Source organism: Sorex fumeus, unplaced genomic scaffold, assembly GCF_029834395.1.
Source record: "Sorex fumeus unplaced genomic scaffold, SorFum_2.1 ptg000034l, whole genome shotgun sequence".
Taxonomy (NCBI): domain Eukaryota; kingdom Metazoa; phylum Chordata; class Mammalia; order Eulipotyphla; family Soricidae; genus Sorex; species Sorex fumeus.
The window spans coordinates 47,421,100-47,707,653 of NW_026606091.1; the positions used below are offsets into that span (position 1 = coordinate 47,421,100).

A 286,554-nucleotide genomic window follows, 5' to 3' on the forward strand; every position below is an offset into this window, starting at 1 on the left:
GAAAGGGAGGGAGGGGGAGAGAGAGAGAGAGAGAGAGAGAGAGAGAGAGAGAGAGAGAGAGAGAGAGAGAGAGCGCACAGGAGTTAAGGCTTTGGGTGAGTTTGATGCTATTTGAATCCCCAGCAGTACATGGTGTCCACCCAACATTGCCAGGTGACGCCCTATTGGTCCCCAAGCACTGGTCCGGGAAATTCCAGGGACCTCAGGGCAGCCAGCATCCCCAGGTGGTGCCCTGAACTGCCAGCCTGGGAACCTGAGAATTGCTGGGAGGGACCCCTCCCCCACAGGTCTTCTGAGTACTGCTTGGGAAGTCCCACCCCACTTCCTAAAAAAGAAACTTAAAATTGTTCCCTAACCCACAAGGTGGTTCTGTGGTGCAGTGCCTGCCTTGTAAGCATGAGTCCATGAGTCCCAGCCCGCACACTAGCCCACATGCTCTGAGCACATACTGCCCTTGGGGATCCATGCAAGGGGCCACAAGCCACCACTAAAGTGTGGGATCAGGGCAGCCAAGTGTGCACATGTGCAAGTACTGAAACCAAGGGTGGCAGGCCCCTGGTCGCCGAGAAACCACCACCAGCCCCACCCAGGGATGAATAAAAATGAAAAAAAAAATTTCCCCCAGACTCCTCAGAATCTCATTTGTCCCAACCAAGGAAGACTTCTGGAGAAGAGAAAAGTTTTGGGACCAAGGTCTAATGACTGACAGCAGAGGAAGCAAGGGGTGGTCTTTCCAGCTCACTTTGTGGTGTGCGGGTGAGCGGCACCTCCTGCATTCTTCCCTGGGGAAAGCATCACTGATTCTACACCAAGGCAGGGGCCTTGCTGCATTCCAGCCATGCCAGGTGTGAAACGGGCCCCAGCGGGGCAGTAGGGCAACAGCCACGAGGAAACGGGCCGTCTCGGGGGGTTATCCTCCCCACGACTCCTCTAGTACCCACCTGTGCCTGCGTGGACAGGTGGCCTCGAGGAAGCCGTCCCTAAGAACACTGCAAGACACATCAGGGGGAAACGAGGTGACACCAAACCCCTCTTTCCACTTCACCTCAGCCACAAAGGCCCAGAGAGGAAGCAGAGAGAGTAAGAGCTGGAACCTCAAGAAAGGTAGCTCGGTCAGGGTGTGGGTTTCTGCACCCTTATCACATGCAGCACCCCTAGTCCGGGGGGGGGGGGGGGGGCACAGCCCCTCTGCGTGGGTTTACCCAATCCCTGCTTCACTGCGGAAGTAAGATGGCATGGGGGATCCCTTGGGCACGGACACCCCACCCACACCCCCATGGCCTCCTCGGCCCCTGCGCCAATACTCCGCAGCACTTCTTGTGGGGGGGCCACAACGGGCTCAGGAAACACTCCTGGCCGTGCTCAGGGGACCGCGGGCGGTGCAGCAGTTCGAACCCCGGCGGGTCCCGTGCAGAGCCAACGCCTTGCCCGCCGTGCCATCTCCCTGGCATCGCCTTTTTAACCAATCTCCTTGGAACCGCGAGGCCTTTCGTGCATTTTCCCCCCTCCCAAATAGCCGACGTCATGACTCGACCACTGCGAGTCATTCTCGAAGCAGGAGACCCCGGGGACCCCGCGTGCCCGTCCCTCCTCCAACACCCCCCCCCCCCACCGCCCGGGGGTAGGGGGCGGGGAGAGGGTTGCTCGGGGGCGCCCGGGCGCGCGCGGGCGGGCGGGAGGGAGCAGGGTCCTCCCCCACGCGTGGGCGGGGGGTGGGTGGGCGGCGGCGCGGCTCCCCCGGGGGCCGGGCGGGCCCGGGGCGCGCTTCCTGCGGCGGCGGGCGAGGGCGGAGCCCGGCGCGCGCTCCCTCCTCCCGGCGCTCCTCCCCGGCGGGGCGAGCGGACCCGGGCGCGGGCGCGCGGAGCAGGCCCCGAGCGGCGGGCGGCGGTGGACGCGCGCGGCCGGGCCTGGGAGCGGCGGCGGCGGCGGCGCCTCGGCCCCGGCGCCCTGGGGAGCCCCGCGCCCGGCGCGGAGGAAGCGGCGGCCGCGCGGGAGTCCCCAGCCGCGCGCGCCATGTCGGCCGGGCCCCCCAAGGCCCTGGCGTCCACGGGGCCGCACTCCCTGCGCGACCTGCCGCACCCGCTGGCCGGCTCCAGCAGCGAGGAGGCCGTGGGCGGCGACGGCACCCCCAGCCCGGACCTGCCGACGACCCGCAGCTTCGGCGACAAGGTGGGCGCCGGCGGGCGCGGGCCGCGGGGAGCGGGGGCCCCGCTCTGGTCCCCAGGGCACCGGGCACCGGCCGCGCCCACGCTGCCGCCCTCCCCGCGCCCCCGGGGCTGGTGGCTGCCGCGGGGGCCGGGGGAGGGATCCAGGGCCGAGGGGCCGCGCCTGCAGGGCAGCGACTGTCCCCCGCGCCGGTGACAGCTGGCGGAGCGCGCCGGGGCCGGAGACTGGCGCACGGGGCTCCGAGGTGCCGTCCGGGGGCCGGGGGCGCGCGCCCTCCTGCGCATCCCGGCGGGCGGAGCTGCCGGTCACTTGTGGCTCCTCCAGGCTCCTGGGACCGCAGGGAGGCGAGAGTTCGCGCGTCTCGGCCGGAGCGGGGGCGGCGTTGGTCCTGCAGCCAGAGTCCCCCCACCCCCCACCTCGATCCCCCGCTCCGCCCTCCTCCAATCTGTCCTGCGGTGGGGTGGGGTGGTCCTCGTGGGTGCCCGGGCAGCGCCACCTGACTCCGGCCCCAGCCCGCCGCGGCTGCTGGAGCCGAGCCCTCGCTGTGGTTTTTGCAGCGTGGGGCCCCACTCACCTCTGCCGGCCTCCCACGCGCCTCGGAGGTGCGGCCGAGGCTGGTTCTGTGGTTGATGGAAAGGGAGCTCGCCCTTTGACCTTCTTTGTGCAGAGGGAGGCACTCGGGAGGCGCTCGGGTGGTCACTGGGCGCAGCGCTGTGGTCCTGCTGTTGCTCCGGGGAGGGCAGAGTCCCGGGGCTGCTCCGGGCGGGAGTGGGGCTGGGGGGGTGGGAATCGTAGCCCTTGCACCCCCGGGTCCCTCGCTGCAGGCGTCAGCATCGCTGCATGCACTCGAAAAGAGGGAGTGGATTTTCCCCCCCTCCTCACGCGATTGATGGAGGTTGAATGCCTCCTAGATTGGAACTGGGGGAGAAGGGGCACCTGAGTTTCTTTCCCCGTAGGTGGAAGGGCACAGTGAGAATGAACAGGTAGTGGGGGCACTCAGAAGAGCAGGTGAGTGCCTTTGTGGCAGGGGACTTGGGGTGGGGTGTGCGGTGGTGGCTGAGAATGCAGAATGGGAAGTGGGGGGGGGAGGTTACAGGATTAGGAGCAAGAAGATTTTTATGTCAGTGAAACCTTCGAAGTTCCTGTATGTGGGCTCGTTCTTTGGCTTCTTTTTTTTTTGGAGGGGTGGGGGGGGGGGGAGGAGACGGGACCTAGCCAGCTGTTCTCAGGGCTTACTCCTAGCTCAGCCTTGAGGGATGACTCCTGGCAGGGTTGGGGGCACCATATGGGATGCCGGGGATTGAACCCCTGCAAGACAAGCGCCTTACCCACTGTACTATCTTTGGCGCCTGTGTGTGGGTCCTTTGCAGTTATTTTCATATTGAATTTCAGCTTTTCATTTTTTTTGCTGGATGTTTGGGGGCTACTCCCGGTGGTACTGTGTGTGTGTGGGGGGGGGGGTCTGGCGGGCCTCACAGTGTCAGGGATCAAACCAGGCCCCTGGCTTGCATGTCCCCCAGGCAATTCAACCCTCTTCCCAATGCAACAGTTATTTTAGTTAAGGGTTTATGTCACTTGGAAAGATCTTGGCCATATATATCATTCAATAAGTAATGGTTGAGTTACCGAATTTATTATTTGTTCCTGTCATGGAGACTGGACTGGAAGGACAGTATAGGAGGCCCTTGCTTTGCATGCTGCTGACGTCTGTGGGATCCCCAGCATTGCATGTGCTCCCCAGAGCACTTTCCGGAGTGATCCCTGAGCACAGAGTTAGGAGTAAGTCCAGAGCACAGCCAGGTGTAGACCTAACGTTTAAAAAAAAAAGAAAAGAAAAACCCCTTCCCAGGGACAGACAGATTGACTCTTTTAGGAAAGGAGCTGAGATTGAACCTGATTCCTTCTCAGCTCTCCGTGGGATAGTGAACAAGGGAACTATTGCTATGGGACAGATCCCTGCAGACCTAAGCACCTGGAAAGAGTGACATTGGGTCCCAAACCTGGAAGCAGCCTCCCTGGGTGGCTCCAACTTTTTTGCCATCTCGCAGCCAAGCTATTGACTGCAGGGTGCAGGCATGGAAGGTTGGATGCTGGAGGCTCAGCCTCTGGGCTCACTTGGGCAATTGATGGGCCTCAGTTCTCCTCTGAAACATACTTGGCATGGCTGCTGGGGTCCTTCAGAGACGAGTCCCTGGGTGTGTATAATCTGATCTTGGGTCTGACATCCCTCCACCAGAGTCTGTTGACCTAATAGAACACGGTTGGGACAAGTGTAGGTCAAGGATATGGATTTCCAGAGGTGGACACAACAGGGACATCCTGGAGGCTATTTAAATTCCAGCAGACCCCCAACAAGCTTCATTTTGTTCAGCATCCTTTGATGAGAGAAAGATCCTAACCAGTGTTAAAGCAGAGGACGTTACTTGAGGACATGGTTTCATTATTCATCATGTTGCTTAAAATCACAGTTTTCAGCAGCCGGAGAGATAGTACAGCGAGTATGTGCTCACCTTGCACAAGATGGCCTAGGTTGGATCCCTGGCACCCCTTGCCAGGCGTGATCCCTGAGTGCAGAGTCAGGAATGAGCCCTGAGCACTGCTGGGTGCAGCTGGGTGTGGCCCTCCCAGAGAGAGAGAGAGAGAGAGAGAGAAAGTCACAGCTCTCAGGAACTTCTAGGTGAGTCCCATGAAGACTCACCACCTTTGCTTAATAGTTTACTCATTTACTCTTGGGTTATTGGTGCCGGAGAGATAGTATAGCAGGCAGGGTGCTTGCCTGGCGCACAGCAGATAGGAGTCTATCCCTGGCACCCCAGTGGGTTCTCCAAACCTTACCAGGAGTGATCCCTGAGCACAGAGCCAGGAGTAAGCCCCAGGTAACACCAGGTGTGGTCCTCAAACAAAACAAAAAATCAGATAAACAAAAAAAGAAGCAGGGCTCTTTTACCTGACTCTATTAACAGGTAATTCAATTTACTAATACTAATAAGTTTTCCTAAAAGGTACCTGAGAGAACGATGTCCTGTACCTCCGAAGGCTTGTCGGTGGGCAGGAGGAGGTCAGGCCCAGTGGAGTGACTGTCTGTTTCCTCTGCAGGGGCCAGCACCGTGAGAGGGAGGGGCTTGCGTTAATAATTGACCGTTATTAATGACTGACTATTTAATAAGTCTCAGCACAGCTGTGGGGAGCATCAAAGTGACATCATCCCCAGGGGTGTGATTAACACTAAGCCACTGGTCCTCGGAGGCTAAGCAGGGTAATTTTTTCCCTCTGCCTGGGAGTCACGCTGTCCTTGCATCTTACATGCATGCATGCATGCACAGACGTTCCGGTAACTCTGGCGAGTGTCTGCAGAGAGAAGCTGGAGAGCTGCAGGGGTGAGTCAGAAGGCGGGGCAGGAAGCTTCCTTTCATCCTGCTCACTCTGGCTGAGGTGGTCCGGCGGGAAGCTGAGTGATCTGTCCTGCTTTGGCGGCCCGAGGACCCTGGGGGTGTTGCTCTGGGCCATGTGTTTCAGACTCCAGGCAGAGAGAGGGTTTTGCAGACTCCCCACGCAGATTCTGCTGCACGGAGGGGAACTGCTCTCCGTGGGATGTCGTCAGGACGAGGGCCGCCCTACCTCTTTGTGCTGCTGACACTTTTAAGGGATGCTGGGTAAGAGGATAAGACCAAATGTGATGACCTTGCCACCCTCGCACTTTCCTGAACCCTCCTGACCCTGGTGTGAGAAGAGCGGGGAGTCCTCTCCCCCTCACGGTTACGGTTATGGGGTTCTGCCACTGGTGAGAGCCCCACTCTACAGCCTAGTCAATCACTCCTTCTCTGCCTAAACTGTGGGCCAGTCCCCACCCCCACCCCTTTCCTTTTCATCTGCTCCATGCTCTCAACTGCCTCCACCCATCCTCAGTCCAGCCTTTCACTCCTGAGCCACTGCCCTGCTGTATCCCCTCCCGGCCCTCTTCCCCTCCAGCCCCTTTCCCGCCCTCTCAACCCCTTCACCGAACTCGGCACCTCCTTGCTCTGAAGCCTAAAGCTTGAGGGGTCTTTCCCTCCTGCACCCGACCCCTGTGAGGGCCAGGAGCAGGGGCCACGGGACCCCTGTCTTCGTTGCTTTCTCCAAGGCCCACTCAGCTCCTGTGAGGTCGAGCCTCTGATTCCTCTGTAGCTGCAGGAGACTAAGATGGGGGTGGCCTTCCATGCACATGTGCTGAGTTATAGAACACATGCTGTGGATGGGAGGAAAAGTGGGGGTCGGGGAAAGGGGTTCAGGGTCTCTGGCCCTGGGGCTGGGGGGTTCCCAGAGGGCTGAGGCATGGAGGTTGCAGCAGGAGAAGGAGTGAGCGAGTGGGTATGTGGCGTGTTCGTGTCTGTGGAAGGAACAGCCAGAGCGGAGGCACCGCGAAGGGTCCAGCGCCAGAGTGACCGCAGAGAGTCACAGTGGTGGGGAGAGGGGCCCGGGAGCAACACAGAGGCTACCCTGAGAACCTTTGCAGGCTTGCGTGGAAGGAGGCCGTTGTTAAGACTCAGGTTTTTTTGGGGGAGGGGTCACACCCGGAGATGCTCAGGGGTTACTCCTGGCGGTGCTCAGGGGACCACATGGGATGCTGGGAATCGAACCCGGGTTGGCGGCGTGCAAGGCAAAACACCCTACCTGCTGTGCTATCACTCCAGCCCCAAGACTCAGGTTTTATTAAGACCTTAGAGACTGTTGGCTTGAGAAGCCTTTGCTGGCAACAAATTAGGTTTCTCTCTTTTTTCTTTCTTCTCATTTATTTTGGCTTTTACTTTTTGCCTGGTGGTGCTCAGTGCTTACTCCTGCCTCTGTACTCAGGGATCACTCCTGGCAGGGCTCTGGGGACCTCATGGGATGCCGGGGATCAAACCCAGGCTGCGTGAAAAACAAGCGCCCTACCTGTTGTGTCATGTCCCCAGTATCACCTTTTACATTAAAAATAATTTTTTCTTCTTTTTTTTTTTTTTTGTTCACACCTGGCTGTTCTCAGGAATTCCTCCTGGCTCTGTGGTCTGGGGTCTCGACTGAGAGGGCTTGGGGGACCATATGGGATGCCCGGGATTAAACCCCATTAGCTGTGCAAGGCAAGCGGCTCACCCACAGTACTGTCTCTAGCCAGAATTATTAGCTTTCTTTTTGGTTAAATGGATGTTAAACTCTGTGTAGACCAGTTTGAGGAAGGGCCGAATAACTGGTTCCTGTCGTGAGGGGTCTTGGCCTCAGGCATGCTGGAATGATGGGGACTTTGACACTTTCCCTCTACGTTGCTACTGTGGTTCCCTCGATTCTCATCTCAGCTTCGGGATCTGCGCCACGCTGAAGCTTCTCCGCTGGGCCAGAAAGAGCTTCGACCAAAGCGCTGGGCTGCTCTCTCGAATTGGGGCAGGCCTGGACACCAATCTTGGTGGCTCTGAGTGTCCAGACCTGGACCGGATGCTTCCCTCAGGAGCCTGGAGAAGGGAGGTTAGCATGTGTGGAGCGTAGGGAACTTGAATAAAAAATAAAATGTCGGGGCTGGAGCGACAGCACAGCGGGTAGGGCATTTGCCTTGCACGCGGCCGACCCGGGTTCGACTCCCAGCATCCCATATGGTCCCCCTAGCACCGCCAGGAGTAATTCCTGAGTGCAGAGCCAGGAGTAACCCCTGGGCATTGCCAGGTATGACCCAAAAAGCAAAAAAAAAAAAAAAAAAGTTTCCGTGCAGTTTAAAGAATAATGAAGCCAGTGCTTGTGTGCCCAGCCCAGCCTCCCCACAGCTGAGGACCTGGAATATATTTGTTTTGATAGAAGCTTTGCTCTGGGCCTGGGCTGGACAGAGATGTGGCTTCAAACGCAAAAAAGCAGATTGCTGTCCCAGGGAGCCACAGGGATGAAGAAATGCTGGGCAAGCAGGAACGAGTGGCGGCGGGAGACTTTCCCCAGCCGTCTCCTTCCCTGTCATTTTCTAATTCCCCGTCCCCGTCTTCCGTCAGACCTTTAGCTCCCACTCTCCAATCACGCCCTGATCTCCAAGGAACTCTGCCCAGATCTCCGAATCCATCAGTCCCTGGGCCATTATCTCCAGGGATGGCTGCCCTCTCCCACGCCACGCCCTGGCATTAGACCTGGGACCGCAGGAGCTCTGTCATAAAGCTGCCAGATTGCATCTTGCCTGGCCTCCCGCTGCCAACCAACCCCGGAGAAGCGGCGGCTTCCTGCTCTTGGGACTCACCTCCTTGGGGTTCCAGGCTCTTCTGCTCAGTGGTCACGGCCACTCGTCTGATGGCAGATCAACTGCCAATCTCTGCAGGCCCAGGAAGGTGGGAAACCACCACTCTGCACCTCACCAGTCTGGAATGTGGCGTTTGCACATGCCCTTTGCCCTGTGGCCAGGGTGCAGAAGCAGACACACACGTGAGGGCCTCAGTCGGGGGTCGGTACCAGCTTTGTTTTCCTTGAAGACACCGGTTCTGCAAGGACCAGCGGGGGGGGAGTGGGCTGAAGGTTTGCTCCCCCTCCTCTGCTTGGTGGAGGGCTCCTGTCCTGGTGGGGTCTCCCTTCTCCCTTAGAGAAGACAGAAGCTGCTGGAAAGATCCAGGCTACCCTGCGCTCTCAATCCACTGCCGACCTTCTTTTTTTCGCCTTTCATGGTGGAGGAGACGCTTTGGCAGTTGTGCGTGAGGCGTTTCCGCATCGTGGGAAAAGGCAGAGGAAGAGGCAGAGTCGGGCACAGCGGGGGTGATGGCTTTCAGCCTGTCTGGGCCCATGGGCTGGCGGGTGAAAACCATGGGCGGGCTGAGAGATAGTATCGGGCATGAGTGCTTCCTCTGCAAGAGGTCCACCCCACTTTGGCATCGCCTCCACACTGCGGCACTGCGTAGGGTCCCACCAGGAATGATTCTTGAACGCTGCTGCAGGTGGCTTCAAAACCAGAGCACCACAAGCACCGTAAACACTGTAAGCGCGGTCCTCCCATTGTTCGTCGATTTGCTCGAGTGGGCACACCGTAACATCTCCACTGTGGGACTTGTTGTTACTGTTTTTGGCATATCAAATATACCATGGGGAGCTTGCCAGGCTCTGCCGTGCAGGTGGGATACTCTCATCAGCTTGCCGGGCTCTCCGAGAGGGATGGAAGAATCGAACCCGGATCGGCTGCGTGCAAGGCAAACACCCTACCCACTGTGCTGTTGCTCCAGCCCAAGGACAGCATAGCACAGCAGGGAGGGCATTTGCCTTGCACGCAGCCGACCTGGGTTTGATTCCCAGCAACCAATATGGTCCCCTGAGCGCCGCCAGGAGTAATTTCTGAGTGCAGGAGCCAAGAGTAACCCCTGTGCACCTCTGGGTGTGACCCCCCCCCCAAAAAAGCACAACAAAACAATTTGTTTTTATTTGTTTTTTGGGTCACACCTGAAATGGCAGGGGTTACTCCAGGCTCTGCACTCAGGAATCACCCCTGGAGGTGCGTAGCAGAGTGGGATGCCAGGGATCAAATGTGGGTTGGCCGTGTGCAGGGCACACACCTGACCCACTGTAGTATCACTCTTACCCTTACAGAAACATTTTTTTTTCAAGGAAGGAAAGGAAAAACAGAAGTGAAAAGCGAAGCTCTGGTCTGGTCTGACGGCCTGGCAGTGGCTGGGCCACTGAGCAGGGTGAGCCCGGGAGCAGGAGATGCCTGAGTCAGGGCTGAGGGCAGCCCTGGTGGGGTCTCTCTGGCGGGCGGGGGACTGTCTCTCCCACTCAGTGCTGGGGCTCTCGGCTGCAGAGTCCGCTCTGTGTACCATCCTGGCTTAGACTCTGCCAGCCAGTTCCCTCACACCTGCATTCAACAGGCTGGTGATTCTCAGACTCCACTCGGGGCTGTGGATAGTTGTGGCACGGGGCTGCCCTCTGCGTGAGGCCCCTCACTCCTGGCTTCTGCTGGGCTCCTGACTTCCTCCTGGCCAGCCCTGCTCCTCCTTATCTCCAGGAGAGTCCAGTCCCCAGGACTCTGTGTTTTCCAGCAATGCTTTCAACCTTTCCACCCTACCCACAGGCAGTGTTTTGTTTGTTTGCATATATATATATATATAAATTTTTATTAGTGAAACACCATGTTTTCTTATTTTTTTTTAAGGCCAACATCCAGTGGCTAGCTTAGGGGCTATTCCCGCCCTTGTGCTCAGGCATGACCCCCTCCCCCCTCCCCTTGTCCCCCCACCTACTTCTGCTGTGCTGGGGACTGGGGAAGGGACCCCTCTCTGAAATTGGGGATTCCAACCAGCTTCCTAAGGTACAAGGCAATCATGCTATCATCCTATCCCCTGAAAACCACCGTTTTAGACCCAGGATGCTGAAACTTTTCCCACTCTGGTCTCCTTTTTGCTGGAGAAAAGTAACCTTGATGAATGCTCCGGGAAGCACCTTGGATTTATGATCTGCTTAATTTTGAATTAATTTTTGATTACTGGGGGGTTCCTGAAGTATGTTGCTGCCAAATATTTGATGCCCTACTCCCCCCAACCCCCCTCCCCCAAATCCTATTGGGTTACATTACGTGTGGGCTTGCGACCCACAATTTAGTACTCTAGGCCTTAGGCAAGTAGCAGGGCTGTCTCGGTTTGAATAAGGACATCTCCTGTCCTTATCACCACCTGATAGTGACCTGCTCAGAGCCCAGAGGGTGACCGGAGGACTTCCCTCCCATCCAGTGCTGGAGAGAGCCGGGGAGCCCATTCTTTTTTTTTTTTAATTTAATTTTATTTTTATACAGTTCACTGTATCACTGTCATCCCGTTGTTCGTCGATTTCCTCGAGCAGGCACCAGTAACGTCTCCATTCGTCCTAGCCCTGAGATTTTAGCAAGTGCCACATTGGAGGCTCTTTCAGGGTCGGGGGAATGAGACCCATCATTGTTACTGGGTTTTGGCATATCGAATATGCCATGGGGTGCTTGCCAGACTCTGCCACGTGGGCAGGATACTCTTGGTAGCCTGCCAGGTTCGCTGAGAGCAAGAACGAGATAATAAGAGGTCGCACTCGGCGGCCATGCGCTTCCAGGAGCTTGGTTTTATAGTCTCTGATTCTTTGGCCACTGATGGGATTACACGGCGCCAGGGACAGTTGTTGGGTGTGACTGTCTAGCTACTGGAAGATGGGGAATCTGGATGGAGGAGGGCCAGTCCCAATCTGAGCAGGCTTGAAGATCTCAGCCCTGGGTCCCACACACCGGGGTTCCTCTGCTGGTTCTTTCACGCGTGAGGCTCATCTGAGCATGTGGAGAATGGGCTTAAGCATGGCTGTGGCTGATTCTTCAGTAGTTAGGTCTACTACTGAAGAAGGTCTTCGGTAGTAAGGAGGTCTTCAGTAGTTAGTCACAGTAATTTACGACCTTTAGTATTCCAACACCAATCCCACCACCATTACAGAGCTTCTCACCACTGTATTTTGAATGTTTCCACCTGCACCCCCAAACCCTGCCCTCAGCTGGAGCTAAATAATTTATTTTGGGTGCTGGAGTGATAGCACAGCAGGTAGGGCCTTGCACATGGCTGACCCGGGTTCGATTCCCAGCATCCCGTATGGTTCTGTGAGCACCGCCAGGAGTGATTCCTAAGTGCAAAGCCAGGAGTAACCCCTGAGCATTGCCAGGTGTGACCCAAAACAGAAAAAAAAATTATTTTGTATTGCTTGTTATGAACAATCTGCTAAAAATGATCCATAAAAGTTTCCTTAGAGGAAAGTGTGTAAAAATTGTTATATTTCACCCTGGAGTCATTAAGTCCTTATATAAGAGATTACTAACATTTTGTTAAAGGTTGAGCATTGTGTGCTTATGTATGTGTGTGTGTATATATATATGTGTGTGTGTATATATATATATATATAGAGAGAGAGAGAGAGAGAGAGAGAGCACTGTAGCACTGTCCTCCCATTGTTCATCGATTTGCTCGAGTGGGCACCAGTAATGTCTCACAACAAATTGTGAGACTTGTTGTTACTGTTTTTAGTATATCAAATACGTCACGGGTAGCTTGCCAGGCTTTGCTGTGCGGGCGAGATACTCTCGGTAGCTTGCAGGGTTCTTCGAGAGGGACGGAGGAATTGAACCGGGGTCGGCTGCCGTGTGCAAGGCAAAAGCCCTACTCATTGTGCTATGGCTCCAGTCTCTCTCTCTATATGTGTATATATATATATATATATATACACACACACATATATATACATATATACATATATATATGTATATATATCACTGTCACTGTCTTCCCGTTGTTCATTGATTTGCTCGAGCAGGCACCAGTAACATTCTGAGACTTGTCACTGTGTTTGGCATATCAAATATGCACAGGCTTTGCTGTGCAGGAGGGATACTCTCGGTAGATTGCTGGGCTCTTCGAGACGGGTGCAGGAATTGAAGGTGGAGGAATTGAACTCGGGTTGGCTGAGTCAGCCGCATGCAAGGCAAAGGCCCTACCTGCTGTGCTATTGCTCTAGCCCATATACATACACATATATGTACATATATATATATATATATAATTTCCCCCACCCCAAGTTGGCTGCCTTCTGTACACCCCATCAAATGTGGTGTGCCACTCTTGGCACATCAGCAGTGCAAAGTATGGGATGTCACGCCACGTAAGTTTGGCGGCGTGAGGGGGAGCCCATTCTTGGCCAGCCAACTGTGAGCCTGGGGGTGAGAGCCGCCTCCTTCTCCGTGTGGACACCCCACACGGTCTCCATGTTTTCTTCTCGTGGGAGTGAAAGCCACCGGAGGTATTTCAGACCAAGAAGTGCTGATGGGAGGCACACGAGCTGGGCGGGGACACAGTGGAAGGGAGCCACAGGGTGGGGGTGGAGGGAGGGCAGTGACAGCTGCAGGACAGTGTCAGACCCCGGGGCTGGTTGGGGGGAGTCCACCTCCTCTCCTCAGACTGCCCTAGGGTCTGTTGTGAGGATTTCCCCATGGAAGCCCCTGCCTTGCTGGACATGTGCCCTTCTCCTGGCCTTCCTGAGGTTGCTCAGTTCAGATCGGGGGCAGGTGGAGAGAATCTGCTAGGTGAGACTTTGTTTCCTGTGATGCGGAGAGTGACCACCTCAGCCGGAAGCTGGGAAGGGGGTGCAGCCCGAGAGGAAGAGGGGGTCAAGCCTGAAGGCCACGGGAGCCCTGCCCTCTGTGTCCCAGGGTTCTTGGGTACAGGAGGCCATAAATTCCATTTTGGTTGGTTTGATTTTTTTTCAGGAGCTGCACTCAGCAGTGCTCAAGGCTTACTCCTGGCTCTGCCCTCAGGGCTCACTTCCTGACAGTGCTCAGGGAGCCACATGGAGTGCCGGGACTTGAATTGGTGGGGGCTGTGTGCAAAGTTGGTGCCTTGTCCCCTGTATTCTCTTGCTGGCCCAATTCCTTTTTGTTGATACTCTTTATTTTTTTATTTATTTAGTCACACCAGGCAATGCACAGAGGTCACTCCTGGCTCTGCACTCAGGAATTACTCCTGGAGATGCTTAGGGGACCATATGGGATGCTGGGAGTCGAACCCAAGTTGGCCATATGCAAGGCAAACGTCCTACCCGCTGTACTTTCATTGGATTTGACACTTTGTCACTTTGAAGAAAAAAAAAGACTAATGCAGTGACCTTAAAATGTGGGGCGGAAGTTGGACTTTCTGTTGGGGTGGGGGGAGGGTCTCAAGAAGAAGGTGATTTGTTCCTGTCATTGTCAGTCATGCTAAGGTGGTAGAGAAGGGACTTGCACCGGGTCCTTGATGTGGGAGGTGGCTTCCCCAGCAGGGGGTCGGGTCAGGCCTTGGGCTGAGGGAACAGTATGAGCAGAGCTGACTTGGGAACAAGGAGGATGACCCTGAAGTTGAGTCCCAGCCTTGAAAGTTTGTCTTTGGTTTGGTTGTTTTGGGATCACACTCAGCGGTGCCCAGGGCTTGCTCCTGGCTCTGAGCTCAGGGATCAGTTCTGGGAGGCTCAGGAGACCATTTGCAGACATGGCCACGTGCAAGGCAAACTACCCTACCCGCTGTCCAACGGCTCCAGCCCTGCTGAAAGTGGGTCTCGAGAGTCTCCAGGTGGGGATGAGTGAGGGGCCGGGGGCAGGAGGCCGGTCAGAGGAGCCAGAGGTGGCTTCTGGTTCAGCTATGGAGTCAGCTTTGTTCTTTGGCAACTGGAGGGTTTCCCCTCTGTTGGGCTTGCGGGTGAGTGCCATTTGTGTTCGGGACAGGGTGCTCGGCAGAGAGAGTGGTAAGGTAGGAGCGTCACTCTCTGGAAGAAAAACGATGAGGACATGGCGAGATGGCCAGTTTGGGGGCCTGTTTGGATCAGGCCCCTCGTGGTCTCAGTGGGAGGCGATTACAGGGAGGAGGCAGGGGTGAGGGGAAGGGAGAGGGTGGTGAGGATCACAGCTTAAAGTCTGGAGCTCAGGACAGACAGGTCTGAAGCCTGGAACTGAAAACCCACTCAGACCTCAAGGTAGCTCCCCAGACTTTTTATTTATTCACTCTTTTGTTGACACCCAGAGGTGCTCGGGGGCCACGCCTGGTGATGCTGGTGGACCGATGCAAGGCCAGATGGAACCAGGGCCACAGCCTTAGCCCGAGGCCAGGCAGTTGCCTTCACCTTTGTACCTTCTTCCTGGCGGCCTTTATATCACGTACATCTTCAGGGGATGCAAGTGGAGGCTAGACTGGAAGCTGCAGGGACTGAGCTCAGAACCTAGCACACACTAGGGCCGGAGCAGTAATATAGCAGGCAGGGCATTTGGCTTGCACATGGCCGACCGAATTCAATCCCTGTCATCCCATATGGTCCCCCGAGCATCACCAGAAGTGATTCCTGAGTGCAGAGCCAGGAGTTTCCCGCCCCCCCCCCCCAAAAAAAAAACCCCTAGTAACACCAAGCAGCTATAGACGGCCGTGTGGAAGCAGGAAATCGTGACAGCTCGGTTGTGAGAAGATGGAAGGACAGTATTAGCGGATCTGGAGACCCGAGCATTGGTGGCAGGGCAGGGAGGAAAGCAGATGTCCCATAGAAATGTACATAAACTGTTTGACAAATCCAGGGCTTCTTAAACTTTTCCTACTTAACCCCCCTTTTTCCTTTTCTTTCTTTCTTTTTTTTTGGGGGGGTGGGTTGCTACTTCTGTCTATGCTCAGGGCTTATTTTTGACCCTACACTCAGAGATCACTTCTGGTTTTGGGGACCACCTGGGGTGCTGGGAATTGAGCCGGGGTGAGCGCATGCAAGGCAAAGTACCCGCTACACTATTCTGCTGACCCTCTCAATTCCTTTTCATTCGAGAAATGCAGCACGGCCTAGCACAGTCAAGAGATACCTTGGCTTCATGATGGGGTTGATTTCGAATTAATTTTGGTTGCTGAAGGTTCGGAGGCCGTTTACTATCAACTAATTTTTCTTTCTTATTGTTTACTTATTTTTTGGTTTTGATTTTTGGATCACACCCTGTAATGCTCGGGGGTTAGTCCTGGTTCTGCACTCAGAAATTATTCCTGGCAGTGGTTGGGGAGCTATATGGGATGCCGGGGATCAAACCCGGGTCGGTCATGTGCAAGGCAGTCTCTGTCCCTGTTGTTATATCTCTCTGGCCCTCTGCCTAGTTTTTCCTGGCCCTCTACAGTCAGGGATGCAACCCCTGGCAGGGTAAGACCCACAACTTTAAGGAGTCTGGCATAAATTCACATGCGAGCACTCGGTTTGTAACTAGATGATGTTAGGATCATCCGCTTCCTCTCTCCTGTCTGTCTATTTTTTTGTTGTTGTTATTGTTGTCGTTGTTGTTGTTTTTTGCCATGCCTGGTGATGCTCAGGGGTTGCTCCCGACTCTGCTCTCAGGAACTACTCCTTGTAGTGCTCAGGGGACCATATTGGGTGCTGGGGATCCAACCCAGGTCAGCCACGTGCAGGGCAAGTGCCCTACTTGCTGTACTTGGTTCTGGCCCCTTGCACGTCTGTCTCGATCTACAGAATTCTGAATGTGGCTGCCAGAGGACAGCGGGGAGGCGTCAAAATTACTGTTCTAAGGAGGGGAGGGTGAACGGAGTGGGCATCAGCAGGAGGAATTGCTGGAAAGGCGTTTCAGGGCTCCTGTTTGGACAAGGGCGGACAAGCAGAGTGCTCGTTTGGCTAGCAGAGTGCAGACACTTTTCAAAGCCTGTGTCTCCTGCGCATCTCTTACACGTCTGACTCTGTGCTAGACATTGGGGACGTAAAGAAAGATGGAAAGAAAGCCAAAAAAAAAAAACAACAAAACAAACCCAAACCAGTCTAGTCTCTCCCTTGAGGGTTTCATGATCCGGCATTGAAGAGAGACGCCCAGCTAATCATGACAGAATATGAACAGAGCTAAATATATTTGCCAGTCCCGGGGCATGTTTCTTTATCTTGCCAGTCTCAGTGACCCTTCGTCTTGAGTTTTGGATTCTCTTAAGAGAAACGTCTGGAGTGTAGAGAAGAGAAGCCGCACAGTGTCAGCACGGTGGAAGTGCTAGCTGGTGTTTGTCCCTGCCGTAGAAGGCGCCCCAGAGAAGGTTTGCCTGGCAGCGGGCCATCTGACGGGTGAAGGAAAGTGAGGGACCTCCCGTGGTGACCCTTGACAGTTGTGGGCCGACCCCTGCCTGGGTGGCAAGTCTGGCCACTTGTCCTCTAGCATACTTCATCCTGCTCTGTGGATGGGCCAAGCCAATGTCCACTGGAAGGTCATAGACCCGGAAATGCAGGGACTGGCAGTTAGATAGAAGTCAGGCCCTGGAGGTATGGGTGGGCGGTGCCAGCATATGCTGCAGATATTCTGAAAATAATGTCTGGGATCGAAGTATGGAGGGGGGTGCTTTTCATATTGGAGAGGGTGTTTGAACTGGAGAAGTAGCTTGCTTATTAGTAGCTGTCTAACTACTAGTTAGAGAGGTACCATGGGGCATGGTGTGTGTCTCCTTTCTCCCTTCTTCCCTTCCCTTCCCTTCCCTTCCCTTCCCTTCCCTTCCCTTCCCTTCCCTTCCCTTCCCTTCCCTTCCCTTCCCTTCCCTTCCCTTCTCTTCCCTTCCTTCCTCCCCTTCCCTTTCATATCCTTCCCCTCCTCTACCCTTCCCTCTACTTTCTCTTCCTTCCCTTTCCCTCCTCTCCCCTCCTCTCCTCTCCTCTCCTCTCCCCTCCCCTCCCCTCCTCTCCTCTCCCCTGCCCTGCCCTGCCCTCCCCTCCCCTCCCCTCCTCCTTCCCTCCCTCCCTTTCTTTCTTCCTTCCTTTTTCATCTTTTGGGCCTTACCTAGCAATGCTCAGGGGTTACTCCTGGATCTGTAGTCAGGAATTACTCCTGGCGGTGCTCAGGGGGATCATATGGGATGCCGGGGATAGAACCCAGATCAGTAAGGCAAGCATCCCACCTGCTCTACTATCTCTCTGTCTCTCCAGCCCCCTGAAGTAGATATTTTTCTTTCTGTGTGTGTGGGGCTGGGATGTTGTGGGGAGAAGGTAGAACCCTGCCGCAGTGCCTAGGGTTCCTCCCGGCAGTACTTGGCCTGGTGGTATGGGGGCTCAGGCCCCGTGTTGCTGGGGGATACTCGGGCCACGTCTGGCTGGGCTTTTGGGATCAGCTCTAGGCTTTGCTCTCCTGGCCCGTCAAGCCACCTCCCAGGCAGCACAAGTTGGTATTTTTCGAAGGGAGGGGGGAAGGGTAAGTCCAGCAGGAGGGTGGGCTGCCTTAAAGTGCAGGCTCCGGTTGCAGGGACGTCTGTGAGCAGGTCGGTGCGGTTAGAGAGGTACCATGGGGCATGGTGTGTGTCTCGGCGGCACAAAGCCACAAAGCGAGGGCTGGGCTCAGTGCTGGGAGACTGTCGACTTTTCAGCAAGGGAGGGAGGAACATGGCACACGGGCTGGTGAATGGTCACTGTGGCCTCTTAGCTGAGTTCAGGGTGGGGCGGTACCAAGGGGCCAGGAATCCTGAAAGAAGGTAGGAAGTGCAGAAGGAGCCATCAGTGTTAATTTCCTGAGGTCTTCCACATTATGGCAGTTTCCTTCTTAAAGACAAAAGCATTTCAGTGTGTGTTTCTATCACATTTTCTTCTTTCTTTTCTGGCCAGGGGAGATGGGTTACATGAGGGGATATTTCTTGGGGGCTATTTTTTTTTGGCTAAAAGTGGTAGGGCCAGCTGCCACTGCATGCAGCTGGTCCGGCCGAGCCGGGTTCGATTCCTCCACCCGTCTTGGAGAGCCCGGCAAGCTACTGAGAGTATCTTGCCTGCACAGCAAAGCCTGGCAAGCTACCCGTGACGTATTCAATATGACAAACACGGTAACAACAAGTCTCACAATGGAGACGTTACTGGGCCCGCTCGAGCAAATCGAAGAACAATGGGAGGACCGTGGAGTACAGTGCTTTGCTTTTTGGGTCTCACCCGGCGATGCTCAGGGGTTACTCCTGGCTCATGCACTCAGGAATTACTCCTGGCAGTGCTTGGGTGACCATATGGGATTCTGGGAATCGAACCTGGGTCGGCCGTGTGGAAGGCAAATGCCCTACCCACTGTGCTATTGTTCCAGCTACAGGGGCTATTTCTGACTCTGTGCTCAGGATTGGCCCCTGAGATGCTTGAGAGACCAGGTGGTGCTGGGGATTTTAACCAGGGTTGGCTGGATGCAAGGTAAGCTCTCTGTCTGCTCTTGACTCATTTAAAAATGAGAGGATTTTATTTATTTGTTTAGCTCTTGAATCGTACGAACTCTTTTTTCTAGTCTGGCTATTATCCGTCATCCAAGTCACAAATACTTCTTTCCATTTCAGAGGCCGCCTGTCAACTTTGTTGATTATGGTCATTGCACAAAAGTTTCAAAGTTTCCTCTGGTCCCTTTTGTCTAGTTTTCCTTTTGTTGCCTGGGTTTCTGGTGCCATAGCCAAGAAATGATGGCATCGTGAAGGTTTTCCCCTGCGTTTCCTTCCAGGAGTTTTTATAGTTGGTTTTTGGGCCACACCTGGCAGAGCTCAGGGCTTACTCCCCGCTCTCTGCTCACGGATCACTCCTGGTAGTGTTTAGGGGACCCTATGGGATGCTGGGGATTGAACGCAGGTCAGTTCACATGCAAGGCAAATTCCTTACCTGTACTGTCTCTCTGGACCCTAAGTTTTATAGCTCAAGATTTAGGTCTCTTATCCATTCTGAGTTAATTTTTGTGTAAGTTTATATGTCGGCAGACCTGACATCATTCTTTTGCATGTGACAGTCAAGTTTTCCCAGTTCCATTTGCTGCAAGTGGGGTCCTTTTTCGCCAGGTGTCTACTTCAAGGCTCATTTTTCTTTTTTTCTTTACCAATACGAACAAACCATCTTATGGTAACTGTTGAAGAGCTAAGACGGATTAATTCTGTGCAAGTTTGGGAGACTTCTCTGTATGTTGTGCTATGTCAGGGATTATGTTCCTAAGGAGTTGAGGAATCTAAATTCTGGAATTGACGTGAGCCAGAGGTAGTCAGCTTTCAGATGTTTGGGTGAAGGATAGTTTACTGTAATTTGAACACAGATGGTTGTGAAAGGGGCCAAGAGATAGCACAGGGAGGGGTTTAGGCTGGTGTTTGTGACTTGGATGAAGGATAACAGCCAGACTAGAAAAAAGAGTTCTTACAATTCAAAAGCAATAAATAAATAAATTTTTGCCTTGCCTTACTGACCCAGGCTTGATCCCCGGCACTGCATATGGCCCCCCGAACACCTCCTGGAGTGATCCCTGAGCACAGAAGCCAGGAGCAAACAAACTGGAAGGTCATAGAATAGCTATTGCGAAAATGGATCCCTTGGCCTTTGCCGGACTGTTTATTAGGTACAAGTCTAGTCTAAGGAACGGGGCTCGAAACCCTGCTGGCATCAGCGTTTTCGCTGCAAAAAATGCAATTGAGCAGTCTCTCTCTGTTCAGTCTGGTCATGCAAATCTGTTTATTTCAGGACTTATCTCAGTGATTGGTCACTGGGCTTTGTGTGCGTTGCTTAAAGATTTCTGTGCGCTTGTCACATGCCATGCTTGGGTGATGGGGAGGACGCACATGGATAGATGAACTTGTCTTGTAGGGATCCTGCATCCAGGAAGGGAGGCAGAGGAGGAGACTGTGAAGAACTGCACTGGCATGGTGATGGAGTATTACAGGAGGCCATGGCAGTTATCGGAGGGATTTTTTTTTGTGTGTTTTCAGTTACAGAAATTCTAGAGCGAGACATGTTTGAAGGAGGTCTTAATTGCCTATTAATGGTAATTGCATTTTGTCTTTTAAATTAATGACCACTAATGCCCAAAGGCAATAGAAGTGAAGAACTGGAGAACTGATCCTTAGTAAGAAGCTTGCCAGGGACGGTGGTGGGGGGGGAGGCGGGGGGGGAGGCGGGGATAGGTCAGGGAAGGGACAGCTGTGACAATGATAGAGGGAAATGGGCACTCTGGACAAGGACTGGGTGCCAGAAGGAGGTAAAGCGATCTGCCTGATACTCTCTCTGCAGCAGCAGCACTGTAAACCACAGTGCCTAAGAAGAAGAAAGAGGAAGAGAAAAGTGCCTGCCTTAAGAGGCAGGCTGGGGGGTGCGGGGGAGGGGAACCGCGGACACTGGCGGAGGGACGTGGACACTGGCTGAAGGGATTGGTGTCGGAACATCGCACGCCTGAAACTCAATCTTAAGTAACTTTGTAATTCACAGTGATTCCGTTAAAATTAAAGAAAAAAAATTAATGGCCAGTGTTGGGACTTAGTGAGAATTTGAATCACTGTTTTTAGGTCTAAACAGTGATGGACAATTCTGTCTGACTTTTCCGACCTGAGATGTTGTGACGTGTGTGTGGAGCCACTGACTGACCTCTACCGGCCTGCCCGAGACTGCCAGCTTGAGTTGTGGTGCCCACTGCCAAATTGAAATGCTCATTTCTTGTTTAAAAAAATGGAGAATTTTGGTGATAGCCGAGCATTAAACCCAGTGAGGCGCTGGGACTGTGTGATTGCACCCCTCACAGCTGGCCCAGGGTGTCCCCTCTAAGGATGGGTTTTCACATCCCTTTAAAAATTGCCTCCTGGGGCCAGAGAGATCGTATAGCCGGTCGGGCTCTTGCCTTGCATGTCGCCAACCTGGATTTGATCCCCTGACATTTCATAGGGTAGCCTGAGCACTGCCAGGAGTAATTGCTGAGTGCATAGACAGGAGTAACACCTGAACATCACCAGGTGTGGCAAAAAGAAAAAAAAAGAGAAAAAAAATCACCTATTCCCTGTCAATGTGTTCCCAGCAGGTCTGTTGTCCTGGGTGTGCTTGCAGTGACTTGGGATTCCCAGATTTGGCTTTTCCATAGGTCTGGGCTCTTGGTGGCACTTGCCTGGAATACTGTACCGCTTTGCCAAGCTCTCTTTAGCTTTCTCTGATTCTAGAAAAAACTGTGTGCAGACTCCTTTGCCCAGTCTCTTATGTGCCAGAAGATCCTGGGGGCCTGCTTTGCTTTCCTCCAGTGGCATCATCTCCTCTCTCCGTCCCTCCCTTCCCTGTGGTCGTGCCACTGCCGCCATGACCCAGCGGCCAGGAGTGATGCTCTGGCCTGAGGCCCGCATGCTGGGGTGGCCATGCTGCCCCGCGGCTGATGGGACTCGAAGAGAGCATGTGAGTTTGGGGCCACACCTGGCATTGTTCAGATGCTACTACTACTCCTGGCTCTGTGCTCCGGAGTGAGCCCTGGTTGTGCTCCAGAGACCGTAATGTGGTACCAGGGATTTAAACCAGGACCTGCCACACCGTAATCAACCGTCTTACCCTCCTGTATTGTCTGTCCAGCGTGTGCCCTGTACCTCTTGCGCCAAGCAGCCGCCAGGTCAGGAGGAATGAAACCGAGGTCTCCATCCTCCTTCCTTGCCCCTGTCTCCTCTCCTGCGCCCACATTCTCCGCCTTAGCCCTCACCTTCCGGATCTCCCTTGTTAGAGAAGTTTCTAAGGCTTTACGCCCGCTCCCTTCCTGTCCCTGCCAGCCTCCTTGGATGAGCAGCCCTCGCATGCTGCTGCCATATGCCTCGCCATCTGCCTCCGGGGGCTTGGGTGTCCAGCCCCCGGGCCCAGATTCTGCTCTTCTTTCTCACTGCCCGCGGTGCCCCACAGTGGCTGCAGCTCTGCTGCTGGGCACGGAGCCCCCAACGCCTCGGAGCTCATCTGCTCCAAGACTCCTCAGCTGAGTAAATGCTGCTTCAGCGCCAGAAGTGACTTGCTCCACCGGGTCCCGGGTTTCCAGATCGCAGGTTAGAGTTTATTTTCCATTTTTTTCCCTTTTTTTTGCTTTTTTGGGTCATACTCGGTGATGATACACAGGTGTTACTCCTGGCTCTGCACTCGAATTACTCCTGGCGGTGCTCGGGGGACCATATGGGATGCTGGGAATCGAACCTGGGTTGGCTGTGTGCAAGGCAAACGCCCTACCCGCTGTGCTGTTGCTCCAGCCCCCAGAGTCCATTTTCCTTGACCGGTGACATCAGCCCAGTCTCCTGCCAATCTTTATTTCTTGATTCCTTTTCCGCCAGGTTTGCCTCCTCTGCATGGCTCTGCTCCCCTGCCTCACGCCTGGCTCATGGCAGGCGCTTCTCCAGTTCTCTCTCGGAGGACAATTCCTTCCTCTCTGCAGCTGCCCTCCTCTTCCCCACCTTCTGTTTTTCCTTCCGTGCTCTCACCCAGTCATGGTTCCTGCTTGCGCTGGAGCACTTTACCACAGTGTTGGGGTTTAGGCTTCAGAGTGTTTCAACGATACTGTTTTTGTTTCCCCCCCCTCCGCATCTTATAATCGCTCTGGAGTCGGAGTACTCAAGCCCCTTCTTTTCTTCCTTCCTTTCGTGCCATCCATGGTGGTGCTTGGGGGCCACTCCAGGCTTGGTGTTCAGGAGTTACTCCCAGTTGTGGTCAGGGGACTGTGTGCCGTGCTGGGCTTTGAACTTGGGGCTTCTTTATGCAAAGCGTGTGCTCCAGCCCACAGGGCCCTCTCACCAGCCTCAATCCACACATTTCTTGCCGCTTTTCTTCCCTCTCCCACCCCGTCATAGCAGGTTACTGTTCTCTGTTCTCTCTCTGCGTTTCCAGCTTCACTGTCAGCATCCGAATCGAGAGGCGTGATTGTCTGGCGGCTTTTCCTGTTTCCTTTGCATCAGTTCCTCCTTCCTTAATCCGGCTCAGTTCTGAACATAGTCTCCCCAGGTCACCCTCTGAAAGCTCCGCCTTGTGTAGGTCGTTCCCATCCCGAAGACCTCAGCTCCTCCCCTGTTGCTTCCCCCAGACTCATCCCGGTTCCTAGCCTGGCCTTCTGTTTGGCTAGCTGATCCTCTCCGAGGGAGTAATGCCCTTGCCAACCGCTTTTGCTCACTGTCATGTGAACTTTTGCATGTCTGGCTGTTAATCTTGTCTCCCCTGTCTGTGTTTCCAGCTGCTTTCTGCATTTGCCACGGACCCTTTCTGCTCCGAGCCTGGTCCAGGGGCCAGTGGTGCTGGCGTCATCTGGGAGCTGATTGGAAATGCAGACTCTCGGTTCTGGATCCAGGCTCCCTGAGTCAGAATCTTTTTATGTGACATGCTCCTGAAGTGATTTGTATGCCCTTCAGAAATGGAAAAGCACAGTTTGATTTTTTTAAATTGTATTTCTTTAAAATTTAGTCTCCCCAAAACCAAAAAGAAAAACAAAGAGAAAAGAAAAAAACCACAAAAACAATCAAAACAAAATACAAAAAAAAGTCATCTATTATAATTATTTTTGTTGTAGTACTGTTTTTTTTTTTCTTTTTGGGTCACACCCGGCGATACTCAGGGGTTACTCCTGGCTCATGCACTCAGGAATCACTCCTGGCGGTGCTCAGGGGATCATATGGGATGCTGGGAATCGAACCTGTGTCGGCCATGTTGCCTGTGTGCAAGGCAAACGCCCTACCCGCTATGCTATCGCTCCAGCCCCAGTTATAGTACTTTTACTATTGGGGGATTTTGTTTTGTTTTTGCCACACTCAGTGATGCCCAAGGGTTCCTATTCCTGGCTCTGTCCTCAGGATTTACTCCTGGTCGACTTGAGGGACCATTTGGGTTGCCGGAATCAAACCCAGGTGAGCTGCACGCAAAGCAGGCAAGCACTAACTCTCCGACCCTGTTTTAGACCAAGCTTATTAGGCTTAGCTAAACCTTCACATTATCTGCAAATGTCTGAGGAAATTTCAGTTTCATGAATCTAGGATAGCCCAGGCACCAGTGTTTTCCAAAACTGGGCTTTCCAGATCATTCTAATTTGCAGCCGAGGTTGAGGTCAGTTGCCTTAGAATTCTCTGATTCACCCAGAGGGTATTCACCACCAGACATGTCTCTCCTTCCTTCTGCTCTCTGTGGTTCTGGGGTGCTGTCCTGTGTGCTAATTGCAGTAATTTCAGTGCACGAACAAAGCCAAAGATGGGCACACAAATATCTGTTGACTGAGTAGATGGACATGTGCTAAATGATGCGTGTACCAAGATGCTGGTTGCAGTGTTGATGGCAAAAGAAAAGAGCCCAAATATCCATCACCAGGAGCTAGTTTTGTGAACGATGGCAGATTTGAAAATTAAATTTCAAAGAATGAAAGTTTGTTTTGCTTTGAGGCCACACCTGGAGGTTCTCAGGGCTTTCTCCTGGCTCTGTGCTCAGGAACCACTCCTGTTTTTTTTTTTTTCTTTTTGGGCACACCTGGCGATGCACAGGGGTTACTCCTGGCTCTGCACTCAGGAATTACTCCTGGCAGTGCTCAGGGGACCATATGGGATGCTGGGAATCGAACCTGGGTCAGCCACGTGCAAGGCAAACTCCCTACCCACTGTGCTATCACTCCAGCCCCAGGGACCACTCCTGGCAGAATTCAAGGGACCATATGGGATGCCGAGGGATCGAACCCAGGTCGGCCACATGCGAGGCAAGTGCCCCACCCTCTGTATTCTTGCTCAGGCTTATAAAAAGAACAAATTCTTTTAAATTTAAGAACTCGAAAAGTAAAAGTATTTTTAAAAAATAAAGCAACGCTATATAAGCTGGTTGGCAACAGTGGCGAGTTATATTAAGACTAAGCCCGGCTGTGCGTGGTAGCTGTTCTTTATGTGACTCGGTAGGTGAGACTTGGGGAACCAGGCGGCCGCATTTTCTGTCCCTTTGAGAGTGCAGCCTTCCTGCCCTAGAACTGTTTGTCCGTGTTAGAGGGCAGAACCCTTCTTCTGCAATTGCTCAGTTGCCTAATAAAAGTTGACACTCGTTAAGAGGGAAGAACTTGACTCATTCCAGTCATAATCAAATAAAAATAAAAGCGAACTCAAACACCGGGACTCTGGTGAAAGGGCCTGTTGGAAGGTGCTTGTGTGGTCTGAAATGCACTCACAGATGCTCAGGGCCAGGAAGGGCGAGGGCTAATGTGTGGGCGCCCCGGCAGGGAGGGGCTCTTCTGGCCCCCGATCTGTGCTGATCCCATATGGATGCATGGGGCCTCCGTGGAGGCTTGACCCTGGTCTCCTGAGTTGGGCATACCTACGACTCTTCGTTCCTGGCTTAAGGAGTTGTTTTTCCTCCCTGACCCAGTTCACAGAGGAGGGGCAAGAGCTTCCATCCTGTACCCCCTCTTCAGAGTTTGTGCGACCCTCCCTTTGTGCTCTGGTGACTGTGTGCCTAGCAGAAGTCTGCCCAGACACTCCCGGCTCCGTGAGGCACAGACACCAGCCCTAGTCCGTCCTCCCAGGCCCTGGGGAGCGTCCTTGTCCTACTGATGGTAGGTGATTGGTCCTTCACTTTCAAGGTAGAGAACACGAGAGCAGGGGTGTTGGGGATTCGGGGATTTGCCAGGTACCTCTTAGGCCTGCAGCTCACTGACCAGGCTTTCCGCGGACACCCACGTTCTCCCCACATTCTCCTCCTAACACCCTCTCCTAGCAGTGCTAGCCCACTGGCCCCGTTGCATTAGGTGTCCAGGAAGTTTCTGACATCACCTTGTCCTTCACCTCCAGATGCTCCTGCCTGACTGGCGAGGCCTCCACTGGGGCTGCCCCCATCTGGGTCTCAGGGGCAGTAGTTGTGCCTAGACCAGTCTGCGGTGAGTCATGAGGGAGCAGCCCAGACTGGCATATGGTTCTTGATTTGCTTATTTGTAACATTATTGGGATAAGAAGCAATTAGACAGATTGTAATTAAAAATAAAAGCAGCCTTCTGTGGGATGATAGATTAGACCAGTATGTCCCAGAGTGGGTGACACTGTGCCCCCTTCCCCAACCCGGAGGGCATGGGAACCACGGTGGGTGGGTGGGAGGGGCAGTAGAAGCCTTGAGTGTAACTGAGGGCTGCTTTCTGTTTACTAAGGAAGGTAGATTTCTTGGGGTGGGGGCCCTGAGTGGTTTTGTTTTTCCTGGAAAGCGGGGCTGGGCCAAGTAAGTTTGGGAGCCTCTGCCTCAGACCACTCCAACTTTGGGGCTGAATGAAATGTATGTTTGGGGCTGGCCCGCACCCCCGCAGACCCCAAAGCCTGCTGGTTGTCACTGTGGCAGACAGTCACATCTCCATGTTCAGCCGGACTCCATCACAAGGCTACCCCGGCTGGTGGCTTCCCCTCCTGCCCTTCCTTCTCCTCCTCGCTGGGACTCCTCTCTGGGCAGCCGCCTGTGTGCTGAGCGGGAGCTGGACGGTGGCGTTCCTTCACAGCTCCTCTCCTCAGCCCCAGTTCTGCGGGGACTGTGGGAGCAGGCTGGCTGTAAACGCAGTGGGGAGCATTTGTTGGCGGGTGCTCCTCGTGGCGTGCTCGCTAATTTCAGACCAAACCCGGGGCACTGCCCAGACCTCCTCTGAGGTTCGAAGTGTGGTGAGGTGGCCAGAAAAGTGCAGTCGATGTCACCACACGTGTCAAGAAACATCTTCGGTCCATAGGTTGGTGATGGTGCAGGGAGAAAGGATCGCCGCAGCAAGAAATCAAGCTCATTTGTCCTGCCCTCCCTCTGGCTCTGGAGCAGGGAAGCAAAGAACACTCCTTAGAGGCCTTCAGAACTCTCCCCGAGGGAGGGGAGCTATTGTAGTTCTGAAGCTAGAGCAGCTGTGAAGAGAGAATGACACCTTTATTATTTTTTAAATTTTATTTTATTTTATTTATTTATTTTTTTTTTTGCTTTTTGGGTCACACCCGGCAATTCTCTGGGGTTACTCCTGGCTCTGCACTCAGGAATGACTCCTGGCAGTGCTCGGGGGCCCATATGGGATGCTGGGAATCGAACCCGGGTCAGCCGCATGCAAACGCCCTGCCCGCTGTGCTTTCGCTCCAGCCCAAAGAATGGCACCCAAAGAATCTACCCTGCACCTTTGTTATATCATCCATGAAATGGGGACACCAGCAAGACAATCCTAACTCATTAGGATGGTCGGATGACCTAATGGGAGGAAGCGTTCTCGGCTCTGCAAGCTGTTCTCATAATGGATTCTTATAATGGATCTGAACAGTATGGACATTTTGGATGATTTTAAAAAGACTCTTGGTCTCTCTGTCTCTGCCTGTCTGTCTGTCTCTCTTTCTTTCTCTGTGTTATCTTCCACTGAGTCTGAGTTCCCACCCCTTATTTGCATATTTTTGTTAGGTGCATCTGGTGGTATCAGATTAAAAAAAAAAAGTAGTAGATGAAAGGAAGGAAAAATGCTTTCGGAACCAGCAAGGTTCTATTGCCAGTACTTAGGACACAGGGCCAGTTGTGTGGACAGTCAGTATAGGAATTTCAGGGAAGAAAATCTGGAATCTGCTCCAGGATTGTTTTCCATCCAGCGAAATGGTAACTCGCGCTAACAAATAAGCAGACCACAATACCTGCCAGCACGGTGCGGTATTTGTATTACTATTGATCTGATTTTTATGATGATCTGATTATGGTAGATGTTTTCATTCACTTCCTCTCTTTAATTTGATTTGAATAAGAGTGAAATTATTCTTGGCACATGAATACGAGGCTAAAAAGTGTGAGAAGATTCTGTGATGTCGAAGAGAAATTTCTCCAATGTGAACCTGTTGTTTGGGCCCCTAGAGTGTGTGACAAGAGTGTGTGACAGGCCCCCCTCCGTGTCCCCCCCCACCCCGCAGCAAGTATCACACATTCTCTGACCAGGTGTGTGAGCATCACAATGAAAGTGTGGCCCCAGCGATGTGTGAATCTCACTAAAGAACACACGCAAACATGGTGTGTGACTCCCAGTCATGGCAACAATGGCATCTACCAAGGGAAGGGACAGGGGTGGGGGGATGGGGCATAATTAATGCAGAAAAATCAAGTGATCAGTTCCACAGATTCTAAGAGAGGATTTTATTCCATCTAAATTCCGTTGCTGATTTTTTTTAATTAGTAAGTTATGGAGAAGAAAAAAATCACCCTCTTCATAAAAAATATAGTAAATATTATATCTAATATGAAAACACTCAATAAATTATCCTATTTAATGTTCCTATTAAGGAACAAAATAAGATGGCTCTCATGATGTTAACTGAAGAATTCCACAGGTTTTGGCTATGGGGGGAAACTTTTTTAAGGAAGGCACTATCTCATTTGTGGACTATAAAATAACATAATATGAGACTGACACCCAAGGACAGTAGACACAAGGGCCAGGAATATTGCTCCATAGTTGGAAGCCTGTCTCATGAGCTGGGGGAGAAGGCAGCTGGAATAGAGAAGGGATCACTAAGTGGTTGGAAGGATCATTCAGGATGGGAGATGCGTGCTGAAAGTAGATAAAGGACCAAACATGATAACCTCTCAGTGTCTGTATTGCAAACCATAATGCCCCAAAGTAGAGAGAGTATGGGGGAAATTGTCTGCCACAGAGGCGAGGGAGGGATGGAAAGAGGCGGGTATACTAGGGACATTGGTGGTGGAGAATGTGCACTGGTGGAGGGATGGGTGTTCGATAATTATATGACTGAAACTCAAACATGAAAGTTCTGTCACTGTATCTCATGCGGTGATTCAATTAAAAAAAAAGATAAGAAAAATAAAACAATAAAGGTAAAGGTAAAGGCCCTCCTGTTGATCATCGATTTGCTCGAGCGGGCCCAGTAACGTCTCCATTGGAGACTTTGTTGTTACTGTGTCTGGCACATTGAATATGTCACGGGGAGCTTGCCAGGCTCTGCCGCGCGGGTGAGATACTCTCGGTAGCTTGCTGGGCTCTCCGAGAGGGGCGGAGGAATCGAACTCGGGTCGGCCATGTTGGCCGCTTGTAAGGTGAATGCCCTACCCGCTGTGCTATCGCTCCAGCCCCAAAACAATACTAGACAACCAAAAAAAAAAAGAAGAAGAAGAAGAAGAAGGTGGCACTGGGTTGCAAATTACATGATTATTTTATTTATTTATTTATTTATATATTTATTTTGCTTTTTGGGTCACACCCAGCGATGCACCAGGGTTACTCCTGGCTCTGCACTCAGGAATTACTCCTGGCGGTGCTCTGGAGACCATATGGGATGCTGGAATTTGAACCTGGGTCGGCTACGTGCAAGGCAAACGCCCTACCTGCTGTGCTATTGCTCCAGCCCCCACGATTTGTTTAAATTTCCTAAGTAGACAATGAATCGAAAATGGTTCAACATGCACTGGGACTTCAGTAAGACGTCTAGATGTAAGACAATTTTTCTTTTAATTAAGAAATCAGAGGCCCAGGAGTCAGCCCAGAGATAAGGCTACAGATCCTGGTCTGAACCTCCTGCACTGCATGCCCCTCCAGTATCTCTGGGAGTAGCCCTGGAGGCCCCTCCTCATGGCCGACTGGGACCCTGGTGGTCCCAGGCAGCGCCACGGGATGAGTCCAAACATGAGCTTTTCGAGGGTCACAGGAAGTGGCTTCTGGACCCCGGAAGCACAGCCTAGGGGGCCCCACAGATACACCAAATATCAGTTGCCTTTTACAGACTGGCAGTAAATTCGATGTTAGACCTTTATTTTTTAATCTTGAGGGGATCACAAGAAATAGGAAACCGGAAAGCCTTCCAAGGCCAGGGATTTTCCAAAGGGGCTTATGGAGCACCTACTGCACTGCAGGGCACGTGGACAAATATTTGGTGAGGAAATAAAGGAGCGGGAGATTCCTGATTAACTCTGGTTCTTCCCTTTCCTTGGGAAGGGAATCCCATTCTTTTGCCAGCTGAGCTGTTGGGGCCGGAGAGATAGTACAGCGGGGAGGGCGTTTGCCTCGCAAGTGGCCAACTGGGTTTGATCCCCGGCACCCCATATGGTCCCCCTGAGCACCGCCAGGAGTAATTCCTGAGTGCAGAGCCAGGAGTAACCCCTTAGCATGACAGGGTGGGGCCCTGAACCCAAAAAATAAATAAATAAATAAATGTAAAATCTATAACAGAGCTTCTACTTCCACTGCTAGAATTGTGATTGGCCCCCCTGGCACTGGGGATCAAACTTGTGGCCTCATATCTGCGAGGCATATACTTGTGAGTTGACATTAATTTTTAATTATTTTTTACAGAGCCTGGCAAGCTACCTGTGGCATATTCAATATGCCAAAAACAGTAACAATGACGGGTCTCATTCCCCTGACCCTGAAAGAGCCTCCAATATGGCATTTTTTGCATTGGGAAAGACGAGTTAGGAGAGAGAGGCTGCTAAAATCTCAGGGCTGGGACGAATGGAGACATTACTGGCGCCTGCTCGAGTAAATCGATGAACAACGGGATGACAGTGATACGGTGATACAATGATATTTTTACAGGGGGGACGGTTGGCCCCAAACCTGGTGGTGCTCAGGGCTTGCTCCTGGTCTGCGCTCAGGGATCACTCTTGGTGGGGCCAAGGGGACCATGTGGGATACGGGGACAAACCAGAATTAAGCTACCCTTGGCAGCATGCAAGGCAAACTTCTTACTCTCTGTACTGTCACTCAACCCCCCATATTTTGTTCTTTTTTTTTCTTTTTTGGGTCACACCCAGTAATGCACAGGGGTTACTCCTGGCTCTGCACTCAGGAATTACCCCTGACGGTGCTCAGGGGACCATATCGGATGCTGGGAATCAAACCTGGGTTGGCCGCGTGCAAAGCAAACGCCCTACCCGCTATGCTATCGCTCCAGCCGACCCCCAGCCCAGATTTTATTCTTTTAATTATATCTTTGTGTGAGAGTGAATTTGAATGCACCCAAGATAATTCTGGGGCTGGAGCGATAGCACAGCGGTAGGGCGTTTGCCTTGCACGCAGCCAGCATGGCCGACCCGAGTTCGATCCCTCCGCCCCTCTCGGAGAGCCCGGCAAGCTACCGAGAGTATCTCGCCCGCGCGGCAGAGCCTGGCAAGCTCCCGGTGACGTATCCAATATGCCAGACACAGTAACAACAAAGTCTCCAATGGAGACGTTACTGGGCCCGCTCGAGCAAATCGACGATCAACGGGAGGGCCTTTACCTTTACCTTTACCAAGATAATCCTATCATAATCCCAGTGCAAGACTGAAAAGTCTTCTCCTGCCCCTTAGCAGTCCAGCCCTTCCATCCCGGCCTGGACCTTAGCCTCAGGTTTTCTGTTTTCTGTCACTGTAGTGATTTGCATTTTGTGGAATTTTGTCTACCTGGCATCATAAAACCAGTACTCTCTGTCTTGCTTTTGTTCAACTTAAAGACCTTTATCCCTGCTTGTTATCATTATCATTCCTATCTGCTGCTGTTTGTTCTTTTCCTTTTCTTCCTCTTTCCTCCCTTCACCTCCACTCGCTTCCTTTGTATTTATTTACTTTTGGATTTTGGGCCACACCCTGGCCGTGCTGGGGCTCCCTCCTGGCAGGACTCCGGAGGGCCCAGCCATCGGCACGCCAGGCCAGCACCTGCCTCCGCCCTCCCTCAGGGCCTCTTCCTAATGACTGAAGTGTTTCTTTCGCTCACAAAGAAATCAATGCCAGCGACCTTTTCCTTCTTTAAATAAACTTTCACAAAATACACCTATATTTTTTTTCCACTTAAATTTTGAAATTTCACCAGCCTGCTGACATTTCGATGTAAATTTTCGTTTAGTTATTTCCATTTGAAATGCTTTTGATTTTGAGGTTTTCTTTGTGAACTTTACATTCTTCATTGGCTTTTTCAGACCCAGGCAGGGCACACGGGTGTTTGGGCTTTCGCCTCTCCTGCTTCACCTTCTCCTCGGCTCACTTGAGAGCATGCTGTTTTCACTCTGTGCTGATGGAGCAGCTTGATGTGGTCTTCCGAGCAGTGGACATGTATTTTCATGTTGTTGGGTTTTTTTTTTTTTTTTTTTTTTTTTTTGCTTTTTGGGTCATACCTGGTGGTGCTCAGGGGTTCCTCCTGGCTCTGCACTCAGGAATTACTCCTGGCGGTGCTCAGGGGGGACCATATGGGATGCTGGGGATCGAACCTGGGTTGGCCGTGTGCAAGGCAAACGCCCTACCCACTGTACAATAGCTCCAGCCCCTGGACTTGTATTTCCATTCTGTTCTCGTGTTCACCCTACGTTTCGTTTCTGGGTTGCGGTTCCATTCACATGCGATCTTCCCTGTTCTCCATCACTCCCAGAAGCAGGCTGCTGCTCCCAGGTCATGCCTGAGATGGTCTTGGCCGAGGGCAGAGACCGCCCACCTTAATGGGGACGGCCCCGTTAAGTGGAGTCTGCCTGAGTTTCTTATCCTCGTGTGGGAGACACCGCTGCTTCCGCTTTCTCGGAGAGGCACGGATGCTCACTCCGCACAGTAAGATTTGTTCTGGTGCTACCACTGAGCTGTATAGTTCTGGGGCTAATGTACACAGGCCTGTTTGTTTTCCTTTGTTGTTGTTGTTGTTGCTTTAGGGGGTCACACTCACCAACGCACAGGGTCCTCTCTCAGGAATTACTCCTGGCGATGCTCAGGGGACCATATAGGATGCTGGGAATCAAACCCAGGTTGGCTGCATGCAAGGCAAGCGCCCTACCCGCTGTGCTGTTACTCCAGCCTTGTATATATATATATATATATATATATATATATATACACACACACATATATATATCACTGTCCTCCCATTGTTCATCGATTTTCTCGAGCGGGCCCAGTAACGTCTCCATTGGAGACTTTGTTGTTACTGTGTTTGGCATGTCGAATATGTCACAGGTAGCTTGCCAGGCTTTGCCGTGCAGGCGAGATACTCTCAGTAGCTTGCCGGCCTCTCCAAGAGGGACGGAGGAATCGAACTCGGGTCGGCCATGTTGACTGCGTGCAAGGCAAATGCCCTACCGCTGCACTATCGCTCCAGACTATATATATATATATATATATATATATATATATATATATATGGTAAAGGTAAAGGCCCTCCCGTTGATCGTCGATTTGCTCGAGCGGGCCCAGTAACGTCTCCATTGGAGACTTTGTTGTTACTGTGTCTGGCATATCGAATACTCTCGGTAGCTTGCCGGGCTCTCCGAGAGGGGCGGAGGAATCGAACTCGGGTCGGCCAATATATCTTGGTTTGTGGGCCATACTCAGCTGTGCTCAGGGCTTACTCCTGGCTCTGTGCTCAGGAGTCACTCCTGGCTCAACTCCTGGGGAGGTAACTACGTGGGTTGCCAGAGATTAAACCTGAATCAGTGGCCCTATGCAAGACCAGTGCCCTCCAAGCTGTCCTGTATCTCCCCATCCTCACCTCTACCTGTTGTTGGCATGTGTCAGCACAGACATGTGTGCTCGCGCCGGCAGTTCACGCAGGTTGCCCAGTGCCACTCTCTGGTCCTTCCTGACTGCTGAGACGGGGATTGTTGGGGCGTGAGGGAGGAGAGAAGGGTGGATGGATCCTTGCGGTCACGCTTCTGCGGGCTCTGGTCCAGGTGTAGAAGCGAGAGAGGACCTGGGCTGGTGCAGGGGCCCTTCTGACTCGGGGAGGGGGAAGAGATTTCCCAGCCGATGCAAACAATCCTGCCTTTTCTCGAGCCCCCTGCTGCGTGTGCGTGTGCGGGTCCTGGAGGCTTCCAGCACGGTTGCTGGTGCATCTCTGTCTTGGGGCTTGTTTGCTTGCCCGGGGCCACTGGCCGGGTTCAAGTGTCTCAGGATGGCCCCCGGAGGTTTCAGGTTCACTTTCCTGGCTAAATGTGATTTTCTTTTCTGAGATTTTTTTTTAGAATCTTGTCTCCTGTATCTTTTAGAAATTTCTAAAAATTGGTAATTGCCAGATGGCACGCATTCCTTTCCTCCGGATTCCTTGGGTTTATTCTAATCAGTCACATTGTTTTTCTCATTTGCTTTTTGGCAGTGCTCAGGGCTTACCCCTGGCTCTGTGCTCAGGGATCACTCCTGGAATGTTTGAAGGACCATATGGGATGCTGGAGATCAAACCTGGGTTGCCTGTGTGCAAGACGAGTGCCTGACTTCTTGTTCTCTCACTCCACCTGTTGGCATCTTCTTTTTAATTAAATTTTTTTTGCTGTATTTTTAATCGGTGATACCCATTGTTCTAGGGATCCCCTCCTGGTGGTGCTTAGCCAGGCCTTGGGCCTGAGGGCTCAGTACTTGGCATTCTTATCTCTTTAGTTTTTGTTTCTGGGCCACACCCGTGGGTGCTCAGGGCTTACTCCTGTCTCTGTGCTCAGGGGTCACTCCTGGTGGGACTTGGGGGCATATGCAGTATACCAGGGGCCCAGGCATGAAAGGCAGTTGTGTGCAAGGCAGTTGCCTAAGCTGCTGTACGATCTCACCTGCCCTGGTATTCTTATCTTTATGTTTCTTCTGTACCTTGTAGCTTTTTGCTGGCAGGGAGGTAAAGCCCTCTTCAGCCAGTTGCTCTCCTTCCCTTCCCCTCCCCCACATTGTTAGAAGAGCCGCAGCTACTTCAGCGGCGAGGGCTGCTGGCTCCGTGCTCTGTGTCCTGTCAGAGCTGATTTCATTATTCTCGTACTCGGTCCCACGGGGTACCAGGCAGACATTGTTCTCGTTCTGCGCTGCTGCCCAACGCGCCAGCCCCAAATGAAGAGGGTGAACACACACACTCATTATCATCTCTGGTGACTCTGAGTGGCCTGGCCCTGGCTGTGTGGTGCTTGCGTAGGTTCTGCAAAGGCCCAGCTGTGGGTCTGGAGTGATAGCACAGTGGGAGGGTGCCTGCCTTGCACGCGGCATTTTCAGATTCAATCCCCGGCAGAGCTAGGAGGAATCCCAGAGCATAGCTGGGTGTGGTCACCCCCTAAAAAAACACCCACCCCCCAAAAAAAATGACAAACCAAACCTAAAACCAAAAACAAAGGCTCAGCTGGGCTCCAGCCCCCCCTGACTGACTGTGGCATGCAGTTACCATGAGTGGCTTTCTGCCCCTTGGCTGCTCACAGCACAGCGATGAGTTCCTGGAGCGCATGTCCCAAGAAAAAGCTTTCTAAAAGATAAGGAGGAGAGGCTCTCGGGCCTGGGAGGGCTCTGCCCAGGACTGATGTGGCATCGCTTCTGGCGTATTTGTCTGGTTCAAGCATTCCTGGGGCCTCCCTGTTTTCAACAGGGTAGATTGGGTTGTTTTTGTCTTTCTTCTGGGGCCATACCTGGTGGTGCTATCTGATCTCTCAACACCACCTGAGCACTGAGGGCCCCAAACAGGCAAATTAACTGTGCTCCCCCCTCCCCCCGAATTAAAACAACAAACCAGACTGCAACCAAACAGGCAAGACAAGCAGATGCTACATGTTCCAGAAGACCTCGTTCCGGGGCCTGATGAGAACATAGTGGGGGCTGTCTAACCCCAATGGGGTTAATGTTGGTGTGGGCGGGGTGCCGGGTGAGGATGAGGTGCATCTTAGTGGGGGTCTTTCTGGGGCTGAGTCTTGAAGGACGAATGGGCATGCCCTAGAGGAGTGAGGAGGAAATCTCCATTACAGAGGCAGGGCGAGGGAGCTCGTGGCACTTTGTGGGGATCGTTGGTGTAGACCAGGGGAAGGAAAATCACTGTGTGTGTGCGCTGAGACAGGCAGCTAGGGCCAAGGTCTGTCCCACTTCCATGTGTGGGTCATTGGCCAGGCCTGTGGCTGACAGGCATGTTCTGAAGTGTCTCCTTAGGATGACAGTGAGCTATTAGTGGGAGGCAGGTGGAAGGGCAGGCCTCACCTCATCGCCTTCACCTGGGGGATCCTCTCTCTTCCCCCTTAACTCATTTCCCCTTCCGTTACTGATTCAGCTCTTTGAACCTGGAAAAGAGTTGTGTGTCACTCATCTGTGGAATATTAAGTAACATAATATGAGACTAACACCTAATGACAGTAGAGATAAGGGTTGGGAGGATCGCTCCACAGCTTGGAAGTGGATCTCATGTGCTGGGGAATAAGGCAGCTGGGATGGAGAAGGGGCTACTAACTAAATAATGGTTGGAGGGAATCGCTTGGGATGGTAGGTGTGTGCTGAAGGTAGACTATGGACCAAACATGATGGCCGCTTAGTACCGGTACTGCAAACCATAACACCCAAAAGGAGAGAGAGAGAGTAAGAGGGAATGTACCTGCCACGGAGGCAGGGGGTGGGGATGTGGGGGAGGGATACTGGGAACATTGGTGATGGAGAATGGGCACTGGTGGCGGGATGGTACTTGAACATTGTTTGACTGAAACGCAATCATGAACGCTTATAAGTCTGTAACTGTATCTCATGGTGATTCATCAAAATTAAAAAATAAAAATAATTTTAAAAAAAGTTGTGTGTCAGGATGGGGGCTGAAGAGATGGTATAGGGCGCTTGCCTTGCATGCAGCTGACCTGGGTTTGATTCTCGGCTCCCTGGATGGTCCCCTGAGCAGAGGACAGGTGTAAGCCCTGAGCATGGCCAGGTGTAGCCTCCAAACAAACAAAAAGACAGTGGAAGGATGTGAGCGGTCCAGGGAGGGGGTGGGGAATTTGAGTGGGAGAAGTGCGTCTGTGCCCGGCTCCAGCCCAAACCGTAGCACAGGGTCTTCTTTGACACCCTCCAGAGCAGGCAGGTGGTAGGATGATCTCCCTCTCTGGTGGAGAGACACTCGGGATGTGATGGGCAGAGAGCTGGGAGAGTAGTTCCGGTGCCCCCCAGGGCCTGCAGACCCTTTGTCTGCTAGTCCTAGAAGGAGCATCCGCTAGTTATGGGTAGTGGGTAGAAATCAGGGTCTACGCCTGCTGATTTCCTGCTGGGAGGGGCGCCCCATGCGCTGTTGCCTGAAGAGATGACACTTGGTCTGCCTGAAGAGATGACACTTGTTCTGCCGTCACCCCTGGGGTAGACATTTGTGTGACCATACACACGGGTCTGTGGGTGTAGACCATCAGGCAGCATTTGGATGCAGGTGGAACCCCATGTGCGGTGGGTTCAAAAGAGAAGGTTTCGGAAAGAGTTCTGGGGCTGGTCGCAGGGCAACGTGAATGGACTTGGTGTGACTGAAGTGTGTGCTTAAACGAGGTTTTTAAGACGGTAAATGTGGGCTGGAGACACAGTCCAGGGATTATGGTGCTTGCCTTGCATGCAGCCGACCCCAATTTAATCCCTGGCACTGTATGCCCCCATCCCCTCCAAGCCCCACTAGGTGTGACCCAACTCTCCCCCTATGGGCTCCCCTACACAAAGTAGTAAATATAATGTTAGGAGTACTTCACCACAACGTTAAGAAAGAAATAAAGGGTGTAACCCCTCCTTGGCGCTCAGCCGATAGAAATCACTTTCGAGCCCAGAGTGTGTGGGTTTGTGGATGGCAGCTGCCAGAGGGCGTCTAGGCACTTGACTTGCACTTTTGGAAGCTGTCCTCTTCACAGCCAAACCCAAGAAGAAGAGGTTTCCCGCCTTCTCAATGGGAATGCCTCCCTCGGCGTAGGGATGCCACTGTGCTTAGAATTCAACATTCCTTCCACGAGTGAGCGGCAGCTCCGCACTGGGCTGGCTGCCGTCTGTGGTCTGCGCTGCTCCTTGAGAGGTTTTGAGGTCTGTCTGCTTCCCAGGGGCTTGAATTTCATCCTAACACACATCCCCTGGGTAGAAATATTGCCATCTGGCACTCGGCACCACGACGGGAGAAGCACTTGGATCGTAGAAGACATCTGTGTGCACGGATGTCACTCAAGCATGACCGGGGATCCAGCCTTCTCAGCACTTCTCTTAGCTCAGGTAGTTCACCTAGTCCCCGAGGACTCCCGCAGGGCAGGGGCCTTGCTCTTTGGACTTGGATAAAGCTTCTTTTTTTTCTTTAAGTCATTTTGGAGGCTGGGAATAAAGCTCCAAAGGTTGGAAGACAAATCAGGTTTATGTGAGACCCTAAATTTGACCCCTGGCACCTTGTGGTGCTCCTGAGCACTGCTAGGTATGGTCTTATTGGTCCCAGCATCCCTGGCCCAAGCATGAACTGTCAGCCTGGGAATGGTCCCACCTGAGGTATAATAATCCTTATTTTAAAAGCCACTTAATTTTGTTGTGTCCTATTTTTTTTTTTAATGTGGTATAGAAGAAACAGTATACCTCCAAAACCAGAGGTCGTCTTTTTAACCATTGTAATTTTGATGGGAGAAATATTTTGTTGTTGTTGTTGTTGATTCCTTTTCTTCTCTTTAGGGGCCATATCCCTCAGTGCTCAGGGATCACTCCTCGTGGCGCTCAGGGACTCGTGCGTGGTGCTGGGAATTCAGCCCAAGTTGACCTCATGCTAGTGCTGTCCTTCTGACCCCTTCGCTATTTATTCTTGGTGTTGAACAGTTGATGTTTGTTGGCCTGTGTTTTGGACCACTTTGTTAATATTGATTCTGAAGATCCTTAATATGTGAAGGCAAACAGCCCACGGTCTTCTAGCTGTCATCCCTTTTCTGCTTGGCTGTTTACCTTTTCACTTCTATTTATAGACTTTGGCTACAGAGGCAAAAAGTGGTTAAATCCATGAGTCTGGTTTGGATTCACTTTGGTGGGGGTGGGGGTGGGGGGGTCTCCTTAGAGAACTTCTCCCGGCCACAGGATTTTATACCCTCTCCATAGAAACCAGGACTCAGGAGGCGAAGGGGCCAGGTCTAGCCAGCTGCCTGTTTTACTAGCCCACAAGTTGAATTCTTTTTTTTCATTTCTCATATTTTCACTTTTTGAGGCTGGAGCAATAGCACAGCGGGTAAGGCGTTTGCCTTGCATGTGGCCGACGTGGCCGACCCGGGGTCGATTCTTCCGCCCCTCTTGGAGAGCCAGCAAGCTACCGAGAGTATCTCGCCCACACGGCAAAACCTGGCAAGCTGCCCGTGACGTATTCGATATGCCAAACACAGTAACAACAAAGTCTCACAATTTGTTGTGAGATGTTACTGGTGCCTGCTTGAGCGAATCAATATTTTCACTTTTTATTTGGAATAATTCATTTCATGGGAAGTTATCAAAAAGTGTATCAAAAAGGAGGGCCCGGGCCCCTTTCCTGGCTCTCTCCCATGGCCACAGTTTGCAACACCACCACCAGGAAGTCCACACGGATGTATCTGCATTCCTTGTGTGGACATGTGAGTGTCTGGTTTGGAGCAGCCCCGTCACGTGTAGACTCTGGACTGGACCTCACCACGATCAGGTGCCCATGGTTCCACCACCCAAGGGCGCTTTCCTGCTGCTCTTTTTCAGCCCCTGTGAGTCAGCGCCCACCCGTTCTCGCTCCCTCCCCTCTGACTCGCTCTGTCATGCTAAAAAGATGGAGATTTCATGCCACCATGAAAATCAGCGAAGTTTTCAGATTTCAGTGACTCTGTGGAAAATGTGACGAGAGTGTGGCCCACGGATTTGTCTGCGTCCTCTCTGGGGCAGACTTTGCCCTATGACAGCGGTGGATTGTCGCAAGAGAGTCTATGTGGAGTGCAAAACCCAGACCCTTGTTAGAAATTACAGTGTAGTTTTTTTTTCCCTCCTACTCTGATTTTGTTTATTTGGGGGCCATGTCTGGCAGTGCTCAGGGACCACTGCTGAATTATGCTTTGGGGTTGCTCTTGGTGCTGCTCAGGGGACCATGAGGTATCAGAGCTCAACCCTGGCCTCCAGAGTACGTGTGCAGCTGTTGATCTTTCTTCAGCCATCATTAAAAATAAAAAAATCTTGCATTTGATTGTTTACCTGATATATAATTTTTGTTGTGCTTTTGGGCCACACCTGGTGGTGCTCAGGGATTATTCCTGGCTCTGTGCTTTGGGGTCACTCCTGGCATGGCTCAGGGGACCATATATGCGGTGCTAGGGATCCAACCCGGTCGGTTATGTGCAAGGCAAGTGCCCTCTGCGCTGTACTGCCGTTTCTGTATTGCCACTCTGCTCCAAACCTGATACTTACTTTTGCAGGAGGCTATAACTTGCTTCCTAAGTATTTTACCGAATTCTTTGGCATTTCTGAGTAACCCACCTCCTTCCATGACCTGAAGTTCTGTAGTTGACATGTTCCAAAAACTCAGATCTGCAGCCACAGGGCTGGTGCTTAAACCCAGCACTGCGGACTGCACTGGGCAGTACTCAGGGCCTTGCAGTGCCAGGGATTGCGCCCTGGCATGTGCGTGGGCACTGAGCTGTCTCCTTGGCTGCACATTCTCTGTTTGTTGTTGTGATGGAGTGTGTGTTGGAGGGGCCACACTTTATGTTACTTGCTCTGCATAGTCCCCCTTTTCCTTTGTTCTGTCCACTCTAACCCCAGACTTTGTAGAATTTAAATTTGATGGTCACTTTTCTGCATAAAAATTGCCTCAAGGGGCTGGAGTGACAGCACAGCAGGGAGGGCGTTTGCCCTACAAGCGGCCAACCCGGGCTTGGGGCCCAGCATCCCATATGGTCCCCTGGGCACTGCCAGGAGTAATTCCTGAGTGCAGAGCCAGGAGTAACCCCTGAGTATTGCTGGATGTGACCCAAAAAGCCAAAAAAAAAAAAAGTCGCCTTGAGCTATGGAGGGGGACCTTCGATTCTAAAGAACGTTAAGTTAGTTCAATTATTTTTTCATTCTTCCTTTTTAATCAATTGTTTTCGTTTTATTTTTCTGTTTTTTTTTCCTTGCCACACCCAGGGGTGATCAGGGCATATTCCTGACTCTGTGCTCAGGGGTCACTCCTGGCAGTGCTTATGGGGCCTTAGAGGGAGCTGGGGATCAAACCTGGGGTGCCTTATCTACTGTCTTATCTCTCCTGCCCCCAAATTCCTATGCCTAAGGATAAGAGTAGTGACCACTTTGCCTTCCAGGCCTTGTTTTTGGACACTTTCCCTGTCATTCCTGTTCTGTCCTCAGGGACAGTCCGCAGCTGGCCATCCTGTCCCCGCCCCGTGTGAGCTCAGGATTCCTCACCAACAGCACCATTTGGTGGGGGCGCTCCTCACCATCTGTAGGGGGCTCTCGCAGCTCCTGCAGCCCTCCTCCGCATGATCTCGCCACCCCCGATGGCCTGGCCTTGTTGTTTTCCAATTAGAAAACAACATCAGAGCTCAATGTGGGTTGTCTCCTGGTTTTCTAGGTGCAAAGCTAGTGGGAGAGCTGGAGTCACTTTTTGAAATATTTTTCTTCGTTTGGAAAGGAGTATTTGGGCCTGTGCTCAGAGGCGACTCCTGATTCTGTGCTTGGGTGGAGGGGTGGGTGGGGGATTGGGGGGACTCTCCTGGGGGTGCTGGGTTGGGGAATGGGAGAGAGCAGGTGGTACCTGGGACCAAAGTGGCCACCCTAGCCATCCCAGGTGACATGGGCTCTCTGCTGCCTTCCTCAGAGCTCCTGTCCCTTCCCTAGACCCCAGCCCGCCCCTTCTTCCTGCACTGACCATACTCTGGCGCCACACTGCCTGGGCTGTGCCACCCACCATGGGTGTGTTAATACCTAATTCCACAAGTAGATACCTCATTCCGCAACTAAACAGCCGCTCTGAGTGCCTTCGTCAGCATCTTGAGCAGTACCTGGCTCTCTGGGAACTTGGTGATTGTTTGGATGAATGTATGCATAGTTGGGAATTTTTTTCTTCCTCTCCAGACCCCCTAATTTGTGACTTGAGGGAGGATAGCACCCTAGTAATTAGGTTACTTACGTCTTCCATGTGTTGGAAAACAGTTCTCTTCTGGTCGATAGAATAAATAGTAAGTGGTGATTATTTGGTCCCCATCCCTCTGCTGACTCAAGGAGACGTAATCAAGTTTCTTATTTCTCGAGGAGGGGGGACATGCCTAAAACCTAGTTAATTATATGCAGGAGGGGAAAGAAACCTTGGAGCTAAGTCTTGTCAAATAACAGCTCTGCTGAGGGGCTTGAGGAAAGTAGTCCTGAGCCTTCCCTCCAACAAAAGAGAAAACGTTGACTTATAAAATGATCTTCAGCGGGATGACAATCATGGTTGGAAATGTTCGTTTTGAACAGGAACTGAGTGTTGAAAGTAGGTAAAGGAATATACCTGATAACTTTTCATTATCTGTATTGCAAACCATAAGGCCCAAAAGGGGGAGGGAGAGGAGAGAGAGAGAGAGAGAGAGAGAGGAGAGAGAGAGAGAGAGAGAGAGAGGAGAGGAGAGAGAGAGAGAGAGGAGAGAGAGAGAGAGAGAGAGAGAGGAGAGAGAGAGAGAGAGAGAGAGAGAGGAGAGAGAGAGAGAGAGAGAGAGAGAGAGAGAGAGACTGTCATAGAGACAGGCACGGGGTGGAGTGCAGGAGGGAAACAGGGACATTGGTGGTGGAAACGTAACTGGTGAAAGGACTGTGTTGGAACATTATATGACTGAAATCCAATCATGAACAACTTGGTAAATGTGTTCACCACTGTGATTCAATTAAAAAAAATATTGGCGGGGGGGGGGGGGACAAAAATGATCCTCAGGGCTGAGAGAAGAGATAGCTCAGGGGCTGAGTTCCTGATTTGCACGCTAGAGGTCTGGCATTGGATCCCAGCACTGCACTTGGTCCCCAAAGCACAGGTGGGAGGAACCCCCAGCCCCGAGCTGGGAATAGCCTCTGGAGGTGACAGGTGTGGTGGCCTAGGAGCCAGCTGGGCACAGATGCCGTATTTCTCTAGTAGATGCTCAGGGTAAGTAGATGCTTTTGGAGAAATTGTTGCACCCTGCTTCCGGGCAAGCCTCTGCCTCTCCCGGGTGGGATGGATGGACGCCCCAGACCGGGTGGTGTGAATTGCACGTGTGTGTCTGTCCATCCTGCCTGCTTTCTCCTTGCCTGGTTCCTCCATTGCAGAACTCTTGGGGCAGTTTTGGTTTAGAATGTTCCATTTCTGTGTTTTCTTTTCCTCTTTTTCTCCTTAGACATCCCAGCACCCCCCGCCCCCCCCCCCCCCCCCATGAATCAACCATGTACCATAGTAATGAAAAAAGAACAGTCACCTCCCTCCCCCCATTCGGTCTGAGTCATTTTAGGAGGACCGTAGGGTTGAGTCTGGAGCACTCTGGGAGCAGGTGGTGCCGGAATCTGGAATCTTCTTGGGAAGTCTGTGGGCATGGCAGTGGTTTTTGCAGAAGAGGCCATGGAGGGCAGCGTCTGGGGTTTTGAGGAGTTCTATTCCACAGAAAAACCTGTCTTTTAGCTCCTTGCTGGTGAAAGGCAGATACCTGAGACAATGCAAGGTAGTTTAAGGAGGCGTCTGTAGCAGAGTGGAGAGAACTGTGACAGCCAGTGCATAGCAGAGAACAAAAGGAGGAGTGGGGGGCTCTTTCTCAGGTAGGGGCCACTTCCTTAAAGTCTGCTGCATACTTGTGACTGATCAGATTGTCGTCTTGGGTTTGTCTTAGGTTTGGGTTGAGATTTTAAAATGGCTATCTCCGGGGGGCTGGAGCGATAGTACAGCGGGGTAGAGCATTTGCCTTGCACGCGGCCGACCCAGGTTCAATTCCCAGCATCCCATATGGTCCCCCGAGCACTACCAAGAGTAATTCCTGAGTGCATGAGCCGGGACTAATCCCTGGGCATTGCTGGGTGTGACCCAAAAAGCAAGAAAGCAAGAATGAAAGAAAGAAAATTAAAGAAAAATGGCTATCTCCACCCCCCTCCCCCGAGGTAGAGTATTTGGGTCACAAGTCATTGAGTGCAAGAAAGCATTCCTAGAGGAGAATTTGAATTCGGGGTGCTCATGCAAGCTGGAATGGACTTCTGGTTCCTCTTTTTAGTTTTGAGAGGCAGCACCCATGGGACTTAACAATCCCTGTCCCCACAGTGGTTGTTTTCAAGACTCAAAAAGTGACAGATTTCTCTTTGAGGGCAGATTAAAACTCTCAGCAGTACAAAATCTGGCAGATCCATTTTGGGGGATGGTGTCCATGGGCCCAGAGCAGAAGTCCCTGCAGCAGAGGGATGGAGAGCTAGAGGTCACTTCCGAGACCAGGACTCTTGGAGTTTTTGCTAGGCGTGGGCATCTTCTTCCAGCCCATGTGAGGGGTGTGGGCCAGGAGTGTGGAGGCAAGAGGAAGCACTCAGCATTTGCCGTTTGTGGTGGGTCCTGCTGACTTCTCCTCCTCTCGAGTAGGCTTTGCCGTGAAGAGGAGTGGTGATTCATTAACACGATCTGGGTCAGCTCTGTATGATACATTATTTATTCTCGGTCTCTGTTCTGAAAACCAAACATGGCTTTGTCTTGAACTTCCTTTAAGCACAGACTTGCGGCAAATACCCAGCTCCTTCCCAGTATAATCCCAAGGCAGATGATACCATGGTAACAGCTGATTGGTTATTTGGGGTGGGGGCCACACCTAGCAGTGCTCAGGGACAAAACCTAGCTCTGTGTTCAGAATTCACTTCCGATAGTGTTCCCGGGACCCTCTGAGGTTTCGGAGATCTCCTTGCAAGGCAAGTACCATAACCCCTGTTCTGTTTCTCCAGCCCCGCAGCCTCCCGTTTTCACAGAAGCCAGACTCTTAGATGAAGCAGTGACCCTGTTAAGAGGCATTGGGTGAAGGAGGGGAAAGGACTCGCATTCATGAAGGAACTGTACTGGGCACATTGCGTGTTTTCTTTCCCCCTGCATCCCCCTGTCATAGAGAAACGCAGGCTCAGAGGATTCGAGTATCGTATAATGCCCCGGAAAGAGCAAAGCTGGCTGGCGGTCAGTCATTTGGACTTTGGACCTAGATAAAGCTTCCTTGCTTGTTCTGTTAAGGATCAGAGTGAATGGAGTGGAGTAGGGTAGAAAGAGCATAAACAGGAGAACCGGAGATTGTCTCCTCCATGGGTTGGCCTCGTAATCTTTTTTTTTTTTGGTCACACCCAGCAATGCACAGGGTTGCTCCTGGCTCCTGCACTCAGGAATTACTTCTGGTGCTCGGGGGATCATATGAGATACTGGGAATCAAACCTGGGTCGGCTGCGTACAAGACAAACACACTACCACTGTGCTATCGCTCCAGCCCCTGGCCTCACAATCTTTAGCAGACATCACTTCCTCCTGACTTTCAGGTTCTTCATGTGCTGTCTGTCTCACCTGCCTTCCTCCCACATAAGGATCCTTGGACATGCCGCCTCTAAGCCTTTTCTTAGATTTAGCCCTAGCAACTAGATGAGCCCCAAGATGTGTCTTGCCCTCATTCACAAGTGTGAATCCACATCTTGGGACTCCTCAAGGCTTATCAAGGCAGAGATGCTAGTGGACCGTGCTTTGCCCAGTAGCCTCCTGGGTGTTCAGTTGGCAGAATGTGTCAGTGAGGGCTCAAGAGGGCCGTTTTTTTAGGCGGAACCACGGCTCTGTGGCTCTGTGACTGGGCAGGAGGTTGAATCTGGCTCCTGGGAAAGCTGTCAGCATGTTCGTTGGGCCCTGCAGATGGGTGCGCTCATTTTCATTGCTGTGGAACATGAGGCAGACCCTTCCTTGCGCTGTGGGTCTTAACCTCTACCACTCAGTGAAGGGCAAACGTTTGGAAATCCCACTCATCCTTTCTTTTGGGAAGTGATTTCTCCCTCTAAAATGCCCCGACTTGCATTTCCGTTTGAGAAACTGACTCCCCCAAGTTGCCTGGGCATCACTTTAAGATGCACGGGATTGTCAGAGCTGTCCTGCGCCCTCTCACAGAGATGTCCTTGTCCCAGCTGCCCATCATGTTGAGTTCTTGAAGCCCGGGTGTCCTCCCCGGTTTTGTTCAGTAGCTCTGCTGGGTACAGTGACACTCACACGTGAGGTGCTCACTGTGTGCTCAGGAAACTGTGCTCCCTTGAGAGATGAAGTAAATAGAGGTCTCTGCTTTAGTCACCTGAGAATGGGAGAAAGATCCTTGCTCCCAGTAATCCTAAGATTGTCTGGAAAAGTGATCTCTAGTCTGGAGATTTCATAGAAAAAGCTAGTGTCAGAGGCTGGAGAAATAGCACAGCAGGTAGGGCACTTGTCTTGCATTTCACTGACCTTGGGTTTGCTTCCTGGCACTGCATATCACTCCAAAGTGGTCCCTGAGCAAAGATTCAGGAGCAAGCCCTGCACCACTAGGGGTGGCCCCCAAACTAACAAAAACAGATAAGGAAAAGGGGCCCGACATGTGGTTCATTGCGAATGCGAGTGGTAGGTTCTCTTTCACATTTTCAACAACTTTCCTTATACCTTAGTTTTATTAAGAGATTTTAGTGGAAGGTCTAAATGCTATTTACCCATGAAGGATACCAGTAAGCCTCTTGATAACTGTGGATATGGTTGTATTCAATAATAACAAATGATTATGTGAACAGCTAATAGAATAAATGGCCTTAATAAATTTCTCAGCATCAGATCATTCTTGATTGCATGGAATAAGTTTGGTGCAATCCTAGCTCATACTTCTTTTTCTTATTCTTTTACTGTTATTTACTTTACTTTTATTTTTAATGTTATTTTCTTATTCTTTTAATGTTTCCTATTGACATTTTGATATTAGATATAGCTACACCTTTAAATTTTTTTTTTCTTTTTGGGTCACACCCAGCGATGCTCAGGGGTTACTCCTGGCTCTGCACTGAGCAATCACTCCTGGCGGTGCTCAGGGGACCATATGGGATGCTGGGAATCAAACCCAGGTCGACCGCGTGCAAGGCAAACGCCCTACCTGCTGTGTTATAGCTCCAGCCCCTTAAACTGTTTTTTGAAGCTTTGTAAATCTTAGAATTTGGAGAGTTGGTACAGGAGTCATGGCTCTTGCCTTGCTTATGGCCAGCCCTGATTTGATCCCCAGCACCATATACGGTCTCCTGAGCATCATCAGGGGTGACCCCTGAGCACAGAGCCAGGACTAGCCCCTGAGCACTGCTGGGTGTGGCCCAGGTCCTGCCCCCTGCCCCTCAGTCTGTCTCCTGGTGTTTTTGTCTGTGGTTTAGAGTGTCTGGGTAAGATAGGCCTGTGGGGGTTCATTAGTGCTCAACTCTAAACCACTGGGCCCCGGCTTACCTTTGAGAAGTTTCCTGGCAGCAGTTTGGTGGTTATTTATTTGTTTAGGATTTCTACCCTAACCAAATTTTATTTTGAACCACCTATTTTCTTACAGAGCCCTCAAATGACTTGGAAGCCTGCCTCATATGCAGGGGGAAAAAGGCAGCTGAGATAGAGAAGGGACCACCAAGTAAAGGTCGCTTGGAGGGCCCACTCGGGATGGGAGATGTGTGCTGAAGATAGACTATAGACCAAACATGATGGCCACTTAATGCCTGTATTGCAAACCACAATACCATAAAGGAAGAGAGAGAGTAAAAGGGAATGTGCCTGCCACAGAGGTGGTGGTGGTTTGGGGCCGGGGGCACAGGATGGGGATGGTGGGAGGGATCCTGGGAACATTGGTGGTAGAGAATGGGCACTGGTGGAGGGATGGGTACTCGATCATTGTATGACTGAAACGTAAGCATGAAAGTTTGTAAGCCTGTAACCGTACTTCATGGTGATTCATTACAAAATTTTAAAAAATTAAAAATAAAAAACAAACCCACATACAGTTCCAAGATTACAGACACAGTGGCCCATAGCATATCCTCACTGCATCCAATCGTGCTTGGAGATAAGGTTTCAATGGCTATTGTCCACCCTCCCTCCACCCATTTCCTTTACTGGCCAGGCGCCATCATTTAGTTTATGTAGTCCATCTTTCAAAAGAATGAAGGCTGACATTGTTTATAACATTTTTATTTTACATGTATGCATATTTTATTTTTATTTTTTTCTTTTTGGGTCACATCCGGTGATGCTCAGGGGTTACTCCTGGCTCTGCACTCAGGAATTACTCCTGGCAGTGCTCAGGGGACCAAATGGGATGCTGGGAATCGAACCCGGGTAGGCCGCGTGCAAGGCAAATGCTTTGCCTCTCATCAGAGCACGTGAATGATGGGTCCCCTGTGTGTCGCTGCGGTGTGAGAATTGCCTTCTTGGATCCCGGGTTGAATTGAGTCACCGGCCGATGGCTGAGCTGATCTGTGGCTGGGCAGAGGGGGGAGTCGGCTTGGCCCGCTTCCTGCCCGTGTCCTCCTTGGCTTCCGCCCTTCCCCATCTCCCAAGAGCCCGGGCCCTGCATCGCGGCCAGTCTTGCCTGCTCTGTGCTCACCGCTCAGCCTTGCCCTGTGTGGCTCGCCGGGTGCCTTTCTGTGCCTCAGATCCTCGCCTTGCCTCTCTGACCCCTCAGGGAGATGAACTGGGGGTGACGTCGCATGGTGGAGTTGCCCGTCCTTGGCACCCCGTGCTCACAGCTTCCAGCCGCCTCGGTAGCTCCCCTTGGCCCGTTGTCTCCTCTTCCACCCTCTTTGACTCTGGACTTGGCAGTTAGGGTGTGTGAGGTGGGTTCTTGATCACCTGAAGCCACCTCAGTGGCATGGGTTCAAGAGTTCTCGTAGCTCTTTTCTCAGCAGTGGCCCGGTTAACCGGGAGGCACTCTGTGGTGGTGTAGGGATGACCCTCTCCCCCGCCCCTTTTCTAGGGCCCAGTCTAATAGGGTTTCAGTGTCTGCAGTCTGTTCAGTTCTTGTCTGGAGGCTGGAAAGAGGGGGAGAAAGCAAAGGCCTGTGCTCAATTCACAGAGCTTAACCAGATGGATCATTTCTGAGTGAGCGCAAGTGCTTATGACTGTAAACACGTCACTTCCTGGTCGGCGAGTCTTTGGAATTTTTCCAGGGTTCGTTCTGTGACCTTTGCTTTTTTTTTAATTTTAAATCTCTTGTAGTGGAACCTTTTTGAGATTTTCTCTTCGAATCCCATCTCCAAGGTAGGCTTAACAGGTAACTTTACAACCGATATAGGTACACCTTATAAGATGATTATTGCAAGTTTATAAATCTTGTCTTAGAGGCTAGAGCAATAGTACAAGGGTCAACCAAGGGGCTCGGTGGAGTCTGCGCGGGACACATTCATTCTTCAAGGCTGTCCCGTGTACCTGGCAGGAGCAAGGTGACTTAAGACAAGGGGCAATTAGTCAGAAACTATCGTATGACCCAACTGTTTCCTCTGAGGAAAATAAAAACAGTAATTTGAAAACATATATGCGTATGTTTCTCGCAAGAATGTCTTTTACTTCTTCTTCTTCCTCTTCCTCGTCCTTCTCCTCTTCCTCCTCCCCTTCCTCTTCCTCCTCCTCCTCTTCTTCTTCCTCTTTCTTCTCTTCCTCCTCCCTCCCCCTTTCTTTTTTCTTTCTTCTTTCTTCTTCTTCTTTTGGGAATTATGATTTGCAGTACAGGTACTGACAGGTTAGCATGTATACTCCTTTAGCTTCTCCCAACACTCAGTTCTTGTCCAGTGTGAACATTTACAACTGTTATTGTCATACGGGTCTCTTCTCTATCCTAACTGCCCTTCACGCCCCTCCCCCGATACTGGTGAAGGGATGTTAGAACATGATATGACTGAAACCCAGTCATGAACAACCCCGTAATTGTGTATCTCACTGTGGTTCAATTTTTAAAAAAGGAACGAAAATTTAAAACAAATGAACAGACAAACCCAAGAGCCGCAGTCTCCCACTGGCTGGCAGGGGTGTGGAGGGGCTTTGCCCGTCCCTCCTGACACCGGACCATCTGCCGCCCAGGCTCTGTAGCCCCAGATCACTGTTGGGTGTGTCCCCAAAGCCCAAGCCCAAACCAACCAGACAAATAAGCGTCCTAGCTAGGTGTTTCTCTTACTAGGTAAAGTGGAACCAGGGACAGAGGAAGTGCTTTTAAAATTGAAGCCTCTTGGGAAGAATGGGTATTTTTGAGCAAGGAAGGGTTTTTATTCATTTATCAGCCATGTAGTTGTAACTCCAATAAAGGGTACTGGAGATTACTTATTGCTACAATAAAATCATTAAGGAAAGTGTACATGCACACATTAGCATTTGGTGGGGATTAAACCAAGGATTCCGGCCCTTTGAGCTCTTTCTCCAGCCAAGGAAGGTCGATTTGAAGCACCATGAGCCTCTAGGTTAGATTTTTATCTTTAGCAGCATGATTTAAGCAGCAGTTATGAATGGAACTGCACAATCTATAAGGGGGTACAAGAGTCCTTGCAGGTAAACGTGTGTGTGTGTGTGTGTGTGTGTATGAAACCTTTAAAATATATAAAAAATGATGCAGGCACCCGAGCGATAGTACAGCAATAATAGGGTGCCTACCTTGCACACGCCTGAGCTGCGTTCCATCTTCAGTACCACATAGGGTCCTCCGAGGCCTGCCAGGAGAGATCCCTGAGTGCGGAGCCAGGAGTGAGCCCTGAGCACCGCCAGGTGTGGCCCTAAATAAGTAAATAAAATGATGCACCTCGTTCTCCCCATTATTCCAATCATTTATTGATTCATTCCTTTGGGGGGGCAGATTGAACCTCGGTTGGTCACATGCAAGGCAGATTTTCTACCTGCTGTACTGCTTTGACCCCATCATTCCTTTTTTTTTTTTTTTTTTTTTTTTTTATTTATTGAATCACTGTGGGCAAGGTTACAAAGCTTTCAGGTTTAGGTCTCAGTCATGCAAATATCAAACACATTTCCCTTTACCAATACTTATTTTTTACCATGAAGAACCCCAATAAAACCCCACCCCCACCCCTCCCCGTCCCTGTGAGGCAGATGAATTCTAGTTAACACTCTATCTGCTTTGATTAGATTCATTGTTTCAATAAAAGATTCACCACTATTATTTAGAGTTTACCCCCCCCCCCAAATCAGACATGCTGAAAAAGCATTGTGAAGTGATTTGCTTTCTACGGCTGGGTTCAAGAATTAAATGTTGGTTTTGGATTTCTGCTATTTTAACTATTGACCCTGGAAGTATTTCTACTGAAAGTCAGATAGTTAAGAAATTGGTTTCTGTGTTACCCATCATTCCTTTTCTACCTTTTAAAAAAATTTCAGGGGCTGGAGCGATAGTACACAGGTTAGGCATTTGCCTTGCACGTGGCAGACCTGGGTTTAATGCTCGGCATCCCATATGGTCCCCTGAGCACAGCCAGGAGTGATTCCTGAGTGCAGAGCCAGGAGTGTCCCCTGAGCATCACACCAGGTGTGACCCTAAAATCAAAAAAAAAAAAAATTCCCTCCCCCTCCCTTCTCTGTGCTGTTCTGGTGCCAGGCACGCCTGTCCCTGGCTCTCGCACACTTGCCGTGGCTGCGGTATTTGCCGGGGACTACTCAGAGGGTCAAGGTTCTCACACACTCGGCTGAGCTACCTCTTCAGTCGTGGCCCTTGCACATGCTTTCTGGGACCGCCCTGAGCTAGGGGTGTGGAGCTCAACAGGGCTCACTGTGTGATGACACGAGTGCTTGCCAGAGAATGTGGTAAAGGTAAAAAGGTAAAGGCCCTCCCGTTGATCGTCGATTTGCTCGAGCGGGCCCAGTAACGTCTCCATTGGAGACTTTGTTGTTACTGTGTCTGGCATATCGAATACTCTCGGTAGCTTGCCGGGCTCTCCGAGAGGGGCGGAGGAGTCGAACTCGGGTCGGCCATGTTGGCCGCTTGTAAGGCGAACGCCCTACCCGCTGTGCTATCGCTCCAGCCAGAGAATGTGGGGCTCACCCTTTTTTTTTGTTTTTCATTTGGGGTCCTCAGTCGAGGGCCATACCCCTTTTTGTGACACCTGCACATATGTGCCAGACCATGCCTGGCACATGTGGGATGCCAGGGACTCAAACTCATGACCATATACTTGCAAGGCAGGTCCTCTAAGACTTCGGGCTATTTTCCCTGCCCCTCCCTAGATGCCCTTCTTAAAAATGAGGCAGTGGGGCATAAGGAGAGTTTCTTAATAGAGACTTGGAGAGGTCACCCCACGAGTAACTAACGGAACTGAGGTTCAGAACTGGGCCTCTGCTGTGTCATTTTTCAACAGCTGTGCATTTTATTTTTTTCTTTTTGGGTCACACCCGGTGATGCACAGGGGTTACTCCTGACTTTGCACTCAGGAATTACTCCTGGCGGGATGCCGGGAATCAAACCCAGGTCGGCTGCGTGCAAGGCAAACGCCCTACCCGCTGTGCTATCGCTCCAGCCCCAGATGTGCATTTTTATTGGCCATTTGTGCCGGACTGCGAAGTACCTGCCGCCTTCGTGCTTGGAGCCAGAGAGATGAACTCGTCAGAATCTCTGGGCATAAGGGGATTTATAGACTAGCGCGGAGGCAGATAATCAATCCATCTAATGAAATCTCCGATGAACGATGCTGTGCCTGAAGTAAATCCAGGAAACGGCTGGAGAGAGATGGAGAGGGGCAGGGATAGTTTCAGATTTTGTGGGTCCAGACAGCTGTTCCGAATCTGTGTCACAGAGCAGAAACGTGCTGGCAGCCATGTGGGAGTCTGCAGCAAGAGGAGGGGTCCTGAAGGGAAGCCCGGGGGCTGCTTGTCCCCTCAGGAGACTGGAGATGATGAAGAGGCCGGTGACCTTGACTGGTTATGGGAGGATTTTGCAGTCTGTTTTTTTAAAATTTGTTTTTGTGCCATATCCAGCTGTGCTCAGGGCTTACTCCTGGCTCTGTGCTCAGGGATCACTCCTAGTGGGGCTCAGGGTTCTACGGGGTGCTGGGGATTGAACCCAGCTCAGCCAAATGCAAGGCAAGCACCCTCCCCGCTCTGCTCTCGGGCCCAGGAGCTTCCTTTTTCTTCCGAATGTGGCTGGCTGTCTCGGAGAGTTTCATGTTTTCTTTTTAACAGGGGCGGTGCCCCCATAGTTGGCTGGCAAGAGATTGGAGGCCTGGGACCACTCCTGGCAGGGCTCAGCCTGGTACCTGCAGGCAATGCTCAGGGGACCACCAGGGCCATACTCTGGGCTGCCGAGAGTTTAACCCAGGGCCTTACACATGCTAAAGAATGTCCTCTCCACACACTTGTACTTGCTCCCTGGCCCATAGCTTTGAGAGTTTTGAGTGCTGTGTCTGATGAACATTTTCTTTTCCTCCTAAGATTTTCATGGTTTCCTTCTAGGACTATTTTCATTGGCACTACACATCATGACCAGCGGAGAGGGTGGTGTCATTTTGTTGTAGTAGTTGGTGTTTGTGTTGTTTTGGTGGCCATCTGCAGCAATGCTTAGACCTTATTTCTTGCTCGGTGCTTAAGGGATGACAAATGGTTCCCAGGATGGAGCCGAAATTGGCCATATGCCAGGCAAGTGCCTTACCCGCTGTACTATCTCTCTAATCTCCTGAGGATTTGTTTTTATTAAGACCCTTGTACTAATTCCCAAAGGAATTGTCTAAAAATCCTGAAATTATCAGCTTCAGCATGCAATTAGCTTTGGTGCATCTGATATTATTGCTAGTCCTGTCTGCTCATCCTCGATTATTTTGAAGCAGATATCAGAATGTTCTTATTTCATCATGAATATTTCAGAATATATTTCTAAAGGATGAAGACTTCAGGGACAGGAGAGGTAGCTCAATGACTTGACTACAAGTGTTGCGTGCAGGAGATCCAGATTTGATCACCTGACACTATATGGTCCCTAAGTATCACCAGGAGTGACCCCAACCCCAGCACATAGCTTGGAGTAGCTGCCAAACTCCTCACGATATGGTCCCAAAACCCCCCCAAATTTTTTTTTAAATAAAGAAAAAAACAGTTGAAGGCTTTGTAAAATGATAATAGCTTTACACATTGAATAAACCTCTAATACCATAAAGTAACTAAATAGTGTCTGATTTTTTTCCATCTCAAAATCTTTGAACATTTGTTTGTTTGGGGGCCTTACCTGGTGGTGCTTAGGGTTTGTTTTCTCCCGGCTCTGTGCTCAGGGGTTGTTCCTGTCAGTGCTCAGGGACTATATGCTGTGCCCAGGATCAGTGAATGTTTTGTTTAAATCAGGATCCATCGAGTTGGTTTAGAGATTTCACATGTTTCTCTCCATCTGTTGGTGTTCCTGGCGCTTTTTCCTCCTGGTGATTTATTTATTGAAGAAACTGGACTTTTGCCTTTCCTGCAGTTTCCTGTGAGTTTTATTGATTGCATCCTTAGAGGTGGTCCTGCTCATTTCTTGCTCTTCTCCCTTTCCTGTGAACTTGTGTATTCAGAGACTTTTTCAAGGTTCAGATCCAGTTTTTTGGTTTGCTTGTTTTTGAACCACAACCACTGGTACTATTCCATCTCCTTGTTCAGGGCTCACTTCCGGCAGTGCTCGGGGAAGGAGGGGACCTTATGGTGCTGGGGATGGACTCCCATTCCAGTCCTTCAAGCTTCTCCATCTCCCCCAAACTAGTTTACTGACAAGCCCACTTACATAGTCATAGGAACTTTGAGAAGGCCCATGTTTAGTAATCTCTTCTGGTGGTTAGCGGAGTACTTAATTTATTCATTCATTTAAAATTTTCTTGTTTTATTTTCATTTTGGGGGGCCACACCCAGTGGTGCTCAGGGCTCACTCCTGGCTTCCCTCAGGGAGACCTAGGGGATACCAGGAATTGAACCCGGATCTGCCATGTACAAGGAAAATGTCCTGCCCCCTGTACTATTTCCCTGGTCCCTAGTACTTAATCATTTAAAGTATTTATTTCAGGCATCAATTTGAAAAGATAAATTCATTCTCATGTTCCTTGCAGCTCTTAGTATGATAGCCAAGGTTTGGAAACAACTCAAATGTCCAACAACAGGTGAATGGAGAAGCAAATAGTAGTATATTTACACAGTGGAATAGAATACAGCTGTACTAAATGATGAACCCACGCAGTTCACAGCAGTTGAATGGAACTGGGGATTATCACATAAGAGAGAACAGGCTGTGCCCCTGAGGCTCTGTTGGTGAAGTCAGTGCTGGAGGGGCAGTGACTTTCTCCGCCCCCTCAGTAAGTGAATTGGCACAAACACGCTGTACATTACCTGAGTTCTGTTCTCTTGGTCATGGAAGACACGTCTAGGGACTGGATACCTTGCATGCTGCTGACCTGGGTTCTATCCCCAACAGACTCTGTTTGGTCCCCTGAGCCCCTGCCCAGAGTGATCCCTGAGCACAGAAGCCAGGAGTTAGCCCTGAGCACGCCAGATGTGGTCCCAGAGCAAGCCAACAAGCAAGCAAACAGATAAACACCTGGAACTGTATTCACTCAAGAGATGCGAAGTGAGGGGAGGCTCGGGCTCCTTGTGAGTCCTTCTGTACGTAGCCGCGTTTCTTGGTGTGGCTGATTTCACAGTTCCCCTTCAGATGTGTCTGCGTTGCATTTGTAAGAGGATTCTCTCTCTCCTCTTAGGACCTCATCTTGCCCAATGGCGGGACTCCAGCGGGTACTTCAAGTCCGGCTTCTTCGTCTTCTCTTCTCAACAGACTCCAGCTGGATGATGACCTCGAGGGCGAGACCAGAGATCTCTTCGTCACGGTGGATGACCCCAAGAAGCACGTCTGTACGATGGAGACCTACATCACCTATCGGATCACCACCAAAGTAGGTCCCTTCTCCATCTTCTGACCCCAGTGAATGCTCTCAGAGGATTGGTTTATTGCTCTCATTCCCAGCCTGGCTTCTCCTTCCCTATGTACAGCTCAGTCCACCCCCCCCCCTTTTTTTTTGCACTTGTCAGTGTGGCTTTTTGAGAGAGTGGATATGTTCACAAGGAAAGGATTGTGTGTAAACTGTTCTATTGCAAAGCAAAAGAGGAACTGTGACAGCCAGTATTTCAAGCAGAACATCTAATCCCCATACTTCTAGTTTTTTTTGTCCTGATCCTTTATAAGATGTTATGATTACCTGACCTTAAAATTAATGAATCATTTTATCGACCCAAATGCCCCCTGTGATGAGCCCATGGTTATATTTTGATGCGGCTGGCGTTGAGGATTGGGGTAGAGGAGTTCTAGAAGGTTGAGGCCCAATAGTTACTGACTTTGTGCTACAGATAAGAGGCAGAGGCCTGATGGACCATTGGCACAGCAATCCAGATAGATAGATAGATAGATAGAACGATCGTTCTGTAGTTACGATTTTGGAAAAGGAGAAACTGAAGCAGAAAGTTTATGTAATTATTTATGGTTGCAAAGTTGGTAACCAGGGAAGACAGTAGAGGGATTAAGGTGCTTTCCTTGCATGTGGCTGACCTGGGGTTTGATCCCCAGCTCCTCACACCTGGGTCCCTGAGCCTTGCCCTGAACATAACCGGGTTTGGCCCATAATCTGGAAACAAGAGAAAAGAGAAAAGATGTTGGTAACCAGAATTCTAACTTGACTTTGTAGGGACTAGAGAGACCATAACATTTTCGGTTTATTTGTATTTTGGTTTGGGGGCCACACGTGGCAGTGCTCAAGGACCACTCCGGACTGAGTACTCAGAGTCACTCCTGACAGTGCTCGGGGACCATGCAGTGCTGGGTCATCCTGGCCTCCCGCGGCGTGCAAGGCCTGTGCTCCAGCCCTTTGAGCTCTGTTCTCATCCTGCTTATTTTGAAATTTCATTTTTTTTAAATTAATTTATTTATTTATTGAATCACCGTGGGAAAGGTTACAAAGCTTTCAGGTTTAGGTCTCAGTCATGCAAATATCAAACACATTTCCCTTTACCAAAACTTATTTTTTACCATGAAGAACCCCAATAAAACCCCACCCCCCACCCCTCCCAGTCCCTGTGGGGCAGATGAATTCTAGTTAACACTCTATCTGCTTTGATTAGATTCATTGTTTCAACAAAAGATTCATCACTATTATTTAGAGTTTACCCCCCCCCCCCGCCCCAAATCAGACATGTTGAAAAAGCATTGTGAAGTGATTTGCTTTCTACAGCTGGGTTCAAGAATTAAATGTTGGTTTTGGATTTCTGCTATTTTACTTATTGACCCTGGAAGTATTTCTACTGAAAGTCAGATAGTTAAGAAATTGGTTTCTGTGCTCTGGAGTCGTGGCCGTGCTGGAGAGCCGCTCGTGGGGGGCAACTGGTGGCCTCGGTAGGGCGTGAAGGGCGGACCGAAATGCCCCCCTTCCCATGAGGTTTTAGTCGCCCCCACACCCCCGGCTCATACCTGCTGTCCACAAGGCTCCCATGTGGCCGCCATCTTTCTTTCCAGAGAGGAGAGGGCGAATGGGGCAACACCCTTTCCCCTCCGGCAGACTTGACGGCCTGGATTAACGCATAGTCCGTTCACTTTTCTGCTCCAAGCTGCCGGGTTCTGCATTAAGTCCTTGTGCTTCTGGGGCCGTGGCCGTGCTGGAGAGCCGCTCGCGGGGGGCAACTGGTGGCCTCGGTAGGGCGTGAAGGACGGACCGGAACGCCCCCCGAACCATGAGGTTTTAGTCGCCCCCACACCCCCGGCTCATACCTGCTGTCCACAAGGCTCCCATGTGGCCGCCATCTTTCTTTCGAGAGGGAGGAGGGCGGAAGGGACCAACACCCTTTCCCCTCCGGGCAGACATGATGGCCTGGATTAACGCATAGTCCTTTCACTTTTCTGCTCCAAGCTGCTGGGTTCTGCATGAAATTTCATTTTTAATTCCCTCCTCTGAGCTGCTGCTGAATGGCTAGTGTTTGCTGTGGGTTTGGGGCTCGCACACGCCCTGGTCACCGTGCTGACCAGGACTCCACATGGCTGTGGTGTTCATGCACTTTTTTTTTCTCGGTTGTGCGGCTCACACATTTTGTTGTGGAGCTCGTGGTGGTGGGGGAAGGGTCACACTCTTAGTTGAGGTCCCTGCGCACACTTGATGGCCGTGCTTTCCCCAACCCCGCTTTGTTACGGCGCTGGGGCTGGCGCTTGGTTTGAAGGTGGCCGTGCTGGTGACTGGACTCAGGGCCTCTTAGGCCTATCCCTGGGGCTCTCATTTCAAACGCTTTAAACCTTGTACTCTTTACCTCGTTCCATTGATTTAAAAGAGATTACTTTGAAATTCATGGATCATTTTTAACCTTTGGAGACCTTTTTTGTTTTTTGAGCCACACCCTGTGGTGCTCAGGGCTTAGTCTTAGCTTTGAGCTCAGGGATCGCACGTGATGGAGTTCAGGGGACCAGACAGGGTGCTGGGGATCGAAACCAGGTCTCCAAGGCAAGTGCCCAACCTGCTGTGCTGTCTCTCGCGCCATTGGAAGTTATTGGTTCTGCCTTTGCTATTCACTTTGGCCTGGGATCACTGGAGAGCCTCTTAGGACGGCAGAGTCTCCAGCCCCGGCGCAGCCCCCTAAAACAGAGTCTGTACTAACAGGGTCCCGGGCCAGGATCCCCCAAGTCGAGCTGTGCTAGGCTGGGGAACACTGAGCTCTCGCTGGGGCTAGCCCTGCCTCTGCTGCTCCCCACAGCTGCATCTGTCCACGGCATTTGTAGGTTTGAGATCCACAAAGCACCTTTCAAGTAATCAGATGAAAAGCACATGCACACCCACCCCACGGTGGGCTCTGCACTGCCCCCCTTGCTTTGGCTGCCCCATGTTGCCTGTCCCATCCTCATACTAATCCTGTGAGATGGGGCCAGCCACAGCAGGTGTGCCCAGAAGGTGAAATCATGAAATCCTGCAGGATGGGCACGCTCATGAAAATAGCAATTTTGACGATCCCAAATACACTGTAATTGTAGCTTGGAGCAGGGGCTTGGGGCCTCGGCAGTACTAACATTTGGACTGCATAATTCTTTTTATTTATTTATCTATTTATTTGATGGGGTGGGGGTGGGGGTGGTCACAACCGGCGGTGCTCAGGGCTTACTGCTGGCGCTACACTCAGGGACCACTCCCGGTGGTGCTCCAAGAACCGTATGGGGTGCCAGGGATTGGGTGTGGCACAGGGACATTATAAGCCTGAAACTTAAAATGTCGAGTCAATCTCTGTGCTATCACTCGGGTCCCTGCATAATTCTTTCTTGGGAGGCACTGGCAGATTATACCACATTTAACAGCAGCCCTGGCCTCTAACCCACTAGAGAAGGGGACCCAGTAGCAGCACCTCCTTCTCCCTTCTTCCTCTTCCTCCCCCAGACCTCCTCCTCCTCCTTCTTCCTCCTCCACCACCTTCCTCCTTCTCTTTCCTCTCCCATCTGCCCCGCTCTTCCCCTTTCCTCTCTCTCCTCCCTTCCTCCATCCTCCCCCTCCTTTGCACTCGACTGACAATGATGTTAATGTTTCATGCTTATAATGTCCCTGTGCCACACCCATCCCTGAGCGCCAACATCCCTCCCCCTCTGCCTTCTCCCAGCCCAGCTGACTCAGCCCTGTAAGCCGACTCTCTGGGTCTGTGCTCATTAGCCATTGTCTGTTCCTTACTGAATTTCTTCACACTCCGCATATGGGGGAGCTCATGGATGTGCTCACGGGTGTCTGTCCTTCCCCCTAGTTCACTCCCCGCCCGCTGAGCTCTCCAGGTCCCTCCAGATGTCTCGTCATTGCCACGTAGACTCTGAGGAACACGGTTGCCCTTGGGGACCATTGATTTATAGGAAGAATAACTGCACAGTTAGGGAGAAATTTCTCTTTATCACTTGATCTTTCTGAATAAAACAAAATGTTTTGGTCAGGAAACCTTTCAATTTCGGGGGTTTTTTTTTCCTCCCTCACCTTGGACCACCTAAGAAGAGAGTTTACAGAGTTGCAAAGGTTTTAATAGCATGCAGGGGCCTTTGGAGTGACATTAAAAGCAGCAGTGAACACATCTCATGGTGCATTTTTTTTTCTTGGATTATAAAAAAAATCATTTATTTTTTGTTGGGCTGGAGCGATGGCACAGCGGTAGGGCGTTCACCTTACAAGCGGCCAGCATGGCCGACCCGAGTTCGATTCCTCCGCCCCTCTCGGAGAGCCCGGCAAGCTACCGAGAGTATTCGATATGCCAGACACAGTAACAACAAAGTCTCCAATGGAGACGTTACTGGGCCCGCTCGAGCAAATCGACGATCAACGGGAGGGCCTTTACCTTACCTTTACCTTTACCTTTGTTGTGGATATTTATTTTGATTGGTTCTGAGGTTTGTTTTTTTGTTGTGTTTTGTTTTGTTTTCCTCCCTTTTGGTGGTGGTGGTTCAGCCTGGAAGCGCTCCAGCCCGTTTTTATTCTGTGCTCAGGAGTGACCCCTGCTGGCACTTGAGGGATCATATAATGAACAGAGATTCGAACCAGTATCTCAGCAGTAGCAACTGCATACAGAGCAAGCTCCCTAGCCCCTGAGCTGTCTGTCCAGCCCTGTTTTGGTCGGTTCTGGATTGACCTAATTTGAGGCGCAGGGGCGGAGAAAGTCATAAATCACAGCACAAATTATATCCTCGTTTTACTTCTCTATCTTTATCTGAGGAGGGTGCTCCCACTTGGTGCTTGGAGGCCACTCCTCCATCGTTGGCCATCAGAGCTGGCAGGTTGCTGCTGAGCTGGGTGGGCTGTGCTGGAGGCCTCCAGGGCAGGCTACACCCAGTGATACTGGGGCTGCAGGGTGGTACCTGGGACTGAACCTGTGTCAGAGATATGCATTGTGTCCTAAGCTCTGAACTGGCTGCCTGGCCCTTTTGAAAGTGTATATTTAATTGGTTGTTTAAAAACTGTAAATAAGTCAAAGAGGGTCAGTAGGGGTTAGAGAGATAGTACAGGAGGGAAGGCACTTACTTGCCTTGTAGCCAATGCAGTGGCTCAATCCCTGGCATCACGTATGGTCCCTCATGCAGAGCACAGAGCCAGGAATAGCCCCTGCACACTGCAGGCTGTGGTCCTAAAGCAAAGAAGGAAGGAAGGAAGGAAGGAAGGAAAGAAGGAAGGAAGGAAGGAAGGAAGGAAGGAAGGGAGGGAGGGAGGGAAGGAGGGAAGGAAGGGAAGAAAAAGGAAGGAAGGAAGGAAGAGAAGAAAGAAAGAAAGAAAGAAAGAAAGAAAGAAAGAAAGAAAGAAAGAAATCAAGCCAGCCAAGAAATAATACTTGCCAAATGCGTGGGCTGGGAATCTGGACAACACAAAGACACCGCTGGGAGAGGGAAGAAGGGAGGGAGGGAGGGAGGGAGGGAGGGAGGGAGGAAGGAAGGAAGGAAGGCAGGCAGGCAGGCAGGCAGGATAAAAAACCATGAGCTCTTCCATCCATCTCACGTCTATTCTCACCGAGAACAACGATTGCTGGTGTTTGGTGTGTTCTTCCACTTCTTCCTCTTTGCATTTACATGTGCGCACATGCGCGCACACACACACACGCACGCACACGCACACACACACGCACATGCGTACACGATGAAGCAGATACAGCGTAGGCTTCCCCATAATACTGTTTTCTAACTCCCCCATCTCTCAAGTCTCTTCGAAGGCCTTTGCATGCTCGCGTGAAAAAAATCACACACTTCAGTCGCTCAACCTCTGTCTCAGTGTCTCTGCACTAATCAGATGTTATGTTTCCTCAGGGACAGGGAGCTTTTCCCAGCACTGACGTTCCCGCCATGTCCTCCGGGCACCTGCTTCACCCGCACATGTGCCTATGACAGTGTGTCACCAGCTCGTGTGTACACACACACACACACACACACACACACACACACACACTGTGTTGCCCACACACTGGGTGCCCTTTGGCTAGGAGCTCAGATTCAGATGTCCCGATTCCCTCAGGGGTCCTAGGGTGCCCAATCCCCACGAATTATTTCCATTCGTTTATTTCCACCCCACCCCCACCCCCTACCCCACCGCTTCAGCTTATTTTTTTGGCCCTGTAGTCAGTGAAATGCAAACCCCATTTTTTTTTAAAGACTTGTAAACCACGCCAGGGCCAGGCGACTGCTCATGGGCATAGCAGGAACTGCCCCCCTCCCTGGCTGGCCTCCTCCAGGGCCACTCCTGTTGCTTGGTCCCCAGGCCAGTGCTCAAGTTGCCACTTGTCCCTCTTTCTCTCCTTTCCTAGCCTTTCTCCACCGGCTTCGTATTTCTGTTCCTGTCCCTGGGCTATTCGATTCCCTTGGACCCAGGAAGCGTCTTACAATGGTTGTTTTCGAAGTCCCAGTCCCTGGCTTGTCCCTCTGGCAGCCCTACATCAATCTCATACCAGAATTCTCTCTCTCTCTCTGTCTCTCTCTCTCTCTCTTTGGTTTTTGGGTCACACCTGTCGATGCTCAGGGGCTCCTCCTGGCTCAGCACTCAGGAATTACTCCTGGCGATGCTTGGGGGACCATTTGGGATGCTGGAAATTGAACCCAGGTTGGCCATATGCGAGGCAAACGCCCTACCTGCTGTGCTATCGCTCCAGCCCCTCTCTTCCTTTCTTGTCTCACATGCTCAAGTGGTGACACCAGGTTTGAGATCTCCACTGGGCCTTCTGGATATTGTGTTGCAAAGGCTGTTAGGGGTGTGGGGCAAAGGGGATTCAGGGGAAGCGGAGAAAGACAGAGACGACCGGCACACGGAGTTCCAACTCCAGCTCTTCCAAGATGCCACATCTGAAGTTTTCAGGCAAAGGAAATGGTCCTTTTGCTTTCTGTTGATGATGGCTCCATTAGTGGTCAGAGGACAAGGTTGTTTAAATTCTTGATTGCTCTGAGCTCTGACTTCCCTGCCCTAATTTAAATTCCTGATTATCAGAGCGGGCCAAAGTCCAGCACGCCTTTGGCGGCTCTGTGAGAGCCCTGGGCTGTGCGCCAAAACAGACAAATCTGTCTCCGCCCCGCGCTCAGCCTCTGCTGTCTGGTCTCTCCAGTGAGGCCTCAGAGCCCCCGGGTCCTGGCAGCTTTCTCTCAGCTTCCTAGAAAGTTAGCACCGTCATAATTAGTTAGTACCTGTGCTGTACTTTTTGGGGGGAGGGTGGGTGGGTGTCCCCCAAGTGGTCCTTCGAGAGACCCAAGCGCCCTTCCCACTGATTCTCAGCCAGCCAAGCTGGTAGTTCAGTGTGAGGACCTTGCCGTGCCAGGGGACACCAGGGCTGCCCAGCTGATCTGGAGTGGCCTCAGGGGCTGTACCCAGTAATGCCTACGGAACTCTGTGGTGCCAGGGATAAGCCAGGGTGATCCGCATGCGTGGCATGTGCTTTAATCCTGTCCTATCTGCAGCCCAGGTCCTTTTCGTTTTCTTTTGCTATAGGAACCTTTTTTTTTATTATTATTTTAAGTTATACGTGGTCATTATAGCTTAGAAAACGCCAATAAAATGGGGGAAAAATGAATGAACACGTATCTCCCGTTTCTCTGCCCTCTGAAGGGTGACTCGGTGCTTAAGAGGCTAGCGCAGAAGAGTAAGGCACGTGTCTGTGAAACCCCACAGATGAGGGCTGGAGCCATGGCACAGCGGGTGGGGGGGTGGCCTTGCACACGGCCTACCTGGGTTCATTTCCCAGCATCCCACAGGGTCCCCTGAGCACCCCCAGGAGTAACCCGTGAGCATGTCTGGGAGTGACCCCAAACCCAAAAAACAACCCACAGAGAGGATTGTATAAGCTCTTTGGATTCTGTCAGGAATCCCCCCACCCTCTCAAAAGAAACAAAGGTAAAAAAGGTAAAGGTAAAGGCCCTCCCGTTGATCGTCGATTTGCTCGAGCGGGCCCAGTAACGTCTCCATTGGAGACTTTGTTGTTACTGTGTCTGGCATATCGAATACGTCACGGGGAGCTTGCCAGGCTTTGCTGTGCGGGCGAGATCCTCTCGGTAGCTTGCCAGGCTCTCCGAGAGGGCAAAAGAAACAAAGGAACAAAAAACAAGCAACATCTATCTCTAAGCGCTCTAGCCAGAAAGAATCACTCGATTCATCTCTTTGGGGACTATTTGTCTCTCTCTGCTGCCAGTTCTCGCAGGCCGTGTTGTGAGCATTGTGTGCGTCAGTGCCGCTACACGTACCTGTTTATGCTGCACGTCTAAGCTGGTGCCGCCCTGCCCTGCCGCATGGGTGAGCCGGCGTTATTTAATGCCGAGTGCTTTGATCCATCATCCGTTGATCCTCACACTTACTGAAGTAATAAGCGCTGGGGACATTTCTTATTTTGCCGAGGAGGAAACTGAGACACACACACACACACACACACACATCAAGGACAAGGACACTGAGACACATGCATCAAGGACATTGCTCAAGGACATGCAGCTGGTTCACGGGGGAGCTCGAACTTGAATCCACATCTGTCCCCTGCGATACTTGCAAAAGACGTTCCCGGGTGGGGGGGCCCTCAGCACTGTAGCTCTGGACTTTTTACTCTTGTCCACTCACGACCCCCTTTTGTGCTGGAGAGTTGCAGCTCTGGTGAGCGACACTGGGAATTCATGACACAGTTGATTTTGGACTCACTTTTCAGTTGTGGCGTGCTCAGAAATCCTTCACAAGGCCAGATATTACAGGACCCCCCCGCATTCAGTTACACTTCACAAGCTGAACCATGATCTGTTACCTCAGCCTCAGCCTGATTGAACCCAACAATGTTTTTTTTGTTTGTTTGTTTTTAATTGGGCTGGAGCGATAGCACAGCGGAGTTAGGCATTTGCCTTGCAAGCGGCCAACCCGGCTGACCTGAGTTCGATTCCTCCGCCCCTCGGGGAGAGCCCGGCAAGCTACCGAGAGTGTCTTGTCTGCACGGCAAAGCCTGGCAAGCTCCCCGTGATGCTTTCGATCTGCCAAACACAGTAACAGTTGTCACAATGGAGATGTTACTGGGCCCGCTCGAGCAAATCGATGAACAACGGGAGGACAGTGACAGTGACTTGTTTTTAATTGAATCACTGTGAGATACACAGCTAGAACAAACGGTCACGGTCCTCCCATTATACATCGATTTGCTCGAGCGGGCCCAGTAACATCTCCATCGTGGGACTTGTTGTTACTGTGTTTGGCATATTCAATAAATCACGGGCAGCTTGCCAGGCTCTGCCATGCGGGCTATAACAAAGTTGTTCATAATCTCAGTCGTACAGTGTTCCAGCACCGCTCCCTTCACCAGTGCACATTTCCCACCACCAGTGTCCCCAGCTCCCCTCCTGCCAGTCCTCCAGCCTGTCAGGTTCTCTCTCTCTCTCTCTCTCTCTCTCTCTCTCTCTCTCTCTCTCTCTCTCTCATTTTCCTTTTAGGCACTGTGGTTCGCAATCCTATTACTGAAAGGGCATCACGCATATCCCTTTACCTCCTTTCATCACTCAGTTCTTGTCCAGAGTGATCATTTTCAACTCTCCTGGTCCCTTCTCAGTCCTGACAGCACCCTTAGTCCTTATTGCACCCTTCAGCCTTCTTCGTGGCAGGTTTCCTATCACAGCCCAGTCCTCCTGGCCCTTGTTTCTGCTGTCTTTGCGTTTTATTCACATACTACGAGTTTTGTTTGTTTCTTCTTTTAAATACTACAAGTGAGTATGATCATTCTATGTCTGACCCTCTCCCTCTGACTGACTTTACTCGGTATGACACTCTCCATGTCCATCCACGTATAAGCGGATCTCATGACCTCATTTTTTCCTAACAGCTGTAGAGTGTCGTAGTGTTCCATTGTGTAGATGTACCATGGCTTCCTTATTCCAGTCTGTTCTCAGGCACTTGGGTTGTTTTTTTTTTTTTAAGTTTGAGAGACTTGATTGGTGGACAGTGTTGATGATTAGAGGAGGGAGCATTGGGGGAGCCCCTGAGAAGGATGGTGATTGTTCTGAAGCAAGGCGGGAACAGCCTCTGGAGGTGGGGGGGCATGTTCATTGTTTTCAGAGGAAGTCTTGCTCTCTAGGGCAGAAAGTGGAGGTGTCCTCTGCGTCCATCTGCAGTTTTCTCCATGAAAAGATTGGCCTTCCACGGAGAATGAGGGGCCAGGGGTTAAAGTGGGGCTTGAGGTTGGTAAAAAGTCTGCAGACTTGGTGGCAAAGGAGGGAGAGGGTGGACAGAGGAAGGGTGGAAGGTCACTCTGCGGCATGAGGCACGGGGCAGCGGCTCTGTTGCGCCCATCCGTGGGTTAGCCCGGCTGGGATGGACTCAGTTTGCACCTGGGCACCGGCGTCCCAGGAGGAGACATTTCTCATGAAGCTTTTGATCTCTCTGGAGTGAGCCAATGTGGATTTTGGACGGCGGCCAAGTTCTGCAGCGGCAGCGCCAGGCTGTGGCATGGGGGTGCTTAAGCTCCAGGAGGAAGAGCCCAGAGGACCAGGTGCTCGGCGGGGTGGGGGGTGGATTGACACGTGGTAGCTCGCATGTTTAGGGTTTCAGAGTGTTGAATTTAAAAATAAATCTAGGGTGGACAAGACGTGACACTTTGGTGGTGATGAGGTAAATGTGTAAATGTGTTCACTAAGCCGTAGCTGTTAACACCCTTATAAACATACTAGCTGTAATACATTAAAAAACACACACATCAAGGGCTGGGGAGTTCGCTCAAAGGGCTGGAGCATATGTGGGAGTCCCAGTTCAGTCCTTAGCACCCCTGATGCTCGTGTGTGGCCCCCAAACCAAAACTCAGACCCAACCCAACTGACCGGGATGCTTAGAGATGACCAAAGCGCAGATTCACCTGGAGCGCTCGTAAAAATGATGGTCCTCCGGGCCGCCGGCGACCTCTTTGTGGACCCAAAAATTCAGCGCCGTTCTCTGGCCGCCAGAGACCTTCGTTGGGCGTTCTCCACAGCGGAGCCAGAAGGGGCAGATGCGGGACTCGAGACCGTCTCGGCTTGTGGAATGGCCCTTCTCGTTCTTTCTTTGTTTTGTGCCCAGCACAAAAGGTATCGCCTTCATTTTCCTTTGTAGGTTGGGCCTGGACTGTCTCAGAGGAGAAATTCTTCCCAACTTGTAGTTGAACCGCCCTGTCCCGCGTCTTTCTGGAACGCCGGGAGCCTCCTCACTGCCTGGGTTTCTGCCTGGAACTTCCCAGGCGGGCCTGTGGCCCAGTTTCAGCACACGTGCTGGCTTTCCTGGTGCGCGCTGTCCCTGCCTCCTGCTGGAGCCGCAGTTCCTGGCTGTCCTTGTTTCCTCTCCGTCTCTCTCACCTACTTCTAATTTATGTCATTTGGTTGTATTTACATACCAGGGTGTATTTTCTAGAACAAGTTGTGGTAAAAGTAAAATAAATATTGGTTCAGCGTGGGAGCACCCTACTTTCTAGCTCGATGATATATTTTTTTAATGTCTTCACTTTTCAAAACATCAGACAAATTTTCTCTATTAAGTCCCATAAGCCCTTACTGCACTGGTCTCGTCCGGGAGCTGCATTTTGTAGTCTCTGAGTCTTGGCCGCTGATGGGATTACACGGCGCCAGGGGGCCAGGTGGTGGGTGTGACCCCCGCCTACTGGAATTTGGAGGATCTGGGTGGAAGATGCTCGACTCCAATTCGAGTAGGCTTGGAGATCTCGGCCCCGGAACCCGCGTGGCTTTGTCCCTCTGCCAGTACCTTCATGTGTGCGCCTGGCTGTTCCTCACCGGGGTCCCTTGGAGGGGAGCGGGTTGAGCTTTCCTCCCCACCCCGACCAGGGCTCCAGCAGCCGAAGACCTCCAGGACCAGCCACCACCATGCTGAGACCACTCTCCGCACACATGAAGGTACTGGCAGAGGGACAAAGCCACGCGGGTTCCGGGGCCGAGATCTCCAAGCCTACTCGAATTGGAGTCGAGCATCCTCCACCCAGATCCTCCAAATTCCAGTAGGCGGGGGTCACACCCACCACCTGGCCCCCTGGCGCCGTGTAATCCCATCAGCGGCCAAGACTCAGAGACTACAAAATGCAGCTCCCGGAACCACGCGGCCGCATTCGTGGCCGCGCGACATCTTATCAGAACATCTGGACAAACTTGCAGGCTATCGAATGTAGCCTGCCCACAGGGCAGAGTCTGGCAAACTCCCCGTGGCGTACCAAATATGCCAAATACCAGTAACAATGATGGGTCTCATTCTCCTAAAGAGCCTTGAATATATTCTCAGGGCTAGGATGAAAGAGACGTTACTGGGGCCTGCTCGAGGCAATCGACGATTAACAGGATGATGAATGAATGATGAAAAGCCCTTACAGGGGTTTAAAAAAATTAATATTTATTGAATAGTGAGATAGACCGTTACAAAGCTGTTCATGATTAGGTTTCAGTCACACAGTATTCCAACACCCATCTCCTCACCAGTGTATGTTTCCCAGCACCAGTGTCCCCAGGTTCCCTCCCATCACCACCCGTCTGCCACTCCCTGCCTGCCTCTATGGCTGGCACTTTTCTATTTTTTTTCTTTTTTAGAATGGAATGCTGGGTATCGAACCCAGGTCAGCCGCGTGCAAGGCAAATGCCCTGCCCACTCTGCTGGGCTGGAGTACCAGCCCAGACTTTCTTCTCTCTCTCTCTCTCTCTCTCTCTCTCTCTCTCTCTCTTCTCTCTGTCTGTCTCTGTCTCTGTCTCTGTCTCTCCCCCTCCCCTTTGGGGCATTGTGGTTATCAATACAGATATTGAAAGGTTATCAGGACTATCTCTTCCATACCTATTTAAACACTCAGTTTTTGTTCAGCGTGATCATTCCAGCTGTCACAGTGGTCTCTTCTCTATCTTATCCACCTGAGCCTCCCCCCTCCCCCCCCGCCCCCCCCCCCCCCCCCCCACACACACACACGTGTGGTTGATTCCAATCATTGACCAGTCCTCCTAGCCATTACAGGGGCTTTAAAAACGGGAAGTGTGTGTGTGTGTGTGTGTGTGTGTGTGTGTTTGAGAGAGAGAGAGAGGAGATTATAAAGGTCTGAATGAATATGATATGATGTGAATATGGGTGGGGTGGGGTGGTTTCCTGGGGGCTAAAACCACCTGCCCTGCAAGCATAAGGTCCTGAGTTTGATCCTGGGGCCACTCCCAGTCACTGAGCACCGTCCCAGCAGGAGCACTACCTGGAACCTCTGGTCCTGCAACAGAGTGTTTACTCTTTGTCACACAGCCAGATGTGTGAGTATGCGTGTGCGTGTGTGTGTGTGTGTGTGTGTGTGTGAGAGAGAGAGAGCACCCCACTGCTCAAAAATGACGCTGCCCCCGGCAAGCACCCCAGCTAAAGATGTGTGGTGGTTAAGAGTGTGACCCCGGGCAAAGCCCCCAGGCAGAACGTGTGTGAGCGCCCCCCCTGAGTGAGCTTGTGTGCACCACCAGCACCAGCGTACACAGCCTCCAGTGAGCACCACAGTCACGCTGGTGAGGTGCCTGTCACTGCCCCCCCCCAGCCCCCCCCCCAAGCAATAAAGGGGCAGATACAAGGGTGACTGTCAAGAGTACAGTTGTGATCGAGTCTAGATTTTTTATATTGAACTCCGTTTTAAAGACAAATGAAATAATAATGTATGTATGATTAACTTTGCTGTATGTATAGTTAACTTTGCTGTTTTCTCTTAAGACTTATACGGAAGACCCAGGATGTAAATATAACGTCAATATATATTTAATATATTGCAAATATAAAATATACTTAATAGAGTGTACTGTATAATTATATATTGTGTTTATTAATAATGGGCTGGAGCGAGAGCACAGCAGTAGGGCGTTTGCCTTGCACGCAGCCAACATGGTCGACCCGAGTTCGATTCCTCCGCCCCTCTCGGAGAGCCCGGCAAGCTACCGAGAGTATTCGATATGCCAGACACAGTAGCAACAAAGTCTCCAATGGAGACGTTACTGGGCCCGCTCGAGCAAATTGATGAACAACGGGAGGACGGTGACAGTGATTTATTAATAATATATACTTAATATACTGTAAATCTAAGTAAAACAGCTCAAAGGGCTGGGATCCAGGCAGAGGCCCCAGGGGAGTGTGAGATTATAGTTTTCTGTGCCAGAGTTGTCCCCAGCTTTTTTTTTTTTGATTGATGGCTCTTGTTCATGTGTTTTTAAGGTTTTCCTGGTATTGTGGATTCAGCAGACTTTTGGCTTGCAAGAGTAAATTTGTAAAACGTAGCTCAAGCCATTTTCCCCTTGCACTTTAGTTTCTATACTGGCTATTGTATAGACCCTTGTATCGTACAGGAAAATGATTTACCTGAGATATTGCTTTAGTTTGGGGCTAACTAGTAGGTAAACATCTTGCTTTAGTATAAATTCATTTTAAAACCAGTTTTTATTATTAATCATAATTCAGAAAACTTAAAAAAAATTAAAGGGAATGGGTAATCCCATACAATGACATTTTAATATTTCGCTCCCGGCAAGCTACCGAGAGTCTCTCGCCCGCTCGGCAGAGCCTGGCAAGCTCCCCGTGACGTATTCGAGATGCCAAACACAGTAACAACAAAGTCTCCAATGGAGACGTTACTGGGCCCGCTCGAGCAAATCGACGATCAACGGGAGGACAGTGACAGTGACAGTGAGAGGTATTTTTCCTGTACTTCTAAAATACAGCATTAAAGTTATGGGTCTGTAAGAATGTGCCGGTCAGAGCAACATCTCTTCTGTTCCCTCTAGTCTGTTTCCTGGAGGATTTGCTCTCTCTTTTTGGCCTGTTTGTTTCCCCTCTGCTGAATCTTGTCAGCAGATTTAGCAGAAGGCGGAGACATCATGTCTTCTAACAGATTTACAGAAGTGCATTTAGCAAGTTCCTTAGTGGGGTTGTCCTGGAAGCAAAGCCCAGTTCCACCCGAAGGAGTGAATCAAGTGTTTCTAAACAGTTCCCGAGGACAAGTGAGTTCCGTTTCCTGAGGGTAGAATCTTCAATCCAGACCCTGGAATTTTGGGCTGGGCCCCCTGGCCCCGGAGTTGGAATTCTGGGCGGGTAAGCCCAGCAATCTGCCAGCCGCGTTCGATGGAAGGAACGTGTGACCTTGCCCGGGTTGGCCTTTTCCAGAGAGAGCTTTTTCCTTCCCTTCTGCCAAGAGCTGTCCTGGTCCCCTGTGCTGATTTTGTTCCTCTTCTTTGCAGAGTACGCGGGTGGAGTTTGACCTCCCAGAATACTCTGTTCGTCGAAGATACCAGGATTTCGACTGGCTGAGAAACAAGCTCGAAGAATCCCAGCCCACTCATCTCATTCCCGTAGGTACTAAGTCATGACCACTTGTTACTCACTTTCCCTGCATTACCTTCCTTGAAACCCTTCTCTCCGCTCCCGCCCTTTCAGGAGACAGGCGAACCCTGCCTGCCTTCCATTCGACGCCTGATTTGCCCAGCAGATGTAGGCAAAACCTATTTTTGGATAGGCTTCAGGACATTTTGCCTTCTGGGTTTTAATTTCTGACTTACTATCCAGAATGCCCTTTCCTCAAGTGGGGCTGGGGTGGAGTTGCAGTGTGACTGTCCCTTTCTCTCCCTTTCTCCAGTGCCTGTTTGCTGCCGCCTTCAGCAAATTTGTTCCTTTGTTGACAGATTATTCTTGACTTTTGCATCTCTGCCCCCCCCCGTCCCCCCACATGGAGAACGATGCTTTCACCACAGCCTGTGGGGCTCCCTGTAGACCTGGGGACTCAGGGAGGAGCAGTCAAGCTCCCCCTCCGGACAACCAGTTATTTTTTTTAAAAAAGCAAACCACTGGGGCTGGAGTGATAGTCCAGTGGGGAGGGCGTTTGCCTTGCATGCAGCCAACCTAGGTTCGATCCCTGGCGTCCCCTATGGTCCCACAAGCACTGCCAGGAGTTACTCCTGAGTGCAGAGCCAGGACTCAACCCCTGAGCATCTCTGGGTGTGATGCCCCCCCCCAAGCAAACCATTATTGTGAACAACTTTATGAAAATAAAATTTAAATTCTTTTTAAAAAAATTAAACCGCCACCTCATTTGGAGTGGCATATTGTTCATCTCTTGCTTCTATCTGCACGTTCAGAAATCAAACCAGGGGGCTGGAGAGATAGCACAGCGGGTAGGGCGTTTGCCTTGCATGTGGCCGACCCGGGTTCGATTCCCAGCATCCTATATGGTCCCCTGAGCACCGCCAGGAGTAACACCTGAGTGTAGAGCCAGGAGTAACCCCTGTGCATCACCAGGTGTGACCCAAAAAGCAAAAAAAAAAAAAAAAAAAAAAATCAAACCAGAGGGACCAGAGACAGACAAACAAAAGCCCAAACAAAATAGAATATTGAGCACACTTTGTGTGCAAGGCAGGCACCCAACCTGCTATACTATTGGTCCGGCCCCTGGTGACAATGCTTGCCGGTTTTGCCACTTTTTTCTTTCCCCTTTCGAAGCTCGACCTTTTAGGAGTTAGTTGCTCTCGAGGTTAGTTGCTCTAGAGCCCAGCATCCTCCAGACTTTATACACCTGCAGACTGCACCTGCCCTGCATCCCTGACCAGGGACTGGGAGAATCAAGGCGAAGCCCAGCACTGTGCAAGCGCTGTGGCCCCGTGGTCACGGACCCCTGCTTTAGGCCTCCCTCTGCGGGAGGGAGGGAGGGAGCTGTGTTCCGCCTCCCGGCAGCTGTTGGAACTGCATTTTGGTGAAGATCAGAGGTTTGACAGCGGCACCTGCTGGAGAACCATAGCCGCACCTCTGGGTCGAGGCTGAAGCCTTACTTGAAGGAGACCAGATTTTCCAGAATTGCCAAAGTGTACCAGGGCCTCCGTAACTGTTTTTTTTGTTTGTTTGTTTGTTTGTTTGTTTGGTCAGGGTAAAGACAGGGGGTAGAAAGTGCCCTTGTCTTTGTTATGCTTTTTTTGGTGTTTGGGCTGCACCCAATGGTGCTCTGGGGCTATTTCTGGTTCTATACTCATGAGTGACCCCCTTGAATTGTCTGTTCACTTCCTTGAACCAATTTTATTTATTTTGAGGGCTGTGCTCCCAGACGTGCTTTGGGGGCCATCGGGGGCCACATCTGGTGGAGTTTGTGGGACTGTGCACTGCCGGGGAGGGAATCCGAGGATACAAGTAACCTGTGCATACAAGCAACTGTGCTTTACCATTTGAGCCTCGTCCTCAGCTTCACTTCAGATACACGCACACACACACACACACACACACACACACACACACGGGCCACTCCCCCAGTGGCACCTGGGCTGGTGGGTGCTCATGGCTGCAAAGGCCACAACTTGGTGTTGGTGGGGTGCCATACTATGCTGGGGGCCATTTGAGGGCCTTGTTCATGGGGGTCCCCTACATGGAGCCGTAGCCCCAGCCCCTGTCTGCTCACTTGCTTTTCACCTTTTACTTGGAAGTATTTTTTTAAAATTTTTTGAAATTTTATAAAGTAGTTCACAATATTTGATTACATTTAATATTCCAACACCAATCCCACCACAATATTTCGGATGTTTCCGTCCCGAACCCCGATCCCTGTCCCAAGGCAGAACTGAAACAATATATTTTGTATTGTTATGAAAAACTGCTGAAAATGCTACAAAAAAGTATCTTTAGAGGAAAGAGTGTGAAGACTGTTCTATTTCTTTTTCTTTTTCTTTTTTTTTTTTTGCTTTTTGGGTCACACCCTGCAATGCACAGGGGTTACTCCTGGCTCTGTGCTCAGGAATTACCCGTGGTGCTGCTCAGGGGACCATATGGGATGCTGGGAATTGAACCTGGGTCAGCTGCGTGCAAGGCAAACGCCCTACCCGCTGTGCTATCGCTCCAGCCCCGAAGACTGTTCTATTTCGACAGGGACCATTAAGACCTTCTATAAGAGATCACTAACACTTTGTTAAAGGTTGAGCCTTGTGTGTGTGTGTGTGTGTGTGTATACACCCATATATATATATACATATATATCTGTAAAATATTTCCCTCTAAGATTGGTTGCCTACTACTTTGTACCCCATCAAATGTAGTGTGGTACTCTTGGAGTATGGGTAGGGTGTATCCTATGAAGTGTTGTGCGGCTGCATTTGTGGCCACATGGTCCAGGAATAGGTTCACTAGTGGGTGAGGCTCTGCCCGAGTGTGTAGAGAGTGGCCGTGAGCATGGTGACAGTTGAGTTCTAGAGGTTTTCAGCTGCCATGGCTGGGTCCCTTGGGGCAGGGAGGGCTCTCACCCACCCTTCGTCTGGGGTGCCCCAAGTGAAACAGCCTGGTGCGGGGTCTGACGGGATGGTTATGGTAAGCGTCATTTTGTGTTCCCTTCCGGGAGAGAAGGACGTGCGAGCTCTTATTTGGAAATATTTTTTAAATAACAGAAATCTTGCATCATAAACCATGTCCCAACAAGATAGGAATGCTAAGGACGATTTTGCTCCACTGGCTTTGTCATGTGCTCTCTCCTGTTGAGTGAACACGCCCATGACTCAGCTGAGGGAAAGGCCCTCGGCTGCTTTATCCTTCAGCAGTAACAGGTGTCCACCTACTGAGAGCTGCAGCCCTGCTACCCTCTCCGTGAGCTGAGCACTGGTCCCCTGCCCCATCTCCGTGGATGGCCATTTCAGTGGCTTCCATTTCATTCTGCGCCATGCTAGGAAACGTTCATGTAAAGTTTCCGTGTGATCAGGTGCTACTCCTTTTCATAGGTGTCTGCTTAAGAGATGAGTCATGAAATCACAGGTAGTCCCATGGTTAACCTTTAAAAAAAGATCAGCTAGGTAATTAAATTTGAGTTTTGCTGCACACCCAGCAGCACTCGTGGACTATTTTTGGCATGGGCTCAGGGGCGACTCTTTTTTTTTTTTGCTTTTTGGGTCACACCCAGCGGTGCTCAGGAGTTACTCCTGGCTCTGCACTCAGGAATCTCTCCTAGTGGTACTTAGGGGACCATATGGGATGCTGGGAATCGAACCCGGGTAGGCCGTGTACAAGACAAACCCTCTACCCTCTGTGCTATTGTTCCAGGCCCCTCAAGGCTTACTCTTGTCTGTGCCAAAGACCAAACTGTTACCAGTAGGCGACAAGGCTATGCGCACCATCTCTCTAGCCTAGTACTTATCCTTCTGAGGAACTTCTAGACTGATTCTAAAGTGGGGATTGGGCAGAGATACTTTTTCATTCCACTCTTGTTCATGAGACTCCAGTTTCCCTCAACCCTGCTGAAGATCTGTCTCTATCTTGATTATAACCCTTGTAGAAGATGTGGAGAATCATGGTGTGATTTTGATTTTATTTCCCTGAAAGCTAATGACAATGACTTAAAAAAAACTGATTTGGGGACCATTTGTTGTCTTTCTTAAATAAATTATTAGTCGGGTGCTTTGCCCATTTTTAGACCCTTTAGATGCTTTGTCTTTTTTGTTTTGTGTTGGGGGCGAGGGGGCCAAACCTGGTGGTGCTCAGAGGTTACTACGGTCTCTGCACTCAGGAATTACTCCTGGCAGTACTCAGGGAACCATATGGGATGGCAGGGATCGAACCCGGGTCAGCATGCTTTCAGAACAGGCACCCTACCCATCGTGCTTTCTCTCCAGCCCTCGTCCTTTGTCTTTTTATTGTTGAGTTGCTGTGGCTCTTTGCATAATATCTATATAGGTTTGTTACCCATGGTGATTATAAAGACTTTCCCCCCACCCCAACATTTAATGTGTTATTTTAATTTTCCTGATGGTGTCCTCGAAGGACCAGCTTTTTAGTTTTGATGAAGTCCGATTTATTTTTCCACCCCACCTTGGCTACTTGTGCTTTTTCCATCGTATCTAGGGGATCCATAGCCCACTCCTGGCCTTGCTGGGCCAATCGGGCCCGAAGTTTAATGTCTGTATCTGGGGTTGAGGCCAGCAGGGCCACGCCCAGTGATGCTCACGACATGTGATACTGGGCATCAAGCTCAGGATCTTGTGCCTGCCAGGCGTGGGCCTCAGCATCTTGATTTGTTCCCCTATCCCTGATTTTTACAGTTCCAGCTCTTCCATTTTGGTCTTTAATGCATTCTGAGCTCACTCATGTTTATACTCTGAGTTTTCATTTCTTTACATGGGGCTTGGGGGCGGGAGGGAAAGCATTGAATATATTTCCATGACTTTTTTAGTTATTGGCACTTCTTCTGTGGATTGGCTTTTCATCTTTCTATTTTTTTTTTCTTTTTGGCTTGTACAGGCTCAATGCCTGCAAAGGAAAGTAGTCCCGCTGTAAATGTCTGTTTTTTTTTCTCCCTCCATTGCCCTTTGTCTTGAGCTTGATGCCATTTAAAAAAAAAAAGAAAGAAAAGAAAAAAAAAGAACCCACCTTTTCACCTCGCCATGTTGTTTTTTGATGGTTTCTGGCTTGAAAGCCCATTTCTAACCTAGGGTATTACTTCTCAATTTTCTTTTGTGACTTTTTTTCCTTCATTTTAAAGATGAAGATCTTTCCTATTTAATATTTAAATCTAAAATTTATTCTGATGTGAGATGTGTGGGTCTTGCCCTTATATGTTTGTTTTGGCTTGGGGACCACACCTGGCTGGGCTCAGGACTTACTTCTCGGCCTCTGCTCAAGAGTGAGTCCTGGCAGTGCTTGGTGGCATTACACTTTGGTGGGGCTGGGGGTGGGCCATACCTGACTGTGCTCAGGATTTACTTTTGGCTCTGTGATCAGGTGTTACTCCTGAAGGTGCTCACAGGACCTTGCACAATGCTGGGAATCAAACGGGGCTCAGCCATTGCAAGGAAACTGCCTTAACTCCTGCACGATCTCTCCACTCTGGGTTGGTTGGTTTGGATTGGGGGCCACATCCAGTGATGCTCAAGTGTGACTCCTGGCTCTGCATGCAGTAATTATTCTGGCAGTGCTCAGGGGACCATGTGGGACGCCAGGAATCAAAACTGGTCAGGTGCATGTAGGCCAAGCACCATACCCCCTGTCTATCTCTCCACCTCCAGCCCTGGATCTTACTTTTTTTTTTTTTTTCAGAAACTCAGTTCTGAAGGACAGATGAGTAGGAAATCATCTTGATTGGAGTTTGTGCCTTGGGTTTCGTTGCTCTGGGCTATTTCTAAACCTTTCGGTCCACGAATCTCTCTAGTCTGGTGCCCGCCTGCACGCTTGGAAGTAGTGTGGGTTTGCAGACTGTTTCAGCATCTGGTTGGACGTACCCTGGTCTCTGTCTCCACCTTCCAGTCAGCTTCTTGTATTTCCAAGGGACTTGCACGTTTTCAGGTTTTTCACTGTAAACGTCAAAATCCTTTGAATTGGCTGGAGGATTGGGGGGGAATGAGTTGTGAGGATTGGGAGTGGGTGGAAGGTAGGCACTCTTGGGGCCGGGGAGACAGTCCCAGGTAAGATAAGCCTCTTGTCTTGCGGGAGCCTCATCTGGCTTTGGTCCCGAGCACCACCAGGAGTGACCCTGGAGCCCAGAGCACGAGTAAGCCCTGAGTGCTGCCAGGTGTGTCCTAAAGACAAACCAACCAGAAAGCCTTACTCATGTTTGGGTGTGTGTGTTACCGTCGACTCCGCTTATTCCCCTCTCCCTGCGGCTCAGGGGTTGAACCCAGGACCTCACACGCACAAGCCACGGGCAGCTGGGCTGCATTCACCTTACTTCTTTCTAGCTTCTTAGTTTTCCTTTGCGGTCAGCTGAGGTCAGCTGTCATGAAATCGCACAAGGGATTCCTGAGCTTTCAGATTCTGTCGGTCACTTAGGTTTGTGGAGCTCGAGTTTCCACTTTCCCTGGGCTACCCTGGACACACACGCCAAGGCGTCAGCGAGCAGCCAGCTCTGGGGAGGCCCTGGGTCCTCTCGTTTCTCTCCTGCCTTGGCTGTGCTGAGACCTGCCCCGATTCCAGCCCCAGCGACTCTGATCGTGGCGGCTTCCGGGGCTGGACGGAGGAACCCACCCCCGATGGTCGATGCTGATTCCCTTTTCTCAATCCAGCCTGTCCCTCTTCGTGTCGTTGACACATTCTGTCCTCGCGATACAGCCCCATTGTATTTTGGAACTGTGTTTTTCTCTTTTTACGTTGCTGCGTTCTGGAATTTCATTTTAGTTTTTCATTTTGGGGCCACACCCAGCGGTACTTAGGGTTTCCTCCTGGCTGTACCCTCAGGGGTCATTCCTGTCGATGCTCAGGAGATCAGATGGGTGCCAGGGATCAAACCTGGGTCTGCCACGTGCATGGCACACGGCCAACTGCTGTACTGTCACTCTGGCCTTTTCTTCTGGAATTTCAAAAGTAGAAAGAGCTCAGCATGTCTTTCAAAATGTTGTATTTCGGGGACTGAAGAGACAGTACAGCGGGCAGGGCTCTTGCCTTGCATGTGACTGACCCGGATTCAATCCCTGTCACCCCATCTGGTCCCCGAGCTCTGCCAGGCGTGATTCCTGAGCACAGAGCCAGGCATCAGCCCTGGGCACTGCAAAGTGTGGCCCCAAACCAAAACTAAAAAGCGATCAAGTAAAATGCTGTCTTACCCTCTAAAATGCACTGCTTGTGCTTGTCACTTTCCAGCCACTTACTCTCACTCCCTGTAATTAATACTTGGAGCCTACTGTCTTCATTATGGCTTGGCACTTTGTTTTTAATTTGCTTTTGAGCTTTGAGGTTGGCTTCCGCACCGTTTTATTTTCTGAGGCATCGCTGGCTTTTTAATAGATATTATGACTCCACAGAGGTTAGACTCAGGTTTCATTTCACCCGGAAATGTAAAGTTTGCTTCAGTTCTTATGAAAAAAGCTTTGTCATTATATGTGTGTGTGTTTGTATGTATATGTGTGTGTGTGCGTGCGTGTGTGTGTGTGTGTGTGTGTGTATGTGTGCTGCCGGTTTTGTTTTTAGTGTTGACCTCATAGAAATTAATGAGGAAAAAAATTGTAATTTAACGATAAAGTAAGGGCCCTCCTATTGATTATCGATTTGCTCGAGCGGGCCCAGCAATGTCTCCATTGGAGACTTTGTTGTTACTGTGTCTGGCATATCGAATACGTCACGGGGAGCTTGCCAGGCTCTGCCGTGCGGGGATTTTTTCTAAATATGAAACAATCCATTAAAATTGCTAACTTTGTTTCCTAGTTCCTCATTTTTGGGGTATTGTTAAATCTGCATGCTTTTAGCTTACTCAGTGGATAATGTTATAAATAGTTGAACATGGTTGAACTCTCAAGTATTTTGAATTTAACCAGATTATTGTTCTTTAGAAAGACAAAGTTTTTGATCTTGATGCTCTTTTATGTATGTCATTTTTGCTTAAGAAGAACATTTTCTGTTAGCAAAAGACTTTTTTGCCATATGTGGGTGTATACTAAATATTTGTCGAATTGCATAAAAAGAGCAATTTTAATGCTGCCAAGAGGAAGTCAGACATTCCAGTATTGAGCAATTGGATTCTTGTTCAAATATCCCACCCAGAAACAGCTGATTTTTTAGTGACAGTGTACAGAAAATATTTTATTTCCCAGATTATAAAATAACTTTTCATAAACTAATATGGCATGTAAACAATACATGTAAAATTGATTTATATAGAATTTATATATAAATTGTTATATATAGAAAGGTATTTTAAGATTAAACCTTGATATATTTGATGGGTTATTATAGTGCTTTACAAATGGTATTTTTATAGGCTCAACGTTATATGCGTACAGTTTTACGTTTTTCCATGATGGAAAGTGTTAAATATAATAAGGGGAGATCTGGGTTGCTGCCCCCTCATGTGCCTGTCACCCAGTTTCAACATTTGCCAGCTTATGATCAGTCTTGTTTCATCACCATACCTCTCGCTCCCTCACACCCATGTAGGTGTTTAAAAAGAAAAGTTATTTAAATAATGAAATTTGTTATATAACAAATTCTGGACGTTGGAAATGCAGGTTCATTTTTGTGGATCCATCACAAGTGTAGGTAGGGTTACATTCCTTCTAAAAGCGCCTGGTCTTATTTTTGATTGCTTGTTATTTTGGTTTGGGGTCACACCTGTTGGTGCGACAGTTGGCCAGGTACAAGATAAGTTGTACAAGACAAGCCACAATTGGCCAGGCACAAGGTAAATGTTCTAACCTCTGTGCTATCTGGCCCTGTCCTGGTCTTTTCTGCAGCCACCTTCCTTGGTTCATAGCCCTGTCTGAGTCATTTCCAGAGTCAGCTGCACAGCTACTTTTTCTGACATCTGCTCCTGTCATCACATAAAAAAAATAGAGGTAAAATTCATAGAGTAAACTCCACTGTTCCCACGTGTGCAGTTCAGTGGATTTTTGTTGTTGGTATTGTGGCCGCAGGGCTCGTACCTTGTTTTGCTTGGGGGCCACTCAGTGCCAAGGATCCAACCCAGAGCCTCACCATGCAGGGCATCTGCTGTACCCTTTGAACCACATCCGTGGCCCTCAGTTGCTTTGAATAGAATCACTATGTTCTGTGATGGCTCCCACAGTGTAATTCTGGAAACTCTTTTTTTTATTTTAATCTCAAGAAACTATATCCACTAAGAAATCACTCCTTATGCCCCCCCTTTCCATGACTCAGTTATTATACGTGATACCGCTTGAACAAACATTCTTGTTTGAAGACTTGCTCTCAGTTCTCTTGGCTATCCACCAAGAAATGGAATGACAGGATCGTCTGGCGATTCTATGTTTAAGTTTCTGAGGCCCTGCCAAGCTCTTTCCCCAACACTGCCCGTGCAGCATCTCCAGCGGCGTACGAGCATCTCTGTCCCTCCACATACTTGCCAACACTTGCTGTTTTTCCTTCCTTGATCATTCTGGGGAGAATAAAATGGTACTGCAAATGGGTTTATTGGGGGGGGCTCCCAAGTGGTGCTCAGGAGGTCCGGGGAAACCCATTGGCGATTCTTGGCTTTCTGGACCTTACGTTCAGTCAAGGGGCTGAGGATTGGGCCACCTGTGGTACCCTGGTGGTGCTGGGGGCCTCCAGGTTCGCACCTTTCAGTACTTGTGGGGGCATAATGGGGTGCTAGAAATTGAACCCAGACATGATCGGCATATACCCTAATTGCTGTACCATCTCCCAGGAATTCCCAGATGTTTTTCTTTTTTTTCTTTCATTTTTTTATTTTATAAAGTAGTTCACAATATTTGATTACATTTAATATTTAAACACCAATCCCACCACCATTACACCTTCCCACCACTGTATTTCAGATGTTTCCATCCCAAATCCCAGTCCCTGTCCCAAAGCAGAACCAAAATAATATATTTTGTATTGTATTGTGTGTTATGAAAAACCACTGAAAATGCTACAAAAAAGTATACTTAGAGGAAAGAGTGTGGAGGTTACAATATTTCACCCAGGGGCCACTAAGCCCTTCTATAAGAGATCACTAACATGTTGTTAAAGGTTGAGCCTTGTGTGCTTTATATATGTGTGTGTGTATGTGTGTATACATATTTATGTAAAAATAAATGTATATTTCCATCTAAGAGTGCTTGTCTCCTACTTTTAACCCTATCAAATGTGGTGCGGTAATCTTGGAGTATGGGTAGGGTGATTTGAAGAATTGTGCAGCTGCGAATGTGGCCATGCAAGCTGGGAATAGATTCACTCGTACGTGAGAGGCTTGGCCCAAGCATGTGGAGAACAGCAGTGAGCATGTCAACAGCTGGATTGTGGAGGTTTTTGGCTGCTGGGGCTGGGTCCCTTGGGGTGGAAAGGGATCTCACCTGCCCCCCTCCAGGGCACCGAGTGAAACAGCCTGGCGCAGGGTCTGGCAGCATGGTTATGGTGAGCATCATGTAATGCTCCCTTCCAGGAGAGAAGGACATGCAATCTGATTACCAGATATTTTTCTTAAAGAAATATTTTGTTTTAGCACTGCAGACTATATATATATATATATATATATATATATATATATATAAAGTATACAGGGACTGGAGTGAACAGTGGGTTGGGCATTTGCCTTGTATGCGGCCAACCCAGGTGTGACCCTCACATCACCTCTGATCCCTGAGCACCACCAGGACTGAATTATTGAGTGCAGAACCAGGTGTACCCCCCTGAGCATCACTGGATGTGCCCCAAAACCAATAAATCAAAATAAAAAAGTAAAAATAAAAAATGTTTATAAAGTATATGAAGTCCCCCCCTTTAGTTGGGTCCACTTTCCAAATGCTTCCAATTTTCAGTGTTTATGAACTAATAAGAGTGCTGGAGAGATAGTACAGTGGGTAGGGCACTCATCTTGCACACGGCTGACTTGGGTTCAGTCCCCAGCACCGCATGTGAACACCTGAGCCCACCATGAGTGATCCCTGTGTGGAGTCTGGAGTAAGTCCTGAGCATCGCTGGGTGTGCACCCCAAACAGAAGCAAAATAAAATAAAATTTAGGAAAGAAAGAAAGAGAAAGAAAGAAGAAAAGAAGGAAAGGAAGGAAGGAAGGAAGGAAGGAGGGAAGGAAGGAAGGAAGGAAAAGAAAACTAGTAAGGATGTGTGGCATTCATCTGATGATCTCTCATGGCTTGGAGCTGTATCAAGGTCTTCATTTGCGGTCTTTCTTATCACTCACTTGTATTATTTAAAGGCTGTAAATATCACCAGCAACCCTGACCTCCATGCACAGCAACCCAGAAGCTCATGCTAAGGGTGAGGCTAACGATGGGTGCTCTCCTCTAAGGCACCCTGAGCGAGAGAAGGAACAGCTGTGTGGAGCCCCTGAGTACACTGGCAAGCAATAATGCTTAATACAGACGGAAATTCTGTTTGCACAACCCGGGGGTTCCTGGAAGTAGCAAGCTTCGTGTTTAAGTAGATCAGTGCACTGTGTCTGAAGAATGGAGAGCTCTTCCTGAGGCCTCCAGGGCTTCACATGAGGCACCCCAGACCGTGTAGCCGCTCCTTCCCGTTCCTCCCAACTTCCTCCTAAATTCAGTTTGGTCAGTGGAGAGCACAAGGCACCGGAAGAGTCTTAAGATCCGAGGAGTATCAATTGCTTTTAGGAAGGAGACGGTCATGGATCATCTTTCCAGAGCAGTGTAACAGTGGCAAGTGTGAGCGGCATTTGGAGGCAGTGCCAAAGAGGGTTTTGTGCTGGGGACTGAGAAATCGAAGGCAGGAGTGGAAGCACAGACAATGCTTATTTTCTGAAAGGTTGAAGGAGACGGTGAGAATGGAGAAGATTAGAATTAGGAAATGGGTTAGGGATAGCTGACCCCGTCCCCATAAGGAATTTCCTAGGGACTCGGGGTTGGGGGTGGGGAGTGAGGTGTGTGTGTGTGTGTGTGGGGAGGGGGGGTGTTGCTCTGTGGCCTGCAGTTGAGAAAAACCAGTCAAGGACATTAGAAATTCCAGCTTTTCTGATCACTTTTTGCCCTGACCTTTGTGGATTCATTTATGTTATTTTTTTAATTGAATCACAGTGAGACACACTGTTAACAAATTGTTCTGGTTGGGTTTCAGTCACTTACTGTTCCAACGCCCACCCCTTCTCCAGGATACATTTCCCACCACCAGTGTCCCCAGCTTCCCTCCCCGGCCCACCTCACCCCAGCCCGGTCCCGACTGTTTATGATCACACACTTCACGGCACGAGAATGAGCGGTCCATGTTGCCTGTGGGGATCAGTGGATAACCAGTGCTCATTTACTTCTTGCAAGAAGGGCGGGAGTGGTCGTTAATGGACTTGTTGACGCACACTGTCAGTGCTTAAGCTCCTGGCACCAGGCGGGCCAGGAGACAGATGTGCACCATCATGCTGTTGGTGCCGCCTATACCGTTATGCGATTATGTGATGGAAGGTTATGAACCAGTTTTGGGGGAGCTGATAAACCAGGTGCGGCGATGCCGCAGAGGCAGCAGCGTTGTGGGAGAACTTGGGGGTGCGTCCACAGGCCTGGTCAGGGTGAGGTGACGGCACCTGTGACTTCGGTTTTTTTCCCCCTAAACAGGGGAATGTCTGCATTTTCCTGTTCCTGCTGGCCACTTGTATACTTTCTTTGGAGAAATAGCAGACGATTCCCCGACTTCTATTCTTTTTCCTTTTTGTTTGTTTGCTTTTGGATTGTACCTGGCGGTGCTCAGGGTTTGCTTCTGGCTCGGAGCCCAGAAATCACTCCTGTGGGGGCTCAGGGGGCCCTTTGTGGTACCGGGGATCAAGCTGGCATCTGCACTGTGCAAAGCAAAGGCCTCAGCCCCTTTCCTATCTCTCTGGGCGCATCATTTGCCCTTTTCCTAATGTAAAGGTTCTCTTACTATGTCATAACCAACGCATTTTCAAGCCAGGCATTTGGAGACACTTACCCTGTGTGGTGGAAGTAAGGGGGAAGGCCTAGTAACTGAGTCATTGATCAAGCGACCATGGAAATAGGTCAGAACTCAGAGCTCCCTTGTCAGTGAGATAGCTTTAAGTTGCTGACAGTACTGGCTCAATTAAATAGGATAGAGAACTTTTAGTGGGGCATGTTTTTTTTTTTTAGTTAATTTATTTATTGAATAACTGTGGTAAAAGTTACAAAGCTTTCAGGTTTAAGTCTCGGTCATGCAATCATCAAACACATTTCCCTTCACCAGTACTCATTTTTCACCACCAAGAACCCCAATATACCCCCTCCAACCCTCCCAATGCCTGTGAGGCAGATAAATTCTAGTTAACACTCTATCTACTATGATTAGATTCATTGTTTCGACAAAAGATGCACCATTATTATTTAGAGTTTACAGCCCCAAATCAGACCTGCTAAAAAGGCATTGTGAAATCATTTGTTTTCTACAGCTGGTTGCAAGAACCAAATGATGTCGCGGCTGCGAGATTTTGGATTTCTGATATTTTACTTATTAAGCCCGGAAGTATTTCTGCCAAGAGTCAGATAATTATAAGATTGGCTTCTGTGGCTCTAGAGCCATGGCTGTGCTGGACAGCCGCTCGTGGGGGGCAACTCGTGACCCCCGTGAGGTTTCAGTCGCCCCATCACAACCGCTCATACCTGGCTTTCCAAAAAGCTCCGAGGCAGCTAGTGGGGCATGTTTTAAACAGCTTTTAAACATTCATCAGGACCTGTCCCGATGGCAGAGTCTGAAGATGGGATACCATGAGGATTAAGAAAACAAAACAGACAGAAAAGCGTGGGGCCGGGAGTGCTCACACACCTGATTCTCATCGCATTCCATATTTGTACTCTTAGACCCACAGTCAAAGGAGGAGCAAGGGCAAACATTTACAGACGTTTGCCCATCTATGCTAAGCTGACCAGGACATGCTATTACTGGGGACTGAAGGGACAGAATTCTCTAAAGGGCATTTATCTCAAAGGAATCTTCTCGAGTAGCTGAGATAAGAGCCGTTATAAGACCCCGGGAGTTTTCCCCGTAGTGGTGCCGGCTTTCCAGGAAGTAAAGGAAACCACAAATTACATATCCAGCCCCTCTTCTCAGTCTACCTTTTTTTTGTGAGACCGTATTGGGTGCCAGGGATTGAACCTGGGTTCACCGTGTGCAAGGCAAACACCCGACCCACAGTACTATTGCTCTGGCCCCTCATCTTTTTAACTAAGTGTAATCATCTCCGACAACTTTTTGCACATCAACCTAAGTTGAAAAAAATCAACTTAGAAAAATTTTCTTTTTTTTTTACTTTATCAAATGTCTTTTAATTTCATAGACAATATGATACATATTGTGTTAAGAAGTGCACAACAGTTATGCAGTACAATTTCAAAATATATGTCATTTGGAATACAGAAGTTAAACACTGATGTATCGACAGCAGGTTTAAACTTTGGATGAGTTGCATATAAAACTTACAATTCAAATATTAGCCAATCAAGAAACTTTACTTCCCATAATATAAAAATCATACTTTGAGATGCAAAATATTTTTACTAAAACTACATAAACATTTAAAATAATCATTTAAAAACTCAGCATTAGAATTTGTAAAGATTAGCTATAAAAATATATTGGCAGTTGCTTTTCTTATATAAATTCACTACATTACAAAATAGTCTCTAACATAAAATTGCCTTAATAACAGCTATTTTAGAATCTGATAAAACCTTAAATTGATTATAATATCCTCTTGGAAAACTTTGGTATACATCTTCAGAAGGTTCTTAAAAAATACTCTAATATCATCAAGGCCTGTAAACATTCCATCCTATTAAAGCACAAAAGAATAAGGTATACTCAACTGTAGACAGAATATAGAATCAAAAAACAATTTATTACATATTTGTAGAGTCACCACTCCAAGAGTAAGCAAAAAAAAAAACCAAACTATTTAAAAGTATCAAACTTTTAAACAGTTCTCATTAGAAAAGCTTTCTTACCCTTGATTCTTTTACCAGCAAACTGGGGGTGGAATCATCACACCCTTCAATACATTTCTGTGGGCTGATACAGTTTGTTTTCCCTGACTAGCTTGCTTTTTCACTCTCACTTTCTCCTTATATTGCCTCAGTATTAGCTGTGTAAAGAGATCTGTGCCATCGGGCTTACTGGATAAAGACCGATTGTTTTCTGGATTCCACGGTCAATGGTCCAGTGTTCTAGTTCTTTCCCCTTTGTGTGTGTGTGTGTGTGTGTGTGTGTGTGTGTGTGTGTGTGTAGGGGGAGGCTTGTGGGGAGCTCCCAGACAGTTCTCAGGGGACTTGGGGGCCACGCTGGAGATGTTCTGCCAACTGGCCCAGGTGGTTTGCTCAGGCCAAGTGATGCCGTGTTGCTCAGGCCCGTCAGTGCTGGGTACCACCAGGGCCATACCCACCCTTGCTGAGGGGCGAGGGGGTACGTCTAGTTCTTGTGTCCTAAAGTCAGTAGAGCAGTTGGCATTGACTGTGGCTGTATTTTCCAGAATGATTTTTACAGACTGCGTAAAAGTCTGCTGTATTAAAATGCAGTTAAATACGGTTGTGTTCAGTACAGTTCTTTAGGTCAGAGAGAGGTACAAGGACTAAGGCACCAGCCTTGCATGTGATCAACCCCACTTCAAGCCCTGACACACTTTAGGGGGTCCCCTGGGCATCATCAGGAGTGATCTCTGAGATCACGGATCCCTGAACATGTGTGGCCCCCAAATAAAATGCAGTGAAACGTCCATGAGAGAGCTAAGGTTCTTCCCTGACAGAATATGGGGGCTTGGGGGGATCCTGGTGTTCTTAAGCCTCATCAGTTCCTCTGAACCATCTTCTCCTCATCTCCATAGCCTCTTCCCGAGAAGTTTGTGGTGAAGGGTGTGGTGGACCGTTTCTCAGAAGAGTTCGTGGAGACCAGAAGAAAAGCTTTGGATAAATTCCTGAAGAGGATCACAGACCACCCCGTGCTCTCCTTCAATGAACACTTGCATGTCTTCCTGACAGCCAAGGTAAGAAGACTCTCTCCTCTTTCCTCCTGCGCTGGCCTTCAGACTCTCTCTCCAGCCCCCTTGAGCTGTCACAGGTAGGGCTTGGGGTGTCGAGGCTTCCATGCATGTCTCTGGGAGATGCTGGAGACTCTTCCCAGTGGGAGCAGCAGAACTGAGGTAGGGTGAATGGGTCCGAGCAGCAGTGGCACAGGAGGGAGGAAGGGAGCCCTGATAGGTGGTGAGAAGGCTCCTCACAGCCGCCTGAGGGCATTCAGGGCTCACCTCGGATACAGCTGAGGAACCTGACTGGCAGGAATTTTCTTCTTACCCAAGGGGTGCCACACATAAGGGCTGTCGGCTCTTCAGAGCCCGTTTTCTCTCCACATCCTTCAGCCCGATGCCAGGAGTTCAGCATCTTCTCGCCACAGTGAGGGTGTTGGCAGGTGTTGGCCAGAGAGGTGTGGGGCCCAGCCCATGGCCAGATTCTCTGTCAACTAAATTCTTAGTTGATGGTGAGGATACTGGGGGAGGCGCCTTTCTCCCGACTGACTGTGGAAACCACTTGGCAAAGTCCTTTGATGGTTTTTGATTTGTATCTTTTCAGAAAACCGCAGCAGGCATTTAGCCTCTGGGGTAACATTCCCATTCATCTTCTTTCATTTCTCCTGCCGCCCTTTCTGCCGCAGGTTACCTTTGTGCTCTTTTTTCAAAGCCAAGCAATTTGGTGGCTGGGTCTCTTTCAGTGTCTAGGCAAAGTAAAACCTCTCCTGTTCTCTAAAAGTGTACTTTGTAATTCCGGTGTCAGCCCAGTTATACCTCTGATCCAGGCAGGCCCTCAAGCCTTTTTTGCTTATTTGTCTGTTTTGATTTGGAGGCCACACCCAGAGATGCTCAGGGCATGCTCCTGGCCCTACACTCAGGAACCACTTCTGGTGGGCTTGGGGGACCATATGGGATGCCGGGGATTGAACCTGGATCGGCCGTGTGCAAGGCAAACGTCCTACCTGCTGTATTGTTGCTCTAGCTCCTTGTCATCGTTCTTTCTTTTTTTTTAATTTTAAAAATTTATTTTATTTATTAGGCTTTTTGGGTCACACCCGGCGATGCTCAGGGGTTACTCCTGGCTCTGCACTCAGGAATCACTCCTGGTGGTGCTCGGGGAACCATATGGGAGGCTGGGAATCGAACCCAGGTCGACCGCGTGCAGGGCAAACACCCTACCTGTTGTACTGCCCTCCAGCTCCATTGTCATCTTTCTTGAACATAGAGACAAAGGGGGGGGGGGCTTGGGCCCGGGGAGGTCTCAGAATCCGTGCGAAGAGAAAGTGGGAAAGATTGTGTGGCATTTGTTATGGGCCAGGCAGTACGAAACGATGAGGGAGAAAAGGACTTTCCACGTGCCAGTCACAACCTTGCCGCATTATCGGGCTTTTAAGCAGAATGAATTCTAGTCCCAGTACAGCTGAACAAAATGAATGAAATCGCCTTTTTACTTTGAAGTTACAAAATGTATGTAACACGCCGCTTGTCGTCTTACCCATTTTAAGCGGGACGTTGCAGGGGCCAGGGATATGTGCACAGTGGCAGAGCATGGACTTGGCATGTGTCACATCCTGATTGATCCCTGGAACCACAAACAAACAAGACACACAAGCCCAAAACCCTACACCAAGAAAGAGCAACAACAACAAAGCTCACCACCCAGCCACCCTCCAAATAAACTCCAGTCCACGCAGTATGCTCTCGCTGTAGTACAAATGATCTCCAGAGGTTTTGCCATGGTGCGAACCCGGAACTCTGTCCTCATTGAGCACCGAGCCTCTATCCACTCCCTGCCCCAGCCCCGCCATATTTTAACGCCCCTTTAGTATCTTGGCCTTATTCCGACCCATATACTTTTCTGCCCCAGCCGATGCAGAAGCACTTTCCTTCCTCACGATGAAAGGTTTTATTTTGGTGCCACCTCTGGCATAGCTCAGTGCTCGGGGAAATTTCTTGGCACTTTAGAGACCGGGAAGTAGCAGGAATCAAACTGGAGCCCATGCTCCAGCCCTCCGCTGCCCTCCTCAACCTGGCTTTTTTTTTTTTTTTTTTTTTTTGCTTTTTGGATCATACCCGGCGATGCACAGGCGTTACTCCTGGCTCTGCACTCAGGAATGACCCCTGGCAGTGCTCAGGCGACCATATGTGATGCTGGGAATCGAACCCAGGTTGGCCGAGTACTAGGCAAATGCCCTGCCCTACCCGCTGTGCTATTGTTCAAGCCCCCTCAGCCTGGCATTTGTTTCGGTCTTTTAGCATTTAAGATGATTTATTCTTGTGGTGCCAGGGTTGAATCCAGCTTCAAGCTCGCAGCAGCGCACGTCCTCCCTTGCTGAGCTACAACTCAGGCTCCTTGTAACTAAGTAACTTTATTCACCTTGTTCCTTAACTCTGAGGTTCTCTCTGTGCAAGTCCTGCTTGAAGTGAAGCGTGTGTAATCCAAAGCATGTGCAGGCCACCGCCCCTCTTAGATCCTGCCCTGCTCTAAAAATCCTGTCTCCGAAAGCAATGCAAAACTGCCAAGGCATCCTTTTATAGTTTTGTGAAAGCCCGGTACCTCTGGGGTTTTTTTTGGGGGGTGGGGAGATTGGGGGCCTCCTCAGCACCGCTCAGGAAATCTGGGGATTCCACCAGCAATACTCAGCCAACCGGGCTGTTGGTTCAGCACAAGGGCCTGAGTCCAGATTCCTACTCAGCCCTGGGTTAGTTGGGGGCCTGCAGGGCTGCACGCGCCCCCCAACCCGTGGTGTCTGGTGTGTGTGTGGGGGGACCACGCATCACTGAGTATCTAGGTGAGAATTAGGCTATTACGAGGCGGTGGAATCTCTCAGGCAGCCCTGCTTTGAAAGGAAGGAGGGAGAAGACGAAGTTGCTGCTGTTTTGTTCTTTTCTCTGGGGGCTGGGGGTGCACCCCCGGCAGTGTGCCTGGCCTGCTTGTGGCTCCGGCCGAGGGAGGATGCTATCCCTGGCAGTGCTGGAGAACCAGGTGGTACCGGCATGGACCTGGGGCTCCAGCATGCGGCACCCACACTCTGCTTCTGGGAACCCTTTCCTCAGGACGTACCTGCCTTGCTGTATCCCCCCGTGCGCAGAAGGGTTTGGCCCGGAACATGTAGACAGAGACCAGGCGAGGGCCCTGCTGGGGGAGGGGTGGCTAGGAAGGGGGGAACCCTGAGCAGAAGTGAAGAGCTTGGCTGCGGAGGGGGGAAGTGAAACCGGGAAGGCATGCGAGGGGCCCCGAGCCTGGGAACTGTGTCTGGCCGGGCAGCGCCAGGGCCAGCTGCTCCCTGGGACTCCCCGGCTCCTGCCCCTTCTATTGTCTGCTGTCCTCCGTCCCCTGCTGTCCTGGCAGGCCCGCCCTTGGCGCTAAGGGGGAGCAATAGACTTTTCGTAAACATTGCCTACATGACTCCATAGATTATGCTGGATAACTAAACCCACTCTAGGTTGTTTTGATGACTGTGAACAGCCGGGACGCAGATAGTACAATGGAACAGGAAGCTCAGCTAACCTGTGTGATTATTAACATTTATAATTGCTAAAACCTTAATATATCTTAACAGATGTTACACACCCAATTGTATTTCAGCTCACACCCCATGCATTAGCTCAAATAATGCATTTGATCATGATATTACATTAAAACTATGAATATTAGTACATACATGATGGTGTATGTATATGCAGGAGATGGCCTACATGTATGTATATGTACACATATGTACTAGCAAAGGAAGCAACACAGGCAAAATAAATAAATTGTTTTCACGTTCTGCTTGTGTGGAGAATATGAATATCAGGCACAGCCGTCTGCCTCTTCTGGAAAAGTATCTCTCAAAACTGGGGGGCCGTCTGGAGTGCTGGGCATTGAACCCGGGGCCCGGCATATTCCTGGCATGTGCTCTGCCACTTGAACGTTGCCTCGGCTCCCTCTGAAGCCACGTCTGAGGGTATCGTGGGAGCGAGTGACCCAGCACCCCCTGGCAGTACTGCGGACCCATTTAGTGTTCCCGGCAGGATTCTCAGGGCTGCCCCTTCAGCCCCAGGACCCGAGGGTGTCATGCTGTTGGATCCTACAATGCAGGGCCTACCCGAGTCGCTCTAGGGCTGTACCTGGCCATGCTCGAGGACCTTGTGCTGCCAGGAACTGAACCCGGGTTAGGCGCGTGCCAGGCGTGAACCCCCATGGATGTTCTACCTCCTGGGCCCACAGATTTTGCTCCTGAAGTCTAGATCCATGGGAGCCCCACCAAGGCCTTGACCAAGGGGTTTGGGGTGAAAGAGGGTTTTTTTTTGTTACAGAATTTGTCTTTTCTTTTTCTTTTCTTTCCTTTCTTTTCTTTCTCCCCCTTTCTTTTCCTTTTCTTTACTTTCTTTTCTTTTTTGGCTTTTGGCAGTGCTCAGGGCTTCCTCCTGGCTCTGTGCTCAGGGCTCACTCCTGACGGTGCTCAGAGGATCATACAGAATGATGCCTGGGATCGGACCTGGGTTGGCAGCGTGCAAGGCAAACACGCTCCCCGCCTGTACTATTGCTCCAGCCCCTACAGCAGCATCCTTGGCCTTGAGATTTTGGTCGGTCCTCCTACCCCCTCTTCCTGCCATCCTGTCTCTTGTTTTCTGCTCCCCACCCACTGTTCTCTGCTTTCCGGCAAGGAATTTGGGGGAAAGATTGGTCAATGAATGTCGGCATCTCGGCACTCACATTTTCTTCCTCAAAACAACTTAAGACATTTGATATGAAAGAGAGGGACACATGTTCTTTTTTTCTTTATTTCATTTGCTTAGAAATTTAATTAAGGACCCGAGAGAGAGCACAGCAGGTTTAGTGCTCGCCTGGCCTCCCACCCACCCTGGTTCAATTCTCAGCACGTAAATGGTCCCCCTGATGAAGTCAGATAGAAATGATGTGACAAATGAGACCCAGATACAGAAAAATGGCAAGGAAACTAGTCAGTATAGAAACTAGTTAGTATATTTAAAATTAATTCTAATTCTGAATTCTAATTTCTGAATTCTAATTCCAAATTCTAAATCTAATTCTAAATTCTAATTCTAATTTAATTCAGATTCTAATTCACTAATTCTAAAAATGTAATGCTGTGATTTAAGTTAGTGTTGAGTGACCAAAAACTAATTAATGAGAATCAAATAGTTCACTGACACCAGAGTTAACTTTTATTTTACTTGTGTTTTTAAAACATTTTATTGGCTGAGCAATTATTAGGAAACTGATTTGTCTAAATTACAAAATTGTACTTGGTTTTAACAGAAACAGCTTTTTCAAAATCCCATTGGTTGACTTCTAAAAATGTCCCATGGAATGCATCTCTCTCTCTCTCTCTCTCTCTCTAGCTCCCTCCTTTCACCCCCACCCTGCCTTTCTCCTTCCCCTGCTCTTTTAATTTTTCAGTTTCTCTTTCTTTCAACTCAGAAATATTTAATTACTCGAATTATAGGATGTAAGTTGATCAATAACAAACTTCTGTATAAAACAAAATGGGAAAAGGAAAAACCATCCCTTTGATCAACATAGCAATTTTCCAGTAATACAAACCTTAATAGCAATAGCACAGCGGGTAAGGTGTTTGCCTTGCACGCGGCCGACATGGCCGACCCAGGTTTGATTCCTCCGCCCCTCTCGGAGAGCCCGACAAGCTACCGAGAGTATCTCGCCCGCACGGCAGAGCCTGGCAAGCTCCCTGTGTCTTATTCAATATGCCAAAAACAGTAACAACAAATTGTGAGACGTTACTGGTGCCGGCTTGAGCAAATCAATGAATGGGAGGACAGTGCAGTGCTTCAGTGCAGTATGGTCCCCAAGAGCACCACCAGGGGTCACCCTTGAGGATCGCCAGGTGTGACCCACTGACCCCAAATTAATTAATTTGTTGGTTAATTAGTGTGTGTGTGTGTGTGTGTGTGTGTGTTGGGAAGAGAGCCAGTGCCAAGGAGGTGGGCCAGGGCGGTGGCCCAGAGCTCAGTGCCTGCTCCGTTTCTGTCGGGAGCCCCCCAGACACGGCCGGCCTGCTTCTGTCCCCGTGCCAGAACCCACTGAGCCCGTCTGTCCTCCTGTCCTCCTCCCTAGGACCTGAATGCCCACAAGAAGCAGGGGATGGCGCTGCTGACGCGCGTCGGCGAGTCGGTCCGGCACGTCACCAGCAGCTACAAGCTGAGGAGTCGGCCCCTGGAGTTCGCAGCCATCGGCGAGTACCTGGACACGTTTGCTCTCAAGCTGGGAACCATCGATCGCATTGCCCAGCGGATCATCAAGGAAGAAATAGGTGAGGGCGGGAGACAGAGGTCAGTGGGCAAAGCCTCATCAGCCTGGGCACCAGAGAGGGTCCCCTGAGCCTCACCAGGAGTCAGCCCTGAGTACAGCCGGGTGTGGCCCGGTGGTGTCCCAAAACCAACCCAAAAGGAGTTGAGCTTGTGTTGGCTGTGTTCATTAACACTAGCTTTTAGAGATGGAAAAGAAATCATGTTACTAGCCAGGTAAGCTTAAGGAGAGAGTATGCTCAGATAAAACCAAACCTGAACAAACTCTGGGGTTCTGGCAGCGGGGACCAGTGGAGAGCGAAGGTGATGGGAAGGAACTTCGGGTGGCCGTGGCAACGTTCATTTGAAGACGTGTGAAACTATCCTGACACTATACACAGTGTTGTAAACAGCCATTTCCTCAAATCAAACCAAAAATGAAAATGGAAAAAAATTAATAAATAAAACAGAATAAAACCATCAACCCAAAGCTTACAACATGTAAACAAAACAAAAAACACCTGCAGGCATAAAAAATACAGGCAAGGAACTGGAGTGATAGCACAACGGGTAGGGCGTTTCCCTTGCATGCGGCCCAACCCGGGTTCGATTCCCAGCATCCCATATAGTTCCCTGAGCACGGCCAGGAGTAATCCCTGAGTGCATGAACCAGGAGTAACCCCTGTGCATCGCTGGGTGTGACCCAAAAAGGAAAAAAAAAATACAGGCAAGCGTGTGGGAGGAGTGGACAGCCAAGAAAACACACTTTAGTGTTGCTAGCCCCGTGCATTGTATTTACTTGCTCTTTTTGTAGTTGTTGTTGTTAATTTTTTTTTCATTTTAATTTGTTTTTCATGAGATACAGTTCCAGACTTACAAGCTTGCATGATTACGTTTTGGCCATACAATGTTCAAGTACCCATCCCTCCACCTGTGCCTGTTCTCCACCACCAATGTTTCCTGTATCCCTCTCCGTCACCCCCACCTCTCATCCCCCCTGCCTCTGTGGCAGGCACATTCCCTCTTTCTCTCTCCTTCTGGGTTTTATGGTTTGCAGTACAGGTACTAAGCGGCCATCATGTTTGGTCCATAGTCTACTTTCAGCACGCATCTACCATCCCGAACAAGCCTTCCAACCATCATTGACTTTATTTACTTGGTTTCTTTTTGTTTGTTTGTTTTGATTCATGGGTCACACCTGGCGATGCACAGGGTTTACTCCTGCCTCATGCACTTAGGAATTACTCCTGGCCATGCTTGGGAGACCATATGGGATGCTGGGAATCGAACCCAGGTTGGCCTTGTAAAAGGCAAACACCCTATTCGCTGTACTATCACTCCAGCCCCATTTACTTGTTCCTATGATCCCAGGCTTAGGACCTTGATATCCTTAGGATTTTTCCCCGACATTACTGCTTTTCCCCGTGGTGCTGCTCCCGGACGCTCCCAGGTCACTGCTACCCGGCCGTGTTCTCATGACTTTCTCCCCTCTCCAGAGTACCTCGTGGAGCTGAGAGAGTATGGACCCGTGTACTCCACATGGAGCGCCCTGGAGGGGGAACTGGCCAGACCCCTGGAGGGGGTGTCCGCATGCATCGGCAACTGCTCGACAGCCTTGGAAGAGCTGACAGACGACATGACGGAGGACTTCCTGCCCGTGCTCAGGGAGTACATCCTCTACTCGGACTCCATGAAGGTGAGCAGGCGCCCCCTCTGGCGGAGGGGGCCATCAGGACTCTCTGGATCCTCCCTCATCCACCCTGGGGAGCGGGCAGGGTTCCAACCTCCTGGGTCACAGGATCAGACATGTGGGTCTGTCCCCACGGACATAGCAGTGGACAGCCCAGGGAACCGAGCATGAGTCAGAAATGAGTCCAAGTGGTTTGGAATTTTTTTTACTGTTCTCTGAAAGGTCTAGGAACTAGAGCATCAAAGCACAAAGAGATGATGGCAAAAGGCGTATTGGCCTGTCAGCCCTCTTGGAAGATAAAATATGAGTTGTAAACCATGGTGTCTTAAAAAAATTTTTTAAATAAAAAATATTTGTTCAAATAATAGATAAATTTAAATAAAAGAAAACTCTTATTCTGGAAATTAAAAAGAAAACCTATTCTGTGAAGAAGAAGGAGGAGGAAAAGGGGAAAGGGAAGGGAAGGGGAGGGGAGGGGAGGGGGGGAAGGGAAGGGAAGGGAAGGGAAGGGAAGGGAAGGAAAGGGAGACAAGAAAGAGAATGAGAGGGAAGGGTGAGGGGTGGAGAGAGGAGAAGAAGAAAACTGAAATGGAGGATGGAGAGGGGGATATCTTGGAAAAGGAAAGAAACGAACTTAATGGTTGGAAAATGGAATGGGATACGGGGTGCTCCAGCCTGTTGAGTCATCCTCCCCGCTTCGCCCTGGCCAACTTTTTCGACTTGGATTGTCAAATTGCTGCTTCCGCTCCCGCCTTTCCCCTCAGCGCCACAAGGTGGTGCTAACGCGTCAAACAGTGGGGACGCCTCTGCTTCGGATTTGCTTGGGATTTGGATTTGCTTTTGAAGATGCCTTTCAAAAACCAATAGGGAAAATTTTTTTTTTTTCTGAAAGACTGTCTTGGTCAGGGAGAAAGTCCACCTCCCTAAACCAAAATGATCACAGATGAAGGGTGCAGTTTCTGGAAAACACGAAGTGTGTAGAAGTCTACGTGATAATCTCAAATATTTCAAACAAATGAGAAAAGATTGAATTTTTTAAACTCAGATTCCTGATGACGGCAATCAGAATACAATTTAAATTTCTTCATGAAAGCATCCTCAGATGACACCAGGATTAAAGAATTTTTTAAAGATATAAAAAAAAAGGATATAAAAACCACAGCAGGAGGGGAGACAATCATAATATAATTTGGGGAAAGGAAACCAAATTGAGACACGATAAGGGACTTAGCTGACTCAAAATAAGCAAACGTGCCTTGAAACTGACCATAGGAAAAGCCAAAGTCCGCTCTATTTAGACCATAAAACCCTTCAGAGAGGTCAGAGGTCAGCAGCACCAGGTACCTTGAAGACAGAAGTTGAGTTGGAACTGAAGAAGATTCATCACCATGTCGTAAGATTCATCAGTGTCTCACAAGAAGCAGGGACCAGAAAGATTGCACAGAGATTAACACCCTGGTTCGATCCCATAAACCCACCAGGAGTGAGCCCTAGCACAGAACCAGGAGTGAGCCCTGAGTACTGCCTGCCAGGTGTGGCCCAAACACACACACACACACACACACACACACACACACACACACACACACAACCCCAAAAGGAGCCAGAGTCACAACACAGCAGGTAGGATGCTTGCTTTGCCGGCGGCCAGCCTGGGCTCAATCCCCAGCACCCCATATTGTCCTCGGAGCACTGCCAGGAATAATTCCTGAGTGCAGAGCCAGGAATGACCCAAGAGCACTGCCGGGTGCCCACTGCCCCCCCCCCACCAAAAAAAAAAACAAACAAGTTGGAGCTACTGTTTCTGATTCTGTGCCCTCTTCTTGCCCAGAGGCCACTGTCGCTTTTCCTCTGAGGGAAGAACTAGACAGAGGTCTGTTCTCTTGAGCAATTAAAGAGATGATCTCTGGACCAAGGGACTGGGGATGGTTGAGAGAGGGACCTAAATCCTAAAATCAGGATGTTGAATAAAAAAAAAAAGTCGCTGAATGTCGAAGTGCTTAGTCACCTTCCCGTGTGCAATTCTAAGGCTCGTATCTCCCATGCAAGGGTGAAAAGAGCCCTTTCCAGGGACTGGAGAGATAGGGCAGGGAGTCTTACCCACAGCCAGCCCTGGTTCAATCCTTGGCACCATACATGGCCAGCATTACTCCTGGGGGTGCCTGGGGGACCACATGGGATGCTGGAGACGGAACGCAAGTCGGCTGTGTGCCAGGCAAGCGCCCTACCTGCTGTACGATCACTCCGGCCCCAGTGCTCATGGCTTGCCTGCACTTGTGGAAGGGCTGCGTGAAAGAATCAGGAACTCTCTTGTGTGTGTGTGTGTGTGTGTGTGTGTGTGTGTGTGTGTGTGTGTGTGTGCTTTTTGGGTCATACCTGACAATGCTCAGGGGTTATTCCTGGCTCTGCACCCAGGAATTACTCCTGGCAATGCTCGGGGGACCATAGGGGATATTGGGAATCGAACCTGGGTCGGCCGTGTGCAAGGCAAATGCCCCACCCACTGTGCTATCGCTCCAGCCCCAGGAACTCTTTTTATAAGCCTTCTGGAAGGTTCTGTCTTGACACCTCCACATTTCAGCACAGTCTGAGTCTGCTGCAAGGGGGAAGCCAGGAAAACGCCCCCAAGCACGGTGACACAGCTGAGCTCCTTCCCCACACGCCCGGGACCCTCCGTGGTCAGAGCTCAGGCTCCCAGGAGACTTCTAGTCCCCGCAACCCCCACCATCCCCGCTGTCTTCACGGTTCATGGCCCGGGCTCACGCCACAGTCCAGGTGTCTGGGGAACTCGTAGGTGGGCCTGGGCACCACCTGTTTTGGGGGGAGGGGGGTGTGGAGAAAGGGGGACGCTCCACTCCACGACGTGCCGCTCTTCTCTGCCTCTCACAGAACGTACTGAAGAAGAGGGACCAAGTGCAAGCCGAGTACGAAGCCAAACTGGAAGCCGTGGCCCTGAGGAAGGAGGATCGGCCCAAGGTGAGGGTGCGCGCGGTGGGGTGGAGGGATGGCTCGGCTGGAGGGGGGACCCCCCAGCCCCCCGCTGCTCTGGAAAGGCTCCTCCCCAGCAGAGGGTTCCTGCCAGTGTGGATGCCACTCTGCACCCAGAGTCCCTCATGTGCTCTGAGGGGATGAGGGTCCGACTCCTTCCTAGAATTTTTTTTTCCTTTTGGGTCACACCCGGCGATGCACAGGGGTTACTCCTGGCTCATGCACTCAGGAATTACTCCTGGTGGTGCTCGGGGGACCATATGGGATGCTGGGAATCGAACCCAGGTCAGCCATATGCAAGGCAAATGTCCTACCCACTGTGCTATCACTCCAGCCCCTTTCCTAGGATTTTTTTTTTTTAGAAGCCAATTTATTTTATTTATTTATTTTTCTTTTTTGGGTCACACCCAGCAATGCTCAGGGGTTACTCCTGGCTTTGCACTCAGGAATTACTCCTGGCGGTGCTTGGGGGACCATATGGGATGCCGGGGACCGGACCTGGGTCGGCCGCGTGCAAGGCAAACACCCCACCCGCTGTGCTATCGCTCCGGCCCTCCTAGGATTTTTTTAAAGAAAAATTATGATTATAGTTCAGGTTGCCATGGTTGCAATGCTCATGGTTCTGATATATAATTACTGTGCCTCTTGCCAAGGACCCCACCCCACCCCCAGCACCCACTCATCCATCCTAATCCTCCTCTTCCTCCCCCTCGCCCACTCCCTCCCCGCAGTATTTGGTAACCCGGAGTCATCATTGAGTCTTGTCTGGTCCTTTGTTTTGTCTCTGGAAACCACAGATGATGAGATGCTTTGGTCTTCTCCCTCGGACTCATTGCCCTTCACATGATGCCTCTGGTTCCATCCATATGGCAGCCGACCTGCCTGATTTCATCTTTTCTTCTAGCTTCACAGTACCCTGGGGTGTGTGTGTGTGTGTGTGTGTGTGTGTGTGTGTGTGTGTGTGTGTACCACGACCTTCCTTCTGGGATTTTATTTATTTTTCATTCAAACTTCCCTGCCTTGCCTAGGTACTTCTTAACCCTCTAGCTTCCAGCTCTTCTTCCTCCCGTGTCTTGACCCCAGGGCTCTGCTTCCCATGTACAGTTTCCCGTAACTTCCCAGTTATCGTCCAGATCCGAGGGTCCAATCTCACCTGCACTCCCTCTTCTGGGGTGGATGCTGCCCACTGGGCTTGGAGCTGCCTGCCGACAGTGCTCTCCTGCCAGTAGGGTTCCGTGTTGACTCATCTCTGACCTCTGGTGAAATCTCAGGGTGGGGTGACATGGGGGAAGGGTGGAACAGGGTTTGAAAGAACCTATTTATTAATATGATAATTGTCCGGGAGAGGGAAAAGAAACATGCTTTTATAAGACACGGAATGAAGATCAGTAAAATATTATTTTGTGTGTGTGTGTGTGGGGGCCCACACCTGATGTTACCTGGGGCTACCTCTGGCACTACTCCCTCTGGTGCTTGGGGGACACGTGGTGCTGGGGATCACGGGAACCAGGCCCTGCATTGTCCTGGTGAGCCATCCTCCTGGCCCCCAGTGAAATAGCCTTGTCGTGAAATGGTCCTGGGCAAAAACTGTGTGTCTGCGGCATTGAGAGGGACAGAACTAATCAGTGTCACACTTGCCAAGTGCGGGTGTCTCATCCAAGGCCACACACGCTTGTAAGGTGGATAGTTGGAACCAGGAAAAGAAGCTGAAGCAGAGAGGCCTGTGGTCGCACGCCGGCCAGGAGCAGGAGTTTCCCAGGATGGGCCGTCACTTAGAGGATCTCCGGACCTCTGACCTTTCAGAAAGAGTCTGGGCCCTTGGTGACCATTGTCCTACCCCCATCTTGCCAGTTGTGCTCTTTCTCTCTCCCTCCCTGTCCCTCCCTCCGTCTCTCTGTCTCTCTTTCCCTCTCCCTCCCTCTCTCCCGCCCTCTCTCCCTCTCTTGGTCTCCCTCTCTCTCTCCCTCCCTCTCCCTCTCTCCCCCTCCTTCTCTCTGTGTCTCTCTTTCTCTCTCTCCTGTCTTCTGTCTGTGTCTGTCTTTCTCTCTCCCCCCTTTTCCCTCCCTTCTTCCCTCCCTCCCTCCCTCTCTGTCTCTGTCTCAGCACTGTACCCTGTCTGAGAATGCCTACCACTGCCCACTGCCACTCACAGGGACTGTCTCTCTGGTTTTTGTTCTGCTTGGGGCCAGGCCAGTGGGGCTCAGAGGACCGTGCAGTGTCAGGGAGCGAACACAGTCCTCCTGCAGACCCAGCACACACACCAACACCAACCCTTCATGCTGTCTCCCTGGTCCTGGACTGTCCCTCTGATGTGTCCTCACCCTCCCCGTCCCACGTGCCCCTTCCCATCTGTAACATGCTGGTGCCCGCATGTACCACCGATGGCCCACATCTGGCTGGGGCTGAAGTAGCCCAAATGGTAGTGCCAGTGTGAATGTGTTCATGTCTCAGCCCGGTGGCCTTCCTCTCGGGATTCCCCTCCTCAGCCCGCTCTCCGAGGGCCCCGTGCAGGCCAAGCATCTGGAACCTTCCCCGGCCCTCCCGCTTTCTCCCCACCAGAGCCGCAGGTGACAGGAGTGTCATGCTTGACTCTGTCCCTGGGGCCCTGCAGGGAGGGTACCAAGAAATACTCTTCTAAGTGGGAGCTCGGATGGCCCTGAGTCCAGAACTCTGACTGTGATCACAAAGCGCAGTGGGTCAGCCCATGCTCTCGGCCTGGGAGTCATCCCGGATGAGGAGCCTCTGAGTTCTGAGCCAGTCAGCATGGGCCTCGCTCTCTCCTCCCAGATTTTCTCATTCCAGAGTATCGCTTTCCCTCTCTGCCTCGATCCCTTTGTGATGCACAAAGGGTGACAAAAGGACCAGGGCCAGTCACCCAGATGCTAGCAGGGTACGAGGCTGGGTGAGGATCAAGGGGACTGCTGGGTGCATGCAGAGAGGGGACCACCCCTGAGACACTGGCTGGCTCAGACACATGGAGGTCAGGCCGCAACACAGTCGATGGGGCCTGACCCCGGAGAGGCACTCGGCAGATGAGCTTTCACTCAGCTTCGGGTACGACCCCCTGACCTGTGTACAAGCCATCGGGGAGCAACGGAGGGGGCAGAGAAACCAACTTTGAGTTTGGGGAAGCCCGGGGACCACAGGGCTCCCGTAACTGTCTAGTGTAGAAGACACTCAGCAGGGTCAGAGTTGTGAAAGCCCAGGGAAAGGATTTCCCCTCCATGAGAGTCTTTGAAACCTCTGTGAAGGAAAACCCAGGAACCTGCCTCAGCTTTCATCTTGTCTCCTGCAGGCCTGGTTTTCCTCCCTTTGCCCCAGTGGTCCAACTTGAACCTTGGTGATCTGCCAAGATGACCAAGGGGGATGGGGGGCACGGACCAAGTTTCATTCGATGTGTAAAGTGGGGATCTTGGGAGGAAATCAGCCAATAGTTTTTTTTTTTGAGGGGGGCCACACCCAGCGACGCTTAGGGGTTACTTCTGGCTCTGCGCTCAGGAATTACTCCTGGCGGTGCTTGGGGGACCATATGGGATGCCGGGGATCGAACCCAGGTCAGCTGTGTGCAAGACAAACTATCTGCTGTACTATCTCTCCAGCCCCTCAGCCAACAGCTTTAATATTACAATTCTCTGGTCACCGAGGCTACACCTTATCAAATATCCCAGGGAATGAAGTAGCTCGCTTGACATGGGAAACATTTTTTCCCTAGTTTGATTTGGTGACAGAGAAGAATAGAGCGCGTTGCCAAATATGGCTCTCTGCAAAATCCACAAACAGGTTTCACATGTGGATGAGCTGAATCTAGGCACCGAGGAACAGATTTGCAATTTCCTTTTTCTATTTGTGAATGGGGGGTGGTTGGGGCCTGTGTCCCACATGGATCTCTGCAGTGCTGTGCAGGTTTTTTTGTTTTGTTTTGTTTTGTTTTGCTGTTTGGGTCACACCCGGCGATGCTCAGGGGTTACTCCTGGCTCTGCACTCAGGAATTACTCCTGTCAGTGCTCGAGGGACCATGCGGGATGCTGGGAATCGAACCCGGGTCTGCTGCGTGCAAGGCAAACACCCTACCCGCTGTGCTATTGCTCCAGCCCCTGTGCTGGGATAGAAGATTTGGGTCAGCACCACCTCTTTTTGAGTTCCTTAATGCCCCCCACCCCCCCCCCCCCACCAGACCCTTCCTGCAACTAACTGAGAGGCAAGAGCATGTCTGTGGCTCGGGATGTGGCCCCTCGGCCTTCCAAAGCCCTGGGAACAGAGGAGCGGGCAGCTGTGGGCACGGTCAGGTGTGCCAAGCCCCTGTTTCCGCCTCTGCCTTCCAGGTGCCTGCAGACGTTGAGAAATGCCAGGACCGGATGGAGTGTTTCAACGCCGACCTGAAGGCCGACATGGAGCGGTGGCAGAGCAACAAGCGCCAGGACTTCCGGCAGCTGCTCATGGGGATGGCGGACAAGAACATCCAGTATTATGAGAAGGTAACGAGCCCGCCGGCCCGCCGGAGTCCTCCCGTGGTAGGCGGTGTTCCTGGCGGCTGCTGTGATTTCTTTCCTGGCAGACCCTGTGCGCCCTTTCCCTGCAGCACTGGAGGCAGGGTTGGGTTTGGAAGCGGAGGTCCTGCCTCCCCACCCCACCTCCAGGGGAGTCTCCCTGGCCCCCCAGGGTCCCTGCCCTGCCCTGCCCTGCCCTGGGGCTCTGGCAGTTTCCCCTGCATCGGCCAGGTCTGTGTGTGGAACTGCTACTATTGGGGGATTCTGTGAAGCCGCCCTGAGAGTTGACGTCCAGGGGACCTTGCTTCACTCCGAGCGTGGCGCAGATTCCTTTGGTCACCTGGCGACGCCCGTATCAAAATTCGGGGTTTGGTTTTGTTTGGTGCCTGTGATCTGGTCCAGAGCCTCAGCCGCGTGTAACCTCTGCTCCGTCACGCAGCTACTTCCCGGGCCCTGTTTTGTTTTTGTCTTAAAAGTGATGTTTTTATTTATTTGTGTTTTGTGGTGCCGGAGGCGTGCACTCTGTGACTGAGCCATAGCCCGGATGGAAGGACTAGTTTTCAGCTCCTAAAATAAATGTGGTACTACTGAGGAAAACTATTGGAGGCAGCTTCTTTCATGATACACTTTGATCTCTGTCCTTTAGGTTAAGTGCTCACTCTCTCGCTCTCTCGCTCTCTCTCTCATTCCCTCTTTCTCAGACACGAGCACACACACCTCCTCAAAGTTGGCACTAGAATATTCAACTCTAGGTCATGTCTTACTAATCTTCCTCACCAGCGTAAGTGTAAAGAGGAAGAATGCCGCGATCCCAGTTAATCAAGTGGCCTGACATCCAGAAGCACTAGCCCAGCTATGCCCGCCCGCCCAGTTAATCAAGTGGCCTGACATCCAGGAGCACTAGCCCAGCTATGCCCGCCCGCCCGCCCAGCCCAATCCTCCCAGCACACCCTCTTCCCTGACTCATTGAAGAGTCTGCCCAGTTAGAGGCTCTGCTGGTTCTTACCACGTTCAGGCCTGTGTCTGGAACTGCTACTGTCAGAGGGACTTGTGTGTGTCGGGAAGCAGGAGTGCGTAGGCCTTATTGCCAGGTCTTCGGAAGGATCGTTTCAGTGCAGGGAAGAGAGAGACAGGCTTCTGCCTTTCCTCAGTACTATGCAGGGTCAATGTGGTGGAACTGAGTGGGCTGGGTCCAGGCCGCTTGGTGTGGGGCGTCTCAGCAAATGTGGTTTGGGTCACACTCAGGGCATACTCCTGGCTCTGTGCTCAGGGATCATTCTTGGTGGTGCTCACAGGATCCCGTGTGTTGCTGGGGGTTTAACTGGGATGAGTCGCGTGCAAGGTCAGCGCCCTGCCCACTGTACTATCTCTCCAGTCTCTTGATTCTTAATTTAAAGCTGAATGGGACAGAGCAATAATAGTCCACTGGGTAGGGCACTGGTCTTGCACTCGACTGACTCGGATTCAATTCCTGGCATCCCATTTGGTCCCTCAAGCATGCCAGGATTCCTGAGCACAGAGCCAGGAGTAAGCTCTGAGCACCACCCAGTATGGCCCACACAAAAAAAAAATTAATTAATTAATTAAAAACTGAAGGAGTAGAAGCCCTGCAAGCGTTTCCAGCTCCTCCAAGGCTCCACAGCTGGCGAGCCTGAACCAGGGTGATCCTTGACACATGCCAGGTCCCCAGCATCTGAAGTCTCCCCCTTCTGAGACTGTCGGTGTGGGCCTTTGGGGCCACTTGTCCTGGGGACAGCCCTGTCTACAAAAAAAGCAGTAGGGAAGCTGGCCCCCTGTGAAGGCTCAGCCTTGCTCCTCCTCCACTCACCGTGCACTCAGGCGGAGTGCCTCTCCGTGCCTCTGTTACCTCATCTGCCAAATGGGTGTGAGCTTGCTCCAGCGAGGGTCTGTGCAGGCACGGAGCAGCCAGGCATCAGCATGGGGAGCTAAAGGCTCCTCCTCCCTCCCTCCCCCGCCCTTCCCTCTCCCCACTCCACCCCATGGGAGCCCTGACTCATCCCGCAGTGTCTGTCTCTCCTCTAAACAGCCGCACCACAGCCTTCCCGAGACCTGGATCCCAAGACCAGGACCAGTTCTGGAACGCTGCCTCTTTCTTTCTGGGCATGTGTATTGCCTGCTCTGGGTCCCGGGCACGTTCATTAGCTGCTCTGGGTCCCTTTTGCCCTCCAGCCAGGAAATGCATGGGCATGTGCGGGGAAGGGGGGGAAGAAAAAAAAACACCATTTCCCCCCCTAAAACTTGGCCTGAGCGTAACTAGCGCCATGAACGTCAAATACATAGCAGCACTGGGATATACAAGCTCTGCATCAGTGTACGGTTTCCTTTGCGCACTTTCCCTGTCGGGGGTCCGGGAGTGGCCAGAGCAAACCAGCCTGAGGTTGTTTCATTGCCCGGTCCATTCTCTTGTCAGGCGGCTGGTTCCTGCATCGGGGGTGGGGGCGGGGATCGGGGTGGGGGGCGCGCCCAGCCCTGGATCTCCATCCTGGCCGGGCACCCAGGGTGTCCACTGTGACCCACAGCTGGGTCTCTCCCTCTGAAGGGGACAGTCTCTTCCTGAGAGGCCCTTTCCACTCGGGACCTGGGGGCTTGGTGGACACACCCTTGTCGAGTTGCAGTGGAGGCAGGGGTGACCCCGTTAGGCGAGTGCCTGCCACTTCCCCTCCCTGACAGGGAAGCTCGAAACCATCGAAGGGTCCCTCAGTGCAAAAGTCAGGGGCTGACCCTAAAATCGGAAACCCGCGGCTGACATGGTGTGTGTGTGTGTGTGTGTTTTGTGTCGTTTCAGTGCCTCATGGCCTGGGAGTCCATCATTCCACTGCTGCAGGAGAAGCAAGAAGCCAAGTGACCTCCCACTCGGGACAGACACTCTTCGACCTGTGGTTCCAGAATATTTCTGCCGTGCCAGAGAGGTGACGCTGGGAAGACAACTACAGAAACATCTCTCCTTGTGTGTGTGTGTGTGTGTGTGTGTGTGTGTGTGTGTGTGTCTGTCTGTCTGTCTGTCTGTCTCCCCCTTTTCCTTCACCTGTCACCTCTCCCCAGCGAGTGTTTTATTGCCTCGGTGGAGTCTGTGAGGCTAAGTGTGATCATCTCTCGGCGAAAGACGGCAGACATTCATGTTGAGGCGGCGTCTGCTCTGTGAACACCTACCCAGACTTGACCTCCAGAGTCGGGACCATCCGCGCAGACGTGTCGTCCTCTCCGCCCTGGAGTCCACGAAGATGCCCATCAGGGAGGAGAACCCAGCAAGGCAGGAACTGAGGCTGGCAGTTCGTGCTCACTCTGGAGGCGTGGGCTCTGCCCTGGATCTCCACAGGAAAGGACAAGGCCCGGCCAGAAGGCAGTGCCGGGTGTTCGTCACAGGAAACCCTTCCCGGACCGAGGCCTGCTCCTGCCTGCGCTGCATGGCCCTCCCCTGGGTTCGGTTCCACGGTTCCTGCGGAGTCAGCCTCGAACCCGTGTCTCTGTGCGTCCCGATTGAGCCAGCCAGTGTCCTTGCTTGTCCCGGTAATGCCCTCAGGAGACTGAAGGCGAGACAGCGTTCCCCAAACTTGTGTCTTGACTCGAGAATGCAGTAGGATGGAGCTGTGTTTGTGTAAAAGGAAAAGAAAAAAAAAGGTGCATTTTTTTTTCTCTGTGAAGTTCTTCAGTGTTTTTCTTTTCTTTTTTTTTTTATTTGCTTGTTCAGTGTCATCTGGGCGGAGATGAAGCCCATGGTCTGTGGGCACAGGTCATGCCCCACCTTTTGTGTCTGCTTTGTGCAACTTGCCTTGACCGCACCAAAAATTCCTAGTTTGATGTTTCCTCCAGTGTCCCTAGAAGGTTAGGGCGGCCTCTTGGGGAGAGGACGCCGTGTTGTCACGACACCGTCGAGATTTGTCACCTCAATGTGAATGTTCTACATGAAGTGCTTTAACTCTTCATATCTCCTGGTCAGGAAGCAAAGTCAGTTCCTGGATGGGCCTTGCTGACAAAAAGCGAATCTGCTTTTTCTGGAGCTGCACGTCTAGCTGCAGCCAAATTCCTGGGGGTACCTGGCTGCCACTAGAATCAACATTTCAAACTCTTATCAGGGTGACTCCTTTCAATCCTTTCTTTTCCTTTTCTTTCTTTTCTTTTTTTTTTCCTGGGCCATGCCCAGCAGTGCTCAGGGGCTTATTTGCAGCTCTGTGCTTGGGGGTCACTTCTAGTGGTGCTCAGGGGACCATGCAGGACTGGGGACCAAACCCGGGTCTCCTGCATGCAACGCCTGTGCTCAGCCCATTGAGCTATTTCCCCACACCCCACCCCCTGGCCCTGTCACAGTTGTTTTCACAAATCAACACACACACAAAAAAGGACCTAACTCCCAACTCACCGTTTTCCTCCTGACTGGAAGCGATGCCTGTTTTGTTTGCGTCCCCTCCTCTTGGGCTCATTCCTTTCGAAGAGCGCACCTGAACCTCAGCTGAGCAGCAGGCTTTCTTGTGTTTGTTGTTTTTTCGTGTTTTGAACGGACCACCTGTGAGCATCTTCACCTGCAAATCCCAGCTGCCCTGTGTGACCTGGGGGAGTCCTTCATTCCATGTGCTTGTGAGCTTGTGGAGGCCGCAGGGGCCGGGGAACAGCAGCAGCACTGGCCCACAAAGGTCTGGTTCTGCCCCCACCCTGTTGGAAAACATTGCCGTTTCAAAGACGATATCAGAATCCAAACTGGTACTTCTCGGTATGCTTGTAGGTCCCCTTCTAATGTGCCATTGTGATGCAGATTGTGAGTTTGGTACCATTAGCAGTGCCGGACTGAAGCAAAAGGGTGAGAATCGTCTAGCTGTCTGAGTGGTGATTTGTGCATAACTCTGCCTTTACCATTGCGTGACTGTGGGGACGAGGTACTGGGGGGGGGGGGTCCCTGACATTTTGCAGGTAGAATCGGGAGGCGGAGGGCTGTACATCTCCTGGTGGGGGCCCGGTTCTCTCTCAGTATTTGGTAGAAGACATTCAGGTGACCTAGAAGCAAATGCTCAGCCTGGGGAACCCGGGGAGATGGCCTTGTTTGGATTGCGGCCCAGAAAGAGAGTGCTTGGAAAATACAACGGGGGGGGGGGGGGGGGGGGGAGTCAGACTCTGGTCTCTTGCTGCTGCCCAAGCCCAGGGACACTCCCGTGTCAGGGGTCATGGGGAAAGAAGGCAACTCTTCCAGAAAAAAAGCATGAGGTTCTTCACTGGGCCCTACTGGACAGTGAGTGGCTGCACACGTGTGCTTGCTTGTTATTGGAGGGGGGAGTCTGGCTCCCAAAAAGTTTGGCATCTTGGGCTTGATTTTTTTTTTCCTCCCTGGTGCCTCCATGCAGTTCCTGCACTGTGAAGTTGCCCAGGAGAGCTGGGGCAGGGCAGAACCATCTTGCCGCAGGCTGGCACAGCTAGCAAACCGGCAGATGGCACAGATCTCCTTAGAGAAAGAAGGTTGCGGCGAAGGGCCCCTGCCCTGTGGGGGAGATGGTGCTGACCCAGCTGGAGGGGTGCAGGCGCAGGCAGTGAAGGAGGGTCTCCAGTCCTCCCACCCGACCCCCCAAACCCCATGACCCCTGCTCCCCACCCCACGAGGGTCCCAAGCCTTGATTCTCCTCGTCCCCTTGGGCCACACCCATGTGGTTCCTTCTGCAGGAGCAGTGCCACTCAGAAACATCTGTGCCAAAGAGCGCCTCTCTGAGGCTACATCACCCCATCCTCCTCGGCACCACGGAGCCGTGGGGCTGGGATCACCAGCTCCTCACCGTGTCTCATTCTAGGCTGTTTTCTGTGGACCGCACCTCTGGTCAACAGATGTGGACGGGCTTTGAGACCCGACTACCAGGCTGTGGCGTGGAAAGTGCTGGCAGCAGCTTAGTGACCCCTCCGCCATGCCCCACTCCCTCCCCCCCCCCCCCCACACCGAACAGAGGTGAACGGTTTCATTTGTCCCACTTGAAATTTAAGGCAGAGCCCTGCCCCACTCCCACCCAGCCCTGCCAGGTGGCCCTGGTGCTCCCTGACCCCTCAGCCGAGCCCAGGCTGCATCCTCAGGACCTCACATGGGACCACCAGGCGTGGCCCCCGAGCCCTGCTTGAGCAAGTCCCACACACACTCTCCAAAAATTTGGGCTAAGGCAGAAGAAAGAAAGAACTGGAAGGGGAACCAGCTTCTACTCGGGAGGCCTGTGATGGTGACATGTGCGTGTGGGATGTGTGGCAGGTGTAGACGTGGGATGGGGAGGGGGGATGCCCTCTGAGGAGATTCCAGGCACCTCTGCCCAGGGCACGGGCATTGCTGAGAGAGGGAACAGAGGACACAGCCAGGCTTTGTCCTTGATGATTCCCTGGGGAACCGGGAGAAGTGTCGTTAGGGTATTTCCATGGTGCTGCTCTCGAGGATGCGGGGAACCCCCCCCCCCCCCACACACACACACAAACACACACACCTTCTTCTTGAAATCCCTGAAAGTCTGCAGAGGCTCCGGGCATCACAGTGAATGCAAGCCAAGTTTTGTGTCCACATTAGACTTCAGCCACGCCAGAGTGCATTGGAGTGGGCCGTATTCCCGGGGTCACCCTTTTCAGAGCGTCCCTAGGTGCACCCTGGCAGATCTCTTTCTCTAGGGGGCGCTGCCTTGCTCATGATGGGATGACAGACAGTCCTGCTTCAATCAAGGTGGGCATTCTGCAGGGGAAGTGCCCCCTGGGGAAGCTGGAGGGTGGAGGGACATCTAGGGTCTGCGTGGAGCCTGAGGCCATCTCAGCACAGGCTCTGTTCTGGCGCGGTGTGATGGATCGCAGGAAAGTTTTTTTGCTCACCTGAGCTGCTGCGGGAAGATCCCAGGTATGGGGGTGGCTATGAGCTGTGCCCCACACAGGGCTGCTGAGGCTCAGAAGATGGTCAAGACAGGGCACCCCAGTCCTGGACTCCCACCTTTCCCTGACAGGCAGAGAAGGTTGGGCCAGTACTGTTTGGGCCTCCTCATTGGCGGAACTGTGCTGGGAATTTGAATCTGCCTTCTGCTTTCAAGAGCCCTGAGGCTGGAGACAGCTTGGGTCTTCCCTCTTACAGGTTGGAGAGCAGGTGGTGTGAGCCAGACTTAAGATTGAACTGGTTGTGGAGAAGGTCTTTGAATTTTTTGAATTCAGCGCATCCACCAGACACCCATTTTTCCATCAACTCCACCCCAGAGGTGATAAGTTTTGTGTTTGTGAGGGACATCTGTGTTCCTGGCTATGGGGCATCAGAGCCAGTGCAGTGCAGTCTGCATTATGCAAGGGGCAGAGAGCCTTAGTTCCAGGCCATTGACTGCTCATCCTTAAATCATCAGTGTTTGAAATGCATTGTGGGTATGACTGTCTGTCTCCTGCATGGCAGCGACATACATGATACAGTTGGTTTTACTACTATAGATAGGCTGTAAATAAGTGCTTTGGGGGGGAAATAGCTCTAACAAACCAGTATTTGTTTCCTATGTTGTTAGCACTTGGACATCAATAAATCCAGACTTTCGCCAATGCCACAGACTGTTAAAAACCTAACTCCACTTTTGGAGAGTTTGTCAACACCTAGTGATCAATGCCTTATTCTTCATCTAGGATTTTTTAGATTCTGGATAGAAAGAGTTTTTAGACCTTTCCATCTGCTGTTTAGCTGACTTAGAGCGCTGACTAGAAGCAGTCTTCATTCTTCTTAACAAGCCAGGCAGACAGTGACTTCCTGGTCAGGGCTACCCCATGGTAGGAGAAGCTCAGTATCGCTATTGCCAAATATTTCTGAGAGTGGGAGGAAGCACAGGGGCCACACAACTTTTTTTTTCCTGTCCGTTTTCAAGTATGAAGATTTCTTTTGTGTCTTTGTGCACACAGCTTGGGCTGTCGGAGAGGGAGTCAGCCTTGACAAATCACGCAGAATCAAAGAACAAGATGAAACATTTGCCCCGATTCTGCGCACCAAAGCTTTGTAACCGCTATGATAGGAGCCTCAGAACAGCTTGTTTCGGGTGGAGCTTCTCCGCAGGTTGAATAAGCCAGTAATCAAATTATGATGGCGCACATGAAGGCAGCTACTTCTAGAGTGTGTTTCCTGTGGAAGCCGGAGTGCTCCGTGGCCCCCCTCACCAGCTGGTCTGGGTCGGAGCAGGAAACACCTGTCTACACCCCTGTTTGTTTGATGGGTTACTTTGCAGACTCAGACCAACCCCACGGTTGATTAGAGAAGGAAATGGGACATCACTCTCACCCCGGTGTGGACCTGGGAAAAAGAAAGCAGATAACAAAAAAAACATGCCGATCAGCAGGAGAAAGCAAGTCAGTCGCAGCGGGACCTTCATCCGCCCCTCTTCACAGCTGACCCAGTGGCCCCTGCAGCTTTGGTCCGGTTGTGGTTCATCCTGTCCATCCCCTGCCCCGGGCCTGGTCCTATGCCCGGAAGTGAGGATGCGCAGGGAGAAAATGTCCTTCTGGTCAGTTCCCATCGAAGCAAACGCCAGCACACTTTCTAACTTGTATTTTAATGATTGAAAAAAGATTAAAAACAGCCACCACCCTTTTGCTTAGGTCCTGTCCAAATTATGAACTAGTGTTTCTTCATTTTAGAAATCATTCTTTACAGTGAAAAGAAAAATAAGACCCCGAGTTGTGGATACAGACCTCTATGTGCTTTACTCCATGCTGCCGTTAAGCCAAATCAAAAGCTGTGAAAAAAAAAAGTGAGTTCTCCAGGAAGTGTGTGGATGAGCAAGTGGTTTTTTCACAGGTTGAAGTTTCTGTTTTGCAAAACTACCAAACTTTACAAAGAATGTCACCCTTTCTTCTCCTTGTCATTGAATCCAGAATTGTTTTTTTTTTTAAGTTTTTTTGTTGCATTTTAGATGAAGGCTTAAGTTTTTTGTCGACTTTTTTCATATGTGTATAAAAACTCTGTTCATTGTTTACTATGGGATTAGTATTACATTTTGAGGTAAACAAAAGAATTTGTATTGCTTGATAAACTACCCGCTCGTAAATTTAAAAAAGATTTCTTTACCTCGATTAACTTAAAGTAATGGACCAATAAAGATATAAAAGATGCTTTCTTTAGCTCCAGTCTGCTTCTTATTTGCTTAAAAAGATGTCTATTGGGGGTTGCAGCGATAGTACAGTGGGTAAGGCATTTACCTTGCACACGGCCAACCCAGGTTTGATCCCGGACACCCCATATGATCTCCTAAGACCCTCCAGGAGTAATCTCAGTGCCTGGTCAGTATTAACCCCTAAACATTGCCAGGTGTGATTATACACTTATATATCTATCTATATATAGATGTATATCTGTATATGAATATGTATATATATACATACACAATATCGTTTTGCCATCAAGAATCAGGATATACAGAGCAGGAGAAAGACATCCTTGAACTATTTTTATAATTCTTCACTTCTTTACAGGTTTATCCCCAAATCCCTCTCAATTTTAGATGTTGGCATTAATTTGAGTACAATGATTTATTTGGTAAACTCTAACAGCCCAGGTAACATCTAGGAAGGATTTACTCCGACCCTACTTCTTAGCAAAATACAACATAATATTCTGAGTCAGGACTAGGCATTTTTTGATTTGCCCGGTTATTGTTTTTGTTTTGTTTTGTTTTTATTATACAAAGAAAAAAGAAATGGTGTCTTCAACCACTGGTCAAAAGTGCCCGAGAGGTTGAAAACCTAATGCCTTGGTCAGTGGAGATCCCGTTTCGATGTGCTAAAAGGATTCTGCATTAGAATGCTGGAATGTGCTGGAAATGAGAGCGCAAGGTGCTTGTTTAAGCTTACCCAGTGACAGCGACGGACTAGAGACAGACTAACCAAACTTCCCGGGAGCAGACAGCATCATAAAAGATACAGTGGGTTAAGAGGGAGAGGTTTGAGGTCAAACCCCAGAATTTTCAGCTATGTGTCTTGAGACAAGCCGTATCCCTGAACTTTGGAATTACAGTCTTTGAGAGGAAGTGAAAACTTTTCTGAAGAGCTAGCAGTATTGGAGACAAAGTACCCCAGGGTCTGCTGAGCTGGAAACAGTCCCTGAGCACTGCAGGGTGTGGTCCCCAAACTGAGCAAGTAAAGCAGAGAAAAAAAACGAGACTCTATTTCGACTTGCTCCTTCTCTGCTCTGTCCTCTCGCCAGCTGGGCCTGCTTGACGCCTTCTCTCTCTCCCTCCCTCCCTTTTTGCTTTCTTCACATTCAACCTCCCTAGGGATAATTTTTTTCTTTTTGGGTCACACCCAGTGATACTCAGGGGTTACTTCTGGCTCTGAACTCAGGCATTACTCCTGGCGGTGCTTGGGGGACCATATGGGATGACGGGGATTGAACTCAGGTGGGCTGAGTACAAGGCAAACGCCCTACTCACCGTGCCATCGCTCCGGCCCAGGGTATTTTCATCTCTAGGTCCTTTCTGAGTGCATCCTGCCTCCAGGAGCTCCTCAGATGCTACTTTCCATTCTCCAAGGTTAAGCTTTATTAGAATATCTCACACCGTCTGTTCTGCCATGGGTCCCACCCTGGAGCCATTGTACCCCCTGGGACAGGGGCATTCCCAAGCTTGCTCTCGACTTATTTCTGCACCTAGCTTGGGGCCAATCCTCAGAGGATGTCCCCTTCAGTTCTCACCTTCCCCACGGGGAATGAGTGAATCCTGTCTGAGCCCAAAGGTGCTGACTGTTCCAAGCGTGCTGTGTCATGCTTTGGGCCCAGCTTACAAAGGCCACATCTGTGCTGACTGAGGTACACTTGTCTGGGAAAGAACAACGCACACATTTACGATGAATGCTGATTTTATTAGATGGCGAGGCCACTGTTATGTCTGCGAGTAAAATAGGCGATAAAAAAATAAGTGTTTCAATTAGAATGGTTTTTAGCGTCCCTCCCTGCACCCTTCACACCACCCACTTGGGAAAGTTGCCTGCAAGGATTCCATGTCCTAATCCATGGAAGAAAGCTTTGCTTCTTATAAATGACAGTTACAACTACATTATCCTGAAGCCAAGAGACTGAGCTCCAAATCTCTGTTTGGTGTTCACATCAAAAAAAAAAAAAAAAAAAAGAACTCAGGGCATGAGGCAAACTTCCCCAACCCTCAAATGTTAATTTTTAAAAGACGGATATTCCTTGTTGGCTGTTCTTAGAAAACCCCTTCCACATTTCCCTCAGACTAAAAAAAAAAAAATGGGTGCATGTGTTTGGAGTGATGGGCAAGATCAGATAATGCAGGTTTTGGAGATCCTTGGGGACACTTCACCCAAGAGTCATGTGGGTTCTCTGATGGGAGTCCCATCATAGCACCCAGAAGACAAGTGGGCTGTCCAGAAAGCCCCCAAGACACTTCCTGGACAAAACGGGGGCCCTGTCTGCAGCCCCTTAGGGCATCTTATACTGGTGGCCCCATGAAACCCTCAAGAGAACATGCTCTGCTGTCCAGAGAGCCTGGCCGCTGCCTCCCCGGGTGCCAGAAAGCTGACTTTCATCACCCCGAAAGTGTTTTTCCCTCCCTACCCAGGACCCCGAACCAGAGCAGATGTTTTCTGGAACTCAGGTTTCTTGAGCAGTGGGATAGCTTGGTCTCTTCCGTTGTCTTCAAGGGAGCCTGGGCTTTGGTGGTGTTTTCCACTCCTTCACATCAGCACCTTCATTTCTCTGCAACATTTCCGAACTGCAACCACGATGCTTGTTTATAGGCCACCAGGCTGTAAGAAGGGATGGTAGAAAATCGCCAGGGAATGAGTGAGGGGAGCCTCGTCTTCCCTGTCTGGTGAAGAGCACTCTCATCACTTCCTTACTACAGAAAGGCCCCACCCGTGTGGCCTCAGAAAGTGCTGCTGAGTGCGGAGACACGGTCACATGCCTGTAATGCTCCCTCTCACTTCTTTCTGACCGGTGACCTTCCACACGGATCTCAAGATCAAAATGGTCTAAATCCCAGACTTTCCACAGTCCTTTTGATTCTATGCATACACCAGCATTATAGTGCTCTAAAGTAGTTATAGATGAAAGATGTTCCGGAAGTAACGACCATGAGTTGAAATCTGTGTGACCTAGGACAAGTCTTTCGACCTTGGCACCCTCTCCGTGTTCTCACCCAGTTGCACTTCCGTTCCCTCACCCTATTGAGCCCCAGGAAGCTCAGACTTAGGCGCAGTTAACATAGTGCCTCCTGATGACCAGCGCTGGAGCTATTGGAGGGGTTGGGGCTTAGGTCCATCGCTTGTGGAAACTTCCAAACATAGATTTTCCAACTTCCCCAGACCCGAGGTTGTTCTAGGGAGGGACAATTACTGTCCTGGAAACAAAACCCATTATATTACAAAGCTGGCTAGAGCAGAGGCAAAGACTTAGAGGCGGCCAGCTCAGGGCTGATGATCACATGACTCTACAACTGGACCCCTGTAGATTTTTCTTGTGGCCCCACTGTGGGATGAACAGTCCCTGGCTCTGTGGTCACTCAACAGCTGTGGGGGAATCTGCTGTGCTGGCTAGTAGATGCCCCGCCTTCCTCCAGATCCTTCCTTTGACAATGAATGCCTGTAAACAAAGCTCTTGGGTACTGCAGGTATGCCTCCCTGTGGAACACTGATGTTATCTGGTGAGTCAAACAGGCATGGCACTACTTTGGGGTTGCCTAGAGTACACTGAAATCATCACTCCATAATCCACTGGCAAGTGATGCAGGAAAAGCAGAGAAAACACTGGGAGCATATAATAGAACAATCTAATTTAGGATGGACGGGGGTTTCCCCACATCCAATTGGAGGAAATGGTATTTGTTTCAGAACATGATTAGTTGGGTTAAAGGGGAAGTGTAGCTGAGGAAGGGGGCAGAGGGTAAGAGGAGGTTGCTGGGCTGAGCGTGGATGGGGTTAGAGACAGGAGGAGGAGGAGGGTGGAGAGGTTGACAAGGTCAGATAAAGCAGGGCCTTGGGGTTCATGGTAAGACAATGGAGTTTCCTCTTCCTAATTCTTTTGTTTTTTGTGCTTTGTGGAAGGGAGTATATCCAGCAATGCTTAATGGTTACTCCTGGCTCTGTGCTCAGGAATCACACCTGATGGAACTTGGGGGAACTAGATGGGATGCCAGAGACTGAACCCAGCTTGGCTGCATGCAAGACAAGCACCCTACCCACTGTTCCATTACTCGGGCCCTGGAGTTTTTTCTTTAAGTGCAATAGAGGTCTTCTGGGGAGGAGATGATGTGAGTCACAGGACATAGCCCTGACCCTCCAGTGGACAGAAGGTGGGAGGGGAAAAAGAGTGGGTGTGGAGGAATGGTTCCGGGGCTAATTGGGTCACAGGATGTTTTGGATTAGAGGTGGCAGGAGTTAAGACATAAGAAAAGGAGGTAATGGAGGTGGAGCCCTCATGGCTTGGAGGTGGGAGAAGATGATGAACAGGAGGGACATTGTGACTGTCTACCCTGGATGACAAGGATGCCTTTTAATAAGAGGGGAACATCTGAAGGGGGCAGCAGGCTCAAGAGGACTTTAGGAACCCAGTTTGGTGGGACCTTTAACTGGTCATTTATTTTGAATACATTTTAGATGGTTTAAAGAGAAAATCTGGAGTAGACGACAAGGCAGAGCAGAGTCCGAAGGATTCTTCCATTAGAAAGTTTGTAGAGCAATTGGGGGGAGGGGGGGACTTGAGCGGGACCAGGACCAAGAAGGAGCTGGGACAGCAGAATGACAGGAACTGATGCTTCCCCCAAGGAGAGGGACAGTGCGGGGGCCACGGAAAAGTCCTGTGGGATGAGGACTGTGAGAGTGTCACAGGGTATTCCACCCTGGAGGAGTCACAGTGAGAAGAGCGGGGTGAGGAAGGAGGATGGTGGTGGGGAAGGAAGGGGAGGGGAGACCATGCACACCTGGCACGGGGACAGCTAAAGAGGAGGAGGAGGAGGAGCAGGAGAGGGTGTTAGATCAGCTGTCAGTTCTGGCACGAAGAATTCAGAAGGAAGAGCAGCAAAGTACAGTAATGAGTGCACAAAGGAAAGGGGAGCGGTAGCCACAAGGTACCCAAGGTTGTTTATGCCCAGTGCCAGGCAGTAAGGACAAGAGCCTGCCTGGGTTCATTCAATACTGACCTTTCCCAATTCCAAGAATTTTCCAGGACCCCATTTACTTAGTGAGCTTCAGGAAGGGTCAGGGAATAGGAACATTCCTTTTTTTGCTCTCAGTCTTGGATGCACCTTTTTGTTTTGTTTTGTTTTGTTTTGTTTTGTTTTTGGTTCACACTCAGCGATGCTCAGGGGTTACTTCTGGCTCTGCACTCAAGAATCACTCCTGGCTGTGTTGGGGGAATCACATGGGAATCACATGGAACACGAGGAACTGAACCCGGATCTGCCATGTGCAAGGCAAACGCCCTACACACTGGACTATCACTCCGGCCCCTTGGTTGTACCTTTGAGTAGTCTGGAGGATTCCTACACCCAGGCTGCACTCAGCTGGGCTGAATCAAAATCACCGCTAGGGGTGGGATTCAGACACCAGGCATTTTTTGATTCATTCTAGCTGAGTTTATCGTACAGAGAATGAGTTGCACAGTGTCTACAGCAGAGGAAAATGTGGGGTAATTGCTAAGTGCCTGATTCACAGAAGCACATCAGTGACTGGATGGATTCAAGATCAGTCTCTGCTACTCGGATACTGCATAGATCAGGTAAGCACTGTAGCATTGTCCTCCCGTTGTTCATCGATTTGCTCGAGCGGGCCCAGTAACGTCTCCATTGTGAAACTTCTGTTTCTGTGTTTGGCATATTGAATATGTCACAGGTAGCTTGCCAGGCTTTGCCGTACTACCTGTGACATAGCTTGCCGGGCTCTCCGAGAGGGGCAGAAGAATCAAACCCGGCTTAGCAGGGCCGGCCGCGTGCAAGGCAAACGCCTTATCGCTGATCAGGTAAGATTCCAGGAAATGGCACACAGCGCACTGTGCACTGTGAGAGGTCGGGGGCAGTACATGTGTTTGCTGTGCCCTGAATAAAGTCTCTTGTGAGGACAAAGCACCCACACGAAGCCAGGAAAGTGGAGAAAGGAACCCACTCTGTTCTCAGTGCTTTCATTTGCTTCTCTCTCTTGCTAGGGCACATTAACCTGTCAGACTTGTATTCTGTTGTTCTTTACTTTGTGTTTACTTGTTTAGGTAATTCAGCCTAGTGCAATGAAACAGTGGCTGGAGAACTTCCAAATGGCAAAGCCGATAATCCATGATACGTCTGGCCAAAAAACTGGGATTACCGGGCAGCTAGTGTGGAAGCTAAGGTCGAGCTCAACGGAGGCTGAGATGAGAGAACGGCCAGGCTGTCTGGGGGCAGATCTGGCTCAGCTTGAGGAAATGAGAGCTGGGCTAAGAGGTCACTGGCCCATTGTTTGTATCAATTCTCCCAACTGTTTGATCATTACAGATCATTTTTCTCAACTATGAAATAAGGCAAAGCAGGAGGCTGAACCCTTTTCAGGCAGGCAGAGACCCATAGTGTGATGCAAGAATTAGAAAGGGGCTTTACCACCATCTACTTCCTGCTGCTTGCAACCATATTCAATTCTTTCCTTCCATACATACTGTTACTGTTATACTCTCAGTTGCTGATGTGTGAAGCTACCGGGCAGGGTTTTATTAAAAAACGCAAACCTACTTCAGGGGCTAGAGCGATAGTACAGTGGGTAGGACATTTGCCTTGCACATGGTACTGGCAGAGGGACAAATCCACCACGCGGGTTCCGGGGCCGAGATCTCCCAGCCTACTCGGATTGGAGTTGAGCATCCTCCACCCAGATCCTCCAAATTCCAGTAGGCAGGGGTCACACCCACCACCTGGCCCCCTGGCGCCGTGTAATCCTATCAACGGCCAAGACTCAGAGACTATAAAATCCAGCTCCCAGAACCGCGCGGCCACAAATGCGGCCGCGCGACATCTTATCAGGACATCTTTTTATGACATCTTATTATCTCATTCCTACTTTGGACAAACTTGCAGGCTATCGAATGTAGCCTTCCCACAGGGCAGAGTCTGGCAAACTCCCCGTGGTGTACCAAATATGCCAAATACCAGTAACAATGATGGGTCTCATTCTCCTAAAGAGCCTTGAATATAATCTCAGGGTTAGGATGAAAGAGACGTTACTGGGGCCTGCTCGAGGCAATCGACGAATAACAGGATGATGAAATGAAATGAAATGAAAATGGTCGATGCAGGTTCAATACCCAGCAGCTCAGACGTCCCTCCAAGCACCACCAGGAGTAATTCCTGAGTGCAGAGCCAGGAGTAACTCCAGCACCGCTGGGTGTGGTCCACCAAAAGCAAGCAAACAAAAAAAGTTGCAGATCTACCTCAAACACCCTGTACCTGATTGCGGCTCTATTTAACCTGCTCCTTTAGCAAACAGATAGAAGAGAGACAAGCAGCAGAGAGCCACATTCATGGAAGGGGAAAGGCCCTACCCAGTTTAAATCTGTCTAACAGATTTACAGTGTGCCTGGCCACACTGACTGTTGGACACTGAAACGTGTGTGTATGGGGAATCTAAACAGATATGTCCTGTAAGCATAGAATACATACCAGATCCCAAAGGCTTAGCTTAAAACAAAACAAAACAAAACAAAAACAACCTTATAATTGATTAATTTTGTAATGATGACAGAATGCTATTCTGGATCAAGACAAAAATGTCATCAAAGTTAAGTAAAAATTCTTTTTTTTTACTTAATTATTTTTCATTTCTTTTTAATAATAAGTCTCACAATTTGTTGTGAGACATTACTGGTACCCACTCGAGCAATCGATGAACAACAGTGCTACAGTTCTTTTTAATAGGCACCACCCCAGCAGTCTTTGGGGACCTTAGAGTTACGCCCAGCATTCTGGGTTCAGGGTTTGGTACTCTGGCCCAGCAGGGCTCAGAGGCTGTCAGGGAGATATCTGGTGATGTTGTGGGGGTTGAGTACAGCATGTGGAGTCAGGGATCAAACTCGGGGTTGGAGATGCTAGGTACGTGTCTGTCCCTAGAGCTCTCTCCAGGGTCTTCTTGGCTCTCTAAGAATGTGGCTAACTAGAGACAGGGGATGTAGGTGAGTGGTAGAGCATATGGGAGGCTCTGGGTTCAGTTCCCTGTGTGGTAAGTGTGAGCGTGGCCTCTAGTACTTTCAGAATCACGTCTTATCTGTGGTTTGCACCGATTTCTCTAGCAAGGCCAATGGAAGAACAAACTGTTTCTTGAGGTTGGTTGTGATGAAGACCGAGTACCTCTCCTGGCTTCTCCAGCCTTCCTCCCAGACTTGAGACCGTTCCGCCCAAGAGATCAAGGCAATTGTGCAAGGCCCGGTTTGGGATCTCACACGGCCCAGTGGCCATGAACTTCCAGGGGCACTGAGAACAGACAGTGCCAGGTGCCAAGCCCCAGGGAGGCAGTGGGAAGAAAGCACTAGGAAGTGAGTGAGGATCACTTTTCCCTTAAAGGAGTGAGTAGAAGGCCAAGTGTGTTCAAGAGGGTTTCTAATCCGAGCCAGCCTCGGATTACAAGGAAGTGTCCCAGGCGCCTATAAATACATTTATTGCCAAACTGCTAGGCAGTGAGACACACTGTCTATTACTTGTGACTTTGGGAAATTCCCAAACTACCAGATTTTTAGGTTAGGGGAACAAGTAACAGGATTTTTTTCCCCATTTGTGAAAGTACCTGCGAAGCACCCACTTCCTAAGTGCTGAAAATAGTGATGTCTTGGCACAGCGTGGACAATATGTTGGAGATGGTCTTCCTGAGCCTGAACCCCAGGGGCCCCAGCCCAAACAGCAGACCCTGTTCCTGCCTTACCCGATCGGGATGATGGCCAGGAAGGAGAGGGAGGAGGAGAGCGCAAAGCAGGTGCCCACGAACTTCTCCAGGGTGAGCTGATAGATCTCGTTGTACACCGTGGATGTCACCACCCCGGTTAGAGCCAGGGACAGCTGCAGGATGACAAACACCTTTCCTATGGGAAGGACACAAGTTAGCAAGACAGTGTGCGGGCGTGTTCTGCCGAGTCTGAGCAGACTCCTGCTCCCTGCCCGGTGTCCATCTTGCTGCCTCTTCCTGTGGCTGACTTTCCCAGTGTGTCTCCCCAACTCCCGTGCCCACCGTCCTGTTTCCACTCCTCTGCCCTGGCTGGACCCCAGTGTGTTCCGAGCAGGTTCAAGATCGCTTGGGGAATTCCACATCCTGGGCATCATCCTCTGCTGGCGGGAGCCCTGGGCCTCCAGCCAAGCCTGGGAGATCCCGGCAGAGGGCAGCAGAGAGATCCCTTGCACTCACCGTAGGAGGAGCCCTTGATGAGTTTGGACATGGCCGATCGGATGGTTGTGATGGGGATGAGCGCAAACAGCATGACGGCCCGAGCTGGGGAGAAATCACACAAGCACACGCCTCACTGTAGCCCAAGAAGTGAAGCAGAAGAAAGCGAGTGACTCTTTCCGAACTCTCATCCCCCCTCCTCTGTGGGGTTTGCCCTGCGTAAGTGGCCTCTCTGCTGGCCTTCAGTGGCTCCCGGGGACCACACAGACTCTCCAGAGCTCAGACATAGGAGAGCCAGCTGCCAGGTGGCAGGACACACAGAGGAAGGGTGATGGGTGGTGTCAGGACGTGATGCTGATGTCACCAAAGGGACCAAAGGTGCTTCTCCGTGCCCCCCACAGGACAGACACAGACCCAAGAAGAAACAAGAGACATGGGAGAGGGGAGCTCTGGCCTTTGCACATGCCCATTGAACTGGCTTCCAACCTAAGGCAAGAGGTCACAGCCGTTTCCTTAGATGCATTTTGAGGTGTGTGTGACCTCAGAAAGGTTTGGCCTCTGGTAGCAGCTAGATGTGTTCTTTCAAATACGCCAGCCACCAGCCGTGTGTGCCCATTTAAATGAAATAAAATGTGACACCCCTCTCGCGTGTGGCATTAGCCTCATTTCAAATGCGCCAGGGCCAGTGGCAAACATTGCAGATCGAATGGAGAACTTTCTGGCATGCTAGAGCACTCTGCCTCGGCACTGGGCGCCAGCTCTCTGCTGGTGGTGACTTTAAACTGTATCCTCAGATGGAAACCGGGTAGCTTCCTGAGGGATTATCACTTTTCATAAACATGAATAGTGTTTATGGAGAATTTTAATCCACTTCTTTAAAAGCCTTTGCTTAGTCTTGAAAGGATGCCAACTTAGGGATCTTTGGAAGTAAATGAATGTTGTAGCCCATGAAACCTAGGGAGAAGGGGGTGGAAAGACAGTACAGTGGGTAGGGCACATGCTTGGCATTAAACCAGCTTTGGTTTGATCCCTGTCACCACAGAGGGTCCCCTGGTTCCCTGCCTGGAATGGTCCGTGAGAAAAGAGCCAGGAGCAAGTCTTGAGAACTGCTGGGTTATGTCTCCTGTCTCCTTCCCACCGCCTCCCCCATTAAAAAAAAGCTTAAGAAGAAACTTAATCCTGTTTCCTCCATCTCATGCTATTCCTGTTTATTTCTCTGCCTTGACCTCCTCTAGCCACAGGCTCCAGCTAGGAGCATCTCAGAACACAATCCAGAGGGCACAGCACATGGGACCGTCCAGGTAAAGTCTCCTGCTGAGCTGGGTGGGGGGTGGGCGGTAACCTGGACCACAGCACCCTGAGCATCCACCTAGGGATGCGGGCCAGGGGAGCACACCTTGGCCTGCCTCTCCCAGAACGCCCGACTCACCAATATAAAACATGTACGTCTCTTTCACGAAGGCCAAGAGCAGGGCCCCGGACCCGAAGGAGACCATGCCAATGATGATCATGGTGGTGTCCCGGAAACAGCGGGAGAAGACCAGCACGCCCAGGAAGCTGGTGATGAAGATGGTGTAGCCCGCAGCCATGCCGTAGCCCACCTGGACCTGGTTCCAGCTGAGAGGGGCCCTCAGCACAAACAGGGGCATGATGTCCACGGTGCCCACCACCGCCAGGTCATAGATGATGGCCCCCACAAACAGCAGCGCAATGATGGTTTTTTTGGGCTGGGCTTTCTCGGGAGAGGGCAGCGGACCCTCCACACTGCTCTTGTCCGGCTGGTCGGGATCTAGGGTCCGGTAGGTGCCGACCACGCCGGACAAAGTGTCCACGGCCGCCAGGGTCTTGCTGGGCCTGGCCACTGAGTCGGGCACCTTCAGCACGAAGAGGCTGTAGAAAAGGGCGAAAAAGGCGCAGCTGACACTACAGGCCGTCAGCACCAGGCCCTGGCCCGAGTGGCCGGGCATCTGCTTGAAGAGGTGCCCGGAAGCGATGCTCCCGCAGAACCCCGCCAGGCCCAGGATGAGGTCGATGAGGATGAGGCGCACGGAGCGGCCGCCCTCGGAGGAGCCCAGCGAGCCCAGGGCCATGACCCCGGACCAGTAGGCCGAGAAGCCGCCGCACAGCCCGTTGAGGGCCGCGGCGCCGAACAGCACCTGCACGGGCCAGTCCAGCAGCACCTTGAGCAGCAGCCCGAGGCGCGAGAGCAGGAAGCCCAGCAGGGCCACGCAGATGGACACCTTGCGGTGGTAGCGGTCGCTGAGCCAGCCCAGCCCGTAGGCGGACAGCAGCGGGGTCAGGCCCACCACCAGGTTGTAGACGATGTAGAAGTTGGAGATGGCCTTCTGCTGGCGGTCCTCCAGGGCCCCGCGGGGCGACGGGCTGGGCGCGCTGTGGTTGGCCGCGGCGGGGGCCCCGAAGGACGCCTTCACCACCAGGAGCAGCCCCGCTTCGTGGAGCGACGCGGCCACCTGCGTGGACGCCACCACCGGCTCGATCCAGGTCCTCGCCTGCAGGCGCGCCAGGCGGTCCCGCCACGGGGACGCGGCCTCGGGACCCATGGGGAGGAGGGGGCAGGCGGTGGGCGCGGGCGGGAGCGGGGGGCGGCTTCCCGCGGCGGCTCTCTCGGGCCCACCCCGGGACGCGACGGCGAGCGCGCCTAGGCTCGGGCGCCGGTGCGCGCGGGACAGGCGCAGCCGGGGCGCGTGGCGCGGTGTCCGCGGCCGGTCCAGCCCCGAGTGTCGGCAGCAGCCGGGCCGCCGCGGCCACTCCTCCTGGGACCCGGCCAGGCGGCGCCCCGCCCCCGCGCCCGCCCCCGCCGGGGTTGTGGGTGGCGGAGCGCCGGGAGGACCGGGTGGGACGCGCCCTCCGGGCCAGACCCGGCCCCGCGTCCCCGCCGCCGCCGCCGACGGTCACGCAGCACTGGGCAGCGCGGCCGCAGAACCAGGCATGCAGGGACCTCGGCCACATCACGCCCCGCGGTTGAGACCACGCTGGGGAAGTCAGGAAAGAAAGGCCAAGAAAAGTCCCAGGGGCTGGAGCGAGAGCACGGCGGGGAGGGCGTTTGCCTGGCATGCAGCTGAGCTGGGTTCGAGGCCCAGCATCCCAGAGGGTCCCCCAGCACCGCCAGGAGTGATTCCTGAGTGCAGAGCCAGGAGTAACCCCTGAGCATCCCCAAAAAGCAAAAAAAAAAAAAAAAAAAGTCCCAGGCCGGACTTGGAAGTCAGGGTTAGGCTAAGTGGGTGGCGTGTTTAGGGTTCTGTGCCAGGCGGGGGCAGAAAAGCCAACTGAGCCGTGGGAAGCGTTGGATGTGCACGGCCGGGATGTGCAAGGCTACAATCGCTGTAGCAACACTTTAATTTGCTGTAGCCCCACTGTCATTGATGGGGCCATGAAGCATTCCTGTATTCCCACTTTTCACAGCAGACAAGGCGTGGAAACCGAAGTGTCTATGGGTAAATGAAAGGATCGAGAAAACTGAGCTAGAGAAGTAGTACAGCGGGCAAGGCACCTGACTTGCAGGCAGCCAATTGTGATTGAATTCTCCCGGAATTCTCACACAGCATATGGTCCCCTGACTCTGACCGGAATAAGCCCAGAACAAAACAGGTGTAGATTAAAAATGCCCCCTATCTAAAAAAAAAGTACACAGATGTAGTGTATGTAAACATGGACTGCTTTTTTAGCTTTCAAAAATAAAATGGGATGAAGTGATAGTACTGCTGGTAGAGTTCTTGCCTGTATGCGCCAATCCCAGTTTGATCCCCAACACCCCCCGTATGGTCCCCTGAGCCTTGCCAGGAGTGATCCCTGAGTGCAGAGCCAAGAGTCTGCCCCGAACACCTCTGGGTGTGGCCCAACCCCCTCCCAAATAAAATTTAAAATTACAGAAGGAAATGTTGCAGTGATAGAGCATAAGGGAGCCTTGAGGACATTAAATTGTAGGTCAGAAGCCAATCTCCAAAGACAAATTCTGCATGATTCTGCTTCGACAGGGATTTCCTGGGGTCAGAGTCATAAAATCAGAGTGGAATGGTTACCAGGACTGGGAAAAGAGGGAATGAGAAGATACTAATTACTAAGCACAAAGACTCAGTTAGGTAAGAGGAGTAAGCACTAGAGATCAGCTGTATGAAGTCCTGACATTCCCTCTATAACCTGCAACAATGTGTTGTACATTTAACATTTTAGAAGACTAGCTCTTTTATTTGGGCTGGAGTGAGTGCAGCGATTGGGTCTTGCGCGCAGCCAGCCTGGTAGAGCCGGGTTCGATTCCTCTGCCCCTCTTGGAGAGCCCGGCAAGCTACCGAGAGTATCTCGCCCTCACGGCAAAGCCTGGCAAGCTACCCGTGACGTATTCGATATGCCAAACACAGTAACAAGTCTCACGATGGAGATGTTACTGGGCCCGCTCGAGCAAATCGATGAACAATGGGAGGACAGTGACAGTGACAGCTCTTTTATTTAGCTTTTTTTATTGAATCACTGTGAGACAGATCTCTGCAAAGCTATTCCTGATTGGATTTCAAGACTGTAGCTCTTGTGTCAAAGTTTTTAACCACAATATTATATATATATATATATATATATATATATATAGAGAGAGAGAGAGAGAGAGAGAGAGAGGGAGAGAGAGAGAAACCTACTAAAATATAAAGCCAAACAGGACCATGGAGACAGATCAACCAGCTGGAGTGACTGCTTTTCCTGGCTTCAAACTCTGGCACCACCAGGCTGGGAGCAGCCTCTGAGCAGTGTCTGATATGGCACCAAGACAAAACAAAGCTCAGAAGCCATTGGGCTCAGCCCCTTCTTCGGGGCAGAGCTGGAAGAAGACTCTTGCTTCAGTCCTGCATTGTTGGCCCTGAGCAAGCATCTGACCCCAAGCCCCTGGCCCAAAGAGGTCCTGCCAGTCCCATGTCCCTCCAGATGATCTAACTGGACTCTTCAAGGAGGAGGTAGATCCCTCCCAAAAGAGCAGAGTCAGGGGTCAGAGCAATAGTATAGTGAATAGGGCAATTGCTTTGCCAAGCTGGGTTTGATCCCTGGCATCCCATATGGTCCCCCGAAAGCCAGGAGTAATTCCTGAGTTCAGACCCAGCACTAACCTTTGAGCATCACTCAAACAAACAAACAAACAAGCAAGCAAGCAAAAGAGCAGTCTCCAGGATCCTCTCTGGAGTTGAGTCCCCAGAACCTTTTCTACTTCTTAGCAATTGCTCTTCATCTACTTCCCCTGGACTGGGATTGCCTCCCCCAGTTGCCTTGCTTCCTCATTTAAGTACACGCTTCTGCAAAGCAGATGGGGGTGTGGGGTAGTAGAGAGAGGGCCAAAAGAGCACTGAGAAGGCGCTTTCTTCAAAGGTCCTTGCAGGACAGAAAGTAAAAGCACACAGCCTCTCTCTCCATTTGCTCCAGTTTTATGAGCAAAACTGGAATCTCCAGAGGGAGACCCAAGTCTGCAGGGAGGGTTCGAACAGACAGATGGATGACTGTGGCCTCATGGGAGCAGGCTGGGCTGCAGAACTATGCCCTGTCAGTAGTTCTTAGGTGAATTCAAATCTCCTTTCCTGACCCACCCCCCCTTCACTGCCTGGTTCCTCAGTGTCCAGGCCCAGGCTCCTCTTCTCTGCTAAGGGTGTGCCCCTAGAGCAGGCCTGACAACCCTCTCAGGGCTTCCTTCCTCTTCCTCTTCCTCCCCCTCACGAGGCCCACCTTGAAAGGTCCTGGTTTCACCCAGCCCAGGCCCGGCTCTCCCACTGCATTCCTCACCCTGTTTCTCCCCTGGCTATTGCAAAGCAGTTGAACCAGCTGGCTCCTGCGAGGGCCAGAGGCTGGAGGCAGACGGCCTGTGGCAATCAGCCCCGTGCCCAGAGCCACAGCCTGAACCAGACAGACCACTTGGTCCCTTTCATCAAGGACTCCGCCAACCCTAGAGGGCAAGCTTCATGCTCTGGGGGTAGGTCCCAGGGAACTTTGGAGGGGGGATGCTGACAGATCCATCCCGTTCTGGGGGCATGAGTGTTCTGTGGGAGCTGGGGGGAGGGGAGTCTGTGGTGCTCACCAGCCTAGGGGCTTTCCAGACTCAGACCTGAACATGAGCTAGATCCAGGCCAATGTGTGGTCCTCCCCTTTCAGGCTCCTCTGGGTTGGGTTGCCCTGTCCTCATGTCCCCACCCTCTTCTCCATTTTTGAATGCAGGTTCCAGCTGAGTCAGTGTCTTGCTGCTGGCTGTCCTCTGCAACCCAGGCTCTGCAAGGGGTGTGGGACTTGAACCACACCGAGCCCTGAGCCTGCCGCTTTGGTTGCTAGCTCAAGGCTGGTTTCATTAGTGTATAGGGTAAGCTCTCTTGTCGTCTAATAGAATCAGGCTATTTGAGGAAAGAGACCAAAAATGGTACCAGCTCATATTTCTGAGCCCTTACTGCTCATGCTAAATAATTTATGTGAATACATTCATTTAGTCCTTCCAAGAAATCTGTGAGGAGTTTCTGCCCTCATTCTACAGATGGGGGTCAGAGAGGTTAAGTAGTTTCCACAAAGTCACACAGTGAGCGAGCCGGGGAGCCAGAACTTGGCTCTAGACAGTCTCCAAGCTCCCGCAGCAATAGGGGAAAGGCGGTATCGCAGACTATTGTTGGAGGGTGTTCTTTCAACCAAGCTGGGAGGGTGAGCAGGGGCAGAAACGCCTTGACCATGATGAAATGATTGTTGATCAACAATATATTGCACAATGGGGTAGAACCAGAGGAACGGATGGAAGGAAAGGAAGGTTGAACATGCATCCCTGGCACTTTACAACCAAGTGGGGGCTCCTTTTATTTTCTTTCCAGGAGGCCCTCGAGTTCATTTTTGAGAGGAACGGTCTTTGGAAAATACTTCTCATTACTTAGGGAGCAGTGGCTTCTGGAAAGCCTCTGGGATTGCCTGGGAGGTGAAATTCCCAGGTCTTGGTTTCAGCTGTGGAGGAGGCTCCAGAGAGGGGCGGGATATGTATGTGTGTGTGTGTGTGTGTGTGTGTGTGTGTGAGAGAGAGAGAGAGAGAGAGAGAGAGAGAGAGAGAGAGAGAGAGAGAGAGAGAGAGAGAGAGAAACAGAGAAACAGAGAAACAGAGAAACAGACAGACACAGAAGGGAGTAGAAAGGGAGGGGTATGAGACTCAGGGCTGAAGTGATAGTCTACAGCAGATTGGGTGTTTGCCTTGCACTTGACTGACCAGGTTTGATCCCTGGCACCCCAGATGCTCCCCTGAGCACCACCAGGAGTAATTCCTGAGTGCAGAGCCAGGAGCTGGTTCTGAGTATTGCCCAGTGTGGTTCAGAAACAAAACAAACAAACAAAAAAGTGAGACTCAGGCCTTTGATGAAAGGGCCAGAGAAGGAAACCCTAAGTAACAAGGGTGGGCAGAGGGATTTTGAAGAACAGAAACATCTGATGCGAGTGTTGGACAGATTTCTGTACCACTGGTGGCTGCCTGTGAACCCTCCCTCCCCACCTTCTCATTCTTAGAATGAGGGGTTTATGTGAGTGGGCTTTTCTGTTTTCCAGTTTGGCAGAAATCAGTGAAACAGCTGTGATTCATGTTTGGGGTGTCACATTGGGCAGAGAGCAAGAGGAAACGAGGAGCAAAAGGAGAGCCCTTCCCCGAAGAAATCAACTCTCCCCGGAACTTGCTGAAATCTGGGGCTTGGAACTTTCACAGGCTCTGTTCTTGGGGAGTCAGGTCATCTGACCCAGATCTTGGGTGGGGGAGCAGAGAGAGAGCCTTAGAGCTGACAGGCAGATGTTATTCTCTTTACTGTTTATAATTTAGGGACAGAGGTGAGTCCTAAGATAGGAACTTCCATCTGTCCTAACTTCAGACAGGTAAGTCATTGCAAAATGTTGTAAGCGAGAACCATTAGGTAATTTCTGAGACATAAACAGAGGATAGAACAAAGCAAAGATGAGCCAGCTCACCTGCGGCGGGGACAGACACACACTCTCTTTGTGACCAGCCGGCACCATCTCTGAAGGATGTCCAGTGACTGGCCCAACACTCCACACAACAGGTTGTTATATCTTTTGTATAGTCACAAGAGATCTTCTAGTTATGATTTTGCTTCTTTTTTTTTTAAAATTTATTTATTGAATCATCGTGAGAACAGTTGCAAAGCTTTCAGGTTTAAGTCTCGGTCATACAATGATCAAACACCCATCCCTTCACCAGTGCACATTTACCACCACCAAAACCCCCATATACCCCCCATGCCACCCCTCCCCGTGCCTGTGAGGCAGATGATTTCCACTTAACTCTCTCTCTACTTTGATTACATTCATTATCTCAACAAAAGATGCACCATTGTCATTTGGAATTTTCCCTCAACAATCTGCTGGAAAGGCATCATGAAATAGTTTGTTTTCTATTGCTGGTTATGAAGACCATACGATGTCTGCACGGCTGCTAATGCGGCCGTGCAATTTTGGATTTCTGGTATTTTACTAATTAAGTCTGGAGGGATTTCTGCCAAAAGCCCAATAGTTCTGAGATTGGTTTGTATGCCTCTGGGTCCATGGCCGTGCCGAAGAGCCGCTTGTGGGGGGCAACTCGTGGTCTCGGCAGGGCAAGAAGGATGTGCCGGTTTCGGCCCCCAGCCCATGAGGCTACAGTTGCCCTGCCACTGCTGGCTCATACCTGGCTGTCCAATAAGCTCTGAGAAGGCAGCCACCGTAGCGCAGAGAGGGGAGGTGTGTGTGTGTGTGGGGGGGAGGAGAGAATGTTGGAAGAGACAGACACCCTTTCCCTAGGGGTGAGGGGGGGTGGGGGGGAGGCCACAGCGCAGTAGCCATTCACATTTCTGCCAGACGCTGCTGGGTTCTGATTTTACTTCTTAAGTAAGAAGCACATGGTGGCAAACATGTAGTTACTTGAATACCCCCAAGTCACCTTTCCTGGTAAATTAATACCTTTAAATTTTTGTTTATCTACCTGACTTTCTACTTTAGCTAAAACAGATCTCTCACGGGGAAATAACTTCCCTTTCCACTTGCTGATGAAATGAAGATTTGTATTCTGTTAGCCCGAGAGCAAGGATGCATTCATAATGTATCAAATTAATGATTAATAATCCATAGATCCTCTTGGGAAATTGTGTATTCCCCCTTCCCCCCACAGTGGCACCTTAATATTGCCTAATTTTCTAGATGAGGAAACTGTGACTTAGAATAGCTAAATAACTTGCACAAAGTCAAACAGAGTTGGACTACAAATCTAGGTTTGTTTGTGACTTGAGGCCAGACTATTTCCACAATGCCCTCTTTCTGTCTGATGTAATTGCACAGAAAGATATTTATAAAAAGTACATGGTGGTTGAATACTTTCCATCAAGTATTATAAGCCTGCTCTACCTGAGATATTTTCTTTCTTTCTTTCTTTCTTTCTTTCTTTCTTTCTTTCTTTCTTTCTTTCTTTCTCTCCCTTCCTTCTTTCCTTCCTTCCTTTCTTCCTTTCTCTCTCTCTTTCTTTCTTTCTCTTTCTTTCTTCTTTCTTTCTTTCTTTCTTTCTTTCTTTCTTTCTTTCTTTCTTTCTTTCTCTCCCTTCTTTCCTTCCTTCCTTTCTTCCTCTCTCTTTCTTTCTTTCTTTCTTTTTTTCTTTCTTTCTTTCTTTCTCTCCCTTCTTTCCTTCCTTCCTTTCTTCCTCTCTCTCTTTCTTTCTTTCTCTCCCTTCCTTCTTTCCTTCCTTCCTTTCTTCCTTTCTCTTTCTTTCTTTCTTTCTTTCTTTCTTTCTTTCTTTCTTTCTTTCTTTCTTTCTTTCCTTTCTTCCTCTCTCTCTTCTTTCTTTCTTTCTTTCTTTCTTTCTTTCTTTCTTTCTTTCTTTCTTTCTTTCTTTCTTTCTCTCCCTTCCTTCTTTCCTTCCTTCCTTCCTTCCTTCCTTCCTTCCTTCCTTCCTTCCTTCCTCTCTTTCTTTCTTTTTTCTTTCTATTTCTTTCTTTTTGGGTTTTGTTTTTGTTTGGGGCCACACTCAGTGATGCTCAGGGCTCACTCCTGGCTCTGCACTTAGGAATCACTCCTGGTGGTCCTGGGGAACTGTGTGGGATACTAAGGATAGACCCTGTGTCAGCCGCATGCAAGGCAAGCACCCCACCCATTGTGTGATCACTCCAGTACCCACCTAAGATATTTTATAACTCCGTACTTCATTGGTTCATTCACTTGTCATCCTTCTACCCACCTTTTATGCATATGTACATTTATTTACAAGAACTTTTTTGAGCATCAAGCATCTTTGTAGGTACTAGGGATACAAAACCCTTTGCTCTCAGAGTTAGAAGATTTTTCACAAGTCACTCTTATAAAACGCCAAGTTCTGTTTTATTATGAGTCACTAACACTAGGTCCCGCCTTCTCTTTTATCAAAGACTGACTTCACGAGTTTTTTCTCCACCCCAGCTCTGCTATCAAACCAAATGACCTCATGAACAACAGATATCTGTTGTGTTTGCTAGCCAACATACACTTACTCTTCTGGAAATAACACCTCATTTTCCTTCCGATGAACTATACTCCAAGTAAATATGAGACTATGGCCCATCACAGCAGTGCATCCCTGTGATCATAATGATTGGTCCAGAGATGGAAATATGATTCAAATTTGGACCAATTAGAGCATGACTCAGGGCTCTGACTTCTGCCTGTCTTGAACGGATGAAGATGAATTGGAGTTTCTGGCAAATGTTTTGCCAGCAAAGGAGAAGAGATTGTCTGAGACTAGAGCCCACACAGAGGACAACAGAGCAGAAAGATGAAGAGAGGCCAGGTCCTAATAGCGTCAGATGTGTCATGTTTTAAGTTAAACTAGCCTCTGATTTTCCATTTATTAACATTTTTTGGGGGGGCATACTCAGAGGTGACCAGGGGTTACTCCTGGCTCTGCACTCAGTAATCACTCCTGGAAGACTCAGGGGACCATATGGGATGATGAAGATCAAGCCCAGGTTGGCTGTGTGCAAGGCAGCAGGCCTACCCGCTGTACTATCTCTCTGGCCCATTGCCCCTGACTTTTTAATAATAAAAACTTCTTCATTTACTTTTTATGATGCCAGCTTGTTTCAGGCTTTCTATGGATCGTAAATAGATTTCATAAAATTAGGTACTTCTTCAGCCAGCAACTCCTATGGGTCCTGGATCTTGTCAACTGTATTTCTACCACCTCCAAGGTCATTCATTCACATATTTTGTTCTCTGAAGACGCGCCTTCCTCCTCCGCTGCTTGCTCAACCACTTCGACTCTCCGGTTCCTTGATCTTATTGGGACTTGGTATCCACATATGAATAAATAATTTTTCAAACCAGTAGATTTTTTTCTTTATTCACTTTCTCTATCTTTTATTTTATGGTACGATATTTTTAATAATACCTTTTAATAGATGAAACTTTGGGATTCTTATGTTATTTCAATGAATGTCAATAGCAGATGGTATCAATTATCTGTTGGCCATGATGACCAAAAGGAAGAAGAGAAAGAGAAAGAGAGAGAGAGAGAGAGAAGGAAAAAAGTGCCTGCCTTAGAGGCAGACTTGGGGGTAGGGGTGGAAGGGAGGAAACTGGGGACATTGGTGGTGGGAAATGTACACTGGTGAACAAGTTCCAAGTTGTACAATTTGGAACACTGTAGACACGAACAACTTTGTAACTGTATATCTCATGGTGATTTAATAATAAAAAAGTATCTGTTAACATTTATTCAAGTAGCTAGGACTGTTGGGTTGGGGGCAGTTTCGCAATAGGGCAGGTTGGTGCCATGAGAAAATTGCTAATGCGAACCTCCAGGGAGCCATCCAAGCGACTCAGCAGTCCTGTTTCCCAGCCAACTTTCACTCTTTAATTCTGCAAAGTAGTAAAGAGCTTTGCCTTTCCCTTCTAATTTTCAAACTCTTCTACTCTTGTCTTTCTCCTCACCCCTCCTTGCCTTTTTTCGTTTTGGGGTCTCTCAAGGAGCTACCCCCAGTTCAATGCTTGGCGTTGCTCCTGGTGGGGCTCAGGGGACCATGAAGTGCCAGGGATCAAACCTGGGCCTCCTGCATAAAAAAATATGTGCTCCAAAAACTTGTGCTCTGTTGAATTGTCTCCCCAGCCCCCCTCCTCACTCATAAGAGTATTTCTCAATCTCTAAAAATAGTTTTCACATCTCTAGTCATTCTGCACAAAAATATATTTGATCTACAGCTATGGCACATTGACAGAATCTGTCAATGGTAAATATTGTAATGGAATAAAATTGTCAATGCTCTAATGAATAGAAAATAGTATTGGTTCCATGATCTGTTTATTTTGTCCCTCTTTATCACCTATTCTTTTTGTGTAGTTTCCTCTCCAGAGGAAGAGAATTAACTAAAGAATTAGTTTTAGTTCTAGATTTAGTTTTTCAGTTTCCTACTGTTTTTTTTTAACCTTATCCAAGTAGGCAAAAAGTTCTATTTGAAGTTCTACTATATAAGATATTAATGAGAAAAGATACTTGGCATATTTTTATGTGTTTTACATATGGGAAATTTTGTTCACATTTCCACACTACTGGAAAAAATTCTCAAATTGCTAAGGTTCCCTTTTTTGGTGTGGCATCGTTCAAATTTTCACTGTTGAACTATTCAGCTATTAGAAAAGATGAAATTGTGTAATTTTTTGCAACATGGATGGAACTAGAGGGTCTCCTACTGCAATCAATCAGAGGGAGAGGGACAAACTCAGAATAACTTCCCTCCTATGTGGAATATAAAGAAAAATATTAGAGGAGTAACATTTGGATAATGGCAACAGATCCTGAAAAACAGCCTCCAGAACTGAGTCTGTCAAGGGGCTGGAGGGACCTGGTGGGCAGGAAGCTTGAGACATTGGTGGGGGGGAGCTGACATGGGGGCGTGGTGCTAGAACACCATATGCCTGAAACTCTGTTATTAGCGCATTATAAATCACGGCATCACAGCGCCTCAGCAAAAATGGACACTGGTGGTGGGTTTGGATAGAGAACACTGAGTTCCCAAAGCTCTGTTATTCAAAACTCTGTATGTCACAATGCCTACATTGAAAAATAGACAGGGACTGCAGACATAGCACAGCGGGGAGGGCGTTTGCCTTGCACGCGGCCAACCCGGGTTCGATTCCCAGCATCCCACATGGTCCCTGAGCACTACCAAGAGTAACTCCTGAGTGCAGAGCCAGGAGTAACCCCTGTGCATCGTCGGGTGTGACCCAAAAAGCAAAAAATAAATAAAAACAAAGAAAATAAACAAAATAAAAACATAAATCACAATGCCTACATTAAAAAATAAACAATGACAAAAAATTTTAGAGAGGTGAAAAGTAGAAACAGGCACATACATACATACATACGTAAAATTTTTTTTTTAAATTATGGTTAAGAGTTTGGGAACCAACTCTATTTTAGAAAAAAAAATAAACTAAGTTTTAATCATGTGAGTATTTCTTCTTTTTTAGCAAGGGAGATGAGACCCACTCATGGAGCCAGCCACAGAATGCCCCTAAATGTACAGATGTCCTCAAGCTCCTGTAAGACAGACCTTTGATTTTCAAAACAAGCAGAAAAAAATAGTAATGACAACATAGCAAAGTTTCTGCTTCATTAGAACGACCCTTTGAATCAGGAAAAAGTTTTCTGGACTTTCATGATCAATTTCATAAATGCTATAGCATGAAACTTCCTTTGAGGTTTTGGGTTTCTTTTTTTGTTTTGTTTTTCTGTATTTTTTTGGGAGGAGGATCTTGTTTTGGTCTGGGGACCACAGTGGTGCTCAGAGCTTTTTCCTGACTCTGCTCAGTTTTCACTCCTGGCAGGAGTGATATCTCCTTATGCCATGCTGGGGTTTGAACAGGGGTCAACCACGTGCAAGGCAAACGCCTTACCCCGGTATTACTTCTCCAACTCCAAACTTATAAGTGAAATCTCTTGCATAATCAGCCCAGATAGAGAATGTGTTGGTTTCGTTAATTACATAAGCCCTTTACAGCATTCTGTAACATGTCATCATAACATCCACTAAGCACTAAGCACCACACTTTAGGACGAGAGGCTCAACTTCACCCCATTACCCTTTGGACAAATTGTCTCCACTAAGTCAAATCTAGAAAGGTGAACTTAGTGTGTCTAGTACTGGGAACTTGGGTCCAGGTCTTCACATTTCTGGTCTTGGCTCCCTCAGACAGCTTCTACTAAAACACACCAGGAAGTCATATTGGCAAAGGAGCCAGGGGATCACATTAGTCTCAGCTAAGCAGCCCGGTGGGTTCTCCTTAATGGGGATGTAGCAGCCCTTCAGACACACACCTATGCTTCTCAGGCTCTCAGACAAGGTGAACTCAGTGTTCCCTCCATTCAGGCGCTTCACCAGCAGGACTCCTGAGGATGAAAGGAGCAGATGGAAACCCAGTATTCTCTAGTTTAAGGACTGGGGCTTGAGCTATATTTTTAATCCAACATATGACTTTTTTCTCTTTTTTTTGGGGGGTGGTGTTCTCAAGCATTGCTCAGGTGGTCACCCTCAGTGATAACCAGTCAGTTGTACCAGACAGTTTAATACTCAGCAGTAAATGACTCCAGCAGGGCCCACCAGGACCACCCTAGCCATGCTGAGGGGACCATGCAGTAGCCAGAATCAAACACTGGGCCTTATGTGTACAAAGCCTGCATCCCTCGCCAGCTGTCTAGAGCTGTCTCCCAGCTCAGCACCCATTTCTGCTGTGATGGTGGTGGAGCTCGGCGATATTTTGAGACACATGGTGCTAAGGATGAACCCAGGGCCTCGACATGCAAGCCTTGTGCTCTACACTACTACTACTATACCCTCACCTCGTGACATCATTGTATCAGTCAGAGTTTGCCTTGTGAGGGGGCCAGGATGATAGTATAATGAGGAAGATGCTTGCCTTGCATGCGGCTGACCCTGGCTTGATCCCCATTACCCTATATGGTTCCCCAACACCTACTAGAAGTGATCTTTAGCATAGATCTAGGAATAAACCCTGAGCGCTGTACTCCCCCCAACCCCAGCCCCCAAAACCAATGCAAATAGATTTTGCATTGTGGAACTAGAAAAGGAGAGCTTGGAGAAACTTGGATGGCACAGCCTGGGCCCTCCCGTTGATCATCGATTTGCTCGAGCGGGCCCAGTAACGTCTCCATTGGAGACTTTGTTGTTACTGTGTCTGGCATATCGAATACGTCACGGGGAGCTTGCCAGGCTCTGCCCCGCGGGCGAGATACTCTCAGTAGCTTGCCAGGCTCTCCGAGAGGGGCGGAGGAATCGAACTCGGGTCGGCCACGTTGGCTGCGTGCAAGGCAGACGCCCTACCGCTGTGCTATCGCATCACAGCCTGGGAACATTCTATAATGAGCTAAAATTGACATAAGGAATATCACCACTTTCTGGTTTCAGGGGTGAAAGTGTTAGAAAAATGCATATGCGGTGGTCAAGGCTAAGAGGAATCCAAAGCAGATGCTGCGTCTCACATGTGGATGTCACTTCTCCTTTCTGAAGATATAAGTTGCAACACCTAGATGGAAATTTGTCCCTCATCACTTCCCTTTGAAGAGGGAGGAGAACAGTTACATTTTCACTTTCAAACGGCTTGTATTTCTTGTATTTAGGGACTTCTCTGGTCCATGAATTTTGACTTCAAATGGATTCAGTCCTCTTGCCACCTTCCAGATGTTCCCTGATGCTTTATAAATGACTCGATCCTGTCCACCTTTGATTCAATGGTGGTGTTCTTATTTATAGTCCATTCTAGTTAGAATTCAATAGAACTCAATAAAATTTCTAGAAGAAAGGGAGATAAGGCATAGCCCCATCCACTGTCCTGAAATAAATGCTACATAATATTTTGACATGTCCAGATTCTTGGAGAGCAAAGATAGTCTGTGGCTTGTTTGACAGAAACCCTTATTCCAACTATCTAACTCCTAAGTCCCATAATTAATGAAAAATATGAAATGTGGGCAATCTATTGCACTGCCACCTAATGCATATAAAACTGTTTTGTTTGGGTTAATCATTTTTTTAAAATAGTGCACAATATTAATTACAGGGAAAAAAGTCTGGCCCCTTTAGGATGAGGAACTAGCTTCACCAGCATAAATCCTTTAGACAAATTGTCCCCACTAAGTTTTCTTTCTTGGGTCACACTCAACGATGCACAGGGGTTACTCTTGACTCTGCGCTCAGGAATTACCCCTAGCGGAGCTCAGGGGACCATATGGGATGCTGGGAATTGAACCCGGGTTGGCCGCATGCAAGGCAAACGCCCTACCCGCTGTGCTATTGCTCCAGCCCACCTCCCACTAAGTTTTCACTACAAATTGTCACCACTCAATTAAATCTATGAATTAGCAAGGCTAGAACCAAGAACTTCGGTTTAGAGCTTCATATATCTTTGTCTTGTCACCTTCTGCAGCTTCCACTAAAACACACCAGGAGATCAGATTGACAAAGTGTCTGGTGGGGTCACTTTAGTTTCAGCTAAGCAGCTGTGTGGGTTTTTCTTAATGGGAATGTAGCAGCCCTTAATAGACACACCCCCAATGCTTGTCATGATTTTCTATAAACATTGTTAGGTCGGGAGGTAAAATGATATAGAATTATGGATATTTCTCATGGTAGAGTTTTTTTTTCTATTCATAAAAGTAAGCAAAGGTCATTTCTAAGGTGAACCTGTTTTAAATCAATAAATATTTCATAATTATATAGAAATAGAGATAAGGGTAAAGAAAAAAATTAAATCTAGTTGTGCAGTGAGACGTAGCCAAGTGTTAGCACTTGGCATTTTGTCATTAAATTAATTTCTAAAATTTAAATGAAAAAATTTTAATTTAAGATGTGCCCTACCTCACTTAATATATCAAGGGCATTGAGCTAGCTCTGCAGTCCAGAACTGACATTTTATTCATTTGTCTGTTTGTTTTGTTTGGGGGCCACACCTGATGCTGCTCAGGGCTCATTCCTGCTTCTGCACTCAGGGGTCCTTTCTGGTGTGGCTCAGGGAACCATATGTGGTGCTGAGGATTGAACCCCGAGTCAGTTGTATTTCAAGGCAAGTGCCCCCACTGCTGTACTATCATTCTAATCTCCCAAATACTGACATTTTAAACTCATTTAGTTAAACATTTTTTTTCCGGTGCTAGTGATAGAACACACTCAGGACCTCATAGATGTAAATCATGTCACCATTTAAAGACTGCTCTGGAGAGAATCACATTGGGTAAGTGATTGACCCAGAAGATGGTTCCTACCTCTTCTTGCTCAAAACTCATTGACTTCATTTTGTTCTGGAAACATTATCCAGAAGTAATGCGACAACTCCCTAAGGGCTGGGGAGATGACTCAGAGGGCTGGAGCACATGCTTTGCATAAAGGAACCCCAGATTTGAGCCCCAGCACTGTATGGTCCTGAGGACCACTGGGTTATGTCCCCAACCTCCCAGAAAAGTCCCAAAATGAGAGAAGATATTTAAAAATCATGCATTCAATAAGGAACATTAAATCCAGAATGTAACAAAGAACTCTTACAACTCCATCATCGAAGGACTTGACCCAGTTTAAAAATGGGTCAAGATTATAAACTGGCTTTTCTTCAGAGACCATGTACAGAAGACCAATCAGCACACAAAAAGATGTGTAGCATGGTCAGTTGCCAGGAAAATGCAAATCAAACCCACGATGAGATGCCACTTCACACCCACTAGGAGGCTGAGATTGAAAACGAAAGACAATAACAAGAGTTGCCTTGTACACTGCTGGTGGAATACAATTGGGAAAACGTCTGGCAATTCCGCAAAAGATAAAGCACAGACTTACCGTGTGATCCAGCAACTCTACAACTAGGTATGGGCCCAAAGAAACTGAAGACACATCCACACAAAAGCTTGAACACGAGTCATTTAGTGGTAGCAAGCAAAATAAAATAAATTATTTAGGGCTTTCTGCAGGGGCAACTTTGAAGGGAGGTTGGGAAAATGGGGACAATGGTGGAGGGAAGGTCACAGTGGTGGTGGGATTGGGGCTGGAAAATTGAATGCCTGTTAGAAATTCAACAGCCAGCAGTGTTCAAGGGAGCCGTGGAGTGCAGGAGGTCAACCACTGAGCATTCCATGTGTGTGCTCCAATGCCTTGAACTATCTCCCGGGCCCTCAGCACCTTAGTTTTCCCCTTCGGTGTGTGAAGGTAATTTTCCTTGCCCGTTAAGATTGTTATTACAGTAGCTTGGAGCTTACAACCTGGTCAGACTAGTGCTTGAGTCTTGGCTATAATGTGCAATGGCTATGTTATACCTTATTGTTCTCCTTCATAAAATAGAAGCAGTTCCAAGGGCTGTGGTTGGGACTAAATGAGTTCATTCATGTGACATGGCTTTCTTTTGCTTTGTTTTTGTTTGTTTGTTTGCTTGCTTAAATTTGGGCCACACCCAGTGATGCTCAGGGGTTACTTGTGGCTCTGCACTCAGAATCATTCCTGGCAGGTCTGGGGGGACCATACGGGATATCAGGGATCAAACCCATGTCAGCTGTGTGCACTGCAAGCAACTTATGTGATGTATTAATGTTCCGACTTCTCGAGTAACGTGTTTAAAATAATCTCAGTAAGTAGGTTAGCCTTATAGAGAAGACATGTTTGCTTACTTTTTTTCTTTTTTTCTTTCTTGTATTTTTTTCTTTTTTTGATTGTCGAGGTTGTAGCTTTAACGTGGCTGATATATTCGTATACTGTATTCAGGCTTACATTTTATTCTATCTTTTGTATTCCTTTTAATCACCAAAAGTTTTGGAACATGTAGGATAACACTGTTTTGTCCTTCCTGCATAGCCTCAGGTAGTTTAAGTTTATTGGGTTGCTCCCATCACAGTGCTCCCATTCCTCTGTGTTTATTTGTAACTTCTTTCGTTGTGCTCTGTTGACTTGTAAATATTGTTTTTCTCTTGTCCCGAAGTCCTTTGCATAATTTATTTAGAGCAATGTCCTTTTTGTGTGGACACGAGAAGACAGTATATGCTATGCTTTTGTAATGTGACTCTCAGTGATATTTTCCTCCTGGGCATCTGTTCTCTCACCTAAGCCTCAGCTGCCCTTACTTCCTAGCGCCCCCAAAAGCAGGGTCCCGATGAGGGACTGGCTGGAACCAGGGCAAGCGGTAAGCTATGTGCTACTCTGGCATCGAGATGGGCCCAGTCAAAGTGCCATAATGCTTAACTGTAAGTTAAGAGGTTGGTCATGGACAAACGCTGTCATGATCCTAAAAGTAATAACTAGATTTGGACCCTGCCAGGGCTAAGAATGATTAATCTGGCCTGAGCGCTGTAGTCTGAGTCTGTGGCAAGATGCTCCCAAGAGAGCTGCCCTACAAGCCTCAATGTTATCTCTTACTGTGCTCATACAAAAATAACTAGTATTAAGATGTTGATAGAGTTATGGACTAAGGAAAAGAGGAAAACACTGTAAAGGGTATTTTGCCCTTGGGCAGTCAAGACGGGCTTTGGAGGGCTTTGAGATACCTCTCAAGTGTCTTCCTTTTGAGCCTGGTGGGCCTTCAGGAAGGACTTTCTTTTTTTTTCCCCCCTTTATTTTATTTTATTTTTTTTACAGTTGTAAATTTATAATTTTTTGTGCTTTGGTTTCGATTATACAATGATCAGATACCCATCCCTCCACCAGTGCCCATTTTCCACCACCATGGATAATATCCCTCCCACCCCCATCCCCCCATCCCCCCTGCCTCTGTGGCAGGGCAATCCCCTGTGTTCTCTCTCTCCTTTTGGGTGTTGTGGTCTGCAAAAGAGGCATTGAGTGGCAAACATGTTCAGTCCATAGTCCACTTTCGACATGCATCTCCCCTCCTGGGAGGATCCTCCAAACATCCTTTATTTGGTGCTCCCTTCTCTATCTGAACTGCCCTTCAGGAAGGACTTTCTTATGTTGATTTTGCTACCTGACTGGGTGCAGTGTCAGCCCAGAGTGCGGGAGGTGGGGGGGGTGGGGGGGTTGGAGAGGCAGGAGAGCTGGAGAGAGAGAGAGAGCAGGGCAGCATGATGGACCATGAAGACACAGAGAGAAGAATGTACAAGAAGAATACAGGAGCAAGCTCGTGGAGAGTGAGAGCCCAGGCTGCGAGATGGAGCGCGGAGAGATGAGTGGGAGAGACGGAGGAGCCGGGAATGAGGGGAGTGTGAGACTAGAATGGGAGGCTCAGAGAGACTGGGGCAGCGTGTGGGGAGAATGGAATAAACGGCACCTGATCAATCAAACGGCTTGGCCCTCATCACCTCCTCGTCTGCCCCATGGCCTGAGCTGCCCCTGCTGGGCGAGCGGCCCAGGGTCCACCCAGAGCACGGGTGGCTAGGGAGGAGCTGTCAGGGCGCCCCCCCCCCGCCGCCCCTAAAGATTTTTTTACAGGATCATCGAGGGATTCATTCTTTATTGAAGACCCGTGGTGAAGATGAGGATAAAAATCACTATTTGAGCCATTTTCAGACAGGTTTTTAAAAATCATGTTTATTTAAGCAGAAAGAAAGGAGAACTAAAATGAAGAGGGCACGCTGGAGTAAAGTGGGGTGGTGTTGACACAACCCACTCTTGGATCCATTTAACGCATCGATGCCAGCACTTACCACCATGGCTCACACTTGATTGTGGCTTAATGAGGAAGAGTTGTACCACCAGCACCAGTTTGTGAAAGATAATCATGTCAAAGATATGTTCTTTGGTGCTCCAGAAGCAATGAGCTGGGTCCTCTGGACTTAAATTTTGCTTTGATACAAACTAGAAAAAAAAATTTTGGCTTTTAGGCCACATCTGGCAATGTTCAGGGGTTACTCCTGGTGCTGCACTCAGGAATGAGTCCTGGCAGGGCTGGGGTGGGGGGGACCATATAGGATGCTGGGGCTTGAACCCACATTAGCGGTGTTCATGGGAAACACCCTAGCTGCTGTACTATCGCTCTGACCACTGTAGTAGTGTAGCACTGTCTGTAGCACCGTCTTCCCATTGTCCCGTTGTTCATCGATTTGCTCGAGTGGGCACCAGTAACATCTCCATTGTGAGACTTGTTGTTACTGTTTTTGGCATATCAAATACGCCACAGGGAGCTTGTCAGCCACAGGGAGCTTGTCAGGCTCTGCCATGCAGGCGGGATACTCTCTGTAACTTACCGGGTTCTCTGAGAGGGACGGAGGAATCAAACCTGGGTTGGCTGCATGCAAGGCAAATGCCCCACTCACTGTGCTATAGATCCAGCCTATCACTCTGACCACACAAACAAAAATTTCTAATAACTAGAATTTTCCAATATATGGTCATCTAAGTCATCAACCTTACTGTAATAACCTCTCCCTCCAATACATTAGCCATTTTGCTACCAAAGGGATTCTTTTAAAATGTAGAAACAATTGTTCATTTCCCAGTTTATGATTTTTCAATGACTTTCAGTTATCCTTGGAATAAAGACCAAAATCTGTCTAATAACCTTTAATAACCAGGGACTTCCAGACCCCGGCGTTCTTCATATCTCCAAAATTTATGTCACTTGACTTGTTTATAGTGGTCCAATCCACTGGTCATCGTTCATTACCATAAACTCCCCAAAGGGCCCTCGAATACACTTTTATCTCTATTCATGGCATTCCATTGCAATAGTAATGAATCAACGCCTACTCTCCCTTTAGAAGTTAACTCAACCATCCCGTTCTCAAGAGGGCCTTCCTTGAACTTCCTGTCTTGGTCTAGTAGGTGTTCTTCTAACATTGTGTACCTTCTAGTTGCAATTCTTTCCACTGTGATGATTTAATGGCATTTGTATGAACTTTTGATTATGAAAGAGCCATGTACAGGGGTATCATGGTTCTGTTTCTTTTGCTTTTGTTTTGTATCTCCTGGATCTGCAGCACAGAGCAGTGTCTAAAACAGTAGTCAATAGTAGATACACGGGACAAGAAGATTGCTCCATAGCTGGAAGCCTGCCTCATGAGATGGGGGAGAAGGCAGCTGGGGTAGAGAAGGGATCACTAAGACAATGATGGCTTGAGGAACCGGTTGGAATGGGAGATGTGTGCTGAAAGTAGATAAAGGACCAAACACGATAACCTCTCAGTGTCTGTATTGCAAACCATAATGCCCAAATGTAGAGAGAGTATGGGGAATATTGTCCGCCATGGAGGCAGGAGGAGGGCTGGAAATGGGGGTATACCTGGGATATTGGTGGTGGGGAATGTGCACTGGTGGAGGGATGGTTGTTTGATCATTGTGTGATTGTAACCCAAACATGAAAACTTGTAACTATTTACGGTAATTCAATAAAATTTAAAAAAAGTAGTCAATAAATGCTTAAGTGAGTGACGCGTGAATAAATGACTAAGCAGTCATTTATTTAGTTTGTTCTGCAAACTCAAAGCTTCTTTCAGTCGCTGAATCTATAACCAAAGAAATGTATTTGGTTAAAAAGGAAAATAGTTCTGAGGACTGGAAAGTTATTACAGTGGGTGTAGAGAATTTGCCCCGCACGGGGTCGACTCAGGTTCAATTTCTGGCATTTCCGTGAGCACGGCCAGGAATAATTTCTGAGTGACACCCAAACAAGCAAATTTTTAAAAGGTGACCATTTGCCACTGAACCAGTCACATCCCATAGTTGGTAACTGCCGGAGCGCCACCTAGTGGGGGAAGGAGAGGCTCCTTTGCCTCGTCCATCACGGATCCCGCTTGTACACTGGTCTGGACACCGTTATTCCCATGACCATGATGCTCATGGCGTTTTGTGGAGTTGTATGAAAGTGGTATTCTTTGCCCTTGGGTGCATTTGCTTTAGGAGAAGAACTTCAGGTAGAAGAAGAGTGGAGAGGAATTGGTTGAAGAATGAGAATAGACAGAATAAGCCATGGAGCAAGATCTTACTGTCAGGTGGGACTGGAGCGATAGTACAGCGGGGAGGGCGTTTGCCTTGCACGCAGCCGACCTGGGTTTGATCCTCGGCATCCCATGTGGTCCCCCGAGCACCGCCAGGAGTGATTCCTGAGTGCAGAGCCAGGACTAACCTCTGAGCATTGCTGGGTGTGACCACAAATGCAAACAAATGAATAAAATTATTTAAAAAAAATCTTACTGAAGGGAAGAAGATGTAGCCACTGCAGATGAAGTATTATGTAGGGGGGAAATCTTATTCTCTATAAAGTTTTGAGTTTTTAAACTTTTTTTTTCTTTTTGGGTCACACCCGGCGATGCTCAGGGGTTACTCCTGGCTCATGCACTCAGGAATTACCCCTGGCGGTGCTCGGGGGACCATATGGGATGCTGGGAATTGAACCTGGGTCGGCTGCGTGCAAGGCAAATGCCCTACCCGCTGTGCTATTGCTCCAGCCCCGAGTTTTTAAACTTTTTTTAAAGATATTTTCCCCACATAAAATCTTTCTTGAGGGAAATAGTCTATAGGGAAAAGTGCTTTTCCAAGGATGATGAGACCTGTTCAAATTATTTGCCAGGAAATAGAGACTCTTGACTCCGTTCCTCTCTCATGGAGGAAACCAGAAAGCCGAGGCTTAGACTTGGTTTTTGCACCCAGAGGATAAACAATTATTCTCTCTCAACCTGGGAAATGTTCCTTTCTACTCACTCATTTACTTCTATGTGGGAGTTCTCTTCTGACCTCCCACAAGCTCAGACTCTCCTTTTCTAGAACCCCGAGATCGCACCGCTTCGTTTTACTATCTTTGGATTACAACTCTTTTCAGTTAAGGTCTGAATTTTTATTCAGTTGAGACCACCAATTTATATTTAAAGAAATGTATGTGAAGCTTACTCTCTTACCATCTCATTACTTCTGAGAACCAAGCTGTTGGAGAACCCCTTGTGTTTTGACAGAGGCATCAGACAGGAGGGGTTCCCAGTTTAGAAGTTTTCTAGTGACCCAATTTTTAGGTCAACAATCTCTCCCACAACAAACATAGTATTGGCTCAGAGGAGAAAGATGGAGGGAGAGTCCCATTGGAAAAGATAAAAGAAAGCAATCATCTATGTGAGGACCATGAACATAGGGCACCCACATGCCACTGTTGAAGCCAGGGAAAGATTTGAGGGGCAGTAACAGGTATGTTGAATGACTTGAAGGGTGCATGGATGTAAGAGACTTAGAAATCCTGCAAATTTAGGAATGTGACTTGAGGGCCCTGTGCATGGGAGACTGGGAAGCAGGTGAGGCTGGAAGTAGGTTGCGGGTGCATTTCAATATCTTCAAGTCTGCACGGTTACACTGTACCAGGGTCACTTGTATCCCTTCGTTTATAAGAGTTGCCAGAATGGGATGCACAGAAAACTCATACAAAGTACACATCGTTTGAACTGAGGGCAACCTTATCATTCACATTTTGTACAACTGTCATTGCAAGGGCATTGTGGGACTTTCTCTCTGGGACTTTCTCCTCAGGATCCTGGGTTTAATGTCTTGAATCATGTAATTAGAATATATTACATTTATCAAGAAAAGTATGGCTGTTTAGACTAGCCATAATTTCGGGGAGACACTGGAAAGGCATAATGGTAATGATAAAGTTAATTGAAGATTAATATATGCCCAACTTGACATCACATCACATACCTTTTGCATTCTCCAACGTCTTTCATATCCATCAGTGACCAAAAATGTGAGACTATTTCTGGCATTAAAATGTAACTTGCAGGGTCAGAGTGATAGTACAGCAGGTCAGGGCCTTGCAAACAGTGGACCCAACTCCAATCCTAGGAATTGGTCCCCTGAGTCCACCAGGAGTGATTACTGAGTGCAGAGTCAGGAGTAACCCCTGAGCATCGCTGGGTGTGACCCCCAAAACAAGTAAATAAATAAAATGTAACTTGAGCCTTATTATGTTCTCCTGGACGAGAGCAGTGCAGTCTCCTGTCCCCGCGCCTGGCTGTTCCTCGCCGGGGCCCCTTGGAGGGGAGCGGGTTGAGCTCTCCTCCCCGCCCCGACCAGGGCTCTGGCAGCCGAAGACCTCCAGGACCAGCCACCACCATGCTGAGACCACTCTCCGCACACATGAAGGTACTGGCAGAGGGACAAAGCCACGCGGGTTCCGGGGCCGAGATCTCCAAGCCTACTCGGATTGGAGTCGAGCATCTTCCACCCAGATCCTCCAAATTCCAGTAGGCGGGGGTCACACCTACCACCTGACCCCCTGGAGCCGTGTAATCCCATCAACGGCCAAGACTCAGAGATTATAAAATCCAGCTCCCGGAACCCGCGAATGCAGCCGCGCGACATCTTATCAGGACATCTTTTTATGACATCTTATTATCTCATTCCTACTTTGGACAAACTTGCAGGCTATCGAATGTAGCCTGCCCACAGGGCAGAGTCTGGCAAACTCCCCGTGGCGTACCAAATATGCCAAATACCAGTAACAATGATGGGTCTCATTCTCCTAAAGAGCCTTGAATATAATCTCAGGGCTAGGATGAAAGAGACGTTACTGGGGCCTGCTCGAGGCAATCGACGAATAACAGGATGATGAAATGAAATGAAATGAAAATGAAATGAGCCTTATTAGAAAATTATGCCCCTAAAAGTCAATCATTAATAACATTGTAACTTTGAAGTTTATGGTGCATCAACAACTATCTAGACAAGGTGGGTAGGGGGGAATTAAACTTCCACCCAAATTCAAATGCCACTAAGGAGAAATGTAGTCAATAACATACTTATGGGAATAGGCTTTGTCACCTAATGGCAAGAGTATACAGCATTCAGAAATAACCTCTGGCTCCCCTCAAGATCTTTCTATCGAAGACAGAGCATTTGACTGAGGAATATTGGACAACTACAAAGTCTGAACTCCATCCTTTCAGAAAACAAAACTGTGTAGTTAGGTGGGAAGGCCCAAAACCGTTCCTTCCAGCATAAGAGGAAAGCTGAACCCTGGAAGAGGCAACAAGAGGCATCAGGGAGCACCAGCAAGAGGTAAGAGCAGATGCTCATCTCCCAGGTCGTCTGGCATATCACCCTCAGTATCTGCAGCCCGCTAGATCTCCCGTGACAGCTGAGGAAGAGGGGACAGGTTCAAGCTGGGTTCTTAAAAGGGACAACTGAAGATCTCAGGACGAACCATAGGACTGTTGGGGCATCAAAACCCCACTCAGGCAACCCACTCTGGAAAGAAAGATGGCGGCTGCACGGGAGCCTTGTGGACAGCAGGTTTGTGCCGGGGGTGGGGGCGGCAGGGACCTCATGGCAAGGGGGGCGTTCTGGGCCGTCCTTCACGCCCGACCGAGGTCACCAGCTGCCCCCCACAAGCGGCTCTCCAGCACGGCCACGACTCCAGAGCACAGAAACCAATCTCTTAACTATCTAACTTTTAATAGAAATTCTTCCAGGGTTAATAAGTAAAATAGCAGAAATCCAAAACCGCGAGGCCGCTATCGCGGCCGCACGACATCATTTTATTCTTAAACCAAGTTGTAGAAAGCAAATCATTTCACAACGCTGTTTCAGCATGTCTGATTGGGGGGGGGGTCGTAAACTCTAAACAATAATGGTGCATCTTCTATTGAAACAATGTATCTAGTCAAAGTAGATAGAGTATTAACTAGAACTCATCTGCCTCACAGGAATTGGGAGGGGTGGGAGGTGGGGTTCTATTGGGGTTCGCGGTTAAAAATAAGTATTGGTAAAGGGAAATGTGTTTGATATTTACATGACTGAGACCTAAACCCGAAAGCTCTGTAACTTTTCCCACAGTGATTCAATAAAGAAATAAATTATAAAAAAAAAACCCCACTCAGATGTGCACTGACCAATAGGGGAGTTCTCTGGGACATATACCTTGTCATAACTATCACTTTACATAGAATCATGGGAAATTGCAATGGCAGAAGGTTGAGTCCTGAGAAGACAGTAAACAGACTATCAGGGACAAGGAGGTGCTGAAAATCCGTGTGTAAGAGTTTATGAAGAGTATGAGTATATTATTAATTTCATATGTAGGGGGCTGGAGCGATAGCACAGCGGTAGGGCGTTTGCCTTGCACGCAGCCAACATGACCGACCTGAGTTTGATTCCTCCGCCCCTCTCGGAGAGCCTGGCAAGCTACCGAGAGTATCTCGCCCACACGGCAGAGCCTGGCAAGCTACCCGTGACGTATTCGATATGCCAAATACAGTAACAACAAAGTCTCCAATGGAGATGTTATTGGGCCCACTCGAGAAAATCGATGAACAAGGGGAGGACCGTGACCGTGACCATGAATTTCATATGTGCTTTTGTCCACCATTATAGGAGAGGCACTATATAAAGTGACCCAGCTAATTGACATCATTTAGTCTCTGTCATTAGCTTCTTATTCTACAAATGAGCGTATTGAAAGATTAGTCGTGGTGGTATGGAGGGAGGCTGTGCATAGGTATAATGGCTAATCAAATTATTGCTTCTGTAATGTCAGGCTATTGGTAACAGAGACGACTATTTGAGCATCTGATAGAGCATCATCAAAAGGTACAGACAGTCTTTTTTGTCTTTCTTCGTTTTGGCAGCCTAGTTCGGCCTTGAGATTTTATCAGCCTCTCCTTACACATCCTTCTCAACGCTGCCGTATTCAGGGTCAGGGAAATGAGACCCACTGTATTTACTGGATTTGGCATATCGAATATACCATGGATAACTTGCCAGGCTCTGCCGTGTGGGTGGGATATTCTCGGTAGCCTGAAAACACAAATAAACTTTACAGGTGTTCCTATTCAGGCATATGTACTGGTATGATGCTCTCAGTTGCCTGCCAGGTTCTCTGAGAGCAAGAACTAGAGAATAAGAAGTCGTGCGTTCTTGCTTGGTGTTATAGTCTCTGGACCCTGGCCATTGATGGGGTTACACGGCACTTGGTGGGTGTAACTGTCTAGCTACTGGAAGGCCCAGTACCGAAACGGAGCAGGCTTGGAGATCTCAGCCCCGGGTCCCGCACACTTGGGTTCCTCTGCCAGTTCCTTCATGCATGAGGCTCATCCAAGTGTGTGGAGAGTGGTCTCAGCATGACTTTGGCTGGGTCCCAGAGGTCTTCAGCTGTCGGGCCCTGGTGAGGACAGTCAGGCATGGGGGTAGGAGACTCTGCTTTGTTCTCTTCCGGGAGCTTGGTGTTATAGTCTCTAGATCCTGGCCTTTGATGAGATTCGGCAGGGTGATACTATTTCACTGAAACTCTTCAGTGCCACCCTTGAGAACGTCATGCAATGACTGGAATGGGAAGGAATGGGAGTGAAGATAGATGGTTGGCGACTACACCACCTCCGCTTTGCTGATGACATCGTTCTAATAACACCAAACATCAGCCAAGCAGCACACATGCTGACCGACTTCTACTGCAAGTGTGGAAAGGTCGGATTACAGCTGAATCTCATGAAGACAATGTTCATGAGAAACAGTCTTGTTTCTGAAGCTCCATTCACTCTCAACGGAATGACCATCTCCCAATGCAACAGTTATGTGTACCTAGGTCGAGAAGTCAACATGACGAATGACCTGGCACCTGAGTTGCGCAGGAGGAAGAGAGTGGCTTGAAACGCCTTCAAGAGCATCGAAGAAATAATTAAGAGGACGAAGAACGTCCAGTTCTGAGCACATCTCTTCAATTCCACTGTTCTTCCTGCATTAACATACACCTCAGAGTCCTGGGTCCTATGAAAACAAGATGAGAACACTATTCAGGTCTCCCAAAGAGGAATCGAAAGAGCTATGCTTGGAGTATCACATTTCACTCAAATGAGAGAAAGAATCCGGAGTTCCGACCTCTGTCGATGGTCAAGAACCAGGGACGCTGTCTCGTTTGCCAAGGCATCGAAAATCAGATGGGCTGGACACGTATTGAGGTAGATACGACCGCTGGACTAGAGCCATTACCAACTGGATTCCATGGGACGTCGAAAGATCGCGTGGGCGCCCTACGAGATGGTCAGATCCTACGAGATGGTCAGATCTTTGTCAAGACCCTGAACAATTGGTTTGAGGCTCTTCGTGTTTCAGAACAAGAAGATGCCATTGGGCTTCGCTAGCATGCAGCAGGGATGAATGGAGACATTACTGGCGCCCACTTGAGCAAATCGATGTGCAATGGGATATCAAGTGATCAAGTGATAGAGCATCATCTCCTAAGGAAACTTAGCAGTCACTAGATGTCAGCTCGACTGTATTGGATTCCTTGCATACTAGAAGGAACATATATCAACTTAACCAGAATCCACGCATGATCTTCTCATGGTTCATCCAAATGTGGTCCTAAGCCAGCATGGCCATCAGCTCCACAGAGTGCCTGACTATACCCCTATGCCTAATTTTAGTAGGCCATGGATAAGCATAGAAGCCACAGGCTGAGAAAGTCTTGAGAGATTAAGACTTAGACACTTTAGGGATGATCATCTGGGTTCCTCAGCAGGTAAGCCCCTTAGACAGCAGAGGTGGGGGGCAGGGTAGGCAAGGGAAATACCTAATGAAAAGTGGAGGAAGGGAGGATGAGGACCGCTGATGGCCCAAATTTTAACGGTGGCAAGGGGGTTCTAGTTTATCCCAGTAACTGTTCTCGTTGGCAACTATCGCCCGATCTGCCTATTGTCTGTCATCTACAAGCTGTTCACTCAAGTCATCCTGAATAGGATTGGCAAAACACTAGATGAAGGACAACCATGTGAGCAAACCAGGTTCTAAAAAGGATTCAGCATGATCGGCCATATCTACACGATAACCAAGAAATATAAAACAATATCCATCTCCATGAATGGATTGCCTGTTAGAAAAGATTACTGTTTGACTAAACCCAGTAATGACAAAAGAGTTCTTCATAAAATGAAGATAACCACTTGACTTCTTTACACAAGGATTCTTTTCAGGCATATAACTTGCTTTTGTTTAGAAAAATTTCTTATAAAATTGATAGAGAGGGGCTGGAGCGGTAGCACAGCGAATAGGGTGTTTGCCTTGCACGTGGCCTACCCGGGTTCTATTCCCAGCATCCCATATGGTCCCCCGAGCACCACCAGGCGTAATTTCTGAGTGTAGAGCCAGGAGTAACCCCTGTTCATCGCTGGGTTTGACCAAAAATAAATAAATAAATATATAAAGAATAAAACAGATTGAGAATGGAAGCATAAGCGCAACAAAGTAGGATAAACTTCTCTGTATCAATAAGAAATGGATTCGGGAGGGTAGTTCAGAGAAGAAAATAATGGAAGGGATAGTTAGTTAGATGGGATTTTTTTCATGGGAGAATCAGCTAGCTGTTGTTAGTTAAAAGTACATGTATATATTTATATATTTACCTGCTTCACTTTTACTTAGACACTGCGATTTACAATTCCATTAATGTTCCAGGCATCCAACGTTCCAGTTCCACACCCACCACCTGAGTGTCAGTTTCCCTCCACACTGTCTATAGGACACCCTCCCCGAACCCCACACACATCCACCCAAACTCAGTTCTCTGACTCACTGGCATTGATGCTAAAGGAAATCTTAAAGAATGGTCATAGATAGCAACTAGACTTCTGGTAGTAATATGCTAAGCACACATAGCTCAAATTATAACACGGTACATCTGAAATTTATATAATGCTATAAACAATTGTTATCTCTATACAAATTTATTTCAAACGTTTTTTTTAAAGGAATGATACTATCTCAAGTTCAATGTGAGGTTCTTTCCATTATCAAACTGACTAATTTTTTTAGAAAGTATAAAACATAAATTGCGTGAATGGGAACTCTCAGAAAATTCCTTTTTTTGTTATAATTTTATTTATTGAATCACTGTGAGAGCAGTTACAAAGCTTTTGGGTTTAAGTCTCGGTCATACAATGAAACACCCGTACCTTCACCAGTGCCCATTCTCCACCCCCAAAAACTCCAGTACACCCCCATTCCACACCCTCCCCCTACATGTGGGGCAAATGATTTTCACATTGCTCTCTCTCTCTACTTTGATTACATTCAATATTTTGACACCAGACACACCATTATTATTTGGAATTTTACCCCAATACTCAGATCTGCTGAAAAGGCAACAGTAGGTTATGAATAACATATGATGTTGCGTGGCTGCAGCAGTGGCCATGCGATTTTGAAATTCCAAAATTTTAATGCTTAAATCTGGAGGGATTTCTGCCAAAACCTGCTGGGTTCTGAGATTTGTTCCTGAGTCTCTTGGATCATGGCCGTTAAGCAGCTTGATCAGGAGCCAGAAAGGCTGTTCATGGCCGGTGATTCGGGGTCTCATTGGGACAGGGAGGAAAGGGCCGACTCTACCACCATCCGATGAGGTCCCATGTGTCTCATCACTGAGGGCCCAAATCTGACTGTACAATGGCTTCTGGAGGATGGTGGCCACCAAGCTCCCTAGGGGGAGCAGGCGAAGGGACAGTACTCTTGCCCACCTGGAATGGCCCGGCAACAGTAACCTACTGCGGAGTCCGGATGCATTTCTGCCAAAAGCTACTGGGTTTCAAGATTTGTTTCTGAGTCTCTGGGATCATGGCCGTTAAGCAGCTTGATCAGGAGCCAGAGAGGCCTTCATGGGCGGAGACTGGGGTCTTGTTGGGACAGGGAAGAAAGGGCCGGCTCCACCCCCATCCGGTGAGGCCCTGTGTATCTCATCACTGCTGGCCCAAACCTGACTGTCCAGTGGCCTCAGAGAATGGCAGCCACCGGGCCGCCAGGGGGAACAGACCAAGGCACAAAACCTATTCCCACCTGGAGTGGCCCAGCGCTGGCACCTATTGCAGGGACTGGACGCATTTTTCCCAAAAGCCGCTGGGTTCCGCGATTTGTTTCTGAGTCTTCTGAGTCTCTGGGATCATGGCCATTAAGCAGCTTGATCAGGAGCCAGAGAGGCCGTTCGTTGGCGGCCACTTGGGGTCTCGTTGGAGTAGGGGGAAAGGGCCGGCTCCACATCCATCCCGTGAAGCCCCACATGTCTCAACACTGCTGGCTCAAACCTGACTGTCCAGTGGCCTCTGGAGAATGGCAGCCACCGGGCTGCCAGGGGGAACAGGCCAACGCACGAAATCTATTCCCACCTGGGGTGGCGTGGTGCCAGCAACCTACTGCAGGGATCTGATGCATTTCTGCCAAAAGCCATTGGGTTTTGAGATTTGTTCCTGAGTCTCTGGGATCATGGCCATTAAAGAAGTCTGATCAGGAACCAGAGAGGCCATGCCTCCAATTATATAGCTGAGCTGGAGGTGGTTTGTGGGTGTGTCTCCCACATACCTAACTTTTGGCCGTTTACTTTCTTGGTAAACTTTGCCCCAAGTTTTTGGGGTCTGGCCAAAGGCACAGCAGCAATTTGGGGGTATCTGGAAGTCTGAAGACACCATCAGGCTGCTGATGCACTCGCCTCATAGGTACAGATTGACCTGCTGTTGGCACCATACCCCCTTCAGAAAATTCTTAAAGGTGGAAAAAGGCAGCTGGTGAACTAGAGAGCATAGCTCGTGGTAATTTGTGGGAAAGGTTGGAAGTCTTTGGACTTTTGTAAATTGCAGTAGGGGACCAGTTGAGTGCATGCTCCTTAGAACTTAAAGGATGAGGATGCCCCATCCAACACCTAGATTGCCTACATAAATAATGACTTGTCCCGCCAGGGAAGTTTGAAACTGGACATGTGCTTTGCATTTCTGAGACTGAGGTAGTATTCCTTGGAAAGAGACCTTGGACCACCTTTTCTTTCTTACAGCAAGAAGATGCAGGTTAGAATCAGGGAAGAGATGCACACAACAGTGTTCAGAAGGTTTTCAACATTGGAGGGACCAGGGGGACTGGAGAGATAGTACAGAGGATAGGGCGTTTGCCTTGCATGCGGCCAACCCGGGTTTGACTTCCAGCATCCCATATGGTGCCCCGAGCACTGCCAGGAGTTATTCCTGAGTGCAGAGACAGGAGTAACCCCAGTACATTGCCAGGCATTACCCAAAAAGCTAAAAAAAAAAACCATTGGAGGGACCAGGCTCCTTTCTGAGAAGTCTTGGCTGGTACTGCCCTCCTGGCATTAAAATGTGACATATTCATGGAGCATTGCAAGCTAGTGAGGTTTTTTCCCCCAAGCTGTAGGGTCCAGACTTTTTACTGTAGCCCCAGCATGTTGCCCTAATTGATGATATACGTGACTAACCATCTGGTGTGGTTCATCAGGTGTAGGCTCCTGGGTAAACAAAGTCACTCCCAGCTGGTAGGATGTCGTAAGGGCCTAGAGATCACCTCCCAGAAACTGAGAGCAAAGGCAAAATTCTTTACTACATAGACATGGCCTAGGAGTTAGGAATATATTATCAAGTAAAACACATAAGAACCCTGACCTCCTGGAGCAGGGATTACATTTTGAATAATGTTTCAAAGTTGAAATGCTTCATAGCTAGTTTTCCAGAAGCTCTTCTAAATAGTCCTAGATATTTCTAGAAAATTTGGCAATTATAACCCAATCATTAATTCTCCTAGGATTCCTTATTCTCTTGGAATTCTGGAGTAAAAGAGAAGAGATTTCTTTTTTTCTTTCTTTTCTAACAGGTGAACAGAACATCTACTGACAGTTCTTTCACATAACTTCCACAGAATTCTATTTTAGTAGCCTCTCCTTCCCTTCTTCTCCCCTTCTCCCTCCCCTTCCTCCCTCCCTCTTCCTTTCCCCCTTCTCCCTTCCCCACTTCTCCCTCCCTCCTCCCACTCCCTCACTGTCTCCCATTTAGTGGTTAAATCCTGGAAGTCATACCCTGTATTTAGAATCACAGTTCATGGCATGGTGCATCCATCTGGTCTGTTCTGCAGTTCATCTGTATCTGTCTGTCTATCATTCCAATTTGCTCTCCAAAAAGAAAAATTCATTTGATGAATCCAAACACAAGCTCTCTGCTGCTAGGAACTCAGGGAACTGGTGTCTGAGTCATAGTTGAGAAAGTCAAAGTGCTTGTTGAACAGAGTCTAGTCTGCATTTGGGATTATAGATTATTGTTTTGCTTTGTTCCGGGACCACACCTAGAGTGCTTGGGACTTCTCCTAGCAGTACTAAGGGGATAGAACCCAGGTCTCACACTTGCAGAGCCTGCACTCTAATCCTCTGACCCTCAAGTAAATAATTGCAGTTCCTCCAAAAGGCAGGACAAAGTCCACCGATCCTTAGAAATGGTGCTAAAATGTTGGCCAAGATTTATTAGAATTCAGCCCCCAAAAATGATCTTCTAGACCTGGGAACATAGCTTAAATCAGTGGTGTGCAGTCTGGAATTCAGTTCTTGGCTCCCATAGCCCCTTTAGCACTGCAGGTGGGGGTCCTGGTGGACCCCAGTACCACAAAGTCTAAAAAGCATGTCATTGCCCTGCCAAACCCTGAATCATCAGACTCACATAGATGGTGTGAGTAGGGCTGGGACTAGCCCCTAGGGTCCTTGGACACTGCTTGGGAGGGCCTCAAAAACAAAAGAAAGAGAAAAAGATAGAAGGATGGAAGTGAGGGAGGAAGAAGGGTGGGAGGGAGGGAGGGAGGGAGGGAGGGATCTTCCCAAGAAGGTTATGGGATGCTCTACAGGAAGAACTTAATGGAGCTGGAGGTAGGGTAGGAAGAAGCAGTCAAAGGAGCACAGAGGGGGCAGTGGTTCGAGGGCTCTCTTGGGAAACCCACAAGGGAAAAGGCCAGCAGTAAACACTACCAAGTTCAAGCTACCTAAGGAAAGTGTCAGCCAAGCATTGAGCTTTTTCACCCCTTCTGGTTCCTTGGTTCCTTCTCCCTTCCTGCACTCCGATCTCAGTGAGGCCAGAGTGCGTTGAGCAACCTGAGTGAGGAGAACTGGGGAGGTGGGGTGTGGCAGGGAGGAAAAAGGAACTTCCCACAAGCCTGCAGCTTGCCAGCAGTGCCTTAGCTCAAGAAGGGAGAAGCCCCACTTTGCAACGAACACGCGATTGTAGCTTCATGGATTGCGGCGGACAGCCTCATTTCAGAATAAAGTGGGTGTTGACTTGGAGTAACCCCTGGCTTATGAAGGTGTGTTTTGTTAAGTGAGCTGCTAACAATTGAGGAGGACACTCTGTACAGACAGAAGAGGGAGGGAGATGTACTTCTGTTCTCTTCCTCTTTGCATAGCTTTGATTTTATCTTCCTTGGCCACCCGTCACTCACGTGCTCATGAAATCTTGGACAGCAGGCTCAGCCTGATGAGTTAGATCACAAGCCTCAACTGTTCTTAGCCTGGACACTGTCCCAGAATAATCCATTTTCTTTTCGAGGACTCTGTATGTCAAGTGGAAAATAGACTTCTTAACCTGGGAGCACCTCTCACGTAGGTCACATTATTCCCACAGCTTTGTGATTAGTCTAGATGCTATTTCCATAGCTAAAATGGTATGTAACTGAACGCCTCCTAGGTATTGTTACTATCATATAAAGCATTTAACAGAAATACTTTGAGCTAAGTTCTCATTTTTCAATCAAATAGTTGGAAGCACAATTTCTTGATTCATGTCCTGGCAGACTAAATTGGTGTAAAAAAGGCTTTTGTTGAAAATCCAACCTGAGGGGCTGGAGTGATAGCACAGCGGGTGGGGCATTTGCCTTGCACGGGTGGCGGGCCCGGGTTCAATTCCCAGCATCCCATATGGTCCCCTGACCACCGCCAGGAGAAATTCCTGAGTGCATGAGCCAGGAGTAACCCCTGTGCATTGCTGGGTGTGACCCAAAAAGCAAAAAAAGAAAAGAAAAGAAAATCCAATATGAGATTCAGAAAACTTGTTCCAGCTCAGCACTTCTAGGTAAGAGTTCCTTATCAGGGCTGAAGTACAGCGAGAAGGGTGTTTGCCTTGCATGCAGCTGGCCCAGGTTTGGTCTCCAGCAATCCCATTTGGTCTCCTGAGCACTGCCAGGAGTAATCCCTGAGCACTGAGTTGGGAGTAATCCCTGAGCATTACTAGGTGTGGCCCCAAAAACAAAAAAATAAAAGAGTTCCTTACTCTTCACATGTGCTCACACCTAATCAAAATATTTAAGGAAGGGGGCCAGGGAGGTAGCTCCAAGGGGTGTAATGCATGCATTCCATGCATAGACCAAGTTTGATTCCCTGGCACTGCATGCCCCTGCCCCTCCCAGAACCCGACTGTGATGCACAACTGGATCAAGAATCCAAGGGAATGGCCTGTAGGCTCCTGGGGAGCCCACCTTCCCCCGCCTCCCCCCGCTCCCCGGCTCCTGCAAAGAGCCTTGAAGAATTCTCAAGTTTGGCAAATAAAGACCAGAGCAGCAGAATCAAACTAATGGATACGTTACAGATTGATAAATAATTCTCTCGAAACAGTTACCTTAGCATCTACACTACTATTTCAACTCTTTCTGCCCATGCAAGAAGTCTTCTACTGGGTACCCACTTCTATTAGTTCGAGGAAAACATTAAATGACTTCTCTTTCTCTGACAAACATGGATGACTTGAAGGGCACCTAAGAATAAATAGGAATTTAGAATGAACAACGTTAGGTAAATTTCTGGCTTTGCTTCTTTGGAGGAGGCTTGGAGGGCTCCCAAGTAGTTATCAAGCTACGCGGGGTCCACTCCCAGCACTACTTGGCCAAACAGAACTGTGGTTCAGTGCTAGGGTGAGGGTGTGATGAGGTGCTTCAGTGGAGTTCGGAGGCTCCCAGGGGTACACCTGATGATGAGGGAAGGGGAAAGAGTGTGTGCAGGAGATCACAAGGCATGAGCCCTAACCTCTGTATTATCCGTACATTCTGTCAGATTATCAAAATACTTAAATGTATTTTTAAATGCATCCATGTATCCTACTCTATTAACTGGCTTATCAAGTAATGTAATAACCTATTCAAGGTACATTTCTAATTATTTGGTCTATAGCAACAAAGATTTTTCACTTCAGCTAGTTCTTTTTTTATATATACTTTTTTATTGAATCACTGTGAAACAGACCCTTACAAAGTTGTTCATGATTATATTTCAGTCATACAGTGTTCCAACACCCACCCCTCCACCAGTGTACCTTCCCCAGCACCAGTGTCCCCAGGTTGCCTCCCATCACCTCCCACCTCCCAACCCCTGTCTGCCTCTGTGGTCTATGGCAGGAGCTTTCCTTCTTTCTTTCTTTTTTCCCTTCTCTCTCTCTCTTTCTCTCTCTCTTTCTTTCTTTCTCTCTCTTTCTCTTTCTTTCTCTCTCTCTCTTCTTATTCTTCCCCTCTCTCTCTTTCTCTCTCCTGCTAGTTCTTTATGAAAACCAAATCTTTTGTTTTCAGTGTTCCATACAACTCAGCTTAATCGTTCTCAGAGGCATGTGTCTGAAGCCAATCTTGTTCCCCCCTGAGAGCTGCTCTAAGGATGAGGGTTGGGGGGCTTTGGGCGGCTGGGGGCTCTGCTTCTCAGAGCCCTGTTGCCCTTTCTTTCTTTCTTTCTTTCTTTCTTTCTTTCTTTCTTTCTTTCTTTCTTTCATTGAATCATCGTGAGATAAAATTACAAAGCTTTCATGTTTGAGTTTCCATCATACAATGATGGAACACCCATCCTTCCACCAGTGCACATTTCCTACCACCAATTTCCCCAGTATCCCCACCCTCCACCACCCCTCCCCCATACTTTCTCTCTCCCTTTGGGCATTATGATTTGCAATACAGATACTGAGAGTCTATCACGTTTGGTTCTTTATCTACTTTCAGTACACATCTCCCATTCCTTCAACCATCATTAACTTAGTGAACCCTTCTCTATCCCAGCTGCCTTCTCCCCTTTGCTCATGAGGCAAGCTTCCAGCTGTGGAGCAATCTACCTATCCCGTGTATCTACTATACTTTGGTGTCAGCCTCATGTTATGTTGTTTTATGCAAATGAGTGCAGTCCTTCTATGCCTGTCCCTCTCTTTCTGACTCATTTCACTTAGCATGATACTCTCCATGTCTATCCATTCATAAGCAAATTTCATGACTTCATCTTTCCTAACAGCTGCACAGTATTCCATTGTACAGATGTACCAAAGTTTCTTAAACCAGTCATCTGTTCTCGGGCACTCAGATTGTTTCCAGATTCTGGCTATTGTGAACAGTGCTGCAATGAACAGACAGGTGCAGACGTCATTTCCACTGTGCTTTTTTGCACCCTTGGGATATATTCCCAGAAGTGGTATTGCAGGGTCATATGGAAGCTCAATTTCTAGTTATTTTTAAGGAATGCTCATATTGTTTTCCAAAAAAGGCTGGACCAGTTGGTATTCCCACCATGAGTTGCCTTTTCTAAAGAGAAATAAATATCTGACCATAAATAAATAAATAAATAAGACTGACTTACCCATCAGAGCTAATCTATAATTATAATTTCTTGACTAGTTAATGGAAAAAGGACCCAGGGAATCAAAGAACATACACCTTGGTAATCCGCAGGTAGAAGGTTTGCACGTTGGGCCCATGGTCATCCTCTGTATAAGGAGTGACTTATTGGGAGCTAGAATGTGGGTAGGATTTTTGCCTTGCACTCAGCAAACCCAGGTTCAATCCTTAGAATCCCATATGGCTTCCCAAGAAGAGCCAGGAGTAACTCTTGAGCATTGCCAGTGTGACTGAAAAAGAATAAAAGTGACTTCTCTATCTTGTGTTACTTTTCATATTTTAATATTCATAAATAATATCCTTTTCCTAGGAAGATCGCATTGAAGCAAGATATCCTCGCCTGTGTGCACAAGCTTCTTTCTGGATTGTAGATACTAGCTGTGGGCTCTTAATTTTCTAGATCTTTCTAATTTCAACATCAGTTGAAAGTATCCGCCACTCAACTGTTGACTTATTTAATATGTATATAGAGAACCTAGAAGTTGGACAAAGGTTTAGCTCAGTGGTAGAGGGGCTCACATACGTGAGGACCTGGGTTCACTCCAAAAGCACTGAAAATTAAATAAATACATAAAAGAGCATCTGAGATATAGTATCTTAAAATTTAGCTCTACAGAACTCTTGAAATACAATAGATAAAAATGCTTAAAACCAATATCCTGGATTTAGGATGTCGAATCCCTGGGATATCTGAGAATGTCTCTAATACCTCAACACTTATTTTCTGTATTTAAAATTTACATGCATGGTCATCCCTGTGTGTGAAGTCATCTTGTTCTTTAGAGTAAGTGGAAAAATCATTAAAAATATAATTCAGTGGGATTTTCAGCTGAAGATGAAACTATCGGAGATTAATGTGTGACTTCTCCTCCCCCATCAACCCTCCATTGAATAGGAGATCAGTAATTCTTCTCCTTGGAGTTACTCAAAGGAGATCCCCAAAAGTTAGAGGTGCATTCCTCAGAAGAATTTTTTTATATTGGACAAAAGTGCTCTGGGAGTGCTTACATGTACCTGCAAGAATCCCCATTTTCTGAGAAGTGAAACATAGTCTGATTCTGTTTTGAAAGATCTTCCTTCCTTCCTTCCTTCCTTCCTTCCTTCCTTCCTTCCTTCCTTCTTTCCTTTCCTTTTTTTTCCTCCCTCCCTCCCTCCCTCCCTCCCTCCATCCCTCCCTCCCTCCCTCCCTCCCTCCCTTCCTTCCTTTCTTTCTCTCTGTTTCTCTCTCTTTCTTTCCTTCTCCAAAGCAGCATTCAAGAGGCTCAGGATTGGGGCTGGAGCGATAGCAGAGTGGGTTGTGCATTTGCCTTGCACGCGGCTGAGCCGGGTTCGATTCTCAGCATCCCATATGGTCCGCTGAGCAGCCCCAGGAGTAACCCCTGTGCATCGCTGGGTGTGACCCAAAAAGAAAAAAAAGGAGGCTCAGGATTGGGCACTTCTGGGCAGCCACCCAGGGATACGATGCTGGGAGTCTCCAGGATCGTGCCCAGTCATCGTTGGGGGACTTCAGGACTGCACCAATATTTTGGGGACCATGTGGTGCCGGGAATCCAATGCGAGCTATATATATGTCCTAACAACTATACTATCTCCTAGTCTTCTATTTTATTTTTCTAAATAGGAACCTTCCCAGTGGGGCTTGGTGGCCCAGGGGCAAGCATGAGCTATATCCCTGACTTTCTTTATAGTAGTACTCAACTTCCTTGCTTAAGTTCGAGCCGAAAAGTTTTTTTGGCATTACATATATGAGACATATAGGTGAAGCTGTAACTAAGCTGAACCTGGTAGGCCCAGCCTCCAGGACCAGATCATTGGGGCCTTCCAGAATGGGACAAGGCAAGTCCCTGCCCTGTTGGAGAGCCCAGTGACTTACTCCACCCACACACATCTGATTCTACTCATGTTTAAAGAGCCCGGTGCCACAACTAATCTCGGAGAGAAGCCGTCCTGACACTGAACCTGGTAAGCTCCGATTCCAGGCCTAGATCACTGCATCTTTCTCGGCGGGCTGAGTCTCTGCCCTATTGAGAGGCCCAGGACCCCACCCACTCACACCCACCTTCATTCACATTTAAATGACTCTGCCCCACGAGGACCCATGGAAAGAAGCTGAAGCAGGGGCTTCGGTTCCCCTTGTGTCACAGCAGCCGGAGCGCGCAGCCCCATCCTTGGCCATGCGAGATCTCCATAGTTCATCGTATCCCAGAAGAAGCACAGAAAATTAGGAGAAGTTGTGAGGAAGTCCACAAAGCTCAATAAGCGAAAAGAATAGCACAAAAGGCTCAATTAATACCTAAAACAAACAAAACACTGTCCTCCCATTGTTCATCAATTTGCTCGAGCGGGCCCAGTAACATCTCCATTTTGAGACTTGTTGTTACTGTGTTTGGCATATTGAATATCTCACGGGTAACTTGCCAGGCTTTGCCGTGCCGGCGAGATACTCTCAGTAGTCTGCCAGGCTAACAGCTCAGCAAATCCTCAGACAATGACTTTAGTAACACCATTATGAGAATTATGTTGTAACAATCAATAATAAAGTAAATTATTTTGTGTCTCCTAAGGGGGTAGGATGGTAGGATGGGAAGGTGACTGTGGGATTGGTGATTGAGTAGTGAATATCTGAAATGACTGTATTATGAACGACTTTGTAAATCACAGTTTTAAATAAAGTTTCAAATGGGAAAAATTAAATGAGTCGTATATATAATTTTATACTTCCTATAAAAGTATAGGCCTTCACCTATATGTACTCACTTATATAATACATTGTTACATCATAGGAGACCCCGTCATTATTGGTGCTACTAAATTCATTGAGATGGTAACCACCAGATGTCGCCATTGTAAAGTATATATTTTTTGCTCTTCTTCTTCCTCCTCCTTCTTCATCCTCTTCCTCCTCCTCCTTCTTTTCTCCTCCTCCTCCTCCTCCTCCTTCTTCCTCTTCTTCCTCCTCCTCTTCCTCCTCCTCCTCCTTCTTCTCTTCTTTCTCCTCCTCCTTTTCTTTTTCTTCTTCCTCTTCCCCCTCCTCCTCCTCCTCCTCCTTCTTTTTTTTTTTAAGAATTCTTATTGACAAACATTCTAACTAGGGGTTTTAAAGTGGTGTCCCATTACTTTAACGGATTTGTGATTATTTGATGTAGTGTTCTGTAATTGGTCTTTAAGTGACTCAAGCACATCAAAATTAAAATCTATGTTATGTCAGACAACTAGCTTTTAACAAAATCCTATTTAAGAGAAATTTTCATGTTTATTAGCTCATTCCACACCATATACCATTCCCTTTGATCCTATTGCACAAACCTTTTTGTTTTCTGTAAGATCCTTGTTATTGTGAACAAAAGCTGATAAAGTGTGTGTATTTAAATAGCCCATTATTTTATTTATACTTATTAAATATAGAAAGAAATCCTTTAATTATTTTATTTTAAATTTTATTTTGTTTTTATAAAGTTTCTCAAAATAATTTATTACATTCAATATCCCAATAATTTCACGACCATTACACTTTCCCACAAGCATTATTTCAAATTTTCCCACAACCATCCAATCCTGCCCCTAAAGCAGGCCCTAACTTTATTTTGTATTGCTTGTTATAACTAATCCACTAAAAATGATCCCAAAAAGTTTCCTTTGAGGAAAGTGTGTGAAGATTGTTTGTTTCTTGCCCTGGAGCCATTAAGCCCTTGTATAATAGATTACCAACATGTTGTTATAGGTTGAGTTTTGTGTGCTAACTTTTTTTTTTTGCTAATATTTTCTTAATCGAGATTGGTTGCCTTTTACTTTACATTCTATACAATGTTATGTGCTACTATAGAGTATAGCCATGTGCTTCAGGAATTATAATTTTTTCTTTTGCTTTCTGGGCCACACCTGGCGATGCACAGGGGTTACTCCTGGCTCTGCACTCAGGAGGTAACTCCTGGCAGTGCTCAGGGGACCATATGGGATACTGGGAATCGAACCTGGGTCGGCTGCGTGCAAGGCAAATGCCCTACCCGCTGTGCTATTTCTTCAGCCCCCGCAGGAATTATAATTTTTTATATAGGGTGATACAGCTGGAGTTAATTTTTAACTGGATGCTGACCTTAGGGTCTGGAGGCATCTCTGCAGTTTGTGGTTCTCTTCAGAGATTTGTGAGTCTCTGACTCATAGCCATTAATGAGCTTACATGGTGCCAGAGACAGTTCATGGACATGACTGCCAGGCTTTCAGAAGAACAGGGAGACGGGAGAAAGTCTCCCATTCATGACTCCACGAGAGTCTAGAGATTTCAGTCACAAAACCTGCATACCCGAGTTTTTCAGCAGATTCATTCATGGATGAGACTTGTGGAGATTGGCCTTGAGCATGGTGGCAATTGGGTTCTGGAGGTTTTCAGCTGCTGGGGCTCTGTTGGGGTGGGTAGTGATATGAGACTCAGCTTGACAGGGGTCTGGAGGCATCTCTGCAGCTTGCTTATCTCTTCTGAGATTTATTTGTGAGTCCCTCAGAAAACTAACTTTTAACAAAACCTTATTCAACATAAATTTTCATGTTTCTGTGCTCACTCCACAAACTATTAACTCTCAAATCTGTCATATGAGGAAGGCTGTAATTTAACCAGGCTTCTCATTGAATAGGTGTGTGACTATAGTTTGAAATATTTTTTAAGTAAATTTTTTTAGTTTTTTTCCTCTATCCACAAAACTAATTTAAAAAGTTCTTGTCATCTAAAACAAAACCACATGATATACTCCAAAATAGTAAATAAGTGTGTTTTACAGTTCTCTCTCTATCTCTATATTTCTGTCTTTATCTTATTCTTCTTCTTTCCATACACACACACACACACACACACACACACACACACACACACTTGGAAGCAGCTTATCAGGAAGTTCTGGCTCTGATTCCCTCCCTCTGCAGGTTGAAGTGATGCTTTTAGCCAGGACCATAGTCATCTTGATGGGGTTGATAGATCCATTTCCAAGGTGTCTCATTTATGACATGACAGGTGCATCAAGTAAGTAATGTTGGCTGAAGATCTGGGTTCTTTGTCAGGTGAGCCTCTTAGAGGGCAGCTGGAAATGCTTCTCAGGACACTGCAAGAAGCATTTCCCAAAGCAAGTAACTAAAAGCAGCAAAGCAGCAGTTGCCATGTCTTGCTAAGACCGGGGCTCAGTAGCCTTATTATTGCTGCAATATCATCTTGGTTGCATAGAGTAACCATATTGGAGGACAATGCACACAGGTAATTGGGGTCTCATCATACGCTAACATATTTCTTTGTGGGGATGTTGGTTTGTGGGCCACACCCAGTGATGCTCAAGACTTGCTCCTAGCTCTACATTAAAGATTACTCCTGCTGGGCTAGTGGGGGACCATGTGGGGTGCTGAGGATCAAACCTAGGTTGGCCATGTGCAAGGCAAACACCCTGCCTGTATACTATCTCTCCATCCTCTGGGTTAACATATTTCTAAATGGTAACTCCTTCCCAGGGAATTTTTGTAATGATGGTAAAATTAGTATATAAGAAATCTAACCAACCAGAGAAAGAGATTCTTCCAATCAGATCAAGAAATTTAGACTCATTTATGCAGGATGCACTATGTCTCTCCCAGGTCAGTTCCCCTTAGAAACTCAATGTGTCTGTGCTCTTTTTTTCAATGGCAAGTTTCGAAACATTTTAAACTTCGGAGGAGCCAAGCATTTTGTAATTCAGCTCTATTTGGCATTAGAAACATTAAGCTTTGCGGGGGCTAGAGAGAATACTGTGGGCAAGGCACTTGCCTTGCATGCAGCTGAGCTGGGTTCCGTCTCTGGTATCCCCTATGGTCCCCTAAGCCATGTCAGGAATGACCCCTAAGCACAGAGGCAGGAGAAAACCCTGGATCCAAAACAAAAAAAAGAAAGAAAAATTAATCTTTGAAAATGGTAGTTTATGACCTTCTGCTTGCTCTCCATCATCCCAGCTAAGGATTGTCTCTGTCTGGTATCACTGAGCCTGTATGGAATAGGAGACAGAGCCCCTCCCTACCTGGGGGTGGGAGTCCCAGCAGCCTCCACACCTGACCTGTGTGGGTTAAGGACCCACATCACAGCTCCTGAAGTGTGTGGCCACTTATGTGTCCTCTCCCCGCCAACAAATCTACTCGAGGAATTACATGCTGAGCTGAAGATATAGTACAGCGGGTAGGGCACATGCCTTGCACTCAACCAACTCGGGTTCAATCCCCAGCACCTCATATGATCCCCAGAGCACCACCAGGAGTAACCCCTGAGCATTCCTGGGTGTGGTTAAAAAAACAAGAAAGAAATTACATGCTGCTCACAGTTATTTTTCTTGTCATTCTGTGAGGATGAGTAGAGAGGACAGAGAGCAATCTCTAGCTTACTCCCTCAGTATCTTCCAGGAGGGATAACTACAAAGACTCACCCCTAGCACAAAAACACTAGAAAACCAATGGGGAAAACACATAGAAGGTCAGCAAGCTAAGTTAGCAAAAACAATATCACAGAAGATATAAAGAACACCAGTAAATCCTCATACAGTGTCTTTAGTGACATTATGATGAGGACATTCAATGAATTCAAAGAAATTATAGCACAAGTGGTCAGCAAAGCACAAGAAAGTATGAGAATCTAAATGGAAACAACTACTACAGTCAGAAATGAAGAACATAGTAAGAGATATTTTAAAAAGCCAATAGGGGGGCTGGAGCAATAGCACAGCGGGTAGGGCGTTTGCCTTGCACGCGGCCAACCCGGGTTCGATTCCTAGCATCCCATGTGGTCCCCTGAGCACCGCCAGGGGTAATTCCTGAGCGAAGAGCCAGGAGTAACCCCTGTGCATTGCCGGGTGTGACCCAAAAAGCAAAAAAAAAGTCAATAGGAGCAGACTAACAGAAGCTGAACAAAAGATCATGGAGCTCCAATATGAGAAAGAGGAAACTGCTAGAAAAAAAAAACACAGCAGAAAGTAGAAAAGAACATGAAAAGACATGAATACCAGAAAACTATGGGACTATGGAATGAGTTCAATAGGAACTATATAAGAATCCTCAGAGCTCCTGAAGAACAGTAAGGCAATTATGATGAAGAAACATTAGATAAATAAATCATCAATAAAAACCTCCCAGAGTAGAGGATTACAGGCCCCAAAGTCCAGGAGTCCTGGAGGATCCCAGTGAAAAATAGACCACATTAGAAACACTCCAAGATATATTATGTTCAAAATGACAAAATCCAAAGATAGAGACAAAATATTGAATGGAACAAGATAAAAAGAAGGAGATTATATACAAAGAAAAGCCCATCTGATGTACAGCAGATCTAACAAAGGAGACTTACGAGCCAGAAGAATATGAAAGAAAACAGCACAAAAATTCAACAAAATGAACACCTCGCCAAGAATATTCTATCCAGTTAGATTATCATTCAGATTTGAAGAACTATACAGAACTTCATGGGCAGGCAAGGGCTTAGGGTATTCATAGCCTTGAAACCAGTTTTGCAAAAATCATTAAAAGAGCTTCTTTAAAGGACAGGAGTGCAACAACTCATACCTCACACCACCCATACTCCAAGAGTACCGCACCACATTTGATAGGGTTTAAAATAGAAGGCAACCAATCTTAGAGAGAAATTTTTTATATACATATATTTTTGCAGATACATTTATATATTTGCTCGAGCGGGCCCAGTAACGTCTCCATTGGAGACTTTGTTGTTACTGTGTCTGGCATATCAAGTACGTCACGGGGAGCTTGCCAGGCTCTGCCGTGCGGGCGAGATACTCTCGGTAGCTTGCCGGGCTCTCCGAGAGGGGCGGAGGAATCGAACTCGGGTCGGCCATGTTGGCTGCGTGCAAGGCAAACGCCCTACCGCTGTGCTATCGCTCCAGCCCTTACATTTATATATGTGTATATATAGTATATATATATACATATATATGTAAGCACACAAGGCTTAACCTCCCCCCGCTTTTTTTTTGCTTTTTGGGTCACACCCAGCGATGCACAGGGGTTACTCCTGGCTCTGCACTCAGGAATTACTCTTAAAAGTGCTCAGGGGACCATATGGGATGCTGGGAATGGAACCCGGGTAGACCACGTGCAAGGCAAATGCCCTACCCACTGTGCTATCACCCCAGCCCCAAGACTCAACCTTTAACAATTTGTTAGTGATCTCTTACAGAAGGGTCTAATGACCCCTGGGTGAAATAGAACAATCTTGACACTCTTTCCTCTAAGGAAAAAAATGTCGTAGTATTTTCAGTGGTTTTTCATAACAATACAAAATAAATTATTTCGGTTCTGCTTTGGGGCAAGGGTTGGCGTTCAGGATGGAAACATCCTAAATGTGGTGGGAAGGTGGAATGGTGGTGGGATTGGTGTTAGAATATTAAATGTAATCAAATACTGTGAACTACTTTATAAAATTAAAAAGAATTAAAAAGGACAGGAGGGGGCTGGAGCGATAGTACAGTGGGTAGGGCATTTGCCTTGCATGCGGCCAACCTGAGTTCGATTCCCAGTATCCCATATGGTCCCCCGAGCACTTCCAGGAGTAATTCCTAAGTGCATGAGCCAGGGGTAACCCCTGTGCAGTGCCGGGTGTGACCCAAAAAGCAAAAAAATAGGACAGGAGTTCATCCATCATGTAGCATTGAGTATGTCACCCACTAAAGATTCACATGGCTGTCCTTTACTAAATTAATAAAGTTTAGAAACATATCACAATTCAGCTTCACAAATTTTTGTCCATCCAGCTGGCTTATCCATGAACCCGGGTTCGAGTCCCAGCATCCCAAATGGTTCCCTGAGCTACCACCAGGAGTAATTCCTGAGTGCAGAGCCAGGAGTAACCCCTGTGCATCGCCAGGTGTGACCCAAAAAGCCAAAAAAAAAAAAAGTAAAGAATAGTAATTATGGACTGGAGAGCTAGTACGGGGCTTAAGGTTTTGTCTTACATACAGTTGATCCTGGTTTGGGGCCTAATATTGTACATGGTCCCTCAAGCACCACCAAGAATGATTCCTGAGCAAAGGGTCAGGAGTAATTCCTGAGCACTGCTGGATACGACCCCAAAATAAAAAACATTAATTAAACTTGTAAAATAGCCCCAATTGATGGGATATAAATCTATCAGGTAACCAAGAACTAAGAAAGTCTTGTTCTATCAAAACTACTAAATTTATAGAGAAAATGAAATTTTCAAATTAGAATTTAAATTATTCCCACAAACTATTTTTAATTTACAGGCATAGTATTTGAGTATTTTTGAAAACATAAGCACAAATTCATTCTTCAGACAGCAAGACTCCAGAGGCACCATTTTCATTTGGTCTTCAAGAGCGCATCCAATATAACTGAAACCCAAGCACGAAAGTTTATAAGCCTACAACTGTACCTCATGGTGTTTCACTAATAAAAAAAATTAAAAAAAAGAGAACATCCAAATCTCCAGTAACAGGTGAAGTTATCTTATGGTGTTTGGAATTCAGTTTTGTTAAGTTTTTCCTTGATGTTGAATATTTTTCTTTGTGACTGGGCTTTTATTTGAAAACATACATACGATTAAACATTCACATATGAATGTATTTATCAAAATACATCTCTAGTTATTTTAATAGAGGTAAAAATTTTCCTCTTTTGAGTGTAATGATGAACTCATTTCTTGGAGGCCCTTTATTTTAATTATGTTTTAAAATTCCTTATGCTGAGTGAGAGATAGTATGGGGACATGTAGTTGATCTCCGTTTGATTCTCAACACTGCATATAGGTTCCCTGGGATCCCGAGTATTACTCAGGGGAACTGGGGGGCTCACTCTTGGCTATACTTGACCAATATGGTTCAGTGCTAGGACCAGGTGATGCTTCATGACTTGGGACAAGCAGTGCTGGCGCTCCACCAGGGCCAACCTGATGGTGGTACTGAGGACCGTGAGGTCCTAGGGGTCAAACTCAGGACCTTGAACATACAAAGTCTTTTCCTCTGACCCTTGAAGAGAGCAGTAGAAAGAAACTACTCTAGGCTTTGAGGGTTGTGGAGGTGTAAGAAAGCTCTAGATTGGGTGCTGATAAATCTTACCTACAGGAAGTTCTGACAATTAGGATAATAAAGCTAACTTTGGTAAAGAAGAAACAATCAGTTGTTTAAACTTAGTGGACTGCATGCTAATCAAATAAGCATATTATTTGTATATTCTTGAAGTGAACTTGTATGATTTAGATGGGTTTTGTCCATCCAGTTGGCTTATCCATGAGCCTCAGAGCAATTTGTGATTACATTGAAGCCTAGCTGTAGGACAGTTCCAAGATAAAAGGGTACCACTGCTCTATTTAGCCTAGACACCATTAGCTTCTTTCTGTGACCCAGGTGAGGGGAAGAAAAGCTGTATCAGTCACATTGTCAGCTCTACACCGTGGTTGGCCATCAAAACACTTGCCCCAAACTTACATGTGTGACTCAAGGTTTCACTTGGATCCCAGAGGACTCTGCTCCTTGGCCCTATTTTCTGAATCATCCCCATCTATTCTCTTTTCTTTTCCTTCTCGTCCCTTTCCTTGTATTTTGCTCTCTTTTCTATTTTTGTTTTTTTACCATCTTTCCTATTCTCTTCTTTTTCTTTTTGTCTGTATTGTTGCGGGGACCACACCCAGTGATAATGGGGACCTATGTGATGCCAGGTACCATACCAAGGCCTCCCACAGATGAGGAATGTGCTCTATTACTTGAGCCACATCTCCAGCCTGTTTTCCTCTCCTTTGCCTTGAAAGGGATTCACCTGGGTTTGATCTGTGGACTTTTAACTCCTTAGTGGCCCATCTCATACATCAATTACATAAAATGTTTCTTTTGGAGGGCAGACTTCCTTGTGAGCTCAAGGTGTCACCTTGACCTGGGGGGAGATTTGGGCTATTTGATGGGTCAAACTCTCTGTGTGTAGTTTCCTGACACTCGACATCATCCTGCGTGGACCTTTTGCCACCATCACCCCGTGAAAATTAGCTACCACTGCTAATTTTCTAAGCATTTCCAGGTCATGTCTTTATAGGTCCTTAAATACTGGCACTTAAAATGAGAGACCTCAGCATGACTGTTAACTTCCTAAGTAGATTTTTGCTACATTTAAACAAAGCAGATTAAGACCTTAGTCTAGAAGCAACAAGTTTAAACCTGATTTATTATATGATCTGGGTACAGAGTAAAATATGTGCAGAGAGTTTAATTAAGTTAAAAACTCATCACTGACCTTGTGCCCACATGACTAAGTCAATTCTATTTTGGGGGTACAGCCAGCGCCCATGTGGTACTCTACTCCAATATCCATGAGTTACTTCTACATTGTTTTTATCTACTGAAGTTGGGAAATGGTCATAGTGGATAAGGATCATAATTTCTATTTCTCCAATGCCTGTCAGCTCTCAAAGTAAGTCTGTTGCTTTTAAATGTCTTGGTACGTCTTTGGTTGTGTGCAAGCAGTGTGGGGCGTTGGGCCAGGCCCAGTGGTGTTCAGGGCTACTCCTGACTCTGAGCTCATGGATCACTCACTCCTGGTGGGCTTGGGAGACCATATGTGGTTCTGGGGATCGAACCTGGGTCAGAGTCATGCAGAGAAAACACCCTACCCACTGTACTCTCTCCAGCCCCTGCCTTGGTACCTCTTAACTGCACCAAGTTCAGAATGCTGAGTTAGGTGCTGCTCACATGTGGAATTTCAATTTTTTCAATGGTAGCTTACAACAACGGTTGAAAGAGGCTTACCCAAAGTGTAAAGGATACTGACCATGGCATGAGATAACAGCTAAGATAGAGATGCATGTATAATAATGTGGCAAGCTGGTATCAATGTCAACTTTTCTCACGTGGGTAACTAATTGATACAAAGAATTCCTGAAACAGAAAGACTATGGGGAAAGTCCTAGGTCCCTCCAGTTTATCAATGCCCTGAAAATTGACTATCACAAAGTAAGTTAGCATTCATCACTGTCACTGTCACTGTCTTCCCATTTTTCATGGATTAGCTTGAGCGGGCCCAGTAATGTCTCCATTGTGAGACTTGTTGTTACTGTGTTTGGCATATCGAATACGTCACGGGGAGCTTGCCAGGCTTTGCCGTATGGGTGAGATACTTTCGGTAGCTTGCCGGGCTCTTTGAGAGGGGCGGAGGAATCGAACCCGGGTCAGCCCAGTCAACTACATGCAAGGCAAACACCCTACCCACTGTGCTATCTATCATTCCAGCCCAAATTAGCATTCATGGGAACAGAATTAGTAAAAGGGAGGAGAACCCGCAAACTTTGGGAAAGACCTGCAATGCCAGAGGAAGATTTAGCAGTTAGACCAAAAAAAAAAATATATATATATATATCTTATGTTCTTGCTGCCCACCACATATCATTCACATCGACAGAGACGAATCACATGCGTTGCAGGGGTCATCTTTATTGATCATTAATGGTAGACTTCTAAGAATGGCTAAGAGACTTAAAATTTGAAGAGAAATTTTGATTCTTGTTGAGTTGATGAATCTTCGAGACTACTAGGAAATATCCAGAAGATAATGCCTTCCTGTATGACTGTGACAGAAAGCAGGTCACACAATGTGCGAAGAGGCGATGTTACACGGAAGAGAACATTCTGGAGCTCGAATGAGGACATGTTAACTACGCACTAAATCAACAGATGAGAAAGAGAACACAGAAATCTACTGAGCTTGTTTGGAATAAACTCAAAACAAAGAGAATGTCAATCAGCGAGGAAAATGAGGGGTGGAGGGAGTATCAATCTGCATTCTAACTCACTTTATTTTCCAGGGTCACAGACAGTGCTTTGTAAATATTTTTCTTTCTGTGTTGTTGTTGGGGTTTTGGGGGGTCGCACCCAGCAATGCTCAGGGGTTACTTCTGGCTCTGTGCTCAGGAATCACTCCTGGGGACCATATGGGATGCTAGAGATTGAGCCTGGGTTTGCTGTGTGCAAGGCAAATGCTTTAGCCATTGTACTATTACTCCAGTTCTGTGAATACTTTTTTCCTACTGCTGATTCCATCTTAACCTTCTCTTGACTAAATCAAGACAAAGGAGAAAGGAAACAGGAAGGATCCTAGTTTTGTTTCTGCCATCTCTATATTGGATGTTAGAAACTTTCTGATAAGTTAAAAAGTTATGGGCCAAAATCATAGCTACTTTTTAAAAAATACTTACTTTACCCAAATAACATTTGGAAATATTTCCATATATATTATCCATAATAAATCTGAGGTTGGTAAGGGGGGAAAAGTTCAGTCTTTATCCATGTTGGAGGAGAACAGAATGGTCAAACAGTTCTGTTGCCAGATTAGAGTTAATTGTGAGCAGAGTCCAAAGGGAAAAAATTCTTACCAATATGCAAACTGATAAATGCATTAAGGGAGTTGGGCCCAAGCCTGGAAATATACCTGAGTTTCCTATCTTACAACTCCATCATTCTCACATCTCTTTATTATTTTTATATTTCAAATATTAGGCCATAACTGCTGATCCTTTTGCACTAGTATTATCCACACAGTAGTTCTGTAAGGTGGATTTCAGAAGGTCCCCTTTGATCTGCTTAGATCACTTGATTAAAAGCTCATGGTAGGAGTATTTCTTGCACTGATCCCCCAGGTGCAGATTTCAGCTTTCCCTACAAACCTTCCGACCTTGTTTTTATTGTGGCTGTTGGGCACAAACTATAAATGCCTTTGCTAGGCATTGATCCGGGGACCAACTCCACATCACCAGACTTCACCAACCTGGATGGCTGGGCCTAGTCACTTCTGTCCTTGGCACAGCGATCTGTAATGACAGAACAGAGACCATCAAATATCAAATTAAATGTATTCCATTGATAGGCCTGGTGGTCTTAAGGATATGGCAAAGGATCCGGTATTGGAGGGAAGGGGTGATACCACTTTCTCTCACATCACTCTCTTTAATAAGACAGGAACAGAGGAAAAGAAAGCCAGAGATATCTTAACTTACCACCTTCAGTCAGGTCAAGTATGTTTTCCTTAGGAATTCCTCTTTTAAGACACTCTTTCTCGAACTTTTTCTTGAGTCTCTTAGGTGCATTTGGTTTTCGAGCTGTGGGAAGAGGGACAGTGATTGCTGTGTCTGTTTATTCGTCACTGAGGCATATGAGAGGAAAGAGGCTCTGGATGAGAAAATAGATGGTACTGATTGGTTTGTTAGGCAGAAGTGTTGGGACAGGGACTAAACTGTCTAAATTTTGACAGCTTCAGATAACCTGAAAAGGAGACCTTCTAACCTCCTCTCATTAATGAGTCCACGAGCTGCCAAGTGGCATCCTAAGTCTTGAGGAAGAGAGACATGTCATCTAAGCCTGGTACCACCCCTTCCCCTCTGTCTTCAACCCTCACCCCCACCCTTTAAGAAGAAAGTCAGAAAGGAAATACTGTACAGTAGAGCTCCATTGTTTGGTAGTGTTCTCCTTCTTTTTCGTTATGCAGGTGAAAAATGAGATAGTCACAATAATTCGTTTCAACGATGCAAAAAGCATTGTGTCCGTCATCTGTGGGGGAAACAGAACACAGCTCAGAACTTCCCTGATGCGTGTGAAGCAAAGCAAACGCTTCAGCTATTCTGTCCTACAAGAGGAAGCTAGTGCATCTCCTGGAAGCGATCGAGAGTGGGATGTCCACTATACTTTCATCTTTCTGCAACTTCCCAAGGCTAAGAGCTAGAGGTGGACCAAATCGTGCAGGTAGAAAAAAACTGGCCACAGCAGCAACTCAGACTCTCGAGACTCAGCCACCTCTGTTGGTCCTCTCTGCCAACTGCATAGCCCTGTGACCTCCACTGTGCTACTATCCTGAGCAAGGTGCCATGGTAATGGCTGACGTTATCAAAAAGTGGAAGGAGGGGCCGTCATTACAGCACACAGCCGCAGAGAAGAAAGGCTGCCGGGTGGCTCCACAGCTCCCGGAGAATGCACCAGGTCCCAAAAAGAGCCGAGATCACCGGGAAGCCCCAGATGGGGTAGGAGCCGCATCCTGCCTCCTCCAGATGGAACCCCAGTGACCATGAGCCTCTACAAGCATAGCTTGAGTATGCGGGAACCAGGACCTTTACTCCAAACCGCATGTCCGCTTATGCAGCCACGCGACATCTCCCTATATGCAAGGTGATCAATGGAAAGTAAATCATCCAACGTTTCTCCCTGAAAACCAGGCTTAACTCTTATACAGGCCACAACACCCAATGGGAGAGAGAGAACAAAAGGGAATGTCCTGCCACAGAGGCAGGGTGGGATGGGGGAGTAGGTGGGAGGGTGGGAGGGATACTGGGATCCGAGGTGGTGGGAAATGGTCACTGGTGGAGGGATGGATATTCAAAATAAATAAATAAATAAATAAATAAATAAATAAAGGCCCTCCCGTTGTTCATCGATTTGCTCGAGCGGGCCCAGTAACGTCTCCATTGGAGACTTTGTTGTTACTGTGTTTGGCATATCGAGTACGTCACGGGGAGCTTGCCAGGCTCTGCCGTGCGGGCCCGGCAAGCTACCGAGAGTATCTCGCCCGCACGGCAGAGCCTGGCAAGCTCCCCGTGACGTACTCGATATGCCAAACACAGTAACAACAAAGTCTCCAATGGAGACGTTACTGGGCCCGCTCGGGCAAATAAATAAATACAAAATAAAAATTTAAAAAAAAAGGAGGTGGGCGCAGAGATAACAAGTACCCAAAGACGGAAAGCTTGCCACTGGGGGAAGGGATGGGAGGGTGCCTCTGAGAGAAAGGTGGAGGGAAGCAGTGAAAGGTGTGGTGATGAAACGCTTTATGTATGAAGTCCTACCATTAACAGTTTTGTAAATCATAGTGCCTAAAATTAAATCTAAATAAATAAAACGGAGAACTAAAAAAAAAGTGGAAGGAGGGCTGGAGCACAGCGGGTAGGGCGTTTGCCTTGCATGCGGCAGACCCGGGTTTGATTACCAGCATCCTATATATGGTCCCTTGAACACCACAAGGAGTAATTCCTGAGTGCATGAGCCAGGAGTAACCCCTGTGTATCGCTGGGTGTGACCCAAAAAGAAAAAAAAAGTGGAACTAGAAAGAGCAAAAGTCCTACAATTCACTTTTTTGCTTCTTCTTCAGCCTTTTTTTGTTTGTTTGTTTACATAGTCCTAGATTCTGGTAACCCAAGATACCTTCCTTTTCTGTGGTATTATGTGTCAAGCACTGACTTTCTAGAAGGTTCTCCCAAATTCAGGTATTGGCTTTTACATGTTACCATTACATTACCTAAATAAATATTTCTTGGAAATTTATCAAAAATTCCCAAGACATTTAAAATTAACAAATTCTCTACATTCAGAAGTAGAACTTGAAAAAAAAATTAAAGGTACTTACACTCAACTTCAAAGCAGCCACTCTTATCTGTGCTGTCACAAGTCATTGAGAATTCAGAGCAAATATCATTTTCCCTGTTTTTGAAAAAAGAATAAATTGATGTACAAGAAATATTGACATAGGTACACAGAGATGGGCTGGAACAATAGAACAGCCTAGCAAGCTACCCATTGCATATTCAAAATGCCAAAAACAGTAACAACAAGTCTCACAATGAAGATGTTACTGGTTTCCACTTGAGGAACTAGATGAACAATGGGATGACAGTGCTACAGTGCTACACAGAGATAGTACAGTGTGTAGAGTGCTTGATTCACAAACTGCCAACCTGGATTCAATCCCCAGCATCCAATATGATCACTTGAGCACTGCCAGGAGTAATTCCCAACTGCAGAGCCAGGAGTAATCTCTGAGCACTTCTGGGTATGGCCCCAACATATATAATATATTATTATATAAATGCAAATGGAACTTGCTCCTTCAAATTGCACCAATAAGTTGAGTTTCTGCTTCCTTTTAACTTTTGAATATTTGAGTATATTCTCAAAAATGTCTTTTTTATATTTTTATTTATATGATTGTTAGGGCTGGAGCGATAGCACAGCGGTAGGGCATTTGCCTTGCATGCAGCCAACATGGATGACCCGAGTTCGATTCCTCCGCCCCTCTCGGAGAGCCCGGCAAGCTACCGAGAGTATCTCGCCCACATGGCAGAGCCGGGCAAGCTACCCATGATGTATTTGATATGCCAAACACAGTAACAATAAGTCTCATGATGGAGACGTTACTGGGCCCGCTAGAGCAAATCGATGAACAACGGGAGATCCGTGATGTGACCCGTGATGATTTGATACATATAGGATGAGTCACCACTTTATCACTAGGACTCTGTTGCTACCCCCCTACCTTTACCAATACTGAAACTTCTCCTCTAAAGGGTTAGCTAAGTGCTTTCCTGGTGCCATTCTCTTTGGCTGATGCTTTACAAATGTTACCTCATTTAGTCCTCCCAACAAAACATGAAGAAAACTATTAGCATTCTCTTTTATCCGATGAAAAAGCAGGTGGGATGGAGGAATTTCCTTGGGCAAACAGCTAATATAAATAATAGACTGTTAATTTCATATCTTATTTTCATAAACCGTGCTACATTGCCACATGGACTTGTGATCCTGATATTTCTCTACCCCTTAATTTTGTCCACCTTAAATTTGTTACTGTCATAATTCTTCTTCTGACTCTAGAAAAGCCCCTTCTTCATCAAGTTCTGGACCATGCCATATAGGAACTCTAATTTGTGATACAAGTGCAGAATGTGTGTGTGTTTGTGTGAGGGAGAGAGAGAAAGAGAGAGAGTGTGTGTGTGTGAGAGAGAGAGAGAGAGAGAGAGAGAGAGAGTAGAGATTCAAGACCACACCTGGTCTTCTAGTGCCTTTTTCCCAACTACAAAAGGCCACACTTACTTAAAATGATATTTCAAATACAGAGAACCATTCTGCAACACATCCATATCTTCCACAAAAATCCGCATGCTGCCGCCCTGGACTATTTTTTCCTTGTCATCTGAGGACAGGAAAACAGAATGCCACTTTCCTGAAATCTGCAACAAGTCAGTAACATGACGGGTAAGAAAAGAGAGCAGACAAAGCAACAACCCCTGTCCCGCTAGAACTCTGTTCTGTGAGCCGTCTTCAAATGGTGCTGTGAGGTTGCCCCCAGGCCTCTCTCCACTGACCCCGGGACTACAGGGTGGTCTTACCACTGCACAATTGCTGCTGGTGTGCAATCCACGGCTACACCTTTAGGCCGACTTGTCAGGGAACTCCTGCCCCCCATATAGCACCCACCATGCATCAGAGCTACCCCTGCAAAGTCATCAGTCTTCACATTTCACTTAGTTTACCTGTGGCATATTAAAGTTGTCTTTGTCAATGTTGCACACAACTTTCTTGTGGGCCCCGACAAGCGTCAGCCCCACACACAGCAGAAACAGCATCATCTTGGCAGGCGACTGTGCTATCTCCTCTAGAGACACCAGCAGATGGTCTTTCTCCTACTGTGACTTCCCTGGAAGCTTCTCTGTCTTTATATCTGTGCTAAGCCCAGTTTCTTGCCCAGGGGCCACCACCTTTTCCCCTCCCACTGTGAGAAATGGTCTGACACCAGCTGGTGTGAGGCCAAGGATTAAGTTTGCCCTTTTGAGTCTTGGCAATCGCCTCTCTTTCAGATCTACTCAGTGACCTTCAATTTCTCCAAACACAGAAAGGAAAATAGAAGATGTTATGAAGGGCTGCCTTTTGGAATCAGATTTCCCTGGGGATCTGGCTCGGGATCCGAAAACAATGACACGTGGCAGGAATGAGCAGAGCTGGGAGGCAGAATTGTGGGGCAGCGTCTGACCTGCCATCTATCTACTTTTGTGGAATGAGGTGGTGCCTCCACATTTATAAGGCTTCAGAAGCAGGGAAGTGATTCCCACCAGAGTTGATGGTGTTTCTCCCAACATCGAAGTAAGGTTGATAAGAGTTCAATTAAAAAATGTTTACATGGCGGGGGGAAGGGCTGGAGCCATGGTACAACAGGTAGGGCATTTGCCTTGCATGCGGATGACCTGAGTTTGATTCCCAGCATCCCATATGGTCCCCAGAGCACCACCAGGAGTAATTTCTTAGTGCAGAGCCGGGGTGGAGGGGTGACCCCTGTGCATTGCCGAGTGTCCCAAAAAGAGTTCATTTGAAAAAATGCTTACATGGTGGGGGGCGGGGCGCTGGATTGATAGTACAAGGGTAGGGCATTTGCCTTGCATGCAGCTGACCTGGGTTCCATTCCCAGCATCCCATATGGTCCCCCAAGCACCTCCAAGAGTAATTCCTGAGTGCAGAGTCAGGAGTAACCTCTGTGCATTGCTGGGTATGACCCAAAAAGAAAAAAAATTTACACGGGGACTGGAATGGTATAGAACAGAAGGCAGGGTGTTTGCTTTCCACACAGCTGGCCTCGGTTTGACTCCCAGAACCCCAAAGGGTACCCCATGTCCCACCAGGAGTAATTCCTAGGTGCTGAGTAGTACTGAGTACTTCTGAGTGTAGCCAAAAAACAAAACAAAAAGAATGTTCGTAAGGCCAGAGCTATAGTACGGGGGTAGGGCATTTGCCTTGCCTGTGGCTGACCCAGGTTCAATCCCCGGCACCACATGTGGTCCCCTAAGCCTTCTAGGCGTGATTCCTGAGTGCAGAACCAGAAGTCAACCCTGAGCACGGCAAGGTAAGACCTTAAAACAAAACTAAATGAAGTGTTTGCAGGAGCTATAAAGTTAATAGAGGAATAAGGCATGTGCCTTGTAGTAGGTTTGTCTGAGTTTGATCCTTGAGACTGTATGTGGTCCCATGAGCATGCCTGGAATGATCATTGAGTGCAGAGATAAGAGTAATTCCTAAATTCTTTGGGTGTGGCACAAAAACCAAAAAGTGTACAGTCAGAGATGCCTCCAGACTCCACACCAGGTTGAATCTTATCTGGGGCACCATGGAAGGGGGTGGGTGAGCTCACCGCCTGCCCCAACAGAGCCCTGGGAGACAAACACCTCCAGAATCCAATTGCCACCATGCTCACATCCAATCTCTGCAGGCTTAGGATGAACCTCATTCATGAGCAAATCTGTTGAAAAACTCAGCTTTGAGGGTTTTATGACAATCTTCAGGCTTTCATGGACTCAGGAATAGGCGACCACAAGGCTCAACCTGCAACAACATGTTAGTAATCTCTCATACAAAGACTTAATGGTTCCAGGGTGAGATACAACAATCTTTACACACTTTCTCCTAAGTAAACATTTTAAAAATCATCTTTAGCATATTATTTCTCATAAACATTGTCTTCGTAAGATTCAGCTGTAGTCCTACCTTTCCACACTCACGGTCAAAGTCGGCCAGCATTTGTGCCGCTTGGCTGATGTTTGGTGTTATTAGAACAATGTCATCAGCAAAGCGGAGGTGGTGTAGTTGCCGACCATCTATCTTCACTCCCATTCCTTCCCATTCCAGTCGTCGCATGATGTTCTCGAGGGTGGCACTGAAGAGTTTTGGTGAAATGGTATCACCCTGCCGAACCCCTCTCTTGACATCAACGATCACTTCTTTGTAGAATGGTGAGATCCTGGTAGTGAATCCGCAATACAGCTCACGGAGGATTCTGATGTATTGGGCTTGAATGCCCTGATTGGCTAGGGCTTCAATGACTGCTTCCATCTCAACAGAATCAAAGGCCTTCTTTAAATCAATGAACGTTAAGCAGAGCGGCATCTTGAACTCCCGAGAAACCTCAATGAGCTTGGTTACCATGTGGATATGGTCGATGGTGCTGAATCCTTTGCGGAACCCTGCTTGCTTGCATGGTTGTCCTTCATCTAGTGTTCTGCCAATCCTATTCAGGATGACTCGAGTGAACAACTTGTAGATGACAGACAATAGGCAGATCGGGCGATAGTTGCCAATGTCATGGATGTCTCCCTTCTTGAATAGTAGTACGGTCCTGCTGGTTTTCCATTGGGACGGAACCTTGCATTCAGACAGGTAGCGAGTGAAGAGCCGAGCCAGTGTATTGATGAGTACTGACGGCAGGTTCTTCAGGTGTTCAGGTCTGACCTTGTCTGGGCCGGGTGCTGTTTGTTTCTTTACCGACGAAATGGCGTGTCGGATTTCGGAAGGGAGAACATTGGGAACGACATGCCCATCCTGTGGAATTTGGTATGTCGGCAAGTGGACATGGCTATCGAAGAGATTTGAGTAGAAGTCATGGATAATCTTCTCCATTGCCGTTCTGGAGGATGTGATGGATCCATCAGGACGTCGGAGGGCAGTCATCTTGGTCTTATAGTTGGCGAAGGACAGGCGGGTGTTACGAATACTTTTCCCGGCTTCTGCCGCATCTACCAGTACTTCTGCTCTTCTCTCTTTGAGGTCTTCCTTGATCGCATCTCTGCACTGCTTTGCAAGCTCGGACGTTAGCTTGCGGTTGCCTGAGGCATGCGCCAAACCACGCTGGCGAATTAGCTCAAGAGTTTTCGAAGATAGGCGACTTTTTGTGGCTATCTCTCTCTTGGCGTTCCTCGCACATTCATGGAGGTGCTGAACCAGTCAATCGTATTCCTCGTCAATGTTGTCAACAATGGCATCTTCCCATGTTGCCGCAATAGTACCAAAGAGTTCCCAGTTGGTGGTCATTCTGGGAGTTCTCTTTTTGAACTTTGCAGCCCTTTCTCCCCACTCTGTGAAGTAGAATTTTGCACGAAGGAGACGGTGGTCCGATCCCGTTTGAAATTTTGGGACAACAGCAACATCAGTCAGGCAAAACCGTCGATTGAATATGATGTGGTCTATTTCGTTGTGGAATCGTCCACCGGGAGACTCCCATGTCCATCGTTTAGATTCTGCCTTCTGGAACTGTGAGTTACCATGAATGGTCTTGGTCGACATGATGAACTCAGACAGTCTCTCACCCTGTTCGTTCCATTCTAGGCCATGGGTCCCGATGTGAAGTTCTTCAGCTGATCTTCTCGGTCCTATCTTGGCATTAAAATCACCCACAATGATCTTGTAGAAGGTGTGGTCTTCTTTATAGAACTTCTCTAGCTCTATGTAGAACTTCTCGATTTCTCTTTCATCATAATGAGATGTTGGTGCGTAGACAACGAAGATAGAACCTGCAGGCAGTGAGCCACATCTATTCAAATGTAAACGTCCGATTCGGGTTGTTAGGCATTCGAATGAATCAATGCTCTTGGCCAAGTTTGTGTTGACAAGGACACCAACGCCTCCAACACCTCTTTTATCGCATGTTCCGAGGAACAATTCTTCTCCAGTGTCGAAAATGGCATGGTGAGATTCGTGCCTTCTTGTCTCGGTCAGACCAATGATGTCGTACTTGATCATTTGCGCTTGTACCATCAGGTCCTCGATGGATGCATCTGATGCTAGCGTACGTGCATTGAAAGTACAGACGATCATTTTTGTCTTCCTTCGTTGTGGCAGCCTAGGTCGGCCTTGAGATTTTGTCGGCCTCTCCTTTCTCATCCTTCTCTGTGCTGCCATGTCGGTGAAGCCTTCAGGGTCAGGTGAATGAGACCAGTTGTAGTTACTGGTTTTGGCATATTGAATACACAGCGGATAGCTTGCCAGGCTCTTCCGTGCGGGCGGAATACTCTCGGTAGCTTGCCAGTCTTTCCGAGAGGGATAGAGGCTTTTGGGGTGACCTCTAATCACCCTTGTAGGTGTTACCATATTTGAACCCTATCAAATATGGTACGACAATTCCAGAAGATGGGTATTTAGTGTCTTATGATGTGTCGCGCGGCCGCTTGCGGCCGCGCGGGTCCAAAAAGCATCCTGGAGTGTGGCGACGGCTGGGTAGTGGAAGTAGTGTCCTGACGCCCCATTCGCTCTCAATGGAACGACCATCTCCGAATGCAACAGCTATGTGTACCTAGGTCGAGAGGTCAACATGACAAATGACCTGGCACCTGAGCTGCGCAGGAGGAAGAGAGCGGCTTGGAACGCCTTCAAGAACGTCGAAGAAATAGCTAAGAGGACGAAGAACCTCCGGCTCCGGGCACATCTCTTTGATTCCACTGTTCTTCCTGCATTAACATATGCCTCAGAGACCTGGGCCCTACGCAAACAAGATGAGAACGCCATTCAGGTCTCCCAAAGAAGAATAGAAAGAGCTATGCTTGGAATATCACGTTTCACTCAAATGAGAGAACGAATCCGGAGTTCTGACATCCGTCGACGATCAAGGATCAGGGATGCTGTCTCATCTGCCAAGGTGTCGAAAATCAGATGGGCTGGTCACGTAATGAGATTTAAAGATGACCGTTGGACTAGAGCTGTTACTGATTGGATTCCACGGGATGTCAAGAGACTGCGTGGCCGCCCACCTACCAGATGGTCAGACTTCTTCGTCAAGATCATGAACGATCGGTTTGAGGCCCTTCATGTTCCCGGAGCGAACAGATGCCATTGGGCTACACTAGCACGTGACAGGGACAAATGGAGACGTTACTGGCGCCCGCTCGAGCAAATCGACGACTAACGGGAAGTTAAGTGATTAAGCATATTATTTATAACAAGCAAAACAAAATAATTATTTAGGGTCTAGTATTGGTGCAGGCTTGGGAAGTAGTTGGGAAAATTCAAAATGCTGTGGTGGGAAGATGCAACAATGGTGGTGGGATCGGTGTTGGAATATTGAGTGTAATAAATTATTGCAAAAAAAAAAGGAATAAATTATTGCAAACAACGTTATAAAAATTAAATTAAAAAATTGAAATGCAAGTTTACAGTCAGTTTGCTGACTGCTGCTATTCAGTCCATTTTTGTTGTATGCCCATTCGGTGTGTGTGTGGGGGGGGGGGAGTAAGGGGGGAGGCTTGGAAGGGGGCAGGTATTGGGCCATCCCTGGCGGTCTGTTCCTGATGCAGTGCTCAGAAGTGAAACCTGGAAGTGCTCGGGGGACCATATGCCATGCCAGGAATCAAGCCAGAGTTAGTTGCATGCAAGGCAAGCAAGCGCGTCACTTATGCCTATTCTCTGTACCGCACCACTGTGGTGTATCATCGGTTCTTCCGAAAGACCAAGTGTTCATCACTGTACATCTCCCACAACACCAGAGGCTCCAGAAGACAAGTTGAAAAGCACACGATGTCTTCCCTTCCCTCAAGAAACTTTTAATAGGCAAGGAAAATACTTCATATACTTCATAAAAACTTAATTTTACCACGAAGGGAAATAACCTAACAGTGTGGGACTGTTGACCTCTTGTTGGCTAAAAGAGGGCGTGATGCTTTCAAGGTGGTCGCGTGTACAGAGCGCTAAGGAAGACCGGCTTTGGAGTCGGGTAGAAATCCCTGGCTGCTTCCTTTTCTCTGCATTTTGAATAGTGGCTACACCCAGTGGAGCAGGAGGGGCATGTGTGGGGAGCTCGACCATTTCCACTGATGCACAGCTTCGCAGTATGGGCCTTGGTGTTTAGTTCTCTCATCTGGACATGTTGGTGTTCCAGGGACTATGTAGGGCCAGGGATCTCACACACGTTAGGCCGGTGCTCTCCCACTTAAGTTCTCTCCCTGGTCCTCCCTGCCATTTTGAAGTCATGAAGACAGATTTGACCTCTTTTCCTTAGTTTCCTTTGGCTGGAGAGAACTTTCCCTGCCTCATGAATTGCTGTAAGAATCAATGGGATGATGAGCATAGAACCTTCAGCAAAATATCTAGTACTTGGGGTGAGAAAATTATTTTGTTTATTTTATTTGGTTTTGGGGCCACACTTGGCAGTCTGGGCTTACTCCTGGCCTTGTGTGATAACTCCAAATGGGCTTAGGACCATACAGGGTCTTGAGGATCAAACCCAGGTCAGTCATATGCAAGGAAAGCACCCTATCTGCTGTACTATCATTCTAGCCCCACAGGAATTAACAAATCAATCCTAGATCAAGTGGACTGGGAGGGCAGTATAAAAGAGAGGGAATGATTGCCTCTTTTGCAAACCACAACACCCAAAAGGAGAGAGAGAACAAAAGGGAATGCCCTGCCACAGAGGCAGGGGGGTATGGGGGGGTATGGGGGGGAGGAGGGATATCAAGATCTGTGGTGGTGGGAAATGGGCACTGGTGGAGGGATGAGTATTTGATCATTGTATAATTGAAACCCAAGCACAAAAATTTGTAAGTCTACAACTGTACCTCATGATGTCTCACTAATAAAAAATAAACTAATTAATTAATAAATAAAAGAGAGGGAGTGTACAGAGATCAAGTAGGAGACTTCCCAGGTGAAGAGATTGTGTGAGTTGGGTTTCTAGTTGGGGCTTGTTAAAAGTTGTGGGTAACTTACCACACATCTCATACTATTCATAATAAGCAATACAAAATAAATTATCTAACACCTGCCTGTGGGGCAGACTTGAGTGGTGGTGGAAAACTTCAAAATAATGGTAGTGGGATTGGTGTTGACATATTGGTAAAGGTAAAGGCCCTCCCGTTGATCGTCGATTTGCTCGAGCGGGCCCAGTAACGTCTCCATTGGAGACTTTGTTGTTACTGTGTTTGGCATATATTGACATATGTTGACATATTGAATGCAATAAATTATTGTGAAAAAGTTTATGAAAATAAAATTTTAAAAATTTTAAAAGAAAAAAAGAAGAAAAAAGTTGTGGGCCATTTCTGCTTGGTACTCAAGGTCCTCTTCTGTACCCCTCCACCCCCAAATAGAAAGAGGATGGTATTGTTAAGGATCTGAGCACAAGTTAATGAACCAAGGAATTTTGGCAAGTTAGCTTTTTTTCCTACTTAAAATGTCATCCCATCTGCTTATGTAATCATTCCTAGTTTATGCTCAACTGATATCCAGTTTTTACGACTCACATAGCATTAGCCATTGAGAGTGTCTGTGAGTTTTTCTGTCCTCAAGAAATTATTTTGACAGACAGTGAACAAAGTATGCACTTTATTTCCTTTGAGTTTTTGGGAAAGCACTGCACTGTCCTCCCGTTGTTCATCGATTTGCTCGAGCGGGCCCAGTAACGTCTCCATTGGAGACTTTGTTGTTACTGTGTTTGGCATATCGAATACATCACGGGGAGCTTGCCAGGCTCTGCCATGTGGGCGAGATACTCTCGGTAGCTTGCTGGGCCAGATGGTAAACTTTGGGCAAGCAGGTTTGCAAAATAAAGAAAAGATCTAGAAAATAACTACCTTCCAAGAAAATCATCCTAACTAGAAAAAGAAATGATGCCTGTTTAGCATGTTGCTTACAGTGGAACTAAACCCGCTAGGAATCATAGAAAAAATGAGAAATATAGACCTCTGAACAAAATACATTTCTATTAGTAGTTCTTAAAAAGGCATTGCTCAGCTTCTCCTGCATGTACCATCTTTATTTCATCCTACCAAGACTCCTAACCCTGTCCGCCTTGGTGAAAACTCAGTACTACAGCTTAAGGCTCGTGTTAGAGACAGCCCTCCTATTTCCCTTTGAACCCACCATACCACCCATATATAGGATCACCTTTGGAATCACTGAACACCAAATCCCATCTTTAAAAGATTCTATTTGGGGACAGAGAGACAGTACGGCAGGTAGGGTGCTTACCTTACACACACATAACCCAAGTTTGATACAGCAACCCCATATAGTCCCCCCCAACTACTGCCAGAATTGATCTCTGAGTGCAGAACCAGGAATAAATCCTAAGAACTGACGATGTGACCAAAAAAAGTACAAAAGTATTCTCACTGTCAGGCACAGAGCGATCAAAGGACTGTCTAAGATGAGAAACCCATGTGTATGTGATCTTGTCCATTGATATCTTTATTGACAATTCTTCATGCTGGCTATTAAGTTCCATTTCAAATCAATCATTCTTTGAGCGGAAGCCATTAAGCCACGGACCGTAATGAGGAGGGTTAAAATATGCCATCAAAATTTGATGCAGCTGCGCCACGGTCTCAGTGAAAGAAAATTCAAACAAAATTGGATGACAATGAAATCATTTATGTGTGACTTTCTTTATAATGGCATTCTCTTAAAATATGCTTGTATTGCTCTTACATATTTGTGATCAGAGCTGTGGATTAAGAGTGAAAATCATCATCACCCATTACTTGAAAATTACCAATAACTCTCACAGTTCGTAAGTTATCCTGGATGAATACACAAAATAAAGAATCAACTTACAAAAGTTCAGTTGGTTGCTCAATGGTGGATACTATGGATCATCTATTTTATGATGCACAGATGCATTGTGTAATGTATGGATATTGCCAATATAGCATTTGAATGCAAGGTTGTTTTATCTGTGTAATCACATGTTCCTTTGGGAGATGATGCTACTGAATAATTTTAAAAACTAATTATTCAAATTAATTCTACCGCCAAACACTAGGCATTCTGAGAGGTAAAGCAATAGGCATCAAGATAGGGGTTGTGCCAAAAGGACAGAGAAAGTAAGACGGATTGTGCCTGCCACAGAGGCAGGAGAGGGGAAGGGTTGGCAGTGGGGGGAGGGATACTGGGAACAGTGGGGGTGGGGAATGGGCACTGGTGAAGGGATAGGTACTTAAACATTGTTTGTTGGAAATGCAATCATGAAAGTCTGTAAGTCTGTAAATGTATCTCACGATAATTCATGAAGCTTCTGTACCTCAAAAGAAACAGTGACCAAAATACAAAGAGAGTCTACAGAATGGGAAATGATATTCGCCAAATACACATCCAACAAGGGGTTGATATCAAGGATATACAAAGTACTGGTCAAACTCCACAAGGAGAAAACATCCAACCCCATCAAAAAATGGGGAGATGAAATGAATAGAAACTTTCTCAAAGAAGACATCTGAATGGCTAAAAGGCACATGAGAAAATGTTCCACATCATTAATCATCAGGGAGATGCAGATCAAAACCACAATGAGGTATCATTTCACACCACAGAGACTGGCCCACATCCACAAGAACAAAAGCAACCGGTGCTGGCACGGATGTGGCGAGAAAGGGACCCTCCTTCACTGCTGGTGGGAATGCCGACTGGTTCAGCCCTTTAGGAAAACAGTATGGACGATTCTCAAAAAATTTGAAATTGAGCTCCCATTTGACCCAGCAGTACCACTCCTGGGAATATATCCCAGAGAGGCAAAAAAGTATAGTCGAAGTGACATCTGCACTTCTTTGTTCACTGCAGCACTCTTTTTTTTCCTCTTTTTTTTTTATTATTATTAGTGAAACACCATGAGGTACAGTTGTAGATTTACAATTTTTTGTGCTTGGGTTTTGAGTGCCTGTGGGATGATCAAATACTCATCCCTCCACCAGTGCCCATTTTCCACCACCATGGATGATATCCCTCCCACCCCCAACCCTCCCATCCCACCCTGCCTCTGTGGCAGGGCAATCCCCTGTGTTCTCTCTCTCCTTTTGGGTGTTGTGGTCTGCAAAAGAGGCTTTGAGTGGCAAACATGTTCAGTCCATAGTCCACTTTCGACATGCATCTCCCCTCCTGGGAGGATCCTCCAAACACCCTTTATTTGGTGTTACCTTCTCTATCTGAGCTGCCCTTTCCCCTAGAATGCCCGGCTGGCCTCTAAGCTATGGAGTAATCCTCCTGGTGCTGATCTCAGCACTCTTTACAATAGCCAGAATCTGGAAAAAACCTGAGTGCCCGAGAACAGATGACTGGTTAAAGAAACTTTGGTACATCTACACAATGGAGTACTATGTAGCTCTTAGAAAAGACGAAGTCATGAAATTTACATACAAGTGGTACTACATGGAAACTACCATGCTAAGCGAAATGACTCGGAAAGAGAGGGACAGACATAGAAAGATTGCATTCATCTGGGGAACATAAAGTAACAAAATAGGAGACTAATACCCAAGAGTGGCCGAGATTAGTACCAGGAATTTTGCTCCATGGCTTGGAGGTCAGCCACATGTGCTAGGGGAAAAGGGAGCTCAGATAGAGAAGGGAGCACCAAATAAAGGGTGTTGGGAGGATCCTCCCAGGATGGGAGAAGCATGCTGAAAGTAGACTATAGACTAAACATGATTGCCACTCAATGCCTCTTTTGCAAACCACAACACCCAAAAGGAGAGAGACAACAAAAGGGAGTGCCCTGCCACAGAGGCAGGGTAGGATGGGGGGATGGGGGGTGGGAGGGATACTGGGATCCGTGGTGGTGGGAAATGGGCACTGGTGGAGGGATGGATATTTGATCATTGTATAATTGAACCCAAGCACAAAAATTTGTAAGTCTACAACTGTACCTCATGATGTCTCACTAATAAAAATTTTAAAAAAGTCAAAAAAAAAGAGATAGGGGTTATGCCTGTGGGAAACTCTTGGTCAGTATAAGGCTAATCTGAAACCAGTCTAGTTATAAGAGAGAAGGTTTAAAAACATAAACAGGAAAATAGTGGGAATAAAGAGAGAGAATAGGAGAAGTAAAGAGGAAAGTGTAATTCTGTCCAACTGAGATTGATCACTGAATTTCCAGAATGGAGCCAAAATAACTTCTTCCCTTCAGATGAGCAGAACATTGATGAGTTCTGTCTTCTTGTCCAGTGAACAGGAAAAAGGAAGTCCCTGGGAAGCCAAGTTTGAGGAGCAAAAGCATAAGAATTGACTAACTAAGGGGCACGAAGGAAACTGGATGCTTCTTTCTTCCAGAGGAAAAAAGGCATCCCAGAAGAGCATCTTCTTGTCCTTGCTCCACCCTGGAGAGCTGGCCTCAGAGTTTGTTTCATGGGATCAACTGACTTTGGGTCCTCGTTTGTGTTATGAGTTGCCAGTCATTCCAGAGCAAAAATGCCCATGCCCCAAGTATCTACAAATCTGTTTAAGAACATAAAGCTGATGTTTGAGCATATTCCCATATTTGAAACATGACATTGAGCCCTGAATACAAACGGCTACATTACAGTCAAGTTGCAGCAGCAACTTTCACAATAAATGCTCCTAGACTTCAAGAATTTGAAACAATTTGATAAACAAGAAAAAAATAGAGTCTTGTTCAAAGTCATATTTGTTTAAGCATAGGGTTTTTCCAGATTACACTGAACAAAGCAGATTGTTATCACAGGGATGTATTTTGAATATAAACATCATCCGTACAGGGACCAAATAATATACAAATAATATTTGATGTGATTAGATTAGGAACTCAGTGAACATTAGATAAATCCTATATATATATATATTTTCATATAATTCTATGAAGCTCCAATATAAGATTATTATCCAGTTATGCAAAGTGGTGAACTCAGACTCAGAGAGATTAAGTAAATTTACCAGGAGCACATGGCCAGTTAATGAAGGAACACATATTTAAACTCACCACTGGTGCTAGTGCCCCTATTCTTTTTATTATTTTTTCCTATTTTTTAAAAAAATCAATTCACCATAAATTACAAAGCTATTGATGGTTGGGTTTTAGGAATACAATGTCTTAACACAAATATCATCTCCAGTGTCCACTTCTAACCACCAGTGGCCCCTTTTCCCTTCCACCCACCCAACTGTAGAGTCCCTATTCTTATTCCAGTACACAAGTCAAGGCTTAATGTTTCTGACATAAGAACAGATGGAAGAGAGAAAAGTGATGCGTTAGACCTTTGTGGTGGTAGTTATGGAAGTTATCATTGAAGAAGATACATATAGATTTTTCAAATATATGACACCATGAGAGCAGCTTCAAGGGTCTAATCAAGCAAGGGGCAAGTAACAATCCTCTTTTGGTCAACAAATCTTTATGGGATGAAATGATGAATTACATAAGTGTAATGAATTATGTAAGTGATGAATTATGTAAGCCCCCTAAGGGGGGCTCAGAGACCTAGAGCACATTCCCAGAGCCATGGGGTCAACCAGGCAAGTGGCTCAGTGCTAAGGCCTGAGGAGGAGGAGCTGCTTGTTCCCTGGAGTATTAGAGATGACCAGGGTCACTATTGTAGGGACCCCCAGGGGGTATACAATGAAGTTCTCAGGGACCAGATGATGCCAGGGTTTGAACTTGGGTCCTGATACATGCAAAACAAGTACCCCTGACCCTCAGTTTTACTTCTTATGAAGACTTAGGAAATCTTTCCCTAGCCAAAAGCCAACACGATCCCTTCCATTTAAGACTTCAGGTGAAGTGTCCGATCACCAGTCCCATGAAGGCTTTCTCATCCGTGGGACTGGAAGTAACTGTGTGAAGTGAAATAAAGCAGGAGGACAAGTAGAGGACGGTCTCGTTCATCTGCAGTAGATAGAAATAAAACAAGGAAGTAGACACTTTTGACTAATAACAAACATTTGGCCTTTGATTGCAAAGCTAAGATGACCAAGCAGTAGGGTGAGGGTGGGAGAAGAATGAAGAGGCAGAGCAGTGATCAAATAGAGACAGTGTTGGGAGAGTGTTGGACACCTCATGTTTATTGATTTTGAGTTTGGGACTCACACCCTGTCATGCTCAGGGCTTACTTCTAGCTCTGTTCTCAAGGATCACACCTGGCAGTGTTTAAGGACCATATGTTTAAGGATAAAGCCCAGGTTGACCACAGGCAAGGCTAGTTCTCCTGTACTAGTTCCCCTGTTTCAGCTCTTGGTCTAGTGTGTTGAGCATTTTAGTGGTAAAGAAACACGAACTTTGTATACCAAAGCTATAAATAGTGGGCTGGAGAGATAGTACAGAGGGCAGGGTGTTTGTCTTGCACAAGGTTGACCCAGGTTTGATCCCTGGCACCACATAAGGAGCCCTAAGCACCACCAGGAGTAATTCCTGTATTCAAAGTCAGAAGTAACACCTGAGCATCACCAGGTGTTTGGCTTTAAAACAAACAAACAAACAAACAAAAACACTACAAAACTATAAACATTAACTTTATTGGGACTGTGTTAACTGAACAACAATATTTTTTAAAACTTTTAAACTTAAAAAATAGACTTCCAGGGCTGGAGCGATAGTACAGTAGGTAGAGCATTTGCCTTGAATGCGGGTTCGATTCCCAGCATTCCATATGGTCCTCCGAGCATCGCCAGAAGTAATTCCTGAGTGCAGAGCCAGGAGTAAGGCCTGCGCATCGCTGGGTGTGACCCAAAAAGTTAAAAAAAAAAGACTTCCTTAGGGCTGGAGCAATATCACAGTGGGTAGGGCATGTGCCTTGCACACAGCCAACCGAGGTTCGATTCCTAGCATCCCACATGGTTCCCTGTGAACCACCAGGGGCAATTCCTGAGTGCAGAGCCAGGAGTGACCCTTGTGCATTGCCAGGTGTGACCCAAAAAGAAAAAAAAAGACTTCCTCATTCAGTGTCAAATGGGGGCATTCTATAAGTGATCCCAGGAAGGTTAATAGTCTGCCAGTAATTCATCATGCAGTGCATGGGGAAGTGGTTAATAGAATCCATATATGCCTGGATAACCACTCATTTATAAGCAGGCTTGTTGACCGAAACTAAGCAGCTGGCTGGAAATGGACACTGTAATCTTGTCTTCAGTCACACTCCCAATTAAACTAATCGCTTATTGAGAAAGTCAATGAGAACATTCTAGCCCCGTTATATAATACTGGGGTATTAGTGCCAGGAAGAATAACAGTAAATAAAGATCACTCCATGCAATTCTCTGTAGCTGCCTATGCTTGGCTCTGCTCCAGTTCACCTGGGATGACAGGGGAAACATTTGCAAGAACCTTTTCTCATCCAGGCACTAACCAGTCCCGGCCCTACTTACCTTCTGAGATCAGACAAGACTGGGGCACATTGAGGGTGCTCTCGCCATAGACCATAACCTTCTCCATTTGTAACTTGTGAGGTGGCAGGAGCAGGTCCAAGTGGGCAAAGAGTTAGATGACTGCTTCGGTGTTTGAGTTTGAGTGTCCAGAAGTTATAGTGGGCCACCAGAGGGCTGCACTGCATCCCACAGACCGTCCTGCCTCTCTGGTGCCCCATGAGGTTTCAGTGGTCTAGGACTATTATATAATTATGCATGGGTGGGGGGAGTGTTGGGCAGTTTTGGTTTCGGTCACATATATACACATCAGTAAAATTTGTCATTACTAAGGGAAGAGTCTCCACAGTGTAATAAAATGGATACACATCATGGACTCCTTAAATTCCTTAAGCCTGGGAAGAGGTCAGCGGTAGAGCCTCTGCCCACCTTATAGGCATGAGGCCAAAAACAAGTTCAACAGCAAAGCAACAACAAGAAGACAACAACAAAAACCAGGAAAGGGATGAGGAAAATAAAATTTAAAGACAACTGGAAAGTCTGTTATTCTTACAAGTTTGAGAAACTGTAGCTCAAACTACAGGGACTGGCAATGGACTCAGTCAAAAAAAAAAAAGAAAAGGCTGCTGGGCTCAGGGGAGAGGGCTCAAACGGTGGAACATATGATGCGGGAGCCGTGGTTCTGATACCAAGCACCATGTCGTCCACTGAGCACCATTGGGAGTGATCCCCAAACACTGAGCTGGGGTATTCTAAGACACCACTGTCTATGGTCCCTAAATACACATACACGTGCACACATGTACACACACACACACACACACACACACACACACACACCTGCATATGAGGAACAGAGATGCAGCTCAGTGGTAGAACACTTACCTTGAATGTGTGAGGCTCTGGGTTTGATTCCCAGCACTGCGTGCAGAAAGTAACCTTTGAGCCAAGTCTGACTCACAAACCAACAACCTAACAAAAACCTACGCACTAAATGAAACAAAGAAAAAGCTTAGCTTATTGTAGATCTTTCCACCTGCAAATCAGATGACTCAAGGCTAAGGAGAAATGAGTTCCTAGCTGCCCCTAGACTAATGAATTTTTATGGGATAAATATAGAAGTTACTTGGCTTTTTCAACTAATTCTCTGGAAACCTGTTTTCTGAGGTGGAGTGGTAGCTTAGTGGGTAGGACACTCGCCTTGTGTGTCACTAATGCGGGTTTGATTCCCGAAACCCAAATGGTTCCTTGAGACCCACCAAGAATGATCCCTGAACAAAGAGACAGAAGTTAAGCACTGCTGGGGTGTGCGGGTGTGTCCCCTGCCCCACTACCCCCCCACCAAAAAAAAAAAGTAAAGGGAGGGGGGAAGAAACCTACTTTTTTTGGTTGGTGCTCAAGACTTACTCCTGGTTCTGCACTCAGGGATCACTCGCAACAGACTTGGAGAATCCTGGCATCATCTGTGATGCCAGGAAGCAAACCCAGGTCAGCCACATGCAAGGCAAGTGCCCTCCTTGTTGGACTATTGCTCCGGGCCCATGTTTAAAATTTTTCAACAATGATTTAGATCAGTGTTTCTCAAAATGTTCCCTCAGAGCAGCATCACCATCCCCCAGAAGCTAATTTTAAAAAGGAAATTATTTGGGTCGGAGATAGTACAGTTGGAAAGCTCTTGATCCAGAGCACTGCATGTGGTCCCCTAAGCCCCACCAGAAGTGATCCCTGAGCACAGAGCCAAGGGTAAAGCCTAAACATAGCCAGGTGCACCCCACATAAAAATAATTTTAAAATATAAACAGTTTAAAAATTAAAAATGATCAGGCCCAACTGAAGATTTATTGAATCCAAAACTCGGTGGGAAAGGCAAGATCCTTTCTGATGTCTGTTTTAATAAACTCTGCAGACAATTTTGATGCAACTTGAAGTTTGAGTATAGCTAAATTAGACACACCTCCATGTCTGTTTCCTTTCATTGCTCCTGCCAATCAGTTTCAGAAATCATTTCCTCACTCCTTAACGTTAACTTTTATTCACTCTCCACTTTTTCATTTTTTTTCAGGATGACTTTCTGCATGCCAGGCTGTTTTCACTCGGGGTGCCCCAGAGGGGGTGGGTGAGAGCCCTCCCCACCCCAAGGTACCCAGCCCCAGCAGCCAACCTCCACTACCCAACCACCGCCACGCTTCAGGCCTCTTTGCAGATGCTTGGGCTGAGCCTCACGTATGAGTGAACATATTCCTGGACACATCATAAGACACTTCCTACCCATTTTCATAATTACCACAACATATCTGATGGGGTTCAGACAGTAGGCAACAAATCATAGATCTATCTATCTATCTATCTATCTATCTATCTATCTATCTATCTATGTATAGATATAGATCTAGATAGATATCTAGATAGATAGATAGATAGATAGATAGATAGATAGATAGATCGATCTTGCAGAACCTGGCAAGCTCCCCATGGCGTATTCGACATGCCAAAAACAGTAACGATAACAGGTCTCATTCCCCTGACCCTGAGAGAGCCTCCAATCATTGGGAAAGACAAGTAAGGAAGGGCTGCTAGAATTTCATGGATGGGAGGAATAGAGAAATTTCTGGCACCTGCTCGAGTAAATCTACGAACAATGGGATGACAGTGATACAGTGAAACAGTGACTTTCTGCATTAATTTCTGTTGTTTAGCATTCTTCACTGTCCCACGCCTGGCCTCATTCTGTATTTTCCAAGAGATGTAGGAAATTTAACACAGCTCTAATCATTCATTTTTCAATCATTCTAAAGAAGTGGAGATTCTATATAATTCTGGAAGTGATAATTCACTCTACAGAGTGCTATGTTTCCACTTGGCAATAATTTCTGGTGGAAATGGTTTTCACATTGCATTATCTTCCCCAAGGATAAAAGCTTAATGGAAATAACAGCATAACATGCATAAATTGACTTTCTAACACACATCCATTCCATTCTAAATATTTATACCTTTCAAATATCGAAAATTTGAAAATATAGTCAGGAAAACATGATGCTGAATGAAAATTATTTGCAAAGGTGATTCTTAATCATGTTTGTTTAGGCAATCATATGGTAGACAAGTATCTTGGAGAAATATTTATTGAGCAGAATTGAATGCAATTAGGAAATATTTGTTGAGCAGAATTGAATGTAATTAGGAAGTGAACAGACTCACGTTCACTCTGTAGAAGAAACAAAGTACCATAATAAGTTTACTGTGAAAAAATGTAACAGGTAACTTGTCACTTGTCATCCCCTAGTTCATAGATTTGCTGGAGCGGGTGGTAACACACATGCAAATTACTACCTTATTTAAAATAACACTTCTGGGTTGGAGAGATAGCACAGTCGGTAGGGCGTTTGCCTTGCACGCAGCCGACCCGAGTTTGATTCCCAGCATCCCATTTGGTATCCTGAGCACAGCCAGGAGTAACTCCTGAGTACAGAGCCAGGAGTAACCCCTGTGAATCGCTGGGTGTGACCCAAAAAGCAAAAAAATAAAATAAAATAAAACAAAATAAAATAACACTTCTGTCCTTACTTTCTTGTTTTAATAAATATAGTTAAAAGCAATTTAATTGTATTTTAAATATAACTTAATTTTAAAAAATATATTATCTAATCTTGCAATAAACAATATGGCTCTTGGGCAAACCTAAACTGATTCATAATGCCTTAAGAATGATTGTCTGGAGAATAGGGAATGGTGGAGGGATGGGTACTCAATCATTGTATGACTGAAACGCAAGCACAAAAGTTAGTAAGTGTGTAACTGTACCTCACAGTGATTCACTACTAAAAAAAAAAAAAAGAATGACTGTCAAGAAATGAATCTAGAGACTCAGCGGTGAATCCGGAAAGAGGGCAGCTGGCCAGAGATTTCTCTGGACCCCATGCTGAGCTGATTTCACTGGAGCACCTCAGATGGAGTGAGTACCCTCTCTCCCCCCGACTCCAAATGAACTCCCAGTGGCCACAAACTTCCAAAAGAAAAACCCACGTACGAGGGACCAGGGACTAAAGACTCCAGACCACATGATGGGTCAGGATGAGCTGTCCCTTCCCATCTCCCCGCCCCCTCGGGGTCCTGGCTGTCACACCCACAAAGTGCCTCTGGGCGCCATTTAAGTGCATTAAATGCCCCTGATCCAGAGACACACAAATGAATCTCATAATGGATTAGCTCCCTACAGAGATGTATCTGGACCCAAACATTTACAATTTTAGAATTCCAGGAAACCTCTCATGATATTTATAATATGCAATAGAAAATAAATTATCTAGCATCTGCCTGTGGCAGGCAAACTTGACTAGTGGTGAGAAATTTTGAAATAATGGTAGTGGGATTGGTGTTAAAATATTGAAAGTAATCACTTAATGTGAACAACCTTATGAAAATAAAATTTTCAAAATTTTAAGAAAAGAAATGAATGTAAAATCAAATCTGATTTACACAGAAAGAGTACATGATTTACAAACTACAGCAGATATAGGGGACAAGGGACTGAACAGTGGCATTTGCTGTTACACGTTTCAGATTCCTGACTCAGGTGTTTGTGTGTCAGTACATCGACCATGAGATAAAATTGAATGATTTTCAGATTTATACCTATAATTACAATTAGTCATCAGTATGTAAAAAATTAAAAGAAGAAACAGTGCTGTTAATTATGATTATTTTAATGAAAGTACTCACAATTACTACCAAAACTAATTTATTCACGTTTATGAAGAGGAATGAGAAATCTTTCAAATCATTGAGGGAGCCAAGTGAAGAAAACCAAAGTATTGATTTAAGCATATTAAAACTTGTACTTTGAAAACACATGTATATGACAAAACAGGGAACAGTCCTGGTAGTTCTCAGGGGACTGTTCATGGTGCTGGAGATGGAACCAGGGTCAGCAGCTCCAATGTCAATGGCAACCACATCGTTTTTTTTTTTAAATAGAACCTAGTCACATAGAAATATGTGTATACATACATTAATACATACAGATATATTACAAAGAGATACAGAACGGATACAGTTTGTACACAGAGGAAATATAGTATGTAGATGGTTCAACCACCTGCTTTTTCACTTAACATATTTGGACATCATTCTTTACTCGCTGTTTTCTTTGATTTTCATTTTTATTTTGTGCAAATATTTTTACATAAATTTGACTGATGAAGGATATAAAAAAGAAATGAGACCTGAGTGATAATAGCAAAGAAAAGAATTATATGAATAGCCTCACAAGGCAATAGAGAGATAAGCATGATCATTTAATAGCAACACCTACAGACTTTAAGAATTATCAACATGTCATCTGTTTGTCCACTTCTATAATCATTCAATTCATTCACAAATTTTTAAATCTTAGATTTCTATCTAAACATATATATAATTTATAATACTTGAATGCTTTGAAAATAACATTTTCTACAAAAGATTTGGTATCAAGTCTAAACTCTTCATCCACTGTGTCGATGTGAAGAACTGTTTTCAAATTCTCTCATATGTAATAAGCTATGATTTCTATTTGAGTGTTTTGATTTGGGGGTGGCAGGTTTCAGTCCCTCCTGGCAATTCTCGGGGCTTCCTCCTGGCTCTGTGCTCAGGGATCACTCCTAGAAATGCTCTTTGGGGCCACATGAGGTACAGGGGCTCAACCCAGGTCAGCTGTGTGCCAGGCAAGCACAAAAGCTCCTGCATGATCTCTGCAGCCTCTTAGAGGCATTCTAGTATCCTAAAGTTCACAATGTTTCTATGGTTAAATAAAACCTTGAATTCAGTTGTTTTTTTTTTAAAAAAAAGGTGGCACAATAAATTTAGCCTTGAGATTTCTCTTCAGAATGAGTCTTCAGATGTTTGGTAAGAGACGCATTTTGCTTGAATGCTTTACCACATTCATTGCATTCAAAGGGTTTCTCTCCTGTGTGGGATCTCTGATGTATGACAAGCTGTGACTTGGCAGTGAAGGCTTTTCTACATTCATTACACTCATAGGGTCTCTCCCCAGTATGGGTTCTCTGGTGTACAATGAGATGTGACTTTTGGCTAAAGGATTTACCACATTCATTACATTCATAGGGTTTTTCCCCGGTATGAACTCTCTGGTGCTGAGTAAGGCCTTCGACTTGCTTGAAGGCCTTCCCGCACTGATTACATTCGAAAGGACTTTCCCCGGTGTGAGTTCTCATGTGGTACGTAAGAGACGAGCTATGTCCAAAGGCTTTCCCACAATCCTTACATTTATATGGTTTCTCTTTAGTATGAGTCCTTTGATGTATAATTAGGTGTGACTTCTTGCTAAAAGCCTTCCCACACTCATTACACGCAAAGGGTTTCTCACCGGTGTGGATTCTCATATGCTTAGTAAGTGACGAACTGTATGTAAAGGCTTTTCCACACTCATTACATTCATAGGGTATCTCACCTGTATGCGTTCTCACGTGTTCAGTCAGAGATGAGTTATATCTAAAAGATTTTCCACATTCCTTACATTCATATGGCTTTTCACCTGTGTGAGATCTCACATGCTGAATGAGGTTTGAACTGTGTCTGAAGGTTTTCCCACAGTCGGTACATTTATAGGGCTTTTCCCCAGTGTGAACTCTGAGATGGTCCGTGAGGGCATGCTTGTGACCATGGGCTTTACCACACTTGTCACATTCATACGGTTTTTCTCCAGTGTGAGTTCTTTGATGTACAACAAGGTGTGACTTTTGGCCAAAAGCTATCCCACATTCATTGCATTCGTATGGTTTCTCCCCAGTATGTATTCTCTGATGGTCAGTGAGTGCTTGCTTATGGCTGAGAAGCTTCCCACATTGATTACATTTATAGGATTTCACTTTAGTTTGAGTTTTGGCGCGTGTAGAAGAGGAACTACGTCTAGAGGGTTTCTCTTTTTTGCCTCCAGTTTGAATTCTGTCTCCCTTAGGACTGGAGGGGCAGTGACGAGCTAATTTCTCATGTTTCTTGCCAGACTGGGTTTTGTCACACTTCGTAGTTGAGCTATGTTTGGGTAATTTCTTGGGTTTCTTTTCAGTTTGATTTTTGTCTTTCTTTATATCAGATAAGTTGTTGCTGATTGTTTTCCTGTGCTCTTTAGTCACATCGGGTTTCTTTTTTGCATGATTTCTTTTGTGACCAGATAGATCTAAACTCTGTTTCAAATTCTTTCCATGTGAATCAAATTTAAGCAACTTTTTCTTTGAAGAAACATGTTTTGTACCCACATGCTTTTTCCCAAGTGAACTACATTCCTGGCCTTTCTTCTTAGTTAAGGATTTTTTCTTGACTGCGACTTCCATAGGGAGCTTGTTTTGAGATTTCTGATTTTCGAGTTGTTCATCTTCTTTCTGTGCTTTTTCTAAAACAGAATTCAACCAAACATTTTTGTGGAACTTTGGGATTTAATATTTGAGGATTAAACTTTAAAAAATTCCTGTTGTGGGCTTGAATAATCAAGCCAGATTCCCGTAGTGAAGTAAACACAAAGAACGTATCTCCCTATCTTCATAATCTCTGGGGGGAGTGGGGGAAGTGCTAGAGCAAAATAAGAAAAGAATATTGGCAACAGTGACAGCTACAGCTTTCAAGATTTACAAATATGACCTTCCAACCTGGGATAAAATAGTAACTTAACACATGGAGCAGTGAACAGAGAATGGATAAGGTTTACAGGACATGGGATTATATTGCTATGATTTGAACTATCTTCTCAGCCCAAACTACCCATCTCTGATAACTATTAACCCACCCATAGTATTTGGCTCTCACAGTCCTTAGTACTCTGATTCTCCATCACAACTAGAGACATATCTAGCTGAAGTCAAAATAGCGAAGAACCATTCTTCTAAAACTTCATTTTCTAGTTAATTTCTATCAGATGCTCACATTTTAAAGTGATATAGAATAAGCTGGAGCGATAGCACAGCGGATAGGGCGTTCGCCTTACAAGCGGCCAGCATGGCCGACCCGAGTTCGATTCCTCCGCCCCTCTCAGAGAGCCCGGCAAGCTACCGAGAGTATTCGATATGCCAGACACAGTAACAACAAAGTCTCCAATGGAGACGTTACTGGGCCTGCTCGAGCAAATCGACGATAGAATAAGTAATAATAAAGTCATATTTCTTGGCATAACATAATATTCATCAGTAAAAAAATCATGCATGAGTATATAGGAAAGTAGAGCATGTGGTTATGTGTCCCCCAAGAGGGCCATTTGCATCATTTAAATAGTCAATGGCTCCCAAAATTTCCTGGTATTTTGTTCCAGGTAAGAACTGGCTAATGTCTATAAATGGACGGGCATGGAGAGTATCATGATGAGTGAAATGAGTCAGAAGGAGAGGGACAGATATAGAATGACTGCATTCATTTGTGGTATATAAAAATATATATATGGTAGAAAACTAATATCCACAGCCAGGGAAAAAGGGGGCTTGGGGACTGGTCAATGGTTGGGATCAACCACAAGTCTGTGTGGAGCAGAGGTTAAGTAAGTTAGAGAAGGGACCAGTATGACAATAATAGCTGGAAACAATCACACAGGATAAGAACTTTGTATTAAAAGTAGGTAATAGGATATTCTGGTAACCCTTCAGTATCTATATTGCAAACCACAATGCCCAAAGGGAAATAGGGGGAAAGGAAGAGAGAGAGAGAGTGAGTGAGTGAGAAAGAGACAGACAGAGATAAAGAGAAAGAAGAAAAGTGCTTGCCATAGAGGCAGGCTGGGGGATTGGAGAAACTGAGTACACTGGTGCTGGGAAATGTACACTGGAGGGATGGGTGCTGGAACACTATATGAATGAAACCTTATCATGAACAGTTTTATAAGAATCTATCTCACTGTGATTCAATAAAAAATTTTTTTTAATTTTTAATTTAATTGTAAAAAAGAAGAACTGGCTAAAGTATATGAACTTGGGTAATAATATTCCTCATGTCTTATAATAAAATTTTTATTTACTTAATGAAAAATTATAAATTATATATAAGTTAACCAAAGAGAAATATATGGTTTACAAGTGACTGAGGAATAGTACTGTAGCATGGTCTTACCGTTGTTCATTAATTGCTCAAGCAGACACCAGTAAAGTCTCCATTGTAAGACTTGTTATTACTGTTTTTGGCATATTGAATACGCCACGGGGAGCTTGCCAGGCTCTGCCATGTGGTGGGATACTCTTGGTAGCTTTCCAGGCTCTCCAAGAGGGATGGAGGAATTGAAACTGGGCTGGCCACGTGCAGGGCAAACGCCCTACCCACTGTGCTACTGCTACCACCCAAGGTCATGTTAACAATATCATTCTTCTTTGATTTTAATAAGAACCACTTTTTGTACTGGCACCAAACAGACTGACAGTGCTTGAGGGCCACAACCAGCATTGCACAGGGGCTACTAGGATTATAATGGCAGTACCCAGGGAACAATTAAGTGCCAAGGATTGTGCCATGGGTCTTTCTTACACATACAAGGCATGAGCTCTGCTAGTAACCTAAAACCCTAAGAATTAATGGAGGACTTTTTGTTGTTTGGAGGTCACATTGGATATTCTCAGGGCTTATTTCTGGCTCTGCGATGAGGGATCACTCCGGGTGGGGCCATATGGGATGCCTGGGCTCAAAATCTGGTGAGACACAAACAAGGCACACACCCTACGCACTGTACTATGTCTCCAGCCCTTAATGAAGATCTCATAAGAGAGTTGTTCCCTTGGGGCTGGAGCAATAGTACAGCAGGTAGGGCATTTGTATTGCACGCAGCTGACCCAGGTTCGATTCCCAGCATCCCATATGGTCCCCTGAGCACTGCCAGGAATAATTCCTGAGTGCAAAGCCAGGAGTAAACCCTGTGTATCACCAGGTGTGACCCAAAAAGCAAAAAGAGAGAGAGAGAGAGAGAGTTGTTCCCAAGGAGTAGACAAACATTACTTTAAGTACAGATACAGCAGTAGGCTAGACATAGTAGGGAGAGATAGAGTTTCTAGCTGCTTCTTCATTTTGGGTAATTTAAGTGATGTAAGCATTCTGAGAGGGAAAAAAATATATAAGAACTTGTATGAAACATTACAAAGGCAGTAATTCCCAATGTCCATGGAAGTTAAGGAAAGGAAGACAGAGGCAAATTTCCCTGTGAAAAGAGAAAAAAAATCTCAAATGTCTACCCTTGCAGTACAATGTTATAAGGAACACTTAAAACAATTATTTGAACTGGCTCCAATTGATAGCTGTCAGTAGGAAAGATATAAAGCACTACATGAGAAATTTATCATGAGGAAAAGGAGGAGAATCTGAATTAATGAACTGGTTTCATAGAATAAGAAATACTAAAGGAGAGTTGGGTTTTGCAAAGCATTTCATTAGGGCTATAGACTTATCCTGAATATGAGACCATAACTAAAGCAAGAATTTTTAGCTAAAATGACAATATCTTAAGGACTAAGGACCTAGTACAGTGGATAGGGAGCTTGCTTTGCATTCAGTCAACCGAGTTCAATCCCCAGCACACCCTACGGTCCTCTAAGCCTCTAGGAGTGATCCCTGAGCACAGAGGCAGGGGTGATCCCTAAGTACTGCTGGGTGTGGTCAAGGAAAACCCAAACCAAAAATGATTATATCTTCAAAAATGGCATTATGGTATTCATTAGAACCAAAAATCATTGAATAAAATAGAATAGCTCTTCCTTAAAGTATCTCTAAATATTACATAAGAACTTGAAGAAGATATTTGCTATACCAATGATAGAGATGCATGAAATGATTCCAGATTATTTTTCAGAATAACACCAAGAAAGAGAGTAAGGATAGCCAGAACTGGAACTGCTAATGGACAGATCAAAAACACGATGAGGCCTCTTCATTTGTTATTTGAAAAACTTATCCCTCTGGTCTTGAAAACTCATTGAGTATTGCCAAATTTGGAGTCAGAAGGTGCTTAAAGGTAGTAATGGCATTCTGGTAACTTGGGAATTGTAGTGCTATAAATAATAACTTATAAATAATTTTTACTTATATAAAATTATATAATGTATATAATTTTTAATTATATAAATAATTGTAATGTGATTGGTATTGAACACAGGAGGGCAAGCACTGAACCACATTCCCAACTCACATCAGGATATGCTAGTGTCTGTGGACAACATCTAAAAAGGAATCTGTAATGTATTCAAGAACACCAGAGAGATATTTCAATGGGTTGGAGCACAACCTTTGTAGGCAGGAAACCAGGGTTTAATCCTAAGCACCACATATGGTCCCTTAAACACCCCCAGGAGTGACCCCAAAGCACTGAGCCAGGAACAGTCTTTGAGGATTCCTGGGTATGCTCCCTCTGCCCATTGATTGAGGGCAAACAACAAAGCTTAAGGGGTAAAGCACATGTGTGAGGCCGTAAGTTTGATCCAGAGTCACATACCACCTCTCCCCAGAACCCTCATGTGTGGCCTTTATTTTTAAAAATATGGACTTAAAAATATAATCAAATTGGAGTCTTTTAGGTAAAATAGTAAAAGACTGATTTGGGTGAGGTCGGTGAAAATTGAGGAGGTAAAAATAAGCCATTTGAATCCCCCTGGTTGGAAGAATTATACTTTCCTACCCTGTTAAACTCAGAAGTGGCCTGATGATACATCTAATCAATAAAATGCAAGCAGACCATAACACCTATCACTTCCAAATACTTATATTAAGCGTCTGTCATCTGGCTCCACCAATTATTTTTCCCTGCTAGCACAAGAACTGAATTAGCTAAATTCAGGTATCCAACTGAAGTTAAAATAGAACAGGAATTCAGCCTGACCAATATGCTACTAAGATTTCGGGGTCATTCCTTTTTAGTGGAACAGAGCAAGCTAATACAAGTGGTTTTAATAAAGATTCCCGTAAGTCATGTTGGCTTAGGACTATATTTTGTAGATTGAACTCTCCTCTCCTTCCCAGAGATTCTGACATTTTTCTATTACCACTTTGTTGGGACGAGATAGATATAAAGGAGACAGGCAAGATAGGAAGTTTTGGGGAACTTAAAGTCATGAATGCTGGCACCCAGAGGCAGAATGCTGCCCGGGTGAGGGTCCTGTAACTGCTTCATCTTTGCTCCCACACTCTAGAAGAATCTCTCCTTGAGAAAGCCCATACAATGATGTTTTTCCTGATATACTTAGGCTCTGGATGTGTAAAAATCTAGCCTGGATAGATTAAGATAGTTAAGTATTCGATCAAGGAATGTTGTTTTTCGTCCTGATGATTACTAGTTCTAAGCAGTAAGTATTACACATGGAGGACGGCCAAGGGTCTGAGTCTCAGGCTGTTAACCCTAAACCCATGCTTTTCAATCTTATTTCTGTCTTGTTCCTTAATCCTCACAGTGTCTCTGCTTTGGGGCTGTTTACCTGGGGCCAGTCCCCAGCACTACTCCCTGATTAAGAAAGGTCTGGGACCTTTAAGAAGAATTTAATGATAAAAGATGCTCTGAAGAATTCTAAGGTGACACCCACAACGGAAGTACTTCCTTTCACTGGACCCCATTTTCTTGGGTCTCGGTATTTCACTCAGACTGCCTTGACCCTGGCTTGGTCTTTTCCTTTTCCCCAGCCATGGCTCTTTTCCTTTTTCCAACGTGGAGATCATATCTGGCTTGGAGTTCTACACCCTGCTCGTAAAAAAATCATAGAATCTGAGTGTTGGAATAATCCCAGAGGTCAAGCACTACCATTTGAATTTCATAACCTTTAAAGCAGGGCTTCTCGAGGTGGGAAACTACAATGTGGTTTTCCAGTGGCCCTACCAGCCCCTGTGGGGTCCCAGAATGCAGAGATGCACAGAGTGGTAGTAGCCTTAGATGCAACAAAGTTGGGAACACTTCGTTCATTTAAAGAAGGTAGCTTTCCAGAGGGGTGCTGAGTGCATTGGGGTTTTCTTTGTTTGTTTGTTTCTGAAAGGGGTCCAGTGGGGAAAATAAGTTTGGCATCCTCTTATTCAAAGGATAAATATATTTTTCCTGAAATTTCACAATGCAGATGTCATGTACCTTATCTATAATGACCGTTCATTTTGGAGCGAGTAGCACAAGTATCTTACCTGGTACCCGGAAGAGATTTTTTTAAAATACCCTTTAACTCATAAAACTCAAGGTCCACATTATCAAGGCATTGAGAAAAGTTGATGTATTTTGAACTACCAAGGAACTGCCCTTACCCACAGAGGCGAGATTGCTATAGTTCTCCAGCATCACATCCTTGTAGAGAGTCCTCTGAGCTGGATCTAACTGTTCCCATTCCTTCTGGGTAAAGGTCATAGTCACGTCTTTGAATGTTACTGATCCCTGTAACAGAATGTTCTATTAAGTCAGCTATCCACATTAGTAACTGTTTGAACAAGATGAGAACCGCTTGTTCTTGCCTTGACCATTCAAGATTGATCATTATATTGTATATATACTACTACTCATTTTTATTTTAAGAATAAAAATCCTAGGGGCTGGAGTGATAGCACAGCGGGTAGGGCATTTGCCTTGCACGCGGCCGGCCCGGGTTCGATTCCCAGCATCCCATATGGTCCCCTGAGCACTGCCAGTAGTGATTCCTGAGTGCAAAGCCAGGAGTAACCCCTGAGCATCGCCAGGTGTGACCCAAAAAGCAAAAAAAAAAAAAAAAAAGAAAGAAAGAAAGAAAGAAAGAAAAAGAATAAAAATCATGTTCCTCTTATCACCTAAATGTTTGTCTCCCCCAACTTCATATACTGAAACCTTACCCCAGATTGTAATGACATTCAGAGATAAAGCCTCTGGAAGATACTTAGGAGTAGATTAGGTCCTGATAGTGGAGTTCTTATGATGGGGTTAGTGGCTTTATTGTGAGTCATGAGAACTTGCTTCCTTTGTCTACTATTCTGCTTTGTGAAGATTCAATGAGAAATTTGAAACTTGGAAGCACACTCTCTCTAGAACTGAAAATATTGGAACCTTGACCTTGGACTTGCAACCATTAAAACTGTCATAAATAAAGTTATTTTTGATTGTAAGCCACTCAGGCTTAACAGCCCAAATTGACTAAGAATGTCCCTATGATGAAATTGTTTATTCAAGAGGATTAAAAAATATCAGAATATTAGAAAGACATTTAGCCAAAAAAGTCTTATACTATTGTCTCTTCTTAAATATAATAATGCATATTTAAAAAAAGGTAAAGGCCCTCCCGTTGATCGTCGATTTGCTCGAGCGGGCCCAGTAACGTCTCCATTGGAGACTTTGTTGTTACTGTGTCTGGCATATCGAATACTCTCGGTAGCTTGCCGGGCTCTCCGAGAGGGGCGGAGGAATCGAACTCGGGTCGGCCATGTTGGCCGCTTGTAAGGCGAACGCCCTACCCGCTGTGCTATCGCTCCAGCCCATAATAATGCATAATAATGCATATTTATATATTTAAGTATAATGACGAATATTTAAATATAATTTATATATTCTAAAATTCTGTTTAAATATATTTAAATATAAACATAAAATTTACATATTTGAATATAAATTTAAATGCATAATTGCAAAATGGTGTTTATACACACTGAATTCTGAAGTAGAATTGTGACTACTGATCTTTACAATTAGCCAAAAAATTATTATGAAACAAAAGAAAGGTATGTTAGGCATATAAAAATGAAGGAAGTGTAATAACTATGTACTGTAGAAACAAGGAGAAGAGATAAGACAGAATAAGGAAGGAGGAGAGAGAGGAAAAAGAGGAATTTGGGGCTGCAGAGATGTTCAAGGACTGAGGCGTATAATTCCCAGCACAACCTGGTTCCCTGAGAATGCCCTAGTACAATTTTGGAGACACCCCATCTGTCAGGTATGGTCTTGGAGGCCCCCAGGAACCAGGGTGGTCCATGTAAAACCTGACTTAGGAGCCACCCCACAATAAAAAAGAGAAAAGGAATTTCTGAAACAAAGGAGAAATTCACGGTCATGGTCACGGTCATCCCGTTATTCATCGATTTGCTCGAGCGGGCCCAGTAACATCTCCATAGTGAGACTTGTTGTTACTGTGTTTGGCATATCGAATACGTCACGAGTAGCTTGCCAGGCTCTGCCGTGCGGGCGAGATACTCTCAGTAGCTTGCCGGGCTCTCCGAGAGGGGCGGAGGAATCGAACTCGGGTCGGCCTTAGAAAAAAAATTTGTTCAAGATTGATGAAGGTGGGGCCGGAGCGATAGAACAGCGGGTAGGGCATTTGCCTTGCACGCGGCCGACCTGGGTTTGATCCTTGGCATCCCATATGGTCCCCCAAGCACCGTCAGGAGTAATTCCTGAGTGCAGAGCCAGGAGTAACCCCTGAGCATTGCAGGGTGTGACCCAAAAAAAAAAAAAGCAAAAAAAAAAAAACAAGATTGATGAAAGCAATAATATGGAAGAGTGGGCTATCAATAAAAAAAAAATCTGGGGAGTGGAGCGATAGCACAGCAGGTAGGGCATTTGCCTTGCACGTGGCCAACTTGGGTTCAATTCCCAGCATCCCATTATGGTCCCCCGAGCACCACCAGGAGCAATTCCTGAGTGCATGAGCCAGGTGTGATCCAAAAAGCACACACACACACACACACACACACACACAAATCAGTAAAATGTCTAGTTATATCTAAGTAAGCTTATATTGTTCTTATGCATTATAAAAAGTGCTCTTAAAGATAGAGGTATAATGTAAGAAAAATAATTGTAAAAATAACTAGTAGAATTTTGGAGGAGACATTTCAAAATATACTAAAGATCCCTTATTAAGCAGAATTTATGTTCAAACATGTGTTATTTTATTTTCAATGTTTTAGTTTGTTTTTGAGTCATACCAGCCTGTGATCAGAGATTACACCTGACTCTGCACTCAGGGATCACTCCTGGTGGGCCTCAGGGGACTGTATAGGGTACCAGAGACCAAATCGGGGTCGGCCACATGCGACGCAAGCACCCTCCCACTGCACTAGGCCCTGTCTTCAAATTGTAAACATCTGAAGAGTATTCCTTATCCCAGAGACCACCAATTAGTGTCAAATGTCACCAATCTCTAACCTCAAAGAGCCGGCCACCTAACAACCCACATTATGATTATCACTGAACTCTCAACCACTCAAGTCTCTAATTCCACAATGACCGCTCCCAACAAACTTCCCAATGACCAAAAGATCTTTTCCACCACTTGCTCCCAAAGGCACATATTCCCAAGGGTTTCCGAATTGCCTTAGTCATTGAAAGCTCCAGCTTCCTTTTCACCATAACTCCTGAATGATTTCTACATCAATGCAGAAGAGCTACTTCCCTTGCCTCGCACGAACAACCCTCACAGCCCCTTTCCCAAAATAAAACCCAACTACTTACATATCACCCGTCCATTCCTCAAACCTCCAAATCACCTCCAAACCTCAACTTATACCCTTTGACCTTCATTTCCTATCCTTCAGCTCACATTCTCTAGTGCTTCTACTCTAAGATTCTCAAGCCTCAATAAGCCTCTAGTCCACTGATGCTAACTTCTTCACAATCTTTCACTATGCAGCCTTAGTTTTCTTCCATCTTGTTTAGACTTTTTGTTCTAGCACCATTCACACTCCATTGAAAACAGCTTTCCTGTCCCTGCTTATCTTATCCACTGACTTCAATCTTAGTCAAGCGCAACTATCTCTCAATCTCTGCCTGCAACCCTGCAGCTGAACACTGCAAGAGAAAAATAAACAGCTGTGCTGAACGGATTCACTTTAAATTTATAACATATTTCAAATGGGTCTCCCAAACTACCAACAACCTACGATTTTCCCCTTTCCTCTTTACTAGGTGGTTCCTTAACATTTTTTCTCTTTCTGAAATCTTCAGCCTGTTCCTTTCTTCCTCCCAGTTATACACACAGATGAGAACTATCTTACTGCCTAACGCCACAACCTGTTTCCAAATCCATATGACCTGTCCCCTTGTGTTAAAATAGAAGTGTCCCTTCCCTCGCCTAAGGCCAGTATCTCCATTTGTGCAATGGCACCCAAACCTAGAGTACTTCAGTCCTGCAATTAGCCTCTTGATCTTTTGTATTACTTCTTCCTTTTTACTCAGTCAATCGCACTGTTACCTAAGGATGCCTCCTATCATTCATGTGGGAAAAAAAAAAACCCTGTCTTGATTTTATGTCCCATCCAATTTCCAGTTTGGTGCTCCCTTTAACAAAATTTCTTCTCAATGTTTTCCAAATTTTCAGTTTAACTTATTTTCTTTCCACTCATTCCTATAGGACTTTACCCTCATGACACCACAGGAAGAGTTCTAGCCCGTCAAAACAGACACCAGCTACAACTTTTCAAAGTTGCAAATCCTCTGCAGCTGCAGATCTGGGGCTCAGAAGAGCATGAAGCACATTGATTGTGTTGTTCTGAAAAAGTTCTTCTTTCTGCTTCTTTGAAACAGATTTATGTGACTTCTGTTGTCTTATATTTTCAGGTAGACCTCAAAATGTTGGTGTGATTCCAGGATAGTCCTTGGCCCTCTTCTCTCCCCTGCCTTCTCTCCCTAGGCGGTCACATCTAGTCTTATTCAAGCTTTAAATACAAGCTTTATGTGGATGGCTTTCAAATATGAATTCCCTATCCCAGACCTCTCCTAAGATCTAGATTCAGAAATCTAATGAGTACTCAACTTCTCTACTTGGATATGCAAATGGGCTTCTAACTTGACAGGTCCAAAATGTCCAAACTTATCACTCACACTGAATCTTATTTCCATTCATCAAATCTGCTCGGCCAACACAAACCCTTTCTCCGAAAATAGAAATTTCCCACACTTTCCACCCCCAGTTCCTCAGACCAAACATATAGGTGTAAATCCTGATCATTCTCTTCCCTCGGGTTCCATGTCAATCCACCAGTAACCCTACTGTCTTTCAGGATAACATTGGGTTTGTCCTTTCAGCCTTTCCGCAGGGAACTTAGTTTACCTTAAAGCAATGTCCTTTCTGTATGGACACAGGAAGACAGTTAATATTATGCTTTGTAACTTGGGAGTTGATTGACTCCAATAATATTTACTCCTGGGCATCTGCTTTCTCGACTCAGTTGCCCTTAGTTCCTAGCACCCCAAAAGCAGGGTACAGGCGAGGGACTGAATGGACCCAGGGCACATTGTGAGCTACCCTGGCATCAAAATGGGCCAGGGCAAAGCACCACAATACCCAACTATGAGGTGAGAGCATGGTCATAGACAAATGCTGTCATGATCCAAAAGTAAAGACGAAACTAGGACCCTGCTGGGGTTAGGAAGATTAACCTAACCTGAGGACTGTGGTCTGGAATATATAGTGAGACATTCTCAGGAAGAATCAAACTTTAAGTTTGATATATCTCTTACTGTGCTCATAGAGAATGACATTGCTAGAAATATTAGAAGTAGACTTACTACAACCATTTAAGTGGATTACTAGCTGAGGAAAGAAGAAAGCGACACACCCTGGATGGGATCCACCCTTAAACGGATCTCCTAGTAATCCGGAGTAATCTCTTTAGATGAGATTTTATCCTTGAGTTAATCTCCTGGAGGAGAGGTCTTACCCCTCTTTGTTGATTTATTAATGTTCAGCCCACCTTTGTGTCACCACCCTATGCGATTGCTATATAAACTAAGACTGTAAGAGCGGAGGAGGGCAGAGTCAGAAGTGAGAGCAGGTCGGGCTCCAGAAGTCAGGGTCAGGATCCAGGGAAGAAGAAGCAGAGGATGGAAGAAGAAGGGGGCAGAGTCAGAATCCAGCGCGAGAAGTGCTCCAGAGAGAGAGACCGGAAGATACCAGAGGAAAGACAACAGAGACAGAGTCAGAGATAGAGAGACAGACAGAAGAGAGCACAGTGGCACACACAGAAGCAGAGCACAAAGGAGGAGCCATCCCGATCCGGTCCATACACAGTGGCTGGAGAGCACTGAACGTTGGCAGGGAGAGAGAGCTGCCCTGAGAGCCCGCCAACAACTCACATCTTCCCATCACTGTCTCATCTCCAGATACAGGAGGAGACTAGTTTCTTTTTACATCGACTAATCATCGACATATCACCAATTAAAACGATTCTAAATCATCATCGTCTCTTGTCTTAGGTGGTTGCAATAAGCTTCTCCCCACATCGTGGCATACAATCTAGTCTCTAAACACCATAAGGCAAGCGCAAAACACTGGTCCCTACACTTGCCCCTACACTGGTCCCTACACTGGTCCCTCGTAGGGATAGGCAGCTCCCACAGAACCCCTACATCTCTGCTATATTATAAAGCCCCGCTGCCCCCATTTCTGATCCCCATAGTCTGCCAAGCGCTAAACTTTCAGTCACTGACCTCCCCCATCCCCATCCCCTCCTCAGCCCCTCCCCATCACTTACCATTTCTTCACCCCATCTCCTCCCATCACTTCCCATCTTCATCCCCATCCCCTCCCCCATCCCCTCCCCCTCACCTCCCCTGTCCCCTCCCCCATCACTCCCCATCTCTTCAGTCCATCGACTTCCACTGCTCCCCCTCCAACTCCTTCCCCATCCCCATCCCCATCCCCCCAACCTGCACCCGGGGAACCCCGACGAGCGCGCCTGGCCTCTAACCCCGCAGCGCCAAAGGCCCTCCCTCGGGCGCCGACTCCACCAAGTTTCCAATTCTCTCTCCACCGCCTCCTTCCACGGACCCCCGATTAGCGGGGTGGTCGCGCTCACCGCGGCGCGGTCCCTGGGCTCGGACACAGCCATCTCCGGTAGACGGCCGGCTTCTGCTGGGGGTCCCGGCCGCTGTCTGGTGCAGTCTCTGGCTTTGTCCGGCTCGTCCTGCAGGCGGAGCCAGACATGGCAGCGTCCTGCAGCGCGGCCTGCGCGGGTCCGGCAGCAGCCATGGTGGCGCGCGTGGGCGCAGCCATCTTTACAAAGACAGCCGTACAGCGGAGTCTGGGGCCAGGTCCGGCCGAAGAGGGGCGGGAAGCGCCGAGGCGCAGGACCCTGGAGCGGGGCTGGGGGCGCGGGGGACGGAGAGGTGTGGCAGAGATCCTGCTCCTGGCTCCTGACTCCAGCTGCCCTCAACTCACTCCGCCTATCAGAAGTTTCCAGTCATCTGGGGCAGCTAATCATGAAGTGCAATGAGAGTTTATCAATGACCAGAGGAAACATTTATGCCAAAAACACAGCTTGAGTATTAAGTAGCTATGGTTTAATATCATTTATTAAATATACCTATGCAAGGTTGTTACCTCAAACTGTTACACAATTATACTTCATTAAAGATTTAGATGGCCAAAAACAAGCAAACGCTGAAGTCTGACCTTTTTTAATTGCAAGGATTTTTTTTCCCTGAGGTGCTAAAATTTATATAAGCAGTTAAATTCATTTTAGTCAAAAAAATTTTTAAAGTAGTTCTGGAAGCTCTGTTGTTTGTAATGATAAAATTTCTTGTTTCAGTGCTTATTTTTATTTCAATGTAAAAATATATGATAAATAGTGACTTAGCCCTTAAAAAAATTACAGAATTTGAAATTTTTTTCCCCCAAAATCTGCTAGGAAACCAGAAATCTTAATACCTCCCAAGGATTCTAGATAGCTAAAGATCATAGGAAAATAGGAGGGCCACGGGAGACAAAAAGTCAGATAAGGCTGGCTGATGGGGATAAGGACTGTGACAGGGGCAGGGGGGTGATGTAAGCATCAGGTTACATATAGCACCATGCAGTTACATGTTGCATCAAGTCACTTCATTTTTTCAGTGAGAACTAGCATTTGATGGAGTTTCTCTGTCTCCATGACTAGTCATAAATAGTAAATACTTCTTGATAGAATTAGGGTGCTTGCCTTGCATGTGACCAGCCCGGGTTCAATCCCCAGCACCCCATATGGTCCCCCAAGCCCTTCCAAGAGTGACCCCCTGAGCACAGAGCCAAGAGTAATCCCTAATCACAGATGGATGTGGCTCCGAAAAAGCAAACAAAGGAAGAAGATACCCAACTACTGCATCATAGCTCTCGATTGCTCGTTTAGGAAAGGGGCTCATGAGCAAGACTGAACTTCAAGTGACAGAAGAAGGTCCACCAAGTATCCAGGGTTAATCTTCCTCACTTAAAGTCAAGGATTGGGTCTATAATCACACCTCAACTATGACAATATCTATCTGTTTAATGATCGCATTTAAGTTCAGCCAAGCTGACCCCAAAACACTAGTTGTAACCTTTATTACAGTGGCCAATCCTCACTTTCTGGCTTCATTTGCTTCGATTACACAAAACAAGAATTCCTCCCACCCTAGGCCATTATCAGGGTCTGTTAAGCTACTTTCGCAACTTTCTCGAAGGCAAAAACCATTCTGACCTTGCCACCCAACCCTAACTTTTATAAGAGTCACTTCAAAGCACCCAAAAGTCATTTCCCCCATTATCTTTTGGTAGCTTGTATCCGTTTTCCTCTGGGCCCTGCATTACACACTTTCCCAGACTGAAGGATTACTTGGGAGTTCCTCATCTCGGAGTGCAACACACGTGGACCCCTTACACCAGGAGGTGGAGCACCCAGAGTACGGACTGGCCGAAAAGCAAAAGGGTCTGAGCCCCAAGAAGGATTAGACCATGAGCTCGGCCTACATCTTAACTCCACCAAGCCTCCGTAGGAAAGGCTGCCCAGGGCTGCTCTGCCAACAGGCTGTCGAGCGCGCTCAGCGCCCAGTGCAGGCTGGAGCCCGCCTGTGCCAGGTGCCAGGCGAGCCAGGCACGCTGTGAGGCCGAGGGCTCCGGGGCTCCGGCAGGTTCCGGCTCACGCAAAGGCAGGAAAGCGCCCCCCGGAGCCCGCAGGTTTTCCAGGGCCACCTCCAGGGCGCCCAGGTGGGTGAGGAGCCTGGACCAAGGGGCCCCACCAGGCTGCTGGGCAGGTACAGAGAGGTGTCGCCGGTGCTCGCAGGAACCGGACCTGGCCTCCAGGCTGTCCCGGCTGTGGACCGAGCTGACGCTGCCCGCTGGGGACCTGGACCGGGTCCTCCTGTTCTTGGGGGGATGAGAAGGGTCCGCAGGACCTACGGGGGAGAGAAGAAACCAGGGGAGCTGGAGCCAGACGTAAAGGTTCCCACAGCTTTTGCCCACCCTGCCAGGGGATCTGAGACCCCCACCTCCACCTACACCTACACCCTAGGCCCTCCTCTCCCTGGCGCCTGCTCGCACTTCCAGTCAGTCGGGAACCAAAACAAGTTCTGGGCCCTCTAGGACCGTCGGGCCGGCCCACAGATAACCTCTGCCTCCTCCATCACTTACCAGCTCTGCGGGGCCTCTCTGCCACGCTGGACTCAGGCTTGGGCTTTGCTGCCCCTGGGGCAGGGGCTGGCGGGCCTCTTCCCTTCTCTTCCCAGGGTTCATTTTCCCAGGAACCAGTGCTGGGGGCTCCATCGGGGCTTCTGCTCCGCTTCTGTCTGGCGTCCTCTGCTGCGTGGCCAGGCCTGGGGGCCGCTGGGGTGGAGAGAGGACAAGAGTGAGGATCCCTGTCTGGTTTCTGGGAGTCTAGAGAGACTATGGGGAGGTCCCATGTGGGAGCACCCTCCTTGCATAGCCCCACATCAAGTGCAGCCCCACCTCAACTCCCCACAGCCTCTAGGAGCTTGGCCCTGCTCTGGTGTCTCTGAGCTGCCTGGCGCTCAGAAAATTGCTTCCTACAACTTCCTGCAACCCACTGGGCCTGACGGGAAAGCCAGAATGAATCCACTTTCCCTGTGAAGGTCAGATCTGGATCTCCCTGCTGCCAACCCATCCCAGCAGAGGCCCATGGATGGTGGCCCCCATCACATCAAAGCAATCTGCAGACCAGCATCTGCAAACTCACCTTTTCTATGCTGAGCGCTGTGGCCAGGCTGGGCAGATCCTGGCTCTCTCCATCCATCACCAACATGTGGGTCTTCTTCCCTCTTTCTCAAGGACAGCTTTTCCTTGGGGGAAAAGCCTCTGCGCATCCCGCTGTGGGAGGCACCTTCTCTAGTGCCAGGACTCGGGCCTCTTTGCGGGGCTTCCATCCCTCTCTCGCTTCAAGGTTCCCCCTGAACTGAAGGGCTGAGGAGCAGAGAGGCTGGCTTTATATCAGCTCACCACCCACAGTACCACCCACAGTACCACCCACAGTACCACCCACAGTACCACCCACAGTAGAAAGCAACTTGATGGGATGACAGGATTTGGGGTACTGAGCTATCTTTCAGATTCCCTTGATTATTTTTTTTTTTTTTGCTTGGGGGCCACACCTGGAGACGTTCAGGGTTAACTCCTGGTTCTGCACTCAGGAATTATTCCTGGCAGTGCTGGGGGCGGGGTGGGGGAGGGGCCGTGTTCAGCGGAATCATTTGGGATGCAGGGGATCGCACCCAGGTCTGCTGCATTCAAAGCAAACTCCATATCCATTGTACTATCTCTCCATCAGAGTTCCCTCTATTTAACCTGAAAACTTTTGAGCATTCCCCTCCTGTGGGGCAGTGCAGAGTTAACAGCTCTAACGCTACATGCGATTCCAAAGAAAGGGCCATGCTTGGGTGTTTGTTTTCAAGTGCTTTTCTTTTCTTTTCTTTTCTTTTCTTTTCTTTTCTTTTCTTTTCTCATTCATTTCAATGTTCTTGACGCCAGGGGTCAGTAAGTGTTGGGTGGAGGAAAATATTTTCCAGGTATTTATTTTATGGGAGCAGACTCATTTGCGTACTGAGGGGGTTGTTTCTTTTTCTTTTTTTTTTCTTTCTTTTTTTGTTTTGCTTTTTGGGTCACACCCAGCAATGCTCAGGGGTTCCTCCTGGCTTTGCACTCAGGAATTACTCCTGGCGGTGCTTGGGGGGATCATATGGGATGCCGGGGATCGAACCTGGGTCGGCTGCATGCAAGGGAAATGCCCTACCCGCTGTGCTATCGCTCCGGCCCCATCTTTCTTTCTTTCTTTCTTTCTTTCTTCTTTCTTTCTTTCTTCCTAAAATTCCATCTCCTCCCATCTCTAGATGTTGCTCCTGATTTGCCCTAGAGAACCTGATCTGGGAGTCAGGCCATTTTCCTGGGTCTGGGCTAAAGTCCCTTCATCTTCCCTTCTACTCTGCTTTATCTCTTTGGTGTCTGCAAAGGTTTCTTCCTGCTCTGGACCCCTGTGCTTGGAGCTCCCAGCCCCTTGGTCTGGTCCCTGACCTTTCTCTGATGCTGAAGGAGGATAATTTCCAATGAAACTAGATTTCATTAACAGGCAATATCATTAATAGGCTGATCTCAATAGTCTTTCAGCCACTTCTTGTTTTAAGTTTTCTCTGTTTATATCAATAATCCTCTTCTGTCACACAAACTCTCCCTCAAGCACAAACCAAGAGGCTGTTCCACTGGCAGATTCAACATTTAAAAGGATTCCTGTCTTCACCCTGGAATTTCCTCACCGCAGAGGCTGTCAGAGTTTTAAATCCATCTGGGATTCCTGCTAGTCCCATCTGTACTTTAATCTCCTCCGCCCACTGACTAGCTTATATCACCAGCTCTCATCATCACTCTCCAAAAAGAACCAGTCTCATCTACTCTTGCCTTCCTTGCAATAGATTAAGTCTATTCACTCCTTTCTCTATTTTTCATGAGGAAATTAATCTCTTCTCTTCAGGAGGCAGGGACCTCTTAGCAATTCCTTCAGATCCCCTGGGTGAAGGATCAACATCTGTGCCTGTGAATCAGGCACTACCCAGAATATGTTTTTATACTTTTCGCACAAGAATTGTGTCAGAGTGAAAAATGAAAAGATATATGCTCACAGCTAAATATGTGGACGGTCATGAACAATAATTAGCTTTGTTAAACCGTTCTATTATTATTGTAAATGAATTACGTTGTTACCAAATATCAGACTCAAGAAATCACAGATAAAGAAGGACCCCAATGAGTTTCTGGTAGGCATAGGGATTTACTCTGCCAGTTCCACCAAGTGACCATGAGGCCACATTAATAATCAACTTCATTTTGCTTGGTCTGTGAATTAACCCAACTAAGCCGATCCTGTTAACTTCAGTCTCAAGGGAGCCCAAAAACCTAAGCTGGGACGAGATTTAACTTTCCATTCCAGAAAGATAGGCCTCTACCCAGGTACCAGGTGCTTGTCTCACTGCAGAAAAGGATTCAAGGGCAAGGATATAGACAAAAGGAGGTGAAGGCCAAGGACAAACCGAGGCATGGGGAGGGGCGCTCTCACAGAAGAGTCCCACCCATTTGGGAGCAAGGGTCATGAGAAGGAATACGCATGAAGGGATAGGAGGGGCCTGAGTGAAACCGTGCTAACGCTGTGCATGTGTGTAAGAGCTGCATGCTTCTTCTCCATCACATTGTCATTTGCACTTCATTAGGCAACTTGGGTATGCAGGAGTTCATATGTATCTCCACATGTAGGGGATTTCATGAGGAGAAGGTGAAAATGGGGCCAGGACTCTGCTGTCTGCTGGTTAAACTGGTTTTCCAAAATCCTCTCTCGGGAAGTTGGTAACCTTAAGGTTGTCGGATTCAGAGTGTCAAGGTCTTTCTTTTCAGCTTAAAATAGTTTTCTGTGATATCTCTCCTACCTAACTCAGAGTCAGATAAAATAATAAATCACTGATGTGACACAGGTATGTGGGACCCATGACTGTAAACTTCAGGCCTCAAGGGATCAGGGACGGGTCACTCCTTCCCATCTCCCCACCCCTTCGGGGTCCTGGCAATCACACCCACAAACTGCCTCAGGTGCCATTTAAGCACATCAATGGCCATGATCCAGAGACTCACAAACGAATCTCGGAATTGAGCAGCTTGCTGCACAGATGTCTCTGGACCCCAATTATTTAAAAGTTTTTAGAATCCCAGGAGCATGCAGTTACAAAAGTGGCCATGTAACATCTTGTACTATTTATAACAAGCAATACAAAGCAAATTATCTAGCATTTGCCTGTGGGGCAGACTTGAGCGGTGGTGGGAAAATTTGAAATGATTTTAAATGTTAAAAATTTGAAATAACACACACACGGTGTTGAAATATTGAATGTACTCAATTGTTGTGAACAACTTTATGAAAAATGAAATTTAAAAAAAAATTAAAGAGAAAAAATAAATCACTGATGTGCAGTGGACTTAAAAAAATTGGGGGGAGGGCGAAGCAATAGTACTACAGGTAGGGTGCTTGCCTTGCACATGGCTAACCCAGTTTCAATTCCTGGTATCCTACATGGTCTGTACTATCAGGAGTAATTCCTGAGTGCAGAGCCAGGAGTAAGCCCTGAGCATTGAAGGATGTGCCCCCCCCCCCCAAAAAAAGCATTTAAAATAACATCTGTGAGAGCTGGGCAGAGTGCTCTGGAGTCAGGTGTGCAAGCTTTGCAAGCATTGGGACCCAAGTTCAAACTCCAGGTACACACCCACAGCATCAAAGAGGTTACCCCTGGAGGTCCCTGAGCACTTCTGGGTGTGTCCCTGGAGACCCCCAAATACTCCCTAATGGCCTTGGGTGTGTTAGCACTGCAGGGCCAGAAAAGTTCTACATCTTCAGCACTGAACCACCTGGTTAGCCAAGTGTCACTGGGAATGGTCTCTGCCCCCCCCAAAAAAACCCAAAAATCAATTTTGGAAATATAAGTAAACATAGGAGAATAAGAAAGTGAGCTGTGTGACTCAATGTACTTCTGGACAATTCCTTTATAAGAAGAGCATTGTTTGAGCAGAGGTTTGGATACATAGATACCAAATACCAAAGTTGATTTCCCTTGGGATTGGCATTGATTTCTCTGTTTTGATTGGAGTCAGAATATTTTTGTTGTGAACTTGTGTAGGCATTACATTAATGCAAATGAACTCGGGAAATAAAGATATCATAGGAAAAGCAAAAACATTGTATATCTGCAAAAAGACAAATATAGCCTTGTGAGGTTCTTAAACAAGCACAAGGGAATTTAATCATTAGAGTAAAAATTTGAATTATAAATTCTGTTTAGCTTTAATGTTTGAGAGAAATTTACTGGGCCACTCCAAAGAAGCTACTGAATCATGAACCAAAAACCTGATTTTAATTCCAAACTAAAATGACTATTATATACTCATTGTATACCCCCTAAGGTAATCAAGCTTGTTTACTTGATTAATAGGATGACAGGGTTCTATATTAGTCTACTAGAGTTGTATAAGAAAGTAGCAGAACTAGTAATGTGCCTCGGTGGTTAAGTAAATGCTTTGCATGGTTTGATCCCCTGAAAGGCAGGCACGCGCACACACACACACACACACACACACACACACACACACACGGTTAAGACAGTTCAGTGAGTTGAGCACACACTTTGAATGTAGGAGCCTGGGTTTGATCCTTAATACAGCATTCCAGAGCACCACACTTCCAGGAGACACCCAAGCACAGAGCTAGGTGTAACCTGACCCAACAACACAAAAACATCAGAAGGAAAAAAGTAACACAAATTCAGTAGCTTAATCACTTCCTGAATGCTAATACTGGGTGTAGGGGGGTGGGGAGTAGCAATTTTTTCTATATGAACATGTATTTACCAAGGTCTGATAATAAAAATTCAAGTCATCAGAATGGGGAGAATCCATCTAGGGGCTAAGGTGCTGGCCTTGCCTAGTGGACCTTGTTGTGACCTCCGGCAACAGCAGAAATGACCCTGAAGCAGGAAATTGGAGGCAGAACCTCTAAGTGGCCCATTTTAGGGTCTGGGTAAAGATGCATAGGTTGTAAACACAATGTTACAACACAGATTGAGCAAGTCAGATCAGATTGAGCTAACAAGAACTCAAGGCAGAAACAAGGACGTGTGGAAGGTGAAACAAATGTATTCATCATTAATTGTACCAATTATTGTATCTGTTAGGAACGTTTGTGTATGTTAAAGACTGTTCCCCTAGAAACACTATAGCCTGTAATTAGCCTATAGGAGCTGCGGTCGATTGGACTGGGAGCCTCCCTAGTATCCTCTCCCATGCTAATCTGTTTCTTGGTCAGATTTATGCAACCATCCCTAAGCACAGAGCTAGCAATAAGCCCTGAGTACTGCCAAAAAAAAAAATTTAAGTTTTAGGTCATGAAGAGACACATTCTCCATCACATCTGCTTCTGAAACTATCAGATTTTTAAATATTTTATTAGTTTTATGAAACCAAAGACTTAAATATGCCCCAATAATTTGAAAGCAAATTTAATTTGCAAATGTTTTATTGCGTATTTTTGGAATTTTTTTTTGGTGACATATATAATACATATGGGATTTTGCCAACTGTACATAACATGCATAGAAACAGATACTTGCTCATGTTTTCATGCAAAAGGCAGAACAGTGCAGAATTCGGGGTTCGAGCAGTCTTTAAGCATTCATGACCCACGGGCCCCTCTAAGACGGCATTCAAGTTCGCCTCCAACCATGGCTGAGGAGGGGACACCACTGCCCATTCTCACTCCCTCCTCCCGGAAGTGGAGCGAACAAAGCTCTTGGAGGGTTTGTGTGGGGAGGACTTGCCTGAGCTGTGGCCAGACTAAGAAAGCTTGAGTTCAGGTAAGGGGTCCCCCTTGGGGGGGCAGGGGAGGGAGCAGGTGCTAGCAATCAGGGACACAGGAGCCTGTGTCTTTGGAAGGACTGGTGTGGGGCACAGGAGAAGGGTTCACAGTGTATTTCAGGGGTCAGTCCCTGTTGTCTAAGTTTAGGCTCCTTGAACTTCATTTCAGGGTATTATGTCTGGAACAAGGGTATTTTCTTTTCTTTTCAAATAAAACCTTGGGAGATTTCGTGAATTACTCAGTAACCTCAGATCTCCACCTGACAGCTGGAGTCCAGCCCTGCGTCAAGAGAAAACAATGGAACCATCTAATATTGAACTTCTAAGTAGAAATATGAAAAACTGCCATGGGATGTGTGTGCAAGAGAGAGAGAGAGAGCGAGCACATGAGTGCACACACTCACACATGCACTTAGTGGAAGGTGGTGGGACCCTTCCCTGAATCGGTTGATCCTCTATGATTGTTCCCTCACTCTGAGATAGGACCAGCTCCCCTGCCTCTAGTACCAGAGGCAGCATCTCAGCTCAAGGAAATAAAGAATGGCCTGGTTCACTTGCATTTTCCCGACAACGAAAGTTGGCGCCATCTTTCATTTCCAGGTTGGGGTCATCTCTCTCGTGACTGGATTTGAAGAGACAGCTCGATTTTCCCACATTGAAGGAAAAAAAGAATGTCACTACCCATGAGCTAGAGAGACCTGGTCCCGGGCCCTAAGCCCTAAAGCCATTTGCCTTCGTTTTCCTACTCGGTCTATTCTAAACCAATCTTGCGTGCAAGAGGAGCCCCTTCGGGATGCTCAGGCAAGACTCATAAATCACTCCAACTCAGGGGGGAGTGGAAGGACCAGCGAGCGACAGAATGGAACCTGGGTAAGATGTGCAACTAGAGGTCACCTCTGAGCAGCCTCCTAGCTGCCATAACTGTCATTTTCCTATCTTTCACCTTTATGGAGGCCACCCGGGCACGGGGTTGCCTGGTTTGGAGAGATAGCCTGTATGGCAAAGGGGGAGGGTGTGGGCACAGCCACTTTTCTGGGGTAAAGGGTCATTCTCTGCGGGTCTGTGAGGCATCCCCTTCCCCCATTTTCAACCCAGTCAGGACTCTATGGGAATGACCATCAACTCAGTGAGGAGATGGCAGGCCGCCCCAGGCGGGGACACAGGGCTCGGTCTCATGCTCAAGAAAACAGAGGGATGAGATCCCATGCTCATTAAAGCCTCCATCTCTCCTCCAGACACCTGCACGGCCTCTCCTTGACAGTCGCCCTCTGACACAGTCCAAAGAAGGGAATCTGTAGGAGCACATCTGTGGTGGGGGTAGGTCACCAAGACTGGCTCTATCTCTGCCACCTGTCTCCCAAATTTCAACTCTGACCTCCCACCTCCCACCCCCTGCACTTTCATTCCCTCACCTCCATTACTGGTGTCCTCTGCCCTGGAAACATAAGACAGTCCTCTCCCCTTCCTCCCCAGACCACTTGTGTTCTGGAATCCACTTCTCAAGCACATCCCTGGCATCCCTGGTTTGGGCCCTTCCCTTCTTCCTCCCCCAACACCCTCATAATCCCACATCTCACAAACGGAACCCCATGCAGGAAGCCCAGGGATGGGAAGGGGACAGCCACAGCAGGCCACCACTACCATTACTATAGGCTCCCCAGGTCCCGGGTGCTGGGGAAGGCAGCAAACAGGACAAGAATCTAACACCAAGTCAACAGTGAAAATCTGGAGATAGCAGGACAAGTGAAAAGTAAGAAAAAGGTGAGAGCACTCCGACAGCTCTCGTCCTCGGGGAGAAGGCACTAGCCCAGGACCTCGGAGCCGGTCCACCTTCTACTCAAGAGCATATTGAAATAGAAGGCGGCCAAGGTGTGATGCCAAGGCTTCCCCCATTGGCGACGAAATAGTACAGAAGACGCGCGGCAGAAATCAGGAAGTACTACAGGGGGAATAGAAACGTCTGAAGGAGGAGCAGCCATCGTTAACCAGTTCCTGAATTGTGCCTGCAGGTTGCTTATGGAGCTAAAGCAATGAGCATTAAGTCCATCCAGGGAAGTACCCATAACCCTGGTGGGGCTACTAGACAACATCCACCTCATTTCTACAAGACGCACACTTCTCAGGGAATCAGGATGTGCTAAGCAGGGTTAGGAAAGTTCGCTATATTGGGGGGGGGTGTGATATTCCCTGCCAGAGAAGAACGCTCTTACCCAGAAAGAGTAGGGTCTGCTCAGCCCAGGGTGGGGAACCAACCAAGACTCAAGAACCCATGAAGATGTCTGGCGACATGTTTTAGGGTCCTCAATTTGCTGGAGGAGGAGGAGGTAGAGAGCATGCTACGGTCCATACTAAGATGTTCGCTGTGTTCACGGCACTGGACATTAAATTCAGAGCTGTGTCTGTGGACAATGCACACCAATGGGCACATGCCATCCTAGTGTATACTCGGATGATTCTTCATCAATGGCCGTGAAATCTCCAGATTCATATGTGTCCACACACACATGATATGGCCTCTGAACACTCATCTAGATCCTTTGAAGAGAGTCCCCTCTTTAGTGTGGGGACGGTTCTGAATAGTTATTTTGCATGCAGTTTCTGGGCTCAGTTTTGTCTCTGTGTTTAGGGCATCTCAGGGTGAAGACTCTGGCTTGGAAGGATCCACTTCAACCCTTTCTAACTGCAAAAACTATGCCAAGAGGGAGTTGAGTGGTTCAATCCCCAAACACCTCCCCCTTCTCTAGGCTTTTTCATTGCACCTTCTCAAAGGTCCAATTACTTCTAATTTTCCCCCAATACAGGTCTATAAGAACGAACACAAAATATATAAACTCCAGAGGTGTCGCTCATAAGAAATCAAAAAGACTCTACCCGAAGTCATAGATAAACCAGACTTTGTCCTACTCCCTCCCATCTTTTGCCTCCTAGAAAGCTGAGACACATATTTTAACACATTTGTCAAAAGCCACAATTATCCCCCATTTTCCAGCTTGTGAATGGTGCTTAGAAACGCTGGTGCAGGTGCTCTTGTGGGCACAAAGAGAGTTTTGGTCCCAAAGGCGACACTCAGCTTCTTTCTTCACAAAACATACAGCTGGGTGTTCGGGCCTCTGGGTCTCCCATCCACAGGACAGGTGAGACAAAGCAGGATTCAGGGGTAAGGAAAGCAGCCAGCCACACCACCACCCTCCAGTCACCCTCCCCCGTTGGAGGCAGGACCCCCTGCAGCAGCCCCCTAGCCAGCACTGCGCAGCACAAGGACAGAAGAAGTCCACAGCAGGGCTAGACCAGCCGAAAGTTGCCCTGCTTCTTCCTCCAGCTGCCTCAGCTTTTGTCTCTTCAAAGATTCAGAATATTTCTTCCTCCATGCCAGAACAGGAGTGGGTGCTTTCCAGCCTGCCATTGGAAGGGGGCTTCCTTCAGTGCCAGGAACCCAGGGTGAGAGCTCTGAATGACACCCTGCCAAGAACACCTCGGCAGAGAGACAGGGGCAGGAACCAAACCCGGCCACACTGAGTGGGTGGGGTGGCAGGGGTGGCTGTGGGCAGTCCTTGGCTGATGGGTTCTAGGACCGGGTCCCAGAGAAAGACCAGGGGTTCTGGAAGTATCTGTCACGTGGTTTAACATAGCGCCCTTAAATGTGCTCTCTCCTCTGAGTAGAAAATTTCAGGAATTGTCCCTGACCGTGCAGGCTCTTCCTGGGGAGATCAAGGGCATTTTCACAGGTCACAGGGACTGAAGCTCTGTAAACCCTCAGCCGCTTGGGAAAATGAGACAGCAAGGGGGCAGTTTGCGGTGTCTCCTCCCCGCAGCCGGGACAAGGGGACACGCCTGCCTGCAGGCGACTCAACGGAGAGCGGGGCTGTAGGGACGCTGGGGCTGGAGCCTTCCTCTTTGTGAGTGACCACTGCGGCCTCCCATTCCTGCTGACACCTGCAGGGTCTGGGCCTCGCTCACCACAGTGGACCTTGGTGGTGGACAGTCGGAGAAGCAGGAAAGGCCACAAGTCTTCCTGTAGGCGCCAAAGAGCTCTGGACTCGGACCTCCTGGCTGAGTGGCCCCTGGGAGGGAGGCTCAGGCTGAGGACACTGCACGCTGGCGGGCTGGTGCCACTGCCACAGGTGCCCCCTCCCTGGGCGCTTTCTAGTCATCATTCACAGCACCTAGGGAAAGAAGAGGCCAAGAGGGAGGCAAGGAGTGAGCGGAGAAGAATGGGGGAGGGGCACGAATCAGCTTCCTTCACACGCACACACACACACACACGTTCACACACATTCACACAAACACATCCATACACATTTACTCATTCACACATAGTATATTCACACACACACACACATACCTTCCCACACACTCCCACGCTCACACACACACTCCCATGCTCTCTCTCTCACACACACACTCCCCCACACACTTGCACTGACACAAACACACTTACAACCTCACACTCCCCCCACACAAATATACGTACACACATACACACTCCCACTCATTCACACAGTCTTACACAACAATATCAAATCGAAAGGTTATATGCACTCCTGTGTTTTTACCACAGGACTTAGTACAATAATCAAGAAGTGGAAACAACCCAAATTCCCAAGCGTGGATGAATGGATCAAGAAGTTGTGGCATATTTACACCCTATGACACATGCAGCTCTAAAAAAGAACAAAATCACGTGATTTTCTGGGACATGCACAGAACTGGCGGGTATCATGCTGAGTGACATGAGTGCGAAGAAAAGGGATAGATGAAGAATGATGTCTCTTACGTGTGGGACTTAAGGTATGCAGCAACAAGGAGCCAAAGGCAGCACAACAGGAGAATTGATACACAGAACTGAGTCTGGGGGAAAGGGGATTGGAAAGGAAGGCCACTAGGGACCTTGGGGGAAAGAGATGGATTCACTGCTGATGGGTGTAGTGTTGGAATGCTGTCCGTAGGAGACCATCATTAATGATATTGTAAATCACAATGCCTCACTCACTAGCAAAAAGCCTTAAAATAATGATAATATCACATTGCCAGAAAAGGCTAAACTAGGAAATTAATATAATATAAATAGAATGACATTGACATAAAACTTAATGACCAGGAGGAATGCATAAAAGTGGATACAAAGTTGTAAAATTCCTATGTGCATTAAATAAAGTGATGGTTATGTGATTGTCCTAGGCAGCAACCATGTCCCCAATGCATTGGGTGGACCAGCCTATAATATAGGTCTATTTTTGTCCTAGTTGAACATGTATTTTCTGCTTTCTTCGAATTTGTGCTGAGATAACCCCAGAAACAATTTTAAGTATAGAAGAACCAGTACAGCAGGCTTTGCCTCAAACTTCCACATTTCTGACTAAATGGATATTTTACAAAATTTACATAACATATTAGAGAAGTTATGGTGGAAAAAAAAGATATGGGAAGGAGGAGGGAAATGGGGGAAGGGATGGGAGAAAAAAAACACAGGAATCCTAAAATATGGATGATTCTGAGCTAAGTGATCCTAAGATCTTTCTGTAAAACAAAAAATGGAAAAAAAGTAAATTTGGGAGGACTGCAGGGTTAGCTGACTCGATCTACTCAGAAATTGGAATTCATCAACGTGTTACTCACGTTTACTGAAACCAGAGAGCAGGAATAGGTGGAGCCTGGGAGGCGCCTCCTCACACAGCCGGATCTGCAGTAAACCAAATTTCTCATCTCTCCAGAATCAACAGGACAACCTCCAGGAAGCTGGACTCTGGACGTTGCAGCACCCCGGGGAGTCAGCGTCCTCTGCTGACCGTTGGTGCCCAGAAAACGACGCTCTTCGTTCACGGTTTAGCGGTAGCCGTGCGCACCCTCGCGGCACAACGGAACTCCTCGAGGCCCTGGTGCAAACGGGCCTGGGGATGCTCAGCTCCAGCCCCGCCCCTTCTCTGTCGGATGCTGTGTCTCCCTCCCGGGTTGGGATTAAAATCTTCAAGCCCTGCTCTTCTGTCACTGTAGGCATTAACCCTGTTCTTAAGACACTGAGTGTTTGGCAGGCACGCATTTTATCCAACACTCTGACTCAACTTGTGATTCCTTCTATTAAACTCAGAACGTCTTACTGAGTGAAGGAGGTCATGAATTTAGGGGATCTATTTTAGTTTGTATACTTTGTACACAGAAAAATAAATGTCTAATTTATTAAAGTACTCTATATATTTATGATAACCATTTTAAGGAGATGTTTCAATGCATTCAACTCTTCTAGTCAATTTCATGGCATTTGAAAGACTCTTGACAACTTAGATTGCAATATTTTATGACCAATTCTTCACCAACTCAGTGTTATTAAGAAAAAATTAAAATGGTCTATAATGGTCAACCAGATAAAGTGGGTCAATATGGTTTCTAACAAAAAAAAAACTCTAGCATATGAGAAATGTCATGATCGTGTAGACTTGGCAGCTGATATTATCCTACTCACTGGATATTTATAAAAGCCCAGAACAAATATTTCAGGCCCATTGCCTTTTCTTGCAGAGAAGAATTTCAAGGAGGAGGTGATGCAAAATAGTGAAACAAAATAGTTTTAATGGAAAGAAATTTACTTAGAAAAGTGTTGAGAAGAGAGAAAGGGGAATAGGTATTCAAGAAAGAACACACACTTCTCCAGTATGAAAAAGAAAATGCCTAAATGGCTCATTTTAATTTTTTATCCCTATGAGGTAACATGGTTGACTATAGTGTTAAAATTGATGCTTTCATTGACCAGTGGGACAGCAAAAAACTCACCAGCAAATGTTCAGGATCCTTCCACAACTGTCCCTTAGGTCTCTATCTTCTAAGTGGTCCTTGCCAGCTGACCTCTGACGACTAAATTAAGCTCTGTTGTTAGAGTGCAAAGGACTGTATCATTGAAGATTGCCAATTTCTGGCTTTGTTTCTTATAGACCATGTGGAGCAAGATCATTGGTATTTGATATTCTCATGCTCCCTCTCTCCTCTTTATTGACTATAACTCCCTCTAGTTCTGTGAATGTTTTAGCAAAAGGCAAATTTCTTCAACCCAGAGAGTGGAGTCAGGTTTGTTGAATTACATTGGTTTGTCCTTTCTCCCCTTGCAGGGAGCTTGGGTTTATTGAGTTACTCCCACCATAGTGCTCCTGAGGCACACCCAATTCCATCAGGCACATCCAATCCTCTGTGTTTATCTTTAACCTCTTGTTTCTGCTCTTCTTACCCTATCTGTTAATCACAAATATCCCCAAATCAGACCCTGTAACTTTTAAAGTCAAATTCTTCTGAGGGCTCTGGATTTTGTACATGTAAAGTGAAACATTGCATTTATCTTTCCTTTATGTTCTTTGCATAGTTTTTTTCAGAGCTATGTCTTTTTTTGCATAGACACAGGAAAACAGTCAATGCTATGCTTTTGTAACATGGGAATTGACTCCAAATAATATTTGCTCCTGGGCATTCATCATATTTATCTCACTTAAACCTCAGATTTTCTTCATTCCAAAGACCCCAAAAGGGGGGTCCTGGCAAAGTACAATGAGGGACCTAGTACAAGCTGCAAGCTACCCTGGCATCAAAAAGGGACAGGCTAAGTGCCATATTAAGTTAAGAGCATGATCGTGGTACAAATTCTGTCATAACCCAAAAAGAATTAATTGATTAAGAACCTTGCTGGGGTCAGACTAACCTGGCCTGAGGACTATAGCCTGGGATATATAGTGAGATGTCCCCAGAAAGAGGCAATCTTTAAGCTTAATATATCTTTCGGAGAGCCCGGCAAGCTACCGAGAGTATCTCGCCCGCAGGGCAGAGCCTGGCAAGCTACCCGTGACGTATTCGATATGCCAGACACAGTAATATATCTCATAATGTGTAAAATTCAAAATGACTAGAAATATTATTAAGAAGTAAATTTAAGATGGTTGTTTAAATGGATTTCTAGCTAAGGAAAGGAGAAAGCAATACACCCTTAGATGGAATTCTGCCCTTGGGCTGATCTCCTAGCAGGAATCTAGAGTGCTGAGCATTTAGATGAGATTTTGTCCTTGAGTAAATCTCATAGAAGAACTTCCCCTGAAGTAAGGGCTTTACATATGCTCACTGTTTATGATAATCTTCAACCACACCTCTGGATAAATGCTACCTCCAACCCTTCATGATTTCTCTATAACGAATGCTGTGAGACTTGAGTAAACGGCCACTGATTACCAACCAGTTGGGAGGCCCCTGTTCCTTCGTCCCTCACTGTCAGCTGGCTAGGGGGATGGTGATCAGCCCTGAATGCACCAGAGGGCCGTTGAGTCCCATGGGCAGACGGTGACTCAGAGAAAATCGACAGAGTTCTGCTGTGCATCTCAACTACAGCTTCCTGATCTGCTCATCTGCTGTTTCCACGTGTGGAAGAACAGAGACTACAGATATTTTCTCCTCCGATTCTCTGCTCGCCTCCTCTGGGTTTCTCATCAACAATCCGGAGGGATCTTCTCCCAAGCAGTGTGTGAGCCCTGAGTCCAACAAGCTGATGATACACAGGAGAAAGTGCTGGAGTCTTGGGGCTGCTTCACTTGGAAGCTCCTCCTGTCTCCTGGGAGATCTTGAAGAGCTTCTTGGCATTGGAGCCCAGGTGAGAAGGGTGGTTTCCAACAATGGGAAAGACCCGCACTGCCCTTCATGTCGAGCCGTGTTGGAAGGCTCATGGGAAGAAGGAGCATCCACTGGGGCCAACATCCCTCGAGTCAGGAGCAGTGCTGGGGTCTGAGGTTTGCATAATTGTGCAGAACACCACAAGTGGAACAGACATGTGGTCACAAACCATGAGGTTACAGAGTTACAGTCAGCAGGGGGCGCACACTCAGCATGACCATTAGATGCCTGAGGAGTGTGGACAGAGCCTCCAGGGCAGGTCCAGGCTGCTGGGACACAAGAACCAGGTCTTGGACCTGGGTTAGCCGCAGGTCTGGGTCTGTGAGAGGGACCACCAGCCTGAAGATAGGTAGAGTCAGAGCTGCCTTTCTGGGGCCCTGACTGGTGGGGATCTGAGGGTATGACTGCCAAGGGCAGCACTGAGGCTGAGATCTCCAAGAGAGTATTCTGGGACTATGAAAATGGACTCTACAGTTTCTAGACTTTGCACATCACTGATGGCTCAGTAGTAGCTGCTATGAGTTTTGGGGGACCAGGCTCACACTGTCTGGTACTCGGCACCACTCCCAGTGTATCTGGCGGACCATGGAGGGTTGGGGAAACCCAGGGCTGCCAGAGTCCGTCCGTCCCTTGGATCCATCTCCTAGTTTGCAGGAGCATTTGCACGTTTGCCCATTACCGGGGGAATGGATGAGGCCCCGAATGTGTGGCTGCTCCTGACCTCCCGCCATGCAGGGCACAGGGGGAGTGTTAGATGCCTTGTCTGGGGGTGGGGGGTGATGAGCTGGATTTCTAGTCTATGAAGATCATGTCGTCACCGTCTATCTAATGTGATTCCGAGGAGAGCTGTGTGTGATTTGCCTCCTTCCTGACACAGAGCTCTGAAACCCATCGGGGTCCCGCTGAGGAGAATGGTGAGGAAAGGTGTCCTGTGATACTAAATGGAGACTCTGGGACGGCAGCCTGGTGATGGGGAGCACAGAACCTAGAATTGTCATCAAAGAGTAGGAGCCTTAGGTCCCATCTCCAGCCCTCCCTGACCTTTAGCAGTGGAGAGGGACCCAGGTTGGCTCAATCCTGTCTCCTTCATGAAGCCTCACCAGCCCCAGACACTGTTTGCAGGTGGGCCTGGCTGGGGAACACGTGGGGACTCTCCCCTGGAGCATCTGCCCTTTCTCCTGCCTCGGCTGGGCACTATCCAGTTGCTGCTCGGAGGATGCCGCCTTCTCTCCCCATCCAAGAAGCAGCTCAGGTTTCCTAAGAGATCTGAGAGTCATGAGAGGAGATGTTGGGGCTCAGAGGCCCCTGCAGATGTGATGAACTGTGAGACTGGTGAGTGTGGGACAGGGGTGGGAAGTGGCATTGGTGCCCTACTGGGGAGCGCACGGGCATGGACTCTTCCCCTATCTATGCCAAACCTCATCCTAGCCCTGTCCCGAATTGGCTCAAACCCTGACAAGTCCTGAACCTGCAGAAGTTGCCCTAAGACTCAACATGGCAATGTTTTTTCTTGCTCTAAGTCTTATTACTGGACTGTATTTCCCCCAGAGGTAGAAAATAACTGACTGAGATCCATTCAAAAAAAAAGATTAGGAATCTGGTGGCACATTTGAATAGCAGGGAAACTAAAGACAGTGACTCATATACAAGTGAATCTCAGACTCAGAACAGAGATTCCTGGCACGTGCTCTCTGGAGAACCTCTAGTCCAGGAGGGCTTCCAAACAGAGCGGGAAGATTCCAATCTCAGGCTGGACCAGCCACGTACTCTGCCCAGCCAGCGGCAGTGAGGGAAGAAAGTAAAGTCACCAGAAAGCACATTTGACCAGACTTTATTTGTCACAAAAACAATAAAAAACATGAAAGGGGGAAGTTGCATATCAGGCCACGTTGGAGGCTAAAACCTTCTAAACACACGTCTCTTTCCGTGCAGACAAAGTTTTCCTCATTGGTTCCTGCTCGCCCAGAGAGTAGCAGAGACCAGTCAGCTGTAGATCTGCATCCAATAGTTCTCAGTCTCACAAAGTTCCAGTGGGGTGTGGGGCTGCATCCGGGGGGTGGATGTGGATGATCCTCCCTTTGGGTGCAAGTTGCCACCCAGGACAGCAACAGCAGGCTGGAAATCAGTCCTAGAGCGACCGCCTCTGGGAAGAGTCTGAGCTCAGGATGGTGAAAGCCACCAGAGGCTCCGCGCGCTCCACGGCGCCCCCTGCAGGACCGGCTGCCCCGTGGGGCCCCTGGGCTGCTCTGCCAGCAGGGAGTGGAGGGTGCTGAGCGCCCAGTGCAGGCTGGAGCCCGCCTGTGCCAGCTGCCAGGCGAGCCAGGCGCGCTGCGAGGCCGACGGCTGCAGGGGCTGCCAGGGCCTTGGTTCAGGCGAGGGCAGGAAGGCGCCGCCCGGAGCCTGCAGCTCCTCCAGGACCACCTCCAGGGCGCCCAGGTGGGTGAGGAGCCTGGACCAAGGGGCCCCACCAGGCTGCTGGGCAGGTGCAGACAGGGGTCGCTGGCGCTTGCGCGGACCGGGCCTGGCCTCCAGGCTGTCCTGGCTGTGGTCGGAGCTGCTGCTCTCCTCCGGGGATCTTGACCGGATCCTCCTGGTCTTGTGGTACCCAGGGGGATGGGCAGGACCTAGGAGCGAGAGAAGAAGTGGTTAGGGGAGCTGGAGCCAGCCGAAGGGTCCCCAAAGCCTCCCCCTCCAGACAGGGTATCTGAGTGCCCCCACCTCCACCCTAGCGCCCTCCTCTCCCTGGTGCCTGCCCGCACTTCCGGTCAGTCGGGAACCAGAACAAGTCCTGGTCAGACCCCTCGGCCCTTTAGGGCTCTCCAGACACCCCGCAGGTCACCTCCGCCTCCTCCATCACCTACCAGCTCTGCGGGGTCGCCGGGCTCTGCTGGACTCAGGCTTGGGCTTCGCTGTCCCCGGGGGCGGGGGCTGGCCGGCCTCTTCCCTTCTCTTCCCAGGGTCCATTTTCCCTGGGGCCAGTTCTGGGGGCACCATCCGGACTTCTGACACGCTTCTGTCTGGCATCCTCTGCCACCTGGCTGGGCCTGGGGGGCGCTGTGGGTGGAGACAGGACAGGAGTGAGGGTCCCTGTAGGGTTCCTGGGAATCTGGAGAGCCTATCGCCAGGTTCCGTGTGGGAGCACCCTTCTTGCATAGCCCGACCCCCAAGTGCAGCCCCCCAACACCCCACAGGCTCTAGGAACCCCAGCCCTTCCTGTGTCTCAGCTGCCTGCACGTGGCTCCACCAACCCTCGGAGACCGACTCTGCCCAGGGGGCTGGGGCTGAGGGGCAGCCCTGGACTGGCCCCTGCTCCCCAGCAGCACCACGATCAAGGAACTCAGATCTGGGGCCCTGAGGCCTGACCTGGCATCTCCCAGCCCAGCAGGGACCCAACCCATCTCTGCAGACCCCCATCCCTCACCTGCTCTGTGCCCAGCGCCCTGGGAGCGCTGCCCGGGTGTCCGCCGCCTGCGTTCTCCTCCTCGCCGTGAGGTTGCTCCCCTCTCTGTAAGGCTTCGGGGGCAAGGACCCGGTCCCCCCGGTCTGGGGTAACCGGTCCGGCCTGGCCTTCTGCCTCTTGGAAGGTCTTCCATGGCCTCAGCTCCCGGCGCCAGGTCTGCAGGGCTCAGCAGCAGAAGGGGCAGTGAGCTGGACCCTGGGGTCCGGCCTTCTCTAGGCTGCTGGAGGCCACGCCCACAGGGCTGGCCAGGGCTCATGGGCTGGAGCTGATTGGGCAGCGCCCAGGGTGGGTCCTGCTACCTGAGCCCTGAGCACTTGTTGTTGGGGGGCAGAGGGCAGTGCTGCGGTTTCCGGTGTCCCGGGGCACCAGAGAAGGCGTTGCCTCTGCAGCTTGTCCAGGGTCTTTCTGCATGTGGGTTGCATGTTGCGTGTGTCAGCAGATGCGTCCGCGGAGCTGCTGTTCCCGCACCTTTACTCTTGCTCTTCTCTCTCAGTTGTAGTCACTAGTTCAGTAGGGCCAGTTGGGGTCCAGCTGTCTCTAAAAGTCCCTGGGACACACTGCACCAGGCCAGGTTCCAGCTGCAGGCAGCAGACATCTGGTGCCCCGCCCCCACGCCTGTTGCTCTCCAGGATCCCCATGCCCTGGGCCAGCCTCCCCTCTCATGCCTGTTGGTTGGCCTGAGGGGTCCTGGTGCTCCATACATTCCCCCATGAGATGATGAGTCAGCAGGCAGCACTGCTGTCCTCCATCCGGACAGAATCTGAGATTTGCTCCCGATCCAGGCTCTCAAGATGTTGATCTGGAGTCTTCTCCCGACCTCCGTTCCCGCCCCTCTCTCTTCTGGTTCCGCATCAGAGTTTTTAATCACAGCAAGGGAACTTCCTGTTCCCGCATAGCAGAGAAATATTAACATGGAACTTTAATCAACTTCTTCTCCACAACATTTTCTAGTAGAAGACATCTATACCCACATCAATTTATCCCTATGAATGATTTTCTTCTAGAAACCGCGGCCGCCTTTCCCAGTGTTCTGCCTTTGGGGTGTCCTCATCCACCGGGAGCCTTTACAACCTGGACCTTGAACTGTTCTTCTGTGTCGCTGCTAAGCCAATGGTGTCCAATGGAAGGATGGTTTCAGTGCAGCTCATTCTATAGTTATTTATTTATTTTAACCAAGGAGGTATTCACAGGATTCGCAGAACATTGGGAAATGATATGTATCATTGAGGTTCTAAATAGTAACTCCTTTGGAGCATAATTATTGACAACTTGCAAATAAAAACTTTGTTTTGAGAGGAGCCTGTATGGACTTTTATGCATTGTCAACATTTTAGTGGTGTGTGTGTTAATGCTGTTGGAAATTTGGTTCCTAGTTTTGCTTTTTGCTTTTCTATTTTTTGTGGCATTGGTTGTAGCTTCTGTGTTTGTTGTTCTTTTTTGCTTTAAGGGGGATCAAACCCAGGTCCCCATCTGCAAGTTTTGTGGGTTCCCGCTGAACCACATACACCCTGTGAGCATGTGCATATGTAAACTTCATCCGTGTCCCACATAGTGGGAGGTCCACACCCTGACCTGGGGCAATGTAATACTCTGCTGAAATGGTCCCAGTACTGGTCTTCTCTGGGCTGCTGGAGACCACACCCAGAGAACTGGGCAGGGGTGACAGAATGAAGCTGGGCCTGGCTGCATCGGGGATGCTCGGGGACCCTTAGACTTTGTGTGATTAAAGTAGATAGATTTCAGGAGAGTTTTGAATAATTTGTTTCTGCAAAGGGCTTGGGAAGCCAATTTAGTATGGAAACCTCTGCTTTAATAGAGAAATGAGTCATCACAGAGGCAAAAAGCCTTGGAATAGGGAAATCAATGGGAACATAGAAGATAGCAAAGTCTCTGAACATTTGCAGGTCCCTGGAAACAGCGGTGAAATTGTGAAGCAGGAAAGAAATGATGGGGAGATTCTTCCTGTGAATCTTCAGTCAAATACACAGGAAGTCGAGGTGTTTCCCAGCAAGTGTTTCTTTGGACTCATCTCTCCTTGGCCCCTAGGTGACCATTTGTTCCTATGTCTATAAAGGCCCTAAATAATTAAAGACCAGAAAACAATTCAATACCCAGGAAACTTCTTTGAGCTCAACTGGGTCACTGAGCAAGACCCTATGACCCAGAAAATATAGCAAACAGGTGGAGGGGTCGTTTTGAAGGCAAGAGTGAACATGCTGGAGCGCGAGCATCAGTCCAGGTCCCATTGAAGCCCCCCCCCCACTCCACACACAGCCTGCTGTGACCTCTGCCTCATCCATAAGTGGTCGCATACATGTGTTTCTATGACCAGTATTCCCATTGTCGGTCCTCTGATGGCTTGGTCTCCACAGAGGGTCGAAAGAGCTCGTGGGATGTAGAGTGTTCTCATGAACAAAGAGTGGGGACTGGGAGCTAATCATGAGGCCCACTGATCTGAAACCCCCTGGATCACAGGATCAGAACCCGGGGACACAGACCGCAGCTTCAGGAGAGCAGATACTGCACCAACTTGCACTCCCAGGCTCCCACGGGTAATAGAGAGGGTCTGCACCAACACAAACTCTGTTCTCCCTTGGGCATCGGCTTCCTGTGGCCGTGAGGGCTGACGGGTAGCTAGGACTCAGGCCCCATCCCTCCCAGCTGCCTTCTGCGTCCTGAGTGACACTGAGTGTGGTGCCAGGACCTTCAGTACCAGTACATCACGCGGATCCAACCCCCAGGATTCTGACCATGCCCTTGGTTTCAAGGACTCAGTCCCGTCTTCCATCTCTCCCGTCAGCCCCTGTCACAGAGACTCGAGCATGACACCGTTCTTCCTTTTGATCAAAAGCACGTTTTATTTGGAATTAGAAGCTCACAATCTTTGATGCGTGTTCCTGTCCACATGTCATATCCATCCGCATTATCAGGATTTGGAAGTTGGGGCGGAGAGGAGCCTGGATTCTTCAGCTTTGGGGACTTCCTTGTCATCACTGAGCTGAGCGATTTTCCGGTCAGAGAAAAGCAGGTCCAAAGCAATTTCCTTTTCCTGGATCAGTTCCTTGGCAGCCTGCTCCATCTTGGCATAGGAGAAATCACTGATGGGGAGCCCGGGCACCACCTTCCAGGTCTTCTCCTGCACCGTCACAGGGAACGAGTAGAACAGATCATCGGGGAGCCCGTAGGGGTTGCCATGGGAACTCACACCCATGGACACAAACTCTCCCTCCGGGGTGCCTTGCCAGAGGTCTCTGACATGGTCACAGATGGCTTTGGCGGTGGCCATGGCCCTGGGCGTTTGGGACCACACGGCGCCCGTGGGCAAGCATGGCTGTATGCTGTGGACGAAGTCCTCCTGGAGCCAGTTGTCATCCTGCAGAGTCTCACGCACGCCTGCCTGCCGGCCGCGCACCCTCACCGTGGCCTGGGAGGCATCTGGGAACAGCACAGAGGAGTGATTGCCCCAGATGATGACATTCTTCACGTCAGGCACCGGCACCCCGAGCTGGCGCGCGAGCAGCACCTGGGCCTGGTGCTGGTCCAGACGCGTCAGGCAGGTGAAGTTCTGCCTAGGGATGGACGGCGCCCACTTGGAGGCCACCAGGCAGTTGGTATGGGTGGGGTTGCCTACCACGATCACCCGGACGGACCTCTTGGCGAACTTATCCAAGGCCTTGCCGTGGCCCTGGTAGATTTTCACGTTGGCCCTGAGGAGGTCCTTCATGCTCAGGGTCTCCTTCCTGTTCATGGAGCTCAGCAGGATGGCCACGTCCAGGTCTCTGTAGGCCAGTTCCTCGGCGTCTGTGGCCAGCACATCCCTCAGGAGGGGCAGGGCACACGCTTGCAGGTCTGAGGCGAGGCCCTGCAGGACCCCCATCATGGGAGGCACGTCCAGCAGCCCCAGCACGATGGGCTGCTCTTTGCCAAAGACAGTCCCTGTGGCGAGGCTGTAGAGCAGGAAATGGGCGACATTCCCTGCAGCCCCGCTCACCAGCACTCGGATGGGCTCAGCCATGAGGACCCCCGCGCAGACGAAGGCTGCCCTGCACAGAGAAAGAATAAGCGCCCAGAGATCGTTTGCGTCCACGGCTGCACGATTCCGAGGATGCTGGGGATTCTCGGCTGAGCATGCCAGGCAGGCACCCAAACCAAATGTGGAGGGATGACAGCCTTGCAAAGCAAGACACATGCAGAAATAACCATGTCCCAGAAGGACTGTGAGCCCCTGCAGACCCGCCTCCAGCCCTGCCCCCTCCAGCATCACACGGTGGCTTCAGATGCTCCAAGGTCTATACCAGGCATCACTCTAGACTCCCAAACGTCGCCAAGGTGGCTCTGGAATTCCCGGAGCCCTCTCAGGGGTGCCCCGTAGGACCTGAGCAACTCCACAAATCCCCTTTGAACTGCTCCCGTTAGACTGAGAACTCCTGTGTGGAGTCCCGAGGCTCAAGAGCACCACATCCCTCCCCCAAATCTGGGAATTAAATCCTGTGAACCCCCCCGGTGGGGGGGGGCTTTTTTTTGTTTGGGGAAATGGATTTGGGGGGAGGGGGAAGTGAAGCCACACTCAGCAGTGCTCAGGGCTTACTCCTGACTCTGCACTCACGGATCACTAATGGCAGGCTCAAAGGACCGTGTAGAGTGCCAGGGATAGAACCCAGGTCGACTGCATGCAAGGCAAGCACCCTATCCACTGTACTATCGCTCCGGCCCCCAAACCCTGACACCCTCGTAGGAAATTGTTCATTTCTGCCGGAACTAAAGCCCTGCTTTGGGGAGGGGGAGGGGGGCTGGGCAGAGTTGTGAAATACCCTGTTCCAAGGTTCCCTGTGACCAGCACGCAGAGCGGAGGGGACCAGCTCCAGACCTTAAAGTCCTTAGGAGCTGGAGCCCTAAAGTCCTCAGGAGCTGAAGCCCTAAAGTCCTCAGGAGCTGGAGCCCTAAAGTCCTCAGGCTCCCAAAATGGGGGGCCTGCCCTTCTGGGCACCTCAGAGATTTCTACTCCCAGGAGACCAGGCTCACAGCTCCCCAGGGCCACTCAGCACCTGCCGATCCATGCTGCAGGCCTCCTTGGGCATCAAAACACCATTCCAGGCTCAGACCACTCCAGGTGTCTCAAAACAGCCTGCCCAGGCCTGGCCTTGCAGAGGGGGCCGCTCTCCCACGCGGGACATGCTGGGCTGTCTCTGGACGTGGGCCAAGGGCCTCCGTGCTGCTGCTCCTGACCTCACAAATTTCCTGTGGCACGGAACCGCTCATGAAGTCTTTTGCACATATGCACCCCGTCCCCACACTCAGCGTTTCCCTCCCCACCTCTGGAAGTCTCTGGAAGACCTCCCCAGATCAGGTTCCAAGTGCAGGGATCAAAGCAAACGCCCCACCCCCACTCCTGTCTCTCTCCAGAGACCCCCAGGCCCTGCCACAGGCCTCATCTCCCCCAGCACTGTGGTTGGCCTGAGGGCGCTGAGTGTTCCCCCATATTCCCTCAAGTCCAGATCCAGAGATGGCTCAGAGGGCAGCAGTTGGGCCCTGGTCCGGACTGAAGCTGGAGTTAGCTCCACACTTTTGAGGGTTCTTAATGGCACAGAGACAATCTCAATCTGTGAGCAATAATGTCAAATGAAAAGACCTTGAAGTCCCAATGTGTCCTGAGTGATTCGAGCCTCCCTTTGCAGTGGATCTGTGGTCCAAGAAAGTACTACAGAAGGTTCTAGAATCATTTTAGGATGGAACACCTGACTTGAGAGGCAAATTGTTGTATCATATCCTGTGTGGAACCTTCCACCATCATTCATGAGTATGGAACCATTGTGAGGTGGAAGTACTTGGAGGGGTTTCTTGCTGAATGAAAATTCCTGTGTGGAACTTTCCACCACCAAAGATTATGTCACAGAAGATTCTAGAACCATTGGTGAGGTGGAGAGACCTGACTAGAGCAACTACTTGCCATATGAACATTCCTGTGTGGACTCCGGTGAGTCTCACGCATGAGCATGTATGTGCTGAAAAACCCAGGTATACGGAATTTATGACTGCAATCTCCAGGCTCTCACAAAGTCGGGGATGAGAGACGTTCCCCCATCTCCCTGTTCTTCTAAGAGCTGACAGTCACACCCATGACCTGCCTCTTGCACCATATAAGCTCATTAACGGCCGTGATCCAGATAATCACAAATAAGTTTCAGAAGAGACCAACAAGCTGCAGAGATGCCTCCAGACCCCTAAGTTACCTTTTAAAAATTGAAGTCCGGCTCTATCATCCCATTTATCGTTTTAAAATTCCTGGAGCAATATCTCATACTCTATGCCACTGATGTACCGGGAGTAGCACACCACATTGGATGGGGTGTGAAGTGAAAGGCAACCAATCTTGTTCAAAAATATATGTATAAGCACCTAAGGCTCAACCTGGAACGACATGATAGTGATCTCTTCTATAAGAGCTTATTTCTCCGGAGTGAGATGCAACACACTTCACACACTTTCCCCTAAAGAAACTTCTTCGATCATTTTTAGTGGATCATTCATATCAAAGAATAATCTGGCCAACTCCCCGTGGCGTACCCAATATGCCAAATACCAGTAACAATGAAGGGTCTCATTCTCCTAACTCTGAAAGAGCCTTGAGCATGGCACTTTTTTTTTAAAGTCTCAGGGCTAGGACGAAGGAGACATTACTGCAGCCTCCTCGAGGCAATCGAATTCATATCAAGCAATACAAAATAAATGATTTAGGATCTGCCTTTGGGGCAGTCTTGGTTGGCAGTGGGAAAATTTGAAATAATGGTGGTGGGAAGGTGTAATGGTGGTGGGATTGTGTTGGAATATTAAAAGTAAAGTAAAGTAAAGGCCCTCCCGTTGATCTTCGATTTGCTCGAGCGGGCCCAGTAACATCTCCATTGGAGACTTTTGTTGTTACTGTGTTTGGCATATCGAATACGTCACGGGGAGCTTGCCAGGCTCTGCCATGCGGGCGAGATACTCTCAGTAGCTTGCCGGTCTCTCCGAGAGGGGCGGAGGAATCGAACTTGGGTCGGCCATGTTGGCTGCGTGCAAGGGAAATGCCCTACCACTGTGCTATCGCTCCAGCCCCGTTGGAATATTAAATCTAATAAATTATTGTTAGCAACTTTATAAAAATAAAATCAAATTTTTTTTTGTGGTGCCATAGCCGTGCTGCAGAGCCACTCTTGCGGGGAAACTCATGTCCTCAGTTGGGTGTGAAGCTATTGTTATTTTTTAATTTTTTTCCATTTTTTTATTATTAGTGAAACACCATGAGGTACTGTTGTAGATTTACAATTTTTTGTGCTTGGGTTTCGATTATACAATGATCAAATACTCATCCCTCCAACAGTGCCCATTTTCCACCACCATGGATAATATCCCTCCCCCCCCATCCCCCCATCCCCCCCCCCCCGACTCTGTGGCAGGGCAATCCCTTTCAACATGCATCTCCCCTCCTGGGAGGATCCTCCAAACACCCTTTATTTGGTGCTCCCTTCTCTATCTGAGCTGCCCTTTCCCCTAGAATGCCCGGCTGGCCTCTAAGCTATGGAGTAATCCTCCTGGTGCTGATCTCAGCTATTCTTGGGTATTAATCTCATATTTTGTTACTTTATATCCCCCAGATGAATGCAATCTTTCTATGTCTATCCCTCTCTTTGACTCATTTCGCTTAGCATGATACTTTCCATGTTGTACCACTTGTATGTAAATTTCATGACTTCATCTTTTCTAACAGCTACATCGTACTCCATTGTATAGATGTACCAAAGTTTCTTTAACCAGTCATCTGTTCTTGGGCATTCAGGTTTCTTCCAGTTTCTGGCTATTGTAAAGAGTGCTGCAATGAACCAACAAGTGCAGATGTCACTTCGACTACACATTTTTGCCTCTCTGGGATATATTCCCAGGAGTGGTATTGCTGGGTCAAATGGGAGCTCAATATCTAATTTTTTGAAAATCGTCCATACTGTTTTGCAGAAGGGCTGAACCAGTGGACATTCCCACCAACAGTGAAGGAGTGTCCCTTTCTTGCCACATCCACGCCAGCATCGGTTGCTTTTGTTCTTTTGAATGTGGGCCAGTCTCTGAGGTGTGAGATGGTATCTCATTGTGGTTTTGATCTGCATCTCCCTGATGATTAATGATGTAGAGCATTTTCTCATGTGCTTTTTTGCCATTTGGATTTCATCTTTGAGAAAGTTTCTGTTCATTTCATTGCCCCATTTTTTGATAGGGTTGGATGTTTTCTTCTTGTGGAGTTCAACCAGTATTTTGTATATCCTTGATATCAACCCCTTGTCAGATGTGTGTTCGGCGAATATCCTTTCCCATTCTGTAGACTGTCTTTGTATTTTGGTCACTGTTTCTTTGGAGGTGCAGAAGCTTCTTAGTTTAAGATAGTCCCATTTATCTATCTCTGTTTTCACTTGCTCGGCCAGTGGCGTGGCATCTTTGAAGATACCATTAGCTTCAATATCATGGAGGGTTTTGCCAACTTTGTCTTCAATGTACCTTATGGTTTCTGGTCTGATGTTAAGGTCTTTAATCCATTTTGATCTTACTTTTGTACATGGTGTTAGGCAGAGTTCTGAGCCCATTTTTTTTTTGCATGTAGCTGTCCAGTGATGCCAGCACAATTTGTTAAAGAGGCTTTCCTTACTCCACTTCACATTTCTTGCACCTTTATCAAAGATTAGATGATCATATGATTGAGGGGAGATGCCAGTGTATACAACCCTGTTCCATTGGTCTGCAGTTCTGCCTTTGTTCCAGTACCATGTGGAAAAACAAATATTTTTTAAATCCCTGCATGGAAACTTATGCCAATATCCACAGCAGTTTTTTTTTCTCAGCGTTTTTTTTAAGCTGTGATGAACTCTTTCAAAGTGGTACTAGGTAAGACCGCATCTCTGAAACGCCAAACAAGCTATATCTCAGAGCTCCAGAAGTTACCCTGTCGTGAAATTTGTTGAAGGATATTTTTTTACCTTTTGGGTCATACCGTGGAATGCTCAGGGGTTACTCCTGGCTCCATATACAGGAATTACTCCTGGTGGTGCATGGGGAACCATATGGGATGTCGGGAATTGAACCTGGTTGGCCATAAGCAAGGCAACACCCTACCCGCTGTGCTATTGCTCCAGCCCCACGTGAAATTTGTTGAAAACTGAAATGATGAGGAGAGAATTGGATCCATATGAGTCTCTCTTTGTGGGGAGCAGTGAGTGACCACTGACCCCACCCAATCAGCAGGGATGAAGGCCTGATGGAGGCGCACACACTTGAGTCAGAGGGACACCTGAGTCAGCCCCTTCAGTTGCTCGTTTCTTCCACTCCACATCTTAGCACTTAAATATTAAACAAGATTCAACTCTAAGAATTTGTGCACTGAGAATGTTTGTCAGGCTCAGACACCACTGTCAGTTTTCATTCATAGTGGAGAGTAGACTGTCCTAGAGACATGCGTCCCAAGTAATCGTTTGTTCCCTGAACACATCTCACTCCCCTCTTGCTTCTAAGTCTGGGGACTCAGTACAGCACTGCCAGATGACCTTGAAAACGGTCAGGGCTCTTAAGAGGATGACTGAGAGTAGAAAGCAGGGATTATATTTTATTTTATTTTATTTGGTAGGCAGAGTACAAGACTCTTATTTTTAAAAAGTTATATGAGGTACCATGGTTGACAATAGTGTAAACCGATGCTTTATTTGTCCAATGGTACAGCACCACAGTCACCAGCAGAGGACCAGGATCCCTCCACCTCTGTCCACCTTTACCTTCTACCCTGTCCTCAAACCCCGACCCCTGCTTGAGCTCAGCCCTGTTCTAAGAGTCTAGAGTATTGTTATCATTGAAGATTGCCGATTTCTGACTTTGTTTCTCTAGACCCTGTGGTGAGAGATCACTGGAATTTGTCATTCTCTTTCTCTCTCTCCTCTTTCATCTAATATGACAGTTCTCTGGATGCTTTAGAAAAAATGCAAATTTCTTCAACCCAGAGAGTGGGGTTGGGTTTCTGGGGGCTTCTGACCTACAGCTCCCTGATCTGCTCATCTGCTGTTGGGCACGAGAGCTGTTCCCACACCTGGGAGACAGAGACTAACGATTCTCTGCTCACCTCCACTGATTATGTATCAGTCATTCCACGGACTTGTTAGGTGGATCTTCTTCCAGGCATTGCTCTGATCCCTAAGTCCAAACGGATGATGATGTGCACGAGAATCTGCTGGAGTCTTGGGCCTTCTGGATTTGGCTGAGTTTTGGGTTTCTTTTCTTTTTTCTTTTCTCCTTTCCTTTTCTCTTCTTTTCTATTCTTTTACTTTTGGGGCATACAAGATGGTGCTCATAGCAGCTTGCTCCTGGCTCTGTACTCAGGGATCACTCCTGATGGTCTCAGGGGACCAGCTGGGTGCAGGAGATCAAACCCAGCTAGGCCACATGCAAAGCAAATGCCCTACCCACTGCACTATTGCTCCCGCCCTGGTGTTCTGGATTTGGAAGCTCCCTCCTGTCTCCTGGGATAACTTGAGAAAGCTTCTTGTCATTGGAGCCCGAGTGAGAGGGGTGATTTCCAGCTATGGGAAAGACCTGAATGGTTCCTCATGCTGATCCAAGTTGGAGGTTAATGGGTGGAAGAAGCATCTATCTGGAGTCAAACACCCATCAGGAGTCAGGAGCAGTGCTAGGGCCTGAGGTTTGCCGGTTTTGCACTAGAATGCAAGAGAACACATGGTCACACCATGAGGGTAGACAGCCCAAGAGGGGCCACACACTCACCATGACCATTAGTTGTCTGAATGGGAAGTGCCTTCAGGGCAGGTCCAGGTGAATTGGGTAACAAACATCAGGCCTTGAACCTGGGTTAGCCGCAGGTCTGGTCTCTGGGAGAGACCACCAGTCTGAAGGCAGGAAACGTCAGAGCTGCCTTTCTGGGGCTCTGACGGATGGGGACTGAGGGCATGACTGGCAAGGGCAGCACTGAGGCTGAGATATCCAAGAGTGTATTCTGGAACTATGAAAACAGACTCTCTAGTTTCAAGACTTTGCACATCATTGATGGCTCAGTGGCTGCTATGAGTTTTGGGGATCAGGCTCAGAGTGGCTGGTACTCGGCACCACCCCAGTGTATCCCATGCAGGGTTGGGGAATCCCAGCTCAGCAAGAGTCCGTCCATCCCTTGGATCCATCTCCTAGTTTGCAGGAGCATGTGCCCACCATTACCAGGGGAAGGGATGAGGCCCCGAGTGTGCAGCCGAACCTGACTCCCACCATGCAGGGCACAGGGGGAGTGTTAGATGCCGTGTCTGGGGGATGATGGACTGAATTTCTATTCTCTGAAGATCGTATCGTCACCTTCTATCTAATGGGATTCTGGGGAGAGCTGTGTGTTCCTTGCCCTCCTTCCTGGCACAGAGCTCTAAAACCCATTGTGGTCCTACTGAGGAGGGTGGTGAGGAAAGTTGCCCTGTGATGTTGAAAGGAGACTCTTAGATGGCACCTGGATGGCAGGAAGGTGACCTAGGATTGTCATCAAAGAGTGGGAGCCTTAGGTCCCATCTCCAGCCCTCCCTGACCTTTGGCAGTGGAGAGGGCCCCAGGTTGGCTCAATCCTGTCCCCTTCACGAAGCCGCACCAGCCCTAGGCACTGTTTGTAGGTGGGTCTGGCAGGGGAACAGGTGGGGACTGTCCTCTGGAGCATCTGCCCTTTCTCCTGTCTCGGCTGGGCACCATCCAGCCGCTGCTCTGAGGATGCCACTTTCTCTCCCCATCCATGCGGCAGCTGTAAGTTTTCTCTGAGAAAACCTCTATGAGTTATAATGTTTTCTCAGAGCTGAGTCACCCTTGAATCCAACTATGGTTGGTCTGGAACTCCTACATGTGTGATGGACTGTGAAAATGGACTGTATGCATGCAACAGGGTAGAGATGGTGTGTGTTTGCCCTACTGAAAAGTGCAGGCATGGAATCATTCTCTCAATACCAACCCCCTGACTCTGAGCCTCTGCACTGCCTGAGGAGGTTGCAAAACCTTCCACGGGTCTTCAGTTTGCTGGATCTGTCCTAGAATTCCAAACTGGACAATTTTCTCATTGCAGGTGGAAAATAAGGAATCTCGGGCTGAAATCCATTGGCAAAAGGATCTCTGGATCTGTGTGGCACAGAAGGGAAAGGGCAAAGGGACCGGCTTGTGCAAGTGAACCTCAGACTGAGGATGGAGGGTGCCTGCATGTGCTGTCAGGAGATCCCTGTGTCTGAGTGTAGTAAGTTTCAGATTTGAATTGGAAGATTCTAATCTCAGGCTCAACCAGACACCGACCCCGGCCAGCCAGTAGCAGTGTGGGAAGACAATGAAGATCACCAGAAAGACTTTGGGTACAGACTTTATTTTTAACAAGAACACTAAGAAACAGGAAAGTGGGAAGTTGCATATCAGGCCACGTTGGAAGCTAAAACCGTCTAAACACACGTCTCTTTCCGTGCAGACAAAGTTTTCCTCATTGGTTCCTGCTCGCCCAGAGAGTAGCAGAGACCAGTCAGTTGTAGATCTGCATCCAATAGTTCTCAGTCTCACAAAGTTCCAGTGGGGGGTGGGGCTGCATCCGGGGGATGGATGTGGATGATCCTCCGTTTGGGTGCAAGTTGCCACCCAGGACACCAACAGCAGGCTGGAAATCAGTCCTAGAGCGACCGTCTCTGGGAAGAGTCTGAGCTCAGGATGGTGAAGGCCACCAGAGGCTCTGCGTGCCCCACGATGCCCCCTGCAGGACCGACTGCCCCGTGGGGCCCCTGGGCTGCTCTGCCAGCAGGGAGTGGAGGGTGCTGAGCGCCCAGTGCAGGCTGGAGCCCGCCTGTGCCAGCTGCCAGGAGAGCCAGGCGCGCTGCGAGGCCGATGGCTGCAGGGGCTGCGAGAGCCCTGGCTCAGGCGAGGGCAGGAAGGCGCCGCCGGGAGCCTGCAGCTCCTCCAGGACCACCTCCAGGGCGCCCAGGTGGGTGAGGAGCCTGGACCAAGGGGCCCCACCAGGCTGCTGGGCAGGTGCAGACAGGGGTCGCTGGCGCTTGCGGGGACCGGGCCTGGCCTCCAGGCTGTCCTGGCTGTGGTCGGAGCTGCTGCTCTCCTCGGGGATCTTGACCGGGTCCTCCTGGTCTTGTGGTACCCAGGGGGATGGGCAGGACCTAGGAGCGAGAGAAGAAGTGGTCAGGGGAGCTGGAGCCAGCCGAAGGGTCCCCAAAGCCTCCCCCTCCAGACAGGGTATCTGAGTGCCCCCACCTCCACCCTAGCGCCCTCCTCTCCCTGGTGCCTGCCCGCACTTCCGGTCAGTCGGGAACCAGAACAAGTCCTGGTCAGATCCCTCGGCCCTCTAGGGCTCTCCAGACACCCCGCAGGTCACCTCCGCCTCCTCCATCACCTACCAGCTCTGCGGGGTCGCCGGGCTCTGCTGGACTCAGGCTTGGGCTTCACTGTCCCCGGGGCAGGGGCTGGCTGGCCTCTTCCCTTCTCTTCCCAGGGTCCATTTTCCCTGGGGCCAGTTCTGGGGGCACCATCCGGGCTTCTGACAAGTTTCTGTCTGGCATCCTCTGCCACCTGGCTGTGCCTGGGGGGCGCTGTGGGTGGAGACAGGACAGGAGTGAGGGTCCCTGTAGGGTTCCTGAGAGTCAGGAAAGGCTATTGCGAGGTTCCATGTGGGAGCACCCTTCTTGCATAGCCCGACCCCCAAGTGCAGCCCCCAACACCCCACAGACTCTAGGAACCCCCGCCCTTTCTGTGTCTCAGCTGCCTGCATGTGGCTCCACCAACCCTCAGAGACCGACTCTGCCCAGGGGGCTGGGGCTGAGGGGCAGCCCTGGGCTGGCCCCTGCTCCCCAGCAGCACCACGATCAAGGGACTCAGATCTGGGGCCCTGATGCCCGGCGTCTCCCAGTCCAGCAGGGACCCCAACCCATCTCTGTAGACCCCCATCCCTCACCTGCTCTGTGCCCAGTGCCCTGGGAGCGCTGCCCGGGTGTCCGCCGCCTGCGTTCTCCTCCTCGCCGTGCGGTTGCTCCCCTCTCTGCAAGGTTTCGGGGCAAGGACCTCGTCCCCCCGGTCTGGGGAAACAGGTCCGGCCTGGCCTTCTGCCTCTTGGAAGGTCTTCCATGGCCTCAGCTCCCGGCGCCGGGTGTGCAGGGCTCAGCAGCAGAAGGGGCAGTGAGCTGGACCCTGGGGTCCGGCCTTCTCTAGGCTGCTGGAGCCCACGCCCACAGGGCTGGCCAGGGCTCATGGGCTGGAGCTGATTGGGCAGCGCCCAGGGTGGGTCCTGCTACCAGAGCCCTGAGCACTTGTTTCTGTTGGGGGTGGCGGGGTGGGGGTAGAGGCCAGCGCTGTGCTTTTGGACATGTCCAGGCACCAGAGAAGGTACCGCTTCTGTTGTTCTCCAGGTGCTTCTTGGCATGTGGCTTCCGTGTTTGATTTGTGTCTCCTTGTGTCAGCAAGTGCGTCCTCGGAGCTGCAGTTCATGCACCTTCGCGCCTGCTCTTCTCTTTTCAGCATAGGGATGAGCTCAGTGAGACCACCACTCTAAGAACCTTGGGCACACTGGCCAGACCAGGCTCCAGCTGAGGGTGTGCCCCTCCCCCATGCCTCTTGCTTCCCAGAGACCCAAGGCATCCTGACCCACCCCCTCCAGGACTGTTGATGGTCGGAGGAGTCCAGGGTGGTTCCACACATTCCCTCCAGCTCAGACTAGAGGATTACTAGCTAGATGCAGTGCTTTTTCCTTGGATTCGGGCTGAAACTTGGTGCCCTTCCTTTCTTAGGGGTGTTCAACTCTTCTGGAGCTTTCTACTTTGTTTCTTGCTTCTCCAGTCTCTTCAAATGAGAGTTTTTATCATAGTAGAAGTATAACTTTTTCCACTTCTTAAAGATATATTGAAACAGAGCTTTAACTAAACTACCTTAGGTGTTTTGTTTTCTAACAGAAGTCCTTTGATACTCAAATTGCAGTTATTTCTGCAAATTGCTGCTTGTTCCTTCAGGAAACAAGGCCTTCTTTTAAAAAAACTCACCTTGAGAAACAGTTACAAAACTTTCATGTTTGAGTTTCAGTCATATAATTATCGAACACCCATCCCTCCACCAGGCACATTCTCCACCATCAATGTCCCTAGTATACCCGCCTCTTTCCATCCCTCCCTCGCCTCTGTGGCAGACAATTTCCCCCATACTCTCTCTACTTTGGGGCATCATGGTTTGCAATACAGATACTGAGAGGCCATCACCTTTGGTCCTTTATCTACTTTCAGCACACATCTCCCATCCCAAACGGTTCCTCCAACCATCACTGACTTAGTGATCTATTCCAGCTGCCTTCTCCCCCAGCTCAGGCGGCAGGCTCCCAACTATGGAGCAATATTCCTGGCCCTTGTGTCTACTTGGGTGTCAGTCTCATCTTATGTTATTTTGTATTCCACAAATGAGTGCAAGTCATTCTATGTCTGTCCCTCTTTTTCTGACTCATTTCACTTAGCATGATACTCTCCACGGCCATCCAATATAAGCAAATTTCATAGCTTCATCTTTCCTAACAGCTGCATAGTATTTCACTGTGTCCTTAGCAGCACTTGAGGTGCCTGCAATCAACTTGAAGCTTTACCAGTTTGAACCAATGTGAACCTTACCTTTATTCCATGAACCGTAGCTATGGAGTCAGATGAAAGACTTGGTGTTAACGCAGCTCACTTAATTTTTTTTAAATGGAGACATTCAAGTAACATTTGCAAATGATACGCATTTTTGTAGCTCTAAACAGTAACTCCTTTGAGGAAACTGTTGTGGTCATCACTTGGCAACGTGGTATAGATAATGCCAAATGGCAAATAGGATGTTTCATTGAAGAAGAGATGGTTTGGACATTTATGCATTGTGAACTTTTCTGATGCCTGCACTAGCACTGTGGGAAGTGAGGTTCAATTTTTTGAGTTTTTATTTCTGCTGTTGTGGGGCTTATTGTTTACTTGTTTGTTTCTGCAATACTGGGCATCAAAGCCAGGTCACCTTGACTCACTTTTGTGATTTACTTGCACCCACCCTGTTTATATGTAAACTTCACCCACAAAGCCACAGTGGGAGGTCCACTCCTCCAGCAGGGGCAATTGAGCTGGTTCTTGCCAAATGTTCCTGTGAGTGGGTGGTCCCAGGTGCTTTCGTGCTGAGCGCTGAACCCAGAAAAAAAAAGCAACATTTTTTTTTGTTGGTGGTGTTGGTGTCTTTTGGATTACTGACCAAACTTATGAAACTCAGAGGCTATTTTCTTTTTTTTCTTTTTTGGGTAACACCTGGCAATGCTCAACGGTTACTCCTGGCTCTGCCCTCAGGAATCACTCCTGTGATCAGGGGACTTATGGGATGCCAGGGATTAAATCCAGGTTGGCTGAGTCTCTGCCTGGTGCAAGGCAAATGCATAATCTGCTGTATTATTTATTGATCAGCCCCAAGACTCAGAGGCTCTGTGATGACGGATTCCTCCTAGCTATGCTCGGTAAGCGATAGCACAGCGTTAGGGCGTTTGCCTTACAAGCGGCCAACATGGCCGACCCGAGTTCGATTCCTCCGCCCTCTCGGAGAGCCCGGCAAGCTACCGAGAGTATCTCGCCCGCACTGCAGAGCCTGGCAAGCTACCCGTGATGTATTTGATATGCCAAACACAGTAACAAGTCTCATGATGGAGACGTTACTGGGCCCGCTCAAGCAAATCGATGAACAATGGGAGGACCGTGACCGTATGCTCGGTTAACATATCTGGTGCCAGGTATCTAACCTGCAAGCCGTGCAAGTGCCTTGATCTCTATACTAGCTCTCTGAGTTCCACAATTACTTTAAAAAATGACTTAAGGGGCTGAGAGAAAGTACAGGGGATAAGGTACTTCCCTTTCACATAACTAAACCAGTATACTGTATACTCCGACACTGCATATGGTCTCCTGAGACAGCCAAGAATGAACCCTGAGTATAGAACTTTAAGTAAGACTGAGAAGTCAGGCTTGACCCCAAATCAAAAAACAACAAACAGGGCTGGAGCAATAGCACAGCAGGTAGGGGTTTGTCTTGCACGGGACCAAGCCAGATTCGATTCCTCCGTCCCTCTCGGAGAGCCCAGCAAGCTACCGAGAGTATCCTGCCCGCATGGCAGAGCCTGCGAAGCTCCCCGTGGCATATTCAATATGCCACAAACAGTAACAACAAGTCTCACAATGGAGACTATACTGGTGCCCGCTAGAGCAAATCGATGAACAATGGGGTTGCAGTGCCACAGTGCTAAGGTAGAGTAGCATCTCAGGGAACAGAAAGACACTATAAAAATGATTATCTTTTCGCACAGGTTTTATTTGCTTAATTAGTCTTACTATGAACTACTGCCAGTGGCCCCTTTTATAGCCTTATTCTGTTTAAACCACATAATACTGGAATATGAAAATCAGTAATCAGGAATTATCTCTTCATTCATGGAAAGCAAGAGACACGTCCAAAGAAACACTTGTCAGGGAACTGATGTCACCTACCTTCAGACTGTGACTAGAGATTTATTTACAACATTTATCCACAAGATCTCCCCATTTGGGCTGGAGCAATAGCACAGCGGGGAGGGCATTTGCCTTGCACATGGCCAACGGGGCTCGATTCCCAGCATCCCATATGGTCCTCCGACCCTGAGCACCGCCAAGAGTAATTTCTGAGTGCAGAGCCAGGAGTAACCCCTGAACATCAGGATCTCCCCATTCATTTCCTTCCTGTTTCACACTTTCACTGCTGTGTTTACATGTATCTGCAAGTTTTCAGAGACTTTGCTATCTTTATGTTCCCACTGACTTCATTGTTTAAGGTGGTTTTGTCTCCCTGAGCAGCCCCACCGCCGACACCGGCCTAGTTACCATCACCCCCCAGAAGAGGCCACAGCTGCCGCAGCTGGCCCCAGTCACCGTCACCGCAACCATGAGCAGCGAGGACAAGACCCAGCAGCTGCTGCCCGCTCCCGCTGGCGGACACCAAGCTGGCAGCGGCGCAGGGAGCGGCAGCCCGGGCGGCCTCACATCGGCAGCACCCGCGTGCAGGGACAAGAAGGTCATCGAAACGAAGGTTTTGGGAGCAGTGAAATGGTTCAATGTAAGGCCCAACACTGCCAGCCCTACCGCAGGTTCTCACCTTACAACAGGCGGAGACCCTATGGGCGTCGTCGACCACAATGTTCCAACCCTCCTGTGCAGGGAGAAGTGACGGAGGGTACGGACAACCAGGGTGCAGGAGAACAAGGTAGACCAGTAAGGCAGAATATGTATCGAGGTTATAGACCACGATTCCGCAGGGGGCCTCCTCGCCAAAGACAGCCTAGAGGGGTCAGCAATGAAGAAAATAAGGAAAATCAGGGAGATGAGACCCAGGGTCAGCAGCCACCTCAACGTGGGTACCACCACAACTTCAATTACCGATGCAGATGCCCAGAAAACGCTAAACCACTAGATGGCAAAGAGACAAAAGCAGGCGATCCACCAGCTGAGAATTCCTCCGCTCCCGAGGCTGAGCAGGGCAGGGCTGAGTAAATGCTGGCTTACCATATTTACCATCTTTACCAGCATCCGGTCATCCAAAAAGAAGAAATGAATATGAAATTCCAGCAATAAGAAATGAACAAAAGATTGGAGCTGAAGACCTTAAGTGCTTGCTTTCTGCCCATTGACCAGATAAACAGAACTATCTGCATTATCTATGCAGCATGGGGTTTTTATTATTTTTTACCTAAAGACATCTCATTTTGGTAATGACAAGCGTGTTTTTAGAAAACGAAAAAAAAAGAAGCCTGATTTTTCTCAATACACCTTTAAAGGTTTTTAAATTGTTTCATATCTGGTTGGGCTGGAGCGATAGCACAGCAGGTAGGGCGTTCGCCTTACAAGCGGCCAACATGGCCGACCCGAGTTCGATTCCTCCGCCCCTCTCGGAGAGCCCGGCAAGCTACCGAGAGTATTCGATATGCCAGACACAAGGACAACAAAGTCTCCAATGGAGACGTTACTGGGCCCGCTCGAGCAAATCTACGATCATATCTGGTCAAGTTGAGATTTTTAAGAACTTCGTTTTTAATTTGTAATAAAAAGTTTACAGCTTGATTTTTTTCAAAAAAGTCAACAAACAGCAAGCAAAGGATCTTAATTTTTTTAAAGAAGTGTTTTTGTCTCTGTGATTATTCATTTATGGATTAAGCAGAGGTTCCCATACTAAATTGACCTCCCAAAACCTTGGGGGTGGGGGAAACACATTCAAAAGTCTCTTGGAAATCTAATCTACTTTAATCACACAAAAACAAAGCATCCCAAATGCACAGTGAAGCAGCCAGGCCAAGATAACTGCATCACCCCTGCCCAGGTCCTCTGGGCATGGTCTCCAGCAGTACTGGGACTTTCTCAGTGGGGTATTCCATTACCTTGGGTCAGGCTGTGGACCTCCCACTGTGGGTGAGATGGATGAAATTTGCATATACACATGCTCGCAGAGTGGATATGGTTCTGTGGGAACGCACAAAACTTGTACGTGGAGACATGGGTTTGATCCCCTGTAATGCAACACAGAACAACAAGCACAGAAGCTGCAACCAACACCACAAAAAAAAAATCAAAAACTAAAAGCAAAAAATAAAAAAACATATTTCCAACAGCATTAATGTATGCGTACACACACACTCACACACACACACACACACACACACACACACACATACAAGCTTACAATATGCATGAGTCCACACCAGATCCTCTCAAAACAAAATTTCTACTTGCAACTTAGCAATAAAACTCCACCGTACAGCCAAGGTAATCATCCTCTCATGATACTTATTCAAATGATTTAGTAGTTAGAGCTGCGTGCATGCATGTATGTATGATTTAGTACTTGGAGCTATACACATCACTTTCCCAGATTCTGTGGACATCCCCATCCTAGAAAAACAATGAGCTACATGGCAACCATCTGATTCCATTGGCTCAACATTCACACAGTTCAGGTGGTAAAGGCTCAGGTGGATGAGCACACCCCAGAAACAGAACACTGGGAGAGGGGACACAGTTCCTCGAGGAAAGTCAATCATTTCTAGAGATAAAGTGAAGTGGGGCTATGAATGTCTTCTACTAGGAACGTTGTTGGGAGGAAAGTGACTAAAGATCCATGTAAATATTTTTCTTCCATTGGAAAAAGGAAGTTCCTCTTCGTTGATTAAAAAGCCTGATGTGGACCCAGAAGGCACTGAAGTGAAATGGAGGGTGGAGAAAGAGAAGGGCAGGCGCGAAGGTGCATGAACAGCAGCTCCGAGGACGCACTTGCTGACACACGGAGACACAAATCAAACACGGAAGCCACATGCCAAGAAGCACCTGGAGAACAACAGAAGCGGTACCTTCTCTGGTGCCTGGACATGTCCAAAAGCACAGCGCTGCCCTCTACCACCCCACCCCACCACCCCCCAATCAACAGAAACAAGTGCTCAGGGCTCTGGTAGCAGGACCCACCCTGGGTGCTGCCCAATCAGCTCCAGCCCATGAGCCCTGGCCAGCCCTGTGGGCGTGGCCTCCAGCAGCCTAGAGAAGGCCAGACCCCAGGGTCCAGCTCACTGCCCCTTCTGCTGCTGAGCCCTGCACACCTGGCGCCGGGAGCTGAGGCCATGGAAGACCTTCCAAGAGGCAGAAGGCCAGGCCGGACCTGTTTCCCCAGACCGGGGGGACCACGTCCTTGCCCCCGAAACCTTGCAGAGAGGGGAGCAACCGCACGGCGAGGAGAACGCAGGCGGCGGACACCCGGGCAGCGCTCCCAGGGCGCTGGGCACAGAGCAGGTGAGGGATGGGGTCTGCAGAGTTGGGTTGGGGTCCCTGCTGGACTGGGAGACGCCGGGTCAGGTCTCAGGGCCCCAGAGCTGAGTCCCTTGATCGCGGTGCTGCTGGGGAGCAGGGGCCAGCCCAGGGCTGCCCCTCACCCCAGCCCCCTGGGCAGAGTCGGTCTCTGAGGGTTGGTGGAGCCACATGCAGGCAGATGAGACACAGGAAGGGGGGGGGGTTCCTAGAGCCTTTGGGGTGTTGGGGGGCTGCACTTGGGGGTCGGGCTCTGCAAGAAGGGTCCTCCCACTCGGAACCTCGCGATAGGCTCTCCAGATTCCCAGGAACCTACAGGGACCCTCACTCCTGTCCTGTCTCCACCCACAGCGCCCCCCAGGCCCAGCCAGGTGGCAGAGGATGCCAGACAGAAGCGTGTCAGAAGCCCGGATGGTGCCCCCAGAACTGGCCCCAGGGAAAATGGACCCTGGGAAGAGAAGGGAAGAGGCCGGCCAGCCCCCGCCCCGGGGACAGCGAAGCCCAAGCCTGAGTCCAGCAGAGCCCGGCGACCCCGCAGAGCTGGTAGGTGATGGAGGAGGCGGAGGTGACCTGCGGGGTGTCTGGAGAGCCCTAAAGGGCCGAGGGGTCTGACCAGGACTTGTTCTGGTTCCCGACTGACCGGAAGTGCGGGCAGGCACCAGGGAGAGGAGGGCGCTAGGGTGGAGGTGGGGGCACTCAGATACCCTGTCTGGAGGGGGAGGCTTTGGGGACCCTTCGGCTGGCTCCAGCTCCCCTGACCACTTCTTCTCTCGCTCCTAGGTCCTGCCCATCCCCCTGGGTACCACAAGACCAGGAGGACCCGGTCAAGATCCCCGGAGGAGAGCAGCAGCTCCGACCACAGCCAGGACAGCCTGGAGGCCAGGCCCGGTCCCCGCAAGCGCCAGCGACCCCTGTCTGCACCTGCCCAGCAGCCTGCTGGGGCCCCTTGGTCCAGGCTCCTCACCCACCTGGGCGCCCTGGAGGTGGTCCTGGAGGAGCTGCAGGCTCCGGGCGGCGCCTTCCTGCCCTCGCCTGAGCCAGGGCCCTCGCAGCCCCTGCAGCCGTCAGGCTCGCAGCGCGCCTGGCTCTCCTGGCAGCTGGCACAGGCGGGCTCCAACCTGCACTGGGCGCTCAGCACCCTCCACTCCCTGCTGGCAGAGCAGCCCAGGGGCCCCACGGGGCAGCCCCTGCAGGGGGCGCCGTGGGCTGCGCGGAGCCTCTGGTGGCCTTCACCATCCTGAGCTCAGACTCTTCCCAGAGGCGGTCGCTCTAGGACTGATTTCCAGCCTGCTGTTGGTGTCCTGGGTGGCAACTTGCACCCAAAGGGAGGATCATCCACATCCATCCCCCGGATGCAGCCCCACACCCCACTGGCACTTTGTGAGACTGAGGACTATTCTCTCCGGATGCAGCTGTACAGCCAACTGGTCTCTGTTACTCTCTTGGCGAGCAAGAACCAATGAGGAAAACTTTGTCTGCACGGAGAGAGACGTGTGTTTAGAAGGTTTTAGCCTCCAACGTGGCCTGATATGCAACTTTCCCCTTAAATGTTTTTATTATTCTTGTGACAAATAAAGTCTGTACCCAAAGTCTTTCTGGTGAGCTTAATTGTCTTCCCACACTGCTACTGGCTGGGCGGGGTCGGTGTCTGGTCCGGCCTGAGATTAGAATCTTCCAACTCAAATATGAAACCAACTGGACTCACCCACAGAGATCTCCTGACAGCACATGCAGGCACCCTCCATCCTCAGTCCGAGGTTCACTTGCACAAGCCAGTCACTGTGTCCCGTTCCCTTCTGTGCTACACAGATCAAGAGATCCTTTTGCCAAAGGATTTCAGCCTGAGATTCCTTATTTTCCACCTGCAATGAGAAAATTGTCCAATTTGGAATTCTAGGACAGATCCAGCAAACTGAAGACCCCTGCACGGTTTCGCATCCTCCCCAGGCAGTGCAGAGGCTCACAGTCAGGGGGTTGGTATTGAGAGAATGATTCCATGCCTGCACTTTTCAGTAGGGTAAACACACACCATCTCTACCCTATTGCATGCACACAGTCCAGTTTCACAGTCCATCACACGTGCAGGAGTTCCTGAATAACCATAGGTGGATTCAAGGAATCTCGTGTGACTCTGCTCTGAGAAAACATTATAACTCATAGCGGTTTTCTCAGAGAAAACTTACAGCTGCCGCATGGATGGGGAGGGAAGGTGGCATCCTCAGAGCAGCGGCTGGATGGTGTCCAGCCGAGGCAGGAGAAAGGGCAGATGCTCCAGAGGACAGTCCCCACCTGTTCCACAGCCAGGCCCACCTGCAAACAGTGTCTGGGGCTGGTGAGGCTTCGTGAAGGGGACAGGATTGAGCCAACCTGGGGCCCTCTCCACTGCCAAAGGTCAGGGAGGGCTGGAGATGGGACCTAAAGCTCCCACTCTTTGATGTAAATCCAAGGTCACCTTCCTGCACCCGGGTGCCATCTAAGAGTCTCCTCTCAACATCACAGGGCACCCTTCCTCACCACCCTCCTCAGTAGGACCACAATGGGTTTCAGAGCTTTGTGCCAGGAAGGAGGGCAAGGAACACACAGCTCTCCCCAGAATCTCTTCTGGTTCCACATCAGACTTTTTAATCATAGGAAGGAAACTTCCTTTTTCCACATAGCAGAGAAACAACATTTTCTAGTAGAAGACATCTATACCCACATCAATTTATCCCTAGAAATGATTTTCTTCTAGAAACCTTGGCCGCCTTTCCTAGTGTTCTGACTTTGGGGTGTCCTCATCCAACGTGAGCCTTTTCCACCTGGACGTTAAACTGTTCTTCTGTGTCGGTGCTAAGCCAATGTTGTCCAATGGAAGGATGGTTTCAATGCAGCTCATTCTATAGTTATTTATTTATTTATTTATTTATGTTAACCAAGGAGGTATTCACAGGATTCACAGAACAGACTAACGATTCTCTGCTCACCTCCACTGATTATGTATCAGTCATTCCACAGACTTGTTACGTGGATCTTCTTCCAGGCATTGCTCTGATCCCTAAGTCCAAAAGGAAGATGGTGTGCACGAGAATCTGCTGGAGTCTTGGGTCTTCTGGATTTGGCTGAGTTTTGGTTTTCTTTTCTTTTTTCTTTTCTCCTTTCCTTTTCTCTTCTTTTCTTTTCTTTTCTTTTCTTTACTTTTGGTGCATACATAATGGTGCTCATAGCAGCTTGCTCCTGGCTCTGTACTCAGGGATCGCTCCTGATGGTCTCAGGGGACCAGCTGGGTGCAGGAGATCAAACCCAGCTAGGCCACATGCAAAGCAAATGCCCTACCCACTGCACTATTGCTCCCGCCCTGGGGTTCTGGATTTGGAAGCTCCCTCCTGTCTCCTGGGATAACTTGAGAAAGCTTCTTGTCATTGGAGCCCGAGTGAGAGGGATTATTTCCAGCTATGGGAAAGACCTGCATGGTTCCTCATGCTGAGCCATGTTGGAGGTTCATGAAGACGCATCTATCTGGAGCGAAGAAGCATCTATCTGGAGTCAAACATCCATCAGGAGTCAGGAGCAGTGCTGGGGCCTGAGGTTTGCCGGTTTTGCAGTAGAAGACAAGAGGACACACGGTCAGACCATGAGGGTAGACAGCCCAGCAGGGGCCACACACTCACCATGACCATTAGTTGTCTGAATGGGCAGTGCCTTCAGGGCAGGTCCAGGTGAATGGGTAACAAACATCAGGCCTTGGACCTGGGTTAGCCGCACGTCTGGTCTCTGGGAGGGACCACCAGCCTGAAGACAGGAAGAGTCAGAGCTGCCTTTCTGGGGCCCGATGGGTGGGGGACTGAGGGCATGACTGGCAAGGGCAGCACTGAGGCTGAGATATCCAAGAGTGTATGCTGGAACTATGAAAACAGGCTCTCCAGGTTCAAGACTTTGCACACCATTGATGGCTCAGTGGCTGCTATGAGTTTTGGGGGATCAGGCTCAGAGTGGCTGGTACTTGGCACCACCCCAGTGTATCCCATGCAGGGTTGGGGAATCCCAGCTCTGCAAGGGTCTGTCCATCCCTTGGATCCATCTCCTAGTTTGCAGGAGCATATGCACATGTGTCCACCATTACCAGGGGAAGGGATGAGGCCCCGAGTGTGCAGCCGAACCTGACCTCCCACCATGCAGGGCACAGGGGGAGTGTTAGATGCCGTGTCTGGGGGGTGATGGGCTTGATTTCTAGTCTCTGAAGATCGTATCGTCACCTATCTAATGGGATTCTGGGGAGAGCTGTGTGTTCCTTGCCCTCCTTCCTGGCACAGAGCTCTGAAACCCATTGTGGTCCTACTGAGGAGGGTGGTGAGGAAAGGTGCCCTGTGATGTTGAAAGGAGACTCTTAGATGGCACCCGGGTGCAGGAAGGTGACCTTGGATTTACATCAAAGAGTGGGAGCTTTAGGTCCCATCTCCAGCCTTCCCTGACCTTTGGCAGTGGAGAGGGACGCAAGTTGGCTCAATCCTGTCCCCTTCACGAAGCCGCACCAGCCCTAGACACTGTAGGTGGGTCTGGCAGGGGAACCGGTGGGGACTGTCCTCTGGAGCATCTGTCCTTTCTCCTGTCTCGGCTGGGCACCATCCAGCTGCTGCTCTGAGGATGCCACCTTCTCTCCCCATCCATGCGGCAGCTGTAAGTTTTCTCTGAGAAAACCTATATGAGTTATAATGTTTTCTCAGAACTGAGTCACCCTTGAATCCACCTATGGTTGGTCTGGAACTCCTACATGTGTGATGGACTGTGAAACTGGACTGTGTGCATGCAACAGGGTAGAGATGGTGTGTGTTTGCCCTACTGAAAAGTGCAGGCATGGAATCATTCTCTCAATACCAACCCCCTGACTGTGAGCCTCTGCACTGCCTGGGGAGGTTGTGAAACCTTGCAGGGGTCTTCAGTTTGCTGGATGTGTCCTAGAATTCCAAAATGGACAATTTTCTCATTGCAGGTGGAAAATAAGGAATCTCAGGCTGAAATCCATTGGCAAAAGGATCTCTGGGTCTGTGTGGCACAGAAGGGAACGGGACACAGGGAACGGCTTGTGCAAGTGAACCTCGGACTGAGGATGGAGGGTCCCTGCATGTGCTGTCAGGAGCTACCTGAGGCTGAGTCCAGTAAGTTTAAGATTTGAATTGGAAGATTCTAATCTCAGGCTAAACCAGACACCGACCCCGCCCAGCCAGTAGCAGTGAGGAAAGACAATGAAGATCACCAGAAAGACTTTGGGTACAGACTTTATTTGTCACAAGAACAATAAAAAACATGAAAGGGGGAAGTTGCATATCAGGCCACGTTGGAAGCTAAAACCGTCTAAACACAAGTCTCTTTCCGTGCAAACAAAGTTTTCCTCATTGGTTCCTGCTCGCCCAGAGAGTAGCAGAGACCAGTCAGCTGTAGAGCTGCATCCAATAGTTCTCAGTCTCACAAAGTTCCAGTGGGGTGTGGGGCTGCTTTCGGGGGATGGATGTGGATGATCCTCCCTTTGGGTGCAAGTTGCCACCCAGGACACCAACAGCAGGCTGGAAATCAGTCCTAGGGCGACCGTTTCTGGGAAGAGTCTGAGCTCAGGATGGTGAAGGCCACCAGAGGCTCCGCGCGCCCCACGGTGCCCCCTGCAGGACCGGCTGCCCCGTGGGGCCCCTGGGCTGCTCTGCCAGCAGGGAGTGGAGGGTGCTGAGCGCCCAGTGCAGGCTGGAGCCCGCCTGTGCCAGCTGCCAGGAGAGCCAGGCGCGCTGCGAGGCCGACGGCTGCAGGGGCTGCGAGGGCCCAGGCTCAGGCGAGGGCAGGAAGGCGCCGCCCGGAGCCTGCAGCTCCTCCAGGACCACCTCCAGGGCTCCCAGGTGGGTGAGGAGCCTGGACCAAGGGGCCCCAGCAGGCTGCTGGGCAGGTGCAGACAGGGGTCGCTGGCGCTTGCGGGGACCGGGCCTGGCCTCCAGGCTGTCCTGGCTGTGGTCGGAGCTGCTGCTCTCCTCCGGGGATCTTGACCGGGTCCTCCTGGTCTTGTGGTACCCAGGGGGATGGGCAGGACCTAGGAGCGAGAGAAGAATTGGTCAGGGAAGCTGGAGCCAGCCGAAGGGTCCCCAAAGCCTCCCCCTCCAGACAGGGTATCTGAGTGCCCCCACCTCCACCCTAGCGCCCTCCTCTCCCTGGTGCCTGCCCGCACTTCCGGTCAGTCGGGAACCAGAACAAGTCCTGCTCAGATCCCTCGGCCCTCTAGGGCTCTCCAGACACCCCGCAGGTCACCTCCGCCTCCTCCATCACCTACCAGCTCTGCGGGGTCGCCGGGCTCTGCTGGACTCAGGCTTGGGCTTCGCTGTCCCCGGGGCGGGGGCTGGCCGGCCTCTTCCCTTCTCTTCCCAGGGTCCATTTTCCCTGGGGCCAGTTCTGGGGGCACCATCCGGGCTTCTGACACGCTTCTGTCTGGCATCCTCTGCCACCTGGCTGTGCCTGGGGGGCGCTGTGGGTGGAGACAGGACAGGAGTGAGGGTCCCCGTGGGGTTCTTGGGAATCTGGAGAGCCAATCGCCAGGTTCCGTGTGGGAGCACCCTTCTTGCAGAGCCCGACCCCCAAGTGCAGCCCCCCAACACCCTACAGACTCTAGGAACCCCAGCCCTTCCTGTGTCTCAGCTGCCTGCACGTGGCTCCACCAACCCTCAGAGACCGACTCCGCCCAGGGGGCTGGGGCTGAGGGGCAGCCCTGGGCTGGTCCCTGCTCCCCAGCAGCACCACGATCAAGGGACTCAGATCTGGGGCCCTGAGGCCTGACCCGGAGTCTCCCAGTCCAGCAGGGACCCCAACCCATCTCTGCAGACCCCCATCCCTCACCTGCTCTGTGCCCAGCGCCCTGGGAGCGCTGCCCGGGTGTCCGCCGCCTGCGTTCTCCTCCTCGCCGTGCGGTTGCTCCCCTCTCTGCAAGGTTTCGGGGGCAAGGACGTGGTCCCCCCGGTCTGGGGAAACAGGTCCGGCCTGGCCTTCTGCCTCTTGGAAGGTCTTCCATGGCCTCAGCTCCCGGCGCCGGGTGTGCAGGGCTCAGCAGCAGAAGGGGCAGTGAGCTGGACCCTGGGGTCCGGCCTTCTCTAGGCTGCTGGAGGCCACGCCCACAGGGCTGGCCAGGGCTCATGGGCTGGAGCTGATTGGGCAGCGCCCAGGGTGGGTCCTGCTACCAGATCCCTGAGCACTTGTTTCTGTTGGGGGGTTTGGCGGGGTGGGGATAGAGGGCAGCGCTGTGCTTTTGGACATGTCCAGGCACCAGAGAAGGTACCGCTTCTGTTGCTCTCCAGGTGCTTCTTGGCATGTGGCTTCCGTGTTTGATTTGTGTCTCCTTGTGTCAGCAAGTGCGTCCTCGGAGCTGCTGTTCATGCACCTTCGCGCCTGCCCTTCTCTTTTCAGCATAGGGATGAGCTCAGTGAGACCACCACTCTAAGAACCTTGGGCACACTGGCCAGACCAGGCTCCAGCTGAGGGTGTGCCCCTCCCCCATGCCTCTTCCTTCCCAGAGACCCAAGGCCCTGAATCCTGACCCACCCCCTCCAGGACTGTTGATGGTCGGAGGAGTCCAGGGTGGTTCCACACGTTCCCTCCAGCTCAGACTAGAGGATTCCTAGCTGGATGCAGTGCTTTGTCCTTGGATTTGGGCTGAAACTTGGTGCCCTTCCTTTCTTAGGGGTGTTCAACTCTTCTGGAGCTTTCTACTTTGTTTCTTGCTTCTCCAGTCTCTTCAAATGAGAGTTTTTATCATAGTAGAAGTATAACTTTTTCTACTTCTTAAAGAGAATAAGACTATAAAAGGGGCCATTGGTAGTAGTTCATAGTAAGACTAATTAAGCAAATAAAACCTGTGACCTGTGACCGCGTGGCCGCCCACCTACCAGATGGTCAGACTCTTTGTCCAGATCATGAAAGATCGGTTTGAGGCCCTTCATGTTCCCACAGCGAACAGATGCCATTGGGCTACACTAGGACGCGACAGGGACAAATGGAGACTTACTGGCGCCCGCTCGAGCAAATCGACGACTAATGGGAAGTTAAGTGATAAGTGATAAGTGATAAAGATATATTGAAACAGAGCTTTAACTAAACTACCTTAGGTGTTTTGTTTTCTAACAAGTCTTTTGATACTCAAATTGCAGTTATTTCTGCAAATTGCTGCTTGTTCCTTCAGGAAACAAGGCCTTCTTTAAAAAAAATCACCTTGAGATACAGTTACAAAACTTTCATGTTTGAGTTTCAGTCATTTAATTATCGAACACCAATCCCTCCATTGATCTTCATTGTCTTCCCTCACTGCTACTGGCTGGGCTGGATCAGTGTCTGTTTGAGCCTGAGGACCAATTCAAATCTGAAACTTACTGGACTCAGTCACAGGGAGCTCCTGACAGCACATGCAGGCACCCTCCATCCTCAATCCGAGTTTCACTTGCACAAGCCGTTCCCTAGGTCCCATTCCCTTCTGTGCCACAGAGTTCCAGAGATCTTTTTGCCAATGGATTTCAGCCCGAGGTTCCTTATTTTCCATCTGCAATGAGAAGATTGTCCATTTTGGAATTCTAGGACAGATCCAGCAAACTGAAGACCCCTGCAAGGTTTCGCAACCTCCCCAGGCAGTGCAGAGGCTCACAGTCAGGGGGTTGATTTTGAGAGAATGATTTCATGCCTGTACTTTTCAGTAGGGCAAACACACACCATCTCTACCCTGTTGCATGCACACAGTCCAGTTTCACAGTCCATCACACATGTAGGAGTTCCAGACCAAACATAGGTGGATTCAAGGGTGACTCAGCTCTGAGAAAACATTTTAACTCATATAGGTTTTCTCAGAGAAAACTTACATCTGCCGCATGGATGGGGAGGGAAGGTGGCATCCTCAGAGCAGCAGCTGGATGGTGCCCAGCCGAGACAGGAGAAAGGACAGATGCTCCAGAGGACAGTCCCCACCTGTTCCCCTGCCAGACCCACCTACAAAAAGTCCCTGGGCTGGTGAGGCTTCGTGAAGGGGACAGGATTGAGCCAACCTGGGGCCCTCTCCACTGCCAAAGGTCAGGGAGGGCTGGAGATGGGATCTAAAGCTCCCACTCTTTGATGTAAACCTTAGGTCACCTTCCTGCCACCTAGGTGCCATCTAAGAGTCTCCTTTCAACATCACAGGGCAACTTTCCTCACCACCCTCCTCAGTAGGACCACAATGGGTTTCAGAGCTTTGTGCCAGGAAGGAGGGCAAGGAACACACAGCTCTCCCCAGAATCCCATTAGATAAGTGACGATACGATCTTCAGAGAATAGAAATCCAGCCCATCACCCCCCAGACACGGCATCTAACACTCCCCCTCTGCCCTGCGTGGTGGGAGGTCAGGTTCGGCTGCACACTCGGGGCCTCATCCCTTCCCCTGGCAATGGAGGGCACACATGCAAATGCTCCTGCAAACTAGGAGATGGATCCAAGGGATGGACGGACCCTTGCAGAGCTGGGATTCCCCAACCCTGCTTGGGATACACTGGGGTGGTGCCAAGTACCAGCCAGTCTGAGCCTAATCCCCCAAAACTCATAGCAGCCACTGAGCCATCAATGGTGTGCAAAGTCTTGAACCTGGAGAGTCTGTTTTCATAGTTCCAGCATACACGCTTGGATATCTCAGCCTCAGTGCTGCCCTTGCCAGTCATGCCCTCAGTCCCCCACCTGTCAGGGCCCCAGAAAGGCAGCTCTGACGCTTTCTGACTTTGGGCTGGTGGTCCCTCCCAGAGACCAGACGTGCGGCTAACCCAGGTCCAAGGCCTGATGTTTGTTACCCATTCACCTGGACCTGCCCTGAAGGCACTGCCCATTCAGACAACTAATGGTCATGGTGAGTGTGTGGCCCCTGCTGGGCTGTCTACCCTCATGGTCTGACCATGTGTCCTCTTGTCTTCTACTGCAAAACTGGGAAACCTCAGGCCCCAGCACTGCTCCTGACTCCTGATGGATGTTTGACTCCAGATAGATGCTTCTTCGCTCCAGATAGATGCGTCTTCATGAACCTCCAACATGGCTCAGCATGAGGAACCATGCAGGTCTTTCCCATAGCTGGAAATAATCCCTCTCACTCGGGCTCCAATGACAAGAAGCTTTCTCAAGTTATCCCAGGAGACAGGAGGGAGCTTCCAAATCCAGAACCCCAGGGCGGGAGCAATAGTGCAGTGGGTAGGGCATTTGCTTTGCATGTGGCCTAGCTGGGTTTGATCTCCTGCACCCAGCTGGTCCCCTGAGACCATCAGGAGTGATCCCTGAGTACAGAGCCAGGAGCAAGCTGCTATGAGCACCATTATGTATGCACCAAAAGTAAAGAAAAGAAAAGAAAAGAAAAGAAGAGAAAAGGAAAGGAGAAAAGAAAAAAGAAAAGAAAACCAAAACTCAGCCAAATCCAGAAGACCCAAGACTCCAGCAGATTCTCGTGCACACCATCTTCCTTTTGGACTTAGGGATCAGAGCAATGCCTGGAAGAAGATCCACGTAACAAGTCTGTGGAATGACTGATACATAATCAGTGGAGGTGAGCAGAGAATCGTTAGTCTGTTCTGTGAATCCTGTGAATACCTCCTTGGTTAACATAAATAAATAAATAAATAAATAACTATAGAATGAGCTGCATTGAAACCATCCTTCCATTGGACAACATTGGCTTAGCACCGACACAGAAGAACAGTTTAACGTCCAGGTGGAAAAGGCTCACGTTGGATGAGGACACCCCAAAGTCAGAACACTAGGAAAGGCGGCCAAGGTTTCTAGAAGAAAATCATTTCTAGGGATAAATTGATGTGGGTATAGATGTCTTCTACTAGAAAATGTTGTTTCTCTGCTATGTGGAAAAAGGAAGTTTCCTTCCTATGATTAAAAAGTCTGATGTGGAACCAGAAGAGATTCTGGGGAGAGCTGTGTGTTCCTTGCCCTCCTTCCTGGCACAAAGCTCTGAAACCCATTGTGGTCCTACTGAGGAGGGTGGTGAGGAAGGGTGCCCTGTGATGTTGAGAGGAGACTCTTAGATGGCACCCGGGTGCAGGAAGGTGACCTTGGATTTACATCAAAGAGTGGGAGCTTTAGGTCCCATCTCCAGCCCTCCCTGACCTTTGGCAGTGGAGAGGGCCCCAGGTTGGCTCAATCCTGTCCCCTTCACGAAGCCTCACCAGCCCCAGACACTGTTTGCAGGTGGGCCTGGCTGTGGAACAGGTGGGGACTGTCCTCTGGAGCATCTGCCCTTTCTCCTGCCTCGGCTGGACACCATCCAGCCGCTGCTCTGAGGATGCCACCTTCCCTCCCCATCCATGCGGCAGCTGTAAGTTTTCTCTGAGAAAACCGCTATGAGTTATAATGTTTTCTCAGAGCAGAGTCACACGAGATTCCTTGAATCCACCTATGGTTATTCAGGAACTCCTGCACGTGTGATGGACTGTGAAACTGGACTGTGTGCATGCAATAGGGTAGAGATGGTGTGTGTTTACCCTACTGAAAAGTGCAGGCATGGAATCATTCTCTCAATACCAACCCCCTGACTGTGAGCCTCTGCACTGCCTGGGGAGGTTGCGAAACCTTGCAGAGGTCTTCAGTTTGCTGGATCTGTCCTAGAATTCCAAAATGGACAATTTTCTCATTGCAGGTGGAAAATAAGGAATCTCGGGCTGAAATTCATTGGCAAAAGGATCTCTGGATCTGTGTGGCACAGAAGGGAAAGGGACAAAGGGACCGGCTTGTGCAAGTGAACCTCAGACTGAGGATGGAGGGTGCCTGCACGTGCTGTCAGGAGCTCCCTGTGACTGAGTTCAGTAAGTTTCCGACTTGAATTGGAAGATTCTAATCTCAGGCTCAACCAGACGCTGATCGCGCCCAGCCAGTAGCTGTGAGGGAAGACAATGAAGATCATCAGAAAGACTTTGGGTACAGACTTTATTTGTCACAAGAACAATAAAAAACATGAAAGGGGGAAGTTGCATATCAGGCCACGTTTGAAGTTAAAACCTTCTAAACACACGTCTCTTTCCGTGCAGACAAAGTTTTCCTCATTGGTTCCTGCTCGCCCAGAGAGTAGCAGAGACCAGTCAGTTGTAGAGATGCATCCAATAGTTCTCAGTCTCACAAAGTTCCAGTGGGGTGTGGGGCTGCATCCGGGGGATGGATGTGGATGATCCTCCCTTTGGGTGCAAGTTGCCACCCAGGACAGCAACAGCAGGCTGGAAATCAGTCCTAGAGCGACTGTCTCTGGGAAGAGTCTGAGCTCAGGATGGTGAAGGCCACCAGAGGCTCCGCGCGCCCCACGGCGACCCCTGCAGGACCGGCTGCCCCGTGGAGCCCCTGGGCTGCTCTGCCAGCAGGGAGTGGAGGGTGCTGAGCGCCCAGTGCAGGCTGGAGCCCGCCTGTGCCAGCTGCCAGGCGAGCCAGGCGCGCTGCGAGGCCGACGGCTGCAGGGGCTGCGAGGGCCCAGGCTCAGGCGAGGGCAGGAAGGCGCCGCCCGGAGCCTGCAGCTCCTCCAGGACCACCTCCAGGGCGCCCAGGTGGGTGAGGAGCCTGGACCAAGGGGCCCCAGCAGGCTGCTGGGCAGGTGCAGACAGGGGTCGCTGGCGCTTGCGGGGACCGGGCCTGGCCTCCAGGCTGTCCTGGCTGTGGTCGGAGCTGCTGCTCTCCTCCGGGGATCTTGACCGGGTCCTCCTGGTCTTGTGGTACCCAGGGGGATGGGCAGGACCTAGGAGCGAGAGAAGAAGTGGTCAGGGGAGCTGGAGCCAGCCGAAGGGTCCCCAAAGCCTCCCCCTCCAGACAGGGTATCTGAGTGCCCCCACCTCCTCCCTAGCGCCCTCCTCTCCCTGGTGCCTGCCCGCACTTCCGGTCAGTCGGGAACCAGAACAAGTCCTGCTCAGATCCCTCGGCCCTCTAGGGCTCTCCAGACACCCCGCAGGTCACCTCCGCCTCCTCCATCACCTACCAGCTCTGCGGGGTCGCCGGGCTCTGCTGGACTCAGGCTTGGGCTTCGCTGTCCCCGGGGCGGGGGCTGGCCGGCCTCTTCCCTTCTCTTCCCAGGGTCCATTTTCCCTGGGGCCAGTTTTGGGGGCACCATCCGGGTTTCTGACACGCTTCTGTCTGGCATCCTCTGCCACCTGGCTGGGCCTGGGGGGCGCTGTGGGTGGAGACAGGACAGGAGTGAGGGTCCCTGTAGGGTTCCTGGGAATCTGGAGAGCCTATCCAAGGTTCCGTGTGGGAGCACCCTTCTTGCAGAGCCCGACCCCCAAGTGCAGCCCCCCAACACCCCACAGGCTCTAGGAACCCCCGCCCTTCCTGTGTCTCAGCTGCCTGCTTGTGGCTCCACCAACCCTCAGAGACTGACTCTGCCCAGGGGGCTGGGGTGAGGGGCAGCCCTGGACTGGCCCCTGCTCCCCAGCAGCACCACGATCAAGGCACTCAGATCTGGGGCCCTTAGGCCCGGCATCTCCCAGCCCAGCAGGGACCCCAACCCATCTCTGCAGACCCTCATCCCTCACCTGCTCTGTGCCCAGCGCCCTGGGAGCGCTGCCCGGTTGTCCGCCGCCTGCGTTCTCCTCCTCGCCGTGCGGTTGCTCCCCTCTCTGTAAGGTTTCGGGGGCAAGGACCTGGTCCCCCCGGTCTGGGGAAACAGGTCCGGCCTGGCCTTCTGCCTCTTGGAAGGTCTTCCATGGCCTCAGCGCCCGGCGCGGGTCTGCAGGGCTCAGCAGCAGAAGGGGCAGTGAGCTGGACCCTGGGGTCCGGCCTTCTCTAGGCTGCTGGAGGCCACGCCCACAGGGCTGGCCAAGGCTCATGGGCTGGAGCTGATTGGGCAGCGCCCAGGGTGGGTCCTGCTACCTGAGCCCTGAGCACTTGTTGTTGGGGGGCAGAGGGCAGTGCTGCGGTTTCCGGTGTCCCGGGGCACCAGAGAAGGCGTTGCCTCTGCAGCTCGTCCAGGTTCTTCCTGCATGTGGGTTGCATGTTGCGTGTGTCAGCAGATGCGTCCGCGGAGCTGCTGTTCCCGCACCTTTACTCTTGCTCTTCTCTCTCAGTTGTAGGCACCAGCTCAGTAGGGCCAGTTGGGGTCCGGCGGTCTCTAAAAGTCCCTGGGGCACACTGCACCAGGCCAGGCTCCAGCTGAGGGCAGCAGACATCTGGTGCCCCGCCCCCACGCCTGTTGCTCTCCAGGATCCCCATGCCCTGGGCCAGCCTCCCCTCTCATGCCTGTTGGTTGGCCTGAGGGGTCCTGGTGCTCCATACATTCCCCCCATGCGATGATGAGTCAGCAGGCAGCACTGCTGTCCTCCATCCGGACAGAATCTGGGATGTGCTCCTGATCCAGGCTCTCAAGATGTTGATCTGGAGTCTTCTCCCGACCTCCATTCCTGCCCCTCTCTCTTCTGGTTCCACACCAGACTTTTTAATCACAGCAAGGGAACGTCCTGTTCCCACATAGCAGAGAAATATTAACATGGAACTTTAATCAACGTCTTCTCCACAACATTTTCTAGTAGAAGACATCTAAACCCACATCAATTTATGCCTAGAAATGATCTTCTTCTAGAAACCGCGGCCGCCTTTCCCAGTGTTCTGCCTTTGGGGTGTCCTCATCCACCGTGAGCCTTTACCACCTGGACCTTAAACTGTTCTTCTGTGTCGGTGCTAAGCCAATGGTGTCCAATGGAAGGGTGGTTTCAATGCAGCTCATTCTATAGTTATTTATTTATTTATTTATTTTAACCAAGGAGGTATTCACAGGATTCACAGAACATTGGGAAATGATACGTATCATTGAGGTTCTAAATAGTAACTCCTCTGGAGCATAATTATTGACAACTTACAAATAAAAACTTTGTTTTGAGAGGAGCCTGTATGGACTTTTATGCATTGTCAACATTTTAGTGGTGTGTGTGTTAATGTTGTTGGAAATTTGGTTTGTAGTTTTGCTTTTTGCTTTTTTATTTTTTGTGGCATTGGTTGTAGCTTCTGTGTTTGTTGTTCTTTTTTGCTTTAAGGGGGATCAAACCCAGGTCCCCATCTGCAAGTTTTGTGGGTTCCCGCTGAACCACATACACCCTGTGAGCATGTGCATATGTAAACTTCATCCGTGTCCCACATAGTGGGAGGTCCACACCCTGACCTGGGGCAATGTAATACTCTGCTGAAATGGTCCCAGTACTGGTCTTTTCTGGGCTGCTGGAGACCATACCCAGAGAACTGGGCAGGGGTGACAGAATGAAGCTGGGCCTGGCTGCATCAGGGATGCACGGGGACCCTTAGCCTTTGTGTGATTAAAGTAGATAGATTTCAGGAGAGTTTTGAATAATTTGTTTCTGCAAAGGGCTTGGGAAGCCAATTTAGTATGGAAACCTCTGCTTTAATAGAGAAATGAGTCATCACAGAGGCAAAAAGCCTTGGAATAGGGAAATCAATGGGAACATAGAAGATAGCAAAGTCTCTGAACAATTGCAGGTCCCTGGAAACAGCGGTGAAATTGTGAAGCAGGAAAGAAATGATGGGGAGATTCTTCCTGTGAATCTTCAGTCAAATACACAGGACATCGAGGTGTTTCCCAGCAAGTGTTTCTTTGGACTCATCTCTCCATGGCCTCTAGGGGACCATTTTTTCCTATGTCTACAAAGGTCCTAAATAATTAAAGACCAGAAAATAATTCAATACCCAGGAAACTTCTTTGAGCTCAACTGGGTCACTGGGCAAGACCCTATGACCCAGAAAATATAGAAAACAGGTGGAGGGGTCGTTTTGAAGGCAAGAGTGAACATGCTGGAGCGCGAGAATCAGTCCAGGTCCCATTGAAGCCCCCCTCCCACCCCCATTCCACACACAGCCTGCTGTGACCTCTGCCTCATCCATAAGTGTTCACATACATGTGTTTCTATGACCAGTATTCCCATTGTCGTTCCTCTGATGGCTTGGTCTCCACAGAGGGTCGAAAGAGCTCGTGGGATGCAGAGTGTTCTCATGAACAAAGAGTGGGGACTGGGAGCTACTCATGAGACCCACTGATCTGAAACCCCCTGGATCACAGGATCAGAACCCGGGGACACAGACCGCAGCTTCAGGAGAGCAGATACTGCACCAACCTGCACTCCCAGGCTCCCACGGGTAATAGAGAGGGTCTGCACCAACAGAAGCTCTGTTCTCCCATGGGCATCGGCTTCCTGTGGCCGTGAGGGCTGATGGGTAGCTAGGACTTAGGCCCCATCCCTCCCAGCTGCCTTCTGCATCCTGAGTGACACTGAGTGTGGTGCCAGGACCTTCAGCACCAGTACATCACGCGGATCCAACATCCAGGATTTTGACCACGCCATTGGTTTCAAGGACTCAGTCCCGTCTTCCATCTCTCCCGTCAGCCCCTGTCACAGAGACTCAAGCATGACACCGTTCTTCCTTTTGATCAAAAGCACGTTTCATTTGGAATTAGAAGCTCACAATCTTTGATGCGTGTTCCTGTCCACATGTCATATCCATCCGCATTATCAGGATTTGGAAGTTGGGGCGGAGAGGAGCCTGGATTCTTCAGCTTTGGCGACTTCCTTGTCATCACTGAGCTGAGCGATTTTCCGGTCAGAGAAAAGCAGGTCCAAAGCAATTTCCTTTTCCTGGATCAGTTCCTTGGCAGCCTGCTCCATCTTGGCATAGGAGAAATCACTGATGGGGAGCCCGGGCACCACCTTCCAGGTCTTCTCCTGCACCGTCACAGGGAACGAGTAGAACAGATCATCGGGGAGGCCATAGGGGTTGCCATGGGAACTCACACCCATGGACACAAACTCTCCCTCCGGGGTGCCTTGCCAGAGGTCTCTGACATGGTCACAGATGGCTTTGGCGGTGACCATGGCCCTGGGCTTTTGGGACCACACGGCGCCCGTGGGCAAGCATGGCTGTATGCTGTGGACGAAGTCCTCCTGGAGTCAGTTGTCATCCTGCAGAGTCTCACGCACGCCTGCCTGCCGGCCGCGCACCCTCACCGTGGCCTGGGACGCATCTGGGAACAGCACAGAGGAGTGATTGCCCCAGATGATGACATTCTTCACGTCAGGCACCGGCACCCCGAGCTGGCGCGCGAGCAGCACCTGGGCCTGGTGCTGGTCCAGACGTGTCAGGTAGGTGAAGTTCTGCCTAGGGATGGACGGTGCCCACTTGGAGGCCACCAGGCAGTTGGTATGGGTGGGGTTGCCTACCACGATCACCCGGACGGACCTCTTGGCGAACTTATCCAAGGCCTTGCCGTGGCCCTGGTAGATTTTCACGTTGGCCCTGAGGAGGTCCTTTATGCTCAGGGTCTCCTTCCTGTTCATGGAGCTCAGCAGAATGGCCACGTCCAGGTCTCTGTAGGCCAGTTCCTCGGCGTCTGTGGCCAGCACATCCCTCAGGAGGGGCAGGGCACACGCTTGCAAGTCTGAGGCGAGGCCCTGCAGGACCCCCATCATGGGAGGCACGTCCAGCAGCCCCAGCACGATGGGCTGCTCTTTGCCAAAGACAGTCCCTGTGGCGAGGCTGTAGAGCAGGAAATGGGCGACATTCCCCGCAGCCCCGCTCACCAGCACTCGGATGGGCTCGCATGAGGACCCCGGCGCAGATGAAGGCTGCCCTGCACAGAGAAAGAATAAGCGCCCAGAGTTCGTTTGCGTCCACGGCGGCACGATTCCGAGGATGCTGTTCTCGGCTGAGCCCGCCAGGCAGGCACCCAACCAAATGTGGAGGGATGACAGCCTTGCAAAGCAAGACACATGCAGAAATAACCATGTCCCAGAAGGACTGTGAGCCCCTGCAGACCCGCCTCCAGCCCTGCCCCCTCCAGCATCACAAGGTGGCTTCAGATGCTCCAAGTTCTGTACCAGGCATCACTCTAGACTCCCAAACTTCGCCAAGGTGGCTCTGGAATTCCCAGAGCCCTCTCAGGGGTGCCCCATAGGACCTGAGCAACTCCACAAATCCCCTTTGAACTGCTCCCGTTAGACTGAGAAGTCCTGAGTGGGGTCCGAGGCTCAAGAGCACCACATCCCTCCCCCAAATCTGGGAATTAATTCCTATGAACCCCCGGCGGGGGCTTTTTTTTGTTTGGGTAAATGGTTTTTGGGGGAGGGGGGAGTGAAGCCACACTCAGCAGTGCTCAGGGCTTACTCCTGACTCTGCACTCAGGATCACTAATGGCAGGCTTAAAGGACCGTATAGAGTGCCAGGGATAGAACCCAGGTCGGCTGCATGCAAGCCAAGCACCCTATCCACTGTACTATCGCTCCGGCCCCCAAACCCTGTGACACCCTCGGAGGAAAGTGTTCATTTCTGCCGGAACTAAAGCCCGGCTTTGGGGAGGGGGGGGGGAGGGGGGCTGGGCATAGTTTTGAAATAGCCCCTTCCAAGGTTCCCTGTGACCAGCATGCAGCGGGGTGAGGGGACCAGCTCCAGAACCTAAAGTCCTCAGGAGCCGGACCCTAAAGTCCTCAGGCCCCCACAATGGGTGCCGCCCTTCTGGGCACCTCAGAGATTTCTTCTCCCAGGAGACCAGGCTCACAGATCCCCAGGGCCACTCAGCACCTGCCCATCCGTGCTGCAGGCCTCCTCGGGGCATCAAGACGCCACCCCAGGCTCAGACCACTCCAGGTGTCTCAGAAGAGCCTGCCCAGGCCTGGCCTTGCAGAGGGGGCCACTCCCACGCGGGACATGCTGGGCTGTCTCTGGACGTGGACCAAGGACCTCCGTGCTCTGCTCCTGCCCTCATGAATTTCCTGTGACCGGAACCGCCCACAGAGGCTTTTGCACATGCGCACCCCCTCCCCACACTCAGCGTTTCCCTCCCACCTCTGGAAGTCTCTGGAAGACCTCCCCTGGTCAGGTTCCAAGTGCAGGGATCAAAGCAAACGTCCCACCCCCACTCCTGTCTCTCTCCAGAGACCCCCAGGCCCTGCCACAGACCTCCTCTCCGCCAGCACTGTGGTTGGCCTGAGGGCACTGAGTGTTCCCTAATACTCCCTCAAGTCCAGATCCAGAGATGGCTCAGAGGGCAGCAGTTGGGCCCTGGTCCGGACTGAAGCTGGAGTTAGCTCCACACTTTTGAGGGTTCTTAATGGCACAGAGACAATCTCAATCTGTGAGCAATAATGTCAAATGAAAAGACCTTGAAGTCCCAATGTGTCCTGAGTGATTCGAGCCTCCCTTTGCAGTGGGTCTGTGGTCCAAGCAAGTACTACAGAAGGTTCTAGAATCATTTTAGGATGGAAGAACCTCACTTGAGGGGGAAATTGTTGTATCATATCCTGTGTGGAACCTTCCACCATCATTCATGAGTATGGAACCATTGTGAGGTGGAAGTACTTGGAGGGGTTTCTTGCTGAATGAAAATTCCTGTGTGGAACTTTCCACCACCAAAGATTATGTCACAGAAGATTCTAGAACCATTGGTGAGGTGGAGGGACCTGACTAGAGCAACTTCTTGCCATATGAAAATTCCGTGTGAACTCAGATGAGTCTCACGCATGAGCATGTATCTGCTGAAAAACCCAGGTATACGGAATTTATGACTGCAATCTCCAGGCTCTCACAAAGTCGGGGATGAGAGACGTCCCCCCATCTCCCTGTTCTTCTAAGAGCTGACAGTCACACCCATGACCTGCCTCTTGCACCATATAAGCTCATTAACGGCCGTGATCCAGATAATCACAAATAAGTCTCAGAAGAGACCAACAAGCTGCAGAGATGCCTCCAGACCCCTAAGTTACCATTTAAAAATTGAAGCCCGGCTCTATCATCCCATTTATCGTTTTAAAATTCCTGGAGCAATATCTCATACTCTATGCCACTGATGTACCGGGAGTAGCACACCACATTGGATGGGGTGTGAAGTGAGAGGCAACCAATCTTGTTCGAAAATATGTGTACAAGCACCTAAGGCTCAACCTGGAACGACATGATAGTGATCTCTTCTATAAGAGCTTATTTCTCCGGGGTGAGATGCAACACACGTCACACACTTTCCCCTAAAGAAACTTCTTTGATCATTTTTAGTGGATTATTCATATCAAAGAATATTCTGGCCAACTCGCCGTGGCGTACCCAATATGCCAAATACCAGTAACAATGAAGGGTCTCATTCTCCTAACTCTGAAAGAGCCTTGAGCATGGCACTTTTTTTTTTAAAGTCTCAGGGCTAGGACGAAGGAGACATTACTGCAGCCTGCTCGAGGCAATCGAATTCATATCAAGCAATACAAAATAAATGATTTAGGATCTGCCTTTGGGGCAGTCTTGGTTGGCAGTGGGAAAACTCGAAATAATGGTGGTGGGAAGGTGTAATGGTGGTGGGATTGTGTTGGAATATTAAATCTAGTAAATTATTGTTAGCAACTTTATAAAAATAAAAACAAATATTTTTAAATCCCTGCATGGAAACTTATATCAATATCCACAGCATTTTTTTTTCTCCACAGCGTTTTTTTTTTCTCAGCGTTTTTTTTAAGCTGTGATGAACTCTTTCAAAGTGGTACTAGGTAAGACCGAATCTCTGAAACGCCAAAGAAGCTATATCTCAGAGCTCCAGCAGTGACCCTGTCGTGAAATTTGTTGAAGGATTTTTTTTGTTTGTTTTTTGGGTCATACCCCGGAATGCTCAGGGGTTACTCCTGGCTCGGTATTCAGGAATTACTCCTGGTGGTGCATGGGGAACCATATGGGATGTCAGGAATTGAACCTGGTTGGCCATAAGCAAGGCAACACCCTACCCGCTGTGCTATTGCTCCAGCCCCACATGAAATTTGTTGAAAACTGAAATGATGAGGAAAGAATTGGATCCATATGAGTCTCTCTTTGTGGGGAGCAGTGAGTGACCACTGACCCCACCCAATCAGCAGGGAAGAAGGCCTGATGGAGGCGCACACACTTGAGTCAGAGGGACACCTGAGTCAGCCCCTTCAGTCGCTCATTTCTTCCACTCCACATCTTAGCACTTAAATATTAAACAAGAATCAACTCTCAGAATTTGTGCACAGAGAACGTTTGTCAGGCTCAGACACCACTGTCAGTTTTCATTCATAGTAGAGAGTAGACTGTCCTAGAGACATGCGTCCCAAGTAATCGTTTGTTCCCTGAACACATCTCACTCCCCTCTTGCTTCTAAGTCTGGGGACTCAGTACAGCACTGCCAGATGACCTTGAAAACGGTCAGGGCTCTTAGGAGGATGACTGAGAGTAGAAAGCAGGGATTATATTTTATTTTATTTGATAACAGAGTACAGGACTCTTATTTTTAAAAAGTTATATGAGGTACCTTCTATAAAGAAGACCACACCTTCTACAAGATCATTGTGGGTGATTTTAATGCCAAGATAGGACCTAGAAGATCAGCTGAAGAACTTCACATCAGGACCCATGGCTTAGAATGGAACGAACAGGGTGAGAGACTGAGTTCATCATGTCGACCAAGACCATTCATGGTAACTCACAGTTCCAGAAGGCAGAATCTAAACGATGGACATGGGAGTCTCCCGGTGGACGATTCCACAACAAAATAGACCACATCATATTCAATCGACGGATGGGGGGGTGGGGGTGGGAGGGATATTATCCATGGTGGTGGAAAATGGGCACTGGTGGAGGGATGGGTATCTGATCATTGTATAATTGAAACCAAAGCATAAAAAATTGTAAATCTACAACTTTAAAAAAAAATAAAATAAAATAAAGGGAAAAAAAAAACCAACAGTAGATGTACAAATGAACAAGTATGTAATGAAAGCAGAACATTAATAAACATTAATAAGTTAAAAAAAATAAAAAATAAATAAATCTTAAACATTTTGGTGAAAAAAAAAGAAAGAAAAAAAAATAAATGATTTAGGATCTGCCTTTGGGGCAGTCTTGGTTGGCAGTGGGAAAATTCGAAATAATGGTGGTGGGAATGTGTAATAGTGGTGGGATTGTGTTGGAATATTAAATCTAATAAATTATTGTTAGCAACTTTATAAAAATAAAATCAAATTTTTTTTTCTGGTGCTATGGCCGTGCTGGAGAGCCACTCGTGCGGGGAAACTCATGGCCTCAGTTGGGTGTTAAGCTGTTGTTATTTTTAAATTTTTTTTCCATTTTTTTATTATTAGTGAAACACCATGAGGTACAGTTGTAGATTTACAATTTTTTGTGCTTGGGTTTCGATTATGCAATGATCAAATACTCATCCCTCCACCAGTGCCCATTTTCCACCACCATGGATAATATCCCTCCCACCCCCATCCCCGCCATCCCCCCCCCCCCCCGACTCTGTGGCAGGGAAATCCCTTGTGTTCTCTCTCTCCTTTTGGGTGTTGTGTTCTGCAAAAGAGGCATCGAGTGGCAAACATGTTCAGTTCATAGTCTATTTTCGACATGCATCTCCCCTCCTGGGAGGATCCTCCAAACACCCTTTATTTGGTGCTCCCTTGGCTATCTGAGCTGCCCTTTCCCCTAGAATGCCCGGCTGGCCTCTAAGCTATGGAGTAATCCTACTGGTGCTGATCTCAGCTATTCTTGGGTATTAATCTCATATTTTGTTACTTTATATCCCCCAGATGAATGCAATCTTTCTATGTCTATCCCTCTCTTTCTGACTCATTTCGCTTAGCATGATACTTTCCATGTTGTACCACTTGTATGTAAATTTCATGACTTCATCATTTCTAACGGCTACATAGTACTCCATTGTGTAGATGTACCAAAGTTTCTTTGACCAGTCATCTGTTCTTGGGCATTCAGGTTTCTTCCAGTTTCTGGCTATTGTAAAGAGTGCTGCAATGAACAAACAAGTGCAGATGTCACTTCGACTATACATTTTTGCCTCTCTGGGATATATTCCCAGGAGTGGTATTGCTGGGTCAAATGGGAGCTCAATATCTAATTTTTTGAGAATCGTCCATACTGTTTTCCAGAAGGGCTGAACCAGTTGACATTCCCACCAACAGTGAAGGAGTGTCCCTTTCTCGCCACATCCACGCCAGCATCGGTTGCTTATGCCAATATCCACAGTGGTTTTATTTTTCTCAGCGTTTTTTTTTAAGCTATGATGAACTCTTTCAATGTGGTAAGACCGCATCTCTGAAACGCCAAAGAAGCTATATCTCAGAGCTCCAGCAGTGACCCTGTCGTGAAATTTGTTGAAGGATTTTTTTTTTACTTTTTGGGTCATACCCCAGAATGCTCAGGGGTTACTCCTGGCTCTGTATTCAGGAATTACTCCTGGTGGTGCATGGGGAACCATAAGGGATGTCGGGAATTGAACCTGGTTGGCCATAAGCAAGGCAACACCCTACCCGCTGTGCTATTGCTCCAGCCCCACGTGAAATTTGTTGAAAACTGAAATGATGAAGAGAGAATTGGATCCATGTGAGTCTCTCTTTGTGGGGAGCAGTGAGTGACCACTGACCCCACCCAATCAGCAGGGAAGAAGGCCTGATGGAGGCGCACACACTTGAGTCAGAGGGACACCTGAGTCAGCCCCTTCAGTCGCTCATTTGTTCCACTCCACATCTTAGCACTTAAATATTAAACAAGATTCAACTCTCAGAATTTGTGCACTGAGAATGTTTGTCAGGCTCAGACACCACTGTCATTTTTCATTCATAGTGGAGAGTAGACTGTCCTAGAGACTTGCGTCCCAAGTAATTGTTTGTTCCCTGAACACATCTCACTCCCCTCTTGCTTCTAAGTCTGGGGACTCAGTACAGCACTGCCAGATGGGCTTGAAAACGGTCAGGGCTCTTGAGATGATGACTTGGAGTAGAAAGCAGGGGTTCTATTTTATTTTATTTGGTAGACAGAGTACAAGACTCTTATATTTAAAAATTTATATGAGGTACCATGGTTGACAATAGTGTAAACCGATGCTTTATTTGTCCAATGGTACAGCACCACAGTCACCAGCAGAGGACCAGGATCCCTCCACCTCCGTCCACCTCTACCTTCTACCTGTCCTCAAACCCCGACCCCTGCTTGAGTTCAGCCCTGTTCTAAGAGTCTAGAGTATTGTTATCATTGAAGATTGCCGATTTCTGGCTTTGTTTCTCTAGACCCTGTGGTGAGAGATCACTGGAATTTGTCATTCTCTTTCTCTCTCTCCTCTTTCATCTAATATGACAGTTCTCTGGATGCTTTAGAAGAAACTGCAAATTTCTTCAACCCAGAGAGTGGGTTGGTGTTCTGTGGGCTTCTCACCTACAGCTTCCTGATCTGCTCAACTGCTGTTGGGCACGAGAGCTGTTCCCACACATTGGAGACAGAGACTAACAAGAAGATTTTCTCTACTCACCTCCACTGATTATGTATCAGCCATTCCACGGACTTGTTAGGTGGATCTTCTTCCAGGCATTGCTCTGATCCCTAAGTCCAAAAGGATGATGTTGTGCACGAGAATCTGCTGGAGTCTTGGGCCTTCTGGATTTGGCTGAGTTTTGGGTTTCTTTTCTTTTTTCTTTTCTCCTCTCCTTTTCTCTTCTTTTCTTTTCTTTTCTTTACTTTTGGTGCATACAAGATGGTGCTCATAGCAGCTTGCTCCTGGCTCTGTACTCAGGGATCGCTCCTGATGGTCTCAGGGGACCAGCTGGGTGCAGGAGATCAAACCCAGCTAGGCCACATGCAAAGCAAATGCCCTACCCACTGCACTATTGCTCCCGCCCTGGGGTTCTGGATTTGGAAGCTCCCTCCTGTCTCCTGGGATAACTTGAGAAAGCTTCTTGTCATTGGAGCCCGAGTGAGGGGCGATTCCCAGCTATGGGAGAGACCTGCATGGTTCCTCATGCTGAGCCATGTTGGAGGTTCATGGGACGAAGAAGCATCTATCTGGAGTCAAACATCCATAAGGAGTCAGGAGCAGTGCTGGGGCCTGAGGTTTGCCGGTTTTGCAGTAGAAGACAAGAGGACACATGGTCAGACCATGAGGGTAGACAGCCCAGCAGGGGCCACACACTCACCATGACCATTAGTTGTCTGAATGGGCAGTGCCTTCAGGGCAGGTCCTGGTGAATGGGTAACAAACATCAGGCCTTGGACCTGGGTTAGCCGCACGTCTGGTCTCTGGGAGGGACCACCAGCCCAAAGTCAGAAAGCGTCAGAGCTGCCTTTCTGGGGCCCTGACAGGTGGGGGACTGAGGGCATGACTGGCAAGGGCAGCACTGAGGCTGAGATATCCAAGCGTGTATGCTGGAACTATGAAAACAGACTCTCCAGGTTCAAGACTTTGCACACCATTGATGGCTCAGTGGCTGCTATGAGTTTTGGGGGATCAGGCTCAGACTGGCTGGTACTCGGCACCACCCCAGTGTATCCCATGCAGGGTTGGGGAATCCCAGCTCTGCAAGAGTCCGTCGATCCCTTGGATGCATCTCCTAGTTTGCAGGAGCATTTGAATGTGTGCCCTCCATTGCCAGGGGAAGGGATGAGGCCCTAAGTGTGCAGCCGAACCTGACCTCCCACCATGCAGGGCACAGGGGGAGTGTTAGATGCCGTGTCTGGGGGGTGATGGGCTGGATTTCTATTCTCTGAAGATCGTATCGTCACTTATCTAATGGGATTCTGGGGAGAGCTGTGTGTTCCTTGCCCTCCTTCCTGGCACAGAGCTCTGAAACCCATTGTGGTCCTACTGAGGAGGGTGGTGAGGAAAGTTGCCCTGTGATGTTGAAAGGAGACTCTTAGATGGCACCTGGGTGCAGGAAGCTGACCTAGGATTTACATCAAAGAGTGGGAGCTTTAGGTCCCATCTCTAGCCCTCCCTGACCTTTGGCAGAGGAGAGGGGCCCAGGTTGGCTCAATCCTGTCCCCTTCACGAAGCCGCACCAGCCCTAGGCACTGTTTGTAGGTGAGTCTGGCAGGGGAACAGGTGGGGACTGTCCTCTGGAGCATCTGCCCTTTCTCCTGTCTCGGCTGGGCACCATCCAGCTGCTGCTCTGAGGATGCCACCTTCTATCCCCATCCATGTAGCAGCTGTAAGTTTTCCCTAAGAAAACCTATATGAGTTATACTGTTTTCTCAGAGCTGAGTCACCCTTGAATCCACCTATCGTTGGTCTGGAACTCCTGCATGTATGATGGACTGTGAAACTGGACTGTGTGCATGCAACAGGGTAGAGATGGTGTGTGTTTGCCCTACTGAAAAGTACAGGCAAGGAATCATTCTCTCAAAATCAACCCCCTGACTGTGAGCCTCTGCACTGCCTGGGGAGGTTGCGAAACCTTGCAGGGGTCTTCAGTTTGCTGGATCTGTCCTAGAATTCCAAACTGGACAATTTTCTCATTGCAGGTGGAAAATAAGGAATCTCAGGCTGAAATCCATTGGCAAAAAGATCTCTGGAACTCTGTGGCACAGAAGGGAATGGGACCTAGGAAACGGCTTGTGCAAGTGAACCTCGGACTGAGGATGGAGGGTGCCTGCATGTGCTGTCAGGAGCTCCCTGTGACTGAGTCCAGTAAGTTTCAGATTTGAATTGGTCCTCAGGCTCAACCAGACACAGACCCCGGTCAGCCAGTAGCAGTGAGGGTAGACAATGAAGATCACCAGAAAGACTTTGGGTACAGACTTTATTTGTCACAAGAACAATAAAAAACATGAAAGGGGGAAGTTGCATATCAGGCCACTTTGGAAGGTAAAACCTTCTAAACACACGTCTCTTTCCGTGCAGACAAAGTTTTCCTCATTGGTTCCTGCTCGCCCAGAGAGTAGCAGAGACCAGTCAGTTGTAGAGCTGCATCCAATAGTTCTCAGTCTCACAAAGTGCCAGTGGGGGGTGGGGCTGCTTTCGGGGATGGATGTGGATGATCCTCCCTTTGGGTGCAAGTTGCCACCCAGGACACCAACAGCAGGCTGGAAATCAGTCCTAGGGCGACCATCTCTGGGAAGAGTCTGAGCTCAGGATGGTGAAGGCCACCAGAGGCTCCGCGCGCCCCACGGCGACCCCTGCAGGACCGGCTGCCCCGTGGGGCCCCTGGGCTGCTCTGCCAGCAGGGAGTGGAGGGTGCTCAGCGCCCAGTGCAGGCTGGAGCCCGCCTGTGCCAGCTGCCAGGCGAGCCAGGCGCGCTGCGAGGCCGACGGCTGCAGGGGCTGCGAGGGCCCAGGCTCAGGCGAGGGCAGGAAGGCACCGCCCGGAGCCTGCAGCTCCTCCAGGACCACCTCCAGGGCGCCCAGGTGGGTGAGGAGCCTGGACCAAGGGGCCCCAGCAGGCTGCTGGGCAGGTGCAGACAGGGGTCGCCTGCGCTTGCGGGGACCGGGCCTGGCCTCCAGGCTGTCCTGGCTGTGGTCGGAGCTGCTGCTCTCCTCCGGGGATCTTGACCGGGTCCTCCTGGTCTTGTGGTACCCAGGGGGATGGGCAGGACCTAGGAGCGAGAGAAGAGGGAGTTGGAGGTCAGGGGAGTTGGAGCCAGCCGAAGGGTCCCCAAAGCCTCCCCCTCCCGACAGGGTATCTGAGTGCCCCCACCTCCACCCTAGCGCCCTCCTCTCCCTGGTGTCTGCCCGCACTTCCGGTCAGTCGGGAACCAGAACAAGTCCTGCTCAGATCCCTCGGCCCTCTAGGGCTCTCCAGACACCTCGCAGGTCACCTCCGCCTCCTCCATCACCTACCAGCTCTGCGGGGTCGCCGGGCTCTGCTGGACTCAGGCTTGGGCTTCGCTGTCCCCGGGGCAGGGGCTGGCCGGCCTCTTCCCTTCTCTTCCCAGGGTCCATTTTCCCTGGGGCCAGTTCTGGGAGCACCATCCGGGCTTCTGACACGCTTCTGTCTGGCATCCTCTGCCACCTGGCTGTGCCTGGGGGGCGCTGTGGATGGAGACAGGACAGGAGTGAGGGTCCCCGTGGGGTTCCTGGGAATCTGGAGAGCCTATCGTGAGGTTCCGAGTGGGAGCACCCTTCTTGCATAGCCCGACCCCCATGTGCAGCCCCCCAACACCCCACAGGCTCTAGGAACCCCCGCCCTTCCTGTGTCTCAACTGCCTGCATGTGGCTCCACCAACCCTCGGAGACTGACTCTGCCCAGGCGGTGGGGCTGAGGGGCAGCCCTGGGCTGGCCCCTGCTCCCCAGCAGCACCGCGATCAAGGGACTCAGCTCTGGGGCCCTGAGGCCTGACCTGGCATCTCCCAGCCCAGCAGGGACCCCAACCCATCTCTGCAGACCCCCATCCCTCACCTGCTCTGTGCCCAGTGCCCTGGGCGCGCTGCCCGGTTGTCCGCCGCCTGCGTTCTCCTCCTCGCCGTGAGGTTGCTCCCCTATCTGTAAGGCTTCGGGGGCAAGGACCCGGTCCCCCCGGTCTGGGGTAACCGGTCCGGCCTGGCCTTCTGCCTCTTGGAAGGTCTTCCATGGCCTCAGCTCCCGGCGCGGGTGTGCAGGGCTCAGCAGCAGAAGGGGCAGTGAGCTGGACCCTGGGGTCCGGCCTTCTCTAGGCTGCTGGACGCCACGCCCACAGGGCTGACCAGGGCTCATGGGCTGGAGCTGATTGGGCAGCGCCCAGGGTGGGTCCTGCTACCAGATCCCTGAGCACTTGTTTCTGTTGGGGGGTTTGGCGGGGTGGGGGTAGAGGGCAGTGCTGTGCTTTTGGACATGTCCAGGCACCAGAGAAGGTACCGCTTCTGTTGTTCTCCAGGTGCTTCTTGGCATGTGGCTTCCGTGTTTGATTTGTGTCTCCGTGTGTCAGCAAGTGCGTCCTCGCAGTTGCTGTTCATGCACCTTCGCGCCTGCCCTTCTCTTTTCAGCATAGGGATGAGCTCAGTGAGACCACCACTCTAAGAACCTTGGGCACACTGGCCAGACCAGGCTCCAGCTGAGGGTGTGCCCCTCCCCCTTGCCTCCTGCTTCCCAGAAACCCAAGGCCCTGCATCCTGACCCACCCTCTCCAGGACTGTTGATGGTCGGAGGAGTCCAGGGTGGTTCCACACATTCCCTCCAGCTCAGACTAGAGGATTCCTAGCTGGATGCAGTGCTTTGTCCTTGGATTTGGGCTGAAACTTGGTGCCCTTCCTTTCTTAGGGGTGTTCAACTCTTCTGGAGCTTTCTACTTTCTTTCTTGCTTCTCCAGTCTCTTCAAATGAGAGTTTTTATCATAGTAGAAGTATAACTTTTTCTACTTCTTAAAGAGAATAAGACTATAAAAGGAGCCATTGGTAGTAGTTCATAGTAAGACTAATTAAGCTAATAACACCTGTGACCTGTGACCACGTGGCCGCCCTCCTACCAGATGGTCAGACTTCTTCGGCAAGGTCATGAAAGATCAGTTTGAGGCCCTTCATGTTCCTAGAGCGAACACATGCCATTGGGCTACACTAGCACGCGACAGGGACAAATGGAGACGTTACTGGCACCCGCTCGAGCAAATCGACGACTAACGGGAAGTTAAGTGATAAGTGATAAGTGATAAAGATATATTGAAACAGAGCTTTAACTAAACTACCTTAGGTGTTTTGTTTTCTAACAGAAGTCTTTTGATACTCAAATTGCAGTTATTTCTGCAAATTGATGTTCGTTCCTTCAGGAAACAAGGCCTTCTTTAAAAAAAAACTCACCTTGAGATACAGTTACAAAACTTTCATGTTTGAGTTTCAGTCATTTAATTATCGAACACCCATCCCTCCACCAGGCACATTCTCCACCATCAATGTCCCTAGTATACCCGCCTCTTTCCATCCCTCCCTCTGCCTCTGTGGCAGACAATTTCCCCCATACTCTCTCTACTTTGGGGCATCATGGTTTGCAATACAGATGCTGCGAGGTCATCATGTTCGGTCCTTTATCTACTTTCAGCACACATCTCCCATCCCAAACGATTCCTCCAACCATCATTGACTTAGTGATCTATTCCAGTCGCCTTCTCCACCAGCTCAGGCAGCAGGCTCCCAACTATGGAGCAATATTCCTGGCCCTTGTGTCTACTGTCCTTCGGTGTCAGTCTCATCTTATGTTATTTTATATTCCGCAAATGAGTGCAAGTCATTCTATGTCTGTCCCTCTTTTTCTGACTCATTTCACTTAGCATGATACTCTCCACGGCCATCCAATATAAGCAAATTTCATAGCTTCATCTTTCCTAACAGCTGCATAGTATTTCACTGTGTTCTTAGCAGCACTTGAGGTGCCTGCAATCAACTTGAAGCTTTACCAGTTTGAACCAATGTGAACCTTACCTTTATTCCATGAATGGTAGCTATGGAGTCAGATGAAAGACTTGGTGTTAACGCAGCTCACTTAATTTTTTTTAAATGGAGACATTCAAGTAACATTTGCAAATGATACGCATTTTTGTAGCTCTAAACAGTAACTCCTTTGAGGAAACTGTTGTGGTCATCACTTGGCAACGTGGTATAGATAATGCCAAATGGCAAATAGGATGTTTCATTGAAGAAGAGATGGTTTGGACATTTATGCATTGTGAACTTTTCTGATGCCTGCACTAGCACTGTGGGAAGTGAGGTTCAATTTTTTGAGTTTTTATTTCTGCTGTTGTGGGGCTTATTGTTTACTTGTTTGTTTCTGCAATACTGGGCATCAAAGCCAGGTCACCTTGACTCACTTTTGTGATTTACTTGCACCCACCCTGTTTATATGTAAACTTCACCCACAAAGCCACAGTGGGAGGTCCACTCCTCCAGCAGGGGCAATTGAGCTGGTTCTTGCCAAATGTTCCTGTGAGTGGGTGGTCCCAGGTGCTTTCGTGCTGAGCGCTGAACCCAGAAAAAAAAAGCAACATTTTTTTTTTGTTGGTGGTGTTGGTGTCTTTTGGATTACTGACCAAACTTATGAAACTCAGAGGCTATTTTCTTTTTTTTCTTTTTTGGGTAACACCTGGCAATGCTCAACGGTTACTCCTGGCTCTGCCCTCAGGAATCACTCCTGTGATCAGGGGATTTATGGGATGCCAGGGATTAAATCCAGGTTTGCCGAGTCTCTGCCTGGTGCAAGGCAAATGCATAATCTGCTGTATTATTTATTGATCAGCCCCAAGACTCAGAGGCTCTGTGATGACGGATTCCTCCTAGCTATGCTCGGTAAGCGATAGCACAGCGTTAGGGCGTTTGCCTTACAAGCGGCCAACATGGCCGACCCGAGTTCGATTCCTCCGCCCTCTCGGAGAGCCCGGCAAGCTACCGAGAGTATCTCGCCCGCACTGCAGAGCCTGGCAAGCTACCCGTGATGTATTTGATATGCCAAACACAGTAACAAGTCTCATGATGGAGACGTTACTGGGCCCGCTCAAGCAAATCGATGAACAATGGGAGGACCGTGACCGTATGCTCGGTTAACATATCTGGTGCCAGGTATCTAACCTGCAAGCCGTGCAAGTGCCTTGATCTCTATACTAGCTCTCTGAGTTCCACAATTACTTTAAAAAATGACTTAAGGGGCTGAGAGAAAGTACAGGGGATAAGGTACTTCCCTTTCACATAACTAAACCAGTATACTGTATACTCCGACACTGCATATGGTCTCCTGAGACAGCCAAGAATGAACCCTGGTATAGAACTTTAAGTAAGACTGAGAAGTCAGGCTTGACCCCAAATCAAAAAACAACAAACAGGGCTGGAGCAATAGCACAGCAGGTAGGGCGTTTGCCCACCACGGGGCCAAGCCAGATTCGATTCCTCCGTCCCTCTCGGAGAGCCCAGCAAGCTACCGAGAGTATCCTGCCCGCATGGCAGAGCCTGCGAAGCTCCCCGTGGCATATTCAATATGCCACAAACAGTAACAACAAGTCTCACAATGGAGACTATACTGGTGCCCGCTAGAGCAAATCGATGAACAATGGGGTTGCAGTGCCACAGTGCTAAGGTAGAGTAGCATCTCAGGGAACAGAAAGACACTATAAAAATGATTATCTTTTCGCACAGGTTTTATTTGCTTAATTAGTCTTACTATGAACTACTGCCAGTGGCCCCTTTTATAGCCTTATTCTGTTTAAACCACATAATACTGGAATATGAAAATCAGTAATCAGGAATTATCTCTTCATTCATGGAAAGCAAGAGACACGTCCAAAGAAACACTTGTCAGGGAACTGATGTCACCTACCTTCAGACTGTGACTAGAGATTTATTTACAACATTTATCCACAAGATCTCCCCATTTGGGCTGGAGCAATAGCACAGCGGGGAGGGCATTTGCCTTGCACATGGCCAACGGGGCTCGATTCCCAGCATCCCATATGGTCCTCCGACCCTGAGCACCGCCAAGAGTAATTTCTGAGTGCAGAGCCAGGAGTAACCCCTGAACATCAGGATCTCCCCATTCATTTCCTTCCTGTTTCACACTTTCACTGCTGTGTTTACATGTATCTGCAAGTTTTCAGAGACTTTGCTATCTTTATGTTCCCACTGACTTCATTGTTTAAGGTGGTTTTGTCTCCCTGAGCAGCCCCACCGCCGACACCGGCCTAGTTACCATCACCCCCCAGAAGAGGCCACAGCTGCCGCAGCTGGCCCCAGTCACCGTCACCGCAACCATGAGCAGCGAGGACAAGACCCAGCAGCTGCTGCCCGCTCCCGCTGGCGGACACCAAGCTGGCAGCGGCGCAGGGAGCGGCAGCCCGGGCGGCCTCACATCGGCAGCACCCGCGTGCAGGGACAAGAAGGTCATCGAAACGAAGGTTTTGGGAGCAGTGAAATGGTTCAATGTAAGGCCCAACACTGCCAGCCCTACCGCAGGTTCTCACCTTACAACAGGCGGAGACCCTATGGGCGTCGTTGACCACAGTGTTCCAACCCTCCTGTGCAGGGAGAAGTGACGGAGGGTGCGGACAACCAGGGTGCAGGAGAACAAGGTAGACCAGTAAGGCAGAATTTGTATCGAGGTTATAGACCACGATTCCGCAGGGGGCCTCCTCGCCAAAGACAGCCTAGAGAGGACGGAAATGAAGAAAATAAGGAAAATCAGGGAGGTGAGACCCAGGGTCAGCAGCCACCTCAACGTGGGTACCACCACAACTTCAATTACCGATGCAGATGCCCAGAAAACGCTAAACCACTAGATGGCAAAGAGACAAAAGCAGGCGATCCACCAGCTGA

At 48.8% G+C, this 286,554-nt stretch overlaps 5 protein-coding genes across 5 annotated transcripts; 1 reads left to right on the top strand and 4 right to left on the bottom strand.

Annotated features, from left to right (window-relative positions):
• Positions 1–1,898: 1,898 nt before the first annotated feature.
• SNX30 (sorting nexin family member 30) lies at positions 1,899–106,592 on the top strand. Its single transcript, XM_056117171.1, has 9 exons — positions 1,899–2,169; positions 55,657–55,848; positions 71,130–71,240; positions 87,114–87,272; positions 93,379–93,574; positions 95,045–95,244; positions 98,128–98,214; positions 102,549–102,701; positions 105,520–106,592. The coding sequence occupies exons 1-9, from the start codon at positions 2,014–2,016 to the stop codon at positions 105,577–105,579; spliced, it is 1,314 nt and encodes a 437-aa protein (XP_055973146.1). The 5' UTR covers positions 1,899–2,013; the 3' UTR covers positions 105,580–106,592.
• A 7,737-nt stretch (positions 106,593–114,329) lies between these two features.
• On the bottom strand, positions 114,330–123,583 carry SLC46A2 (solute carrier family 46 member 2). The gene is made up of 4 exons (XM_056117165.1): positions 122,452–123,583; positions 121,044–121,127; positions 120,567–120,723; positions 114,330–114,446 (listed from the first exon to the last, which is right to left on the bottom strand). Exons 1-4 carry the CDS (start codon positions 123,581–123,583, stop codon positions 114,389–114,391), a joined length of 1,431 nt encoding a protein of 476 aa, XP_055973140.1. The 3' UTR covers positions 114,330–114,388.
• A 48,215-nt stretch (positions 123,584–171,798) lies between these two features.
• Positions 171,799–177,830, bottom strand: LCN9 (lipocalin 9). The gene is made up of 7 exons (XM_056117166.1): positions 177,669–177,830; positions 177,229–177,365; positions 175,766–175,839; positions 173,812–173,922; positions 173,373–173,474; positions 173,144–173,186; positions 171,799–172,041 (listed from the first exon to the last, which is right to left on the bottom strand). Exons 1-6 carry the CDS (start codon positions 177,762–177,764, stop codon positions 173,158–173,160), a joined length of 549 nt encoding a protein of 182 aa, XP_055973141.1. The 5' UTR covers positions 177,765–177,830; the 3' UTR covers positions 171,799–172,041; positions 173,144–173,157.
• Positions 177,831–197,765: 19,935 nt separating this feature from the next.
• ZFP37 (ZFP37 zinc finger protein) lies at positions 197,766–211,896 on the bottom strand. The gene is made up of 3 exons (XM_056117164.1): positions 211,762–211,896; positions 205,255–205,381; positions 197,766–199,417 (listed from the first exon to the last, which is right to left on the bottom strand). The coding sequence occupies exons 1-3, from the start codon at positions 211,792–211,794 to the stop codon at positions 197,871–197,873; spliced, it is 1,707 nt and encodes a 568-aa protein (XP_055973139.1). The 5' UTR covers positions 211,795–211,896; the 3' UTR covers positions 197,766–197,870.
• Positions 211,897–235,600: 23,704 nt separating this feature from the next.
• On the bottom strand, positions 235,601–236,689 carry LOC130026353 (malate dehydrogenase, cytoplasmic-like). The gene has a single exon (XM_056117124.1). The coding sequence runs from the start codon at positions 236,687–236,689 to the stop codon at positions 235,601–235,603; it is 1,089 nt and encodes a 362-aa protein (XP_055973099.1).
• Positions 236,690–286,554: the final 49,865 nt, after the last annotated feature.

Excerpts from the sequence above, each read along its gene's own strand:
- SNX30 (XM_056117171.1), top strand. The coding sequence starts at position 2,014 with ATGTCGGCCGGGCCCCCCAAGGCCCTGGCGTCCACGGGGCCGCACTCC. Across the intron at positions 2,170-55,656 it reads CCCGCAGCTTCGGCGACAAG|GACCTCATCTTGCCCAATGG; the intron begins GTGGGCGCCGGC and ends CTCTCCTCTTAG. Across the intron at positions 95,245-98,127 it reads TCTACTCGGACTCCATGAAG|AACGTACTGAAGAAGAGGGA; the intron begins GTGAGCAGGCGC and ends TGCCTCTCACAG.
- SLC46A2 (XM_056117165.1), bottom strand. The coding sequence starts at position 123,583 with ATGGGTCCCGAGGCCGCGTCCCCGTGGCGGGACCGCCTGGCGCGCCTG. Across the intron at positions 120,724-121,043 it reads CATCAAGGGCTCCTCCTACG|GAAAGGTGTTTGTCATCCTG; the intron begins GTGAGTGCAAGG and ends TCCTTCCCATAG. Across the intron at positions 114,447-120,566 it reads CTGGCCATCATCCCGATCGG|CCTGGTGGCCTATAAACAAG; the intron begins GTAAGGCAGGAA and ends CCCTTCTTACAG.
- LCN9 (XM_056117166.1), bottom strand. The coding sequence starts at position 177,764 with ATGATGCTGTTTCTGCTGTGTGTGGGGCTGACGCTTGTCGGGGCCCAC. Across the intron at positions 173,475-173,811 it reads CCAAACAATGGAGCTCTACT|CTCGAAAACCAAATGCACCT; the intron begins GTACAGTATTTC and ends CTCTTCCCACAG. Across the intron at positions 173,187-173,372 it reads ACTTGACCTGACTGAAGGTG|ATCGCTGTGCCAAGGACAGA; the intron begins GTAAGTTAAGAT and ends CTGTCATTACAG.
- ZFP37 (XM_056117164.1), bottom strand. The coding sequence starts at position 211,794 with ATGGCTGTGTCCGAGCCCAGGGACCGCGCCGCG. Across the intron at positions 205,382-211,761 it reads AGCCCAGGGACCGCGCCGCG|GGATCAGTAACATTCAAAGA; the intron begins GTGAGCGCGACC and ends ATTCTGTTACAG. Across the intron at positions 199,418-205,254 it reads TAGCAATCTCGCCTCTGTGG|AAAAAGCACAGAAAGAAGAT; the intron begins GTAAGGGCAGTT and ends ATTCTGTTTTAG.
- LOC130026353 (XM_056117124.1), bottom strand. The coding sequence starts at position 236,689 with ATGGCTGAGCCCATCCGAGTGCTGGTGAGCGGGGCTGCAGGGAATGTC.